Here is a 288,358-nt window from a genome sequence, read left to right as displayed (position 1 = left end):
AAATATGATTGCAGCTGCAAGAATGCTTGGAAGTTTCAAAATGACCCAATGTGCAAAATAGTATCCTCTGGCTACACAAACAAGTTGAGAAGACAGAAGAAAATAAGATGCATACCCAGTTTTGAATGGGAGAGTGCATCTGTGTTATACCAGTCACAGATCATACCCTTTCTGGTTCCAAGAACAGGCTGCATGATATCACATGTCTCCATGAAGCATCACCTCAAGCTTTCCAGCTATTTGCTCACTGCCTTTTAGGGCAAAGGTTGCTGTTTACAACTTACTACGATTACCCAGGATCTAGTACGAGAAGCTTACAAAACAAAAAGGGAAATTGAGTGAAGTTTTTTTAAATTGGAATCCAAGAAGAAAAATGATGACTATTCCACAGTGAATACCAGGAAGCAGACAAGAATCAAAGTAGACAAGAGTCAAAATGCCCCCCTGAGTATTTTAGAGTGAGGCCAATTAAATGTCGGCCTGGGGTACTGAGGCAGGCTGGGGATTTCCTTCTTTGGAGGCCTCTTAGCAATTAATATGTGAACATCTAACAAGATTTGTGTATGTGATTGTCCTCATAAAGGCCTAGAAATCGACTCCATTGAGTTCCCAATCTATGATTATGGAGAATTCATATTTTACTTTATTCCAAAAGGGAAACAGCAACGGGTGAACAACCCAATTCTCCCTGTCTATTCTCACTTCCAATGAGTGTGGCAGTTCTAAAATTTATCACCTGTATCTAAAGGTTATAGTTTTCAGAGCCCGAGTTTTCCATGGATCAGTGTTGGATCACTGAAAAGGAGCCCAGGGAGAGGGAGCAGGGAGACATGAGTCAGATTCCTTCCATTTTGGGGAACTGGATCTTCTTTGGAGAAAGATTACTTTCTGTAGACCTGTGCTGTCTGATATGGTAGCTACCAGCCATATGTGGCTATGTAAATTTCAGTTAATTAAATTAGGTATGGAAGTCTCCGGAGAATACGTGGACACAAACAGGGAGTCCTGAACACAGGACCATCTGCTACCTTTCATCTTTCTGAGATGTTCGAGAATGGGAACGGACGTATTAGTCACCTCAAGAACATGTGGCGGTGGATTTTCTTTTAAAATAGTTTGTTTTCTGTTCATGTGCACAGAAAGAAGTTCAGAAGGATACATACCAAATGAGTAACAGTGAGCCTAAGCCAGGGGTGGAGGGGACTATCCCTCTACCAGTGAGGCAGAAGGGCCACAGGCAGAAGGGGAAGGCAGAGGTGGGAAGGAAAGGCCAAGAGGCTTTCACTTGTTCCTTTATCCACTTCTGGGTTGTTGAGATTTTTTTCTTTGCTGAGGATGCTTTAATTTTTAATGTGAGAAAACTAATAAAGAGACTTAAAAATCAATAAGCAAGCAAAAAAACACATGGATCCAAAATTCTAGCCAATCTCATTTTTCTTCTCTAAGAACAAAGATTGTAAAGAATAATAAACAAATGTTTGGGAGGAAATGTTACCGCTTTCACCTGCCATATGTTTGGCCTGGTCCAGAGTGGCTGGCGTGGCACTGTTTACCCACAATGTTTGCGTGACTTTGGTTGGCTTATGTCCTGAGCTCTGCGATTCTAAAATTAGCACAGGGCTAACTGGGAACTTTCCCTTTCCTCATCCTCAAATGCTGGAGGGCAGAGATTTGAGTTCTTTGCTTTGTCTGGTGACCTTGCCTGAATTCAAAGACTAACTCTTGGTTTTATTTAGAAGTCACAATCACTGAAATGCTGATTTTTTTTTTTTTTTAATCACTATGGTCAATAGACATTGCAATGGTCTATCTTTTTTTTTATTTAAAGGAAATACGTGGTGTCATTAAGCTCAGAAAAAATGTTTTCTCAACTATGTATCGACTTCCATTTGCATTTAGCTTTGGATGAATTATAATGTTCCATACACATTAGCTGGGAAACTTAGATTTATTTATCAGTAAAAAGACTTTGATGGTAGAGAATAGATAGATAGGTAGATAGATAGATAGATAGATAGATAGAGAGTATGCCTATATTATATGTATAAAATATGCCATAGACATAAAGAGGGAAGAAAGGGGGAGGTTGCTGGGGAAGGTGGAAAAGCCTCAGATAGCAGGGTTATAGTGGAAAACCTGTGAAAGAAGAGAAGCAGAGAAGGAGGATTGGGTAGTAAGAGCTTTATCCTGCAGTGCAGCTTTGAGAACATCTCTGCCAGGTCAATGGGGAGTCTCTGCATGAAGACAACCCCTCAGAAGAGCCCACAATGGGCTGGAATAGCTCAGCTCTATTACCTCCCCCCTCCCCCTACCCGCTGCACTCAGTCATCAGGAGGGAGTAGCCCCAGGGAGCGTGGCCAAGGTCTGACTGCCTCAGTGTCTCTGATATGGCAGCAGGAGGCTGTCAGTCAGTGACACTCCCCATGGCAGCTTCTCTTGAGGGAGATCTGGGTGGTGCATTGTATTAGTCTGCTAGGGCCGCTGTAACAAATACCATAGCCTGGTTGGCTTACGCAAAAGAAATTTATTTCCTACTGGTTCTGGAGGCTAGAAGTTCAAGATCAAGGTGTCAGCAGGCTTGGTTTCTTCTGAGTCATGAGGGTAGGATCCATTGCAGGCCTTTTTCCTTGGTATAATGGCCTTCTTCTCCAATTTCTCACATCGTCTTTCTTCTGTGTGTGTCTGTGTCCACATTTCCCCTTTTAATAAGGACACTGGTCTTATTGGATTAGAGCCCATATTGGATAATGACCTCATTTTAACTTGGTTGCCTCTGTAAAGATCCTGTCTCCAAATATGCAGGTACTGAAGGTTAAGGCTTCAGCATGTGAATTTGGGGGAGGAAACACTGCAGTCAGTGACATGCCCTCTATGGCCACCACAGTCCATCCCTTATGCCACAGAGCTCGACTTTTCCATATTGGTTCAGGGAACAATTCTTCCATGGTTCTCATTGGCCTCTCTTCCTGAGGAGAAACTGAGAAGTGGGAAGTTAGCAGGACTAACTACAGCTCATTTGTCTGCAGTGAGTTTCAGGGCAGCCACAGGTACACCTCCTCTCCCCCCACCACCATCCTTTCCAAACTTCCCCCTCCCCCACTGCCAGCAGCGGTCCCCTCAGCAGGTGTTGGAGGCTTACCTGGCAGGGTGAAATTGGCCCCTACTCTTTTGCCCTCAGTGAGGTTACTGTGTAGGGCCGTATAATCTGGAGCAAAAACTTTTTTTGTTTCCCACCAGAACTGCTTTCAAAAAGATTTCATTTCCTTGAATTATATCCTTTCTTGGAACGTCAGAGAATGAGGATCCTGTTTTCCAGTGAAGACATGCAGAAGTCAGAGCCTTTTGAATTTTCCAACTTTCAAAGTAGAGAGATGACCATTTCTTGGTGAATGATTATATACATTTTTGAAAACTAGTCATGGTAAACGGGCAGGGCAGAATATAAGGTTTTGGGTCCACAGTGGGTCCAAGTGGGGAGCACTTCCAATTCATATTTCTAATTCTCCCTTATTTCAGCAATTGGTACTAGGCCTTCGCATAGCCAGTGAAGTTGGAGAGCACTTTTTAAAACCAGGGTTTCCATTACTTCAAAGATGAATTAGCTTTTGTATTTTTCTTTTAATATGAGTCATTTAAAAAGGATGAAACTTGTTATTAATAACCTTCTGAAAGGTTATTAAAAACTGGGTTTGCTAAAAGAGTAGAATCAAGCAGGAGCTTGATTATTATATATGGAACTAGTGCTCTGGATTCTTCTTTTTTTTTTTTTTTTAAGATTTTATTTATTTATTTGACAAAGAGAGACACAGTGAGAGAGGGATCACAAGCAGGAGGAGTGGGAGAGAGAGAAGCAGGCTTCCCGCTGAGCAGGGAGCCCGATGCGGGGCTCGATCCCAGGACCCTGGGATCATGACCTGAACCGAAGGCAGATGCCCAATGACTCAGCCACCCAGGTGCCCCTCTGGATTCTTCTTTTAGGATTTCTCAATCCTGTTTAAAATACAATTTCAACATACTCAGCTTACAATTAATTAAATTCTCTGAGAGGCGGTGTAACATAGTAATGTTTTAGTTGCATTGCTTTCAGCTACAAGTAACAGAATATTTCCATTAAAAGTGGTTTTAAGCAAAGAAGAATTTAGCAATCTCACAAAACGAGAATTTGAGAGTCAGGCAGACAAGGCCAGGGTTGGATCAACAGACCAACAGCATCATCAAGGATACAGGCTCTTTTCATCTCTCTACTTTGCCATCTTCAAGGGTGGCAGCTTCAGTACAAAAAGGCTGCTACATTTATACTGCACATTTAGGCAATACATTTATAGGAAACAGATTTACACCCCACAAAATCTGGGACAGAGGTGGTGGGGGGAGAGAGGTTACTTTCCATACATCTTCTTTTATTAGGGGGGAAATTCTTCCCCAGAAGTCTCCCAGCTGACTTTTCCTAAGGTCCCATTGGCCAATATTTGGTAATGTGTTCTAGCTGCAAGGGAAGCTGGGAAGGGAACACATCTCCAGCTTCTTCCAGGAAAGAGGAATGGTAGTAATAGGCAGTTAACAGGTCTACCATGCAGACGTTGACATATCAGAGTCTCTGGAATCAAACTGATTAGAATGCCATCTTCTCTACTTATTACTACCATAAACTTGAATAAGTTACTTACTCAGTGCCCTAGTTTCTTCCTCTTCTCCGTGAATTAAATGCAACAATATATGTAAATCCCTTTTAATAGTATCGGTCACATGCTGTATGTTAAGCATCATTAATTGTGCATCTAGAATCACAGAGAATCTCCTGGAACCTGGGTTTCATCCAAAAGCTATGTCTAAAAATTTGACTGACAAGTTGGATTTAAGTTGCGTGAATGTTAAACTTTTATAGGACTCTAATCACTATTGTTATCTTTAGTACTTAATAGATTTAATGCCCATTATTGTCATAATTTTTTTAAAAGCCTTTAGTTGGCAGCCTTCTGTATTTAATTTATTTCCAAAAAAGCTTTCAGAGATAGAAAAAGTATCTTTGGGCCCTGTGGGAGGAGCCAGCTGCTGCCAAGAGTCCATCTACTTCTCTCTAACATACCTTTGGAATTTTCACATTGTGTTCCTTGGTCTGTTCTCAGTACACCGTGAGAGAAAGTATGAGTTCCACATAGTCGTGTACCTTACCTCAGCTCTGTTTCCTAATCTCCTGGCTTTGAACTTAAGCAACTTTAGAAAGAGAGCATAAACTAGCTATCAGGACTTTCCTTTAAAATTTGATACACTGTTAGTGGGATGGAAATTGGCACAACCGTTCTGAAGTACAATGTGGCCCATCAAATATTTAAGCACATAATTCCCTTGACCCAGCAATTCCATTTCCATGAATGTAAGCAATAAATAAAGTTCATAAAGCATTGTAGGCATTTGCAAAAATGTTGTCAACAACCTGAATGTCCACTAATAGTATGTTAAATCATGATGGCATTTCTATACCATGCAATTTCCCTACTGGAACAGTTTTTAAAACATGAGGAAGGTCTGTACCTACTTAGATGAATGGATGTTTATAATATATTCTTGAGTTCACAAACAAGAAAACATAGACTTGTTTATCCTATTGTATCAGTTTCCTATTGCTGTGTAACAAACCATCCCAAAAGCTTTAGTGCCTTCAAATGACACTCATTTTTTTATTCATGATTAGGTTTGGCAATTTGGGCTGGGCTCTGCTGGGACAGCTTGCCTTGGTTATATGCCGTGTTGGCTGGGCTCATACATCTGAGACTGAAACAAGGGTGCCGGGGCCAGCTGGGTGCTGTCCCCTCATCCTCAAGGAGGGTTAGTGCAGGCTGTTCACACAGCAATGGCATTCCAAGAGGGTGACAGCCAAAAAGGCAAATTGTGCAGCTTTGGCTCAGGATCCCCACAAGCTCATTTCTCTCAATTTCCATTGGTCGAAACAAATTGTGATGCTAGATGAGAATCAAGGAGTGGGGGGATAGACTCCGCCTCTTAATGGGAGTTGCTGGCTCATAAACATCCTCCAAAATGCCCCCCCATCATGTTCACTTCCTGGGGTTCATGCCTGTGTGTAGTCCATTTTGAGTCTGGGCTGCACTCCAGTGTGTGGTGGTGTGTGACTTCGGAGGCTAGGTTGTAACCGGCATGACGTCTTCTTCCCTGTCTCCTGGACCGCTCCCTGTGGGGAAAGTGTGGTGCCATTCCCTGAGGAAATCCAAGCAGCCTGTGGCAAGGCCCTTATGAGGAGGGACCAAGGCCTCCTGCCAAGAGCTGGCATCAATATGTCACTGGAAGAGTGAGCGACCTTGAGAGCAGACCCTCCAGCCCCAGACAAATCTTCAAGTGACTGCAGCCCCAGCCAATCTCTGGCTGCAACTTCATGACAGCCCTCAAGCCCCCCAGAACCCAGAACCACTCAGTTAAGCTGTTCTCTCTTTCCTGATCCATAGAAACTGAGAGAGAAGAAATGATTCATGTTATTTTAAGCCACTAGGTTTCAGTGATTTGTTATGTAACATTAGATAATGAATAAGAGATGCAAATAATTTATGACCTGAATGTACACACACACACACACACACACACGGATCTATCTCTATGTCTATATATCATTTGATTATTCCTTGACACTGGGAATAAGGGTGTCGTGTGTGTGTGTGTGTGAGTGTGTGTGTGCATGCGCACTCTGTTGATGATGAGAGCCAAAGGGCAGGCGGACTTAGCACATTTTACTCGAGGCCCTGTTTTCTTTGTAGTTGTTTGAGTTTTTTCACACAGAATGTTGACTTCTGTAATTTTTTAATCAAAAAAGAATTTATCTTGGTATTTCAAAGCATTTTTATGTGCACATGTATAATGAGCAACTAGGGTGAAGAAGGAGGCACCAATCCATTTGAGAGCACTCAGAAGCCATCTGGCATGATTGCTCTGGACACTAAGGTCTGGTTGCTGCGCAGCATGACCCCAGACACGAGCACAGGCTTGGTGTACCGAGATGAATGCTCTCTGACAAAGCAGAGCATGGAGACTCCAGTAATAAAGCAACTACAATGAGATTTCAGCATCCGTGTTCCTTTTAAATGAGATTTTCCCAAAAAGACAACATCCAACCTAGTCGGTGGAATGCAATTAGAACGTACAGATGGATCTAGTTTAGAACACTGAGAATCTGTTTGAAAAAACAAACACAAAATGGGGTCCAGCTGTCTGAACCAGTTTAGAGAACGCCACATTTAAAAACAAATGCTCCTATAGGTTTTCCAATTGCTTTTTCATTTGCAGTGTGGTTTTAAAAATCAAACACCCCAATCAATTAGTCAGTGCACCCAACCGGGCCTTTTCAAAATATGGAATCTAAAGGCTTTTGTCCCCTGAAAATAGAGGTAAGTGTCACCAAATCCTGGGATTTTTCCCAAAGTCTGAGATAACTCCACAAATTTCTTCCTGGATTGTAAGAAATCGGAGTGCACCTCACGTTGTTATTTCCACTCATAATATTTATTATTGCTATTTTCATTTATTTATTAAGTGTTGACAGGATCCTCAGGGCTGGAAACAAAATCCTTGAGGAGACTGGAGTCTGTGACTAATCATGACAGTTTGGTTCTCTTCTTCCTGACGGTCCCAGATTGTATAATATTTAGTCTCATGGCATTTCAGAGCCCTGAAAGAGATAGCTTCACCTCAAAGGGAAATATCTCTAATTTCAAAAAAAGCATCACATGAAGAAATATATATGTAAAGATGACATCTTCCTAATCCCTGGGGATCATAAGCAGATTGCTCAGAATATTTGCAATATTCAAATATTTCTAATATTTGTGATTTAGGGGAAGAGTCTGAACTTATGTGTTTTCCCTACTCTGATTAAAAACTCAGAGACACTGCAAATGAAATTTTATTTTTCTTGATGTAACAACTCATTTTGTTTATCCTGACTGCTTTTAGTCCAACCTCTATCCGCAGGTCCCCTTCAAGACAGTAATCTTGGGGCACCTGGGTGGCTCAGTCATTAAGCGTCTGCCTTCGGCTCAGGTCATGATCCCAGGGTCCTGGGATCGAGCCCCGCATCAGGCTCCCTGCTCCGCGGGAAGCCTCCTTCTCCCTCTGCCACTCCCCCTGCTTGTGTTCCCTCTCTCGCTGTGTCTCTCTCTGTCAAATAAATAAATAAAATCTTTTTTTAAAAAAAAAGACAGTAATCTGGGGCACCTAATGTGTATAAATGTGAAAAGACAGCCTTTCCCAGAGATTGCAAACTGAGCTTTCGTGGGAAGCAGTTGAGAAGAACTAGAGCCATTGCCAAGTAATTTGGAATTTATAGTGTGCAGGTTTGGGAGCTGGACATGTGATCCATCTGCCCAGCTCCAACACTCACTGTGGTTTTGAGCAAGCCCTCTACATCCTTCAAGGCCTGTTCCCTTCCGTGATGTGATTGCTATTGGTGAGCAAAGCATTGCAAAACTATTCTATGGATGGCAAAAGTGTAGAAGAGAGATCCTAAATAGGGAGATAGGATGCATGGCTGTGCATTCAATTGGGTTGACTCAAGGGCAAAACCACTTAATGTAAAATTCCTCAGGGAGTTGGCCTAGGTTTTGTTGAAAATTCCAGGATGTAGAAAGACTGGTTTGGTAGACAAGGAGAATGCCTGATTTATACACTTTCTAATTCCAGTGTGAGGTTTATTTTCACATGCATTTTATGCCCAGGTATAGAAAAGTTGTTTATAAAAGGAACAGATTCAAACAAAACACAAATTGCTGATGCTGGGGGGGGGGGGGAATGGGTGTCCCCTTCTCATTGAGGACAGAAATAAAGAGATCTTAATATCATTATCTAGCTTCTGAGAAGCTAGACTGAGAACAGCGCAGAGTTTCATGCCACCTTCCCTGAACAATGACAGCCACAGCGGTCCCACTCCTCCAACCAGGGAGAGGGAAGAAAGTGGAAGGTGGAAAGCAGAGACCTGTGCCAGGTGGCCTGGCACCCCCATATGGCCTGCCTAAAACAGGGTAACTGGATGCTGCATGGGCAGCCCCTCTATTCATCCAGGTCTCACCATGCAAAACCCAAGAAAGGGAAAGAGGCCTTGCTTTCAATGCAGCAGCCCAACCCCCTTGAATAAGGGGGCCCAGGGAAGGACATGCTCTCCTGTCTCACCAATCAGGTTGGTCATTACTCCTCCTCTTGGGGAGGAAGACCTGAGCTGGGGAGGCACCTGGAGGTGTGGCTCCTGATTGCTCCTTTCTGGGGAATGAATGGGAAATTCCTTCTGAAATATGGACAGGAGCATAAATGTTTCCTGGCTCTACCTCAACACAAGTAAATACAACCCCCGGCTGAATAAACTATCTCATAGGCGTTCCCATTGTTGTCCAACGCATGCTCACCAGGACCTAAGATGAAAAGTCAGGGAAGGTGTGGCTGGTGATGAGTCACCATATATTTGAATTCACATGAAACACAAAACAGGCAACTTGCACTTAGAAAGTTTTTGTTCTGAGAGAGGTTTTTTGTTGTTTGTTTGGTATTTGGAACACATTCTTCCCCATAAACTGATGTTGTAAATCTTTTTTTAAAAAAGATTTTATTTATTTATTAGGGGGAGAGAGAGAGATTTGGGAGAGGGAACAGAAGCAGAGGCAGAGGGGGAGGGAGAAGCAGGCTTCCCGCTGAGCAGGGAGCCCGATGTGGGGCTTGATCCCAGGACCCTGAGATCATGACCTGAGCCGAAGGCAGACGCTTAACCCACTGAGCCACCCAGGCACCCCAAAATATGGGCATTTAAAAAAGAATCTCTACAGTACCGCTTCATCGAAAATAGAAGATAATTTGCGGCCAATTTCAGAAGCACTTTACCTCCAGGCGCCCCCTGATGTTCTAAATCGAAATGATATTTGGTTTTCCTAAGCTGGCCCCCAACCTTTCTGTAACAGAACAATCTCCACTCTGCCCTCTGTTTTCATGGGGAATGAATTACAAAATCTAACACAGGGAGCAAGGCACACATTAGTCCTAGGTCCACAGCAGCCTGCCGCCCCACGTCCCCTGCCTGCTTCCCTGGGCTGTGGAAAGCAGTCCCAGAAGCAATAGAAAGTGTTTCCACGGAAGGGAGGGCCTGGTTAGAGTCTCTAAAACCGCAGTTACTTGCTAGTTGTCTGTACACAGGGAAAATTGTATCTGCTTCCGAAAAGAACAAGCAAGGGTCCCTCTAGCTATTTAAGAAACTCTTCCTTAGGTGATCTGAATTGAGAACAAAAAAATTTTTTAATTATATTTTTATTAGGTTTTCAATCTTAATTCCAGTGTAGTTAACATACAGTATTATTATATTAGTTTCAGGTGTACTATATAGTGAAATTCTAGACATTGCTCCGTGCTCATCATGGTAAGTGTCCTCTTAATCCTCATCCCCTATTTCACCCATTCCTCCCCCCACCCCTTGGGGTGACCGTCTGTTTGTTCTCTAGAGTTAAGGGAGAGAATATTTTCTTTTTCAATTACTCATTCCTTCATTCAACTGGACATGTAGTTGCAAACAACTAGACACAGTTCCTGCTTTCATGGAAGGAACCGAGTTGTAGGTGGAAGGGTGGGTATAGGAGGGTAAATAATATACTACAAAGGAAATGGTGTGTGCGTTGGGGGGTGTCTCTAAGAAAGGACACTTGAGCTGAGACATGAAGGATGAGGAGGAGGCAAGAAGAGAGAGGGAGTTGGTGTGGATATTATTTTGGGGGACGGGGTGGCAGGGGAAGACTGTAGGTCAGTACTAGCCAGTCCAGAAACAGCAAAGCTGTGAGATGGAGAAAATCTTGGAATGTTCAAGAAACTGACAGTAAGCTAGTATGGCTGGAGTGTGCCGAAGAATGAGTGTTGCTGAGGTAACACTGGAGAGGTGAGCAGGGACCAAATGATGCCAAACCTAGCTGGCCGGGGTAAGGATTCTGTATTTGCCCCTCAGTGCTCTGAAAAGCCTTGAGGCCTGTAGGTAGGCTAATGGCATAATCTGAATTACATTTTTCAAAGTCTAGGCTGGTTGGAATGAGGAGTGTAGATTTGGTAGAGAAACTGGAGGGAGAAGGGAAACAGGGAGGCCGCCTAGGAGATTCCTGCAGTAATCCCGGGGAGAGCCCGTGGAGGGTCTGCAGTCGTGGTAGTGCGAACAGGAGGCCGCTGATAGAAGTTCTGGAAGGGGTGTTGACAGAACACACTCATGGATTGGATGTGAAGGGAGGACAGGCTGAGTAAGGGTGACTCCCAGGCTGGGGCGCTTGGGGGGAAGAAAGGGGCATTTGCTGAGATGGACGCAGGAGGAGGCACAAGAAGGGGTGAAGAGTTGGCTTTGGACGCGTGGATCTGAGGTGGCTGCACGCGGCACTGAGAAGCGGCGGGAAGCTCAGGAGAGAGGTTTGAGTCAGAGATAACAAACATGGAGGGGCATGTAAAGCCTCTGGGGAGCGGGGCTTTGGACTCCTCACTGCGTCCCCCACTTGTGGGGGGGCGGGGAGGATGTGCCGAGAGGAGGGAAAGGAAAGCAGCCAGTCGGTAGCGGTTCAGAGAAGCCGTTTTCTCCCTCCTGCTACAATAAATCCACGTTCAGTCTGACCGTCTTGCCAGAGCGAAGTAGGCCTGAGGGCAAGCTGGCTCAGGTTCTGACTTCTTCCTCACAGAATACTGAAAAAGTTCCCCTCCAATTTTGCGTTTCTCAGATGTCATATCCCTGCCTCCAAACGCACCAAAAATGAAGACATTTTGTCTGTGGATAACTGGACAGGTCACTTCCTGGGGACACTCTAAAAATGGGCCATTTTCCTCACACAGTGCAGTTATGTTTGCCTTCCGATGATGATCAGGATTTTAGCTGCATCTGGACATTTCTGCTGAGTTGGATCCTATCACTCAGCTGGAATGTCCCACACAAAATGGAAAGGACACTGAAGCCATGGGGTTTGAGCAGACCCAGGGCTCCACACTGGGAGCTACCAGTGAGTGAGTAATTCTGGCTTTGGAAAGGGCACATTTGTAAAGCTAAATTAATATGTCCTGTTTTTCATCCGTGACTTCTCTCCATTTCCAGTTTGAAACAGTGAGCTGCCTTGGTTACATGACTATGCAAAAAAATGTTTTGGAGGTATGTGTGTTTATTGTTAATCCCAGAATGGACTTAGTGATTGGAAGTCATTCAGTCAGCGCTGATCCAGATGCTCACAGAAGAGGAAGGTGAAATCAAATCCATCTACTTCACCTTTCAGAATGGAAAACCCCCAAGCTTCTGACAGTCCCCAAATCTGCTGTCTTTATTCCCTGGTGGGGAAAAGCTGGCAAACAGATGAGGAACATGAAAGCCTCTGTTACATCAGCTCCTTTCCAACAATTTGATTTTTTTTTTTGTTTCATATGATAAGGTTGAAAAGGCCCATTTGACTGTTATAAATTGCCTTTCCTCATCAAAGAACACCAAGATCAGAGTCTATAAACGTATCTGGACACGTGTTTAGTTGTAAACCCCTGGGAAAGACGAAGGAAATGATATCTAAAATGAAGGCCCAGCCCCTTTCCAATTTTCTTTATTGCCATAACACTAATAAATAAATCTTTAGTCTTTGCTGAGAACGAAAAGCTGACCAACCTCAAGTGTCAAAGCCTATGTGGCCCCAGAGCAAAACACCCCAAAGCTCCACCCAAACAAATCCAAGGGTAACAAGGGTGAGCAACTGCCCTAATGTCTCGACTCCTATATTTACAAGAACGGACAACTTGACCCCGCTGGGAGGCATCTCCTTTTCTCCTAATTAACGGTTTTACTTTCCTTTGACTGGTGGCCAGCTGCCCTGGGTAACCGCCATGGCACAGTGGAGCCAAATTGTAACAATTGGAAGTAAAGAGGAGGCCAATTAAACCAAAACATGTTGCAGTGTGACCTGAGGACTGGGAGCACATGTGCTGGTTTTTTTCTCACCAAGCAGAAGTTTCCAGGCTGTGAACTTCTTGTCATTCATCCCTTGGAGTATTGATTAAAAGAAGTTCGTAACTGTTCGGCTCCTCAAGTCACAAGGACAAGCTCGCAGTCAGACCATGATCAAAGCACACAGAGGGGCCAAGAGATTTGTAGGACACTTCCTTGTTGGTAAATCAGAATCCCAGTGAAGAGCCAAGTCTACATCAGCCAGCAGACCCACTGTGGATGAGAGAAGAGAGGGTGCCCAGCCTACATGTGTCCTACACACAAGTTATATAAAGATGGCGCCAAACTCACAGCCCCAGGGAGAGACCACTTAACTAACCGATGCTCCCTGGTTCTGTTTAGAATTCTATCCCTGGGGCTAAGGGTTTATTTAAGCAAGCTCATCAGAGATGTCGGTCCACAGAAGGGCTCAAGCAGATCGGTAGGAAAAGCGAGATCCAGAAAATCATGCTTCCAGAAAGGCAGTTTTTACATTTATAACTCTCTGGAGCGCTTTGCAGGAGCACTTTACTCTCTAATCCTCAGTTTCTTCATCTCTACAATGGGAATACTGTAGGATTATGTTGAGAATTAAATGAGATGATGCAGGTCAGGTCATTAGCACAGGACCCGGCTGACCGTAAGCACGCGATGGATGTTAGCAAAGATGCCGCTACTGATGCTGTTGACCGTGGCGTTGAAGAGTAGGTAGAAGAAATCTTTATTTGAACAATCGTCCTGTATCTTTAAAGGTTTGAACTAGTATCAGCCATAAACGTGCTCATTTTTTTCTTCTTTGTCTACAAACATTAGTCAGTGTTCAGTTATAAGAGACACTGCCTATGGAAAATCTTTGAAAGCTTTGGCAAGGCATTGGAACGTAAGTCGGGATTGCTTGATTTGTCTGATATCAGTTTCAGTGCATGTTCTCTGCATGATTAAAAATAAAAAGATGCCCAGGGTTCTGAGGCCTGTGCAGGCAGTAGCCCATTTAGGAACTGGTCCCAGCATGATGATGTCCCAGGCCTAGTGATGACCTGAAGGTGCAGTGACCCTGTGTTTACTTCCTTGTTGATTTCCCTTCCCTGGCTCCGAGCTCATTTTCCCATTGCCTGCAGGAAAACAACATCCAGGGGTGCGGTAGGACTGACTTGGCAGGCCTAAAGGTGAACAAAAGGATCCTGGCTTTTGGGAGAGCAGAAGGAAATTCAGGGGAGCCTCAGCCGCATCCAGACCAGCACAGATCTGCCACTGATGCTAATTAGAGTGTTGCTCCGCAGGGGACTGCTCTTTCTGGAAGCTCCCCAGAGGCTGCTCTCAGGTTTATGGATCAGCATGTTACAAAGCCTTGAAAAAGGGGCAGGAGGCGAGCTGAGTAACTCCAAGGCCGAATGGTTTTCATGCATGTCTGGAAGAGGAGACACAGGAAAGAGAGAGAAAATTTCCCTGGGCTACTACTGAGTCAGAAAAGCTCAGCTCCCAAATGGACTGTCCGCTGAGGCCTCGCACAACTGGGAACTGATTCACAATGCAGCAAAGGTAAGAGGCCTGGTTCCTCCACCAGGTAACATCTCATGCAATTTGAGAAACTTTGCTTCTGACTATCCCACTACTAGCCCTACCACCCACCCCACCCCAAGTGGTTGAAGAGAACTTAGAAGATAGAAGTGAAAAAGACACTCCAGAAAGACCCTCAGGATATTAACACTTTTAATGTCTGATTTCTTTTTTTTTTTTTTTTTTTTTTTTCACCAGTCTTCATGAGAAACTTCTTCCTTCACTTTCAAAAATAAAAACTGCTTTTTTATTTTATTTTTTACTGGCCAAACAGGACAGTAACAACAACCCCACTAATGGTGACTAGATTTATATAACATTATTCTTCATCAGTATTCAGAACACATTCACATATTTTGTTTCATTTCTATCATAGAAATAGGCATTGCCCCCATTGCAATTTTACTCACAAAGAGACTTAGGTCCAGAGAAATTTGACTTGCCTGGTAGCATGTGGGTAGGTAAGTAACAGAGAGCACATCTTGTCTCTATTCCTGCCTCTTTGCAGTAAAATGGTGACTCTACCTTTTTTTTAAAGATTGATTGATTGATTGATTGATTGATTGATTTAGAGAGCATGAGCAGAGGGCAGAGGGAGAGGGAGAGAGAATCCTCAAGCAGACTCCCTGCTGAGCACGGAGCCAGACTCAGGGTTCAATCCCAGGACCCCAAGATCACGACCCGAGCTGAAATCAAGAGTTAGACTCTCAACTGACTGAGCTACCCAGGTGCCCCAGTGACTCTACTTTTTAAACCAAATACCAGACAATATTCTCTGCCACATATTCTGACAAATGAGCTGATGAGAGGATAGGATTTTAGAAATTGGAACTCTCCTAGAAAATCCAGAGATAGATAGAGCATCCAGTGCTGTATGCCACCTTGTTATTTATCACTGTTTACATTCATCCCTGGGCATTGAATCCAATTCAGCAAATGTTGATAAACTACATCCTTGGTGCCCAGCACTGGGTCACATGTCAGGGCATGGTGCAAACTATGTGCCCAAGGAGTGCTGAAGGAGTACAGTGTCAGGGCTGAGGGCGGAGGTCGTATGTGAGAAGACTCTCCACAGGACGTGAGCTTCACACTTGAGCTTGGCATAAAGGGGGGACTTTGACTGAGGGAGAGCATTTCAGATTGGTACAACTCCTCATGGTAGGAATTTGCTCAGGGAACATTTACAGCAAGATGGCGGCAACAGAGCAGGGCATGAAGAGCACATTCTGGGAATTAGATTGAATCATGGTTTTACTATCTACTTGCTCTGTGCTCTGGGGTAATTCAGTTAACCCTTGTGACCTCAGTTTTCTGATATGTAAAATGGGAATAATGGAGTTGTGTTAAGGTTTAAATGAGATAATGCATGTAAAGCCTTTGCTGGTACATAAGAAGTGCTCAATAAATACTATTATAATTGCCCTGTGCTTGGTTCCATGGGAGATACTAGGAATGCAGATAAGAGGAGCTCTACTCTCAATTTAATCAAACATTGTAAATTAGTTGTGTGTAACCAACTATCCTCCGGTGTAGTAAGTGCTCTGGGACCATGGATGGAAGGATCTGTGAGGTTTTGGGTGGGTGTTCTACGCAGCCTGTTGGGGGAGGCGGGAAGAGGTTTCACAGTAGAGGCCTTGTGTGTAGGGAGGTAGCATAACAGTGCAAGGAGCTGCACAGATGTAATTTTGAATCCCAGCTTCATCCTCAACCACATACATAGCACAAGTGTTTCATGTGCTAGGGCTGCGGTAACAAAACACCGCAGCCTAGGTGTGGTTTACACAACAAATTTATTTTCTCACAGTTCTGGAGGCTGGAAGTCCAAGATCAAGGTGTTGGCTGGTTTGGTTCCTTTTAGACCACTCTCCTTGGCTTGCACTTGGCCATCTTCTTGCTGTGTCCTCATGTGGTCGTCCCTCTGTTGGCGTGCACCCCTGGTCTCTCTCTCTGTGTTCAAATGTCTTCTTATAAGGACACCTGTCGGATTGGATTAGGCCCCACCCTAACAGTCTTATTTTAACTTAATAACCTCTAAAGGTTCCATCTCCAAATGCAGTCATGGTCTGAGATACTGGCGATTAGGATTTCAACATGTGAATTTGGGAGGATACAATTCAGCCCACAACAATGATCAAGCTACTAAACCTCTCTGAATCTCTATTTCCTCATCTCTAAAATGGGGACAATACTTACCAAGGAGAACCATTGTGAAGATTATAAAAAGGACACATAAAAGGACACATATTCCAGTCTCGGGCCCATAGGAGGTGCCCAACAGGCTGTGGTTGTCATTATTAGCACTTTGGGCCAAACCTCAAGTGAGTGTGGAGTCCCTTGCCCAATCCACATTCCGGATAAACACTGAAGAACTGGCCTTTAGTTATCCCATGGACTTTCTAAGAGGACAGAGGAGCCCTCAGTGTTTCTACTTCTTGGTTCTGATAAGCCCATCATCAGATAAGTCAAATGGCCAGCATGATCAGCTCTACAGATGTCTCTAGTTATTCAGAAATCTCTGTTATTCTCTAAATGAGTGGAATGAGAATACTTCTCTTCTGTACCTCGTCAGAGAACCAACATGTACAGACAGACCCTGATCCTGCTTTTGGAGCAGCCACTCCAATCTCTGTCCACCCAAAGCAGCCGCTGGGTGCCTGTGATCTGGAAAGTCTGGAAAACATTGTAATTCCAACCTAACATGCTCATTACATGTAGATGTAGATACAGATATAGATGTAGAATAGAGGTATGTATGTATGTATCTGGAAAAACCTCAAACTTCTAGAGAAGTCAGATACAGTATAGTATGAAGAGTTTTGCACTGTATTTTCTCTGAATCCTTTGAGACTAAGCTGCCAGAACAAAGCTTCCTCTTCCCCATGAACTTTAGTGTGCGTTTTCTATACACAAGGACCTTCCCCACATAACCACAAAGTCAGGAAATCAATGTTGATACATTCCTATTATCTAATCCTCGGACCCCAGCAAGTTTTCATCAGTTGCCATTTTTGTTAATAATTTTTTAAAAAGATTATTTATTTGAGAGAGAGAGCGCGCGCGCACGCAAGCACGAGCGGGGAGAGGGGCAGAGGGAGAGGGAGAGAATCTCAAGCAGACTCCACGCTGAGCACAGAGCCTGAAGTAGGGCTCCATCCCACGACCCATGAGATCACAACCTGAGCCGAAACCAAGAGTCAGATGCCCAACCGAATGAGCCACCCAGGCACTCCCAGCAGTTGTCCCTCAGACCAACTCAAGTTTTCAGAATCAAGCGTTGTATTTAGCTGTCACCATCTTCTTTGTCTGCTCCAAGAGCAAATCTTCTTCAGGATTTCCTTCACTTTCATGATACTGACACTTTTTAAAAATCATGGAACACTACATCAAAAACTAATGATGTAATGTATGGTGATTAACATAACATAATAAAATAAAATTAAAAAAGAATAAAATCAGGCACAGTTAAAAAAAAAATACAGGCCAGTTATTCTGCAGACTGTTCCTCAATCTGGGTTTTGTGCTTTGATTCAAGTTTTACAACCTTGGCAAACAACATCACAGAAATGATGCTGTGTTCCTCTCATCGCATCCTATCGGGTGGCAGGTGATTTTAAACTTCACTGAGATTACGATAGTTGCATCTGCCAGGGCTCTCCACTGTAAAGTTAACTCTTCTTCCCTTTTTAGTGCGTAAGTGTTCTACAGAGTACTTGAAGTTAAATGTCTCGTTCTTAATCCAAATTTCAACGTGCCCTTCTGACATGTGCCCGTCATTCTTTGAGCACTTCCTGACTCCCTGGTATAATGAGATGTTACAGCCTTAAAATCAGCGATTGCTCCAAGAAGCTCTAGTTCCTTTTAGTAGAGATTTAGAATCCAAAGTCTGACTGCTAGATGTGTTTGTTGTGAATTGGAGTGTTGCTGTTCTCAGACTGTCTCAGTGGACAGAGCTAGGACCCCTGTGTGCGTTTCCATATTGGCCTATACGCACTGAAAATTGTAAATTCACACTGCCACTTCCAATTTGGATCTAACACCACTGGGTTTATTCCAGTTTTCTCCCTTTCACAATTTGTAAGTCTCTTCTCTAACACTAGTCTGAGCTGGCTCCCATCATCCCTAATACTTTTGATCAGTCCCCTGTTTGTGACCAACTGCTAACCACGACCCCTGCCCCCTCGCCATTCCCCTTCCCCATGCAGCTGCCCTCCTCATCTTGCTTGGATTCCAATGGTCTGTGCCAGGCTGTCCCCCACAGGGACACCTTCCTCTGCTCATCCAGACTCTGGCAGCTGTACGAGGCAGCCCTTCTACGTGGCTAACCTCCTCACCCCGTTTAGGCCCTGACACCCTGTCTGGGCCACCATATCTCCTCCACCCCCTGCACGGGTGACTACCTTACTTGGTCCCATAGCGTAGCTTGAAAGACTGAATTGTTTAGGAAGAGAAAGGAAGGGAAAGAAGACATTTATTCAATTTTGACATTTTTGAGAAACTCAGAAGTTGCTCTGTGACCCATAATGTGCATTTGAGCACATGTATTTGTTGTTACTCTTTGATTTGTGGGGAGCAGAGCAGCCTCCTCCACACAGATAGGACCCATGTCTCCAGTAGCAGGCCTAAGGGACTGAGGTTCACACCATTCATTCTATTCCATTCAGTATTGCTCTAATCTATGTGGATATGGCTGCTCACTGTCTGCTACGGTACTAACAACATTTCCAGGGTGAAAACTACTATTTGGGCAATCATTGCTCCTTTTCCTACTCTAAGTCCCAGTCTGGGCTCTTCTTCATTTATTTCCTCAAAACCAAATATTTAAGCACTTTCTAGGTCCCAGGTACTTGGCTAGGTGGGGACATAGAGCTTTGAACCTTGGTGTTCACCTTCAAGAAACTCCCAGTCCACTGTGGGAGGAAGACAAGAATCAGACAGTTACATTTCCATGGGACTAAGTGCAGTGTTAGCTGTCTCAACAGCCTGTCAGGGGAGGGGCAACCAACAGGGCAGCAGAGAGCAGATGCCCGAGGGGAATCCTGACTGGGCAGGGTCAGCAAGGTGAGGAGGGCTGGTGGGAGGCACGGAGAGCCCTGTGTAAAGGGCCAGAGGCGAGGGCGGGGCTGGAAATGCAGGTGCAGGCTGGTGGAGGGAGGCCACCCACAGCAAGACCAACATAGCTGGATTTTAGACTAGAGGACAAGAGGCTCTGGAGCCAGGTTTTCTGGGTTCACACCCTGGCTCTGCCACTTACTAGCTGTGTGATCTTAGGCAAGTTACTGCTCTGTGCTTTAGTTGCCTTGACTGTGAAACTGGAGATTATAATAGTACTTACCTCATGAGACCAGGGTAATTGTTAAATTAGTTCTTTTACATAGTACATAGAAGAATGCATAGTGTATATAAAGCGGATAACAAATATTAAAAGTTATTATTTTTCCCTATAGGTAGATCAAAAAGGGATTAAGGCACTGGCCAAGCAGAGGCACCAAAAAACATCGTTAATTAAAACAGATAAATTTAAAAGAATGGATTTGGGCATTTCAACAGAAACTCTGAAGTCATCATCTTGAGAAAAATCAGAACTTTGGTGCACTTCTGTAAGTTTATTTTATGGCTTACTGTTATTTTCTTTTGACATATTTTGGGGGATGGGGGTCCACTGGAATCTTTTCATTGTTTTGGCCTCTGAAGGTCCCAGCGTTACAAAAGAGACACGCTATGGAAACCTCTGTTCTATTGGTTTCCCAGTCACGGAGATCCATTAGGAATGGCCATTGTACACACTCATTGAGTCCCAGGACAATAGGATTGGTTATGATTGTTCTGACACCAGCACCAACCAAGGCTACCCCAAAATTGAAGAGAGGCCATCTTAAAATTCAATTATTGAAGAGAGGCCATCTTAAAATTCAATTATTGCTAAAGCACTTCTGCACCCTGACTGCTCCCCAGTCAGAGAGTGGGGGCGTTCTTGAAACTCATCCTAAAGTCTTTTTGAAACAGGAGTTGGCAGCCTTTCAGCAGTGGCCTTCTAGCCCCCTGCCACTGGAGCTGGGGGACAGTCCTCCTTTCCCACAGCCACATCCCCTGAGAGGCAGGGGAACCAGAAACAGAGGCTCAGAAGTGCCCACAGTGCATCAAAATAAAAAACTTCCATACATCAGACACAATCAGCACAGTGAAAGGCAACCTGTGGGATGGAAGAAAGTAGTTGCAACCATGTATCTGATAAGGGATTAATATCCAAAATATATAAAGAACTCCTACAACTCAACAATAAAAACCAAACAACTCAATTTAAAAAATGAGCAAAATAGACATTTCTCCAAGGAAGATATACAAATGGCAAATAAGCCCGTGAAAAGATGCTCAATGTCACTAATCATTAGGGAAATGCAAATCAAAACCACAATGAAATACTACCTCACACCCATTAGGGTGGTGCTATCAAAAAAAAAAAAAAAAAATTAAAGAAAAAAGCCAAACCCACAAAATAACAAGTGTTGGTAAGAACCCCTGTGCACCATTGGTGGAAAGGTAGAATAGTGCAGCTGCTATGGAAAACAGTATGGAGATTCCTCAAAAAATTAAAAATAGAACTACCCAAGATCCAGCGATTCCACTTCCGGGTACTTACCCAAAAGAATTGAAAGCAGGGACTCAAACAGATATTTGTACACCCCCATTCACAGCAGCTTTATTCACAATAGCTAAGGGATGGAAGAAACTCTAAAGTCCATGAACAGATGAACATAGGGGAAGGGAAGGAAAAAGAAAATAAGATAAAAACAGAGAGGGAGACAAACCATAAGAGACTCTTAACTGTAGGAAACAAACTGAGGGTTGCTGGAAGGGACGTGGGTGGAGGGATGGGGTAACTGGGTGATGGGCATTAAGGAGGACACTTGATGGAATGAGCACTGAGTATTCTATGCAACTGATGAATCATTAAACTCTACCCCTGAAACTAACAATACACTATATGTTAACTAAATTGAATTTTTAAAAAAAGTCCATGAACAGATGAATGAACGAACAAAATGTGGTATATGCATGAAATGGAATACTCCTCAGCCTTCAGAAGGAAGGAAATTCTGACCCGTGCTGCAGCATGGATGAGCCTTGAGGACATTTTGTTAAGTGAAATAAGCCAGTCACAATAGGATAACTACTATATAATCCCACTTATATGAGGAACCCAGAGTAGCCAGGCACTGGGAGGAGGGGGAGTGGGGAATTGTTATTTACTGGGCACAGAGTTTCAGGCTGGGGAGATGAAGAGAGTTCTGGACGTGGGTGGTGGTGATGGGTGTGATGCGCAGCAGTGTCAATGTGCTTTATGGCACTGAACTATACACTTTAAAGTGGTTAAAAATGGTAAATTTTCTGTTTTTGGTACTTACCACAGTGAAAAATAGTAATAATTAGGAAATGCCAATTAAGCTGGGCTTTTTTTCCTTAGCAAAGTGATTCTAGAAAAAAATGATTAGGAGAACCGTAGAAGGAAAATAATTCCATAATTTATAGAGAAATTATCCACATCTCAGAGTGTCCTGAGAAATGTCAGAGACCTAAACTTCAATACTCAAATTTTATTTTAAAGTACTTTTATGGGAAAAGAAGTGAGAAAATAAATCTTGGTCAGAACTTGGTCAAATTCAAAGACTTGGCGAGATATTCTCTTCCATATCACAACCTACCGGTCTTCCCGTGACATAAGGAGATCACCTCCTAAAACCAATAAGATCAGCATCATTTTGAAGATACAGACGTGAAAGAGACGCTATTCAATATGTTGATCGTTCCATTATGTGTGTGCTGCTACAACATTTAAAGCTTGCAGTTCTTGGCTGGTGGCAGATGAGCATAGGTGCTACGTGAGAGGGTTTTGAAAGACGTCTGCCTGGATGTGTCTTGTGCTGGTTCCTTTTGCACTGAAAGGTACAGAAACAGACCCAGCGTGGGGCTGAATCTGAATTTGAGGTCATAGCCTGTGTTGGGTGAAGCATCCGCCTAACCTCTGGTTCTGGGTCAGCAAGAAGAGAGGAAATAGAGCAAGCAAGGCTTTTCCTCCCTCTTTCCTGAATACCTGACCAGGAGGCCAGCTCTGCCTCCCAGGGCGGGTCCTGCCTTTTATTGCTTCCTCCCCTTCTAGTCTTGCAGGCTTGCTTTACCTCTGTGGGTCCTTAATTTACTCATACGTAAAATCGGAACAATAATGAGATATTAGCGGGCAACAGTGCTTTGTAAGCCATAAAATGGATGTGTGTTTTTATTTATTTGTATACTACTTCATTCTACAAAGAAACTATGCTGCCGATAAGCAGATAATAGGAAGTAGAACAGTATCACACACTAGCCTGTTTCCGGCCGACATGGTGTTTTTAGTTTTTCACATTAGCCACCAGCATCTAAAAATCAGATGATTTCATGTAAAAATCCAAATTTCTTTTTTTTTTTTTTTAAAGATTTTTATTTATTTATTTGAGAGAGAGAGAATGAGAGAGAGCGAGTACATGAGAGGGGGGAGGGTCAGAGGGAGAAGCAGACTCCCTGCCGAGCAGGGAGCCCGATGCGGGACTCGATCCAGGGACTCCAGGATCATGACCTGAGCCGAAGGCAGTCACTTAACCAACTGAGCCACCCAGGCGCCCAAAAATCCAAATTTCAAATTCTGTTAAAATATAGGAACATCTGGCTACACAGGTCCCATATTTATCTGCTAATTCACTCACTCAGCCAATGCAGACTGGGTGAGAATTCTGGGCTTCTGGGTGCTGGGACATAGAGGGGAGGCGGGCTGTAATTAAATAAAAAAGATAAATAATAACAGACAATGGTAAATGTTACCAATAAAACAGGGTCAGAGGATAGAGATTGAGAGTGGAGTAATGGGACAATGCTATTTTAGTAGAGTGACCAGGGGAGAACTTGTTCAGTTTGCTGCAGTCCACACCATGCCCTATAGCCTTACTCACTTCAGTCATTTACTGCTGTCTGCTTGGCAGCTGGAGGCATCCGAGGTTGTCAGCTCTGAAATAAAATGATGGAAAATATAATCAAGAATTTAAATTAAGAACAGGGGAAATATAAATAAGAATAGAATGACAGGAGCAGAAGAAATTGGCACCGAGGATGGATGCCACGAGAGCCTACATGAGTGGTACAGTTGAGCGTCAGATTTAACTCTGAGCTTCCTGGAACTCAGAGCTAAGGGAGATATGTCCAATGACAGCATTCTCAGTTTTGGAAAGACAGAAATAAAGCCATTCCTTTATGGGTATAGAACTTTTCATCACCTGAGCTTGGAGTAGAATTTGATCACATTAGGCTTTCTAAAGGGAACTCTGACTGATAAAATAATCAATAGTCTCACCAACACAGGCACAGAAGTATTTTCCACTGTTTCAGTCATTCATTCAAAACACCATGACTAAAACACTAACATAAGCACTAGAGATGCAAAAAGGCCTGTTGTTTTCTTTTCCTTTCCCCTCGTGTCCATAGATAACAGATGAGGACATACTGCATTTAAACTAAACTCAGTGAAGGTCAAGATAATGCCATGCAGACGCCTGGTTCCTGCTGATCTCAGTTCACAGAGTAGTCAGCAGAATGGACAGAATGCCTGTCACTCAAACTATCTTCCTTCCATAAATCTATCTTCTCTCAGTTGGTTATTAAAGAAAGAGTAGAATTAACTGCTCTTTGTGACATTGCTCCATGACAGCCATCCTTATTACTAAAAGGCAATTTCTGTGACCTTTTGATGTAAGTAGGTAAATCTCCTTCCCTTTTCTGGAATAGCCCAGTGGGGGAAAACATGGATGGTTATGCACACTGACTCCTTAATGTGGAAAACCGCCCACCTGAGGGAAGGAAATTCCTACATCCATTCACCCTCTGTACAAGAAGATTCCGCCACATTCCTGGGCTGGCGGGAGATCTAGCCCATCTTCTAGAATGTTTCTAGGGAGCTTTCTCATGGCTCCACTGTCCAGAGTGTCTTAAGAGTTCCCTTGCCAAAGGAGCCCAAAGGCTTCTTAATTTATGTTACCTCCACTGTGAATTCCCAAGTGCAGAGCGTGTCTATACTTTTAAATGTGTCTCCTGCCCCATGAGAAAACACACTGGCAAAAATGCAGTTGAGCCAAATTTTCTGTCCTTATATTTTTGGCCCAGATGCCGCCCCGCTGAGTCCTTATCACCTGGATTATCTCTTGGCTCACCGGCGATTTTGTGGGTTCACTCTCCTGCACTTGGTGAGAATCAAGGCGTTGTCTAAGGGCCAGAACCAAAACATTACTTCTCCCTCACTCTTTTTGAAAACTGAGAAGAGCATTTTGACTGCTAGTTGTAATCCTTACCCAGACTTCCTCCTCTCCATTACCACACCTCTCTGTTACTCTGACTAAATATCCCCTTTGAGCCAACCTCACAGAACTGGTTCTCTGGGTTTGCAACAATGACTTTCCAGAAACACCCCGAGTTCAGTCTGGCACGAACCTCGCAGTCTCTGCTTGGCCATCTGGCAATGCGGCCCTTCTGGTGCTGAAGTTACCGACCCTACCTGAGATGTTATCCAAGTCACTTGATATGGAGTCCTGCTCCGTCTGGGAATGGGACAGCCCTCAAGTTCCCCAGGACTTGCTATGAGAGTCCCAGCTAGTGCTGTGTTTTCTGACAAAGCGCATCGTGTACGTTTCCTTCCACGGGCTGTAAACAAATTTGTAGTAGGTATATATTTACACACATTCACAAATGCCTCAATATATAACACATTGGTTTTTTTTTTTTTAATTTTATTATGTTATGTTAATCACCATACATTACATCATTAGTTTTTGATGTAGTGTTCCATGATTCATTGTTTTCGTATAACACCCAGTGCTCCATTCAATACGTGCCCTCTTTAATACCCATCACCAGGCTATCCCATCCCCAAACCCCCTCCCCTCTAGAACCCTCAGTTTGTTTCTCAGAGTCCATAGTCTCTCATGTTTCATCTCCCCCTCCGATTTCCCCCCCTTCATTTTACCCTTCCTACTATCTTCTTATTTTTTTTAACACATAATGTATTATTTGTTTCAGAGGTACAGGTCTGTGATTCAACAGTCTTACACAATTCACAGCACTCACCATAGCACATACCCTCCCCAATGTCTATCACCCAGCCACCCTGTCCCTCCCATCCCCCACCACTCCAGCAACCCTGTTTGTTTCCTGAGATTAAGAATTCCTCGTATCAGTGAGATGATACGACTTTCTCTGATTGACTTGTTTCACTCAGCATGATACCCTCCAGTTCCAACCACATTGTTGCAAAAGGCAAGATTTCATTCCTTTTGATGGCTGCATAATATTCCATTGTATATATATACACCCCATCTTCTTTATCCATTCTTCTGTCAATGGACATCTTGGCTCTTTCCATAGTTTGGCTATTGCAGACATTGCTGCTATAAACATTGGGGTGCATGTACCCCTTCGAATCCCTACATTTGTATCTTTGGGGTAAATACCCAGTAGTGCAATTGCTAGGTTGTATGGTAGCTCTATTTTCAACTTTTTGAGGAACCTCCATACTGTTTTCCAGAGTGGCTGCACCAGCTTGCATTCCCACCAACAGTGTAAGAGGGTTCCCCTTTCTCCGCATCCCCACCAACATCTGTCGTTTCCTGACTTGTTAATTTTAGCCATTCTGACTGGTGTGAGGTGATATCTCATTGAGGTTTTGATTTGGATTTCCCTGATGCCGAGCGATCTTGAACACTTTTTCATGTGTCTGTTGGCCATTTGGATGTCTTCTTCGCAAAAATGTCTGTTCGTGTCTTCTGCCCATTTCTTGATTGGATCATTTGTTCTTTGGGTGTTGAGTTTGATAAGTTCTTTATAGGTTTTGGATACTAGCCCTTTATTTGATATGTCATTTGCAAATATCTTCTCCCATTCTGTAGGTTGTCTTTTGGTTTTGTTGACTGTTTCTTTTGCTGTGCAAAAGCTTTTTATCTTGATGAAGTCCCAATAGTTCATTTTTGCCCTTGCTTCCCTTGCCTTTGGCAATGTTTCTAGGAAGAAGTTGCTGCGGCTGAGGTCGAAGAGGTTGCTGCCTGTGTTCTCCTTCAGGATTTTGACGGACCCCTGTCTCACATTTAGGTCTTCCAACCATTTTGAGTCTATTTTTGTGTGTGGTGTAAGGAAATGGTCCAGTTTCATTCTTCTGCACGTGGCTGTCCAATATTCCCAACACCATTTGTTGAAGAGACTGTCTTTTTTCCATTGGACATTCTTTCCTGCTTTGTCGAAGATGAGTTGACTATAGAGTTGAGGGTCCATTTCTGGGCTCTCTATTCTGTTCCATTGATCTATATGTCTGTTTTTGTGCCAGTACCATACTGTCTTGATGATGACAGCTTTGTAATAGAGCTTGAAGTCCGGAATTGTGATGCCACCAGCTTTGCTTTTCTTTTTCAACATTCCTCTGGCTATTTGGGGTCTTTTCTGGTTCCATACAAATTTTAGGGTTATTTGTTCCATTTCTTTGAAAAAAGTTGATGGTATTTTGATAGGGATTGCATTAAATGTATAGATTGCTCTAGGTAGCATTGACATCTTCACAATATTTGTTCTTCCAATCCATGAGCATGGTACATTTTTCCATTTCTTTGTGTCTTCCTCAATTTCTTTCATGAGTGTTCTATAGTTTTCTGAGTACCAATCCTTTGCCTCTTTGGTTAGGTTTATTCCTAGGTATTTTATGGTTTTTGGTGCATTTGTAAATGCTATCGACTCCTTAATTTCTCTTTCTTCTGTCTTGTTGTTGGTGTATAGGAATGCCACTGATTTCTGTGCATTGATTTTATATCCTGTCACTTTACTGAATTCCTGTATGAGTTCTAGCAGTTTTGGGGTGGAATCTTTGGGGTTTTCCACATAAAGTATCATATCATCTGCAAAGAGTGAGAGTTTGACTTCTTCTTTGCCGATTTGGATGCCTTTTATTTCTTTTTGTTGTCTGATTGCTGTGGCTAGGACTTCTAGTTGTATGTTGAATAGCAGTGGTGATAGTGGACATCCCTGATGTGTTCCTGACCTTAGAAGGAAAGCTCTCAGTTTTTCCCCACTGAGAGTGATATTTGCTGTGGATTTTCATAGATGGTTTTTATGATATTGAGGTATGTACCCTCTATCCCTATACTCTGAAGAGTTTTGATCAAGAAAGTGTGCTGTACTTTGTCAAATGCTTTTCCTGCATCTATTGAGAGGATCATATGGTTCTCGTTCTTTCTTTTATTAATGTATTGTATCACATTGATTTGCAGATGTTGAACCAACCTTGCAGCCCAGGGATAAATCCCACTTGGTTGTGGTGAATAATCCTTTTAATGTACTGTTGGATCCTATTGGCTAGTATTTTGGTGAGAATTTTGGCATCCACGTTCATCAGGGATATTGGTCTGTAATTCTCCTTTTGGATGGGGTCTTTGGTTTTGGGATCAAGGTAATGGTGGCCTCATAAAACGAGTTTGGAAGTTTTCCTTCCATTTCTATTTTTTGGAACAGTTTCAGAAGAATAGGTATTAATTCTTCTTTAAATGTTTGGTAGAATTCCCCTGGGAAGCCATCTGGCCCTGGGCTCTTGTTTGTTGGGAGATTTTTGATGACTGCTTCAATTTCCTTAGTGGTTATAGGTCTGTTCAGGTTTTCTATTTCTTCCTGGTTCAGTTTTGGTAGTTGATACATCTCTAGGAATGCATCTATTTCTTCCAGATTATCTAATTTGCTGGCATATAGTTGCTCATAATATGTTCTTATAATTGTTTGTATTTCTTTGGTGTTGGTTGTGATCTCTCCTCTTTCATTCATGATTTTATTTATTTGGGTCATTTCTCTTTTCTTTTTGATAAGTCTGGCCAGGGTTTATCAATCTTATTAATTCTTTCAAAGAATCAGCTCCTAGTTTCGTTGATCTATTCTACTGTTCTTTTGGTTTCTATTTCATTGATTTCTGCTCTGATCTTTATTATTTCTCTTCTCCTGCAGGGTTTAGGCTTTATTTGCTGTTCTTTCTCCAGGTCCTTTAGGTGTAGGGTTAGGTCATGTATTTGAGACCTTTCTTGTTTCTTAAGAAAGGCTTTTATTGCTATATACTTTCCTCTTAGGACTGCCTTTGCTGCATCCCAAAGATTTTGAACAGTTGTGTTTTCATTTTCATTTGTTTCCATGAATTTTTTTAAATTCTTCTTTAATTTCCTGGTTGACCCATTCATTCTTTAGTAGGATGCTCTTTAGCCTACATGTGTTTGAGTTCTTTCTGACTTTCCTCTTGTGATTGAGTTCTAGTTTCAAAGCATTATAACACATTGTTTTAACTTAAATCCCTTTCGTTCATTTCTTTCATCACTAAAGCGAGTACAAAACACAGTGAGTTCAACATATCCATCAGGTTTTGTTTCTGAAGGGTGAGGTTTTTGTTCAGGCTTTTCGAGTAAATGTCTTTTTGTAGACTAACAAAACTTTGTCACCAACTGGCATTGAGTGGCCAGGAAACACACCTGGCAAGGGGCTTTGTGTTTAGCAGGGGCTCAATTCATGAAATAAAAATAATCACAGCCACCCACTGGGTTCTTGTCCTTCGCCAGCCCCCATCAAACCCTACATGGCTTGGCTTATCTTGTTTCATAATTCTAAAAAATACTAAGGTTATTCCATTTTTCAGAAGCTTAGAGAGATTAACTAACTTGCCCAGAATCACCGAGTGGCCGGACTGGGTTTGAAAGCACGTCTGTGATCCTCCAGAGCTCCTGGAGGAAGAAAGGATGGGGAGGAAGGCTGTGAGAGCAGGAGGGGCTTGGGTAGCCAGCTCTTCACATCCCCTCAAGCTTCTGGACCAAGGCTCTATGTCAGTACTGCAGTTCTCATCTGCTTAATGAACAAAGAACTGCTTTCCCAGAAGCCTGCGGCAGTCCTATCCCCTGTCCGTTCTGGTCAACACCCGGTTAAATCATCAAGCCCAGGGGTTCTCAGCCTTGCCAACACTGGCATTTGGGGCTGGATAATTCTTGGTTGTGGGGAGCTGTCTTGTGCATTGTAGGATATTTAGCAGCATCCCCGGCTTCAACCCACCGGATGCCAGTAATATCTCCCAAGTTTTGACAATCATATCTCTAGATGATGCCGATGTCCACTGGAGGGCAAAACTGCCTCATATGGAGAGCCACTGCACTAGATCCAACCAGAGATGAAAGGAGATTGAGGTCACACAGAAGTGATGGTGAACAAGCCCAGAGGTTGGGAGCTTCTGTGCGTATGTCTGGGGGGTCTCTGGGATCCTTCAAGTGAAGCAACCCCTCTCATAGTCACGGCACCATTAGGACTCAAACAAAGTGGAAAAGGCCAAGGTTCTAGCCACCCCAAAGGAAGCCTCAGGCCCTGCAGACTCTCAGGTGGGTGGAGCAAGGGGTCCCTCCAAAGGGCCCTAAAGGACCATGATTAGCCTGCCCTGTGCCACCACTGTGGCAAGAAATGTGTGTATATCTGGGAAATGGTCCTTCTTGTATAGCCATCTCTGTAACATTCATTTGACCCCACGCATAAATGGTTAGAGGAGCCAGGTCAGATGTGACTGCAAAGGTATACGGGGTATGTCACAAGTGCCCCAAGCTGGTGCTGGTCTCTTGTGGCCTATCACAAGATGGCCAGTGGCCAGGAGAGCCCTTTATCTCAGGCCCCACATTGGGCCTCAAATTTAAAATCTTGACATCTCCAATGTTGTATACATGTTGAATTTTTGCATTCGGTCAAAAGCACTAATGTGTTCAATATATACATTTAAAATATATCATACTTTTCGTATGTCTATTTTGGAATTTCTTTCATGTTTAACATCCCAAGAGCCTCTAAAAGTGGATGTGGCCTTGGCCTGTCTGGACTTCTGGCGAGGCCTGCTTTCATCATTATAATGGCACATATGGAGTGTTATCTCCAGAGTTATCTCCCTGGGCCCCCAAATTATTCCCCACATGCTCTGATTAGTGCTGAAAATTCTTTGGAACTTTTGTTTGCAGTGTCTTACATTCCAGAATAATTCTCGAAATAAAAAATATCCCTGGGAGAAATAGTATAATGACCTCTCCAAACTCAATCATGAGAAAATAGACAAGCCAATTTAAGAAAGGCTCAAAAGACTTGAACAGTCACTTAGCCAAAAGAAGACACACAGATAACAAGTAAACACATGGAAATGATGCTCAACATCATTAGTCATTAGGAAAAAGCAAATTAAAACCAGAATGAGATATCAGTACATATCTATTAGAATGGCTAAACTGAAAAAGACTAACTATACCAAATGTGGGTAAGGGTATATAGGAATTGGAACTGCTAATGGGAAAGGAAAATGGTACAACCACTTTGGAAAACACATGGCAGTTTCATAAAAAGTTAATTGTACATCTACCATGTGATCCAGCCATTGCACCCTTAAGTATTTACCCAAGAGACAAGAAAGCCTATATCCATACAAAGACTTGAGCACATATATTCCTAGTAGTTTTATTTATAATCATCCAGAACTAGAAACAACCCAAATGCCCATCAACCAGTGAATGAATAGTACAACCATACAGTGGAATACTATTCAGCAGTAAGAAGGAATGAACTGTTGATACACACAATATAAATGAATCTCAAAATTCTTTATGCTGAGTGGAAAAAGCTGGACAAAACAGAATACATCCTATCTGATTCCACTTATACAGAATTCTAGAAAATGCAAATAATTGATAGTTACAGAAAGCAGATCAAGGTTTGCCTGGGGGTGGTGGTGAAGGGGGAAGCAGGTGGGAGAGATTACTGAGGGGCATTAGGAACCCTCTGGGGGTGATGGACATGTTCATCATCTTAGTGGTGGTGACAATTGCGTGGCCACCTCCAGATGCCAAAGTCGATCAGATTGTCCACATTGAATATGTGCCTTAGGAAGGCGCTCTGGAGCTAGGGTGCTGTGAGGGGGACAGAGGCACAGTCCTTCGTGAGACCCACTGGGGTGATTTCTCCATTGCCCTCTCGTCAGGCTGAGCACAGAGGTTGTAGTCATTGCCTGGATAGTGTTACTGGAGTGAAGTGTGAGAAACTCATAAAAAATGTAGCAACTTATGGGTGGGGGAGAGCCCTGTGTCGGCACCCTTCAGACAACCTGAAGGCCCCCTTCATCTGGGTGAGGCCTCTCAGAGCCAGAAGAGATTAGGTCAAAACACACTGGATATATTTGCATGGCAAAACCCCTTCTTCTTAGAGAGGAGAAAAAAGAGAGTGCCTCCCCACCCAGAACAGAGAAGTGACAGAACAGCTTGGATCCCCTCCAGCGTAGTCAGGCCAAAAAACAGCAGTATCCCAGTGTTCGTTGAGAAAATCAAATGCACACACACACACACACACACACACACACACACACACACAGCAACAGCGGCAGCAGAGCGAGCTGCCTCTGAGGCTGGGGTCTGCAGGTGCAGGCTCCAATTAGAGCAGCCGGCCTTCCAATACCTTTTCATCCCGAACAACGGCCGGACCTCAGTCCCCGCCAGGGATTGAGGAAGGCCCCCGGAAGGACAGCCGACCAGACCCGGGAAAACAAAGACTGTCCGAATAAAGGCAGCTCCTGTGAGTCGAACCTGAAACCCTAGCTTCATTTTTAAAACCTCTTGTGAGAATTAGCCAATGCATAATTTTGTGGAAAATCAGCCACTGACCGTAAGGAAACAAACTGCCTTCCAAGACCCTCCACTCTACTTCCTCCTTAAGTGAACGTAAGGAGTTCTCTTTTGCAGCCCAGGGAGGCACAGTATTTCCATAATGCCACAGTCTTGTTGGTTGTTCAAACCCTTGACAGCAACACCCCCTAAACGGATAGATTTTTTAGGATTACGGATGCAGGGCGGTCCTTCTGTGATTGGTGGCTCTTTATCGTTTATATCACATCAAGGCATAAAACAAAAGACATGGAGCCTTATTTTTGGCAAAGAGGTGTGTGTTTGATGTGCTTGCCAGTGCTCTAGCCTCAGCAGAAAAACAGTAAGATCACAGACTCGTTTTCTCCATCCTTCTCCTCCTCTTCCTCTCCTTCCTCATGTTTTTTAACTGACTTCTTTAAGAGAAGGCTAGAAAGCTCGAGAAGCTTATACAGAGTTCCATGCTTCCTCTATAATCAAGTCTTCTTATTCCACAGCCAAGGAAGCATTCCAAAGGAGAAGGAACTCTCGACAGGCATCACCTCCCGGGTGCTCTTTCTAGGCTGCTTTGCCACCACCACCACCAGCCTCTGTTTGGGGCTGCTTCTTCCCCTTCTTGATAGTCTTTATTGTTTTTAATACAAATCTCCAAAGAAGTGCCAACAATTAGAAATGTTAACAACAGAATGTTTAAAAACCTATATTCCCACAATGTCATACTATTGTTCTGTGTTTCCCTCCAGATCTTGTCATTGGGCATACTTTTCTGTTTAGTTAATATGTGTGTGTGTATTTATATATATGCATGTATTGTGTGTGTATATATGTATATGTGTATACACACATACATGCATACATATAAAAAACTCCTGATTATTCCTGTAACTTGACTTCTCCACTGGATTTGCAGTCATGAGATATGAATGATTGGAAAGTTAGCAACAGAAGAAACAGTCCTTTGACACTTTAATACCCCAAACAGTCAATTCTCATTAGTGAATACTAAGTGCTCTTAGGGGAAATAGAGAGTCAGGTTCCTGTGAGCCTCTGGTTCCAACAGTTTCATCAATTGATCAATACACAACCTTGTTCTATGTGTGTTTCTGTATAAAGACACCTTATTTAATATATATTGTTTACTTATTAACATTGAGCTCATGGCCAGCAGCACAAAGAATATGGGCCTGAATGAAGCGTGTCTAATACAGCTGTGTTCTCTGTAAGACACGTCACAGCCTTCTTGTGTGTAGGAACACTGGACAGCACATCAGAAGTACATCTGGGGACCATTTTGAATACCAAATACCAACAAAAAGCACAAAAATACAAAAAATGTGACACTAAGTGGACCATGAAAAGGACACTTGTTTCAGTACGAGTACTGGAATAAGAAGGCATTTTGTTGGACCTCAGCTGGTCACTCATATTTTTCACTGTCCTCACATGACCGTGACAGTGCCATGAGTTTTGACCGGGGGCTCACAAATACATTTTAGTGAGTAGATGAATTTGCAAATATGGAACCCAAGAATAGTGAGATTGACTGTACCTCCATTTTATTAATGCCAGATACTGTGAAGACAGAAGGTAGTTGGCCATTCATCCTTCCCTTTTGAAACTAATTTGTCATTTCTTGTTAAAAATGCTACCATGATGGCTGCCAGCTATCATGACAGATCCTTTCCTTGTAAAGTGGCATGTTCAGGAATACCTGGTAGGAACCTTCTGTCTTGCTTCCAAGATCATCTTCAGAACCACAGGTGTGTTTGCATGGAGCCCATTCGGGTTGAAGGCAGGAGGTCTGAGTTTGAGTGGGGCTTCAGGCTTTTGTCTCCGTCAGCAGCCTGACCCTGAGCAAGGCCTGTGTTCCTTCGTCTGTAGAAGAGAAAGTCTGTAGTTGATCAGGTCTAAGACACTCATTCTTTCACATCTTAACATCTCTAAAACCGTCTCTTTGTTTTACTAATGATGGTGTGTTGTGGTTTAATTGGCAGCATTCTGTTTTCTTTCTGGGTGGTACATCGAATAAAGGTGCATATTCCCTCTTTGGTTGGCCTCTGAGAAATGATGAAATACAGCAATAACGACACGTACTTCCTGGTTTTACAGGGATTGGGCAATGCTGCAATGTCGCAGGCTGGTTGTGAAAAAGCGTGTGCGACAGGACATGTATGGTGCCACCACTTGCAAATTCAAGAATGATTATCGTGCCTTGCTCCTGAAATAAATCCATCTTCTTACTTTTGCAGTTCCTCAGGGAATTTCATAAAAGTTGTACCATCACTCCTATGACTCAGATTATATTTTTCGTGCAATGGTGGTACAAACATATTGGCTTAGGGGGTCATTAAATTTTTTTTGCCATTGGAAATAACTTCCAAAAAGAATTTGAGAACTGCTGTTTTGAGGAAAGCAAAATGCAAGTTTCATGGGGGCTAGAGCAGTCCTCGTTCCATATTTACGATATTGCAGCTGTGAGGGTGCATGGGATCCGATTATTGGGATTCGCTTATTTGCATCATGAGGCTCCTTGACAGTACGAGTTGGACTTCCTCTCACTTTAACTGCTTTTGCATATGTTCTGTCCTCCCAGTAATGAAAGTGAAAATATTGAGGCAATAATTCAGTCCTAAGTAATTAATATAACCCAAGCTTCTTCTGGGTCATCCACATTATCACCTCAAATGCTCTTTTTTTGAGGAGGGAGAGAGGTTACCTAGATTCTGTGTACAAGAGAAAGCTTATAATACCTTCACTTCAAACAGATGCTCTAAGTACAGATTTTGACCATGTTTCCTTGTATATGTTTGTTTGTTCCTTGATGCAAAGGGTCAATATGAATCCAAGAACTATCTCCGGAGTCTGAACATGGACATGTGATGGGAACAGCTAATTGGGCATATAGGGCCGAATGCCTGCCTCCCTGATAGCAAAATATGGAGGTTGCTTTACTTGCTATCCTCTTGCCAAATTACTAGCAAAGTAAGTGAGTGAATGGAAGAGGGGAGAAAACTGGGATTCATTAGGCTGCTTCTGTGTGCCATTTTGTTAGGTGCTTGTATCTAAGTGTTTCAACACACCCACCTACGGGCATTATCATTTCCATTTTACTGTTATCAACACCTGCCGCATGAGGTGCAATAATTCATTTAAGGCCCCAGGAGTAAGGAACAGAATCACCTTAGCACCCAAGTCCTGCCTCAAAGCCCTGCTCATTGTATTCTAAGGAGCAAGAGGGGCCAGTCAATGTCTCAGAGATGCTGTTACAATTGCTCTGCCATCCACTTTTCCTGCGATCTTTGAGAGGAATTTCAAACGGGGCTACTTTAGTCACACTGTTGTCTTCTTATCACAGTGACATGCATAAACAGGTGTTTGCTAATATTTTTTTTGAGACAGTGAGGTTTTGTTTTCCCCCAAGCCAGGCAAAGATACATCCCTTCTGCTCCACCATGGCTCCTCCCTTACAAAAATAAAAAGAGAGAAAGAGAAAAAGTAATAGATGTCCAGTCTCAGTGAGGTTCCTCTCCGATTTCTGTTCAGAATAGCAGGTCTTGTCCTCAGTAATTATTACTTTTGGAGTGCTGGCCGACACAGATTAACATCTCCTTTGCTTATATGTCACACTGGAACACAGAGATTTTAATTGACGTGCCCAAATTCACACAGGAATTAGCAATGGACCCAGAAGTGGGACCCAATACTCTGGTTCCCCTATCGGCCCACACTGCTGTCTTATGCACACTTAATAAATATTTACAGCTTTAAATATCTTCCCAGCCACAGTTAGGACAAGAAGTACATATACATGCACATGAAACAGATGTGAGGAACGTGAACTTGAATGAAATGGACTAAACACCCCTCATAGTTAAAGTGCTAGCCTAAAACCAGGAGACCCAAGATTTAAGACTTCTACTTTGTTTTTTCAATCTCTTGGTTGTTCTTTAATGTTCTTAAGAGCAATGTTAAAGAACAGAGAGTACAACCTGGACTAAAGGACCTAAGGTCTGTGGCCACTTAGAAGTGCACTGGTGAGAGAGAACGAGGACAACGTTCACCATGATGACCTTCCCAAGCTCGTGATGCTCTGAAACACCGTGTGGGAAACAGTAGGAAAAGCCTGTTACAAGAAGGCTTGTTTCTAATGCGTTGGATAGAATATTGGTCAAATCATGCCCTTACTTCTCAATAGACATGTTTTTATATTAAATCATATATAATGTCTGCCGAGATATTTCTTTTTCTCTTTATGATAATATTGTAATAATTGCAGTATTTGTACACTGAATGGACTCAGTCTATTCTAATCACATATATTCTTTACTATAAGATACTGAGGAAGGAAAACATCTAAATGGAAATTTATATTTCTTAATTAAATTCTCTTAAACACGGTAATGAGTTATGTAAAATAACCCCAATTCAAACTTACTAGAGAAAAAGAGGGATTTCGTTGGCTCACAAAACGGAGAAGTCCAGAGTGGGGATCCAGGTCAAACAACGTCAGCACCCTGTTTCTCTCCCGACAGCTGCCTCTGCACTTTCCAGCCTACATAGTGTATTGCCAGCATTCTATCCGCCCCCATCCCAAGTGACACGAAAGATGGATGGCAGGCTTCGAACTAACAGCTTCTTTTCAGAAAGGTGGAGGGTGCTACCTTTCTGCCCCACCTCAGATTTCAAAATGCTGGTGACAGATTCTGATTGACTTGATGAATCAGCCACCCTGTTGGACCAATCCCTGTGACCAAAGAAGAGTGGACTATGGCCAGCGAGGCTGGGTCACATGCCCACACTTCCTGCAGGGTGTAATAGTAGCGTATCGATTAGACAATGACAGGCTAAGACTGCAGCCCCACGAGGACCAGGGGGTGGAGAAGGGGCTCCCCAGAGGGAAGGATGTACCAATGCCAGAAGAAGGACAGAAAAATGAGCTGGGCAGACAAAAAAAGTATTAATTAGCTCAGCCTGTGCCACGAGGCTTATGATAATAATTATTATTATAAAAATCCAGTTGACCAGCTAATAGTGGGTGCTCAAGCCTAATATATGACTTTCAGATTTCCCTCCATCTTCAATGTAGAATGTTATCATGACACACGTGATTTACAATATACTCCATGCCCTACTCAGTTGATGTGCAATGGTTTCAGTGTTATTAACAAGAATATTAACAACAAAATACATTATTCTCAATCAGTTTCTGATAGGGTTCCAGTGTTTCCCACATAATATTTCATGAATTCTAGGAGGTCCCGTGTGAAGTAGCTGGCACATATTTTGCTGTATAACCTTTCTGGTGGAGAAACTGGGCCCTAAGGAGGTTATGCAATCTCCCCAAAGTCCCATGACCAGTTTGTGGCTGAGCCAGTAAACTCTTGTCTTATGTCCCAACTGCAGGGATCAGCTCCCTTCTGGTCCACCATTTGGCCCAGATGAGGAAGATTGATGGTGATGAGGGTTCTTATGTCAAGCACTAGTGTGATTGGTTTTTAATGGTCTTTATTTTCATCTTAGAAGGAAAATAACATATTCTTCTCTGGCTAAATACTATTTCAGGAAAAGCCACAAAGCAGCCCCCTGAGTCCTGTTTACAAAACTAAGCCCAACCTAACTCTGCTGAGCTGGCAAAAACTGATAACCTCACTTCAGCTTCCCTGGCCGTGGTCCACAGAACACGGATCTGTATTTCTGGATATTGCTGTGCATCTTTCTTCATTTATCGTGGCTGGGGGATGTGAAAAGCGCTGCAAAAAAAACAAGAGGTGGAGACCCTGGGAAAAGGAGATAGTAAAAGGAAGATATAAAAGGGGGGAAAGAGAAAGGAGAGACTAAGAAGACTGTAGGGCACAGGCAACCAAAGAGGACAGTGGAGAACCAAGTTTGGAGGAAGGTGGTGCCAGAGTTCCAGGAGGGAAGGGAAGCGGACATTACCAAACCCCTATTATGTGCCATGGACATTCACATCCACTCTCCTGTACTTAACGCATCATTGCAACATCCTTGCAAGCAATGTGTGGCCATCCCATGGTCTATAGAGAAGGAAACAGAGGATCATAGTGTCCAGGTAACTTGATGGATTCATGCAACGAAGAAGTGATGAAGTTGGGGCTGAACCCAGACATATCTGACCCCCAAGTTGAGAGTCTTTCCACCCCTTTCTCCCCATCATCCACGTACTATCTAATCACTACTTGTCTTAGGACAGGTTATCTAGAAGCAGAACCTGAGACAAGGCTTTTTTTTTTTTTTTTTAAGATTTTATTTATTTATTTGAGAGAGAGAATGAGAGAGAGAGAGCACATGAGAGGGGGGAGGGTCAGAGGGACAAGCAGACTCCCTGCTGAGCAGGGAGCCCGATGTGGGACTCGATCCTGGGACTCCAGGATCATGACCTGAGCCGAAGGCAGTCGCTTAACCAACTGAGCCACCCAGGCGCCCTGAGACAAGGATTCTTGTACAAATGATTTCCCGAGGAAGTGTTCTCAGAAAGAGGGGAGTGAGGGAAGAGGGAGAGGGCAGGGGAAAACTCTAAGCAAGGATATTATTCAATTACTCTAGCTTTAGCTGATCCAGCAGGGAACATGAATTGCCTTTCAGAATTCATCCCACCCTGAGGTGAAGGAGTGAGACTTTGGCACCCATGCCAATCAGTTATTATCTGTGGCCATCCCTTTTGGTGAGGAGGGATGTGAGAGGTGTAACATCCCAGGGGAGTAACTCTTTAGAAGAAGGCGGGTCTCTGGAGAAGGAGGTGGCTGTAAGTCGTTAGCAGCCATGCTCATAGCAGTTGGAGGATGGGTAGACCAGCACAGGAAAGGTAAGCTGCACCGGGCAACGGCATCTTCTCTGAACTCTGCTACCAGTCTTTGACTGTGCAAGGGAAGGGAGAAGGGGAGGCCAGAAAAGAAGTAGCCACTGCCCCCATGGTCACTGAAGAGCCCAGTCTGAGTGCCATGTCAGTCATGAAGGCCTGGCCACTGTGGTAGCCGATCTCTCCAATCTGTAGGCAGCAGACCTCACACGAGGGCAGTTTCTGTGATATGTGACCCCGTATCTGCCCCCAAACCATACTGCTCCCTTCAAGGTTCCCTTCTTCCCTGCCAGGCCAAAATTCAATGGTTTAGAAGAATCAGAGGACCCGGGATCTTTGACTTCACCTTCACCACATTCATATATTTATCACCAATTCTCTCTACACTTGCCTGTTTGCTCTTCTTTCTCCAACAGATTTTATTTTAAAATTTCAAACACATAACTGCAGAATCTCACTAAGCCAAGGATTCTCAAAAACTTTTAAATATATATATACCAGAGGCTCCCTCTGCCTCCATGGAGATTCTGAATCTATTAACCTGGGATTTCTTTTAAGTCCCTGGGTGATGCTAATTGCAGGATTGAGAATTACTATACCAGGCATTCCTCAGTCACTTTGGGCCTATATATTAGAATCACCTAGGGCGTTTAAAAAAAATACCCATGCTCAAATCCCATCCCCCAGAAATTCTGATTTGATGGGTCATAAGTGGGGGTCTGACACTGGGATTTTTAAAAGCTCCCCAGATGCTTTTCATGTGCAACCAGGAGGAAGGACACTGGCTTGGAGATTTTTTTAAAACTGATCTATGGGGACACATGTCAGGATAGGGAGATTTGGAACTGTGTTGGGATCAGAGTCCTAATAAGAGGACAAGGAGCCTCCATGGAGAGGAGCAGCAGAGGTGAAAGAAGAGATTCTTACTATTACTTTGACAATGAACAGCCAGTGTGATCTCATTTCCCATCAAATGTAAATGGAACTAGATTTTTTTCAGGAATGTTTTTGTTTCTTCAGGTATTCCTCCCCAAAACTGGTGGGTGGAAAGATTACTATACCTGAGATTAAACCCAGAATTAATCCACCCAGTTAAGACAGCTCAGGCATCATCCTATCCCACTCCTGATCCTTCCCCTCACCAGGTACATAGGTCCCAGGAACACCAGCCACTGAAATTAATTATTTCCCAGTAGTTGCACTCCTTGCATTCCTGGTCCTCTGCCTTTTTCCCTCCACACATCTCTCTCTCTCTCCCCCTCTCTCTCTCTCTCACACACACACACACACACACACACACACACACATACTTCTCTATGTTGAACTAACCCCTTGGGCTGCACCTCTAGCCCAGTGGACCTTATGGCAAAGTTCTCATAGTTCCCCTTGCTGGCTCACCTGGACTGGTTTGCCCAAACTCTGCAGCCAGGAGGGCCCTGACCCATCCTAGTGGTTGGTTCCCATACCCTATCCTGATGCCCCCTTCCAAGATCTAAAAGCTGATCCAGTTGATTCTTGGTATTACTGGCAATTATGTCCTATAAAGTCACTGCAAACACTAAATTAGTAAATACTGAACCATTGCTCCTAGGGGAAATATAGGGTTAGTTTCCTGCTAGCATCTGGTCACATTTTCAGCAAACAATCAATAAACAACCTTGTATCATGTTTAAGACACCTTATTTAATATATATTATTGATTCATTAACATGGGGCTCACAGCTAACACACTATAACTCATGTCAGAACAAAGCTTATCTAAGAAATCTATGTTCTTCGTAAGATACATGACAGCTTCCTTGTACTAAGGGATACTAGACAGCATTTCACGATACTTAGGGGCCATTTTAGACAACAAAATTACCAACAGAAAGCACAAAAACTGGGCGCCTGGGTGGCTCAGTTGGTTAAGCGACTGCCTTCGGCTCAGGTCATGATCCTGGAGTCCCTGGATCGAGTCCCGCATCGGGCTCCCTGCTCAGCAGGGAGTCTGCTTCTCCCTCTGACCCTCCCCCCTCTCATGTGCTCTCTCTCTCTCATTCTCTCTCTCTCAAATAAATAAATAAAATCTTTAAAAAAAAATAAAAAAAAAATAAATAAAAAAAAAGAAAAAAAAGAAAGCACAAAAACTGTGGCACTAAGTAGACTATGAAAAGTACACTTATTGAGCTGAAACAGGGAGGAAGACATAGCAGAGCATGTGCATGAAAGAGTGTGCAGGTACCACAAATACTGAGTTTGGGTTACAAGTAAATGTTAGCAGGTAGGGAAATTCACAGCTATGGAATCCACAAATAATGAGGATTGACCATATAAGCATCCAGTTCTGAGTGACAAGATGTTTTAATAGCTTGCTATTAATTCAAAAGCCTCTGTTTTAAGCTAGCTCTCCTGAAATACTATATAGCTGAAGTACAGTGTTGTTACCCCCCCTTTTTTAACCAAGTAACTATTTTCATGGGAAAATATTCATGTTTCCAAAGATAATTGAAGATTTTTTTGTTTGTTTTATTTTCTGGACCAATGGAACATAATAGGCAACATGAGACTAGGTGCACTGTGTAGATTCTGGCTTTTCAATAGAACAGTATTTTGGGGGAATGAGAAAAACAGACGTATTTGTGGTCTTTATTGTGGATACATAAAGAGGATTTTTTTTCCCTTTATTTCAAAAATGGCATCATCCATTTAAAAAATTAAGGTGTGCCTATAATGTAAAACAAAACAAAAAACTCTATCCAATTCGGGGGGGTGGCCTCAGGCTTGTCTAGCTGAGATCGCTGGCCAGAGGCACGGACTAAGTACTACCACTCGGATCACCCCACAGGCTGAGCAAATACGGAGAATGGGTGTGTTTTTTCTCAGCTCCCAGGTCTGAGCCTGTCTCTTACCTACTGTCTAGCTTTATTGTTATGTCCCTAGGGCAAACAACTTTGCTGCTGGTTCAGAGCAGCTGTGGGCAGGGCTGCAGCCTGGGTGCCGACAAACCATTCGGAAGGCAGGCTTTGTCTTTTACAACACACTTTCTTTCCAGGTCTTGGAGGGAAGCCATGCTTTGGCACTGCCTGAGACGTTTTTTTTTTTTTTGCCTGAGACATTTTTGAAAGGATGGGCCAAAGCAAGGGCAGAAGGAGCCAGAGTGAGCTCTCAGCACTGACACTCTCTTCCTCTGCTATAGTTGGTATGAATTTCATCTGTTTATTGGTGGGGAGGATCTAGTAGCCATTATTCTGGCTTCTGCTAGGGACAGCTTCCAGTCCTGTTTGTTTGTGGCTGTACCAAGGGAGGGTTAGAAGCAAGAAGGAGGGGACTTGGCCCACTCTCCCATTTCAAGTACCCCCCTAGTCAGCCCAAACAAACATTCTCTACCTGCATGCTCGCCATGTGGACACAGCTTTAAGAAAAGTCGTCCATTGTCCCATTCTTCCCACTACATGGCTGCCTTCAAGATTTGCCTAACAGAAATCCTGGAGATGATCCTGTTTCCAGTGAGTTTAATTTTCACTTGCACTTGAAAACTTGAAGAGGCGCTAAAGAATACCTTCAAGTTGGAGAGCTGTCAACTGATACCCATGATCTGTTTTCATTGCTTCCTAAATGCGGTTTTCCTCAGAGACTTGTGGAGTCAGGATGGTGTAAACCATAGGTCCATTGACTAGAGCTGAGTGCTCCCACTGAACACCCATCCTGGAATAATCAAGTGAAAGTGCAGGAAGAGGACTGGCTCATGAAGAGGGTGCAGGACTTCTCGATGAAGCACTTCCAGATCCTTGAGAGAAGCAGCAATGGCAGCAGAGACTTAACAAGTTCTGGTTCAGTTCAGAGCGTCAAATATGAACAGATTATGGCAGCCATCTTCAGAGATGAGTGAACTCAAGACTTACCTAACCATAAGCACATTTAAAGAAGAGAAATAAATTACTTCACTTCCATGCATTCATTCAACAATTATTTGGCTTTTTTATATTTGAATTTTATTTTCTTTGGCATGGGGGGAATTTAGTTTGGGATTATTTCATTCATTAGAGTCAAGGTGCCTCAATTCAAAGCAGGAAATCTTGTTTTGTTGATTTGTGATTGTTACTTTCAATATAAGCGTTCATGATTAGAAGGAATTGTCATGGAAATGCTAATGTGAGAGTCAATCTAAGTTATCTGGAAAGGAATTAAACATTTTTTTTCTGTACCATCAAGGACCACAGTAAGAGAGTCAAGAAGATGGAGAAGCTCCAAGGTAATCAAAAACTCCAAACCTGGTCTCTTTCACAGCATCCAGGGGATGCTTATTACACTAGCAAAATTTTCCTCCTCCCAGAAGATACCCCTGGCCTGAGACAAAGGCCGATGCAAAGCTTAAACTGTCCCATGCCAAAGCCCTCTTAAAACCCAGTGTGTGTATGTGGGGCAAATGTAGCTGATTTGAAGAACTGCTGGAGTTTGTGGTACTCCTACCCCCCACTCCTGTCCAACCAAACTGGCCTCGATAGATCCGTGGCCGATCTTTATATAGTATTTCTTTGTCAAAGACACCTGAGGAATGAAGGCTCAGTCTTCCAGACTACTTGCTGCCCTTCTAGCTTCACTTTCCATTTCAGACTCTTGGCAAAGATAGGTGTATGATGGTATGTTTTTCATTAGATTTCAAAAGTAGAATTAATACTCAAATCTTTGGCTTTTATGATTGTAAAGCTCTTTTCTGAGCCCTTAAGAAACCTCGGAGCTTTCTTTGGATCATAAATGAGCTGAAGAAGAAGAGCTTGTTTCCTTTCTTTGGTTTGCCTATTTATGGTGAAAAGAATGGAAAGAAAGGACTTTTAACTGAGAAGAGATATGATTCTCTCTATTGGCCAGCTCCCAATTCTGTCCAGATGGCTTCTGGTGCCCTTCCAATCTGGTCTCCACACTAAAGTTGGGTGATCTTTTCAAAATGTTGTTATGCCCAGCACCTAACACTGTCCTTGACCTGAAGCACCTTCCACAAAGATTTGGTGACTAAATGAATGAGGAAGTGAATTGTAGCTTTCAGGTAGCTAATTTCTACTTATTTTTTAAAAACTTTATTGAATTATAATTCACATGTCATAATATTCACTCTTCTAAGGTGTGTAATTCAGTGGGTTTTAGTTTATTTACAAGGTTGTGCAACCATCACCACCATCAAATTGCAGAACATCTTCCCCACCCCAAAATGAAACCCCAGAGCCAGTTGAAGTCCTTCTCTATTCCCCTCTCTGCTCGGCCCCTGAAAACTGCTAAGCTGTCTTCTATCTCTATGGATGTGCTTATTCTGGATATTTCTTTTAAATGAATCATACGATATGTGGCCTTTTGTGTCACATGTCTTTCACTTAGCATCATGTTTTCCAGATTTATCCGTTTGGTAGCACGGATCAGTACTTCATTCTTTTTTATCGGCAAATAATATTCCATTTTGTGGATATACATCACACTGTTCATCCATTCATCAGTTCATGGAAATTTGAGCTGTTTCCATTTTTTGGCTATGAATTAGAATGCTGCTGTGAACATCTGTTCAAAGTTTTATGTGGACATATATTTTCAATTCTCTTGGGGATATGTATACGTAGGAGTGGAATTGCTAAGTCATATGGTAACCCTATTTAACATTTGGAGAAACTGCCGAACTCAAACATGGCTGCACTATTTTACAAACTCAGTAATATATAAGGGTTCCAATTTCTCTGTATCCTCACCAACATTTTGTTTGTTAGTTTGCTTGGTTGGTTTTTTAAATTAATTTATTTGTTTGGTTGTTTATTTATTTATTTATTTGAAGTTTTCTTTCTTTTTTTTTTTTTTTAATTTTATTATGTTATGTTAGTCACCATACAACACATCATTGGTTTTTGATGTGGTGATCCACGATCCATTGTTTTCATATAACACCCAGTGCTCCATGCAGTACGTGCCCTCCTTAATACCCATCACCGGGCTAACCCATCCCCCATCCCCCCTCCCCTCTAAAACCCTGTTTGTTTCTCAGGTCCATAGTCTCTCATGGTTCATCTCTCCCTACAATTCCCCCCCCCCATTTTTCTCTTCCTTCTCCTAATGTCCTCCATGTTATTCCTTATGTTCCACAAATAAGTGAAACCATATGATAATTGACGTTCTCTGCTTGACTTATTTCACTTAGCATAATCTCCTCCAGTCCCATCCGTGTTGATGTAAAAGTTGGGTATGCATCTTTTCTGATGGCTGAGTAATATTCCATTGTATATATGGACCACATCTTCTTTATCCATTCATCTGTTGAAGGGCATCTTGGCTCTTTCCACAGTTTGGCTATTGCGGACATTGCTGCTATGAACATTGGAGTGCATATGGCCCTTCTTTTCACTACATCTGTGTCTTTGGGGTAATACCCAGTAGTGCAATTGCTGGGTCATAGGGTAACTCTATTTTTAAATTTTTGTGGCACCTCCACACTGTTTTCCAAAGTGGCTGTACCAACTTGCATTCCCACCAACAGTGTAAGAGGGTTCCCCTTTCTCCACAACCTCTCCAACATTTGTTGTTTCTTTCCCTGTCAATTTTTGCCATTCTAACTGGTATAAGGTGGTATCTCAGTGTGGTTTTGATTTGGATTTCCCTGATGGCTAATGATGATGAACATTTTTTCATGTGTCTGTTAGCCATTTGTATGTCTTCTTCAGAGAAGTGTCTTTTCATATCTTCTGCCCACTTTTTGACTTGATTATTTGTTTTTTGGGTGTTGAGTTTGAGAAGTTCTTTACAGATCTTGGATACCAGCCCTTTCTCTGTACTGTCCTTTGCAAATATCTTCTCCCATTCTGTGGGTTGCCTCTTTGTTTTGTTGACTGTTTCCTTTGCTGTGCAGAAGCTTTTTATCTTGATGAAGTCCCAAAGTTCATTTTTGCTTTTGTTTCACTAGCTTTTGGAGATGTATCTTGAAAGAAGTTGCTGTGGCCGATGTCAAAGAGGTTACTGCCTATGTTCTCCTCTAGGATTTTGATGGATTCCTGTCTCACATTGAAGTCTTTCATCCACTTTGAGTTTATCTTTGTGAATGGTGTTAGAGAATGGTCAAGTTTCATTCTTCTGCATGTGGCTGTCCAATTTTCCCAGCACCATTTATTGAAGAGACTGTCTTTTTTCCATTGCATGTTTTTTCCTGCTTTGTCAAAGATTATTTGACCATAGAGTTGAGGGTCCATATCTGGGTTCTCTGTTCTGTTCCATTGGTCTATATGTCTGTTTTTGTGCCAGTACCATGCTGTCTTGGTGATCACAGCTTTGTAGTATAGCTTGAAATCGGGCAACGTGATGCCCCCAGCTTTGTTTTTCTTTTTCAACATTTCCTTGGCAATTCAGGGTCTTTTCTGATTCCATACAAATTTTAGGATTGTTTGTTCCAGCACTTTGAAAAATGTCATTGGAATTTTGATTGGGATGGCATTGAAGGTATAGATTCCTCTGGGTAGCATAGACATTTTAACAATGTTTATTCTTCCGATCCATGAGCATGGAATATTTTTCCATCTTTTTGTGTCTTCTTCAATTTCTTTCATGAGTGTTTTGTAGTTCCTAGAGTATAGATCCTTTACCTCTTTGGTTAGGTTTATTCCGAGGTATCTTATGGTTTTTGGTGCTATTGTAAATGGAATCGTTTCTCTAATTTCTCTTTCTACAGTTGCGTTGTTAGTGTATAAGAAAGCAACTGATTTCTGTGCATTGATTTTGTATCCTGCCACATTACTGAATTGCTGGATGAGTTCTAGTAATTTGGGGGTGGAGTCTTTTGGGTTTTCCACATAAAGTATCATGTCGTCTGCGAAAAGAGAGAGTTTGATTTCTTCTTTGCCAATTTGAATACATTTTATTTCTTTTTGTTGTCTGATTGCTGTTGCTAGGACTTCTAGTACTATGTTGAACAACAGTTGTGAGAGTGGGCACCCTTGACGTGTTCCTGATCTTAAGGGAAAGGCTCTCAGCTTTTCCCCATTGAGGATGATATTCGCTGTGTGTTTTTCATAGATGGATTTTATGAGCTTGAGGAATGTTCCCTCTATCCCTATACTCTGGAGAGTTTTAATCAGGAAAGGATGCTGTATTTTGTCAAATGCTTTTTCTGCATCAATTGAGAGGACCATATGGTTCTTCTCCCTCCTCTTATTAATGTGTTCTATCACATTGATTGATTTGCGAATGTTGAACCACCCTTGCATCCCGGGGATAAATCCCACTTGGTCGTGGTGGATGATCCTTTTAATGTATTGTTGGATCCTATTAGCTAGGATTTTGTTGAGGATTTTGGAATCCATATTCATCAGGGATATCAGTCTGAAATTCTCCTTTTTGATGGGGTCTTTGCCTGGTTTGGGGATTAAGGTAATGCTGGCCTCATAGAATGAGTTTGGAAGTTTTCCTTCTGTTTCTATTTTTTGAAACAGCTTCAGTAGAATAGGTATTATTTCTTCTTTGAATGTTTGGTAGAATTCCCCAGGGAATCTATCAGGCCCTGGACTCTTGTTTTTTGGGAGGTTTTTGATCACTGCTTCAATCTCGTTACTGGTTATTGGCCTATTCAGGTTGTCAATTTCTTCCTGTTTCAGTCTTGGCAGCTTATAGGTTTCCAGGAAGGCCTCCATTTCATCCAGATTGCTCAGTTTATTGGCATATAGTTGTTGATAATAATTTCTAATAATTGTTTCTATTTCCTTGGTGTTAGTCGTGATCTCTCCCCTTTCATTCATAATTTTATTAATTTGGGTCCTTTCTCTTTTCTTTTGGATAAGTCTGGCCAGTGGTTTATCAATCTTATTAATTCTTTCAAAGAACCAACTTCTAGTTTCGTTGATCTGATCTACTGTGTTTCTGGTTTCTAATTCATTGGTTTCTGCTCTAATTTTAATTATTTCTCTTCTAATGCATGGCTTAGGCGTCGTTTGTTGCTTTTTCTCTAGTTCTTTAAGGTGTAGAGTTAGTTGGTGAATTCGGGATTTTTCTATTTTTTTGAGTGAGGCTTGGATGGCTATGTATTTCCCCCTTAGGACCGCCTTTGGAGTATCCCATAGGTTTTGGACCAATGTGTTTTCATTCTCATTGATTTCCATGAATTGTTTAAGTTCTTCTTTGATTTCTTGGGTGACCCAAACATTCTTGAGCAGAGTGGTCTTTAGCTTCCAAGTGTTTGAATTTCTGCCAAATTTTTTCTTGTGATTGAGTTCCAGTTTTAGAGCATTGTGGTCTGAGAATATGCAGGGAATAATCTCAATCTTTTGGTATCGGTTGAGACCTGATTTGTGACCCAGTATATGGTCTATTCTGGAGAAAGTTCCATGTGCACTCGAGAAGAATGAGTATTCTGTTGTTTTAGGGTGGAATGTTCTGTAAATATCTGAGGTCCATCTGGTCCAATGTATCATTCAAAGCTCTTGTTTCCTTGTTGATTTTCTGCTTAGATGATCTGTCCATTGCTGAGAGTGGAGTATTGAGGTCTCCTACAATTAACGTATTGTTATCAATATGACTATTTTGGTTAACAGTTGGCTTATATAGGTGGCTGCTCCCATGTTGGGGGCATAGATATTTACAATTGTTAGATCTTCTTGTTGGATAGACCCTTTAAGAATGATATAGTGTCCTTCTGTGTCTCTAATTACAGACTTTAGTTTAAAATCTAATTTGTCTGATATAAGAATTGCTACCCCAGCTTTCTTTTGAGGTCCGCTGGCATGGAAGATGGATCTCCATCCCTTCATTTTCAGTCTGGGTGTATCTTTAGGTTCAACATGAGTCTCTTGTAGACAGCATATGGATGGGTCCTGTCTTTTTATCCAATCTGCAACCCTGTGCCGTTTTATGGGAGCATTTAGGCCATTCACATTGAGAGTGATTATTGAAAGATATGAATTAATTGTCATCATGTTGCCTGTGAAGATGTTGTTTTTATAGATTGTGCCTGTAAATTTCTGTTGTATATCACTCTTGGGGTCTTTCTCCTTTTATAGAACCCCCCTTAATATTTCTTGCAGGGCCGGCTTAGTGGTCACATATTCTTTCAGCTTCTGCCAGTCGTGGAAGCTCTGCATCTCTCCATCCATTCTAAATGAAAGCCTTGCTGGATAAAGTATTCTTGGCTGCATGTTCTTCTCATTTAGTACCCTGAATATGTCTTGCCAGGCCTTTCTGGCTTGCCAGGTCTCTGTGGATAGGTCTGACATTATTCTGATGTTCCTCCCTCTGTACGTAAGGAATCTCTTCCCCCTAACTGCCCTTAAGATGGTTTCCTTGGTTCTAAGATTTGCAAGTTTTACTATTACATGCCGGGGTGTTGGCCTGTTTTCCTTTATCTTGGGAGGGGTCCTCTCTGCCTCTAGGACTCGAATGTTTGTTTCATTCCCCAGATTAGGGAAGTTCTCAGCTACAATTTGCTCAAATACATCTTCTAGTCCTCTCTCTCTCTCCACTCCCTCCAGGATTCCAATTATTCTGACATTGGAACGCTTCATGGTGTCACTTATTTCTCTGATCCTATTTTCATGGATTCTGAGTTGTTTTTCCCTGGCCTCCTCTTTTCCCTTTTTATCTATTATATTGTCTTCCAGGTCGCTTATTCTCTCTTCTGTCTCAGTTACCCTAGCTGTTAGATTATCTAGATTGGATTGGATCTCATTGATAGCATTTCTAAATTCTGCCAATTCACCTTTCATTTCTGCCCTTAGAGACTCTATGTTGCCATTAATTGATTTCTCCATTCTAGCCATTGTCTTCACAATTGCTAGCCTGAATTCCATCTCCGACATCTTGGTTATATCTGCATCCATTTGTAAATCTGCAGCATAAGTCATAATCTCTGAGTCTTTTCTGTTTTGGGGGCTCCTCCTCCTAGTCATTCTGTTGATGGGTGTTTGAGGGAATGTATAGAGTCCAAATTATTGACCAGAACCCAAGCAAGATGCCCCTGTTTTCTTGGGACCTTAGGGTTGCTGGCCTCTTGTTTTCCCAGCCTGTCTTCTGCGGGAGGGGCCTGCTTCGCTGTTACTCAGGCAACCCTGTTTGGGCGGAGTTGCCCTGCGCCCCTGTGGCGGAGGATGGGCTCAGCGGGAATCAGTGTTTGGGGCTTTTGTTCTCTGGCGCCTTTCCCTGGCGGCTTTCCACGTCTTTTCCGCGAGTCAGAGCAGAAGAGACCGTTTCCAACCCTCTGCCTCAGAGCAGAGAGACCGCAGTCTGTCCTTCAGTGAGCTCTCCAGGCCACACTGTCTCCATTTCTGTCCGTGCTGCTATAAACTGCAGCGCCCTGGGTTGTGCGCCCCTCCGCAGCGCCCCCAGTCCTGCCTCCAGGCCGGGCGGTCTCTGCCCTTTGTGCTTCTAAAACTGCCAGCCGCTCCCAGTTTGCGTGTGCCTGACTCCAGCGCTTCGGTTTCCGTCCAGGGGGCTGCAGTTCGCGTGCGTGCGACCCCGCTGCTCTGGGTTTCCACCCCAGGGGCTGCCCTAAAGTCCTTTCCCCGCCGCTACCGGTCTGCGAGTCTGCGCCCCGTCCGCAGCGCGGGAGGCTGTCACTCACCGGCGGTGTAGGATCCCCACGGCCAGGCACCCTCCCGCCGCCGTTTATCCTCCGATATCTGCCTGCAGAATCACGGCTCTCCGCTTCGTACCTCAAAACCAACTGCCTGCGATATTCTGTTTGTAGAGATCCAGATCTTCTTACATCTCAGGCTGGTTTCGTGGGTGCTCAGAGTGGTCTGGTAGATTTCCAGCTCAATTCCCTGTTTATTTATTTATTTTTAAGATTTTATTTATTTGAGAGAGAGAGAGCAAGTGAGTGCGTGTGCACACACGAGTTGGGGGAGGGGCAGAGAGAGAAGCAGACTCCCCACTGAGCAGGAAGGACAATGCAGGACTCAATCCCAGACCCTGAGATCATGACCTGAGCCATACAGGAACCCCTGTTTATTTTTAATACAATTTTTTTTTTTTTTTACCATTTTTAAGTGTACCGTTCAGTGGCATTAAGTACATCAACTAGTTGTGCAACCAAGACATCAACTAGTTGTGCAATCATCACCACTATCCCTGTCCGGAACATTTTTATGTCCTGAAACTGAAATTCTTTACTCATTAAACAATACCTTTCCATTCCTCCCTCCCTCATCCCCTGGAAAGCACTATTCTACATTCTACCTCTATGAATTTGACTACTCTAGAGACCTCACATAAGTGGAACCACACTTCCGCGGTTTGTTTTTTTATGACTGGCTTATTTCACTTAGCATAATGTCTTCAAGGTTTAGCCATGTTATAGTATGTGTCAGAATGTCCTTCCTTTTGAAGGGTGAATAATATTCTATTTCATGGCTATACAACATTTTGTTTATCCATTCATCCATTGATGGACACGTGGGTTGCTCCCACCTTTTGGTGATTGTGAATAATGCTGCTATGAACATGGGCGTACAAATAAGTGCTCGAGTCTCTGATTTCAATTCTTTTAAAAATATACCCAGAAGTGGGTTTCCAGGATCATATGGTAATTCGATGTTTAATTTTTTGGAGGAACTGCCATACTGTTTTCCACTGTAGCTGCACCATTTTATGTTCCCATCAGCAATGCGCAAGGGTTCTAATATTGCCACATCTTAGGCAGTATGAGTTATTTTTTGTTTTTGTTTTTTTTTTAATAATAACCATCTTGACTGATGTGAAGTGATATCTCATTGTGGAACAACATTTATATTGTCTTTTTAATTTTAGCTACCCTAGTGAGTGTGAAGTGGTTTATCATGGTTTTGATTTGAATTTCTCTAATAATAATGTTGAACATCTTTTCATGTGCTGTTGACCATTTATATATTTTCTTTAGAGAAATGTCTATTCAAATAATTTGCTCAGTTTTTAGTTGGCTTGCTTGTCTTTTTATTGTCAAGTTATAAGAATTCCTTATATATTCTGAATACAAGTCCCTTATCTAATATGAGATTTACCAACATTGTCTCACATGGGTGTCTTTTCATTTTCTTGATGGTGTCCTTTGAAGCACAAAAGTTTTTAATTTTGATGAAGACCAGTTTACTTTTTTCTTTTGTTGCTTTTACCTTTGGTGTCATTTCTAAGGAACTATTGCCTAATTCATGAAGATTGACTGTTATGTTTTCTTCTAAGAGTTCTATAGTTTTTGTTCCTGCATTTAAGCTAATGATTCTTTTTCTATTGAATTATAATTAATATATAACAGTATTTTAATTTTAGGTATATAACATAATGATTTGATGTATGTATATATTGCAAAATGATTACCAGGATAAGTTTCATTAACATTTATCACCACTCATAGTTACAACTTTTTTTCTTGTGATGAGTACTTTTAAGATCTACTCTTAGCAACTTTCAAGTATACAATACAGTATTGTTAGCTATAGTCAGGCCAATGATCCATTTTGAGTTAATTTTTATATATGGTATGCCTATAATTTAAAAAAAATATTAGCCTAAAAATATATCAGTATTTCTAAAAACAATTGAATATATTCATTACTCTGCAAAAGAAGGCTGTTGCTGCCATGTTGGGCAGCTTCCTTAACCAAAGTCATTTTCTTATAAGTTCTTTAAAAATTACAAGAATGTTTATATGTAAAAATGTTCTGGTCTTTAACCATATATACATTGTATTTAGAAATTCAGAAAATGTTTGAATATTTTATTTAACCAATCATTTAATAAATTTTTGTGTCTAATGTACACATGCAGCTCTCGAAGAAGTAGATGGTCTGCAGGGTCAAATGCTGCAGAAAGGTCAAGGTAAAGGACAACTAGGAAAGGCCTTTGGGCGTGGTGGTTGGTGATTTTAAGCTCTCTGGGCGGGACTCCAGCAGATTGGGAGGGTGGCAGTGAGGGCTTTGAAGTCACAGCTCAGAGGCTATTTGTTATGGAAAGGAGAGAAATAGGTTAATCATTAAAAGGTACCAAAGAGGGGCAAATTAGCCAATATAAGGGAAAGTGAACATGTGTGCACTGGGAAGAGATAATATAAGGAGAGCCTAAAGGAGGCCAAGAAAAAGAGGAACTGAACCCAGTTCTCAGAGGCGAGCAGAAAGGATGATGTTAAGAGCACAGGTTACACAAGGAATTGGAAATCAGAAAAACTTATATTCCTTTGAGGAATAACTACCTATATAGAGATCTTTCAATGCAAGATTGTAGTCAAAACTAAAAGAAGCTCAAAACCTAGAACTTGAGCTCCAGGTGCAGGTAGACCTGGATTCAAATTCTGGCCTTGCTTCTCAGGAGCTGTGCAACCTTGGGCAAGCTATTTAACTCACCTGTCCTTCGCTGTCCTCTCCTATAAAGTGGCAACAATAATAGACCCGCCTCATCAGGTTGTTTGAGTGAGGATTATATGAGAACTACGTATAAATCTCTTGGTGGTTATAAATTCTCAGCTCTAACAAAAATAAAACATATCCATAGTCCTGCAACTGAGAACTCAATTGGTTAAAATTATATTGTGTTCCATCATAACCCTCTTCCTACCACTTTGTCACAATGCTCTTGACAAATATCTGAGAAGTACATAGGGTTTGTATAAGAATTGTTTGTGACTCATCTTCCTCATGTTATGTGGAGTTGAATCTCTTTCCCCTCCTGTCCTCTGGCATAACTGAGGAGTTACCCTGCATTTTGGTCCAGCCATTCACACTGGCTGACTTGGATGTACTCCAGCCATATGAGGTACGCAGCTCCGTGTGCTCTGTCTAGGATGACGGATCCTGGGGGATGACATCAGCACACCATTCTGAAATCTCCAGTTCCGAGCTAGGATAAGTGATTAAAGACCCTGATGACTGAATATCTCCATACAATATTTTCCTAATCTCCAGGTAATAAAAATACAAGCTCTTGGGCAACTGAAATTACTCTGGGCAAAACTCATTGACGCTCGCCTCCCAAAGAATAATATTTTATGTCTAAGAGAGACAAAATTGTGAAAGAACATGCTACTGACTTTCAGTTCCAAGCCCTGTGACACAGTCAACAATGAGCGATCTTCCTGGCGACAGACGTGTCAGCCTCACTCCCTTACTGTAGTCTCTCCAGCAATGCTGGATTTTCCCCAGTAAATACAAGTAACTCTGACTATGGTATCTTGTTTGCCTCAGAATATTTTTCGTTTACACTTAAACCTTTTTCCTCTCATGAGCTTCCTTTTTTGTTTTCTTTACTGTATCCTGTTGTAATAAGAGGATTTTGTTTTTACTTCGATTTGGAAAACTTCCTTCCTGGCATTCAGATTCTCGCCTCAGATGTCAGACGGAGAGATAATGGTCCATTGCTGGCCCTGGGGTAGGGGATGATGGAGAAACAAGGAGAGCTGTAGTCTCCACAGGCCCGTCAGGTTGACATACTTCATGCGTGAGAGGGCCCAGTGTGCACCAACAGTGCTTTACTGTTCACTCTCACGACACCGGGGCATTAACATGCAAGGCTAGTGTTTTGAAAATTGTCAGTATTTTCTAATCGATGCACTCTTTGAAACGTCAGTGGGTTTTCTAAGGAACTTAACCACTCAGAACAAGGTTGGATTTATTGCAAATGCCAACTTTTGTGATCAAAATCCGCTCTTCCTGGCTTACGACATACCTACATCTTTCTGAAGCAGATTGCATTCAATAGCTGCCTTCTCGTGAAAAACTAAATACACAATAAATAACATTTTTAAAAATATCTAGGGAAAGAGGAGAAACATATAACTGAGCGGAACTTGCCTGTAAAAGAGATTTTGAAAACATTATTATCCTCCAGAGCCCTGTTTGACTAAAACCCTAATTTCCAAAACTTGCCTCCATACCCACAAATAGTAGAATTCTAGTGCTTAAAAAGATCTATGGTGGGGTTGGGGAGAGACCTATGGGATTGCTTTGTCCAACTCCCTCATTTATTAGTGAGGAGGCAGAGCCTGGGAAGGTGAAATGTGAGGCCCAAAGCAAGGTAGCAAGGAATGAATTTAACACCCAGCTCACAACCCAGTGCTCATCATTTCATTTCATGTCACTGCCTCTGTCTTCTGTGGTGGGATCTGGAAAATAAAAATATAATGAGAAATCATAATGTAAACTCTTTAAAAGTAGAAACTAGATTTTCTTTTTTTTTCTTTTTTTTAATTATGTTATGTTAATCACCATACATTACATCATTAATTTTTGATGTAGTGTTCCATGATTCATTGTTTGTGTATAACACCCAGTGCTCCATGCAGTACGTGCCTTCTTTATTTTTTTTTTTAAGATTTTTTTTTATTATTTATTTATTTGAGAGAGCGAGAATTAGAGAGAGAGAGAGAGTACACGAGAGGGGGTAGGGTTAGAGGGAGAAGCAGGCTCCTCGCTGAGCAGGGAGCCTGATGCGGGACTCGATCCAGGGACTCCAGGATCATGACCTGAGCCGAAGGCAGTCGCTTAACCAACTGAGCCACCCAGGCGCCCACATGCCTTCTTTAATACCCATCACCAGGCTAACCCATCCTCCCACCCCCCTCCCCTCTAGAACCCTCAGTTTGTTTCTCAGAGTCCATAGTCTCTCATGGTTCATCTCCCCTCCAATTTCTCCCCCTTCATTTTTCCCTTCCTACTATACTTCTTCTTTTTTTTTTTTTAACATATAATGTATTATTTGTTTCAGAGGTACAAGTCTGCGATTCAACAGTCTTACACAATTCACAGCACTCACCATAGCACATACCCTCCCCAATGTCTATCACCCAGCCACCCCATCCCTCCCACCCCCCACCATTCCAGAAACCCTCAGTTTGTTTCCTGAGATTGAGAATTCCTCATATCAGTGAGATCATATGATACTTGTCTTTCTGATTGACTTATTTCACTCAGCATAATACCCTCCAGTTCCATCCACATTGTTGCAAAAGGCAAGATTTCATTCCTTTTGATGGCTGCATAATATTCCATTGTATATCTATACCCCATCTTCTTTATCCATTCTTCTGTTGATGGACATCTTGGCTCTTTCCATAGTTTGGCTATTGTGGATGTTGCTGCTATAAACATTGGGGTGCACATACCCCTTTGGATCCCTACATTTGTATCTTTGGGGTAAATACCCAGTAGTGCAATTGCTAGGTCGTAGTGTAGCTCTATTTTCAATTTTTTGAGGAACCTCCATACTGTTTTCCAGAGTGGCTGCACCAGCTTGCATTCCCACCAACAGTGTAAGAGGGTTCCCCTTTCTCCGCATCCTCACCAACATCTGTCATTTCCTGACTTGTTAATTTTAGCCATTCTGACTGGTGTGAGGTGATATCTCATTGAGGTTTTGATTTGTATTTCCCTGATGCCGAGTGATCTTGAGCACTTTTTCATGTGTCTGTTGGCCATTTGGATGTCTTCTTTGGAAAAATGTCTGTTCATGTCTTCTGCCCATTTTTTGGTTGGATTATTTGTTCTTTGGGTGTTGAGTTTGGTAAGTTCTTTATAGATTTTGGATACTAGCCCTTTATCTGATATGTCATTTGCAAATATCTTCTCCCATTCTGTCGGTTGTCTTTGGTTTTGTTGACTGTTTCCTTTGCTGTGCAAAAGCTTTTTATCTTGATGAAGTCCCAATAGTTCATTTTTGCCCTTGCTTCCCTTGCCTTTGGCGATGTGTCTGGGAAGAAGTTGCTGCAGCTGAGGTTGAAGAGGTTGCTGCCTGTGTTCTGCTCTAGGATTTTGATGGATTCCTGTCTCACATTTAGGTCTAAGAAAACAGCTTCTTAACCAAGCTACAATGTGTTAATCTTTACAGGGAAATGTGGCAAATGTAAACTTAATCCCTAATCTTTTAAATCTGTAGGAATATCACAGCCCCTGTTGCATTTTTGTGACTACAGTTTTTATATTTTCTTTATCAGTAAAAACTTTAGCTGACTCCTGGGTTTGTTAAAAAGTTTTATACTTCACACCCCCTGGGATGGCTATAACAAAAAAGACAATGATAACAAATATTGGAGAAACTGGAACCTTCGTGTATTGCTGGTGGGAATGCAAAATGGTGGAACCACTTGAGAAAGCAGTTCAGGGGTTGCTTAAAAAAGTTAAACATGGAGTTACCATCTGACCTAGCAATCCCACTTCCAGGTGGGATCCCCAAGAGAATCGAAAACGTGTGTTCTTACAAAATCTTTTACATGAATATTCATAGCAGCCCCGCTCATAGTAGCCAAAATGTGGAAAGAACTCAAAGGCGCATCAGTCGGTGAATAGCTAAACCAAATGTGGTATATAGCCACACAATGGAATAGCATTCAACCTTAAGAAGGAAGAGAAGAAAGAAGAAACATGGCTGAAACTTGAAAACATTTTGCTAAGTGGAAGATGTCTGATACAAAGGCCACATATTGTATGACTCTGTTTATATGAAATGTCCAAAATAGGCAAATCCATAGGTGCAGAAAGCACGTTAGTAGTTGCCAGGTCTGGGGAAAGGAGAGAATTGACAGTGACTGATGGAGATATGGGATTTCTTTTGGGGAAGATGAAATGTTCAGGAATTAAATAGTAGTGACAGTTACACAGTCTTGTGAATACACTAAATATCACTGAACTGTACACTTTGAAAGGTGAATTTCATAGTATGTAAATTATATCTCAATGTTAAAAAAATTTTTTTAAGACCCTAGACTCCTACTTGGTGAGAATAACATTTTCATCTTAGAGTTGCACTGTCTAATGGTAGCCACTAACCACATCCACATGTGGCTCTTGAGCTCTTGAAATGCAATTAGTCCAAAGTGAGCTATGCTGTAGCTGAAAATACAGGCTGGAATTCAAAGACTTAGTTAAAAAAAAAAAAAAAAAGAACGTACATTACCTAAATGCATTTTTGATATTGAAGTGATACTATTTGGGATATATATAGTTAAATAAAATATAATGTTAAAGTGAACTTACCTATTTATTTTTACTTTTTAAAATGTGGCTACTAGAAAACTTAAAATTCTGTATGTGGCTCACATTATCTATCTCATGACCAGCTCTGCCTTCGAGGTCACCCACAGCAGGTTGGTGTCTTTGCAGAAGCCCATGTAAGTGTTTGCATCTGGATGTTAGTGAATCTGAGGCTGGTCCTTTTCCTTCACATAAAGGGCTTTGTACCCTGGGCTTGATTAGCTCTGTTCCATTAGCATGACTCAACACATGTAAACAGGGCAATTCAATGGATGCTTCCAGTTTTTGTTCTTTGAGTAGAAGGCCACCTGCAAAAACAGAGCCTTGTTATCTCAAAGAGCAAGGTTCTGGGTCATTATTATTTTAGAAAGTACTTTTTGTGTCTCTTGCTAATGAACTCCACAGCAAGTCATCTGAAAAAGGAATTTTTAAAAGATATCATTTCTTTCCTGCTCAGAGTGACTTTTTTCCAAGATGCAAGTTCTGTGTCAAAATATTCTTAGCCTTGACATGCATTTCTGGACTTAAGTGAAAACGGATCTTGGGATTCTCTTAGAAGGGAAATTGTTTTTAAATGCACTGAACACAAGGGTTTATTTGGTAGGTGTAGTAGTTAAGGGCAATTATGTAAATAGTGTAGGAATGTCCACCAGTGAGGAAGTTAAGTAGATTGATTGCTTTTTTAAAAAATCATAATATCTTTTTATTATGAAAACAGTGTATGTTATTTTGAGAAATTTCAAAAACACCAAAAACAGAAATAAATAACCAACACTCCTAATCTCAATGCTGGAGATAATCATTGTTAATATATAAATGTCTATCCTTCCATTGGAAAAAAAGGTCTTGATAAGTCAAAATTATTCTATATAGAGAAGAGTGGAGGAAATGCTGTTGTTGACTCTTGGATAACAAAATAGTAGAACATTTATTTTTGAACCAATTAAAAATAGTTCTACTGGCGCTCTAAATTTTCAGAAGAAAAATCCAGTCTGTATAGGTTTGGTTTACAACATCCCTGTGTTACTATTTAGTGTCTGGGCTGAATGTAATCCTTCAACCCTTACTTCAATAAAACAAGAAAGATATTTACATTACACACACAGAAGATGTGGGTGGGCATATCTCTATACATTTTTTTTTCTATTTGCAAACAAGGTTGTATAAAAATATTTACTGCTTTCCTATAGGTTCACGTGTGTGGTGTAGTGTCCACGTCATGAGGCAGAAGGATGGATTATTCACTGGAGTTTTTATGGACCCACATTCAAGTGTTTCCCCAGCTGTGTTTACAGCTTTGGGTTTCTAAGCCTCTTGAGAAGTAATCAGTTTTGATTATCTTAAATCCCAAAGTAAATTTTCTTTTTTGGAGATTATTCTAGTTGTTAGCACAGGTTAGTCTGGCCTATTAAGCCATCTTTTAGTGCTGTGACATCCAAAAAGAAAGCTGTGGTTTTGCTTCGAGGAGAGAGGACAATTTGAAATATGACTCAGATTCTTCCTTGTAAGAGGTGAGGTTTCAGAACTCCTTTGCTCTCTCTCTCCCTCTTTTTTTTTTTTTTTTTTTTTTTTGAAATCTTGTCCTACTCTTTGGTCATTTCATTGAATAAGTCTGGTCTCTTTAGTGTAAGTACCTTTAGAGCCAAGATTCTTATATGATGTTTTTTATTAGTTCATAGTTTTAAAACTTTCTGTGTACAAGCACAGACATACTATAATGCTCTCAGTAATACTTGTTTCTTGACTAATGAGAAGTACAAGTGGTATTTAAAAGCCTGGGAGATTATAACTCATAGGTGATTTCTTGTTAGGTAACTTTTATAAATGACTATGTTTAATAGTCCTTCGTTTAAACCTTAAATATTCCTTAGCTGTAACTATAAAATTAGCCACATTTAGAGCCAGAGTGTTTGCTAAGAGCTCAGGCTCTACCTTTTAACTGTTAGCTTGGGCAGATCAATGAATATATTTGTGCCTCAGTTTCCTTATGGAAGTGATGACTAATTGACTCAATTAGCTAATTCATGGGAAGTGAATGGCATAATGACTGGCATATTGATAAGGTGTCAGTAAACGTTAGCTGTTGCTCTGCACCCCCCCCCCCCACTGCCACTGTTATATCTACAACCACTACCCCCTTGACCAATGCACCCAGGCTTCCAGCCACTGGAGAGATACTCTCTACTTCCAGGCTGGGATCGTTGAGAACTATCTATTATTTGGAAAAGTGAGACAACAAGGGAACATCTGCAGAGCTGGCCAGGTCAGCCAAACCAGCCAGCCATTCGTTTTGTGACACATGCAAGGTCTAAGCAAATGAGATGAAAAGCAGCAACAGGTGTCCCATGAGATGCTTAATTTGGCCAACATATGCTGACCTCCCGCTGGCCATACAGTCCTCAAGAGGAGACATAAGACCCAGTTTCTGCCTTTGCAGTCTTGTCTCCTGCGAAATTTTTTAAGTGTGTGTGCTTAGGAATTACTTGTGTCCATATAGGCAATGTGTTTTCTTAGATCTCAAGGGGGACAAAAAAAAAAAAAAAAGAAGAAAGAAAAAGAGCCTCACTATACACAGAACACTAGAAAAGAGGATGGATAGATACTGAATTAAAATGTCCAAGCCTCTATATTCATCAACTATTGCTAGAGGATGAACCACTTCAAAACCCAGTGACTAAAACAACAATCCTTTATTATTTCTCATAATCCTCAGAGGTTGGCTGAGCTATTCCTCTGCAGCTTTTGTCTGGGATAGCCTCAATCATGTGTCTGGGAGTTGGTGCCGGCTATTGGCAAGAGCCTCTTCTTTTCCCAAGAACTCTCGTTCACCAGCAGGCTGGCCTGAGGTCCTTTGCCGCATGGTCATCTCAAGGTTCCAAGAGAGCAAGAGGGGAAACTGCAAAGCCTCTCCATGCCTAGGCTCTGGAACTCCCATAGAGTCCGGGGCCAGCCCAGACAGGTTCACAAGGGTGGAGAAGTGGTCCCTACTTCGTGTTGGGAGAAGCATATCACACGGCACAGCTTCAGTTAACTACCGCTGAATTTAAAAAAATATTAATAATAGCTTAAAACAATGATTTTTAAATTTCTCCATAATTCATTGGAGGCCATCATCATAGTAATCTTACCACAACCTATTTGTCACTCTTTAAATTGTGGCCTTTTCTCTATAGTGGCCTGTTGATCCCTCCTGTTTCTACAGTTAATCAATTTGAAATGTCATGACAAAACTAGGGTCGGTGATTTGAGGAAAAAGGAGAACTCCATTTCTGTCTCACTCTCAGAGTCCAAAACAGATGAATGAATTTAGGAATGGCTCCCAAAGTCAACTTGGGATAAGATGAAGAGAGTACAAGTTTTAGTAGAGAAAAGGAGCCAGATTCTGAGGCGGGGCCACACCCCTAGAGTCCTCCCTGCACCTGGAGCTTCCTTTGAAGTGAAGGAAATTGCTCCACCACAAGGAGGCTGAAGGAGGCAGACAGATGTGAGCGTGGAATGTAAAACTAGTAAACATTCTATAAACACAAGGAGACGAGGGACTCATTAGCAGTAAACAGTGTGAGCTGACTAAAGGTATCTCAAGTTAGTTCTTGGCTTCTTGTATCTTGCTTCATATTGGATCCTGAGGAAGTTCACAATTTAGACAAGTCTATAATTCTAAGATGTATGATCTAAAGAAGTCATTTTCCCAGGTACCCATGGTGGAACCTTTCACCTTCTGCCCAGAATCATGTGATCCACTTTACTTAGAAAGGTTAACCTGGCAGTCAAGAAGGGAAGTATGGACAAGAAGGAATAGAGTAGAAACACCAAAGGATATTCATTTCTAGAAGATTGTTGGAGACATTCTGAGATGAAATACCATGTGATAGTAGGGGAAGTCTTAGAATTAAATATGGGAATCCCAGAATCAGAAACTCTTGCCTGGAGAATGTGTTGGCACAGGAATACAAATGGAAGAGCAAAGTTTCCTGGATAGGAAGAAGTTAACAGTGAAGCAGAGTCCCTCAAACTGGCCAGGTGAGGTCTTTATGTCTGAACAGCACACATGCATACATTTTCACAAATGCATGTATGTGATTCAGTTCAAGTATAGGTACAAGTGTGGTCCTGTGTGGGTGGTCTTTCTGTTTTCTCCTTGTTGGCTTGACTCCTCCTTTTCTCTTCCACACATACTAATTCCCAACCCACCCACCTACCCAGATAACCCATATTAATAGTCTAATATTAATAGTCTAATATGTATCTTTCCTATTTTTACCAATGGCTGTATAATAATATACCCATGTACACACACACATACAAGTGCTTTCTCATCATTATTTTACAAAAATAGAACCATAGTACACATAGTACACATTTTTCCCCTGCATTGTGCTTTACTCCATCAACAACACCTTCTGAAGTTCTTCCTGTCACCAGCACAGCTCTGAATCATTCTTCTTAATGGCTACATGGTTCCATCATATGGATATTCTGTAGTTTATTCCCCTATTCCTAGAAACACATTGTAGCTTTTACAAATAATTTGCAAAAAAAAAAAAACTCACCCTCCAAAAAACATCTTTATATGAACCCTTTTGTTCTGGTGACTTCGTTTCTCCTTGAGAAGTTCTCAGGAAAAGGACGGCTGGCCTGAAGAGTATATGTATTTTAAATTTTAATACATATCACCATACTGCTTCCCCAAAGGCTATAACATTTTTTTAAGTACTTTTTTAAGAGGGGGTGGACAGAGGGGCAGAGGGAGAGGGAGAGAAAGAATCTCAAGCAGGCTCCATGCCCAGCGCAGAGCCCAACGGAGGGCTCAAAACCACAACCCCGAGATCATGACCTGAGCTGAAATCAAGAGTAGGATGCTTAACTGACTGAGCCACCCAGGCGTCCCAGCTATAACATTTCTCACTCTATTCACACTGCATGAAATACTCCCTTTCCTACAGCCCTGCCAGTGATACGTGTTACATATCTTTTAAACTTAAGACAATCTGACATCTCATTGTTAGTTTAGTTTGCAATCCCTTCCCTTGTGATGAATTAGAGAATATTTGCATGTTTTTCGGCATTTGGATTTGCTTTTCTGTGTATTACCCATTCATATTCTTTACCCATTTTCCTATTGGCTTGTTCTTGTTTCTCTTGTCAAATTATAATCTTTGTATATTATAAAAATTAAAAATATTATCTGCATTATATATATTTCTGCAAATCTGTCACAGTCAATGGTATTTTTATACTTTTGCCTTAAAAATTATAATTATTATAGTTAAATACATCTATTTTTTCTCTTGCAGCTTTTGACTTCTCAGTTTTTATCAGAAAAGTTTCCCTGCACAATATAGTATGTATGGTCTACTAGATTTTCTTGCAAGAGTTTTGCTTTATCTTTATATTTTCATTCATATTTTTGTACTATATCCTTGGGTGTGCCATAAAATTGGGATCCAATAAGTTTCTGGTTTGAATATAATGGCTTCATAGAGGGTTTGAATAATTGGTGAGGAAGTCCCCTGCCCCATCTCTATTTTTCCAAAATGACTTGTCTTGTCTTTGGTATTTATTTTTCTCTAGAAACTTTAGGATCACTTTACCCAATTACCAAAAACAAACACAAAAAATACCCACATTGTTGAAATTTGGGGGATTTTTTATGGCATTGAGTCTTCTCATCCAAGAATTTGGTACATCTTTCCATTCTTCATTTCTCCTTTTACATATTTTAGTATGACCTTGTTGTTTATTATTATTTTTTTGTTATATCTATTTCTAAATATTTCACAAGGGTTTCTTTTTCACTGTTTTAAATGGATTTCTTCCATTCCTATTCTTATTGCCAGAGTAAAGAAAAGCTACTGATGTTTTGTTTTGTTTTGTTTTGTTTTTTGTAGTTTTAGATCAATCTACTTTACCAAATTCTCTTCTTAATTCTGGGAGATTTTTACTAGATTCCTTTGGGTTTTCTAGGTTTACAATCATGTCATCTGCAAAAAAAAAAAAAAAAAAAAAATAGTTTTTCCTTTTCTTTTCCAGTGTTTTTTCCAGTTTTAAAATTTGTTGCCATAAAGTTTCATATTATATTCTCTTTTAATACTTTTAGTCATTTTAATCTGTTCTTTCTACTTCCTGAACTTTTATAATTTTGCTTTTTCTTCTTTTTAAAAATCAGCTTATTTAGTAAATGTATACATTTTTAATATAACAAGATTTTGAAATTATTTACATATTCTACTTTTTTCTTTCTACTTCATTAATTTAAGATTTTAACTTTATTAATCACTTTCATTTTTTTGATAATTTCTTAGAATGTGGTTTTAGTTTCTTTATTTCTCATCTTCATTCTTCCATAAGGACATTTGACTATAGAATTTTTGATATAATCTTCTAGAGCCTTAGAGTATATTATGAAGTTCCCCTTTTTGTAATTTCCAAGATTGTCAGTGATTTCCCTTTGATTTCTTCTTTGAGCCAAATGTCATCTAAGTATTTCTTAATTTCCAAGTAGTCAAGTTTTTGGTCATTTTTAAATATTTTCTTTCTTATTTAGTGAATTAGGATCAGACACATAACCTTTTTACTCTTTGAATTTGCTGAAGTTTTCTTTGTAGCAAGGTTTAAGTGTTTATAAATGTTTCACAGACATATGAAAATTTTCTGTATTAGGAATGTAAGGTTTTGCCCAATGATGGTGTTGGGAGGCAACATGGCATAGAGTTTGAAAGCAAAGACTTTAGAGAATATATGTCTACTTCCAAATTTTCAATTTACAATATGACTGTGAGCACATCTGAATGGTAATGGTGTCTACTTCATAGAGTTCTTATGAGGATTACATTATTTAATATTCATAAAGTATTTAGAATAGAAATTAGCACATAGCAAATGCTATATAACTTGTTGTTATATAAATAAAAATAATTAATCAATTCATCTATTTCCTTACTGCTTTCTTTCTGCAGAATTGTCCAATACAGTAAAAAGAGATATATCAAGTTAATATAAATTCTTTGGTGCTTTTGAGGATGGCTTGTGGGTTAAAACATTATTCTGGTGCTATTTTCTTTTTAATTAAATTTTAAATTATTAAAGTGATAAGTTTTAAAATACTTCCTTAGCTTTTTTAAATTGTATATATTCTTAAAAATTTTTTTTTTAATTTTTAAAGATTTTATTTATTTATTTATTTGAGAGGGAGCAAGCAAGGCGGGCTGGGGGGGCACGCGGGGATGGGCAGAGGGAAAGAGAATCTGAAGCAGACTCAGCACTGAGCCTGGAGCCCAACACAGGGCTCGATCCCAGGACTCTGAGATCATGACCTGAGCCAAAACCAATGGTTGGACACTTAACCAACTGAGCCACCCAGGTGCCCCTAACTGTATACTTTCAATGTTCATCTTACATTTTGGATTTTTCTTATTCTCACTACTTATTTTTTTTTATACTTGACCACATTTAAATAAAAAATTTTACCCTTTTATAAACTTGGTCCCAATCTCATTCTTCCTTAACTAAGTTGTCTTTTCCCCCAGATAACACAAAAATAACCATTCTTATTATACTTTAGAATGCTAAATTTTCTTCAGGGTAGTTTGGGCAAGATAAAATAACCTGTGAAATCAGATTGGATTAGAGGTGTGTGTGCTCCAAAAATTGTGTTAAGTGTACTGACTTCCACAGTCCATTTATTTTTGCCATATCCTGTGCCTTTCTTTTTTTTTTTTTTATGTGTATATCCAAGTTTCTGTCTCATATTCCTTCTGCCTAAAGAAATTCCTTTAAGAGTTCTTGTAGTTCCTGTCTGTTGGTAACGAATGCTTTCAATCTTTGATTATCTGAAAAAGTCTTAATTTCCTTCATTTGAAAGGCTTTTCACTGAGTATAAAAATTTGTGTTTACAGTATTTCCTTTTCAGTATTTGAAAAGTGTTCCTCCATACCCTTTGGCTTTCATAGTTTCTGTTGAGAAGTCTGCTGTCTTTCTCATCTTCCTTCCACAGATCTGAACCATTAGGAAGGCTTTCTCTCATCTTCTACCCTACCCCAATCTTTTTCATGAGCACCTGGTGTGGTCTGTGGAGAAGAGCCTGTGACTGAATGTGAATTCTCCTTTTATCTGCTGCTCCCAGGATTTCTATGCTTTCATGATAGCCCCAACTTGACTTTAGAAATCTTTACAAATTTTAGCAGGAGGTTTCTTACCTGCTTTTATGGAAAATCTGTCTTACTTTTATGCTCTGCTTCACATTAGCTAGTACTCATACTGTATTTCTCCTTGGAGATGCCTATTTTTCCTTAGATTTCAGGCTAGTTGGTTGCCCTACAACCTCAGCTCTTTAATGGACCCCAGAAAAGTTATAATTGTGTAGATTATTCAGCTTTTTCTTTTCCTTAGGGTGTGAGTGATGCTCTTTCCAGATTTTAACATGTTAAGAGAAATCCATTTACTGAAATTTTAAGTTTAATTGACAAATATTATTATTTAATCTATAAATCTAGCAAAAAAATGCAGTTCCTTTTTATGGCATTTTATAACTTGATTTATTAAATTTCCTTAAAATCTTTAACTGCACTGTAAGTTATATGATATAAAAATAATATATTAAATTTTCTTCTTAGTTATTCCAACTATCTGTTGAAGTGGATTGTATTTTCCAAAATGGCTACCATACCACAATTCCCATCCCATATGCTTTCAGTGTGAGCTGAAAATGCTATTTTCAGCTAAAATAGCTATGCTATTCTCCATAGAGAGTTAGAAACTATTTTTCCATCCCTTTAAATTTTGGGTGGGCCTCATGACTCCTTCTACCACTAGAATATGGGAGGAGTTATGCTAATCCAGTTCTGGGCATAGCCCTTAACTCTTTTCAGTTTCCACTTCACTAGGTTAATGGGGACTCCCAAGTCTTGCAGTGATTTTATAATCCAGGTTCCCTGGATTCTCCCTTAACACTCTGATGAGTAATGCAAACCAACCAGGGGTTGTGAGGAGGGAGAAGTTATTTTAGCATTTGTTTACAGTCAACTCACCTTTTTTGTTATTTGGTTCTATTCTCAACTATGTTAATATTCTTTCAACAACTCTTAATAGATCATTAATTTACCTCTCATTAATTTTGCATATCTCTTTTGGTCTGATTTTGTGGCCACAATTCCAAAGTCATTCTGGTGCCATCCTGAAGTTACCCAGCAGAATTGTATTCTTTTAAAAATCAAGTTGTTGTTCTATTTCTAATAGTGTTTGTTTTATATAGTTAGATGTCTGATATTTGATGCATACTTTGGTGTTTAATGCAAACTAGCCTAGGACTGTGATATCCTCTTAATAGAAAGTGTCTTTTATGATGATGGAATGTCTTTTTTTTTTTTTTTTTTTGCCTTGCTTAATGATTTTAAATTTCAATTCCTTTTTTGCTCATGTTAGTATCCTATTTCTGACCTTTTCATCTCTGCATTCACCTCTTCCTGCCCTTATTTCATCACATTAATAGCATTTAGTTGAATTTTGTGTTTGAAAGCCTTTGCTATTTACTTATTCAGCAAATATCTATTGAGCACCTTACTATGGCCTAGACTCTGTTCTAGACATTGGTGTAAAAAACAAAGGTCCCCACCCTCAAGAAAGTCTATGGGAGCAGACAGGCAATAAACAATATGCATAATAAATAAGCAATTAACAAAGCATTTTGGAAGTCCTAAATGCCATGGAATAAAATAAGAGAGCAGAGTATGTAGGATTGGGAGTGCAACAGGGAGGTTTGTAACTGTAAATAGAATGGTCAGGATAGGTCTTGTTGAGAAGGTAACATTTGAGTAAAAATTAAAGGAAGGAAGGAGCCGGCCATGTGGACATCTGGAGGAAGAGTATTCCAGGCAGAAAGAATAGCCATTATCAAGTTGTAAGACAGAGATATGCTTGGCATGTGCAAGGGAAAGCAAGGAAGCCAGTGTGGAGAGTAGGGTAAAAGGGGAAAGTAGTAGATTAAGACTGAGAATCATCATGGATCAGGCAATAAGGACATCACTGGTAACTTGGCTGAGTATGCAGTTTTGAAGAAATGGGAAGGAAATACCATGTTCTTCATTTTTCACAATGGTAGACATACTTCATTCTATTTCTTCTTTCTAATTTGCTTATTGTGGATTTGATTTTTTAAACTTTTTCTTTTTCCTAATTTTCAAAAGTTTGACCATTCTCGGATGCAGGATATCTCCAGTCTGAATTTCTTGTATTTTCTGGTCACTAGCCTAATCTCATTTCTGTCTTTGCTTGCCAGAAGAAGAGAGGGAATTTTGGCCATTCTTTGGGCCACTGTGGCAGTCTGGGCAGGAAACAAGTGTCATGGTCATATCAGGTCATCAAAAACAGCTTCCTAAAGGGGCTATTCCAAAGGTGAGCACAGGGATAGTGCAGTAGTCAGTGCTAGTAAGAGTGTGTGTTTTAGTGGGAGGGTGGAGCCATTACCACATAGGAGAATAGAAGCAATGACTAGAACCCTGAGAGAGAGTTTGTGCCCTATGTTGGAAAATTAGCCACTTCATTAATCTGGAAGGGGAGTTTATTTTTATTTTTATTTTAAATATTTATTTACTTATTTTTTAGAGAGAGAGAGTGGGGTGGGAGGGCCAGAGGGAGATGGAGAGAGAGAATCTCAAGCAGACACCCTGCTGAGCATGGAGCCTCACGTGGGGCTTGATCTCACAACCCCGAGATCATGACCTGAGCCAAAATCAAGGGTCAGATGCTTAACCAACTGAGCTACCCAGGTGCCCACTGGAAGAGAAGTTTAAATGAACACAAGATAACATGTCACTTCCCCTGGAATTCTATATATTCATAGTATCATCTTTTCCCATTTCCTGTCCTTGCATCACTCTTTTCTTGGAAGGGGTGACTACAACCTGCCATCCCCACCTAAGACGTTCAACCCCATCCCAGACATGAGCACAAATCCTTAGTCTAGGAGAATTCACTTTCTAGTTCATTATATGAAAGACAAGTTACTCTGTCTCAGACTTTGGACTGATATTCATAATTCACTTTTGGTTACAAAAAAACAAACAAATCCAGCTAGTGTAAGTGTATTCCAGATATCAGGTGTTCTTTGGAGATCTAGTTAAACTTGGTCTGAACCCCAATACTACTGCCCGTGAGAATTCAGTCCTTATGAATCTCTGTGAGTTCCTGGGTCACCTTCTCTTGCTTCTTCCTGCCTTCACACTCCCATATTGGCATTGGCTCTGCTAGTTCTGCCTCTTGTCTACCAGGCTTTTAAGTCTAGAAATTTCACCAGTTTTCCCTCATTAGTTCAGTATTTTGTGAGTGTAAAAACTTTGATGACCAGTTACTTTTCATGGTCTCAGTTCATTTTTTCTTCAAACATTTTCCTATTTAAGGAGGGGATACAGTGCTTATGATAAAAGAATAAATAAGGAGTGCACCAGCTTTAGTTGCAAGTATATTTTTAGTGGGGCAATGGGAAAAGAAAAATATACATTCTTTCCCAGGAAGAATAGAACAAAAACCAGCAGCTCATTGACAACTTTGAATGGACGTACCATCAGTTTGATAAACCGCCCTCCAACAAATTTACAGAACAACAAATGAATTTTGGCAGTTCCCTTTGTTTCTGCACCACCACCATCTATAAGAATTGTTAATACGTATGATAGCCCTATGTTGCAATGAGAAGGCCATCAGAAATAAATTTTCCATTTGTGAAACCATTGCCAAATACTCCAGGCAGTATGATAGCCCATGTAACTGGAGGTCATTTAAAAAATATTAAAAATCAGTACAGCACAGACATCAACCAATAATAGACCAGACCAGTCAGACAAGGTCTTAGGTGTAAATACCTGGTACAGCCGTATGGTGGACACCAGCTGAATATCTACCTTACCTATAACCCAATAGCAACTTTGCTAATTCACATCATTTTGTGCCCAAATATTTCTTTTCTCTTTCCCTTTCCAAACTGAACTTTGTTCATCATGCGTTCATTCAACAAAGATATTATTATACTTCTTTGGGTGCTCTCCCACTCTTTCTCCAGCTCCTGTCCCATTGTCGCCCACATAGGTATTATCCCTAATAAAGTCTTTGCATGTTTCATCATATCTTGGCATCTGTTTCTCCCAGGACCCAGAAAAATTCCCTAATGGCTGTATCAAGATCACAGACAGCAGAGCTCACTAGTTACATTTAGATTTATCCCTGGATCACTGCAGAGGTTAATTTCATTTCTATTACTTTTGGCATGTACATTAGCAGACCCTGGTTTTTATTTCTCATTCTGTCCCTCTTTCCATTGACCATCGACTTCCTGATGAGGATCCACTTTTGCTTTTCTATGAAATCTCATGTGATCATTTCCAGGGGAGGACAATGGTACTAATAGAAGTCAGCCATTTAAGCAAGGGTAAAGAGTGTAAGTGGTGTACAGATGCTATAGAATGGGGAGATTTCTGGGAGAGGGGATGAGGTAAAGGGAGAAATAATGGTAATCAGTTTAGAGAGTTTGGCTTTGAGATGACTGACATTTGGGACTGGCCTGTTGGCGACCCCTGGCATGTGGTTCCTGGTTCCTTAATCCTGGAAAGGATACCTTGCTACCTTGAAATGGGTTGAAGGTTGACCAGGAACATCACAGATCTTCTTCCAACTTCAAGTTCAAATGAGTTGGTGCATGCAGCAGGTTCTAGGGGCAGAGATGAGGAAGGGACATCCTAGCACCACTGCTGTCCCTCTGCCAAAACTTTACAGCTACATGACATTGAAGAATGAGCATCTCACAGTATACATGGCTTGCTGCCACACTCACACTCTAGTCACAGCTGCAAGTTTAGTGGGTGACAGAACATGAACAGTGTTGATCCAGGTGCAGCCAAATCATCTAGAAGGACTGGCCACCTTGGGGAGACACCTTAGTGAGAGTCACCTAACATGGGGGTGTGAGTGTGCCTATGGCAGGACATGTCAAAGCTGTACTTCCAGTCCACCTCCTGGGGCAATTCAGAGAAAGTGAGATTGGACTGGAAGGGTGGCCTCTCCTCTTGCCAAATGGACCGCACCACTTCAGGGGGACAACCTGAACCAGAAGAACCAGCCTGGCCACCCTGAGCTGATGGCTGGCACTGATATTGACAAAGCATCAAATTAAGACAGTACAAACAAGGAACTTGGAAATCTAGAGCCTCTATTACCCAGACCAGTTAATAACACTTCTCCTGGCTCTTAACTCTCCATAAATGCTGAACTGGGCTGAATGGATTTAAATGCAAAATGCAGACCTCTTCTCAGACATTTTTACATCCCAAGGGGAATGATTTCCTGCTCTCTTACCTTGCCCCTCAGCTGCAGTTGAAGTCAACATTTCCACCTCAGGATTAGTTGAGCTACTCAGTAATGGGGGACTCCATGAAGGGTCTATGATGATAACAACCCCACAGTCTCATAATTGGCAAAGGACAGTAGGCTAAAGTATTCATTACTCTGTGATTATCTGAACTTTGGACTGGAAGTACATCTTCCACGCTGACTTTGGGAGGAGATGGCTACTCCTGGGGCAGAGTTCCCAGAACTAGACATGGGGAAGCCCACCCTCCACATCATCCAAACCCAGGTCCACTGCTCCACTTCACTGTGGCTTCATGACCACCAAGAAGTCTACCCTTGTTTACTCCAGGCACCTTGTCATGGAGGAGTGACAGATAGCCATGGAATTCAGCTCTAAGAAAGGCCTGAAAAGATACCCACCCATGTTCATCATCCAAGTTGTAAAGGAGCATCTTCACCTCCTCATGATTCGAGAAAAGTCAAATGAACTTTCCCTTGCTGAGACTCTGTTAGTCAGAATCTGACCAAGACACTGTCTCCTCATTAATGGTGAGTGGTCTTCATGATATTCTCTTTCTTACATTCTTTGACTTAGGAGAACTAAAGGACAGGCTTCTTGACACTGATCCCCATTTTTGAGGACCTGTCCTTTCTTGGATGGAAGTGAAAGTTCATTAAAAAGAAAACACTTCCCCCACTGAGAAAGTTGGCTTCCTCTGTGCTTATCATACCTGAGGAGGCCAGCAACATGACTCCCCTCTTGATTTTGCCATTTCCACTCCATCCCACTGGGACATTTTGTGTGTATCTGTAAGTCACTTTATGTTATTAGTTATTATGAATTCTCAACTCCCTCAGGAAAAAGTTTGAAGAGGTCAGGCTCTTGGGCCTTGATTTTATAAGACAGCAGAAACGACAGCAAATATATTGGAGGGTTATGGTGAGGAAATGGTAATTTGTTCTCCACTGAGGACTGATGGCACAGAAAATGGAATTAAAAGGGAATTAAATTACACCAGAGGCTTAAAAACTTATGAGGTTTGAGGTAGGGATCTTTAAGAATGGTTTACTGAAGTAGACCAACTCCACCTTCAAGGAATTTCAATTCTACAGATGTAAATATCTACAGATGTTTCTGTCACCTGCAGAGAACGGGTCTTTTTTCAGATTCTTCCCAAGGTGCCAGCCCTTCTGACGGTGGTCATGAAACTCTGAGACCACATGCGAGAAGTAATTAGTCTTTCTACCCTCTCAGAGAACCCACCCCTACAATGTGAAGACTGTAAAGCTGTAAGAGGCCACAGATTCCCTGGGGTGACACACTTAGATTCTAGAAGCAGGTTAGGATCCCGGACCCCCTGTGTAGCAAAGGACCAGGATGAGGCTGTGTGGGCACCCAGGAAGATGAGGAGCCCTAAAATCAAGAGGAACTACCCTCCAATATTGGCTCTGCCATTTACTAGCTGGGCAAACTTGGGCAAGTACTTTTTAACAACTTGGAGCCTTTAAACAAGAAGAAACAAACCCATCCCCTCCTTCATGCAATTGCACCTGTGCCACTCCTCTATTATGGCAATTCCACCTTTGATTGTTTAATCATTGGTCTTAAACTCTACTTGTCCTTTGACTATGAGTTCCTGAAAATAGATTCTACTTATCCTTGACATGGACTTGCATATTAGTGGTGTTTAATAAATTTGTTGAATAAGCGAGTGAAAGACTGAATGAGTGAATAATGAATGTCTAGATTGTAGCATTACTGTAACACTTCAATGGGATAAAATCAGCTCCCTTCCCCAAGCCAACAGGCCTAGACTGCTGGGGGAAGGAAGGGGAACCTCGAGATTTAGCTTGATGTGAGTTTCTCCATCCCCTCCACCTCCCCTTGTCTTACACTCATCTTTAGTTCTTTTAACTAATATTAATCACAGGCATTGGGCTAAGTTCCTTCCTGGCACTTCATTCAGGCTGAGTCCTGAGGGTCTATGAAAAGCTGTGTTCCCTACCTGGCTGTCTAGGGAGGAGATGGTCTTTTAAAAGTGGCAATCCGTGAAATACTTGCTGAAGTAGAGTGTGTGGCAAGTACGAGGCAGGCAAACCTCGGGGAGGTCACAGAAGGTTCTGTGAAGGAGAGGACATTTGAGCTGAGCCCTACAGGTGGAGGAGGATTCTCCCAGGCTGAGGGAGGAGTCGTACCTGAGTCTCAGGTCTGCCTGTAATCAGCTGGGCATGTCAGACAAGTTACATCACCTCTCAGAGACTCAGTTTCTTCATCTGTTAAGTAGAGTTAGTTCCTGGGATGTTTGCCAGGATCCCATACGAGAACACAGATAAGGTGCATACCGTCAATCCGGGCAATGGTAAATGCACAATAAATGTTAGGGGGGAATCACATGGGTAAAAGCCCGGAAGAGAGAAAGGCTGATTACTATGGGAACCACAAACAGTCAGGTTTTGGGGGTATCTAAGGAGAACCGTGGTAGAGTGCCTCTTTCCCATCTGGGTTTGGGATAATTTGAGAAAAATTCAGAAGAGTAATTATGGAGGCAAAGATACCACCTTTTAAATGGTAATGGCTAAATTGAACACCACCACCTGGAAAAAGGGAAAACAGAGCTTGAAGACCCGGGACGGGGCAGACCTGGGAGTGGCAGTTTCTCAAATGGAAGAATGCCCAGAAAAGACTCGGAGCATGGCACAGCACAGGGAAAGTCTGGCTCACTCCCAAGACAGAAAAGGGAGGAGCAAAACCGAGCTTACCTGGTTGTTCTTTCCCATTTTTCCAGTCAGGGACTCCCAGAGGCGGACTGAGTAAAGTGTGGAGTTGGTCAGGGTTTGCTTTGGAAACCACTTTCCTGCGGAAATGGGGGTGTGAGGCAGTGCTCCTCTCTGACACAGGGTGACTCGGGCACCCCAGGTCTGGAAAGTGGATGGTGTTCTGTGGATGGGAAAGATAAGATGTTGACGAGTTTTGATAGGCAGGCAGGGGACAGATCATGAAAAGCCTAGAGGACCAGGCAAGGAGAATGAACTGAAGGTGGGGTGACCACCGAGAGGGAAGGAAGAGACACTAACCAGGAGTGCCGAGGAGAGTGACGAGTACTGCAGGTGCTGTAGGACATCCCTAAATAGTGGCACCAGTCTTCAGGCTTATGGGAAGAGAGAAGGCTAGCACAACGGTCCCCCCAGGTCACTAGGAAGTTGAAGATGCTGGCAAGGAAGTGGAATCTGGGCCAGATAAGCTGAAAGTGAAAACAGTATGGAACAGATATTCTCAGGCAGCCTCCAGGCACCAGAGATCACAGTCAATGCAGAGAAGAAGGCAAAGTTTGGGGAAGGGAGAGGAAAAACCTGAATGGTTGAGAATACAGCAGAGAATGGTGTTCTCAGATATTTTGAAATGGAAGATTTGATGGTGATAAGAAGATTCAAGGGGTAGCCCTAAGAACTGGCAGCTTAGGGGCACCTGGGTGGCTCAGATGGTTAAGCATCTGCCTTCGGTTCAGGTCATGATCTCCAGGTCCTGGGATCGAGCCCCACGTCAGGCTCCCTGCTCAGCAGGGAGCCTGCTTCTCCCTCTCCCTCTGCCCCTCCCCCTGCTCACTCTCTCTCTCTCTCTCTCTGTATCTCTCTGTCTCAAATAAATCAATAAAATCTTAAAAGAAAAAAAAAAAAGAACAAGCAGCTTAAGAGGAGCAGAGGTAAATGTCCTCATAGTTGAGGAGGTCGAGGATGCCAGAGGGGTCATCTACAAGGACATGGAAGCCCTTAGAATGAGGCCAAAGTTAACAAGGAAAAGAGATATTTTATATCTTTGATGTATGGCGTTGGGTCAATCATTATAGCTGTATATGAAGGAACCAATAAAGAAACAAAGACAGGACAACTTCCAAAATAGTGACAACCGTCACCAAAACATGCACTAACCCACCTGGTTTATGCAGGAGTGGAGTCATATAAACATAAAGATATTTATAGTCGTGGAATATAGGCCTTGTGATAATTATAGAGACCATGACAGTGAAGTCCTTCTGTGTATGCGTGCTAAAGCAGAGTGCGCTGGCCACAAATAAGTGCCAAGTTCACAAAATGGGTACCAAGTCCAATAACTGAAGTACTCCCTCTCCCCCCAAATAGCACACAAAGCAAAAAGTGTCTGCTCCTAAACTGTAGATCAATAGATTGTCCTAGAAGCTCATTTGCACACCAGGCAATATACAGGCTGTGAGTTTCTTGAGAGAACCAGAATCTCCTCCACATACACAGAACCAGACGGCATCTATCATAGCAGCTGATAGTTGTGATTATTACTATTATTTTCCATAAATTCCCTTGTGGGATCTGCTGATTTGCATCATGCTAAGCACTTGTAATTAGCCAATGAAAGATTTGGGACTAAGCTAGTTAAAAAAAAAAAGTATCTGAGGCCACGATGATGGAATGTATACAGCAATTCCATCTCATATGCTGAGTACTTTCAGCCAAAGTGGCTTTTTCTCGAGATGTGTTTATTAAAATCACATGGACTATGTTTTGTTGTGGCATTTAGTCATCTTAGACAACTCTACAAATATGCCATAAAAAAAAAAAAAAGGAAGCAAACAGGGGCAAAGTAATTCTGACGAATCACGAGGCACGCTCTTAGCAATAAGTTCGTTGCCAGGAGGAATCCTTGAGAATGCCAACCTTCATTGTGTTGATCTAGAAGGAAAGAACTTTGAAAACAGACCTCCCTTCCCCCCTTAGATTTCCCTGTCAAGATACATGAAAGAATTCAAACTAATCAAAAAGCCCAAGTGAGCTGGCTGGTTAACTAGGACAGGCCCAACCTTGAGTTCAGAGAGATTTCTAATGCGTTCCACCTGTCCCTGCAGACAACCATGTTTACGGGATGTGACAACTGCAAAGGAGGCGTGCCTCTAAAGAGAATGATGATCATAAGGTAGCCGAAATGGCATCTCCTGGAAATTTTGCTCCACACTGAAAACATGGTCCCTCTTTTTTTTTTTTTTTTAAAGATTTTATTTATTTGACAGAGAGAGACACAGCGAGAGAGGGAACACAAGCAGGGGGAGTGGGAGAGAGAGAAGCAGACTCCCCGCTGAGCAGGGAGCCTGATGCAGGGCTGGATCCCAGGACCCTGGGATCATAACCTGAGCCGAAGGCAGGTGCTTAACGACTAAGCCACCCAGGTGCCCCAACATGGTCACTCTTTATTTTTTCTAGAGAAGTGTACTCTTGATCCCCTTTATCTATTTCACCCCCTTCCTCTCCCCACCACACACACACCATCCCTCTGGCAACCACCAGTTTGTTCGCTGTATTTAAGAGTCTATTTCTTGGTTGGTCTCTTAAAACATTGTCACTCTTAATAAATCACTCCATGCTCAAAATGTTGAATTTCTTTCTTCCTTTTTTTCCCCCCAGTTAAAAAAGCTGTTTATTCATCATGAGAGTAGTAGCCAGCAACACCGTGAAGACCTGAAGCAGTCAGCCCTTGAAGGTCTTTATAATCTGGTCCCACCTTACCCATCCAAACTTAGCATGCCATGGATCCTCTTTGCCTGCCTCCCCCTGCTCCCCCACCACCCGTTCCTCCCTGACACACACAGGTTGCAATCATCCCTGCCTCCATCTACACTTCCACCCTGTCTGGAACTATGTGCCCTTCCCACCATCTTGCCAATCCATCAAGGTCCCACATATTCTCCATGAAGTCTTCCCTGATGGCACCAGCCAACATTGCTCTTTTCCTTTTCTGATTATCCCTCCACCTTCTGTGAAACAAGGCATAGAAATTACACTGTCTTTGGACTTCCATCTTGAATATTCTGAGGTTATCTCTCAGCTAAAGGGCGCCATGGCCCTTCAGCAAGGACTAGTGACTCCCCTGTCTGGTATGGGGGGGGGGGAAGAATGGAACAGTGTGCATTTAGCCAACCCAGTCTCAACCTTCCACCATGGCCATGGTTGGTACTGGAACTTAATTTTACATTGTCTCATATTATCCAACTGTAGGTAGTTCCATGTTCTTATGGCTGTCCCGATAAGATGTTCAGATTTTAAAGGGATACACTGTTGAAGTTATAGAGAGAAATAACAGCAAAAGATGTCACTGAAACTTATAACCAATCATTCTACAGGGGCCCCTCAAGTTGATCTTTCATTCCTGGCGTTGGTTTGACTTCCAAAAGATGATTTTAAGTGATACATTCAGGATGTGTTTTCTCATAACCATATGCATAAATAATACGCATCTGTGTATATGTTCTATACATATATAATCTATGTATAAACCAGATTAATAATTCATTTGCAACTGAAGACACTCTTTCCCAGAAACTATACCCCCAGGGCGACCTCCACAAGATACTTCCTTCTGAATAAAGGGTGGGTAAGAAGCTTCGTTAGTGTTCAAGAAGTTGCCTGGTGAGCATGAAATCAGAAACTCTCCTCCCCTTCTTTCCACTGGTTAAAACTGCTCTGGGCCTGTTGATTGCTGGCTGGGCTGCCCTTAAGTAAGTTCTCAGTCTTCCTATGCCTTGGTTTTCCCAGCTTTAAATGCAAATAGTACCTAACCTATAGGAGTGTTGTAAAAAGTGCTTAGAACAGTAAGTAGCACCCACTAAGCACTTATTCAATGTCAGCTTTTTATGTTTATTACTTCTACCTTTTCACCAGTACTTTAGAAATATCATTTCCTTAACAATGCAAGAGCCCTAATGGAATAATGAAGCCCATATTGATTTTTTTTAACCTTTAGAGATTATTCTAAATCTTGGAGTACCAAGATGCACTTAGGATCTTAGGATGTCTGATTGTGTAAAATATATCTACCTTTTTCTCTTTCTCTTCACTTATACAACCACACCAAGGAGTGAATTCCACTCCTGCTTCAACTCTTGTTCTTAATTTTTATTCATCAGGCCATATATATACAGAAGGCCAAGTGTATATGAATACAGCAAGTGAAGCCCCATAGCCTGGAGGCCTTTGGATAAAGCTTTATGCACCATCACTTCTTACAAATTCTCCCCCTCCCCACCCCGCCACACACACACACAACTCCCCCACCAAAAAGACAAAAAAACAAAAACAAAACAAAAAGAATCTGTCTGTGATTCCATTCTCCCGGGACAGACTTGGAGGCCCTAGAAGAAGGTGAGGCATGATTGACACACGGGAAAGGCAGGTGGCCTCAAGACTGCTGGAGGCTCGACCTTCTAGATGATTCATCAGGTTGGTGGCTCGCCCTGCCCTTCCTTCTTCAGGGCCCAGGGGGACACCCTGTCCAAGTGAAGGAGAAGCCTTTGTTTTGCTGATGTTTCTCATTTGAGAATAAGCTGGGGGACTGGTACTTTTCCCGTATGGCCCACATGGAAAACGGTTTGCCTCTTCCTTTTGTTGTTAACACTAAAGAAGAGGCCACACCAACCTTAGTTTCTATGGGATAAAAACGTGAATGGGGATTTCTTTTTTTTTTTAAGCTTTTCATTCTCTTCAAGGTGCACCCAGGTCCCAGGTGGGGAAGGGGGTGTAGAGCAGTCTGGGACAGCTGTGGGAGAGCAACCAGCTCTCCTCCTAGTGAAGTATCCAGAGCCCACCCTGCACCCCGTGCCCTTGACTAGAATTTCTCCTCCTCCCCTCCCTGGTCGTTTTACTGGCTGCGCCCAAAGTTGAGGCCAAGAGAACAGAATCAAGACCTCCTTCCTTCCCTCTTCTCGCCCTCCCCCTCTCATTAATGCCTCTTCCTCCACCCCTCCTCCAAGATGCCAGCCTATCACCCACAGACCGACCAAAACCCGCTAAAGCAGTGCAATGTTAGAACGCGTGGAACAGAAGGGTTTCCAGCCTCAGGAGAAGAGGGATACAGAATAGGGGGGGCGGGGGGGGTGGTGGGAATAGGAATTTCCACATTTTTTTTTTCTTCAAGGGAAAAAAAAAAATGTCTCTCTGGGCGAGCAACCATCTCCTGGGAGGGAAAACCCACAATTTCCCCAGGTAGCACATCCCAGAGAATGAAGGAATCGTCGGGAGATGCTGGATGGGGACCACAGAAATACACCGCGCTTAAATACAATGAAGGGAGTTGTTTACAATCGTCTGGAAGATGCCAAAGGGTTGAACAGTCAGTCATAAGCGCTCCCAGCTGGTTCTGTGGCGTTACTGTCTTTTCCTGCTGGAAGAGCTCAAGCAACACGGTGACTTGCCCAAGGTCACACAGCACGCTTGGGACAGAAACAATTCTGACTCCTTCTTCCTGGCTGTAACTCAGCAGACAAAGCCACCTTATTACTGCATGATCATTCAAATCTGAATCATTTAAATTGCTCCTAATTGCAGGCTTAGAGGGAACTGTCAAGTCCATGTGACTAACGACCGCGGTAGGAACGGCCAAAGTTTTCCAAACTCCTGAATATGGGATTAAAACACCGTCCTCCCCCTGGGGTGGGGGTAGGGGAAAAAGTGTTTGAAAGCTCGACCTTGAAACTGCCAACCAGTATCATATTTAGATTTTTTTTTTTTTTTAATGAATTTGAAGCGTCACCTCTGATTTTTAGTATCAGAACAGAGAAGCACTTGGGATTCAAAGGGATGCCATTCAGAACGGCATTCCAGGGGAACTCTCAAATATTTTCCAAGCAGTTGATCGATCTTCACACTCTTCTTTCTTACGCCCACCAAAACACTGTCTCAGCATTTAAATTTCCTTTTTGCCTCTTTTATAGGCAGCTATTTGGGAGGGGGTGGGTGGGAGGAGGGAGCCGCGGAAGCCACCGGGCTTGTAAGTTCAGATCTGTCCACGGGGCTGGACACGTGCTGTGCTCAGGAAAGAAAGTAAATTCCAATCTGCCAATTTGTCCGCACAGAGACGCCACCTACCTGCTCGCAGGTATTCAGGTAAATGACAGGTGGGCGGGACCTATACTGACTGTTTCAATAGCTAAGGTCCCAGCAATGTTTTATCTGTGAGGCTCCTGTGATGTCACACATTTCCTGCTCTCGACCAGCCAATGCCCTCCTCCTTCCTTAGGCACCTGTGCACCAGGGTTGAGCCTGGTCACTGCTCCGGCAGCCCCAGGAGCTGCTGGATTCACCCACAAGGCATGGGACCTGCGGGGCTGCCGCTGCCTTGAGAGCCCCGGACACACACTCGAAAAGGTGAGTTGAAACCCTCCATTTTTCTCTTCTGGCATTTGGACCCCTGGCCCCTGAGGGATCTGAGTGAGGAATTTGAACATAAAAATAAAAGCTGAATGGCTTAACCCGCGTGTTTGTCCCACAGGGAGAAGCCCTTTTGAGAGGGAAGAGCAGAGAGATGCCTTGACATTTTGGTTGCACAGGAAAATTCTCCCAGGCCAGATATTTAATCCTTTTTGTTTCTCTTAATCATTAAGTCAGCTGCTGCTTGTCTAGGAAGTTGATCTGATTTTTTTTTTTTAACCCTGGAGTGGAGTGCAGTGGAGACTTTTCTGAAACTGAACTCAAAGGTTCAGACCTGTTCAGCCCGCTTAATGGGGGTTGGGAGGCCAGCGCCGAATGAATTCAGAGTTGCCTTATTTTTGCCTCATTTGCCTTATTTGGCCTTACTTCTCTGCATTTGTCTCACCAGAGGCAATTTCCATCTGAACCTGTGAGACGACCTTACATTTTTTTCCCCCAGAAGTGCGGTCCTCAGACGGGTAACTTCTGCTGCCCTCCTCGGAAGCCCTGCACTCATTTTCCTCCCTCTTTCTTCTCTAAAAAAGTTTACTGTTTTCTTTGTTCTTTGTTGACTCTCTTAAAAACCACTTTGCAGTCCGGATTAGAACTGTTTACATCCAGACCTGAACTGGCTGCCTGCTGACCTTTGGTTAAAGGAAAGATTATTTCCTCCGTGCTTAACATTGGAGAATGAATGTAACTTCAGGTCTGATTTTTAATTTCTTTTTCCAATTCTTCCACTTTTTTTTTTTTTCTCTTTTAATAGCAAATATACCGAAGACATTGTTCTGCCAGGACCTGACATTTTTTTTTTTTTAAGTAATTTTACCTGTAGGATCCATTTTTGTTTTCTTAATCCTGATCCCGCAGCCTGTACTACTTCTGCTCTTGACAGCCCAAGAGCCACACTCCACGGCCAGCACTGTCCTTAGAGAAAGGAAAATAAACCCAGTCCCCTGCTGGGATGAGCTGGAAACTGTAGAGGGAGAAATGAACCAGCCAGGGGACATTTCATTCTGGATTCCTTCATCAGTTACTTTTCTGAGATCTCAGTTCACAAAGATCTTTGCAAAGGAATAGCCTGTTAGGAGTTACGCTCCTATTCATCCACCCTAAAATTCAAGGTGCGTGTCAACTCTCCAGAAGGAAAAATTGAAACAAGCTGAGAAAAGTTTTGTCTCAGACCTTTGCTTCTTACCACTAGAAATCTGCCCGGGGCCTTGTTGCCAATTTCTCTCTCCCTCCTTGGAGGCTTGTATTGTACTTTCCCTGACCTTTGTCTGTTCTTTTCCCCCAAATGGTGTGTTTGGTTGGTGGCTACGAGGTTGTCCCCTACTAGTCTTCTCACTTGATTCAGAGCTTTGTCAGTAGAAGAAACAAAAAGATCTCTTCGATCCTGAATCTTTCTGGAGAGAAATGTGTCTTTAAAGTCACAAACCTCTCCACAAGATGTATTCCCTCTGGGTTACCACGGTCTGTTAGCTCTTTGCACAGTAGTGAAGTTATGACTAAATACATCATTTCTCACTGTATGTCAGGGTCCTTGGCTACTAAAGGAACAAAGCTGGGCCTGCTATGCCCCCAGATAGAAGAAAGGAAAGAAATTACAGAGACTGGAATCCAGAGCCAGGTTATGTAGAATGTACTTGGTCTCTTGGATAATTTACACACAAGTATTGTCCAAAGGGGTGAAAGACCCACAGTGGTTCCCTGCCTGTACTTACGCCATCTCTCGGTTCAAGTGACAATAAATAGGGCCTGATTGGAAAACATACAATGTCTTCCATTTACATTCATGAGCAAGTTACTCAACTTCTCAGACCCTCAGTTTCTTTTTTTTTTTTTTAAAGAATTTATTTATTTGACAGAGACACAGCGAGAGAGGGAACACAAGCAGGGGGAGTGGGTGAGGGAGAAGCAGGCTTCCCGCAGAGCAAGGAGCCCGATGCGGGGCTCGATCCCAGGACCCCGGGATCATGACCTGAGCCGAAGGCAGACACTTAACGACTGAGCCACCCAGGCACCCCAGACCCTCAGTTTCTTCATCAGTAAACAGGAGGCAATCCCTATGATACGAAGTGACCATGAGATGTAAGTAAGGTAACATGCTGAGAGCGTCGGGCGACCAATGTCTGGCTTTACATGGGCGCCAAGTAAAGGTGCAGTCCGTTCTTAAAGGAATTTTCCTGGGTGCTTGGCAGAGATAGTCTGACCCTACGAAGATAAAAGATCTTCTGTGGTTGCAATCATTAGGAACCCTGATAGTTCTTGTTATGGTTATTAATTGTACATAATTAACTCCAACGTTAACAGTTCAGAGAAAGAAAACAAGCAGGAGGCAGGAGCTTAAACTGTGTCACACAAGCCAGGCAGACCGGTCTCTGCCAGCTCCCAGACATGCTTAGGAGTTGCTGGCCACTGCTGTTCCTCCTGCCTTTCCTGCCCCAAAGCCCTCATGCCACAGCAGGCCCACCGAATGTGGTCCTCCGCAGGCCTGCAGGGGGAATGTCCTGTTGTCATTTGCTGTAATCTGACTTGGCAGGCGGCCCTTTCTGCTTTCAACTGTGCTCTCTCTCCAGGGCAGACTGGGTGCCTGGTTTCCTCCAGTCTTGCAGATAAACACCCTTGGCCGCAGCCTGGTGAGCTGCTGTGCCAAGTCACCAGGACGAGGAGGAGGTGGCCAGTTGGGAGACTGCCCTGCGCTGGGGAAGGGGGCTTGTGGCTCCCTTGGAGGTGATTGCCTCACTCATGGAATATCCCATGCCGTTGGATGACCTTGAGGCATTGCATAAAAGCAGAAGTGTTCCCAGGCTCCTCTAAGTCTCACCGTACCCTGAAAAGCTAAGGCAAGTTTTCATCATTCACGAGCAGATTGAGGACAGAGGTTCACAACCTCAACCCTACTACTGGCGTGCTTAGAGGTTCCTGGGGAAGAACCTCAGCCTCCCTGCCCATCCGTTTCCTTGTTTATTTGCCTTTTCTTTAGAATAGCATCAGATTGCCTGGGTTCAAAAGCCAGCGCTCCCTTACACTAGCAGTGTGGCCTGTGGAGGTGATTTAACCCCCTTCACCTCAGCTGGAAAATAGGCTTATTATGAGGAAGAAATGAGTGAAATGTCTAACGTGCTTAGAACACTTCCTGGCACAATGCGAGCTCTTGTTAGTATTATTTTTTTAAAGGAAGGTAGAATCAGACAGATCTGGGTCCAAGACCCGGTTCCACCGTGTAATTAACATAAGTCCCTTAGTGCCTCTTTGTCACATGTGGCCTCATCTGGAAAGTGGAATACTTCCCAAACCCAGTGCTGCTGTAAGGAATAAACACGAAACGGTTTCATGTAAAGTGCCTGGTCTACGATACAGTAGGTGCTCAATAAATGGTAACCCTTGTTAGGTTAGTACGGGCATATGTCTGGTTACATGCGGGCATACTTGGCTTGATTGCATTCTGCAGATACTGCATTTTTTACAAATGGAAGAGTTGTGGCAAGCCTGCCTCCAGCACGTCTATCAGTGTTGTTTTCCCAACAACATTTGCTCCTTCGTGTCGCCATGTCACATTTTGGTAATTCTCACAGTATTTCAAAATTTTCATTACGGTTGTATGTGTTATGGTGACCTGTGCTCAGTGATTACGACTCACTGGAACCTCAGATGATGGTTAGCATTTTTTAGCAATAAAGGATTTTTTTTTAATTTAAATCTTTTTTTTTTTTTTTTTTTTAAAGATTTTATTTATTTGACAGAGAGAGACACAGTGAGAGAGGGAACACAGCAGGAGGAGAGGGAGAGGGAGAAGCAGGCTTCCTGCCGAGCAGGGAGCCTGATGTGAGGCTCGATCCCAGGACCCTGAGACCATGACCTGAGCTGAAGGCAGACACTTAACGACTGAGCCACCCAGGCGCCCCAGCAATAAAGGATTTTTAAATTAAGGTATATACATGGCTTTTTTAGACATAAGGCTATGGCACACGTAATAGACTATGGTAGCGTGTAAACTTTTATACGCACTGGGAAACCAAAAAATTCACTTGACTCGCTTTCTTATGATATCTGCTTTATTGTGATACTCGCTTTATTGCGGTGGTCTGGAACTGAACCTGAACTGTCTCCGAGGTGAGCCTGTAGAGGAAACAATTATTATATTGGTTAAAGTTTGACTTACCAGGTCATGCTACAGTTTGGACATAATAGTGTTGGAAACAGTAGTCAGTGGAGGGCCAAAGACTCTTTGAGAAAAACAGATTTCCCCAAAGACCCCCAAAGGTTTAGAAAGAAAACCTGTTAACAAAAATGATCTTGTTTATCTTGGAGCTCCATGGTAGGGTAGCTGCCCGTCGAAAGGCCTGGTCTTCTGCAGACCTGTGGCGGGAGGATTCTGTGATGTCAATAAACAGTGGGTTCTCCCAGAGCAGTGATGCCCAGCTTCCTGGCTTCCGGTGTCTCCCTTTTGGACGTGAATTCCTCAGTTGGAGTGGAGAAAATAGGGTCCGCTGCTGGGATTCTGACTACTTGAAAGGCCATTCTTGTAAGATGCTGCCAAGAGAGGACATATGAGAGAGGCTCTGAAATGTGTCCTCCTCATCACCTCAGTATTCATGGACCTCCTGGAGGTGACATAACTATTCCTGATATTTATGTGCTGGCATCACGTCGACTTGCTTTTCTGTGGGTGGCACATTTATGGTTCTGACAGTGCCTCCAATCTATCAAGGGCTTTTCAAAACTATTTGGAAGGAAGACTACATCTCTCTTTCTGGGTTAATGGGATTCAGCCATCTGTGATCCCCAAAGAATAAGGGTTAACATGAAAACCAGACAAGTTGTTAAGTATAAAAACAGCACTTAGCTGAAATCAGAAACCAAGAATGTCAGTTGCCTCCTGTAAACCCCTTACACTCACCATTTCCTCTTACCTCATTTTGTTCTAAGTGAACAAAGACACCGCAGTGACCTATTGCTTAGTTACATGGAGAGGCCTCACAGATCAATATAAGAAAGAACTTTCTAAGAATGAGAGCTGTCCAAAAACCCAGTAGCTTGCCTTTTGGGGTACTGACTTCCCTGTCACTGAAGGTGATTGTTTTTTGGTATATTTGTTTATTTGGTATATTTGTATGTGCCCGGTATGCATTGCTAAATGAATGAATGAAGGCCAAAGAGAATTTGTGTTTCTTTAGCGACACATATATTCATCTATAAAATGTAGGTTATATTGATCGCATAGCAGTATTATAATGATTAAACGAGAAAATAGGGGCGCCTGGGTGGCTCAGTTGGTTAAGCAACTGCCTTCGGCTCAGGTCATGATTCTGGAGTCCTGGGATCGAGTCCCACATCGGGCTCCCTGCTCAGCGGGGGGTCTGCTTCTCCCTCTGACCCTTCCCCTCTCATGCTCTCTGTCTCCCATTCTCTCTCTCAGATAAATAAATAAAATCTTTAAAAAAAAAAAAACAAAACAAGAAAATATACGTAAAGTACCCAGCACAGGATCTTACACCTAGTGAATTGTTCATTAAATAGTAATAATAATAATAATAGTAATTATTATTATTTTCTACTATATTCTAAAAAGAGGAGGAAGAAGAGATTCCTGCTTCAGGTAGGGAATAGAGAAGATGGCCTCCAAATTTGAGATTTACAGTTTTTACGAGAATCTCTTCATTTCTATTCTTTTCATCCCTGCCCTTCTTCCTCTGCCTTTCTGAAAGAACCTCTTCCCCTTGCTGTTGGGAACCATGCTCTTCGATGTGGTAGATTGACTTTACACAAGGACAACCATCAGAGTAGGTTCTGGCCCAATTCACCAGGGACACTGTTGTTGTTGTTGTTTTTTACATCACTCATTTGTGCCTTGGAATGTGTGGATTTAAATTCCACCATTATTTTCCAGTGACTCTTACTTGCTTCTTATGTTTGATGCATTTGTCATAGGCACACAGAAGACTTCACCAACAGCAGAGTGGAAACTCTCCAAGAATTTTCTTTAATAGCATCTTGGCACAGTGCATGGCAACAGCACATGCATGATGGCGAGGTGTAAATATGTCACTGCCATCTGGGAGATGATTTGCATGACTTGCCTATGACTGCCTTTGTCAGTCACGTGGCCTTCTTTGAATAGAACACTGCATGGTTAGGCTCCTGAGTACTCACATTAATACATGAGTCACCTAGTGTTTTCAAATTCCTCATTCAGTATCCTTGTTAGATGTGTATTATGTTCTCTACAACACACACACACTCAGCTAGTCTCTCTGTAGTCCTTTCCCCCCAGGGGCCCTAGCAAACTTGGCTCACCCGTCATCGCTGAAAACATCTGTATTCTAACTTAGTAATGGATTAAAAGAAAATGATTACATTTTTATACAAGGGCAGAACTGCCTCCTTAAGAATGGAGCAGTCTAAGTGGCGGCCATTCCCAACATATTTTCCATATCCCTAAGCCCTGGAGAGAAGCATTGGTGTGGATCATTGGGGATGTTTATCCCATTCCTGGGGGAATGCCCCTGGAAATACATAGCCTTCTGTGTTAGTTTCCTAAGGCTGCTGTAACAGATCGCCATAAACCTGGTGGCTTAAAACAACACAAGTTATTCTCTCACAGTTCTGGAGGCCAAAAGTTTGAAGTCAAGGTGTTAGCAGGACCTCGTCTCCTCAAAAGGTTCCAGGAGAGAATCCTTCTTTGCCTCTTCCAGCTTCTGGTGCCTCCAGACATTTCTAGGCCTGTGGCTACATCACTCCAACCTCTGCCTCTGTCTTCCTATCACCTTCTCTTATGTGTGTGTGTTCTCTTCTTCTGGGTCTAATGAAGACACTTGTCATAGGATTTAAGGTAAATTAGATAATCCAGGATGATCTCATCTCAAGATCCTTAACTCAATTCATCTTCAAAGACCTTTGTTCTAATAAGGTTCTAGGGATTAGGACAGGGCAAGATATTTTAGGGGGCCAACATTTACCTGCTACACACACACCCCAACTGATGCTCATACACACAGGTTCCTCTCACTACTCATAGAGCAATTCCTTGTCCACGTGGAGGCTGAAATATTGGTCAAAAGATAGGTAAAGAGAGTTATAATCAGCAGCCTTCACCACTACCATCATGTATTTCTATGTCCAAGGCAAAATAATAAGTGTTTTATGATCTAAAGACCTATTGAGTTTTTTCAGTCAATAGTGTGATGTATCTAACAAAAGCAAATCAGTAAAGGCCATCTTATGTTGCTTTAAAAGACAAGTAGTATCTTGGATAAGGAAGCAACAACTCCACTGAACCATCAAACCACAACTGGATAAGTGTCCACTTCTGGGTGCCATGTTTTCAAAGGGACCTTAACAAACTAGTGAGCATCCTGGGTAGACCGTTTACTACCACCTCGACTACCAAGGAAGACAACTGGAAGTACCAGAGACAAAAAGAAAAGACAAGAGAGAAACCATCAATTCCCTCTTTAATTTGGAGGGGGGGTTGCCATGTTTTGAGGGAATGAATGTGATCTACGTCACACTGAAAGGTCCAAGTAGCAAAAGGAAAGCATTCAGCTGTCAGAAAACTAATGAGCTTCCCATCATTGTAGCTGTTAAAGCAGAAGCTGATAGACCATCCTGTAAGGCTGTTGTAGAGGATTCCTACACTTGGGGAGAATCTAAGATTCTTACCCAACCTCAAATCCTGTGATTTCTTAATAAATCATTTTAAAATCTCAAATACAGGTCATCATGTGACCAAACACTAGTATGTATATTTCTCTTCCTTGACTGGGGGATTTGCTCAGGTTCTTCCCCTACCGTAATTTCTTCCCACTTGTCCAAATACCATTAATCTTTGATGATCTGCCCTGAGAGCCAACTATTCCATGAGCTGTCCTGACCATTCTGGGCCACATTATACTGTTCTCTTACCTCTTTTCCTCCAAAACTTGTCCCTGGCTCCTATTTTTGGGGGTGGGAGGTGGTGGTGGAGGGGGTAGGTGGATCATACTCCTTGCCATACTCATTGTGTATTTTTTTTGCAGTGCTTTAACATTTTTTTCTATATGTAAGTTCCATTCTTCTAATTAGACTTAAACTTACTGAAGATAAAATTGAATTCCCTGTGGGAGCTCCCACAGAATTTAAGACAAATGCCGGGCATGGCATAGGTGATCGGTGAACATATATAGAATTAAAACACAGCAGAAACAATGTTGAGAATTCAAATATCTTCCTTCACCTTGTCTTTCCCTCTATAAAATTTGGTTATCTGTTAAGAAAAAAAAAAAAAAAGCATTTCCCGAATCTGTTTTTTAGCCTTGGGTGGAAGAAGGTCAGCCTGCTTTTCCATGCTTCTCCTCTGACATTAGTGCTTCCCAAGATCCTATGGCGAGTATTTACATGAACAGAGCCCTCCTCGGTCAATGCAAAATACTCTGCCTTCAGTTTTGTTGTTGGCAAGGGGTCGGCTCCATTCCACCGTGTTGGTAGACCAGGAGATGGGAAGACATTTTTTTCTGGGACAGAGTTCTTACACACAAACCCAAGTAGGAAAGGGGTGCCATGATACCCAGGCGAAAGGCAGTGGTAAATCTTCAGGCAAGAGAGGGAAAGCTCCTCTCCAAGCAGCTTGTAAAAGATCTTCCCTGGGCTACTAAAACTTGTATCTGATCCGCTAGCCACTTGGGACTCTTCACTTGAGCACTTCCCTTGTTCTTCCCACTTTCTGTCTGTGTTCTTAGCTATTGACTCCAGACATTGTCTCCTTTTAGTTCAATTCTCCTTTAATTTCAACCTCTTTAAAGACCATTTAGATATATTTTTTCTGTCCTTTCTAGTGTTTGCAACACCATGCAGGCTAGTGTCATTCACAGATGCAATGAATGAATTGCTAGCTCCCTCTTGGAGATCATGGCTTTCGATATGAAGTAGGATCAGACCTAACCCTGACTATTGAAACAGTCCCTAAGCACCTGCCTTCTTTGTGTTCTCTCTCCTTTTCCTCTGCAAATGTATATAGCACCCCTGCCTCCTCAGCCTGCACTTCAAACCCTCTTGGTTAAAAGACAGTTTTTATCCCATGTGTGACAATTTTTATTCAGGTCACTAAAGCACTTAATTCCCCCCTATTATTGATGTGTCTATAAGCTCAGGAATAGCCCACAGAGCATTTGTCCACCCCCTTATGTCCCTTAGTTCACAGTTGGTATTTGTAAAATCTATCTATAATTTAAATGTAATTATACATTTATCTATAATTTAAAATGTAATTATAAATTTACTTTGTTTAGTAGAGAAAGATAGAGCTTGCCCTAACTTTGGCAATCACTCCCCGCCCCGCCCCGCCCCACCAATAATCTAATTTAGGAGTTCCAGCCAGGGCCAGGGCAGTGGTTAGACAAACATGCTGCTCATAATTAATTTGGAAAGAGAAATGAGGCCGCCAAGGTGAAGAATTTCCCAGCACTAGTCCATTCGATTCCTACAGGAGTGTGTTTCTGGGCTTCACGGTCCAGGATGGTGTTCCTGACTGACCGGGATCTCTGCACTGAGGTGTGGCCTCAATGACCAGTTTGAACCCAATTCTGCAACCCTTTGGCCCTGCGTAGCTTCATCCAAATTTCAAGGTATCGTCAATGACAAAAAACCTCAAGCTCAGTTTCTTGAAGCTTAAAGTTCCCTCAGAAATCCTCTAGCAGAGGGGTTCTTAGTCTTTATTGTGTTTCTGTAAAACATTGGGGTTGGAGGAAGATGGATTAGGAGATTTTGAACAACATTAAATAAGTCAGCAGAACTTCGGAAGCAGCCCAGCTATAGGAGGGCAGAGCCCCACACTGTTTACATGGTCATGGAGTCCCTGCTGGAGAGAACGCTTGTCACTTAACGGACACACTCTCAAAACAAAGCTCTTTCGGGATCCAATCATCTTGTGATCATCTTGGGGCCTGGCTTTAGATGACGCTTCTTTCCTCTCACGTGAAGCAAATTCTTCCTCCGGCTTATGAGCCCTTCGGTGAACTGCTCACCTAATGGGCCCAGGTGACAAGGGCACCTTCTCAGACACTTTCTTCTCCAGCACTCGTGCAGCTTTTTTCTTTGTCTTTTTTTCTTTTCTCTTCTTTTCTTTTTCTTTTTTTTTTTTGAGAAGCATCCAGAGCTGCGGGACTTTCAGCTCATCTCATTGGCCTTCCATCGGCTGCCCGTGGCCTCGCTTTTTTAACTTTCTCATTTATTAGGGATGTTGGTGAGTGTTAATCGATGTTTGTGCTCTGGACGAAAAAAAATGATCTCTGATTTGCCATGTGTTTAAATGGTTTCCATTTCTATTTTTTCCTGTTGTTCAGTTTGTCAGTACATTTTAGAACAGCAAGATTTACCAAAATATAGGAATGCTTACAGACAAATGGGAGAGTCCAGAGCCCCAAATACCACTCATTCTTGGGATCGGGTTATACACTGCAGATTCTAATACTCAACTGTTTAGCCACTAAGGAATTTCTGTTTAGATAAATCCACCTAATGCCACTAAATATTTTTGAATTTTCTAAACTGTGCTCCTAGCCACTACTTTTCTACTTTATTACCCTTGACTTTCTTCCCCCGTCTGTGCTCAGGAATTGCTAAGAGCTTTCCCCAGGCCTCAGGGCAGTGTCTGGCTCAGGGCAGGCCAGGACCGCAGTGATGGCAATGGCTTGAGAAAACAGACGCCATCCTAGGCTCTAGTCCATTTCACTCTGTCCTGGAGTTTTGGGGTTCATTCTACCCACACACTGTAGGAGGGACACCAAACAATCGGGGAGCTTGCAGAGGAGAGTGGTCAGCCTCACAGAGCATATGGAAGCTGGAAGGAATGCCAGATAGCCGAAGGCTGCTGGACCTGGAGGGGTAGGGGTGGGAAATGGGGTGTCTTCCAATAATTAAAGGACTTAAGGAATTTGACATATTCTTTTTTTTTTTTTTTTTTTTTACTATGACCTATTCTAAATAGCTCCTAGGAGAATACTGGCACCCATGGAGGGGGTAGGTGAGTTCTAGAGAAGCAAATTTTTGTTCTATCTAGAGACTGTTCTCCTAGTAGTTAGAGCTCTCCAATGCAGGATGATCTATTTTAGAAGGTAGTAAAGGGCTGTTTCATTTAGGGACCTTCCCTCAAGGTCCCTTTCAACACAAAGAGTCTATGGCTCAATGTTTCATCTTTGTCAAGGTCAGAGTCCCAATGCAGGACACACTGCCATTGACTATGAGGATCAATTCTTTTTAATAGTATGCCGTCCAATTACTGTCATTTTAAAACTGTGACTCATGCAGCCATTCAAGAGGAGCTGTGGAGTCAAGTCTTGTCCTTTCAGGAGGAGGAAAATGTGAAATTGTCAGTGCAGCCTGCCAAATGACATGTTTATCCATTGTCTTTCCAGCGCAGTATATGGTTTATCCTCAGGTAACCATTTTCTGCAAAACCAGTGTGCATTTAAAGGAGAATTAGCAGGACACGAGCACACCGGGGACCCCATTGTTCTGGTCGGTTATGTCATGCAGACATTTTCCCACTTCCAAACAGTTTGTATCCCAAAGGCTCTTCCTTTTTTTTTTTTTCTTTAAGATGTGAAAATATGTTTGTTCTTAAGACTTTTGGATTTTTAGTGCAGGTGACAGGATACATATGACCTCTAAGGACCTCGCAGACAGAGCTGACTCACGTTTGCTCTGGAATGTGGCTTTGTTGTCAGCCAGAGAAGCTTAGAATTTGAAAGTTAGGTAGAAGAACTTCTGTACAAATTCTGGGTGTGACCATAAACTGGCAGGAAAGGAAGCAGGGACTAAGGACCCAGATGGAGACTTCTATTTTTCCTGGCCCTTCTCACTGCTACATTGGTGGGCTGCACGTCCCTCTCAAAGTCACCTTGGGCTTCTGTTGCACCACGAATCACAGGAGAGACAGAAAAGATCATTCCTAAACCACAATAGGTTTCTATGAAGGAAGTGTACGATTTTCACCCCCGTGCCCCATACACACACCCAAGGAGAGAATCGACTTCCCTTCTCTTTCTCCAAACTGCAGGAAAGCCATATTGCAGCTCTGTCGCCTTACCTCAGCCAGGGCCAGGGGTGCTGAAGGCTGGCACACTGAGGGACGTGAATGGACTCAAAGCTGACGGGCCCTCTCACTTGCTTTTAGAAGAAAAAAGAGTTTACCTTTAAGCCATAATGATTTTAGATAATTTCTTATCAGTTCAGCAAGGCACGTACATGTCTTAAAAACATGATACATCATACATGTTTATGAGACGTAAACTGGAAATAAGAAACCTCAAATAATATTAATCATATTTTTTAAAGTCTACCTAGTTCTTTCTTTAGAGTCTAAACTGCTTTTTTTTGGGAAGGGGGCAATTCTCTCATAATCTGTGTCTATTCATTTAGGCTTTATTTAGTCTAAAGCAAAGTTGGAAAATATATACGGGAGTGTTTACATTAATATTATGTTAGGAATCTGGACTACTCACATGGACAAGGGCCAGGGAATTCAAATTTCTCTTAGAAAAACAAAAAAAAGGAAAGAAAAAAGAATTGGGGTTGGAGCTAGAACCCACCATTTTTGCTTGCCCATTCCCCATTCCATTCATTCGGTCTTGGGCATTCTAGCGGTCAGTAAAGGGAAAGAATATTTTTAAACAGAGCCCTGGAAAAGCCTATTAGCAATGGGCCTAAAGAGATTTTAAACCTAATTTCTTGGGGCTCTTATATTTGGCTGGTTCCATTCTGACTAGTCTTGATCAGGAAAGATGCCTGGACACAACATAGCGAAATGGTTAGGACCAGAACCCGGAGTCAGCACCACTTCATGGTTTGTTTCTTTTTTGGTGAAAACTGGCAAGTTATTTCCCTGTCACACTTTAGTTCTTCATCTGTTAAAAGAAAACAAACAAAACCCAACAACCCTGGGGATTTGCATGGATTAAATACATAGTCTATAGAAGGCCCCCGGGACAGTGCCGGGCACATGGTAAATGCTCAAAAATTGTTAGAAAGCAAAGAAAAAAAGATTTTCCCAGAAGCTGACCACCCAAAACGAAGCAAAATCCTCTGCTTTGTTAGCACGGAATCCTAGAACTCTGTTTCTGAAAGGGACTTTATAGTATCGGTCTGGTGGCTTGCTTTTTTTTTCTTTTCCTTTATTTTTTTAAAGCGAGGTTTCTTCCAACAGAATATTATAAGGAAACTGACGTGTCAGAAACACATCAAAATGGAGGTGGGACTGGGTAGGGTGGAGAAGTGGGCACAGCTCTACCAAACTGCCTTCCCATCTTCCCTCCCCTGGAAGACACTGAGGCGTCTGCCACTTTCCAGAACACAGTCTGAAAACCCAAACGTCTGGTTCAGCTCCACCATTTCACATTTCCAGGCAGGGCCCAGAGATGTGAAGTTGTTTTTTCGGTGGCACGACCAGAGCTACAACTGCATTCCTGTCACTTTCGAGTACAGCACAACGAGAAAGAATGGACAGGACCCAGACACGTGGGAGTGTTTGACCAAACTCTTGTCAAAGTTCAAAATATGTGCACTTTTTCCCCTGTAGTGGATGATCATCTTTTGGGTGGCCCATTTCCGTTTTCATGTTGATTTTTTGACTTTTTTTTTCATGCCACTTAAAGCATTTCCTGTGTGGTTCCAGTGCTTCTATCAGCCTTGAGGACACATAGCAGCTGTGTCTGTTTCCATGAAATTTGGCTAGAAACAACTTCACCCCCTTCTGCACTCTCTACCTTAGCCTTCTGTGGTCTCTTTTGATGCTAAATAAAATGTTATGATTTCTGAGTGTTTTCACATTCGGGGCATTTTACTTCAACCTCTTGACCAGAGTGTTCTTTCAGGCATATGAGCGCAGTCCGGAAATGTAAACATGAAGCTGACCCAGAGAGAGCTTGAAGTCAATGTATTTTCTTTTTGAGATAAGGCTATGCTCCTACAAACAACCTTGGACTTCATTTGGTAAAGAAAAAAGATGGAACGTGGTTTAGGAATGCCGTGCCATTTCCAAATGCAGCAGGGTTCCTGTTAGTTTCTCCGTGTGTCTTTATGTTCTTGTGGAATGCCTAAAGTCTTTTCATTTACTTTCCAAATTGAAGAAAGTCGAGGGGGCGGTGGGTGAGGGAGGGTGCAGGATTCTTAAGCGTGCACCTAGTGCACGCTTCTGTTTGCACTGGTCACGCGGGCTTGCCAGGTACCTGTGCTCGCGCCTGCCCCCCCTGGACTGGGGACTCCAGGAGAGCAAGGGCATGTCCTTGAGAGCTCTCCTGAAGGTCTCCTCCACACCCAGCTTACTACCCAGCTCAGAGCTGATACTCAAAACATATCTATTGAATGATTCCAAGACGCTTCCAGATATTAATCAGGAATGTTAAAACCTCCATTATTTGGACTCCTATAGTATTCCACTCGTTTGAAATATATATATAATTAAATAAAAGAGCACTATTAAAACAGCCAAAAGACCCCTTATAGGAACTATAGCTTTCAGTTTCTAGGTCGATTGAGTTAGACGGCAGACCAAATGAATTCGGTACAAACACATGTAAAGATAGTAGCTGATATTGACTGAGCACTTACTGTATTCCGGGTACAACTGTAAGAGCTTTACGTCTCATATATCATCTCATCCTCACAGCAGTCCTAGGAGGTAGGCTATTGTTATTCTCCTTTTACAGATATGGATTCAATCACTGGCCCACAGCGGCGGTGGGATTCGAACCCAGGGAGTGCAGCCCCAGAGCCCACGTGACCACTAAGTGACTGACTGAGTGGATGACGTGCATACGGACGAAAACGTTCTCTCACCACAGTAAAAATACAACAGACTCAGCAGCTCTCATTTCTTCTCAGATGGTTTAGTCGAAGGCTCTGATGTCCTACATTTTCTGAGTTTCAGAGAAAGCTGGGGAGAAAGATAAGAGAAAGCCATTAGAGGGTTAACTGTTTTTCTTCTTGTCCCGATCTGACAGAGCATTTTATTTTTTTTAAGATTTAGTTATTTATTTGACAGAATGAGAGAGGGAGAAAGAGATAGAGAGCACACGCTGGGGGAGCGGCAGGCAGAGGGAGAGGGAGGAGCAGACTCCCCACTGAGCAGAGAGCCCAATGTGGGGCTTGATCCCAGGACCCTGGGATCATGATGTGAGCTGAAGGCAGACGCTTAACCGACTGAGCCACCCAGGCACTCCCTGACAGAGCATTTTATAAATCACTGGTCTAATTGAATTTTATTAATTCATTTTATTAAATTAATACAATTTATGTTTCTTAGGGCATATTTCTTCTGAGTTCCTCTAGGCATTTCCCAGATAGTACCCAATGGTTTTTCCCACCCCAACGTGAGGATATTAAAGGTAAATATTATTGCCACTAGGATGGATGGTAAACCGAGGCATAAGGAGGCAAGGTCCTTTGCCCAAGGTCATGTCAGTCACCAGAGTGGGCAGCGAGCCCTGGCCTTCTGAATCACAGCTCGGTTCCCTGCCCGCTGGCGGCAGAGTCTCAAGTTCATTGAAAGTGGAGTCTTTAGGTGGCCGTGAAAACGAAGATGAGCTGTCTTATTCTCTTTCAGGTCTGTGGATGGCTCCTAGAAGATCTTGATTTACTCCTGAGGACATCCCGTTTTCCTGGGCCAATTTCCTGTCAGACCATCTCCCCCGTTGACCATGAGCCAGCCAGACCCCGCCTGTCACCCTGATCCCAGCCCTGCTCCCCCGTGTGTGGTATGTGGCCAAGCCCACTCTCCCGAGGAGAACCACTTCTACACCTACACCGAAGATGTGGACGATGACCTCATATGCCACATCTGCCTGCAAGCTTTGCTGGAGCCTCTGGACACTCCCTGTGGACATACGTATTGTACCCTGTGCCTCACCAACTTCCTGGTGGAGAAGGACTTCTGCCCTGTGGACCGCAAGCCGGTGATGCTGCAGCATTGCAAGAGGTCCAGCATCCTGGTCAATAAGCTCCTCGACAAGCTGCTGGTGACCTGCCCGTTCTCGGACTACTGCACCGAGGTCCTGCAGCGCTGTGATTTGGAGCAGCACTTTCAGACAAGGTAGCGCCTCCTTGTGGGCCAACCCCGCGCAGCCCTGTCCTCTCAAGGGCAGCTGGGCTCGCCTGCCTCCCAGGGGCAGTGCTGTCCTCGGGGGCTGGGTGCTCCACAACATGCCTTTCCTCTGCCTTCTTTGCAGCCGATGAAAGCAATCGCCCAAGGGAAACCTTTTAGGTGTTGATCGCTATGGTTCGGTGTGAGAACACAGGATGTCATAGAATTGCGGTGTGTAGGTGTGGGGGGTAAGGGGTTTATTTTATGGTGGTAATACTCACATAACATAAAATTTGCCACTTTAGCAATTTTTAAGAGTAGAGTTGAGCGGCATTAAGTACATTCACACTGTTGTGCAGCCGTCACCACCATCCTTTCTCTAGAACTTTCTTCATCTTCCAGAATTGAAAACCATACCTATTAAACCAAAACTCGCCATTCCCTCCTGTTTGGCCCCTGGTAACCACCATGCTACTTTCTGCCTCTATGAATTGCTCTAGGGACCTAATAGAAGAGGAATCATACCATATCTGTCATTTTGTGGCTGGCTTATTTCATATGTGTGCATTCTGAAATGTCAAAGATACTGGAAAGATCTGAGGAGCGTCTTTCTCTGGGGCTCATGGCCCCCAGAAGATTTCCTGGCAGGCATTGCTTATCTTTTCACATCAGAAAAAAAAATGTCTCCCAATTTGATCCATGATTATTAAAATGTTCTCTGTATGGGAATTGATGAAGCCCAACTCTTCTTTGAGGAGATGCGAGGTATGGCCAGCAAAGTTTTCAATGGAGAAATGTAGAAAACTGTTGTCTTCCAGTGATTTTTCTAAGTTTTTGGCCAAGGTACACACGGGTGGCAGAGTGATGGTGTCACCACCCCCGCTGGTGGTCAGCATCATCCACTCCACCTGTCTGCCTCTTAGGTTGTCCACTTACATTGTCATGTTCCTGGGCATTCCCCCGGTTGATGGCCTCAGGACAGCCCTGAATCTTGTTTCACATGAGGCACTCTCTTAGAACATTTAAGGTGCTTAAGAGAGGGTGAACAATAATACCACAATTATTCATAAGAGGAAATGTGGAAGCTAGTGTTTACTTTGGTTCCTGTCATGACAAGGGCAAGAGGTAGGTGCAGGTGTTTTTTCTAAAGGTCACATACCTTAGGTTGTGAATCTGAGTCTTTGTTTTTTAGGACAGGCAGATTCTCTGACATGGACATTTGCATCCAGGGCAGTGGCTGGGCCGTAATGCTTAGTGCTTGTTTTCCATGCTAATTATATCTGTGAACTTGCTTTTCGCCCCCAGGATGCTGAATGAAAGGCATCTAACCCAGCTTTGTGGGTTGCCTCTGACCCTCTGTTGTTGACATCTAAACTAGGGTACCCCTCTTCTCATTGCCCAGAAGGAGATGTGGCCAGAGGAGAAGGGGGTGAGGGAGGCTGTTCGTGACGTTTGTTGGAAGTTTGGCCCCGCGGGAGGAGAGACGCTGTCTGCAGGGAAGTAGGTCTGGGGCAGGTCAGAGAGCGGCAGATGCTGACAGTTGCTGGTGCAGAGCCAGGGCCAAGGCCAGGGCCGCACTGGCTAGGGGAGGCGAGGAGTGGTGGAGGACATAGGCCCTGGTAGAGCTCCCTCCACCCATCACATTCCCTGCTCCCAACATTTGCACCCTCTACCTTTGTTATTGGGGCTGTATGAGTTTCCTATTGCTGCTGTAGCAAATGATTGCTACTCAGGGGCTTCAAACCACACAAATGTGTTATCTTACAGTTCAGAGGGTTAGAAGTCCAACATGGGGTGCACTGGACTGACATCAAGGAGTTGGGAGGGCTGATTCCCTCTGGTTCTAGGAGAGAATCCCCTTCCTTGCCTTGCCTAGCTTCTGGAGGCCGCCTGCCTTCCCTGGCTTGTGGCCCCATTCCCCATCTCCAAAGCCAGCAGAGGACCATTTTCCAGTCTCTCTGCCTATCTATCTCTGTCTTTCTCTTTCTGTGTCTCTCTTTGTCTCTCTGTTTGTCAATCTCTTTGTCTCTCTCTGTCTCTCCCTCTCTCTCTTTTAAGATTTTATCCATTTTTATTATTTGAGAGGGAGCGCGAATGGGGTAAGAGGGAGAAATAGACTCCACACTGAGCAGAAAGCCTGATGTGCGGCTCGATCCCGAGACTCCGGGATCATGACCTGAGCTGAAGGCAGATGCCCAACTGACTGAGCCACCCAGGCACCCCTCTCTCTTTCTGTTTGTCTCCGTCTCTCTCTCACTCTCCCATTTCTACTTCCACCATCACATCTCTCTCTGTGGCTCTGGCCTTCCTGCCGCCCACTTGGTAATTACATTGGACCCAGCTGGGTAATCTACAATCATTTCCTCATCTGAAGATCCTTAACTTAGTCACATCTGCCAAGTCCCTTTTGCCCTGTAAGGTGACATATCCACAGGCTCTTGGGATTAGGAGGTGGCCGTCTGTGGGGGCAGGCGTTGTTCTGCCCACCACAGGAGCTCCGTAGAGGAGGGATAAGAGAGGGGAGAGCAAAGGAAAGAAATGGGAGTAGTCTCTGGAGACAACATGAACATAGCAGCTTCTCCTCACCTCCTCATTAAGAACTGATTGGGGCCAAGATTATCCTGAAAACTAGGCAGAAGATGGCATATGGATCGGAGGGTGAGTTCACAACAGAAGTGGGGCAGAAGGAGGGCCAGAAAGAAGCAGCTGGGTCTTCTGGGGTCTCCAGGGGAGAGAGGACACTGGCAGCCCTCCGCTGCCCAGAGTGGAAAGGTTATTCACCCACCCACACAGGCGTTGTGGCCCACACACCTCAAGGAAGCCCAGGGATGAATCCTCAGCCGATAATGATATGCACAATAGAAAAACAACAGTGAGGAAAGAACCCAAAACTAATTGAAATCAGCTCTTCACACGAGGCCTCAGAGTTTCTCACAAGCACCCAGCAGCAGCTCCCTGTGAGGGGAAAACTCCCACGTAAGGGAGGCGTAGGTCTCAACACCCGCTCTTGGTCTGCGCCACACATCAGCTTCCTAAGTAGGTCGAAACCAACATTTCCAAAAATATGTTGTATATATTAGTCATCAAATGCTTAATATACACTCCTTCCCCTCCCGCCCTGTGGGCCTTTGATTGGCAAGGATTCAAAACTTGGAGCGAATCCAGGACCTGACTCTGGAGCCCTTTAGGTGTCGGGCCAGCAACTGGGCCAGTGGACCGTCTCTTCCCCTACCCCTCAGAAGGGAGACGAAGATTAAGTTGTTACTACTCCGGAATCCCTTTAACTGGGAACCACCAAGAGGTGACCAGGAAGCAAGGGTTTTCCTTACGTCTCTGTAAGAGACCTCCAGGTTGGTGGCTGCAGGTACTGGAGCGTGGTCACACATTCGTACTAGAAGATAGCTTTCTTTGTAAATTTTGCATCTCAGTTTTGGTATTTAAAATGTAATGAGTTTTAAAAAATATTATTTGCCTTGTGGCATTGGAATGAATATAAACTAGGCAGGCTCAGGGTCTATCCAGTAAGGAGACTTAACTACAATTCTGGTTGAAGACCACCATCTGACCAATGTGGGTCCACACACTCCCTTCCAGTGGGTCCCAGTATCCGAACAGTCCCGGGCTTCATGGAGAACCACAGACTTAGCTTTCTCTACCTGTAGAATGGGAACTTATTTCATTTGGGCTCCTTGAATACAAAGCTCTTCAGAAATGAATCACATTTAGAATGTTGCCATTGTCCCTCTAGAAAAGAAGATGTGGTAGAGAAATATTTTTCCCCTCAGCTGAGGTCTCTGTTTATGACCTGTCCGTAGGCCCATGCTCATCCTAACTGTTGACTTGAGCCAGAGATGTGGGCAGCCTCGACTTTAAACAAACGCTGCCTGTTTTCTCCAGAACTCATGTCATTTGTAAACATTGTTGTAAACATTGTTATCTGGCCACTTGAGCCCCTGAGTTGAATGTAAATCCTTAAGTAAAACATTTAGGACTGATTGTGGTTGTGCATGACTGGCTGGACCAGCAGCTTCTTGGACAACTGTTCCTGACTTCAGACGAGAGGGTTCTTCCATGAGAGTAAGCCTGAGCATGTGAGCTAATGTTTGGAATCTTCTGGCTACTTCCATTGACTTCCGTCCTCTGAGATGCTTGTGGACTTCCATCGCATAGGTCTCCTGCAAAGAATTCCCACGAGGGTGGCAGGCTTGTTGAGTTGAGGGACAGAGAGCCTTCTTAACCAAAGGACATTGCCAGGAGACATGGCATAGTTGCTGTAGGGGCCAGTCCGATGCATCCCTCTTGACCCAGAGCAGTGAGAGGGTGTGTGGGAGGAAAGCCTTCACTTCCTTGATCCTCAATGGGAGTTGTCTGAGGCTCAAGACTACATCTTCCTTGTGTAATAGCATCATCCACATGTATAATATTTATCAAGGATCTGCAATAGGCCTGGCCCAGAATGAAAGAAAAATCTATACACACCATGATTTCTGCCCCTGAGAAAATGAGCTTTGAAGAGTGGAGAAGTTGAAATCACGTGCACATTGAATTGTTTCATAGGATAATTCCCTTTGCCCTTTAGTTTCTATCTTATGGAAGATAATAACTATGGGGGATAATAGAGCTGACCCTTAAGCTACTAGCAGGAATAAAGAGATCATTGTTCAGTGTTTTGAGAACAACCCTGAATGAAAATGTGTATAATTGGCCCAAGACACACCTGACTGGAGCCTCCCGGGGTTTTGTTTTGTTTTGTTTTAATTAATTTTGCACCCCAAGTCCCGGGAGTTTCTTCTCCAAAGACCTACCCTGGAACTTCTCTTGACCTTTACTTCTAGCAGGCGACCCCTTTCGTTAGTGTGTTCAGTACAACACAGACACAGTTACTATCTGTGGTGCAGGGAGGATTCTGCTGCTGGAGGAAAGGTCTAAGGGAGCATTGCTCTATGGAAAGACAGGTAGGTTACAAGTCTTGTTGGTCATGTCAGCCAGGCTCCACATTTTCCCTATAACTGTGTTTTGACATACATACTTCACGTGACATTCCAATCCTGAACCCAACTTTTTCCTGGTTCCTACCTGGCTGAGAGCTGCTCTTGACACTCTTCTGGGTACAGAAGAAATGAGGCAGTTGTCTTGCCTTGCCTTCTGGGAGAACCATTGAGTTTCTATCATGCTCCAAGCAATTTGCTAAAGAAACAACATTCTCCAGGGCACTCATGCCCTGAAATCTTCCTTATCTTTTTCCTTTCTTTCTGGACATTTGTTATCCATCTGTATGAATGCTTGACCCCTGCCATGGCTCTTGGCCCGTTGGAAGTCCTGAAGTCCTTTGGTTTTGTTTTGTTTTGCTAATTTGCTTCTGATCAAGAAAGATTGGTCCAAAAAGTTGACTCATGAACCGAGTTGAATTCTAGTTCCTTCAACAAATATTTATGAGCATCTACTGTGTTCTAGGCACTATGGTGAGGATACAGTGCAGAACAAGACCAGTAGAGCTCCTGCCTTCCAGGAGTTCCTTGTTTAGTGAAAAGAGGCAAGAAAACAGGAGGTAATGGGTGATATCTGAGATGACATTTAAGGTTAGATAGAACTTAGGCAAAGGGTACAAGGTTTAGGGTTAGGGCTATTTACTGGCAATGTCGCTAAATAATATGACCATTTGAAGGTGGGATTCTATCCCCAAGGGATTGTATTAGGATTATATCTGATGTCAGATATTAGAAAATTCAAATTGAATTGGTTTAACTTTGTAAAAGTTTCATATTTCTTATATAACAGAAAGTATAGGGGTAGGAAGTCCATGACTAGTATGATGTTATCATGATGCCATCAGGAATCCAAGCTCTTTCTGCTTTGCAGATACGCTTTCATCCTCAATTTTGTCACCTCTTGATCCCAAAATAGCTGCCCAAACTCCAGCATCACATCTAAGTTCCAGGCAGAAATAAGTTCCGGGCAGGAAGAACCAGCAGGAAAGGCAAATCGACAACCTGCAAACTGAGACTTTTGCTTTAAAAAACTTTCTGGGATGCCTTACCCACTAATTTCCGCTTATACCTCATTGGCCAGTATTGTGTTATATGGCCCCATCTGTGAGAGAGGCTAAAGTGCATTATTACCACCACGAACTAAACCTAGATTCTGTTAAAAGGCAGAAGAGAAGATCAGATCTTGGGTAGGCAACCAGCGGTTTTTGCAATAATGAGATAAGCAACAACAACAAAATTCCTTCATTTTTATATTGCATTCATATCTGTTAATGAATTTTATGCAAGGAGGTAAAAGGGCAAACATCCTTCTTTTGTCATTGAGACTTGGAGAAGCCCTCTGACATGTCAAAGATTATCAGAAATACAATCTAGCACACTATGAAACCCACAGCCTTTTTTTAGACACCATGCTCTTCCTGAGCCATGATCTATCCAGCAGATCCTGGACAGTCGAGAAGAGCATGTCCCAGGACTCCGTGAAACTCCATATTCAGGAAAAGGCTGTAACATTTCATGTCCCTAACAGTGCAGGAGGAAAGAAAAGAAGAGAATAACAAAGCCTCTTGGAGATAGGTGCTGGGCTGCCTGCTGGGCTCCTTCCCTGTTAGAGTGGTTATTATTCATTATTATTATTAATAATAACAATTTTTATAACGATAGCTAAAACTCATTGAGCCTTTTGCTCTTTATAGGCATCATCTCATTCCACCTTCCTAACAACGCTATGAGCAAGCACTGTTATTATTGTCTTTCTTTTACGGAGGAAGAGACAGCGGTTCAGAGAGGTTAAACAACACGCCCAGTGTCACACAGCTAGTATGCGGCAGAGTGAGGGTTCAAAGTCATCTGTTTGACTCCAGCAGCTAAATACCAAACCTAACTTCCTTTGTGCGGCTATTTCATTTTACTTCCTTTTCCCCAGCCCTGACTCACTCTTGAATACCAGCCTTACAGGAAATGGAATTCAAATGAGAGTCTCAACAAAACTATAAATGAATACATGTCCTGCTTTATCAAGATGGCTTATTTCTGCCCGAAACTGCGGCAGTTAAACCCGTACATTCCAAGGTTCTACTGTGCTTACACTCTTTCAGGCCTGCCTCAGGTAAATGCACTGCTCTGAGGCCAAATTCCTGTTGCTACAGCTCATTGCAATTGGTCTCAGCTCGCGGCCTTCTCCCGGGTCTGCGTCCTGGACGGTCTAGTTTGCTGGAATCGCTTGGGTGCCATTAGTGAACTATCCCTTTAAGCCATTTCTGTTAAGATTGAGGCCTCAAGCTGCAAAGACCCAAATGGATTCTAGCCCTCTTTTATTTTTTTTAAGATTTTATTTGTCAGAGAGAGAGTGCGCACAAGCAGAGCATAAGCAGGGGGAGCAGGACACAGAAGGAGAGGCAGGCTCCCCACTGAGCAGGGAGCCCGATGTGGGGCTCGATCCCAGGACCCTGGGATCATGACCTGAGCCAAAGGCAGATGCTTAAGATTGCTCAGATTCTAGTCCTCTTGAAGATGGGGTAGAAGAAGGGGAGCCCCGGGGGCTTCTGGGGGCATCACAGAGTTTAGGCATGCAAAGAAGTCCTAATGGGAAGGTAGAGAGCATGGGCTAGAGTCACTAATCTGAACGCTGCAAGTGCTGATGGGGCCCAGCCCCCCGCGGGACCCAGTGGGTCAGGCATGAAGAGAGCTCCGCTTCAGAGAGGAGGTGGCTGAGGCTCGGGGGATTACATGAAACGCCCAGCATCCCAGAGCTGGTGCCAGAGCTTAGTTTGGCCACTCAGGGGAGGAAGAGGAACAGAGAGACTTCCCTCCTTGCAGAACCAGAACCTGAACCTGGTTCGGACAGAACTCTAGGTCTATCAAGGCTCTCTGCTATTCTCAAGGAGAGCGACACAGCCTAATCTTACGAAGGGCCAGTTGTCCAGATGAGTAGAGAAGCTGTCACTTCTCTTACAGCCGCCAGTGTAGTGGGGACAGGGATAGGTAAAACATCCTAAAGGCATGTTCTAAATATACACTCAGGCGCAGAGCTGGTTCATGTTTAACCCTCCTCTGTCGCAATATCTGGAGACTCACTTCGAGCTCCGAGCTCCAGGCTGTGTTCCAAGGATGCTAATTTCTTACAGTGTCTTCCTCTAGCAAACTGGGGGACAGCTCTTGATGCTTTGCCTATCCGCACGGTGGGGTCTGAATGTGCCGTGCCCGTGCCCTCTCCCCACGCAGCTCAGCTTCTAGCCCATCTGCTCCCGGCCAGTGATGTCAATGTACCAGCTGCTTCCCAAGAACCAGTCGGCATCCTGCAGGAGGGGCAGGTCCCTCTCCCGGGCATCAGCCTGCTTGCTCTCAGCCCGAGCCCTCTTGCCAACCCTGGTGGGTCCCTCCGGTCTCATATCTCCCCATCTGAGAAGCGGAGGGCACGACCCTCTTCCAGGCCTGTGATTTATCAGCGTGGCTCCATCCCAGGGCTCCACATCAGATGCCTTCTCTCTGCTGATTGTGGGGACATGGCCAGGTTTGTTTCGGGGAACTGAGCCGGGCTGGGCCCCTGCGGCTGACAGAGCAAAGGTGGCCAGGAAGAAAGCAGCCTCCTGTCGGAAAATGAAGGCACTTCTGCTGCTGGTCCTGCCCTGGCTCAGCCCTGCCAACTACATTGACAATGTGGGCAACCTGCACTTCCTGTGCTCAGAACTGTGAGTCCCGCCATCGCGCTGCCTGCCTGTGTTTGTGTGTCGGGTGTGGCGGGGGTGGGACCGGAGTCCGTTCCCTGGCTGGTCTGTCTGTTTAGAGGAAGCAGTCCCTCCGAGCTAGATGCGCTCCACAAAGCACGCAGCCAGCCAGCAGTCTCGAGTGACATGCTTAGGTCTGTGACTTAACAAAAAAACACACACACCATCTTACGGATGCCCCGCTTTCCCAGCGAGGCATTTTCTTCCTGCTTCTGTGCCAACACTGCCTTTTTTTTTTTTTTTTTGTACTCTACTTTTTCTCAATAGATGTGTCTTCTCTTCCTTCCATAAATAGAACCGAAGAGCAATTAAGAACCGAGCTTGCAGACACAGATCTGCAGCCCCTGTCAGGCATTTCTAGTTCCCTTTATTGGGAACCCGGTCTGCGTACCTGAAAACACACACAGCCTCAGCACGGCAGAGAGGTCACCATCTGCGTAAAACGACAGGCATCCGCTGGAGCTTGGGGTTTGACCATTTTTAAACGTATGGGCGAGCAGAGCGAAGTGTGCAGGGAGCCCCCACATCCCATCACCTTGACTGCTTTGCCACATTTGCTTTGTGTATTTTATTCAGGTGGTTTGGAGTAAATTGCAGTCATGACCTTTCGCCCCTAAATACTTCACTAAATAAAATAAAGACGTTTTCCTACATGACCTATGTCCATTTTACAAAAGGAAATGACTCACACACCCAAACTCTACGGTGATGTTTTCCTGGCTCCTTTTGTTAGTAAGCTTGGAAAGAGTATTGCAGGTGAATGTGAACAGCTTCTGGCCAACAGAGGAAAAAGTGCTGAGGTCTGTGTGCCTCAGTGCTGGGAACACTGACAAAACAGTGTGTTCCTCCTCACTAACCTTTTGGATGGGGAAACCTCGCAAGGGCTAGCTTATGTGTAAATTCTAGTCGGTGGACAACTGAGAAGCATTCTAATTAGAATTCCTAGAGACCAGACTAGAAAAGCTCAGTGGGTCGTATAGAGATAGAGGTAACCCTCCTGAATGTGTGGTGATAATCAGGACCTCCTTTATAATCAGCCAGACTAGCCAGTGTGCATAGCACAGTAGATGCTCAATAAATTCTTGATAAATAGAGGCGAGAACAAGGGACCTAGGTCCTTGGGGGCAGACGATTCCTTTTGACGACCCTGCATTTCAGGATTAGCTGGTCCCATCTTTTTCAAATGTAACCCCCCAGTCCTCCTCAGATAAGAAGGTTCAAAGGGGAAATATCTGGCTTAAGCCTGAGTTGTGAGCATCTCTTGGGTAATAATGGCATATGGAAGCTTTTCTAGAAAAATATACAAGGACAGAGCTCCTTGGGATTGTGGCAAGTCTCCTTCTTCTCCCTTGATGGTGTCTCTGAAATCTGGTGCCAAAGCGCTCCTCCTCCGTACCCTCGCCCCCACCTGCTGTCCTTGTTGGGGGCCGTGCTCCTTTCCTAGGGCTGCTGCAGCAGTGACCGCATGCTTGGTAAGTTAAAGCAACAGAAATCTCTTCTCTCACAGTTCTGGAGGCCAGGGCCTTGAAATCAAGGTGTGGGCAGGGCCACACTCCCCAGGAAGGCTGTCAGGGAGAATCCTCCCTTGCCTCTTCCAGTTCCTGGCAGCTCCAGGCGTGTCTTGGCTCCTGGCCACCTCGCTCCAATCTCTGCTTTTGTCGCCATATGACCTCCCACTTGTGTCCTTTCCAATTCTCTGTCTTTTCCTCTTCTTATAAGGACACTTGGCATTGGGTTTAGGGCCTGCATCATTCAGGATGATCTCCTCTTGAGATATTTAGCTGAATTACATCTTTTTCTAAGTAAGGTCACATTCACAAGTTCCTGCTGCACATCTCTTGGGGGACCACCACTCAAGCCACTGCAGGTGCTCCTGAGGAGCCTCTCCACTAATTTACTTTCATTTTTACAGCCTAATTAAAGGAAGGCTCTTCACACTGGCTTCTCAGTTTTCTTTTCTACAAGTACGTGAATCAAGGCCACTTTTCTGTTGAGTAACTGGACACAAGCAGGCCATTCTTTCCAAAATGTGAAGGATATCCAAGAAGCCTAATGCCAGGAAATTGCCAGGACGGCATTCCCAGACTAATGTGCCAGAACTTTCTGGAAGCTTCCAGTCACTGGGCATGATTGATGAGAGAATTCTGTGTGGCTATCACCTGATGCTACTAGTGTGATAATGAACTAATCGGCAAATTAATGACACATTTCAGGTACTGTGGCAGTGCTTTGAGCAATATAGGCAGTAAAAAAATTGGCATGGTACCAACCCTCAAGGAGCTGACAATCCAATTGAGAAGATGAAATCTATACACCTCAGAAATATTAACAATGAGCCAAGGCATAAGGGGATATGTCTTTAAAAAGTAGGATAGGCAATAAGTTGAGAGGAGGTGGAGTTTGCCCATTTCCATGAAATTGGTCAGGTAACGCTTCTAGGGAAGGTGGCGGTTTGAGCTGGATCTTGAAGTCATTAGGAAAAGTTTAGGCAGAATCACGGATGGGAAGAGAAAGCACTTCAGGCAGGGCAAAGGGCACTACAAAGGTTGCAAGGTGGCTGTGGTTGTCACCAAAGCCTTGAAAAACGACAATGGAGAGCAGTAAATGGGACTGCTGGGTCCCTTCACCGTTCTTGGAAGCTAGGGCCATGGGATGGCAGCTGCATGTTCCTGAGACAAAGAGACCCTTCTCTCACTGCCGTAGGCCACTGGGATCTCGAAGGCAGGCAGAGCTGCGTGGACTCACTGGAAAGCGCTGGGAAGCCACACTTCCTCCCGCCCCCCCACCCCTCGTCCGAGCTTTGGCGCCTTGGCCTTGGGTGAGCTTGACCTGTGTCTGCCATGCTCCCAGCTGCAGAGACCCTCCTGGATTTTCCTTCCTCTCTAAGGCAAAGGCTCTCTCAGTCTGAGTCCTGTTCCCTCAGAGCCCAGCTAGGAAATTGGAACTAATCCTGTAAATAGCGTCAGTTACGGTGCGTGGCCCTGGGGGCCACAAACTCCAATGCCTACAGGAGCCGGGCAGGAGTTATTTCAGAATGTGAGTCATTCAGGTATAAGATAAAAGGAAGTGGTGAGGCCTCTGAACAACTGTAGTGTGTGTGTGTATGTGTGTGCATGTATGTAATTCAAATGTTTTTAGACATTACATATAATTTAATACATATTATTGTTTAAATATATATGATATGTATGATACATATTATATAAGATATGTATAATGTCTAAAAGCATCAATTTAAAACAAAACAACAACTCTCCAGCAGATCACTTCTGCCTGCCCAGTTTGGCCTTCAGACTCAACAGTTTATGACCCTGGGCAGCTCCATCTTTAAACATGTCCATGGTCACCTAGTGCCTTGACGCAGAGGGCAACGAATCTCACAGAAGCAGCCTAAAACCAGAACATTTGACATGGAATCCCAGTCCATAGGTTAGAGTCAGGGCATCTAGGATTGCTCTCAGGGCTGGCAAAGAGCACCCCATGACCATAAAGGGCCATGCTCTCTTTCCCCATGAGCCCTCACCCCCACCCTTCCACAAACTCTCTGAATTTCCTAGACCCCAAAGTGAATGTAGGAAACAGACTCTCAGTCTCATAGAATGAGCATGGATACGGCCTTCTCATCCTTCTGGGTCCATTTGCTGCCCTACACGTGAGAAGACATATAGGTGAAGTCTTGAGAGCAGCATGGGTTCTGAGGACCACTCAAGTGAGAACTGAGGGCTGGGTTTGTTTTTTTCAGTGCAGATATTTGGGCTCTAAAATCTGCTAAAACAAAAATATTTGGCAGGGGCATCTGTTTTCATTCTTAAGCTCCCCAGGTGATCCTTATGGGCCCACCATCTTCATTCTTAACAAGCTCCTTCAGTGATCCTTACGGCCCCTCCATGTTCATGCCTATGAAACTCCCCCGGTGATCCTTATGGGCACTGCAATAAGAGAACTCAGCTCCAGCTCGCATGTCAGCTCGCCCTGACTTCCCCTGCGGAGAACCAGCACTCCACCCTCCAGGTCTGCTCTGTATCGTCAGCCGCTTACCTGTCTGTCTCCTTGACCTGGTGAGTCCTGAGGGAGAGCTTGAGGGATGTTCATTTGTGCACACCCAGCTTCTACACCCTTCACGCTTCGATTAAACTGAGTGCTGTGAATTTGGCTCCTATCTTGGCCAATTGCTACATATATTGCGAGGTCTGATAAAGAAGACCCTGGTTTGGTTTCTGTGGAAGGGAGCGTTGATCCTGCTCATAATGATGTGAGCCAGCCTCATCTCTGGTGCTGCAGGAAGCAATGGTCTTGCTCTCCTGAGGCTTTGGTAATGTCTCTCTACGTACTTTGCTTAGCAAGAATGCCAGGGAAAAACCTTAGAGTCTGGTGGCTGGTGAGATGTGGTTTATGGTACACCGCCAACTCTCAAGAACCACTTACAGAAAACTGAAAAGTTCTGTCCCCTTTCCCCCACCTTTACCATTTCTAGCTCCTGTCCCGCTCCCAGTACTTCTCGCTTCCACGTCCTGCGCTGCTGGATGCTGCGTTCACACCCGTGGTGGAAGTCTGAGCGTGCCCCGCTTTGCAAAGTAGGAAGCTGCCCTTTGAGTTATAGCTGCAGGGAGCCGGAGGGCAGGGAGGCATGGGCACTGTGGGATGGCCAGTCCCCCAAGCCAGTGCTGCTCCCGTTGGCTGTGTGACTTCTTGGGAAGTCAGGACATGGGCTCTCGTTACAGTCTGTAGCCAGAGATTTTTGGTTCGTAAGTGGCAGATCCGTGGACAGTTGTTCGTGCCAGTATCTGGAGGGAGAAACTCCACTCCAACCCCTGTCGAGACAGCAGTTCCAAGCAGGGAAGGCTTATTCCCCCTGGAATTCTGTGCACGGAGAAATTAAGATGAGGAACTCCGATTTCGTAACTTGAACCATCGAGGGCTATGGGCAGATGAGGCCTCCTGGAGGAGTTGCCAAGAGTAGCAGGAGCTCTGTGGCAGCCTTGTGTGTGTCCTCCCTGGGAGGTGGTGTAGGGCCCAGGCTTCAGAAACGCAGAACACCCACCGAGTGTCTTAGGTCCAAGGACTCCAACCACCCACCACTTCCCTAGCAGAACTTTCTCCAACCAACCTGCAAAACACACTTTCTGACAGACTGCACCATCTTCCTGCAGCAAAAACACTCACTTTGCAGGCCAAAGAGCATCTTAAATCACACCTAGCTGGGCAGTCCGGGCACTCAAGTGAAGATTGTTTGCCTTAGTTTTATGTGGCACTCATTTGGCCCTGGTCCAGCTTCTCCGGTTCCCTTTCTCTAAGTCAAGGCTCTGCAGCAGCCCTGGCCTTAGTAACTTCTCTGCTCCTTGCTGACTTCAGCTACACATGGGCTGGGTGTTGGGCCCTGAGCCATAGCCTGGGAGAGCATCCTCTTCAAAAGCTTTGTGCCGCGTGGAGCTCTGCATGAGGCCGGTCTAGATGGATGCCGTTGGGCTCTTTCTGGCATGAGGGAGGAGAGGAGGGAGCACAGCGGGATTACCTCAGCCCCCATTTCCTCTGCACTTCACTGTGTTAACTACTCCCGACACTTTCCAAGTTTAAACCAACAGGGTGAGCTTTATGGATTTGCCAGTAAACACTTTCCAAGTTGGGTCTCCAAGAATTTGCTTCTTTCTCATCAAAACAGAAAAGGGGGAAAAAAAAAAGTTGCTGATCTCTGGATTTTTCTTGTTTTATGTTTTGAGAATCTGAAGTCAAGTTTGAATTAAACCCGGAAGGAAGGAGGTAGAGTTTACAGAGGAAATGGGGTGAGGTGGAGAAATCCTTTTCCAATGGAGAGGAACAGAGTCCAATCTGGGGGACCAGAGCCAGGGCCCATTCGGGTTCAGTGACTCTCTTAATGTCTTTCTAAGCATTGCCGTTTAGCACATGTTTAATAGAGCATTTTTCCTTAAATCTACAAACGTGTGTATTTGGAAGGAAATTGAAGCAGCATGTTCCTGGTTCATTTATACTTAACTCATCAAAATGTTGCTTCATAATCATTGTTTGATGTCCAAATTTCACAGGGATCCAACTTAACGGTCTTATTTATCTATTTATTTTCATTGAGAATCGGCAAGTTCTCTTTTGCGAACAGTAAAGCAACTCCAGTCCCAAACCATTCACTTTCTGATCTAAAATGCAAACTCTGGCAGTTTCAAGATCCCACCCAAATGCTTGACCAATTGTGTTTGCATTTCTTTGGGTTACATGACTCAGTCCGGTGCATGACCAACGAAGTGAGGATTTCTTTCATGGCAGGACTCCCTCACTGATTGTTTCATGTTTGGTTGACTTTATTTTCCTTTTAACTTCTTATAATGAAAATCTCAGTGCAAAAGTAGAGAGAAAAGTATAATAAATCTCCCATGTACCCTATCCCCCATCTTAAATAACAATTCATGGGTATCTTGTTTCATCTAGATCCTTGAACTGTTTTTGAAGCAAATCTCAAACACCATATTTGATTGGTAGACCTTTCAGTATTTATCTCTAAAGGGTAAAGATTCTTAACCATAACACTAATATCATATCAGAAACAATTAACTATAATTCCTTAACATCAAATATCCAGTCAGCTCAAATTTTTCCCATTTGTCTATCTTCTCTTACAGGTTGTTTGAATCATGAGCTAATAAGGTCTACACTCTGCAATTGGTTGCCATCTCTTAAATACCCCTCCCTTCCAACTCTATCAATGCAAAAAGGAGCTCTTGAGGTAAATTTTGAGGAATACAGCTTTGGCAAACTCCAAATACTAGCCTAGTAGCTGGAAAAGGAGAAAAAGAAATTATATTAATTTACTACCAAGTTGAGGGAAATGTAAAGGCAAGATCCAAAATAATCTTATGAATGTAACCAGAATGAATGGGGTTTTTTTGATCTTGTCATCCAGATCTTTGAGGGAACTTAAAGAGAATGGGAGTGTATCTTCTCCTGAGGGTGATAGTCTTCCAACTTTTTGGTCACAGACCTATATCAAGAAGGAAATTGGTCCATATGCCTATCCAATGTATAGCTATCTGCTTACACCTGTATTACTATATTCTACCCATTAGAAAACCTCGCACAAATACTGGTAAAGGATGAAGTCTACGTAAGGGTTCTGTTGCATCCTCCCCACATTCCTCATGGGTGTCTGCACTTCGGAGACCACCACAGAGTTACGGGCTCTCAGGACTCGTCTTGCATTAGAGCACCACCCCTTCAAAATAAACAGTAAATTTCCCACTGCCCGTCTGTGGGATTGGCCTTGGAAGGAATAGGGCAGGAAATGGCCCATTTTTGCAGGCCAACAAAAACTTGTGGGCCAAAGGACCAGACATCTTTTCTTAGTCATTTCCCCCTTTTCTTTTTTTTGGGGGGGGACCATCACTTCCTCGTGTGGCCCATGTGGACCCTACTCTCCCAGCTTCCTCCACTCTCAACCATACCTGTCTTCATAAACCTTCCTCACCTACCCTCCCCACCCCCCACCAAGAGTGGGGCTGGGGAGGGACCAGGGTTGTGAAACCTTGAGGATTTAGAGTTTGAGGAGTCCTCTTTTTAAGACCCAATCATGAATTCATACTTGCTAGGTCCTTAGACAGTCCTTGGAACACTCCTGCATGCCTTGAGGTGTAATCATCAGTCTTACGGTAACCCCCTCCTGTGTGAGCAATGTCCTACAGTGTATGTGTTCCCCCACTTTCTCCCCCCCGAACTTCTCTATTTCTGTATGGAGCCAGCTCTTGGAATTCTGGTGCCTACTTCTTTTGTGTTTAACTCTTGCATATCCAAAGCTAAGAAGAGTTTTCCCAATGCCCCATGGGCCAAGGAGGTACCTCTGGCCCCTTCTCCATCCTCTTCTTAATTAGCATTTCTACCTAGAGTAAGAGAAGGAGAAGCCAGGGCCCCAAGACAATGACTAAGTCCCTTTGTCATCCCGGGAACCATAATCAAATGGCCCACCACGGTGAAGGTTGGTGGTGAGAGAACTTGCTGACTAAAGACACGTGCTCTGGAGTCAGACTGACTCAGGTTTCTTTTTTTTTTTTTTTTTTTTTTTTTTTTTTTTTTTAAAGATTTTATTTATTTGAGAGCGAGAAGGAGAGAGAGAGAGAGAGCATGAGAGGGGGGAAGGCAGAGGGAGAAGCAGGCTCCCCACTGAACAAGGAGCCCGATGCGGGACTCGATCCCGGGACTCCAGGATCATGACCTGAGCCGAAGGCAGTCGCTTAACCAACTGAGCCACCCAGGCGCCCCTGACTCAGGTTTCTATTCGGTCTCTACCAGCTGGGCAACCTTGGGCAAGTTACTTAGCCTCTCTGAGCTTTTCTCCTTTTATAAATGCGGATAACAACCCCTACCTCACAGGCTGTGGTAAGTGCTGAATGAGATTATGTAAAGCACGTAATACAGTTCCTGGTACATGGCAAACCCTTTAAGTATAGATTTTAATAATAGCAGATACAAGAACATATTTCATCAATTCTAAAATACTTAATATCTCTGAGAGCAGGCTACATCTTATCAATGACACTGTCCAAAGATCATGGGCAGTATTTTTCTTTCTTGATAATCTGTAAAATAATGGCCCATCCTACAATAGAGGAGAGTCTTTGCTGTCATGAAATTTGACCATAAAGCTCCATCCACAATAAGCACAGATGGGCTGAAATCAAGAAACCATACAGTCCTTTATTTTTTCTTCCCTCCCTCACTGAAGAGGCAGGTAAGTGGCTGAGCTGAGAGAGGGTATCCAGTGTCTCATGGTGAAGTTGAGACAGGACAGAGCCATTTGTTGGTGGGCAAGGACCACTCCTCCCACGTGGCTCCACTCCCATGGGTAGGTCCTTTATCACACCCCCTTCTCTTCCCAGAGTCTCCCTTAGACACTTAGCTCTCTTCCTTGTTACCTTGACACTGAAGCTCCTACTTCCTTCCTCTTTCCTGTCTGTGACCCAGAACCATCCTTTTTTAGAGCCCAAGGAGGCCATGGAGATGATCTGGTCCAATCTTCCCATTTATATAGAAGAAACTGAGGCATAGTCATTTATCCAAATGACTCAGCCCTGTCAGCAACACGCTGTGACCTCAAACACCTCATGACACTTTTGGGGGGAAATAATGCATTCATTATTTTCATGTAGCCTCAGGAAACCATAAAGCTGGAGCTAGTTATTAAAATTTTAAACTGCTTCAGGCAAAGCAAGGCATAGATGTGCTAAATGATGCACCTGACCACACACATCACCTATTAGGAATTGAGTGCCCTCTGAGGGGATCTGACCAGATGGGCATGCTCAGAATGCTCTCTCAGGAATTCCTTGACCCGTTTGCAAACTGGGGGCCCTTTGACAGTAACAAGGCTTTATATTTGAACATGGCATTCCAAGGGTTTCATGTACAACGGATGGCAGCCAAGTGGCAGGGCTGAACCCAATCATGAAGCAGTTACAAGCTTCAGCTTGTAGTAATTAAAAACGTAGCCTCTGAAGCCACTCCAATCTGAGTTCAAATGCTGGTGCATCACTTACCAGCTATGTAACCTTAGATTAATTCACCTCAGCTGGGCCACAAGTTCTCCATCCTTCAATCAGAGCTCTTAATGGTAGCACCGACTTCATGGGGTAAGAATGAAATACTCGCATGAGGCACTTAGTGGACACCTGGAATATCATAAGTATGCTGTAAACAGCTGTGGTAATGGTAGACAAATGACCTCCCTTGAACTTCATGGCAAACGCAGTGAATCCCCATCCTCCTGATGAGCGAGCTAAGACTCCTTGAGGTTAGGGAAGCTCCTCTCAATGATCCAGCCAGCCTGGAATCCAGGCATCCTGATTCTAGGACCAGGGCTGCCCCTATCCCCTCACCCCCACTGCATCTCCCTTGTTGCTGTGAAGATGGTGTTACTGGGGGTGGGTGTCAAGTTGCTGCAGGTCTTTATAATTCACTAGGGCCGGATTTGGGGACCGTGATGGATTCCGAACCAGAAAAGCAAACTGCTTTATAGATGAAATTTTTCTGGGCAAAATATTTGTGTAGTTTCTCTGGCCAGTTAAAATTACGCTGAAGATGGAGCTTTCTAGCAGTTATAATTATTTTTTTTCCACTAAAATAGGCACAAGAGGGCTCAGCCAAAAAACCTCTTTGGCCTCCTGAGCTTCTTGATGAATGAAGAGACCATCAGAGGGATTCTGTTGTGAATGCATCTGCAATAGCCCTTTTCTCCAAAATGCTGCGTTGTTTTGTTTTGTTTTTTATAGAGTAACATCTGGGCAACTATCAGAAGCAGAAGCCCTTCTCCCATGAAACAAACTCTGTGAGGATCTGAGGGGTTATCAGGGAAGTGTGGGTCGTGTAGCATGGTGAGCGTGAGCGTGGACTCCAGAGCCAGCCAGACCCTGGCTCTGTCACTTACCAGATGCAAGTCTGCCTTAACCCCTCCGAGCTCAGCCTTTTGGTGCTGGTAGGGGCTACACGAACTCCTGCATATACATCCTCCGTACCATGCCTGCACATGAGCATTAGAGACCAGTGGTAGCTGTTTTTGCTTCCTCCTTTGCTACTCTACAAGCCAACTTCCTTTCTCTGTTCCCTGCATCCTTTTTCCTCTTCAGAAAAGAGCCCCGTGTGATACTAGACCGTGGTGGTGGTGGTGTCTGATTACTGGAGGCTCTTTCTGGAGGCATCCCCCCTTTTGGCCGCCTCTGGTTCTACTCAGGACGGCAGCCCAGCCTCATCGGAGAATTAGAATTCCTTTAACGTCACAAAAGAATGATTAAACACTTGAGAGATGCTGACTCTCCATAAAAAACCCCCAAAACACTTAGGACCTGCTTCAGAGAATTTAAAACTCCAAATGGTAGCTAGACAGGAATGGTGTCTAGGGCTCAAAAATAGAACCTGGGAGGGTCAGTGGCACTAAGAAAAGAGTGTTCTAACTTAGGCATTGTTTCTTCAATGACAAAATAACCAGACAGCTTAGGCTATTCTGTGAGAGATGTGGTCAATTTGATTTTTCTTTTAAATCCCTTATCAGTTGCTTAGTATCATTAAGAAAGCATCAGGGTGACAAGTTCTCAACTTTTCACCTGGTTTCTTTGTATGTATATCCATCTCCTGTTACTTTCTTGGTGTGGGGGGTGGGGTTGGATTGAGACACAAAGGAGTCCAGTGGCTTGGTTCTCCTTCAGATTCTTGGTCTACTATTTAACAAAGGCAGGGCGTTTCTATTCATAAAATCAGTACGTTCCAGAAACAGATTGCTTTGTTCAGTAGAAGTAAATCAATGTTCTGAAAAAAAAATCCAACAAGCTCTCTCCCACTTCTTAGAATTCTTTCCCTCTAAGTGCTTTGTTTTAGAAGTGCTTTTTCTTTTTTCTTTTTTTTTTTTTTTCCCCAAACTAAGCCTACCGGTAGATGAATTAGTAAAAACAAAGCACTCACTCCTGGGAAGCATATAATTTAATATCAGGTATTTATCAAGTACCTATGAAACATCAGGCATGTCTAAGGCTCTGAGAATCCTGCAGTAAACATATATTCCAACGAGAGAGAAGTAAACAAACATCTGGCATATCAGATGGCAGTAAGTGGTATGAAGTAAGACAGCATCTCCTGACCCCGGTTTATTTATATAAGAAGGCCTCTGAGAAAGTGGCATTTGTGCAGAAACCTGAAGGGAGGGGGGGAAGGTTTTGAGGGCTTCTGATATGGGAGAGCCTGACTTTGGAGTCGGGCTGACCTGTTTGCACGCCTAGATCTGACCCTGTCTTGCTCCGTGTCTCCTTATGCGGCCTTAACCTCTCTCCTCCATTCTCTCATCTGTAGAGTGTGAGTGAGGATTCCTACAGCCCAGGATTCCCAGCAGTAGTAAGACCCGTGGAAAAGGAGCTGGTGCCTGGGTAGGCCGGCGGAAGGGCAGCGCCTGCTACTTCCTCTTTAGCCTTGGCTGGATTATTTCTGAAGGAGGTTGGGGTAGAACTTTCACCTGGTTCAACATCACTCTGGGTCACATGCTCCCAATGTAGTTCTAAACGAGTCTCCCATACCAAAGGCCTCCCTCTCCACACAATGCCCACCCCCCCTTAACTTCAGTGTGAATTCATGTTTAATTTTCTCATCCCTAAATTGTGTTGCTTTCTATGTTTCTCCAGCCTGTTCAGATCTGTTTTTGGTGGATTCTGTTTGCAGGTGTGTCTGTCTGACCTAGTTTTCTTCCTTCCTCCTGTCTCAGGTCTTCTGTGGTGCTCCCCACCTGAGTGTCCTCCATAAATTTCATGACACCCTGTCCTGGGTCTTCCATGAGGGTAGTGAGTCAGGGTATTGATGTGTTGGCAGATTAAGATCCCCCCTCTGAAACACCTCTCCATCACTAGGCTTAATACCTCATTTTTGGGGGATTTCCATCCATTTTCAGCCTCCATTTTGAATCTTTGGACTGACAGAGAAAATCTTTCCCAAGACCCAGTGCACATTTGGCTCAATGCCCTCCTCCCTGTACCTTTACATTCTTAACTACCACAAGAGCAGTATTAAAGTCGTCAAGATAATCTCATAAACTTGTCTATGGTACTTTAAATGCAGATCATTTGGGTGCCTGGGTAGCTCAGTTGGTTAAGCGACTGCCTTCGGCTCTGGTCATGATCCCGGAGTCCCGGGATCAAGTCCCGCATCGGGCTCCCTGCTCAGCAGGGAGTCTGCTTCTCCCTCTCCCGCTCCCCCCTCTTGTGCTCTCTCTCTCTCTCTCAAATAAATAAATAAATAAAATCTTAAAAAAAAAAAAAATAAATGCAGATCATTCTTTGTTTATTCATCCCTGGTATTCTGACCCTTCTAAATTTTGCTCCCCTAATACTTATTCCACAAGCAACAATTGCATGTATCCTACGCTAATTTCTCTCTACCCTTTCTGATTTCTTTCTATATCACTATCACATGCTGTTGGTCTCTTTCCAATCTTTTGACATCCCCCTGTGTGCAAGGTAATTTTTCAGAAATAATTATTCATCTTTACTGCACATTGTTCAGTAAGCATGTTAGTCAAATTCTCTTATCCCCTGAGGACATGTGTCATCTGGAGCAGCTGATTTATGTATGTTTGTGTTTGCCAAATATTCCTATTCCTATCTTTTTTGTCCAAACTGATCCATGTGAGTTTATAACTCTCAATTTCACTTGTTTATGCTTACATTTTTAAAGGAGTTTAGCATTTCATGTCTTAACATTTTTTTTTTTTCCGGTGTTGGCCTCTTTTAAAAACCTAGTAGATCTGTGTTCTTCTAAGCTTCTTGGCCTGTTCTTTATGACGCAGGGTGAGCTTACAGATTCTAAAGCTATTGCTAAGTGCTAAATTCTTCTGTTTCCACTTGTATATTTTTTTCTCTGAGCTGAATTGATACAGTGCATTCTGGGCATCCTCTTCTTAGGTATTCAGAACTGTTTGGTGACCCTAAGTCTCTGACATGGCTGAAGAGGTGTCCACTTTTTCCATTTGATCTAGAGACTGGAATTAAAGAATTATGAACTATAAATTTCAGGGAATATTCATATTCGATGGAATATGCTGATCTGCTTTTTCGAAACCACCAAGTCGCTCAACTTCCCGAAGTGTAGAATTTTCCACTCCGCGAATAGTTTGGCCCTAATTATTCACTCTTTCTTCCCCCAGGGAAATAATTTTATTCAACCCAACCTATCTTTGTAAGATAACCTTGCCAAACCAACATGATTTTAGAGAGCTTTTTTCTGAATTTATTCAGTTGCTATCTGTATCCTGACTTGGGTTGATCACCGCACCCACCCACCCACTAGAGAATCCTGAAGTCACAGCACACATTCCTGCCGTTTATTTTTAGACTATAATCCAACGCCCTTACTTTACTAAAGACAAATGTTTGACCCCAATAAGCAAGGACATGTAAATCTGCAACCACTCTCTGCCCATGACTACTCCAACAGAAAGCTCTGTTTATAATGCAATAACCCTTACTCTTAACAAGCTTTACAAGCAATAAGTGTGCCACTTGACTTTGAAGTTGGTATTGAAGTACATTTGCGTGAAGCCCCATTGTCATTTGGAGCTGTTAGCAAGAAGGTGTAGTTGCTGAAACGATTTTATTTTATTCAAATGGCATTAGATTTGGTGTTGATTAGTAACCCGAGCAAAAATAACTGGAGCGTCTGAAAACTAAATTTCCAGTCTTAACCATGTGGCCAAGTGAAGCTTTGTCATGGATGCCCCATGCAAGGATGCAGAAATTCTATTTGCAGCCATTGCAAAGAGAGAACAGTTTACAAGATGTTGTTGCTGTTTTCTGAAAGCCTACTTTTTAACCTTAAAACCTGCAGTAAGCAGTGTTTTTGATAGCGTCCGTTTAGGTAACAGCAGTCTGGTATTTGGTGACTTATGTATACATTTACTCTAAAGAGCTCAGAGCAGAAGTTAAACCAGCTGGAAAGGAATCATTTTCTGCAAGTGAAAGAATGTTTGTGTGAATCCTGTACTATAAGAAGAGAAATTCCAAAGCTCTCAAATCTTAAGAGCCATTGGAAAAGGAGGGACTAGGAAACCTCCAAGGATTTTGTCAGCCCAGACTACTCAGTAGGTAAATACCTATATACTCTAGCACTGTCCCCAGAGGAGAAAATAACTTCCCTACTTGTTGAGATTCTGCAGGATTAGAGGACCAGAAGGGGAGGAAATATGGCTGGGGACCTTCTGGGAAGGGAATAAGGGGCGCTTCTCTAGTCCAGACTCTGGCCTCGGGCATCTAGCAGCTCCCCTTGGCGGAGGGCTCTTGTGGTCCTCTTAGTGCCGGAGGGAGCCCTTGGTTTCTGTAAAGCACCAAGAGCTCCTTTGATGGAGCAGGATGGTTAGGCGGCTGATCTGATGTTAGTCAGGAAATCTACCTTATTTAAAGTGTGGTTTAAAAAAAAAAAAACCTTCAAGACTGATTCAGTCCTTGGAACTGACCCCACTTCCAGTGGGACCGAGTTGATTTAGTCCCCTTCCTGGATCCCCTTCAACCACTCAGATGTCCCGGACTCGGACTTGGCCAGGTACAACTGTCTGCATGAATGTTAATGGGCTGTTTGGCTTTGCACTCTCTGATTACTTCCAGAAGTTGCAGAACATCTTGTCCCTGTTGAGGGTCTTCAGTTACCTTTTTCCCCTCTCCCTTCCTCCCTCTCTACCCCAAAAGGGCCCCTGTGTCCGTGTACTCATGTTCAGCCTCTCCTGGCCATGAAAGTAATGAGACTGGACCCTAATGGCTGCTGCATTTTAAATCTGTGTGTAGTGTCCCCAGTGAGCTGCGCACCTGCGAGTTTGAATCACAGCCTATGAATCCCAGATGCATCACGAAAGACGCGGGTGATGTGGGGGAGAGCTTTTAACCAAACACATGCCGGAATATGAGGCTTAAGCCATCTGGCAGAGAAGCAGATTGACGGACTTTTCTAAAAGGGAAGACTTACTCAGATCGATTGGACCGGAGTTGCAATTTAGTGGTTTTCCAGAGATGAATCCTAGTCTGTTCAGAAAAGAAGCCTAGGGGTTCTGATCTCTTACCCCCACTTCCAAGTATGTGTGTGCTTCCTTCCTGCCCTCCCCTGCCCCCAGAGCAGCAGAACTATAAGGAAAGGCTGTTCTAGGTAGCAGAAGACAGGGCTGGCAGAAGGGTCTCCCTGTCGCTGCTGATCTTGGTCCCTGAGGCTTAAGACGAGGTCCCACTCATCCCAGTGGTTTTGTGGGCAATCTAGTGGAAAGGGGTACAGATAAAACAGGCACAGTGGTGTCCCACCCAGGGACGATCCGGACACCCACCCTTCAGGCTTGTGTGTGAAGCATGTTCTCTTACTACGTGTTCTGAGTGTCAGGCTTGGAAGTGGGTTCTTGATGGGATTTTTGCGGTGGTGGAGGAGGCAGCCGTGGTGGTTTTCTTAGGGGACCTTTATATTTAGCCAATGGCTGATTGAAACCAATTGCTATGCAAATTTCTTTACATACTTTGCATCCCTAATATTTCACATTCCAAACGAGCATAATTAGAGAAGCAGTTACTAACAGTAGCCAAGCCCTACCCAGCCTTAGGATACTCTTGTCTCAGCGGGTCACCGACTTCCCCACACCATCATCCAGAAAGAAGGGACTAGATGGGCCAGATTGTACATTTAAAGAGGAAGAAAGAGTGATGCTCATTGAAAGCTTTCTCTCTCCCCACCCTACCCCCTTTTCTCAAAGACCTTTTCCTTAGCCTCATGAGAGGGTATGGTCCTAGACTCCTGTCGGATGGGGAGTACTGCAAAGGAAGACACCCAGGGCTGTCCACCGGTGGGGGGCTCAGGCAGTACTGAGAGGCTCCTGAGTCTGAGGGCAGAGCCAGTGTTTGGCACAAAGTGTTGAGTTAGAGTAAATAGAGGGAGAGGGTGGGAGAACACTAAAGGAACCTAAAAAGTGGCCACATCCCCATCTTTTGTAACTACTCACTGTGTGTGTGTGTGTGGGTGTGTGTGTGTGTGTGTGTGTGTGTGTGTACATGCGCCCCTCGGACAAAAGATTCAGTTGACTAAGAAATGGTGGACCTCAGGCTATTGTACACATAGCACTTCAAGGGCGGTGGGTACCATTTCAAAGCTTTTACAAGCAGACTCGTAATCCCTGCATCGTTTGCTGGGTATTAGACCCCACTAAAAAGCACCAGGTATTCATGCAAGTTGGCTGCCTTTAAAAAAAAAAAATTATACACCTTTTTCACCTATTTTAAGGCAAATCACCTTTGGCAGGAAAGTCTGTATACCTTCCCCACCACCATCTTAAAATGCAAAGAAAGTAAGCCTGGGGGTGAGTTTCTTCACCTAACGGCATGCCAGAATAATGACTGGCTTGGGCTATGAATAAAGCAAACAAAAAGGTAGAGTTTCCTAGGAAATTCTCACTGCTAAAACCATGTTAGAGATAGTTAGATTTTTCTACAACCAGTGAAAGGAACGATCCCTGGGTTGGAGCTAAAATTCTGTGTTGATGCTATTATTTATATCCTAGTGTAAAAAATGCAATATACCACACCTTTTGTGGTGGTGGTTTTTAACCAAGTCAAATGCATCATTAGGTGTAGAAGCAAGAAGAGGAAGAGAACCAGCTACTTATTGAAAAAAAAAAAAAAAAGGAAAAGGAAAGAAAAAACCTAAAGGAGTGATTTCTCATGAACACCTCGTGCTAAGTGTAATCAAAGGCTCTTGAGGGGCATTTAGAGCATTCATTCAAGGAAACGGTCACATCAGTGTCTGTGGAACTCTTCGTAAAGAAGTGATGCGGGAATAGAGGCACTAGACTGGGAATGGAGTGGCTCTGAGAACTAACTCAGAGTTTGTAGATCAGTACTGCTGAACAAGTTTTTATAAGGCGCATTTGTAGAATATGCTGTGTTCTTGGACAAAGGAGTAGGGAAACCTGAGGTCAGAAGCTGCTTGTGTGTGGCACCATTCCACTCAATAACATTTCTAGACACTTTCCTATGACCGTTTTTGGGCTTGTCTTCCACAGGAAGAGTTCCTCAGGGGACGCCTTTGGTGGCTGTGCCCCTTGTGTTAGGACAGTCTTCTAAAGGAGGCAACCTGACCGTCTCCTCCCCTGGGGGATGGATAGCTTCAGTTACCAGAGGAAATCCTATTAGGCATTTCCCATGAGCTTCCCGTGAGTGTTTGACTTGAACTTGAACCTAGGAAGTACATTCGCAGATGAAGGGCATTGCATTTATGTAGTTATCCCTAATCATTTCTTCATGGTTAAATAAGGAAAATCATGCTACTTATTATGTGGAATACCAAAGACGACAATGATAAGATGGTTCAGGGTGTTGTAAAAATGTGTTTATAAATAGGTGGAAAGACCTATAGGCCAGGCTCAAGTGATTAACCCACAAGGCTTACATTGTGGCGGTACCTCTCAGAAGTGGTGACCTTGATGAAGTCCAATATTTTGGTGTTTGAGCTTCCCTACCTGTAAAATGGGGGTGATGGTGCCTTTGTTAACAGTTATCAGATGCTATCCTGAATGTAGGAGATAAAATAGTCCCAGCCCCGTGTGCTCATGAACTAAGCCAATAGATGAAGGAGAAATAATGGAGGAAATGAAAGCAGGAGAGCGAGCATAAAGAGGGGATATTGACTAGGGAGTCCCTGGCATCCCCACGGCACCGGGTATGGGGAGCTGATTTGAGATCTAGGACTGATTATTGAGTCAACTCCTGCTTCCTTGGCTCCTGTCTTCTCACTCAGGAGTTTTTGGTGGGTTTTGTTTGTTATAACTGATGGTAACGTTTACCTCTGAGAGCATTAATATGGTGTTTTAAGGTATTTGTGAATAGAATAACAACACTAATCAAGGAAAGTTAATGTTCAGTCTCATTTACAATGCAATGAGCCAGTTTGTTTCATTGGATGGATTTCTCATCCAGTGCTGCAGGTAATCAGAATCAAAGTTTGCTGTTCTGGATGGACGTGGCGGGGAGGGGGGCGTGGGGAATTTTTCACTTGTGGCTACATCAGGATGCAGGGTTTATGTCTTGGAAATAGTATTTCAGGAGAAAGACAATGATTACTGCAGAATTTGCAAGAAGGACAAAAAGAATCCTGCCTTAACAAAACAACAAAGCCTGGTCTGCTGTTTACGGAGTCTAAATAACCTAGTGAAATGGGCTTATTTTGTAATGGAAACTGCAACATTGGTGGGTCTCCTATAACTTGAATTATATCCTTTGTGTTCCTTAAAGCCTAAACCTTTAAATTATGCAGAAAGAAAATTCTATTTCTCTTCTGATTCAGCCATAAAGATTCATAATTATTCCAAGATTGGCAAACACCTTTTCCATCAATTCCATGACTTAATAGAAAAACAGTCATTTACAACAGCTTAACGCTACTGATTTCTTACCTTCCACACTCAAGCATTGTCATTTTTTCCTACAGTAACTTTTTAAAAAGGCCATGGCTCAGTCATTCGCTTAGCAATCCCTCCAGCGTTGTAGCCATCATCCTGGACAAAGACACCGAGGCCCCCAGAGATAGCAGTCTGGCCGGAAGGCTATGGCTGCTGAATAGAGAGACAAAAAGAGCACATATAATTTGACTCTTGATACATTACTCTCTTGAGCTCGAGAAGACAGTTGAGCTGTTTTTCCTGAACATTTTCACATCTTTCCCTAAAGACAGGTTCTCTTCGCCTTCTGTTGCACACCAACTGACCAAAATCCAAGGCCTGTTCGCCCCTTTTACCAACTTCTGACAGTTAAGGTTGAAGATAGGACCTTACCCAGAAGCACAGTACACTCGGGAAAGGACTTGCAAACACTCTCGAAGAATCAACAAAGGCATGAAGGAAACCCTGGGGCAACTGGCGGGGAGGTTGATATTTCAGAGGCACAGCTGCTCCTCATACCCTTGCCTTCCTGCTCAGGGTCCCTGGACTTGGGGTCACTGGACTTAACGCTTACACCTGCGGTCCCATTATAAGTCTTATGGTGAAGGCTTCCATGGTGTGTCTTAGAATAAATTCGTACAGTAGGCTGGGATTGTCTTCAGTGCCACCGATGAGGGCATATTCCATGGATTCCCATGTCTACCTCCCCACCCTCACTGGCCTGGCAACCTGATGTCATCGGCTGGCTTCCCAGGCAGGGACAGGGTCTCAAACCTCTGTGCATTGGAATCACCTGGAGAGCTTGTTTAAAAACACAGGTACTTGGCATCCCCTAACCAATACAATGAGGGCTCTCAATCTCGGCACTAGTGGTATTTTGAATGAGATAATTCTTTGGTGTGGGGAGTTGGCCTGTGCATTGTAGGATGTTCAGTAGCATTCCTGGCTCCTACCTACGAGATGCCAGGAGCAACCTCCCCAGGTGTGCCAATCAAAAATGTCTTTAGATATTGCCAAATGCCTCTTGGGGCATAAAATGGCCCCTGGTTGAGAATTACTCTGAGGGACTCGAATTCCTAAGGGGAGAGTGGGGTCCAGGTTCTATCTTTAACAAGCTCCTCCAGCAAATCTATTTCCTCTGTGTGATCTATTGGGCCCTATCTTCCCTTTCAACACCCCATGCCCTTCAGCCCCTGCTTCCATAACCACCTAGAGGATGAAAAGGTAAAGCTCTGTTCTTCTTTTGCCAGGCCAACTGTGCTACCCAGAAGGCAATGTGCTAAATAAACAAAATCCTACTCTGTGCTTTTGAGTGGCCCTCTTTGAATCTAGGGAGCATATGTGCTTAATAACAGAGTCTTTGGGCAAGAATATCCCTGCTGTTCTTTTATAACCATGGAAAGCAATCAATGAACTCCCCTGATGGGACCTTTAGACCTGAAAGGGAGAGAACATCCATGTAGCAGGCTCCCAGAGGGGAAATCTTTGGAGCAGAGGATGCCTGGCAGCAACTTCCAGGGCAGCCTGGAGCAGGAAGGCTGGACCTAAACTTGCCTGTGGGGGAGGCGTCTTCAGTAGAGACCCCATCGGCCCGGCCCGCAGTCCGGCACAAGCTTGGGCACTCCCAAGGCTGACTCTGATGCCTTTGTTCCAGAATGAATGATGTGGGTGCCTTCAGGAATTCTGTTTGTTCTGTCCCCTGTGGTTGGAACTTCCTCCCCAAATGGTCTTATTGGGGATGTTATTCCCCAACTGGCATGAGGAGAATTTCCTATGGGGACTGTCAATTAGCCGCGCTCTGGAAGAGCGGGCCCTTCTGCGGGGATCTTTATGGGAAGCAAAGGTTTTGTTTAAAAAGAAGGCTGGTGCCGTCTGGCTACTCCAGGGCCTCTAGCCTGTGAGTTTCCTGGGGCTTTCAGCTATTGGAGCCGATGGCCTTGTGTCAGCAGATGCTTTCTTGAAGGGGACACTGAATGTGTTCGTGGGATTCGTATCCTTCATCCATCCCTTTTGCAAGCCATTCATTGCACAGTTATGTTTAGCAATAACCTTGCCTTTGTTTCTCACTGGCAGCCCTCCCTCGCTGGTGGTCCGCTCGTGGCTTCTTTCCTCGGACACAGCAGGGCTCTTTAACTCCTTTTCAGCAAAAACAACTGAGGCAGAAAGTGGTGCCCAGTCCCCAAAGAGGCTGCACTGTGTCCCCTAAACATTCCTGAAGAGTGAGAAATAAATACATCACCAGGATGTTGTTGGGATAGAACAAAGCAGTAACGCCCGTGTCTGGAAGGACTTGTCCTAAGATCTCTCTTAGAACTCCAAGCATTCATTATGGTCCAACATTAAGAAAAATGAAGTGCAGAAATTGTGGCTTACCAGCAGTTTGCTTCAGATGTATTACAAATGTGGGGCATTTCAGCCTCACGTTTAACCCTTGCTCACAGTTTACATGACAGTTAGGAGTTCATTCACCTCCCTTTACATTCTCCCCCGGCTTATGTGTTTACATGGCAGGGAAACATCAGAGCGGGCAAAACTAAACAACTGGCTTCGAGCTACAATAATTTATACTAACAAAAATTGAAAACTAAATATTATCCCAATCCCTGTCTGTTTCTGTGTGCCTCATCCAGGGAGCTGTGGGTGTAGAATGTGAGACGGAGCCCGTGTCTGAGCCAGCCCAGGCCACGGAATTTTAGGATGATTAGCGGCATTAAAGATTAGCCCGCTGAAGCCTTTCATTGCATCGATGAGAAGAAGCCCTGAGAAATTAAGTGGTTTGCTTAGGGGAACACAACGAGCTGGAGCAGAAGAAGGACAGGTGGCATATCTTAATTTCTGACCCAGTTTCTTGCAACCGACAGAATTCTGTCGCCCATAAAGTGTTCCCTACCTCATGTCCTCAGCACTTCCTTGCTGGACAGAGTAGAGAAATTCTTGACTTGCGCCAGTTGAGTTTAACTTACTGGAAGAAAGAGTAAGAAGGCTGAAAGCTCTGGGGGGAAGGGGTGGGTAGCGGGTCGGCCCTAACCTAGTACCACAGACTAGGGGGAGTAAATAACAGAAAGGTATTTCCTCACAGTTCTGGGGGCTAGAAGTCCGTGATCAAGGTGCAGCCAAGCTTGGCTTCTTCTGACGGTTATGAGGGAAGGATTTATTCAAGGTTTCTCTTGTTGACTTGTAGATGGCCATCTCCTTTCTGTGGCTTCACATGGTCTTCCCTCTGTCCCCTTCTGTGTCCTAAGTTTCCCTTCTTATAAGGACACCAGTCAAATTGGATTAGAGACACCTGACTGACCTCCTTTAACTTTATCTCTTTAAAGGCCCTTTCTCCACATAGAGTCATATTCTGAGGTACTGGGGGTTAAGACTTTCATATGAATTTTGGGGTGGGGGGACACAATTTAGTCCCCCATAGGGTGCGCAACTTAGTCCCCCATAGGGCGTATGTGCATGCACATTTTTGTGCAAAATAGAAAATGAGAACAACAGAAGGAAAGAGAGAAAATAGGAACGCGAACAAGAGTCCCTCGGAGGCCTGCTGAGGAGGCATAATCCTTTCATGTCAAGATCTTGGCAGGAGATTGGAGAAAGAGAAGACGGCATGAGAATGGAGGAGAAGCTGGAGCTTCTCGCTGGCCAGACCCCTGGACTCTCAGAACTTCCTGGCATCGTCTGACAGGGCCTGCTGACTTGAGCTTGGTGCTGTCAGTCTTCCGAGAGAGAGCAGGCTGGGGGTTAGGGTGTCTTTGTGTGAGCCAGTTTGTTTGGTTTGAAACTGGACTGCCCAGGAGTCCACTATGGAAGCAGAGACCCGGGTTGCAAAGGGCTAGCTCTGCACTGTCCGTCCATCATGGTAGCCACTAGCCTCGTGTGGCTGCCGAGCACTTGCAACGTGCCACTTCTAGGTTACTACGCTCTACAAACATTAAGACGCGCAGGAGATTTCAAGGACTTAGGATAAAAAAAGAGTTTATGCTTAGGTGTGGAAAGAGTAATGTTTTTATATACTGGGTTAAATAAAGCATATTAAAATATACCTGCTTTTAAAATTTTACTTTATATAATATGGTTACTAGAAAGCTGTACCTATGTGGCTCTTACTGAGTTTCTATTGGACAGCTGTATGCTCTAAACTATGCCCGGGAAAAACTGGGATGGAATTAGGCTTGCACTATTTCGAAAGGTTAGAAACTATATGAATATGTGTGTATATATAGGTACATATGCAGTTTTCTATCTTGCATTTATTATAACATAATCCTGTTTCTCTTTGTTCTTTACAAATATGATCTTCAACATACAGGGTAGCATTTTTTGAAATTTTCAAATTTTCTCTATCCTAGGTAATCTGTGATGAACAGTCTTTAACATAAATCTTTTAAGGCTGAATTCTTAGATTTGGAATTTCTTATTCAAAGTAGATTTCTTAAAAATATTGGACACATAAGCCAAATTGCTTCCTAAAACATGCACACCCCTGTCTTTTATCTCCATGTTTCACTGTAAACACATCTATCAGCACTGGATGTAATCCGTGCTACTTGCATACATCAAATACTGTCTCACTATGGTTTCTTTTTTCTTTTTTCTTTTTTTCAAAGATTTTATTTGACAGAGAGCACGTGCGAGCCCACAAGCAGGGGGAGGGGCAGAGGGAGAAGCAGTCTCCCCGCTGAGGAGGGAACCCGATGCGGGACTCGATCCCAGGACCCTGGGATCATGACCTGAGCCGAAAGCAGACGCCTAACGACTGACCCACCCAGGTGCCCCTCAGTGTTTCTTTAATTGGAACGTTTTACTTTTTTCATTACAGCTGAGGCTGAACAATTTTTTCTTATGTTTCATTTGCCATGTACATTTCAATATTCCTTAGCCATTTCTGGTGGAGTTTTCAGTGATTTTACTATACTTTCTATATATTAAAGATATCCTTTGATTATATATGTTGCAATTATTCTATTAGTCTTTGTATTTATCCTTTGGGTCCTGTTTACAAATACATAGAAAGACAATGGTAAAAAAAATTTGGAAAATAGAGAACACAAATATTATTTATAGCCTGGTCTAACGCAACCATTGTTACTGTTTTGCATGTGAAGACAGGCGTTTTGGCATGATTCTAATCAGCTTCGAATATTTGTTGACAGGAGTGTTTAATTTTTACTTGTTTGAACATATTCGTCTTTACCTCTTCCACTTCTTCGCGGTGGAAAAAGTTCTCCATATCGAGGTCTGAAAAGCATCTGCTTCGTCTTCTGGGCTTTGCGGCATTTCTCACAGCCCTGTGTTCACTTCTTTCCTTTTACCCAGCCTCAACTGAGGGCCTGGACAGCGTGTGTCCATTTCTCTTGGTTCTGGTCGCCGTGCACTTGGGAGCTAGGCCAATGTTCTCTGCGAGGCACAGATCCTGAGGAAGTTCGACCCAGGGCCAACCCCCCCCCCAGGTGGTAAGGTCTGTCAGCAAGGATGCTCTGCTGTGTTCTGGTGGGAGCTCGTGCAAACGCCCCCCCCCCCACCCCCCGTCCTCTCTCACCCTGGCAGCCCACGACAGACACGGGCCCGTCAAATGCCAGCTTGCTCTGTTCCCCAGGTCTGCCCTGCCACCCTCTGCCCAGAGCTTCGTACCTTACTGACTGGACTGTCCCTCCCAGGTTACAATGTGCCCGTCATCCCTTCTCCCTTGACCTTTGTTCTCTTGTTTCCTGGAAATCGCGGTCTCCACACGGATGTAGAAATACATGAATATGGTAACAGCAGCTTGTTTGCCTCAAAATTTAGCACCCACGGTACTCTACTTTCCACTTGGAATAACTTCCCTAGGTCTCCGTAGCAGAGTGCCGCACCCTTCCCTCCTCCAAGGGAGGTTGTGCAGGAAGACCCAGGCAGCTGGTCCATTTAGTCTGGGTTTGGTTTACATTGGCCAATTACCTCTTCCCATTGCTCACTGTGGAGGCTGTACTAGCTTTTTAAATGTTTGGGATAATCCTCCCTGGGTGAGTTCACATCACTGATCAATGGGCCCTGCCACTCTCAAAGGGAAAACGTGCTGAACAGCACAACGGGCTAGGCAACAACTTTTGTGTTCTAAGGAATTCTAGGAGACAGAATGGAAAGACAATTGAACGTGGGTATGAAGTTTAGATAAACTTAGAAAATGTAAGACTGTCTTCTCAGGACCTGGCACATAGTGGGCTCAAAATGAATATTTCTTGGGGAAATAAGTGAATGAAGGGAAAAGTAAATTATATTCGAGCACAAGCCTCACTTAATTACTGGTGGAATCTGGCTCATGTAATGGGATTAGAATCCCCCCACTTCGTCTCTTTATTATTGAGGAAGATACTCACTCTGGGAAGATACAGTGAGAGGGGGAGCTTTCACAAGGTTTCTGTCTTCAGAGTCCGGTAGCTGACAGCCCTGGGGTGCCTCCTTCCCCTGCTGGGGCTCCCCGTTGCACTGTATTCCCTCCCCTTTGGAACTGTGGGCATGGGCTGTACCACTGATCCAGGGAGGAATCAGAACTCAGGCTTACTGAGTGAAGGGAAAAATGCTGATGAGCAAAAAAACACAGGATACGTACAGAGGAGTCCAAGCACTTCCTATGCATAATGAAGTGGTGAAAGGGAGCATGCTTACAAGATGGAGCCAAGAAATGCTCTGGAGCTAAGAACCTTTATAATAATTGAGCCAGCACCGGACTTGTGGAAACTGATTCTGGGCGTGGGGAATTCATGTAGACCCACTCTCAAAAAGATTTTGAAGCCATCAGACAATGAGTACCACACCAAATTAGGAAAACACATTTAAGTGGATAAATTCCTAAAAAAGAAAGTTACAATGGATAATTAAATAAGCTATTTTTCTAAGTCAGATTATTTGTACCACGAACCTGGGAATTAGCTAGTGTATTGAATATACAGAATTAAAACTATATCCATACACCAAAATTTGACCTCAATTTATAAAGATGAAATGAAGTTGACCTTGGTGCTGAGAATATAGAACTGGACTTTTTAAATTCCCAATGATATATTTCAGTTGCAGCTAATGTCTTTAAACACAACCTTGGATTTTTGTGGGGGGAGGGGTAGAAAGAAGAGTCTGAAACCTCATTTGATCAGCATGTATTTGGCCTCTAATTCATTCATTCTCTACCCCTCCTTTAGCTTTCTTTCTTTTTCTTTTTTTTCTTTTTTTTTTTTTTCAGTTGACATACAATATTAGTTTCAGGTGTACAACAGAGTTTCAACATACATATACATTATGATCACCATGAAAAATTTAGCTTCTACCTGACACCATACAAAGGTGTTACAATATTAATTATATTCCCTATGCTGCACATTACATCTGCATGAATTATTTCATAATTGGAACTTTGTACCTTTTAATCCCCTTCCCCTATTTTGCCCATCCCCCCCACCCCCCTCCCCACTGGCAACCACCAGATTGTTCTCTGAATCTATAGATCTGTTTTTGTTTTGTTCATTTTTTATAAATAAAATCATAGGTTATTTGTCTTCTTTTCACTTGCTTCACTTAGCATAACATTCTCTAGGTCCATCCATGTTGCCACAATGGCAAGATTTCCCCATTTTTATGGCTGAGTAATATTTCTTTGTGTATATATACATATATATACCACATCTTCTTTATCCATTCATCTGTTGATGGACACTTAAGGTGCTTTCATATCTTGGCTGTTGTAAATAATGTTGCATGAACATAGGGCTGCATATATTTTTTTGAACTCGTGTTTTTGTTTTGTTCAGATAAATACCTAGAGATGGAATTGCTGGATCACATGGTAGTTCTAGTTATAATTTTTTGAGGAAGCTCCATACTGTTTCATAGTGGCTGCACCATTTTGCATTCCTACCAACTGTGCATGAGCGTTCCCTTTTCTCTGTATCCTAAGTAACACTTGTTTCTTGTGTTAATAGCCCTTGTGTTAATAATAGCCATTCTAACAGGTGTGAGGTGATATTTCATTGTAGTTTTGATTTGTATTTTCCTGATGATGAGTGAACTTGACCATCTTTTCATGTGTCAGTTGGCCATCTGTATGTCTTCTTTGGACAAATGTGTTTTCAGGTCCTCTGCCTTTTTTTTTTTTTTTTTTTTGGTTTTTTAAAGATTTTATTATTCATTTGAGGGGAAGAGCACATGCTAGAGCATGAGTCGAGGAGGGAGAAGCAGACTCCCCACTGAGCAGGGGGCCCAGCACAGGGCTCCATCCCAGGACCCTGGGATCATGACCTGAGCTGAAGGCAGACGTTTAACTGACTGAGCCATCCAGGTGCCCCCCATTTTTTTTAAATTGGATTTTTTTTATGTTAAATTGTTTGGTATTCTTTATATATTTTAGACATTAATCCCTTATCAGTTACATTATTAGCAAATATTTTCTCCCACTCAGTAGGTTGCCTTTATGTGTTGTTGACGGGTTCCTTTGCTATGCAAATTTTAGTCTGATGTAGTCTCACTTATTTTGCTTTTGTTGCCCTTGCCTGAGGAGACAGACCCCCAAAAATATGACATCAAAGACTAACATCAAACAGCTCACTGCCTATGTTTTCTTCTAAGAGTTTTATGGTTTACAGTTTTACATTTAAGTTAATTCATTTTGAGTGTATTTTTGTATATGGTGCAAGAAAGTGGTCCAGATGCATTCTTTTGCACATAGCTGTTTAGCTTTCCCAGCACCATTTATTGAAGAGACTGTCTTTTTCCCCATTGTACACTCTTGCCTCCTTTGTCAAAGATTAATTGAATATAATAGTTCAGGTTTATTTCTGGGCTATTTTGTTACATGGATCTACGTATCTATTTTTGTGCTAGTACTATACTGTTTTGATTACTATGGTTTGTAATATAGTTGGAAATCAGGGATCCTGAAACCTCCAGCTTTGTTCTTTCTCAAGATTGCTTTTGCAGTTTGAGCTCTCTTGTGGTTTTGTCTAAGTTTTAGGATTTGTTCTAGTTCTGTGAAAAATGCCATTGGTATTTCGAAGGGGATTGTATTGAATCCGTAGATTGCTTTGGGTAGTATGAACATTTCAATGATAATTCTTCCAATACATGAGCACAGACTGTCTTCCCATTTATTTGTGTTGTCTTCAATTTCTTTCATCAGTGTCCTATAGTTTTCAGAGTACAGGTCTTTCACCTCCTTGGTTAAATTTATTCCCAGGTATTTTATTCTTTTTAATGCAATTATAAAGGGATTGTTTCCTTAATTTATCTGGTAGTTCATTATTAGTGTATAAAAATGCAATAGATTTATGTATATCAATTTTGAATCCTGCAAATTTACTGAGTTTGTTGGTTCTAATAGTTTTGGGGTGGAGTTTTTGGGGTGTTTTATATATAGTATCATATCATCTGTACATAGTGACAGTTTTACTTTTCTGATTCAGATGCCTTTTGTTGTCTGATTGCTTTCGCAAGGATTTCCAATACTATGTTGAATAAAATGTGGTGAGAATAGGGATCCTGTCTTATTCCTGATCTTAGAGGAAAAACATTCAGCTTTTCACCATAGAGTATGATGTTAGCCATGGGTTGGTCCTTTATGGCCTTTATTATATTGAGGTATGTTATTCCTATATCCACCTTGTTGGGAGTTTTTATTATAAATGGATATTGAACTTTGTCAGATGCTTTTTCTATATCTACCAAGATTATATAATTTTTATCCTTTTTTGTTGTTTTTAATGTGTATCATATTGATTTTTTGGGGGGGGAGGAGGGATATTGAACTATTCTTGCATCCCTGGAATAAATCCCCCTTGATCATAATGTAAGATCCTTTTAATGGGTAGTTGAATTTGGTTTGCTAATATTTGTTGAGGATTTTTTCATCTCTGTTCATCAGGGATATTGACTTATAATTTTCTATTTTTGTCATGTCTTTGGTTTTGGTATCAGGGTAATGCTGCTTTGTAGAATGAGTTTGGAAGCATTTGTTCCTCTTCGATTTTTTTTTTTTTTTTTTTTTTGGAATAGTTTGAGAAGAATTAGGTACTAACTCTTCTTTAAATATTCGGTAAAACTCACCTGTGAAGCTCTATGGTCCTGGACTTTTGTTTGGGAGTTTGATTACTGATTTAATTTCATTAATTGTAATCAGTCTGTTCAGATTTTCTATTTCTTCCTGATTTACTCTTGGAAAATTGTAATTTCTTATGATCCTTTGCATGTCTGTGGTATCAATTGTAACTTCTTCCCTTTTATTTCTAATTTTACTTATTTGGGCCCTCTTTTTTTCCCCCTCAATGAGTCTGCCTAAAGATTTATCAAATTTATTTTTTCAAAGAACCAGCTTTTAGTTTTATTAATCTTTTCTGTCTTTTAGTCTCTATTTATTTCTGCTCTGATCTTTATCCTCTTCTAACTTTTGTCTTTGCTCTTTTACTAGTTCCTTTAGTTGTAAGATTATATTGTTTAAGATTTTTCTTTTTTCCTTTAGTAGGTGTGTCACTATAAACTTCTCTCTTAGACTGTTTTTGCTGTGTCCCATAGATTTTGGAACATTGTGTTTCTATTTTCACCTGTCTCCATTGTTTTTGTTTTTGTTTTTTTAATTTCTTCTTTGATTTCTTCAAAATGGTTGTTTAGTAGCATGTTTAGCCTCCATGTGTTTGGGGTTTTTTCCAGTTTTATACTTATAATTGATTTTTAGTTTTATACTCTTGGGTTGGGAAAAGATGCTTGATAGGATTCCAGTCTTCTTAAACTTATTGAGACTTGTTTTGTGGCCTAACAGTTGATCTATCCTGGATCTGCTCTAGGTATTTGTTTTTGGTTACCATAAGATCCATATATAATGTCCTATGTGTATAGCAGTTTATTTTAAGTTGATGGGTGTTTAGGTTCAAATGCATTCTATGACATGGATGGAATTAGAGGGTATTATGCTACGCGAAATAAGTCAGAAAGACAAGTATCATATGATCTCACTGATATGAGGAATTCTTAATCTCAGGAAACAAACTGAGGGTTGCTGGAGTGGTGGGAGGGATGGGGTGGCTGGGTGATGGACACTGGGGAGGGTATGTGCTATGGTGAGTGCTGTGAATTGTGTAAGACTGATGAATCACAGACCTGTACCTCTGAAACAAATAATACATTATATGCTAAAAAAAAAAAAAAAAAGTAGGAATGGAAAAATGAAGGGGGGCAGGAATCAGAGGGGGAATGAACCATGAGAGACTATGGACTCTGAGAAACAAACTGAGGGTTTTGGGTGGGGGGATGGGTTAGCCTGGTGATGGGTATTAAGGAGGGCACATATTGAATGGAGCACTGGGTGTTATACGCAAACAATGAATCATGGAACACTACATCAAAAACTAATGATGTAATGTATGGTGACTAACATAACATAATAAAATAAAATTAAAAAAAAAGTTCAAATGCATTCTAAAAGCACTAAATTTTTACTACACCCCTTACAATTTGCTTTTGGTGTCATATTTTACATCTTATTTTATGTATCCGTTGACTAATTATTGTAGGTCTAGACGATTTTACCACTTTTGTCTTTAAACTTCCTATTAGCTATGTAAATGGTTGATCTACTTTTACTATGTTTACCTTTACCAGTGATTTTTTTCCCCATAATTTTCTTATTTCTACTTATGGCCTATTTTCCATTTTTAGAACTCCCTTTAACATTTCTTAAGGCCAGTATAGTGATGAACTCCTTTATCTTTTACTTGTCTGGGTAACTCCCTGTCTCCTTCAGTTTTGAGTGATAAATCTGCTAGATAGAATATTCTGCATTGTAAGTTTTTTCCTTTTAGCACTTTAAATACATTGTACCACTCTCTTCTGGTCTGTAAAGTTTCTGCTAAAAGTCAGCTAACAGTCTTTTGGGGGTTCCCTTGTATATAACAGGTTTTTCTGTTGCTGCTTTCAAGATTCTCTTTATCTTTAACTGGTGACACTTTGATTATAATGTTCGGTGTGAGTTTTGGGTTTATCTTATTTGGTAGACTCTGTGCTTCCCAGACATGGATGTCTGTTTCTTTCACCAGGTTAGGGAAGTTTTCAACCATTGTTTCTTCAAATAGGCTTTTCTGCCCCTTTCTCTCACTCATCTGAGACCCAGTTATCTCAGAAATGTTAGTATGTTTGATGTTGTCCCGGAGGTCCTTTAGACTATTTTTTTTAATTTTTAATTTTTCTGTTTTGATTATGTGAAATATATTGATTACTACTGTCTTCCAGACCACCAATCCATTCTTCATCATCTAATCTGTTGATTCTCTCTAGTGTATTTTTCATTTCAGTGATTGCATTCTTCAGCTTTGATTGTTTTTTTTTTTTAATATTTTCTATCTTTCCGTTGAAGTCCTGACTGTATTCATCTACTACTCTCCTGAGTTCAGAAAGCATTTTTATGACCATTACTTTGAACTCTTTATCTAGTAGATTGCTTATCTCTGTTGTTTTGTTCTTTTCTGAGGTGTTGTCTTGTTCTTTCATTTGAAACATATGCTTCTGTCTCCTCACTTTACTGAGCTGTGTGTGTTTCCATGTATTAGGTAGATCAGTTACATCTCCCAGTCTTGAAGGAGGTGGCTTTCTGTAGAAAGTGTCCCATGGGGCCCAGTAGTGCAAACCCTCCTAGCCACCCAAGCCAGGGGCTCCCAGGGTATCCCCTGCGCAGGCTGCATGCTCTCTTCTCTTGTGGTCGGGCCACAACTGTTATGGGTGCATTAGTGAGCTGGGCTGGCCCCCAGCCCATCTGGCTGAGATGCCCAGCTGTGACTGCTGCAGACATGCTGGGGAGCAGGACAGCCCTCTAACATAGCTGGCTCTGAGGTCTGCCTGTGACTGTTGTAAGTGCTCTAGTGGGGGGGAGGCCTGTCCCCCCTGGAAAGGGCTGCTTGGAGGGGGTTCCAGTGATGACTGAGGCTACATGCCAGACATGGTGGGGTGCGGATCACTCAGGAGGGGCTCTGGCTAGGGCAGGTGGGTTGGGCAGGGCGAGTTCTCAGGAGAACACTGGGGTAGGGCAGGTGGTACCAACACAGTAGAGGGCATCAGAAATGGCCCTGCCAGTGCCAGGACAGCTAGGTAGAAGGAAAGTAAATTTAAAAAGTGGTGCCCAGCAGCACTTCACTCCCCAGAGAATGTTTCCAATATGCCCTAAAATTAATAGATTTCCTTCACATGTACCCCAGGTACTTTTCAGTCAGCTGCCTCTGTGCTGGGACTGGAGCAAGTGAGATTGTGCACGTGTCCTTTAAAACCACAGTCTCCTTTTCCTACTGCCTTCTGGCTCTCTCAGACCTAAGCGCCACTGGTTTCCAAAACCAGGCATTATGGGGGCTCATCTTCCCAGGGTAGGGAGCCCAACGTGTGGCCCAGACCCTTCATTCCTCAGGGAAAGCACCCCCCCCCACCCCATGTGTGGGTCACCAGGTCTGGGGTGTGGTCCTGACCAAACTGTATCTCTCCCCCTCCTACCAATCTCAGGATGGTGTTTTCTTTACATCCTTAGTTGTGTAAGATCTTTTCTGTTAGTCCTCAGGTCCTTCTCAGAGATAGTTGTTCTAAATGTAGTTGTAGTTCTGGTTTGTCTGTCAGAGGAGGTGAGCTCAGGATCTTCCTCCTCTGCCATCTGGATCCCGCCCCCAGCTAGGTTTCATTTTCTATTACTTTAGAATGATGAGTTTTACCTTACAAAAAGGAATTTGCTCTGGATTTTAATTTATTCTACAAATATTGTGAGACTTCTACGGAGCCAGCGGCTGGGGAGGTAAAGATTTTAAGCTGCACTCTCTGCCATTAGAATGTTCATGACTTAACCAGGGAGACTGAGGAATTTCCAACTGGAAAGTGCCAGGGGTTGCAAAGGCTCAAAAGAAAAGAATAATTTTATCCTGGGGCTTAAGAAAGCCTTTTAAGAAATGACCCTTAAGCTGGGTCATGAACTCGGAGTAGGGTTTTGTTGGGCAAAGAAAGAGGGGAAAGGGAATTTCAAGCAGACACTAGAGCAGACAGAAAGGCACTGGGATGGTTGTAATTCCTGTCCAGAGCAGGACAGTGTTTGGCGTGGCTGGAGGGAAGAGCCTCTCATCGGTGTGATTGTGAAAGCCTGGGGGGTCAGTTTGTACTGTATCTTTACCAGCCGCTTGGCCAGCAGTTTTCATTAAGCTTTAAATGTCATTCCAAAAGTAGTCCTTCTAGTATGAAGTTGCAGCTTTTGGCTTCCCCACTTAGTGCCAGGGTTTGGTGGGTTGATTGGTTGGTAGTTCAGCACAAGAGTTCAGGAAAATGGAAATCGTTCGCAAGTAGCTGTTGTGTGTTGTTTACATAGTAACCAGTACTCCTCATTTTATATCAACATTTATAAATTCCCCAAACTGAATTTCTGATGTAAACATGGGGATGAACACTTAAGAATGTGTCCAGTGATTAGGTTTTTTGTTTGTTCATATTACCATTGATTAGAAGAGGTTTCTTGTCCAACAGGACTTAAATTATCCTGGAATCTTTATTAAATTTTTTGTTTCCTATAAAGTCCCCAAACATAATGCTTTTCCTTGAGACAACTTCCAAACAAGTGGTCTGTATTTTTAAAAAAAATCAAATGTCAATGCCAAGCAATTATTTAGATTAAACAAATAATTAGATACTGGCAGTTTGCAATGTCCAATTTGCAAATTACCCCTTTACCCATTTATTAAATGACAGGGTCACGCTAACCCTGATTAGGTGGTATTTCCTAAAAATGTGACGAACTAACAAAGAACTTCATTATTTTAACCATCAGCCCAAATTCTCATTGTCTTCCCCAGGCACACCCCTTTCCTGGCATCCTGATTACTTTCCCTGAGAGGGGCAAGCTCTCAACCACAGGATGATAGCATTGCCTACCATGTTTTTTTTCAAGAACCTTCCTGATTCTGTCTACAATTAAGAAGTTTTGAACACTTGAGCTATCTCTATTTGCTAGCCTAACTGATCGTTTCTTCCCCATGGTGGTGATGGCCACTGAACTTTGATGGTCAGAAATATTTCTGTGATTTTTCTGAGGTCAGATTAGAGCTGAAACTGCAGGAAACCAACGTCTTTGTGGCTGGCTGGATAAGCTAGTTTGGGCTAAAAACATGGAATGGCAAAAACAGGAGATTCAAAAATTTGGTTTGTATCTTCTTGGTTTACCAGCTGTATGGTTTTGGGCAGGAGGCAGAGCTTTTAATTCGTTTTCTTAAATGTGTAACAAAAGGGACTGTAGCCCACATTGAGTGGCTTTGGGAGTTCTAAATGAGAGTGAAAGAAGAGGGCATGTGAGGCATGTGAAGGTCCTGTGGCTGCAAACAGCTATAAAATGTAGATTACTATTTGTGCAACAGATGAGTGCTTTCTGGAAGCTCCCAAATCCAGCACAAATTCCCACCTGTATATTCTGAGTGCCTCCTCATGAGACCTTCAGATCATGTGTAAATTAGAAGAAAGCACCCCCTTGGCAAGTGGACAGAGTTCTTTTTTTTTCTTCTTTTCTTTCTTTCTTCCCCGCCCTCCACCCCCAAGAAAGGGCCCCTTCCTATTGGTAGATGCATCCTCTGCTGGCACTTGGCTAGGACAGCAGAGAACTAGCTGAATGTCAGCCCCCTGAAGCCTTCAGCTGGCCCCCTTTGTGCAGGAGCCAAACTGTCCAACTATGTTTATTTCCCCTAAACCTTATAATCTCCTCAGAAATGCAATTAGCTTTCCAGGAATTGGACTGGTTCTAGAAGTAACATTTCCTGCTAGAAAGACCTGGGCTTGAAGTCAAACACATTTTTCATGTTTTGATCTGCCATTTACTAATTGTGATAGAATGAATGACTTCAAGGAAAAGCATCTTGGTGGTCTTGTTATGTGACCTTGGGTGAGTGACTTAGCATCTCTAGATCTGTTTCCTTATCTGTCCAATAGAGAACACCAACACATTCATCCCCAGAGTTGGTGGTATTAGATGTGGGAGAGACCATGTCTGGAAGGGTAGTACAGGACTCAATAAGTGTCCATTTCCTCGAGTGCCACTTCTTTTTTTTTTTTTTTTTAAAGATTTTATTTATTTATTTGACAGAGAGAGACACAACAAGAGAGGGAACACAAGCAGAGGGAGTGGGAGAGGGAGAAGCAGGCTTCCCGCCGAACAGGGAGCCCGATGTGGGACTCGATCCCAGGACTCTGGGACCATGACCTGAGCCAAAGGCATACGCTTAATGACGGAGCCACCCAGGCGCCCACCTCGAGTGCCACTTCTTCTGCCATCTCCAAACCTGGCTCTTTGGTTTTCCGTGGGATAGGAAACCTACTCTTCATAACTAGTTCTTCAAATCACAATTTCAACAAGATAATGACTTCAGTGCTAACAAGGTCCAAGAAAAGCGTTGTTGACTAGAACTTCAAAACGGGGGGGAAAAACACACTTTAGTTTAAACCATAAGACTGTTTCTTATCAAAGCATGTCTTCTCAAAACAAGTCAATACTATTAACATTAAGAGAGTAGACATCAGCCAAATCTTCTGATTTTCAGTGGAACAAAGACCCTTATCCAAAAACGTCCGTTTTATATAATCCAATTGATGGCCAATTTAAGAATAGGCTGGCCAGCCAAATTACAATTAAGTTAATAGAAAAAGTTGTCCTCTGAAAATCAGTTCTCAGTATCCTACTTTTCAAAATCCTCTACTATAATTAACCAAATCCTCTATCATTGACAGGCAAACGGGAGAATGGGGAAAACTGTGAATGGAGCCCTCATAGGGTATTTTGGGACAGTTGGCAGAGTAAAGAGAGCTACTAGTTGTTTCAAGAGTCTGAAGCTAATACCTGAATCCACAGTGATTTCTACAATGTATTTGAGTCTATCTTCACTTGAAGAGGCCAAAACCAAACTGCCAAGTTCACCTATAAAGCATAAAATTGATAGTCTCCTTCTAGTAGGCCACTGGCAGATTTTATGAGAGGTGTATATTTATATTTGAAAACTCACTGTACACAACTTGAGATAATTTTCAAAGTTCAAAATATAGTGGTCTTTCTCTGTAACAGTACTTTTTCTTTGCTAGGAACATAAACCCATGCCTGTGTGGGTATTTCCTCAGAAGCTTTCTAGAGGGTCCTGTTGTTCAATCTAGATGGAGGTCTACTTGATTATTTATCTGTATTTATATTATGATAAACTACTCATAAATGAAATTCTTAGCATCTTAATACAAATGTAAAATTCTAGAACAGTTCAGATCAAAAGGATGTTAGCCCCAAATTCCATCCTATAAAGATGTGGGTCCTTGCAGTTTGTGATAATACTCTGCAGCTTCACTTCCCAGTCTTTTGTTTCTATTTTTGGTAGGGTAAAAGCTTAATTTGAACAACTTGAAGTCCACATTGCTCTAATAAATCTGGAGACTGTGTTTATTCCCTCAGGAATAATTGGACAGATTAAAATGTTTGACCCTGGTGATTTCAGTGTGGTTCTCTGGTGATAGATTTTAGTCATGAACAGGTTGAGTGATAAATTGGATGGCTGGCAAGTGGCCAAAGTTTAAGTTTCACTTATTTTTTTTCTATTCCCTTTCCTTGCTTTCTCTTCCCTAGGGACTGTTGAATTTCTAGAGAAGTAAAATGAGTAAGAATCAAATGGGTTGAAACCCAAAAGGCAACCTTAGAGCCCACCAAGTGATAAAAAGTAGGAGGCAGGGCCAGATTCAGGATTCAGCCAGGGTAGTAGGAGTCAAAACTAAACACTGAAGTTTTGAAGGGTCAGTAGTAAAGACAGAGCTTTTAACATGTAGGCAAACCCTAAATTCAGTCGAAAATCATTAAGAGCACATGATGAGCAAGTAGTAACTTAAGACATTAACCTACCTCAAGGATCTTATAATTTTAGCATTCAGTTTGTATGTGTGAGTGTATGTGTGTGTGTGTGTGTGTGAGAGAGAGAGAGTGTGTGTGTGTGTGTGTGTGTGTGTTGGAGAAGCAGGTTTTATCATCCATTTTCACAAATGGATGATAAAGTAAGGGGGTATTAAAATTCTCTCAATTTTTATAAGTGTCAAGCCAAAATGCATCCATCCTGCTTTATTAAAGATACTTGTCATAAACAATCATGGTATTTCAGGCAGGACCTGGTCAGAGAAATCATTAACAGTATACAACTTTCAAACTTCGTTCTTCAATGAATCACCAAAATCAGAAAGACTGTAAAACCCAGGGAACAGGGTGACATTTTTACATAGGTAGTTGGAATTAAGAATTTAATTATTGAAATATTCCTGCATCATCATTCAAGTGTTCATTAAGAGCCTCCTAGATACCAAACACTCAGCATGGCTCCCAGTAGGGATTTATCATTTTAGGCATATAGTTAGAGCTAAAAGAGAATCCAATAGGTTCTATTTAAAGGTTTTAACCTCTTAAGGTAATAGGAAAAAAACCATTGATGTGGCTTATTGTTATCCATAGGAATCCATCACTGTGTTTATTGAGGTGGTATTTCAGCTTACCCCTTGAGCTATATATGAGTTTTGGGAATATTTTGTGATTGTCTTGGCTATCCTTTGATGGGTTGTTTGCCTGGTTATATCTTCATTATAGCATGCCAGTAAACAAAACTAAGAATTCAATTGCTAGCATTTTAGATGAAAAGGATTCGTGCAACACATTATAGCCTCCCACACACACTGTGGAAGATCAGGATAAGTGGATCCTGTCCAGTGGAGGAGATGGCAATGAGTTTTAATTTCTCCCCTTATCCAAGTCCAAATGATTTCAGCAGAGAAAGAAACCTTATTTTACCTATTTCCCTGGGGGATTGGCATAACTAGTTTCCACTACCCCCAGACTTTATCCCAGACCATTCTCTGCACAGCATTTAAGGAAGGATGGGGAAGATGACTCAGCTACCCTGGGAGCAAAGACACCTGGTCACCCAGACATCAACAATGAAATGATTTCAAGAATTCACATGGCAGTGATTGGTCAGTGGGCAGATTGTGCAAAGCAGATTGTGTAATTTGTCCAATTAAAATCTGTGAGATGGAAAGGATTAGGGTAGTTCTCACCCATGGCCACACTTTGGGATTGCCTTGGGGAGCTTTATGAAAACCCCAATGTTTAGTAGACCAACCCCAGAGATTCTGATTTAATTGGTCTGGAGTGGCTAATAGCCTGGATCTTAAAAATCTTCCCAGGTCATTCTATTCAACAAAGTTGAGAACCACTGGATAGTGTAACAAGCATGTTGATACACTGATAGCAGTGTTATTTAACAATATATCTCAAAAACCTTAAAAATATGTATTTACTTGGTCCAGTTATGGAAAAGCAATACAAAAACTGAATATATAGGTATCTACATGTCTCTGCATTGAAAAGTTGGAAGAATAAATAGATTTGCATGGCTTTTCTTTGGGGATAGAATTTTTATAGGTTATTTTCATTTTTCTGTGTTTTCAAAAATGTCTTCCCTGAACCTCTGTTACTTTTGAAATTTAAAAAGACCATTTATATTGGACTCTAATAAAACAAACATTTCATGAATACAGCATGTCCTCACCCTTATATGTAAGACATGGTCTCAGGGAGTTTTGATCTAGTCAAAGACACACACCAATGTCCATCAGCACTCCGTGTCCATATGTGGTAAACACCAAGGTCTTGGGGTAAAACAGGTGCAGCTCGTACTGTCCTTGTTTGTCTGCCTGTCTTTCTTCTGTGCTAGATTGCTAACTAAGAGGGAAGAGTCTTAAGAGCACCTAGCCTTGTGCCTTATATTTGGTGGACTTTAGCCATCACTCGAATATTTGTGGAATGAATGAATGAGAGTAGAGAGAGATTCCTCTGACACTTCAAAGGAGAAAATGGGATTAGGGGCAGGACTTGGGTGAATGAGTTGGATTTGTTTGGATGGTGGCCACTCCAGGTGAGAAGCCAGTTTGGACAAAAACCTGGGGTAAAGGCAGGTTTGACGTGAGGAGGGACAGTTTGTAGACCTGCTCAACTGCAGAGAGCCTTGTCTGGAGCAGCAGCTGTGCCAAACCAAAGGAATCGAGCAGAGCAATAGACAGAAGGTGGGCCTGGTGAGAGAGATGGAGAAAAAAGAGGCTTCCAGGGATCCAAGAAGTAAATAACAGGGTCCCTCACTTTTCCTGTGCATAGAAGCATCCCCTCCCTCCATTTGCATAACACAATTTGGGGGAAAGGAAATGGGATTCACAGAAGGGGAAAGATGGTTTCCTTTCAATATAGTGAAATTTTAGCAAATAGGCTGATAAAATAGGATTTTTGTTTGTTTCATGCAGAAATATTTGGCACAAAAGAGTCAAATATCTTTGCCTGGAACATTCTCAAACAGAGTGAGGAAGAACACACTTTCTCAACATCTGAGTGTCAAGTATTCTGTCAGGAGGGCTCCTGACACCCAGCTCAGAAAGAGCCCGGAGAAAGTGCAGTGTTTCATAGTTATCCTAAGAGCTGGAATGGAATGCGCTTTGAGGAATGAAGGAAATGCTTTAAAATGTCGTCTGGGAATGATTTCTGCTCAAATGCCTTCCCGCCGTCCTCCACCCCCACCCCCATGCCAAGGTGTCACCTCCAGACAGCCCTTGGGGTTGTGCGGGCACTCAAAAAAGACTCGTCCTGAGCGGATGGAGAGCTAGGTTGCTTTCAAAGCCAGTCAGAAAACCTCCCTGGGCAGTAGTCGGTATTTAAAAACCCTCACCACTATGAAATCCACCCTTTTCCAGTTCTCCTAAAAATCATTTCCTAGTCAATCCTGAAATAGAAAGTACGGTTGATCCATAGCCCGGTTTCCCGAAAATGAGAAGCTAAACGTTGGTTATTTCCAAGGGTTTTAAAGGTAAAGATGACAATTCTGAATGGAACCAAGAATTGCAGAGACCAAATGTTAACCAAAAACACCACCTCTTCCCCGCCACCCCCGCCACCAGCACCACACACACCCCAAATCCGTGGACAGTGGATGGAAAACTCAAATCATCTGTGGCATGAGAATTGTCTGCACTCCCTCCCCCAGAGTGTCCAGGAAAACAACTCCGTGATCCCGAAGATGTCGGAGCCTCAGAGAATGGATAAACTATTCTGACGTCTCCATGAAGAATGGACCTGGCATCTGGACCATGCCCGAGCCCTCCGCCATCCCTCATTAACCACTGTCAACTTCACATCTGGTTGCGGCTTTAGACTCCTGAGCTGTCACCCCAGGGAGCAGCACTGGTATTTATCAGGCACTCCTGCCTATCTTAGGCTTTTCCTAACTCAACAGTGGAGGGGATTCTTCTAGTTACTGGAAGCTCTGGAATTTCATGAGGTTTGGACCTGCAAGGTGCTGTGCCAAATTTGAAGGTGGCCCTCGGGACACCCTTCTAGGAGGGTGTGGTGTGAGCACATGCTGGGAGGCACCTGAAACCACCATAGCCCCACCCAGCTTGTTTCTGTTTCTATTACATCGTGGCAAAAATCTATGAAAAGGAAAAAGACTTTGTAGGAGTACCGTGGTGAAGGGCATATTATTTGGAGTCAGAACTCTGACTTTAAATTCTATCTCTGCTGCTTATGGGGTGACCAGCACATCCTGGTTTACGTGGGGCTGACCTGGTTTTTAAACTGGAAATCCCTCAGGGCACCTGGGTGGCTCAGTCGGTTAAGCGGCAGACTCTTGATTTCGGCTCAGGTCATGATCTCAGGGTCATGGGATTGAGCCCTGTGTTGGGCTCTGTATTCAGCAAGGAATCTGCTTGTCCCTCTCTCTCAGCTCCTCCCCTCACTCTCTTCCTCTCTCATTCTCTTGCTCTCAAATCTTTAAAAAACAAAACAAAACAAAACTGGAAATCCTTCATTCCAGGACCCCAGTCAGTCCTAGGCAAGCCAGGATGGTTGGTCCCCTTAGATGTTAACTGTGTAATCCTGAGCATGTGAACTTTTGTATTAGCTTTCCCCATCTGCACAACAGCGATAATATTATCTGCCTCATTATGTTGGTGGGAGGATTAAATGAAAGAGGGTGAAGTGCTTAGACCTGCCTGACCCATGTTAAGGACTACGTGTGTGCGTTTATTATAAGATAACTTGACAGTTACATGGTTTCAATTGACAACAAAATCCCAGACTGAGGAAGTATGTTTGACTCTCAGCTCCTTTGCTTACTGCTGTGTCATCTTGGATAAGTTACTTAACTTCTCTCAGCCTCGTTTGCCCCATTTGTAAAATGGGAATACTAGAACCTGCTGGGGCAGTAATTTGGTCCCATACACCACAAAACTGTGCCTGGTGGTAAAGACCAAGCACCGAACAAAGGACAGCTCAGGTGGTTATGGTTATGACTTGCTGTTAACAGGAGAGACCATGTATCCCTAGCCAGTGTGGGACCGGTGGGTCTGCCTCTTTTCTCCCTCTGATAGAGTAGAATCCCCTTATCCACAGGGGATACATCCCAAGACTCGGAGCAGATGCCTGAAACTGCTGACAGTACCAAGCCCTCTATGTACTATGTTCTCCTATACATACATGCCTATGATAAAGTTTGATTTATGAATTAGGCACAGTAAGCTATTAACTAATAATATGATAGAAAAATTATAATGATATACTATAGTTTATGTGAATGATCTCTCTCCAAATCTTACTGTATGGTACTCACCCTTGTTCTTGTGACAGAGACGATGAAACGCCATGTGACGAGTGGGGTGAGTGATGCAGGCATGGTGTAGCATGAGTCTACCACTGACCTTCTAACTATATGTCAGAAGGAGGATCATCCGCTTCCTACTGTCATTGCCAGCGAGTAACAAACCGTGGAAAGCGAGACAGATAAGGGGAGGATACTGTAAATTCTGTTTTCCACCCAAATGCTGTATATTTATGCTATATATTTGAATATGAATGCCTGGACTAAGGGGTGCCCTCTAGAAGAGGAACAAATCACCTAGAGATGCCCACACACCCTGAAAGGATCATTTTAAGCCTCTGCCTCTTAGGATGCTTGGGGTCACACCTATTCTTGGAGATAATTAGGGTTTTTTGGAAAGGAAGAATGGAAGGGAGACAGCAAGTCCAAGGGCATTTGGGGACCACTGTACCTGCCTCCCCCGCCCACTGACCCACTATACATGCTCTGCAGACACGGCCCTGTTGACGTGGCAGAAGAGAAGGCCTAGACAACACAGAGCTCACTGCTCGTGCCTATCAACTGCAAGCCTGGACATGCCAACGGGCCCCACTTGGTGGCTCCTGCTGTTGCATTCTTCATTGCACCACTCAGCTGACAGTGGACCATATCTGTAGGAGAGAATATAAGGTTATATGGGGTTCCTGTGGCTCAGTCGGTTAAGCATCCAGCTCTTGATTTCAGCTCAGGTCATGATCTCAGGGTCATAGGATCAAGCCCCGAGTTGGGCTCCATGCTCAGTGGGGAGTCTGCTTGAGATTCTCTCTCTCCCTCTGCCTCTGTCCTTCCCTTCCCCACCCCACTCTCTCCCTCTCCTCTCTTTCTAAAATAAATACATATTTTTTTAAAAAAAAAGAATATAAGGTTATAAATAACCTGTTTCTAAGGTTCTCTGCTTTTTCCCTGCCTCCTACGAAGCAGTCAGCTCCGAAGCCTCAGTGACCAGGGTGCATGGTATCTTATGGTCCTAAGGTGCATGCCTCAGTTAAAAGCCTTGGGTTCAAATCTCAGTGCCTCTACTTCTCAGCTGTGTGACCTTAGGAAAGTTACTTAATCTCTTTGGGCCTTAATTTCTCATTAGCAAATGGTGATAGGGATCTTTCTCATTGAGCGGATGTGAGGGCTTGAACGGGTTAATCTGTGTAAAGCATGTGCAATAGTACCCGGTCCATAGTAAGTCTACTGTCCGTGCTGGCTGTAATTATACATTATTAACTCATGAGTTGAGATTTGAAGGATGGAAAAGATGTAGCCACAGATTATCTTACAGACCTAACTCTATAAACAAATAGAAAAAAATAGAAAAGGAGAGCCATTCACATTAGGTTAAAGAATATCTACTTCTTCCCTGCCTCCCGCAAAATACACTCCGCAGAGACTGGCCAACTGTTTCTAATGTGTGCATGGCAGCGGGTGATCTGTCCCATAGATCACTGGAGGAACAGATCAGCATCTTGGGTAAACCGAGTCAAGAGTGCTTGCTTAGGTTGTCCATCAGACCTCTTTGTTTCCTGAGCCAATTCTACCTTAAGAGCACCCTGCCCCTCTCCCCACTTCACAGTGCCTGAGTCAAGAGGCTGGCGTTCTAGCTACCCAAAGCTTGGCCTGCATTCCCCCATTGCTTTCCTGTGTGTTTTTAATTTTCCCTTTCTGGTATTCATTAACAAGTGAGGCAGGGGTGGTTGGAATTGCTGGGGACATTTTCCCTAGTGGTCTGGAGGCAGAAGAAAGGGACTGATGAGAGGAAGGAGTATGTGGTCGGTGGTGATGTAAGAAGTCCATCGGCTCCCCAGGGGGAGAGCCTTTCAGGCTCAAGTTCATACTCCGGGTCTAAACGAATTCCCAGAGGGTGGGCTTGACCAACTGATGACCTCTCTTACTTATTAACTGATGTTTACTTCACTTGTGACTACACAAAAGTGCTAATGACTTTTTTCATGTATGGTTTCTAGTAGCTTCGTGAGTGGCCATGTAATTCGATCCCAGGGAACATGGGTTTTAACTTAGAGGAGGAGAAAAAGTAATCCAGACAAGGAGGAATGACTTTACCTAACATTCTTCAACCAAAGAGATTACTGAAGAAGCTGCAGGTATAGTGAATGAATTCTAGAAACTATCCAATCTGAACTCAGGAAGGTCCCTAAGGAGGCTGTGTGCTCGGGACCAGGCTGCCTGAGAACCAGAGGAAACCTTAATAGGAGTGGTGTTACTGTTACTTGAGTCTTATCCAAGTAACATGATCAGGATTAATTCACAAGGGTGGGTCCTGCTCGAGGGTGGGCTCAGGGAGCTCAAATGGGACTGTTTTGGAAGATGATGATTGATGCATTTATTTTTATCTTAAACACAAGAATTTCTAGTGCTGTGCATTAAAAGGATCATGAAATACTAGTCATCATGTATTTAAAATATATAGCCTGCCTTCTTTGAAAAAAAGAATCTAGGCAGCCTGCAACAAATAAAACACATCTGGGCCAGCACAATTAAAAGTATAAACAGCATCTAATAAAAGGAGCAAGGGAAAACATAGCACAGGGCATTATGTTAAGTGAAATAAGTCAAAGACAAATACCGTATGATCTCACTTAAATGTGGAGTATTAAAAAAAAAAAATGAGTTCCTATATAGAGAGAACAGATTGGTGGTGGACGGGGTGGGGGTGAGTGTGTGAAATGGGTGAAGGGTGTAAAAAGGTACAAATGTCCAGTTATAAAATAAGCCATGGAGGTTACAGCATGGTGACTATAGTTAATAATACTGTATTGTATATTTGAAAGTTGCTAAAAGTAGGTCTTAAAAGTTCTCATTACAAGGAAAATGTAACTGTGTAGGTGATGGATGTTAGGTAGACTTATTGTGATCATTTTGTAATATATACAAATATCAAGTCATGCTGTATACCTGAAACTAATAATGTCATAGGTCAACTATGCCTCAATAAAATCCATCAAAGGAAAAAAAGCTATCTGGGCCAGCACAATTAAAAGTATAAACAGCATCTGATAAAAGGAAGAAGAAAAAACAGCTGTTTCCCAAATCTCTCAGGCTGCTGACATACCCACATCCATGAGTGCTGTCAGCACAGTGTTGAGAATCTCATGGTGAGCAAGACAAGCTGGACTTTCAATCTCACAGAAGCTATGTTCTTTTTGGGGGAGACATGTATTTACAAGGGAAGCAAGTAGACATACAGAATAATTTCCAAAGATGTTAAGTGCCAGGAAGTAAAATCAGGTGCTGGTGAGAGAGGTGGTTCATTTTAGATGGACAGTCAATCTCTGAGGAGGTGACTTTGAGCCTCCTGCTGTCAACTTCATCCCTCCAGCTCCCTCTTACCCACTCAAATGTTGGCATCAGATTTCTCAAAGCCCAATTATCTCCTGCCCCCACGGGCATGGCTTAATCCTGCTGAACCTCAGAAGTGGATTAGGGACTGGTAGTTTGGTGTCTTGGGCTTTATCTCCTGCACACTCCCAGCATCTGTCCTCCTCTTTGGTCTCACTTTAGCTCTGTTTTCCCCCGCATCAATGTCACTTGGGACAAAGTCTGCACTGAGGCCAATAATGCTGGTACCTGCCATGTACTTTCATCCTTGGGGCCTTTGAAAGTAGCATTCATATCTAGACTGCCAGACCAACGTCCTCCATTTTTCTAGATTCAGCTCTAGTTTCACGTCCTCTGGGAAGCCTTCCCTGGCTACCTCCAAGCAGAGCGAGCGGCCCCTTCCTCTTGTCTTTCGACACTTGTTGTACCTCTATCTCCCTCAGATAATGGGGCCTGGTGATTTTTCTGTTTTCACGTCCGTCTCCTTGCGAGCATACACTGCGTAGAAGGTTTTGTTTTGTTTTGCATCCATATTGTCTATCATCATGCCTGATATGCAGTAACCATGCTAAGTACTGCTCATTGCCCCTACATTCCAGTACTGATGGGCACCTGTGTGAATCTTTAAATCTTACAGTAAACATTACTGTGCCCATTTTATATCTAGGAAATGAGACTCAGTGATTAAGGAATTTGTTCAAAGTCACAGAGCAGGAAGGTGGCAGACTTAGGATTCCCATCCAGATGTTTTAAACTCGAAAGCCTGTGCTGTTTCCACTTCACTTTCTCAGGAAGCACTCTGTAAGTGTATATTGAATGAAAAACAGTATTTTAAAATCACTTGCCCTGCACTACCAGCATAATCCATCAAAAGAAGATGTATGGTAACTGTTACTTGGTTCTATGTGTGTACTAGTTTTGGAACCCAGATCAAATAAAATCCTATTGGGTAACAAAGAAAAAAAAAAAAAAAAAAAAAAAAAGGTTACTAGGGAAGTATGTGAAAAGGGGAAGAGAAATAAAAAAAAATCTTCCCTCTTCCCTCCCATTTTTCTCCTCTAGAGTTGGAGTGAGGGAAATTAAAAGGAACATCCTGAGCTTGCTGAAAGGAAAAAAGGAGACTGGCTTCCTATCACAATCACGATAATTGTGTTGTCGGGACCATGGGGTTGAATCCATCCATCCCCCGTTTGATAATTTCACTAAAGTGAATGCCAAAAGGGTGACTGTTGCTTAGTTCAACTCCACAAATGTGGACTGAGTGCCTGCCCTAGCAAATGTACGTGCTATTCAGACCCTCTAAGATGCACCTGGGTAAGCAAGACTTTGTCCCTTTATAGACCCTGGAGCAAGACTTGCCCAGAGCTAACTGGTTGGCTGGGGCAGAGCTAATGTCACTCGAAGGTAGGCGGGGAGAGACGTGGGAATCTACAAGCGGACTCTTCCCCAGCACCAATATGAGTACCAATGAAGAAGTCCTCACTTTCCTAGAAGGATCAAGATTTCACAATTTGTTTCTATTGGCTAAAGTATGGAACCAGACTCTTCCCAACCTCCCTTTGGAGCTTGCGTTCTGTAGAGAAAAAACAAGTAGGAGGGAGGGAATGGGGATAGGTTGTGCCAGGAAAAAAAAAAAAGTTGCTTTAAGTAGGGTAGTCAAGGAAGGTGGATTTTAATCACAGACCTGAAGATAAGGGAACAGACCAGGTGGGAACCTGGAGAGACAGGGACAACAGCAGAATGCAAAGCCCCCCAAAGCAGGAATGTGCTGGGCCCCCCGTGAGAATCAGCAGGAGGTGAATGAGTGAGGGGTGGGGATGAAGGCAGAAGCAATGGGACAGAGAACACAGGACCTTGTGAGCCATTGTGAGTACCTTATGCTCTATGGAGAATAGATGGGGAAGGGAGACAAGTGTAGAAGCAGGGAAGCCTCTTAGGCTGTGGCAATCCAGGCATTGAGGATGGTCACTTGGACCAGGATGGTGGCAGTGGAAGTGATGAGAAGTAGTTGGATTCCGGATATATCTTCTTGGTTGTATTTGGAGTGCTGAGAGAAATAAAGGAATTGGGGATGACCTGAGGTTTTTGACCTGAACAACAGGAAGGATGTAAGGTGCTGTTCAATAAAGCCGGGAAGATGTGGGAAGAGCTGGTTTGGCAGGGAAGCTTAGAGTGTTTGGATAGGTTAAGTTCAAGGTGCCTATGAGATGTGGAAATGAAGACGTGAAGGAAGCAGGTTGATATATGAGCCTGGAGTGCAGGGAAAGTTCTGGGCTGGAGGCCAGGCCATGGGAGGGGAGAAAGCATGGAACCCCACAGCCTGGATTCCAATCCCAGCTCCGCTCTGTGAACCTAGACAAGGCTTTCCTCCCTGCTGGCTTCCGTATCCTCATCTGTAAAGTGGAGGTGGTGTCGTGACTATTACAGGACAGTCGCGAGGGGTAAAGAATACCACACATGTAGAGCATAACACAGTACATAGTAGATCAATAGGTAATAGCTGTCTTCTCCCCGCCCCCCTTCTGGCTTGCCAGACTCTGTAGGGAGCCCACGATCCTTACAAATCAGGCAAAGTCTAGAATGTCAGGATGAGGAATTGGGACTATCTGGTAAGCAGTGGGAAATATTTCTACAGGAAATTTTTTGAGTAAAATGGCGAAGTTAGGATAGATTGGATGGGGAGAAAGACCAGGGGCAGGGAGATGGGCTTGGTTGTGTTGTAAAGCAAGGGAGATACAGGGTCAGGAGGGCCAAGGTGCTGGCACGGGAAATGGAGCCCACTCTCAGTCTGCAGGGTCACCAGCACCTTGATAAAGCTTTCTCGGAGCTGGAGCACTATGGGTTCCCGAGAATCTCAATGGCCTATCCCCCTGCTGCCTCATCCAAGGACACAAACAAGAGCCTATTGCTATCTCATGGTGACCATGTCTCTTGCAGCAGTCCCCTGGCCTGGCCCCAAGGACCCTGAGCAAAGTTTGAGTCACTCTTCCTGTTCAGTGGAGCAGCTGAAGCCTAAGACCCAGCCATTGGCAGAGGAGCTTGCTTCCCTCCAGAGCCCCCTGATCTTGATTCTCTTTGCCTGAAAGAGCAAATACACCCATTAGGGTTGAATGGCTCCCTTTCTCATTATGTAATAGCTTAGGGCAAGTAATTAGCTCTCTTAGCAGTGAAAGACAGACAGTTGAGAATTTAGTCTCCTTCTCTGTCTTCTTTGATCAGAAATAGGGCTGGATAGAAAATCGCAAGTAAAATATTAAAATGCAAGTAGAACTGATAAGTACATTCAATAAAGTTGCAGGACACAAGGTTAACTTACAAAAATCAATTGCATGTCTAAAGTATGTCATGGACAGTCATGTCTTCTGTGAATAGAAGCAGTTTTATTTCTCCCTTTCCAATCAGTATGCTGTTTACTACTTTTTCTTGCCATATTGCACTGGTAAGAACCTCTAGTGCAATACTAAAAAGGAATAGTGAGGAAGGATATCTTTGTCTTGTTCCTGATTTCAGTGAAAAAGCATTCATCTTTCAACATTAAACATGATGTTAGCTGTGGATGTTTTATAGATATTCTCAAGTTGAAGAATTTCCTTTTTATTCCTACTTTGCTGAGAGGTATATGCATATCATGAATATTGAATTTTATTAAATTATTTTTGTACTTATAAAAAAAATAGGGCTGGGGCAAATCATGGAAGGAAAACCCCTTTTGGAGCCATCTTCCCTATGCATGCACACACACACCCTCACTCAAGTGGGGACAGAGGGAGATTGGGGAAAGAGTAAAAGGAGGGCAGCATGGCCTCAAAGAGGACTGAAAGGAGAGAAATGTGTCAGACCTACTCACATTGGCAGGGTTGGTTTGTTTGTTTGTTTTAATTCCCAGAGGTAGAAATTGTCATCCCTTGAGATAGATCTGGCCTACAGATCTGTTTTGTTTGACCCAAGCCATGGGCTTTAAAATGTTGAATTTGTTAACTTTTAAAAATCAAGAGACTGCACATTAGAAACTGGATTTCAGCTTATAAAGTTTTCATTCCAGCAACACTAGGCTGTTTTTTTTTTTTTCTTGAGGTATAACTGACATATATTAGTGATTAATTTCAGGTATACAGCATAATGATTTGATATTGTGAAATGATCACCACAGAAAGTCTAGTTAACATCAATTGCATCGTTACAAATTTTTATTTCAGGGAGGAATTTTAAGATTTACTCTTCTACCAACTTTGAACTATGCAATACAGTATTATTAACTATAGTCACCATGCTGTGCATTACATCCCTATGACTTCTTTATCTTATAACTGATGTTTGTAACTTTTTGATCCCCTTTGTCCATTTTACCTACCCCCACATTCCCTTTGGCAAACCCCAATGTGTTTCTATCACCCTGAGGGGTTTTTTTTGTTTGTTTTTGCTACTGTTATTTTAGATTCCACCTATAAGTGAGATCATACAATATTTGTCTTTCTCTGACTTACGGCACTTAGCATAATGGACCTCAAAGTCCACCCATGTTGTCACAAATGGCAAGATTTCCTTCTTTTTTATGTTCAATAATATTTTATTGTATATATACACCACATTTTCTTTATCCATTCCTTTATTGATGGACACTTACACTGTTTCCATTTCTTGGCTTTTGTGAATAATGCTGCAGTGAACACGGGGTGCGGATGTTTTTTTGAACTGGTGTTTTTGTTTTCGTCAAATAAATACCTAGAAGTGAACTGCTGGATCATAGGGTATTTCTATTTTTAGTTTTTTTTGAGGAAACTCCATACTGTTTTCCAGAGTGGCTGCATCAATTTACGTTCCCACGAGCAGCGCACAAGGGTTACCTTTTCTCCATATCCTCACCAATACTTCTTTCTTGGTCTTTAGTAATAGCCATTCTAACATGCGCTCTATCAATGATATCTCAGTGTGGTTTTCATTTGCATTTCCCTGACGATTAGTGATGTTGAGCGTATTTCCATGTGCCTGTTCGTCATCTGTATATGCCCATTTTTAATCTGATTGTTTTCTGCTATTGCATGAATTCTTTGTGTATTTTGGGTATTAACCCTTTATCATGATTTGCAAATATTTTCCTCCATTTTGTGGTTTGCCTTTTCATTTTGGTGATAGTTTTCCTGTGCTGTGCAGAAGCTTGTTAGTTTGATATAGTCCCGCTTGTTGATTTTTGCTTTTGTTGCCTTTGCTTTCGGTGTCAGGTCCAAAAAAGTCATCACCAGGACTGATGTCAAGGAGCTAACTCCTTATGTTTTCTTCTAGGAGTTGTATGGTTTCAGGTCTTACATTCAAGTCTTTAATCCATTTTGAGCTAATTTTTGCATGTGGTGTAAAACAGTGCTCCAGCTTCATTCTTTGGCATGTGACTGTCCAGTTTTCCCAGCACCATTTATTGAAGAGAGACTGTCCTTTTTTCATTGTATATTCTTGCCACTTTTGTCATAAATTAATTGGCCATATATGCATGGGTTTGTTTCTGGACTCTATTCTATCCCTAGATCCATATATCTGTTTTTATGCCAAGCCTATAATGTTTTGATTGCTATGGCTTTGTAAAATAGTTTGAAATCAGGCAATGCCTACAGCTTTGTTCTTTCTCAAGATTACTTTGGCTATTGGAAGTCTTTTGTGGTTCCATACAAATTTTAGATTATTCTATTTTTGTGAAAACTGGCATTGAAAGTTTGATAGGGACTGCACTGAATCTAGATTCCTGTAGGTGGTGTGGACACTTTAACAATATTAATTCTTCTAAGCCAAGAGCATAGAATATCTTTCCATTTATTTGTATCATCTCCAATTTCTTTCATCAATGTCTTACAGTTTTCAGTGTACAGATCTTTCACCTCTTTGGCCAAATTTATTCCAAGGTATTTTATTTCTTTTGATGCTGTTATAAGTGGAATTGTTTTCTTAATGAATTATCAGAAATTGTTAGTATATAGAAACACAACAGATTTTTGTATATTGATTTTATATCCTGCAACTTTTCCAAATTCATTGATTAGTTCTAATAGTCTTTTGGTGGAGTCTTTAGGGTTTTCTATAATATCACGTCATCTGCAAATAGTGACAGTATATATCTTCCTGTCCTGTTTGGATGCATTTTATTTCTTTTTCTTACTAATTGCTCTTAGGTTGGTCTTCCAGAGACAAGGACCAGCAAAGGCCTGTAACAGCTGCTGGACCCTTGAAATGGAGCAGCATACCTCACCATGGTCACCTGGCCTCACCATCCTTGTTTCCTCACTTCACTAGCATATGAGTTTATAAGACTTGGCTTAGGGGCGCCTGGGTGGCTCAGTCGTTAAGCGTCTGCCTTCGGATCAGGTCATGATCCCAGGGTCCTGGGATCGAGCCCCACATCGGGCTCCCTGCTCAGCGGGAAGCCTGCTTCTCCCTCTCCCACTCCCCCTGCTTGTGTTCCCTCTCTCGCTGTGCCTCTCTCTGTCAAATAAATAAATAAAATCTTTAAAAAAAAAAAAGACTTGGCTTAAAGTAGGATCAGACTGGGCAATTAATGAACTCAATATGAAGAACAGACTTGACGTTTACCTAGTTCAGAAGTGAACAGAGAGAAAGAATGTGAGGGAAGTTAGATCAAAGGGAGGTTGCGTAGTTAGCCAGACTATTATGATGAGGTATTGAGGCTCTTACTTACAGGCAATGTATATTCTTCTATCCTAAGTGGTTAAGTTCACTGTCAGAAGGGAACCGTCCACTGCAAAGCAGCTCGTGCTTCCTGGTTGGCTGAATTCTGCAGGACACCCCATCAGAGCCTCTGTGAATTATGTTAGGGTCTATCCAGCTTCAGGTCAACTCCTGTCAGTAGCAAACTCATGGACTCAGGAATTTTTGCAAGAAAGGAGTTCATTTTCTCTTCTTTCTCCCCATCCCCTTGCAGAAAAAAAAAAGGCAAAAATTCCATGGCACATCCATTGTCCACTTCTTATATTAAGACTGATTTGCCTCTGCTAACTTTGATATAGGAGCTCAGGATCCCAGCACTTTATTACCAAAAATAATAATAATAATAATTGATTTTCAGAGTTGCTTTGTTGAACAGATGGCATATCCAAAGTGCATAGTTTGGTTGAAAAATGGGTTTTTTATGTTCCTTGTGTTCATCCTTCAAGTTCATGGCCATCACCCATCACCACCTGAGAGTACTTAGTGCTCGGGATAACTAAAAGGGAGAATAAATCCTGCTTCCTTTGAACACAACCCAGGGTTCACTGTATGTTCTTGTACCGGCCAATGCTAATCAGCTCTTCCTTACTCCTCCCCTCTTTTGTGCTTATAAATCAAGAGGCCTCAGTATTAATCACCACAAAAGAGATAATTAGTAAGTACAAGCTGCTACCTTCATAGATCATTCTGTGCCTTGGATTCAAGCTAAGCCAAGAAACTGGAGGAAGCAACATCACACAGTTATGGGTTGCTTTAGCAGAACATTTTTTATACAAGGCATATGAGTCTGAAACTTTAATTCTAGATTCTGTACCCCCCCCACCCCCACACACACAAACTGTTGTAAGGATAGCTATGATTTGAGGCCACTGGGAAGATTACTTACCCATTTTATAAGGTTTTCCTTTCCTAGACTAAAAAACGTGACTCTGGAACCCCAAGGACTTGGAACAGCAATTGTTTCTTAATGGTATAGTCTTCAGATTCAGATATTTTAAATACCTTAATCCTCCACAGGGTCATGGCAGCAAAATAAGATGTCCCTTTGTTCCACTGGGATATGCTATGTCCTCCCAGGAAGCCATGACTTACCAGCCATTTGTCCAACTGGGAAATTCATTTCCTGTTCTGGCAGGGCACATGGTCAAGGGCAATGCTGCCCCAAGAAAAGAAAGACTGTTTCCAGTCCAACTAAATGGTCTAGGAACTTCCTTCCCATGCATTGCTAACCAAATATTGCTGGCTTGGGTAGAAGTGTTCCACTCATGTATTTATGACTTTGGAACTGTTCAAATGCATGCTGGCTTTTATTTTTTCCATCACACAGTTCTTCCAATTTTTCAGTTTCCCATATCAACCAGTTTGCTATTTTTAAGCAGGACAATTTCAAGCCAAAGTAGCTAATCAGAACAATAAAACCTTACCAATTCAAGCAAGGAGCTTGAACTTTTTCGGTGAGAAAAAGACTAGCATTAAAAACTGGAGGCCTGTTTCATCTTCTATAAGATAAGGGTATGGGATTGTATAATCAAAGTCCGTTTCTACTAATATTAAAACCACATTTCATCAGATCTAAGATGCCATTGATCATACGAAACATATTTTACGTACCAACAGTTTTAAATATTGTCACTGGTTACATTATTCCAAAACACCTTTAAAGATTTGCATGCAGTGTGTGGATTGGTCACATTGGACTCCTAGGACTTTGAAATCCATTCAGACAAATTTGGTGACCTCTCCTGCCCTCTAGTTGTATTATTTGGCATGAAATAGTCCAATCCTATTGAATGGTCTCAGTAACGAAATATAACCCCACTTTTTATCTCCTTGGGGACATCTTTCTTTCTAAGCAAATAAAGCATTTGCTTGTCTCTTTGCAAGAAAATATGGAATTGCTGTTCTCTTAACAGTGAATATTTGCTTCATCAACATCAAACTTAGGCGCCACTACTCTGTTTTTGAGACTTTTTGTATATGCAGTAACTTTTCATTTCAGTGCTGAATCATAATGTAATCTTTTCTAAGACATTGAATGCCAATTCAGTTCAATGGCATAGTGCCAAGAATGGACGCAACTCAATGGAAGTTAGAAGATGCCCCCCACCCCGTGACTGTGTCTGCCCTGTTCAGATAATCGTATCCGCATCATGACTGCAGTTTGGCACAGTAGAAGCTGCATGACTCCATCACCCATGCATTCTAATCTCAGAGATGTTAGAGTATGAACAAACAAGCATCCCAGAATGGATTGATTACGGAAGTAGCTACAATCTCCTGATAACTTACTATATCTCTGGCAGGGTACTAAAATATCGACGCGACCTCACAGCAGCCCCAAATGTATGTGTAGATTAGGAAGTTTAACCAGGTTAACAAAATTGCCCCAGACTACACAGGTAAATTTCAGAGCAAGGATTCAGAACCAGACAGTAAGCCATTCTATCCACTAGCTCTGTTTCTACAGGCTATGAAATTGTGTGCATATCAACTGTAGACTGCTGTTGGATTCCTTTTACTTTCAAGAATGTGAAGCATCACTCCAAATAGGCTCTCAGAGGGTAAATTAAAATAGCTCAACCACATAACATTTTCTATAATGAATTGATAAAAATAATTAGCACATCTATTATAAGCAAATGGCCATTTCTTAAAGGGGCTCACCCTCATGATTTCTGCCTTCACAACAACTGTGGGAGCTGGTGTGGCCATCTGCAGCTACTTGCTCACCACAGTACAATGAGATCGTCAACTCATCCCCATCTTCTGACCAAAACCCTAAGAGCTGAAATGACCTTCTCAGTGACACATGGATGTACATTCACAGCAAAATATGGACCTAGATCTGCTTATACCTTGGCCTCCTGGCCCTTGGGCCTGCTCCTCAACATGGGGAGTGAATGGTTATAGACAATTATGGTTTTCTTTTTAGAGACCATGAATGTAGTTTTACTTTCCCAATGTTAGAAGACATGACAATGAATGGGACTTTGGTGCTCAGGAGCCCCTGGCCCCTGGTTCTGGCCAGTAGCCCAGAGGTAGAGCATGGAAGCCAGCAAGCTTGCCTCTAGAGAATACCAATGCTAAGTAAACCCCTGTGGCTTTGTGGTGATGGCGATTCTGTTTCCACGGACAGTTAAATATGGAATCTGGGAGGAGCTTTGTATTTATGTTCAGTGCTTTGGGAACCAAACCTAAAAGAAAGGACTGAGTGTGACTAAGGGCTTTTGTGGTCAAAATAAACACCAACAAGAGAGAATTACTAAGTCCAAACAGTTGAAGAGTGCCCGCCTCAAGCTCTAGTCTTGTAGACACCATGACAACTATATACATTTGCATGCCAGAGGCCAGTGTACTGAGAGCGCTTTAAGAGAATGCAAAAACATCTTTTAAAAATTGTTTTCTCAAGTCATTAAATCATCTAGTTGGTGAGTGTATATTGAGTACCTACATGTGATAAGGTGGGGGGTGGGACATAGGAGTGAACAACTCCCGTTCCAAGTGCAGCAAGCATGTGTACGTGAAGAAGCCGGGTTGAACAATGAGCAAAGCCAAAGCCTTTTCTGACCTCCTATTGGTTTCGTTACAGCTGTAAAGGTGCTTCCCACTATGGCCTCACCAAAGACAAGAAGAGGCGCTCTCAAGATGGCTGCCCAGACGGCTGCGTGAGCCTCACAGCAACAGCACTCTCCCCAGAGGTCTCTGCAGCTGCCACTGTCTCCTTGGTGACAAATGAGCCTGGCCTAGACAACCCTGCCTACGTGTCCACAGCGGAGGATGGTCAGCCAGCAGACAGCCCTTTGGACTCTGGCCGGAGCAACCGAACTAGGGGTGAGTCAAATGGGTGGTTGTCTGGGAATGGGCTCCTTGCCTTGAGATTGCCCTCTGTGGAATATTTACTGTAGAAAGTTCTAGACTTTTTTTTTTTAAGGGGAAATCATTCTGGCAGTTTCAGCAGCAATCCAATGTCTAATTCTCCAAAGTGAAATGAAACCATAAGTACCTCAGATCATTAAAAATGTGTAATCGAACTTAGTGGAAGGGGTAGAGTTGGGCCTGATGATTCACCACCCCATAGTGTCGGCACCTTCCCATCTATGCTGCTCAAGGAAAGTGCTGCTACCTTCAGTCCAGCCCAGCAAAAAAGAAACGCAGGTTTTTAAACCTTACATATTTCACTGTAGAAAACGGAGACAGAACAGAGAAGCAAATCGCATCATTCTACCACCTAGAAGTAATCACTCTTCTTGTGTTATTGTATATATCCGATCAGACATGCACATAAAAGAGGATTTCTGTGACTGTATAGCTACTGTTTCTTCCTTCTCTCTTGTCCTCAGCACGGCCCTTTGAGCGATCCACTATCAGAAGCAGATCTTTTAAAAAAATAAACCGAGCTTTGAGTGTTCTTCGAAGGACAAAGAGTGGGAGTACAGTTGCCAACCAAGCTGACCAGGGCAGAGAAAATTCTGAAGACACCACTGCCCCTGAAGGTAAGTGACCTCCCTGTGAGTCTGGACGGACATGGGCTGGGCTTCCAGAATGACATCAGGGGTGATGAGAACCGGACCACCACCCACTTTCTAGGACACCTCTCTTCACAAGGGCATAAAATATTTTTTACCTTGATCAGCCTACTTCTTACATAAGTAACTAAAGGCAGAAATGATTGTTCTCTTTTCACAGAGGGTGAGCAAATAGGTTTTGGAGCCCTTACCTTCAGGTGCTAGCTTAACACATATAAGAAATAATAATAATTAAGTGAAAAGCATTTAGAACATGGCTGGCATGCAGTAAATGCTATGTAAGTACTTTTTTCTTCTTATGACTAGGTATAATGTGTGGTTCTGAGTGTGTTTTTCATGCATTAACTTATTTAATGCTCACAACAAACCTATGAAATGGCTACTATTATTATCCCTCTTTTACAGATAAGAAAATCGAGGCACAGGGAGATTACTTAGCTTGCCCCAAATTACCTTGCTTAACTTTGAATTCAGGTAATGTGGCTCTAGAATCCAGGCTCTGTTGGATCTTAGATCCTATGTGTTTATAAATGCAGCTGAGGAAATACTTTCTTTTTATCTTATGTTAGACCTTCAGAGCAGTAACGATAGCTCTTTAAAAAAAAGTGGAGCTTTCTTGTGTTCCAGGTAGTGTTTGTCCTAAGTCATTTAGATGTCACAATTCTAAGGGACAGGGATGATGATGATTCTCATTTTATAGATGAAGAAACGGACACCCAGAGAGTAAATCACCCAAAGTCACCCAGCTAGAAAATGACAGACCTAGGACCTTAGCTCAGGTTCTCTGGCTCCAGAGCCCACTCTGGTAACCACTGGGTTAAGGGCCCTCCCCTCCTAGGGGTTGAGAGGTAGATCCCAAACCACTGTCTTTATCACACCTTCAGAGAATCCATGAGCAGTGCTAGAAAATCTCTCTTGCTTACTTGTCACCTCTCCCCTCTGTGCACGCACACACACATGCACACTCCGTGCTCTCACTACTCTGAGCTCATTGCAGTCCTGTGAATACTGTGTCTCTCTCTCTCCCTTCCAGGCTGTTGTTCAGCTTTCACTCCCACACCCCTTCAGCTGCCATTCTCATTCCTCCTTCCAGGCTCCGCATAGGCTTGGCCTCCTCCTAGAAGCCCTCCCCGACTCCCTCAGTCGCCTTTCCTTTGTGTTCTCGATGCATCTGCATCTTTATTATAACAGTGTCCCTTTCACTGTCACTGCCTCTGTAAGAGCAGGAGTTCTTTTGTTAGTGTGCGTGTCCTCAAGGTGAAGCACCGTACCTGGCAACACAGTGGTGTTCGCTGAGTGTGCCGTGAATATGGGATTACAACTCCCTGCTGCCAGTCCTCCTCTTATGAAAGGGTCCTGAATTCGCCTCCACGTGAAGTTTTCTTCTGCCTGCATAAGATTTATTTGCCTGTTTATTGCAGAAACCTTTTTAATAAGAGATTACTGTGTGAAAGGTACTAGCCTAGGCTCTATAACTTTATATAAAGATTATCAAATCCAGTTCCTGGCTTCAAGAGCCTCCTTCATGACTAAAAGAAAGAAAATACCATGAAGAGTGAGCTATAAATAAATGGCAGCGGCAGCCCAAGAGAAAGAAGCATCACTTGCAAGCAGGCTGTGTAACCTGTGTCTACGGGGTGGTTTATGAGCCGGATGGGCATTGGGATCTTGACTGTGCGTTAGAAAGTAGTGGGAGAAGAGATGGGTCCTGGAGGGCATTTGGGAGTCTTGATTTGGGGCAGTGAACACACCGGAAAGCTTTTGCAGAGTGTTATTGCAGGAACCGCACTATGTTCCGGGAAGATGGCCGCCGCGTGAGGTGTGCAGGGGGCTTAGAGTGGGAGAGAATGGATTTCTTGAGATACCCCAGGAAGCTATGACTCCAGAATGGGGTGAGGTGTTAAGACTTGGCAAGGCTGGTATGATGGTCTTTTCAGGATTTGTGAGGCAACCAAGTTTTCAAAAATGGCCTTCGAGTTGCATTGTTTCAGCAACCTGTGGTTGGCCCCATGAACTCCCGTGGCATAGTTTATCCATCCTTTTTACAGGGGCAAAGAGTCTCCACGGCTTATTGGCTGTGTGACCCTGGCCAGGTTACTTAACTTCTCTGAGCTCCAGCATTCTGTCCTCTAAGAAGCTGGGATAATAATAATCTACTTCATAGGGTTGTTGTAAGTACTAAATCCAAAAAGCATGCATGCAACTGGCTAGCTCAATGCTTGGCACATAACACTCAGTAAATAACATCAAATCCCTAGTCCTTCGGTGAGGACACAATATTGAACAATTTTATTTCATTCCAGACCAGCACAAGTTTGGCAGTTGAAAATTTTTTTTTGGATTTATTTATTTGAGATTGTGTGTGTGTTTGCTGGGGTGAAAGGGAGAGGACAAGAGAGAATCCCAAGCAGACTCCCTGGTGAGCACAGAGCCCAACGTGGGGCTCCATCCCACATCGCTGAGATCACAACCTCAGCCAAAATCAAGAGTGGGATGCTCAACTGGTAGAGCCACCGAAGCACCCCAAAAAATTATTTTAACTCTTCAATGTCACTAGAGTCTCACTGGCGTGGTTCTAATTAATATTATGTACAAGTGCAACTGGGTGTGTCCTTTCAGACTCTCAAATGGCCTGAGTAGTTTCAGTTTGGGAGGAGGGTTTTTGTAAATCTATTGGAGGGGGGAGGGGGGTCGACAGGGGGAGGGGAACAAAAACCAGCAGTTTGATGATTATTTCTAAATCTTTCTTTGTTCAAAGTGTTTGTTTTTTTTTAAATCACCATTCCCTGTCACCAGACCTGTTTCAACAAACGCTTATGGTAACGCCTACTTAATGTAATCAAAGTAGTTTAAACATTAATTGAACTCAATCACCCAAGCACTGCTAGCCCCGGGAACTGACACATTAAGGCTGCTATCCACAGCCAAACAGCCAAGCCAATCGCTTACGTTCAGTTACATCCCGGTGGAGGTGAAGGACCCACATTTGCAACGTCTCAGGCTTCCTCTGGCTGCTAAATTGCTTTGTTTATCGTGTTCTGCAATACTTGGAAGTAATTTTAATTCTTTCTGTATTGTTCCTGGAGAGTTGAGCACTTCTTAATGAACTCATAGTTCATTAGGGAAAATGGACTAAGGTCAAGGGTTTTGAAAACAGAGTGCATATTAGGCAGAGCCAGACCTGCAGTTTTCCTCTTCCCAAATGAATTAATGAAGAGAGAATCTTAGGGCAAAGGCAGCTGTCAGCAGCTACAGGAGGCGAAAGCATCTCCGCCCTCCACATCCACACTCAAGCGGCGGGGGGAGGAGCTGCGGCCGCCCCAAACTAGGTGTAGCTTGCCTGGCATGTCATGGCATCCCTTTGGCATGTTTCTACTCAGACTGAGGCAGAGGACGGCTCCAGTCGGCCGTGCTGGCTTATAGGTCTATAGGGCAAGTCCCCTGTGGGACTGCTGTGGATCCCTGGTTCCACGGAAACCTGAGGGAGGTGACAGGATGGCAGGTCCCCTGGAGCCCCAGGCGGTGACTGGCCCTGAGGGCCACCTTCCTTTGCAACCTCCAGCCAGTCCTGTCACTTCCCCACTCTAAGCTCAAACGTCCTCACGTTGTAAAATAAAGCCATTCAACTGTCTGTCGCTATCAAACCGGACTACTAAGGAAGCTCTTCTGTGTGTGGGCACAGGGGTGGGGTACAGGCTGGTGGGGAAGGGACCCGTGGAAGATTTCATGTGGAAAGAAGAGTCTTCAGTTAAAAGATAAAGTTGGAGGCACCCACCTAGGTCTCCGGATCTCCTGTGAGCTCTGAATTGAGCAATGCAGCCAGATCAGGGATGAGCCTCTGGACACCACCAGCTCTCCTTGGTCACGAATCAGGCTGTGTGACTTCCCTTTATTGACACCAGTGTCTGGGAGAGAGGCCTGGGAATTCCCTAAGCCTGAAAAAGCAGGGACTTCCAGGGAGAAAGCTTCAAAATGGCCTGAGAAGGCAGAAGAGCAGGTTTGTTCTGTTTTGTGGCTCGATAAGTAGGTGCTGAAACTAAAGTCTATTCCATAATGATCCTACGTTCTCCTTCACTCCTTCACCCCAGGAGGCTTTGGCTGACACTTGTGATCTGTGCACACAGCCACAGAACAGCAAGAAATGGTGTCCTCAAAGATCTTAGAGTCCAGGAGAGGATGTAAGAAATGAGCGTGGATGATAATGGAAGGCTCAGTGCCGGGAGCAATAGAAGCTTTGGGGGGAATTGGGATGTTTAGACAGAGCAGGGAAACAGCGGGATCAGGGTAGAGTTTAATTGAAAGGGATCATTTCATGCAAGTCTTGAAGGAAAAATTGGGTCTAGGCCTAAAATGAAAAACATTCCAGGCAGAGAAACTGATGCTGGCGCAGAGGCAGGAAAATGGAAAACATGTACGAGGAACGATGAATAGTTTAGTTTGGCTGAAACCAAAGTTTGGCAAGAAGAAGAGTGGTTGGAAATGTCCGTTGGGTGGGTATCTTAAATAAATACTGTCTGTCCATTTTAGTCTTTCCAAGGTTGTATCACCTGATTCCAGATGGTGAAATTACAAGCGTCAAGATCAATCGAGTGGATCCCAACGAAAGCCTCTCCATTAGGCTTGTGGGAGGCAGCGAAACCCCGCTGGTCCATATCATTATCCAGCACATTTACCGGGACGGGGTGATTGCCAGGGATGGCCGGCTCCTGCCAGGAGACATCATCCTGAAGGTAGACGCGGTCGCTGTGGGGCCATGAAAAGGGGCTTAATAAAAACCCCTTCAGAGCAAGTCAATGGATGGATGGAGGAAATGCTAAATAAATGTGAAGCAGTCTCTTTCCGTAGTTATCACGTTGAGAGGACTCTTCATCTGAGACCTGTAATATAATTGAGATAGGTCTTTGTCCCCTTCTGTCTTGTTCTTCTACTCTCTCCTTCTTTCTGTAAAAGAGTAGTTCTGTCTCTGTATCATTTTGTCTGTCCTTCTCGTCTTTCTCATCTCCCCCATCTCCCCTCCAGCTTCTGTCCCCGCTTCCCGCTTCCCTCTCTCCACCTCCTTCTCCTCTTCGTTTCTCCTTCCGTCTACCTCCTCCTATTACTTTAACGATAACATAAAATAAAACTGGAGCGTAGATCTTATGTTGTTTTTAGAGCAGATTAATGGAACATTCTGTATTTTATCTCGTCACTCCCATTCACACACCCCTTCATGGTAAATGTCTGGGGGCTTAATGGCCCTCCATGAGAAAAACCAAGAGGTAATCCTAAGCTATTCCCACCAAGCCACAGACATTGCGGGGCAGGCATGTTGGTGGAACAGCGCCCCGTGGGCATTTCTGTCCTCTGAGGCTTGAGTGTCAGGAAGGAGGTCAGGAAGAATTCTGACAAGAAGAGAAAGAATGAAGGGAGCATTGTTGATCAGACAGAAGTCAGACAGGTGGCAAGTGTGACAAGAAATCCCTCCCTGGTCCTATATTCCCTGTCCGATACCCAGAGGAGGGTTTCATCCCACTCATTCTAGGTGGTTGACAGGCCGGTTCCTGACACATCATGTGCTATTTCTCTGGCAAAGAAATTCTTCTTTTTTTGGAATAAGAGGAGAAAGAATTTAAAGCAGTTGTCATAACAATCCTGAAACTCCCACTGGCCTCTGAGGTGGAGGACAAGGCAGGGCCTGTCGAGCTCCGGAGCGTGTCCACAGTGCAGTCGGGTGACACTCTGCATGGCTTCCCTGCAAAGGGAAGGAGCTGTCCTGCCCGGGAGGGTTGCATAATAAGACATCTTGATTCTTAGGACCTTCAAGTGGCCCTGGCAGGCAAAGGGCTGCCAAGACCGTCTAGCAGAATCCCCTGGCCACCTCCTGGCCTGGGTGCGATGGGGGAAAGCAGATGCAGGATCAGTGACCGAGCAGAGCAAGAGTTGTGAGCTCCCCTGGGTGTGGACAAAGGTGGTGAGCTGCTCTGTGCACGAGAGCCTCCATCCATCCCTGAAGGGGCAGCGAAAAACCGGGATGGTGGGCTGCAGGAAGACCTCTTAAAATTTCACTCTGAGCCTCCTCTAACCAAGAAATCCTACCCAACCATAGAAATTCAAGAAGGTTGTCTCTCTTCTGTGGGGCCCCTGTCCTTAAGACCCTCCGCAGAGTACGGTGCTATCGTAAAATGGTTTTCTCGCAAAGCAGTGACTACCACTAGGGGCTGTAGCCTTCTGGCTGGGCCCGCTTAGTCAGAGTAATGAAAACCAGAAAGCCCCATGCAGCATCAGCCCCGCAGATAATGAGTGAGGCACAGATGAGAGGGCTGAGCTTGAGGACGTTGAAGTAGAATAAAGGGATGCAGCCTTTCAGTAAGAGAGCCTAGAAACTCATTCACATCAGTTTGTTTGAAACTATACAGAGATTTTCTTTTTCCTTTTGTTGAGAACATGGGCAAAAGACCTCATAGGCAGCAACCACCTTAAGACCACACACACACATACACACATACACACACACACACACACGTACGCACACATACATGCAATGGCAGGCCACAGAAGTTCCAGGATGGATGACCCAGGGAGAAGTCACCTGGAGATCACTGGAAAGAAAGTGTCAGCTCAGTTTAATCTCAACAGCAGTTTAGTGTAATCATTTGAACCTAAGTGGGAAATTTTCTTGTTTTGCTTTTTCCTACTTTTTCTTCCTTTTTTCTCCCCCCTGCTCCCACCCACCCCTTCAGCTGAACACTGAGTTTGGCAAGCAACAGGAATGAGGGCTGGGACTGTGAATAAATCTAGGGGCCTGTGCAGGGACAGGTTGAAGAGAGTTAGCATCCACCGGGAGAGCTGAACGGGCGGTGCGGTAACACAGAAGGAAAGCGGGGCTAGAAGTAATGTTGGAAGATGGGGGTGTCTGGAGATTTGGACAGAAGAGAAGGTGACAAACCAGGGCAGTCTTTAAGGAAGGGTCCTGCTGATGATGTGGGCCTGGGGCTTCTAGGAAGGACTGTGGCAGGTGGAGCTGGCTGATCTGCTCTAGCTTCCGGTCCCCTCCCTGCCCCCCCCCCCCCCCCCCGCCAGGTCAACGGGATGGATATCAGCAACGTGCCTCACAACTATGCCCTGCGCCTCCTGCGGCAGCCATGCCAGGTGCTGCGGCTCACTGTGCTGCGTGAGCAGAAGTTCCAAAGCAGGAACAGCGGACAGGCGCCCGACGCCTATGGGCCCCGAGATGATCATTTTCATGTGATTCTCAACAAAAGCAGCCCTGAGGAGCAGCTTGGAATAAAACTGGTGCGCAGGGTGGATGAGCCTGGGGTATTCATCTTCAATGTGTTGAATGGTGGTGTGGCAGACCGACATGGTCAGCTGGAGGAGAACGATCGTGTGTTAGCCATCAATGGGCACGACCTTCGGTATGGCAGCCCAGAAAGCGCAGCTCATCTGATTCAGGTGAGTCACGGGTCATTGCCAAGATCCTGGCTAGAAACTGCTGGCGTGAGTGGGATGCTCATTACCCTGACCCACCTGCCCTGTTAGTACCATGTGTGACATGTGGTGCCCCCTTTTCTGGGAGTCAAGATTGAAGGGCTAGGTAAGAACATTACTCAAGCAAATGATGTGTGTCAGGCTCATGGACATTCCCTAAATGTTGCCAGCCATCCAATCTGACTGCCCATAGACACTCAGGGTTACATGCTGCAACCTGACCAGGTTAAGATCACTTAAGGTCAGCAGGGTTGTGTCATCCTTGTACCCAGTGTGTTATTTGCAGACCAGGGGTCATTCAGATATATTCTGGACATATCCAAGACATCTAGAGGTACTAACTCCCATAAGAAACTGTGCCATCTACCCTCCAGGAATCGTGTGGACAGGGACCACTATGGGATTGGCTAAGGCTAAGCCCCGTCTCCATGGCTGAATCCAACCTCCTTGGAAAGCCCATGGGAACTCAAGTATGAATCTAGAAGAATCTAAAAAGAGAGGCATACAAATTATGTTCCCAATAGCCTGACATTGGTTCAAATTAATTCACTTTCCTGACTGGCATAGCATCATCAATCCCTAGCATGTATCTTGTTGCCTTTGGCTGGGTCACCATGCTTTTCTACTGTTTAATGAGCTGCCATCTTTATTCTTAGAAGGACAGGCTTTCTGGGCTCTTGTACTCTAACCCATTTATTCACTTCATTTAGCCAAGGTGTATTAACTTTCTGCTCACCTAGGCATGTGTCAGGTACAGAGAACACAGAGATGATGGCCTCTTGGGCTGTTCTCTCAAAGGAACCCTCAATCTAGTACAGGGGATGGACTTTCTGCAAATAATTGTCATATGGTGTGTTAGTAATATAATGGAGAAATTAAGTACAGTGCTGTTTCAGATGTAGAGATTTTTGCTTGCATGGGCCTAGGAATTCTTTATAGAGAAGATCTTGAACTGGAGCTTTGAGGAATCAGAAGTTCTCTAGGTAGACAAGGCAGGGAGGGCCATTTTAAGGGGATACAACACAAAAGAACATTTCCCTGAAAGCTGGTTAGGAAAAGCATTCATACCTGGAGCATGGTGTATATTAAAAAAGCAGTCATAGACAAGGCAGGATTGGGAGGCAAGGACCAGATCCATGCTAAGAAGTTCAGACTTTATCCTCAAGGCCATTGGGTGTCATTGGAAGGTTTTAAAAAGGAAGTGACATGATTTTCTAGATCTCTCTTAAGGTAGTAGAGAACTGATAGGAGAGGGGCCAGATTTGAGGCCTTATCTTATGAAGCATTTGCAATTACCTGGCACACTGCATCAGCTTGCACTTAGTGACTAAATTATTAATACTTCAAGAGGAGACAGCGAGTCAGCAGCGGTAGTTAAATGAACCTTGTACCAAGTTCTGCTGAGGATGATCATCAGAAGACAGAGCCTGCTTTCTAGAACTTGGTCACCTAAGCACACACAAGTCTCCCAACTCTGGGTTCCAGCCATGGAATTCTTCCAGGTGTTGACAACTCTTCACTGTCATGTGTGTGGTATCTTCTCCCTCTTCCTCAAGGGGAACCAAGTAGTGTCTGATACTGTCCTTGTAGGTGTGGACAGCCTGAGGCAAAGAGTACAAGGGGACTTACCCTACTTCCTCTCTACCCCAGGATAGGAAGCACATGTGGTATGTGGCTCTTGGTGGTGTCCCACTTTCAGGGTGATTCTCAATGTGATGGATGTTCATCTGCTTAACGGGCCCTGAGGCCATAGTCTGTGGAGCAGGTGGAGAAGAAGATCAGAGTTACAGGAGGCATTTCCCCTCTGGACTTTATGCCAGCTATTCCCAAGTCCTTATGCCCAGCTTCAACTTCTTTGAACACCACACCTACATAACCAACTGCCTACTTGGTATCTCCATGTGAATATGTAAAAGGCATCTCAAACTTAATGTCTAAAACCAAATCCTTGACTTCTCCTTCCTCTACTCCTTGTCAAACCTATTCTTTCCTCAGCCTTTTCCAGTCTCTAGAAATGGCACCATTTGCCCAGTTATTTGGGCCAAAAGAATCTCTTACTCTCTTCAGTATGCTCTCTCTCTAATCCATTTCTCACCACCTCCACGGCTTCCCTCAGGCATGCTACCATTGGCACTGGGTCTCTGTGAGAGACCTCCCACCTGGTCTTTTGGACTCCACACCTGATTCTCTACCTCTCCTCTCTACACGGCAGTTAGATGGCCAATCGACAGTCAGTCCCATTGTGTCACTCCTGTGCTCAGCTCTCTGATGCTTCCCAAGACACTCAGAGTAAAATTTCCAAATCTTAACAATAGCCTTCAGAGCCATATGTAATTTGGCCTTTAGTTACCTTTCTAGCTTCATTTCTTAAGCAAAGTAAGAGGGTTTCTAGTATTCTCACCCTTGCCTTACCATGCTCAGTCACATTGCCTTCTTGCTACTACTCCTCAAAAGCTGCAAGACCTTTTTCACATCAAGGCTGATGTTCTTGCTATCCCTCTGACTGGAAGAATCTTCCAAATGTCTAACTGCCATGCTTCATTCAGGTCTCCTTAAATGTCACCTTCACTGACCATCTCATTTAAAATAGCTTCTCCCACCCCCAGCTCTATATCCTTTATTTAATCTGCTTTATTTTTTCCTACCAACTAATTACTTTATCACCTGTTGGCCTAGTATAGAATAATACAGTATTGTGTGTCAAGCACTTACAGAAATACCTGGCAAGAATAGACACTCGATAAATATTTGCTGAATGAATAAATTGAGTCAAGTTATAAAAATGTAAATATACAGAAGATTAGAATTTATGCATTAATTCCATCTCTTAGGGATTTTTCATCAAACCATTTACCAAAGAACAAACACCAAATCAACTTTTACATGCTGTTTGTCTCCAAGATGGAATTTCTACATCTTTTCCTCTTGAATTTCTTCAGTTGTTACTGGTTGAGCACCCTTTAGGTGCCGACAAGTGTGTGGATACAGTGGTAAACAAGACTGACACAGTTCCTGGCCTTGTAGAGCTTGGGACATATTCTTGTCCCAGATCTCAAATACAGTCGAGTCAGAATTTAGCAGGTGGTTCTAGCCTGTATGTGTCGATGGGTGAGAACAGAAAATAGATGTTTATGAAAACATTAACCCATGGAAAAGGAAGAATAATTTTTCTCGTCATGAACAAACTGCACTCTAAGCATGATTTTTCCCCCACTTTAAAAGTAAGCTTTTAAGGTGATCATCAATTTTTTTTTCGTGTCATATTTGTCAACTCCCTCTGCAGGTCAGTCTGGGCTCACATTCTAGAGCTAATCTGCCAACGACACTCCGCAACAGGCAAAAGAAAAACTCCCTTACTCATGCCATTTGGAAAAATTTTGATTACATGTGGCATTCTACTTTGGTAGATTAATAACAGAAGAGGGAAAATTTTTTCCCTGAGAAAGTAAATTTATGAAGTAAAATCTTGCCTAACAGTGGGACTTCCTAAAAGAGTCTTCTGCTTACTAAACAAAGCCAACATGCTTTATAAGCAGGGGGAAAGGAAAAAAAAAATTCTTTTAAAGACTTGGGCAAAGCTAGTTGGAAAGAAATGGAAAAAGTAGAGTGCTGGGAAAATCCAGTTAAGCAATCTCAAGAGTGGATTTTATTTATGTGATACTTGTAACACACACCAGGCTGGGGGAATTAAGCTTAATACCCTTCAAAGGTGGAGACTCAAGTTACCAACCAATCCTTGGCTGCCTGGCCTTCGTGTATCTCCTCCATGAATCATACTTGCCTTAGAAAGAAATTCCCAGACAACATGTCCTTTTGGTCATGTTTTCTCCCACAGTACCACACTTGACTTTTTCTCCATTATTTCAGGGAAAAGTTATTACAGAGAAGCCACAACTATTTTAAATCTGACCAACTTACATATGTAGAGTCCTAACCCCCACTTACTCAGCAGCCCCAGGTGTCATAGCCCAGGAGTGAGACGGACTCCTCTAGGAGGAGGAGCCCTAAGGAGACAGAAGCTTCAAATATGGAGCATTTGACTCCAATATTTGGAGTAGTTGACTCCAATAAACTTAGGACAACTTTATTTTTCTCCATTATCAATTTCTTAATTTTTTGAGCACCATGTCTAGAATCATTGTAGGTGGGACGCCTGGGTGGCTCAGTGGTTAAGCATCTGCCTCCGGCTCAGGTCATGATCCAAGGGTCCTGGGATCGAGTCCCACATCATGCTCCCTGCTCAGCTAGGATCCTGCTTCTCCCTCTGCCTGCAGCTCCCCGTGCTTGTGTGTGCGTGCTCTCTCTCTAACAAATAGATAAATAAAATCTTTAAAAAAAAAAAAAAGATTGCATCTCTCTCTACTAATCAGTATGCAAATGATTTACGCTGACAATACTATGCCTATTCTGAGATGCTCTCATCTATCTGCAATTCTGGAGCAGTGAGCTCAAATATATACAGTTAAGAAATGAAGGAAGTAATTTTGGATTTCAAATTTGAGTCTCCTTCCTGTGTGTTTTTTTTCCTAGGCAACTCCCAGACTTGAGGCAGAAGCTGAAAAAAAAATTCAAAGCCATTTGTAGAGGGGATGATAACCTCTAGGTTTTCATTAATACTTACAGATGTGTGAATTTTTGTTCCCTTTGCATGAATTAATATTTAAATTAGAAGTTATTTTATCAAAAAACAACTGGCAACCAGGCTCTTCAGACTTTTCAAAAGAATGTGAGCAGCCTCTAGTCAGAGCCAGAAAGTAAATAATGAACTACTCGTATTACCTACATTTGTTCTGAATATGTGATTCCAGCTCATGAGTTTTGCACAACCGGAAAAAAGACAGAACTTTTGTCCCCTGGAGCCAGTAAGAACTGCCAGTGAAATAAGACCTGATAGATCAATGTGCTTTTTACAGATCAGCACAGCTAATACAGAGTCAAATCCCCATTTAAACCAATTTTCTTAACATGGCATTGTAATAAATTTAATACAAAGGCTAAAGAATACATAAATGTAAAAACTGTCTTCTTGAGCTGAATTCTTAAAGTCCAGATGATTTTTATACAGGGCTCTAAATTTCATGCATTCATGATAAAGCATGACTTGGTAAACTGTACAGCTTTTCAGCTTAGAATTTTGTCAGTGAATCTCATGCACAGCTCCACACTACAAATATTAGGGAATCTATTTTTATTTAATATTAGGGAATCTTGAGGCTACACTGCCCTTCCTCCAACTCAAAATATCCCATGTGCATTTTTTTTTAACGCCACAGAACAGAATCAACCACGAGAATAACTTCTAGATACCATAAAAGAAATGATGTTTGAGGCAAAGGACCTGGGTCATTCTGCTGACTCGGCAATCAGCCACGAGAACTCAAGAACTAAATTCTTATTTTGACCTTGTCATTGACCTCTGTATGACCCTGTGTACATCACTAATGTCATCATTAACATCTTAGCCCTTAAAGATGTGCTTCTGGGAGCAGAAGGATGAATATGGACCTACAGTCAAGAGGGAAAGTAGACCAGATTTCTGTCTCAAATCTTTTTCTACCCTGGTCAAATCCTAAGGTCCAATTCACCACTTTTCCTCAAAGCCTCCTTAATTTCCTTTTTCCTTGGCCAGACTCTGGTTGCTCTTTGCTCACTAAAGTAGCTGCTGCCTCTCCAGCAGAAGATATTCTTGAATTCTTTTAAAAATGTGCCAGGAGCTATGCTAGGAGCTAATGTTTCAACGATGGACAAATCTGCGCACCCCAGGTTTGCTTGCGCCAAGCTTGTTTTCTAGAAACTCTCCGCTGACAGTGCACCGTGTTAGCTTGTTCAGGAATTCTATTTCTGGAACCCCAACTTTTTGCTCAGTGAGAGGTATTTTTCTCAGAATTTCTCTTGTTCACTGGAAGAGAGGCGTAGGGCAAGGACTTTGTTTCTGCATCTCATTGTGTGGTATGTTGCCAGATCAACAAATGACTGGTGACTTTGGTATTTTTCTGGCCTACCAACTGGTGATGGTTCTGATGCCTCCTGTGGTCTGTATTGCCATGTAGGATCTATGTGCCTTATGTGATCTCAAAGCTAGGCTGTACTGATGTAAGATGTCCCTTAGTGAGGCCCTGGGAACCTGCTTGTCATCTTCTAATTAATCACTAATAATGAAGACTGACATCTATGGAGCTCTCGGCTTCACAGAGCTAATCCCCTACGGATGTATGACGTGGCAAAACAGGAACCCCATCACTGAGGTCCTGGGTACAGCTGGTCCACCAGCGAAGAAACTACTCTATATTGGTTCTTCCAGGTCTGATTCTATATACACACACCCCGCTCAAATTTATTAGAGGGAGTCTAGAGTTCGTCAAGCTTTTGAGATGATTTGAAAACATATGAAATATTAAAGTAGAAATATTTGACCTGGAAAGGAGAAGAGCTAAGAGAGAAGAGTGAGCCTTATCTTCAAGTAAGATTGTCCCGCAGAAATTGATTTGGAGCTATCTGAGAGGGTATGACTGGAGCCAATGGGCAAGCAAGAAAATGGCACATTTAGCTCAGCCCAAGGACAAATTTTCTAATTAGCGCTATCTAAGAACGGCCCACACTGCCCTGGGACACAGTGAGTTCACGGTCATTGGAGGCACTGAAGCATGAGCTGGGTGACAACATGGCAAGGATTTTGTGGGGGAACTGAAGCCTGAGTTACAGAGAGAATGTTGGCTTAGCTATCTGACATCTCTTCCATATATGTGGCTATTTAATGATATGGAACCAGTGCCCCACAATTTCCCAGGGCATTGTGAGCACAAGACTGATGAACTGACAAGGATCCTTGAGTAATTGGTGGAAGGGAAGCTAAGATGGGGCAACCCCAGAGAGTATAGGAAAAAAACAAAAACCATCCCTACTACCATACATTGAAAATCAAAGCTAGACTGTCTCCCTCTGGGATCCTGGGAAAAGAAATGAGTAGGGAATGCAGATGCAGGATGAATTATTTTTTAAGAAATGCTCATTAAAACCTTTGTTGGTGGAACACTAAGGAAAGGCAAGCTTATGTTATTATAAATGCAACTGTAGCTTTCACTTGTCTCTGTAACAAGAGTTCCCCAGTCAAGCATGGGTCGCCTGTGGACACATACTGGTGTTATAAGGGTTGTGTGTTTATGGTCTCCCTGCTCCCAGCAATAGTCTGGATGCCTAACAGCTTGGAATTTCCCTGTTTCAGGTCTTTAGAATGTTAAAAACTGTTTTATTTAAGCATATATATTTTTTAAAGCAGCAAATGGTGTAATGCATGTGATTTGAGTCAATCCTCCTTCACAGTGAATAGGTGAAGCCCTGGGCTAGGTGAGGAGGTCACACCTTGAAGTGCAGGTGCACTATCAAGTCTCGGTCTGCCCTAGTTCTCACTGGCTGCCTTCGCCATTGTGTGGCCCCGAGCAGTGCAGAACAGTAGAAAGACACCCTCTGCTCAGATGTACAGCTCTGCAAAATGCCTCTCCTGCTTTGCATGGTGGCGTCTTTGATTTTCCATTTCTCTTCTCTGTGAAGTTTCTGATCTGTGTGGTATCCTGACACGATGAACACTTCTTATCGGCCACAGTGGCTTCTGTAGGGAAAAGAGCCATTTCCTGGGCTGAACATGACCGCACAGGATGCTTGCCTTGCAAGACGTCAGCATAGAGCTTTCAGACTCCTCCTTCCAGTTACAAGAGGTGGGATTTTATTATTTTTAAATGGGCTACACCTAAATGAGGCTGCCAGACTATGATTCCCTTCTGTGGCCTCTGCTTAGTCCCGTCATATAAATATTATTGGCAGTCTTGAGTCAAATCTCAAAAGAGCAGAGAAAAATAATCCTTAAACCATCACCCAAAAAGACAAGCCTTATCATGATAAATGCTACTCAGTTTTAACCCTTTGGTTTTCTCTGAATATTAGATTTTTCCTATTTCCTTGGCTAGAAGTAATGGGTTCCAGCCTAGAGAGTCTCACGCGTGTAGCCCATATCTCTTTCACGGCAGCTGTTCCTGCCTGTCCCTGAAGTAGGACAATCGGAGGACAGGAGCCATTTCCCCAAGGCTCTTAGTGAAGTGACTGGCTCAGAGCAGGCACATGTCAGCCGTGGAGACAGAACAGCTACCAACAAGCTGAGGTCCCCAGGCGAGAACACGAAGGCCATCAGAAGTGCTTCTCTTTAACCTATAGAAAGGAGAGAGGGGGTTTAACGCTTGGGCTCTTGGAAGAAGAAGGAGAAATAGGTACAGCAGTCGGCCTATGCGGCTTGTAACCACCGTGTCCAGAGTTTGCCTCGAAAACTGAGGCTGTTTAAAGAAGAAAGAAGAGAGGAAACTTCACCCGAAAAGGATTGTCCTCTAGCCTTGTCTGCTACTCAAGATAGCCACAATTGTGGCTTCCAAGAGATGCTATCCTACCCCTGTCTTGTAGCATGCTCTTCCTCTGAGCGTGCTATTGAAGCCAACGGATCTGCTGCACCCATCTTTCTGGCACATGCGATGTGGCTAAGCAATAAAAAAGTTTCTGTCTCCCCTCACCCCCCTTCTCACACTTCACCTTCACACCCACAGAAAGAAAGACTTGCTGGTTCTAAGGGCTGTTTCTCGACGCTGGATCCGGCTGCTCCTAAGGGCTAGAGCCAGTACAAACACATTAGCCTATTTTCCACCTGACAGCTTCAAACACCAGGAAAGAAAGTGAATCCGATGGAGTCTCCCTGAGAGCAGTTTGTAAGGTGGCTGGTTAAGAGCCACAGACCCAGCCTTGTGGAGAATTTATTTCCAAGTAAATTGATACCAGGGTTATTTATTGGAGCGTTGTTCCTGCCAACAGCTTACTACCAAAGTCAGCATTTGAAAATCCGGTGAGAAATTTGTGTTTGAAAATATGAATTAAACGGCTCTCCCAGGCTGCTCCCTGGCATTTTGAATTTTACCTGGCAAGTTGATTTGATATAAGTCTCAGATTTTCCTCAATTCTTATGAGGTGCCTAGGTCACGTGATTGCTCCTGGGCCAAGTGAACGTGATACAATATGCAGGCCAAAGACAAACCCACTGCTGAGATCCTTTAAAACATTGGAGTTTCCCTGAAGATAAGGAGCAAATTTGGGCTCAGCAGTTGGAGTTTTGACTGGAGTATTTTCCACTTATCTCTTAGTCATTTTTGCTTCAGAAAGTTCCTAACGATAACCTCATTAGGATAAGTGAGGCTTACAGTATAAAGAAAGAAACATTATTACAAAATACTCTAAGAATTGAGTTTAGCTGGCTCATATTGTAGTTCTTCATGTCTGCTTGCTTCATTATTGTTTCCTGAGCTTGTTATTTTTGTTCTGATGCAAGCTCTAAAGGTGATAAGAAACACCAAGGAATTCAAGATAGGCAAAGAACCAAGGGAAGGTATGTAAGTGAGCATTGAGTAGACCAGCAAAAGGGATGACTGGGCTTTATGTGAAGGAACATGAGTGAACAACTTGAACTTGCTTTTCGGGCCCTGTTCAGTAGGATTTTTTTAATTACAGAATTACACAGATGAATCCACTCAACTGGCCCACCATCCACCAATACATTCTTAATGCACTTCAGAGGTTGTTTTTAAAATTTCCTCTGATTTACAGCTACCCAGTTGATGATCCCTAAGTTTCAAGAGAGCTCTGAGAAGAAATGTTTATTAACGTAAGGATGCAAAACCATGAAGGTTTGGGCTGGTTGGACAACCGTGGAGATCTGAATTCATCGATGGGGCTCTGATTGATTAAGGTTTTAAAAACAAGGTCGTCCTTCATGACCTGATTTTTCCATGGTCTGATAGCCATACCTCTAAAGGAAGAAAGGCAGGTGGGCCAATGTCCATCTCTGCTGTTGTGGTGAGCGGTCAGGGGGGTGGGGTGAAGAGGAGAACCCCAGAAACTTACTCCTCTCTTTTCCACCTTGTCTCCAAATCTAGTCTTTCTTGGGGACCTTTCTAATCAACTCTGGGCCATCAGGGAGCTTTATTAATGTACAATCCACAGGGCTAAGGTCTCCTCTGTCTGCCTTGTGGATCTGGAGCCTCGGTAGTTAGCAGTTGTGGAAAAATGAGTAATGCTCTCAAACAGAAATGAAATTCATCTGTGGCGGAAAGCCAATTTGTAAATTTATGGTGTGGAGTGGACCTCCCCAGTAAGAAATGTATTTGTTTGGAATGTTCTGTGCAAGCATCAGTGTATATAGCAGAGAGGAAGAGGAGTCAGAATTAGTCATAGTCACATAAAAAATAAAGGATCAAGGCAAAGGCCTTTAATCAGGCTGTCTTGGAACCTATTAAGTCATCTCTCTATTGCTAAAGTGTTCGTCCTTTCCCATGCCTACATGTCTAGCACTGTAGATGCAGGATTTCTCTTCCTGTGGTAGTAGAGTTGCTGTCACCAACTCTGTTCCTTTTTCTGTACTCTTTACCTTCGGTCCGGGTTTTAGACTTTACACTGTGTACTCTGTTCTCTCTGAGAAGTCCTTCAGACGTGGCTTGTGTGCAATGGAGCTGTCCCTTAAAAATAACAATGTTTGATGATGTCTTTGCAAAAAACTGTTGCATAAGTCAAAACTTCCCTAGTTTTTCCCTTGAAGCAGGTTGCATTCCCTGATTTAAAGATAAATGAAATAATTCTCATGTTCTTGCCAAATTACAAAATGGGCACTGCCATGAGAAATACTAGACACCATTTGTTTCCATTAGAGTAGAATAAAACTCGCATGTTGGTAAGCCCCTGGTGCCGGCCACGTTGGATGGAAGCTCTGAGAGTGGCTAATGTCTGTGTCTTCTCCCCCAGGCCAGTGAAAGGCGTGTTCACCTCGTCGTGTCCCGCCAGGTTCGGCTGCAGAGTCCTGACATCTTTCAGGACGCTGGCTGGAATAACAACAGCAGCCGGTCCCCGGGGCCAGGGGACAGGAGCAGCACTCCCAAGGTGAGCCCCAGCCTGAGTATGTCCACTCCTCCTGCAGGAAGCTATTTCTTGCGAAGGCTGCACACTTTAACCTTTCTAAGTGTAACCTCTGGACTTCATCACCTGAACACTGTTTGACTTGGCTTGTAAAACAAAAAGCCTGAAGTCCCATCCTCAGGACCTGGTGAGATAACAGGTGTCTCCCATCCAAGCAAGAGGGAAGAAGGTGCAGGAGAGTTTTGAAACTTGATCTTACAGACTTCACATGGGGACATAATTTCAAGTAAAAGCCAAATATATGTCATGTTTTTCCAACAGTCATTTTGCTTAAGGACCGTTTTCATTCATTTTGAAATGAAATGGGATTTGCTTGGTTTTTGACTTTCGAAGTTCCCAATCTGCCTGAAAATTATTTTATGAAAAATTAAATTATTATAATTATATATTATATTTAATTATAATTATAATTAATTATTTTAATTATTTAATTAATTAAATATTAATTAAAAATAATTAATTATAATTAAAATAATTCCTCTGTTAATTTTAGTGTGTTTGTTTTTGCAGAAGAACCCAGGAAGATAATATAAACACTTGAAGTTCATGTAACATTAGGAGTAATGGTGGGCAATGGGGCAAATCAGAAAGCAGATGCCCTGTTACAGCATTTAAATTCGGAAATAATGTAAAGTAATGTGGATTACGCAGAATGCATCTATAGGCTGAATGTATCCTTCAGGCCAGCAATTTGAGCCTCTCTTTCAATGAGGTGACTTAGCCCAATTTGTACTTGTAACTAAAGATAAAAAAAAAAAATCTATAGGTAGTCCATTCATCTTGCAAGAGAGATTAAGGAATGCCTATCATAGCAATCAGAACATATCAGGCTGTGTTTCAGTTTGGAATTACTCACAAGTTTGGGTTTTTGAGTAATGGATGCAGAAACAAGACTCAAAATTTTGATTTTGCAACATGTCATTAATGATACAGCCTACGAGGCCACACCCCCGCCTCTTTCTGCAGCCAGCTAGCCAGCCGTGTCCCATAAATCCGTAAATTCCAGGCTTATTTACAGTAAGCAATCTAGACAGACCAGGCAACTCCTGCTAAAACATTTTGTGGATAAGGACTCCCTGGTGTCCTTCGCTAGTAAATACCATTAGTGTGTTTAAATTAAACTAATGGTATTTATTAATGGAAAACTAGTTTATTAGCTTAATCTAATTAATCTAATTAACTAATTGTAGCTGGATTAACTAGACCATATTGTATTTTAGCTCATTAAACCACTAAGCATGAGGCTTCCACCAGCACTGTGGGTCTATAATCCCTTCCACCTAACCACCATGAATCATGGAAACAGCTGTTCAAATTTTTGCTGCAATCTATGTCATGTATCTAACTCCTGGAAAACATACAGAACAAACTGGCCTAGTGGGAAATTGTAATATTTTCCATTTTAACTTATAGTTCTGTCTGCCTTCTGAGATGCCCTCAAACACACACACACACACACACACACACACACACACACACACGCATGTGGCCTATTTAAAATAAAACTAAGACATATATGGCTCTTTGATGATTTAGGTTTTTATGATCCTACTAAGCTTTGTTTTATCTAGGAAACAAGATGGCTTTTTGAAAGTAGGAGCTCAAATGAGTCAGAAAAATACCAAAGAAGGCAAACCAAGACTTGTGAGACAGAAAAGTTTGTAGCCAACTGAAAAGTTAAAGACAAATAGGTGTCAAATGTAGGCGTGTGGCTACCTCTGTGGGAGAGGAAAGGGAAAGTGACCAGAGAGAAATCACAGAGAGACTTCAACTGTAGTGGCACTCGTATTTCTGACATTGGGTTGTAAGTTACATGGCTAGGTCATTATGTTCATCTTTATATATTTTTTTATAAATCTAAAATGTTTTATTTTAAAAATCCCAATATTTTATGAAGTATGTATTTTTATAGCTAAGTGATAAGTAGACTGGTGCTCATGATGTTTTCGAATCAGCTTGCATTAGTTCATACTAAATTGTGTTTTTGAACATTAGGGAACATCCTGAGATCTCTGAAGTAGAGAAGGGGGGTTGGGAGAAAACCCAGATGGAAAAGAAGATCTCTGTCATATTTAACTCTCTTTCTCCCCAACCAGAGTCCAGCCACTCTGCGCGGGAAAGGTTCATGGTGGTACCTGGGTTTTCCATTGCTAACATGGGTGTCTCTCTCTGGTGGGGAAGGCAGATGGCTGTCAGAAACACAGGACAAAGGACACATTTCCCATTTGTGGTAGCCCAGTCATTTGTGTGGAGCCCATAAATGCTTGAAACCTCCCCTTATTCAGCACAGCAAGGCTGTTGGGTAAGCACTGAATAAGTGTGGAAGAAGACTCCGCTCTCCAGGAACTCGTATCTACAAGTAGAAATAGCCCATCTCTGCAGCCAGGAGCACATAGGTTTTGGCGTCCGAATCTTATTTGTCATATATTTTATTTGGCAGAATTGGGTTTGAGTTGAGTTCTCTAGTCAATGAGATAAACTGTTCCTGGAAAAATTGAGTAACTGATTCTTTCATGTGTTTTTCTGACAGTTATCTGAAAATTGATAGGTTACTTTTTATCACCTGTTGAGACATGGCCTCTGAAAGCAGAGTAGTGTGGTGGGGAGAGCACGGATTTAGTCAGATATCTGGGGTTTCAGTTGCCAATCCCACCTCCCACCCCCACCCCCCTGGCCAGCTGTGCTTCATTGATCAGATTCGTTTTAATGTTGATTCTCAGTTTTTCTGCCTGGACACATTTAAGTAAATAACAAATATTTCTTTCCCCTTCCTCAAAGATACCTGGCCAATTTGTACATTATTCAAGGAATATTTATTCACAACCAAATAATTAGGGCCTCATTTATTTCTATTAACTGGTGTGGCTGGTAAGAAGCCATTTCTGGAATATTTCATAAGATATGTAATTTTACCACTTTCAAATGAATTTAGTGACACTTTTTTTTTAATGAAGTATTCTCAGATCAAAGGCGTTTCTTCAGTCACAGGTGTGCCCTACATGGGCATTCTACCCCACTTCATAAATGAGGTCAGGAGAGCTTTGAGTGATGATGGTATTACAAGATCTCCAAAGATATTACTGTGAGAAATCCAAATAACAATGAAATGTATTTAAACTTACTACCTAGAAAGGCAATTAAATTATTGGAATCTTCTTTTCCTCTGGGCAAATCTTGTAAATATTGATAAAACCCAGTATTGGCAGAATTGTGGGAAATCGGCATGTTCACAATGTATTGGTGAGATTATAGGTGATCGAACTATTTCCTATGTATCAAAATGTAAAATGCCCAGTCTTTTTGATTCAGCAGTTGTACTTTTAGGACATTAGCCCAAGGAAATATTTACACAAGTGCACAAGATACGTGTCTAAGGATGTTCACAGTGACACTGTTTAATTTTGCAAGAAGCTTATAAACAACCAAAATGGTCCTCAGTGGGGGGATAGGACATATCCACATGATGAAGTACTAGGCGGCTGTTCAAGAATGCAATAGAGCGTGCGTGTGTGTGTGTGTGTGTGTGTGTGTACACATACATTTTTTAATGTGAGAAGATGTCCTTGTTTTCCAGAGCATGCCATACTGTGTTTTTAGACATCACCTTGGGAGACTGATCCCCTACCCCTACAATATTCCTGGCTTCCGTGTGGAGATAATGGAGGAAAACCCTTCTTTGTGAGGATCAGGAGTACATGCTTTATGAATATCCGGAGGAATGAGCTGAAACAACAGAGCAGCCAGGAAGAGTCTCTAGGTTTAGAACTTTGCCCTGAGTTGTGGGCATTTCAGAACTGCCTGCATTTCCAAGCAGGGCTTTTCTGAGAGATGTCTGTGATTAAGGCAGAGACATGCTACATCTAACTGCTTTGTAGGAGAGAAGGGTCATGAACTGAGAATGGATCTGTAGAGTACCTCCAGAACTCCTCTGGAGTGCTAGGACCACTGCGTTCATATTGTTACTTATTTGTCTTATGTTGAATCTTTGCCCTGAAGAAGTTCCCATTTCAGTTTTATAACTCACTTCTGATAACCAGTCTCTTCAAGGTTCTGGGGTTTATAGAGACACACAACCCAGAACTTCCAAGTACTAATTGTAACATATACCTGGCCATAGTAGTTTGCAATTCCTGATTTAGTATTCTGTTACTACCAAAAACAATTTGTGGCAACTTGTAATTTAACCATCCATTTATTTGACAAACATAGTTACCATCTTTAATGTGCTAAATGCTATATTCAGTGCTAGGGATATAGTAACAGGCTACTACTGGATACAATAAGGCCATTAAAACAGGCATGGGTAATTTTATACCATAGAAAATCATGAGATATAAATGCACAAAAAGCCTAGGCTTATTTTCATAATGAAGTGTTAAAAATGGACTCTTGTGCATGCAGGTAATAGTTCTATATGATGTTAACCATCAACTTTACAGAAATTTAATTATCATTCACTTGATTTGTTGAATAGATAATACATTCACAGGGTTCAAAAAATGGAAAGTATGCATGAAGGAGCCTCCCACCCATGCCTGATCTGTCCGGTTCCCACCTTCACACCCATAAAGCCACTTTCTTGTTTCCAGAGTGTCTTCATGAAATGCAAATATGAATACAATTTCTCCTCCCTCTTTTTAAACAGAAGGAATATACTTACACTTTCTTTTGTACCCTGATTTTTTTTTACCAGATACATTTTTTAATTTTCTTTCTTTAGATACAACTGTAAGCTGTGTTTTGAGCTATAGACTTCTCTGAGGTCTGATCGAGTATTATAAATATTTATTTGCAGTGCACATTCCCATTTATACCCCTAGGTCATTGCACAAGCAGGGAGGAGAACACATTTTCAGAAAAATTGTGTGTTGATATGTATTCATTGATAAATATGCCCTTGACTGACTTATTCCTCCAAGATAACACTGCATGTAGCTTTCAATGTTTTTAGTCTAGAGTTGCTGAACCAAAATCACAGTTCTCTTAATTTGCTTTTTGAAAGTCGGTCCTCAGTGTATGCTATACAATGTGTACACTATATTTTTATGTAATTAAAGGGTAGAACGGCATATTATTTAGAAATGCTGAAGTAAGAGTGAAGATGCTAATTGGAGAGAACCCAGTCAGTAGGGAGTTTTTAGAGTGGAATATCTATGAAATCCATTATTTTTCCTTAAGGAGTTCTATAATTGAGTCCCTCCTTAAAATAAACTGAGACTATTTAATTAAAATACTATTACTTTTTTTTTAACTTGAAAAAAAATTCCTGCTACTCATGAATGACAAGCTTTTTATGAGATACTACTATCAGGAATAAATGAGTCACTTGAAAAATTTTGGGTGCAGTTCACTTTGCGTGCTTACTATTTCTCCAGTGGCCTCCAACCTGTTCCTCTTCCATTTCTTCCATTCCCATTCGAAATGCAAACTTTCTCTGAATCAGCCTATAGAATTTGGGATCATACAACTCTGCTGAGGATGGCGGACAAAGCCAGGGTTCTCTCTGCACATGTCTTTCTCTGTGAGACCAAAGACTACCGTCATAGATTTATCCAACTTGGGTAGTTTTTGTATGTAGGAAATGCAAACCTTCTTGTGAGCAGATGTGCTATGTTTGTTTTTCTGTCTGTGCCTTTAGCCCCTCCATCCTGTGGTCACTTGCTATGAGAAGGTGGTAAGTGTCCGAAAAGACCCCAGCGAATCTCTCGGCATGACCGTTGCAGGCGGAGCGTCACATAGGGAATGGGATTTGCCTATCTACGTCATCAGTGTTGAGCCCGGAGGAGTCATAAGCAGAGATGGAAGAATAAAAACAGGTAAAAAGACACTTACGGTACTGGGGCAGTGGGGTGTTAAAATGAGTTAGCAGCTTGCTGGGTCAGGTCACTGCTTCCAGAAATAATGAGAGGATGAGACGCTGAGCTGCCCAGGAACCTCTATTACCCATTGACCATGATTGGTTTGAGTATAGCTGCTGGACTGGGTTTCACCCCTCTTTGTGTGGGTTGATGTGGGCCACTTGGCTTGCTAATAAAGTGAGTACCTGCAAAATATGCCAAGAAGTAATGGGGAACTTCTACAGTTATGAGCAAGTGGCCTCAACTGAATAGCATAATTTGGTTCCATTCTTTCTAAGTGATTCTTTGCTGGATTGATCCTGTGATGAACCTATTCATGAATTGTTCCATTTTATGGGTTGGATGGGAGAAATACTTTCATAGATTTTGAGTCAATGAATATTAAGTGAAAGTACCATGCTAGGTTCTTACCCACTGTTAAAAAAAAAAAAAAAAAGTTTCATTATTTTAATCTTATGTGTCCTGGGCTACTTTGAATGAAGGAAAGGGATGTCACATATGTATCCTTAATAATATTGTCAATTCCCATGAGTGGGTAGCTCAGATGGTTGAGCAACTATGTCATTTAAGGGCTTAGATTCAAGAGTTCAATGTGAAGTTTCTGAAGTACAGTTGCTTGGCCTGAGGAGCCACAGGGGGGTAGCATGGTAAGGGATTCCTTTGGCCAACCTAACAGTGCATCTTTTGGGGTTAGGCAAGACTCCAAGCCTTTCCCATGTCTCTTCCTATCTTTTTACTCTCGCTATGGCTATTCTGTGTGAAAAAGATGATATTCAATGGAGGCAGAAGATCAGGAGAGAGATAAAAGACTAGAAATTGGAGGTAGGAGAGGTATGTGTTTTGGTTTGTCTTGCTCTTCCTTTTCACCCAAGCACCTGGGTGGAGAATGATGAGGTTCACCAAGAAGTGACTTGTTAGCAAGAGAACGTGAGTAGAGGACTGTGTAGTATGGTGTGGGGAAATGGCCTTGCACATAGTAGGTGCTTACCCAAGAGTAGTAGTATTACCTTTGCAGTGAACCACAATGTTAACTCCTTTTTCCCTCTTCAAGAGCGTAGTTCCAGTTCATTTTTCTTAACTGCTATAGACTCCTCTGCCAGACCCTTTCAGGGGTAGTCTCTTACTCACTCATGCAGTCCATATTTACTGGGTGCCTACCACATGCCAGGCTCTCTGCAGGCACTCGGAGCTTTTGCCAAATGCTCTCCCTTCGTGCTAAAAACAAGAAACAAGACGTGAAGAAGTAGGTTTTCTTGGATTAAATAGTAAACAAGGCTAATTTATCTTCCTTCTTTCCTTTTTTAATTTTTTTTATTTTTTTAAAAGATTTTATTTATTTATTTGACAGAGAGAGAGACAGCAAGAGAGGGAACACAAGCAGGGGGATTGGGAGAGGGAGAAGCAGGCTCCCGGCTGAGCAGGGAGCCCGATGTGGGGCTCGATCCCAGGACCCTGGGATCATGACCTGAGCCAGAGGCAGACGCTTAACGACTGAGCCACCCAGGCAGCCCTCTTTCCTTTCCTTTTTTTTTTTTTTTTTAAAGGCAAGAGCCAAACACTAATGGGTATGCTTTAGAAACCTCCAAACATAACTTACCAATGCCTTGAAACATGCACACGCGAACCATTTGCTATCTGAGAACTCAGCCTTATGCCAATGCAGGAGGCTAATGACAAGCCCCCTCACCTTACTCACTTCCCCGCATCCCGCTCAGTGCTTTCTCCTTGGCACTTTTACAGAAGTTCCTGTTTGCACTCTTACTAAGGATGGCTTCTGCTTCTCTGGCCATTAGGTGACATTTTGTTAAATGTGAATGGGATTGAACTAACAGAAGTCAGCCGGAGCGAGGCAGTTGCATTATTGAAAAGTACATCCTCCTTGGTGGTTCTTAAAGCTTTGGAAGTCAAAGAACGTGAGCCCCAGGAAGCTCCAGGCAGCCCAGCAGCCCTGGACTCCAACCACAACATGGCCCCAGCCGGAGACTGGTCCCCCTCCTGGATCATGTGGCTGGAATTACCACGGTGAGTCTCAACATGACCTGCTTGGAGAGGTGTGGGAGGAAACAATTACATTTCTTAGAGCACTCTTTTACTCTCTTGGGCTGATTGATGGCACTAGCATCTTCATGAGTCCCAGGTTTGATTGTAAGACTATTTGAAATAATTCTGTCTTCTCTTCTGTTACTGAAACTGCATGCAGAAAGCCCAGGGCAGGATAAAAGGCTGGACATGGAAACATTGCTATCCACTCATGTTGAGGACCTTGGAGCTCGCCTCTGTGGTTGTGTCAGTTGCTCGTGCAGCAGAGAGCTCAGCTGACAGGGAGAGAAGGCTAAAATCCAGCCTTCTGCAACCCACCGTGGAGCCAGGGGAAGGATTACCTTTCCCTAATTTGCTAGTGGTAATCCTCAGAACTTGCATGGAGGTAAAACCCTTTGTTGGTTTTACCTCCTTAGCATTGGTGGGGCCCTGGCTGAACATAATGCAGAAGAACATTTTGCCTGTACCCAGATGTTTGAGCACGTGCTGATTGAGGGTATGTCTTAGTCTCTCTCTCCCTAGTTCCTACTCTTGTAAAGTTCTTGTATAAAACTTCAGGAAGCAGCTGGGTTGTCATTTTAGTGAGATGTAACTAGAGCTTTACAGGGAAGCCATTAAATTGTCTCAGACACTCCAGGAAAATTTTTAAGGGAAGCTTTACTAAATGACTAAATGCAGAAATTAAATATTTAAAGGACAGATAAATTGGGGTTTGCGCACCTGCATCAGAGCATAAATCCTTGGCCTTCAAAGGATTGCCGTACAAATTCCAAATGCATGATTTAAATGTTAAGTATTAGAGTCACGGAAGATGAAGTGCCATGGGGTTAAATGAATGAAAGTAGGATGTTTGGTTTTAGTGCATTTTTCTTGAGGGTGGAGATAGGATGGTCTCTCTGTTTTTCTTTTCTTTTCCAAATTTTAAATGAGGTTTTAAAAAACATCCCTGTCTCAAATACACTGACCTAGATTCCTTTTTGAGCCTTTCTTAGTTGATAAATTATTTTTAAAATAAGTATATTTTTAAACAGTTGAAAATTGAGCACTGAGGCTGTTTGAAAACCTTCAAGCATTTTAGAACTGAGTCTGAGTGGAAGAAGAGAGTGTTTTTTAAAAAATTTTTTTTTAAAAATCTTTCTGAAACCGGAATCTATGAAAGTAGGTCATTTTTTTTTTTTTTTTTTGGTGCTTGAAAGTTATTCATCATGTATTCAGAGTTCCTCACTGTGCATTCATGTAAGACAGGACAAAATATGAGATGCTTTTTACTCCAAATACAGCCACGTGGATGCCTTCCTCTCCCTCCACTTTTTGTCACTTGGCCTGGGGCAGCAATTCCCTGCTCTTGCCAGAAGGGTCGTCTGGATGGGGTTCATTTCCTTTGAAAGGACTGGACAGGCAGTGTGAAATGACGCCAACACAGACAACACTGGTGTGCAGTCACCACAGTGGGCCCCCCATCGCCTCGCAGTGATAGGATCACAGTAGGATCCCAAGGCACCAAAGGGGAGAGGGTGCCCTCAGATCCATCCTCCCAGACCCACTCAGCAGAGGTAGTCACTGTTACCAATTCCTTGTGCGTGTTTGCAGGGAAAGTCTATGTCAGGGGTTGGCAGACTTCTGCAAAGGGCCGGAGGTGAGGCTTTGAGGGTCACACCCTGTGTTGCGGATACTCAGCGTTGCTGTAGCGTGGAAGTAGCCACAGACAGTATGCACATGAATAGGCGTGGCTGTCGGGTCACAAAGAGGCGGTGGACTGGGCCGTGGTTTGCTGGCCCCTGGTCTGGGCGTCTGTGTACACAAGCACACACAGTGGTAGCACACACGCTATTGTGCACCATGATTTTTTTTTTTTTTTTAAATCTTAAGAATATCCGTGGGTGTCATTTCACGTGAGTACATATCCAGCTGTGTTGTTCTCGTCTATGGCTGATAGCATTCTGTTGTACAGATGAGCCATAATTATTGAACGAGTTCCTATGAGCAGCGAGCACTTGGGTTGTTTTCCACCCCTGCTTTCACAAACGATGCTGCAGTAAGAACTCGTGAGGGACGTACAGGGTAGCCCCTGTCCTAGCGTGGTGTCCACTCGCCACAGAGCTGGTTACAGAAACCACAGAGCGTCTGCCCAGCCATGGGACGGGCTGCCTGGACAGAAAAGTATTGGATCACTCTTGGGACTAGGCTTCGCATCACTGTTAGCGAGCAGTGAGTGGCGGTGTGGACAAGCGGGAGGCCCTTCTCATCTCTTCCTCTGTATGCGTGGCTTGTCCTTTTCACCTGGTTTTCAAAATCACAGATGTTTTGGGTTCTTCTAGGGAGTCCAGATATGTATATATCTTTTATGTTTCACGTCTTGTGTTTTCTGTTGAATCATTCTTTGCTTATTGTGGTCTGCCCTTCATATTACTTACTGTAGCTTATCCTTTCCAGCTTCTACTTTCATTTTGGTGGTGGTTTTATTCTTCCCTTCCATGTCTTTCCTCTGTCAGCTCATTTCTTTTCTCGTCTCACGTCTTCCTGGAAATCTTACGTCTCCATGTGGATCTCTTGTTTATAGAGGAATTGTTTCAGGAGTATTTTAAATTCAGAGTGATGTGGTTGGTTATACATTTCATTTTCTATGGTAGCGTTTCATTTCTGTGGCGGCATTTTTCTGGTGAGTGGTTTTTGTGTTACTGTTTTTACTGTTACTTTCCCTCTTTTCTGTTGTCTTATGTGTCTGCCTGCTAGGTCTTTTTTAATCTTTGAGTTAGGTCAATTTTTCCTGGAGCAGCTATTGGCTGGAAGGTCATCAGGGGAAGGAACCGGGGCCACCTTCCAAGTGGTAGAAGCGTAACTTTATGACATGGGGTTGTGTTGCTTCACTTCTCTCAAACCAAGATCAGCAGTCCGCATCTCTCCCATCCACCCAGACTACTCCCTGGACGTACATTCGGGTTATGTTTGTTTTCTCGTGGCCTCACACGTGCCCTTCTTCTCTGTCAGATTGGGCCCAGGGAAGCTCTGCCAAAGGCCAGCCTGCCTGTTTCTGGGGTTCCGCTGTGGAGTGGGTGTTTTGCCCGTCGGAGTGGGCCGCTCCCTGCAGACCCCAGCTGTGGGCATCCTCGCTTCCGTCTTCCCCCTTTCACTGCCTTCGGCAGTTAGTTCTCCCTCTTCTGTAGCGACCCAGTTTTGTCTCAGCTGGAGTTTGCATTTCTGTTTCCAAGTCTCCTAGTTGCCCTTATTGTAATGTTTAAAAGCAGAAGGGGAAACATAATCTTCACTCTGACATTTTGAAACTAGAAGTCTGTCCATCCTGGCATTTTTCAGACGTCCTTAACACTGTTACGTTCCTTTATCAGGCTCTCAGCTAGTTTCAGGATGCGAGCCCCCAGTCATTACACCGCTACAATTTTTATGGATGGGTATATCTCCTCACATCTCTACTCTTGAATGCAGAGAGCTTCAAAGACCCATTTCTCCCCGATTGATGCAATACCATTGGCTTAAATGTCTCATTTGGCATGACTGATGTCCTAAGAATTTCAGGCCATTTGTCATACCTCAGCAAGTTATTTGTTTGAACTGCTATAGACTGAGGCTGAAAATAGATATATATATTTTTTTAATTCACAAGGGCATTTCCCTCCAAGTCATACATTTACTCAAAAACATTTTCCCCTTAATATAACAGATTTTTGAGGAAACCTATTTGCCCTAAAGTATGATCCAGTCAGTTACCTAAGATTCTCTACCAATGAAGAAAAGTGATGTGTCAGCAGGTCTAGAAACAGGAAATCCTTTTCTAGGATGTTGTAACCATGCCCTCAGGTACAGTCCAACACACAGAGTGAATAATCACGAAGAAGATAATGTTCGTACACTGAGCGAGCCCTGGCCTGTTCTGAACCAGTGGGTGTCAGGTAGAAGCAGTAGCAGACAGAGTAAAAGTGGTTTATACAGGACAGTGCAAACATACCTCACCCTTCTCAGTGGTTCCTCGTGTGCCAGGAGTGACCCCTGGGCAGCAGCTCCCGATGTGGTCTCTAAGCTAGCCCAATGAGCGGACGCCATTCAGCTGAGGGGGGATGCAGAAATCACTGAAGACCTTCTGCTTTATTTTCTGTTGGCTTTCAGGCCCAAATTCCACATCTGGAAGTCTTTCAAAACATGCTCTCGTCTGGACTAGTACGACAGAGGAGGACTGAGTTAATATGTATTACTATTATGCAGGCAGAGGGTGCTTTGGGAACCCAGAAAAGATTTTGGAGTGAATTGGTGAGAAGAGCGGCAACATTTTTTTACAAACCTCTTTGGCTTGAACAAAAGATAACTGGACTCTCATATCTACTTCTGCATTCGGTCTGTTGCCAGATCACCTGTCATGTGTCTTCTGAGCTTAAATGCTTATTAGAAAATGATTTTTTTTTTTTAAAGGCAAATAATATCTCACTATTCTGATAAAAGTATTTTTTTTACCTCTAGACGCCCTGAAAGGCACATAGTTTGAGAACCACACTTTGGTAGTATAGAGGCTCAGTGAAATTTTGAGGTCCTCTGAGAAAAGGGGAAACTTAAAGGAGGCTGAGAAGGAACAGCCAGTGAAACAGAAAAATATACAGCTTCTTGAGCAACCCAGGACTTCACTGTAGTCCCTAACGTGGAGTTGATTTTTGAAGTAACCATAATTTTCTCATTGGGAGAAAATTACTAAACTCCTTGCTATTCTTTAAACTATGCCAACTCTTCTTCAATGAGGCCTAAATTTAGAGAATGAGTTCAGAATAGGAAAAAAGCTCACATTTAGAATTTAAAGTCACTTAATATTTCAATGGTAAATCCTGAACATCATTGATCAAAGCCAGGTTCCACATTTCCCAATGGGGAGTGAAGTAATTCAACGTGAGAAACAAATGCCCAGTACTCATCCGTTCCAACTAACCAAGGCCTGACTTTGAAAGGGTTTAACATACTGCATTCTTGTTGCTGCAATGAAGTTGAAATAGTCCACACAAAGGAAGGAAAGTACTGAGTGAAAAAAAATACTAGTAACACTGCCAGCCACTTGAATGCATGGCACGGAGGGTAGGATTTTTGTCTGTTCTGAGTAGGGTGCACTCAATAAATGTCTGCTGAAAGATGATCCAAGCAGACAGATACTTTCTCTCCAATATCAAAACAAGAGTCGAGGAAAATAGACACAATTCGTGACTTAATGTTAGGTTGAAAATTTTATACTAGAACATAAATTTTAGATACTGAGATTTATAGCTTGTCCACATGAAATAAAATACTAAGAATCAATATAAGGTCCAAGGTGATACTTAATGAAAAAAACCCAGTGGTCAAAGGAGTAAGAAGTACTTGTTTCAAGTATTGTTCTATGTACCCGTTTATATGTTTTAAGGAATCATGGCTGGGAAGTGTTAAGGTAGCTATTTGCTCATGACCTTGGGTAAGAATCACCCAATTCTTCAAGTATTGGGCACAGGAAGGAATGTAATGCTCTGGTATTTGGAGAACTGCCAATTACCTGCTTTGTATACGAGCAGTGGGTGAGCCATTATGTAAATGTGCTGACATACCACAGCTCCTACAGGAGGAACTTACTATTGACATCAAGTCTGTGAAATACAGCTGATGAATATTTTACAATCAAAGTAGTTGTTTTATTTAATGAAAATCATTCTTCAGCTATCAGTGAAATTGATAATTGTAAATTATGTGTGACAACAGATATAAAACAAAGTTGAACTGAATTTTACCCCTACACTCTAACATTATCCCCCAAACAAAGCCAAAGCTTATTTCAAGTTGGAATCAGCAACACTATGAAACATTACACTGATTAGCAAGTTTGGTAACAAATGTTAATGACCAACTTCATCACTTAACAAAACCTTTCACAAGAGACATTTTATTGGCTTTTCAAAAAGCAGTTAGTATTTTAAGGTACAGCTCATAAACAAAACAATCATATTTTGATTTTTACCAATATGAAAATGCTAATTTTCTTTCAAACCAGTTCCTCAACTGGGGGATTTTAGTCAAATCCAGTTCCTGACACTACGTGTCACAACTCTAACACAGTTTACACTTGGCCTGCACCTATGTTAACTGATCCAGGTGCCACTGAATATTAAGAGTTTCTTCCATCTAATCTATTTTAGGTGAGGATTCTACTCACAGAAGACCTGTGGCCTCTCATTCTCCCATTCTGTAACTTCCTATTCAGTTTACTGTTTTTTTTCGATTATCAATCATTCTTAAACCTTTAAATGTACCTCAATTTCCATTCACTTTATGCCTGCATGCTTCTCTATAACCTACCAAACATGTAGAACTACATTTAAAACGGTATTTTTCAAAAGTCAAAACTTCCGCAACTGCATTCATTATTAGGGTTAGGTTTAAGTTTTTTTCACGGAGAATCATTTAAAGGATTTTTGCCTTCGTTAAAATTATATTCACAACTAAATAAAAATGATATTGCTTGAATTTGGTTCATCAGTAAGGATTTAGGCCTATCCAATTTGTTTAATATAAACACAACATAATAGTATTTTTTAAAGGGTGTATATAGCAATGGAAAACAATTCAACTAGAAAAAGCCCACTAACAGCATGAATGTCACTGGGCTTTGACAATTCTGAGTGAAACCCATCCAATGCTATTTAGCCTGAAAAAAATGTCAATAAAGGGAATGGGAGATGAATCATAGTAATTATTCACTAAGAGTTCAACCTAACTGTGCAGGTATACTGCTTACACATTCTATTTCAGGTACCTGTATAACTGTAAAGATGTTATATTACGAAGAAACACAGCTGGAAGTCTGGGCTTCTGCATCGTAGGAGGTTACGAAGAATATAATGGGAACAAACCTTTTTTTATTAAGTCCATTGTTGAAGGAACACCAGCGTATAATGATGGAAGAATTAGGTAATAACGACTAATTACCAATATTTTGTTTTATATATGCAAAAGCTTGGCCCCATTAGAAATAACGCATGTACTATATACCTTGTTTTATTGGTAAGAAAAACATCTACACAGCATTCAATTTCTAAGAATTCCTTGGTCCCTTACAGCAACTTCCTATGCTTTTAGCTAAGTCCCTTCTAACAGAAGCTGAAGAGTTTGCAGGATTTAAATGAGGGAGGGGGCTTTTTTAGCCTTAATTAGGTATTCTTAATTAGAATTTTATGTAATTAAAATTGACAGATGGAGCAAAAACTAGGACCACCAAATACACTTGCATTGACTCCAGCTCTGGATCAAAATGCTAATCATGTGTTTTATGTTTTTTAGATGTGGTGATATTCTTCTGGCTGTCAATGGTAGAAGTACATCAGGAATGATACATGCTTGCTTGGCAAAGATGCTGAAAGAACTTAAAGGAAAGATTACTCTTACTATTGTTTCTTGGCCTGGCACTTTTTTATAGAATCAATGATGGGTCATAGGAAAACAGAAAACTACAGATAAGCTATGTTGAAACAATGTATTTATCTTGTCAATTTTTTTTATTTAAAGGATACACTGTAAAAATGTAAACTGTCAGGAAAAGTATGATCTAATGAAAGCCAGTTACACCTCAGAAAATGTAATTCTCGAAACATAAATCCTATTAATAGTTCTTATTCAGGGCGGAGGATTTCTCATTACTCCACAACTTTAAGTTTATATTTTTCTATTCACTAAAAAGCTCTTAAACGGCTGAGATCATTTGTATGCCCCCACTGACTTCAAATCCTACAATTAAAAATTTGGTATATGCTGAGGTCTGTAAAGGGTATATTATGGGCATTTAAAAAAACAATTTACAGCCAGAGAAAGTGCACTGCTGAAAAATGTTCATCAAATGAGAAATATTTTTCAAATTATAGTTGTCTTTTAGTATGTGATATTAAATTCATTTCTATTATCACTATTTAAAGGATCCTAGTAATTCTTTCAAAACCATGTTGTTACCATCACCGACAAATACATCCTAAGGCTTGTCCCTAAAAATGCTCACAGAATTATAAACTTGTATTCATAGATTTAATAGGAAACGACTAATCTAAAGCTCTTGTCTTTTCGGTCACAAGTAGCTAGTAACTGTATGAAAACACATGCTGCTCAACCAATGAGCTGTGGAAAAAGCCTCAAGAAAGGCCAAACCAGCTTGACCCCGGCTCATAGAAAGCCATGAGGCAATTCAAATCTGTCACAGTGACGAGGGTTTGTCCGTGTGCCTGCCATAGAAACTACCCTCAGGGCAAGTTATTTCACAGACTCCAGCCAAATGCCTTTACTAATTTTTAGGATACAAAAGTTGCCTATTTAGTTAACCCAAATTGAGAATGCTGAAAACCTATCAAAAAGTTGTGGTATCAAAACTGTATACGAGTTCTTCAATATGATAAGCAAGAGTGCCACAGCAGTACTGACAAAAGACTACTTTTAATGTCAAGACTCACAGATGCCTTTTGCAGTGCAACCTCTTGAGAGTGGTATTATTTGATTAACTCAAGAAAACTATGGCCAAGCTGGAACCTTGACCTTTATGAGACACTGTGTATGTACATAGCTCTTTAAAATTCCCTGCTGAGTGACTCATTCAGATTACTTTCTTGGATATAAAGTCATTGCTGTCTTTATTTTTTTAAATATTACAAGACAAAGATTTTTAACTTAACATGAAAAATTCACTCTTTTATTTTGAGAAAAAAGTTAACTTTTCATACTAACAGAACAAGATTAAAGGTAAATTTCTTAAACATTATCCAGAAAAATAACAAGATTTATGGTACACTTCTGGCCCTAATATACACCAAAGGCCATAGCCATGCCTATTCCGCAGGTGCAGCTTCGGTGCTCTCCTGTTCAGGGGCAGGCTCACTGCCAGCTTCTTTTCCTTCTTTGCTTCTCTTAGATTTTTTGTGCTTGTGTCTCCTGTGACTGTCTCCTTCTTCACTTTCATGGCGACGTCTACTATTACTGAAGAAAAAAAAGGTTTGTTCTTAATGTTTAAGTATACACATAGTGACAAAAATCAACCCACTGTGTCTGTCAATATAACACTGGGTTTGAAGTAACCCATTCTTTTTCTCAAACACACTTTGAGGAGTAACCAGTTTTTTATGTGACTTTCATAAGGAGGTGGTATTTATATTACAGGCTCACCTTCACTGATATTATCCTAGCTTCTCAGAGCCCATAGACTTTATTCTGAAAAACTACTATAAATTAGAAACTAAAGCACTAAATCAGAACAGAAAGTACTTTCTAGGGTTGATTTTAGGCAAACAATAGGCATACAATTTATTTGACTTTGCGGTCCTGAATTTTCTTTGATTAAATATTACTGGTTCATATGCTAAATAAACCCCTCTCCCAACAAGATAATGTAGTAAGTCTGAGTACTAAATGCAGTCTTGTTAGATTTAAAAAAATCTTTGTTGAGCCTATAAGGAACGAACTGTTTCAACACATTATTCTTAATCTTCCAATTAGGAACACATATGCTATGCTATTTATTTGGAAATGTTTTTACTTTCTGAGGTCAAAGCAGTTTCTCTCTGCTTCAAAGGGATTCACTATAAAAGCACAAACCTTCGAGATGACTTGTGTCTGGTTTCCTCTTTCTCTCTGTGCCGTCTTTCTCTGTGTCGTTCTTCTTTCTCTCGACTTGCTCTGTGGCGCTCATAGCCTCTTTCTGCATACTCCCTGTATCTGTATCGTTCTTCGTCACTGAAATTGGAATAAAACCTTCTCATGACAACTGGACTGTTAATTCTAATGACTTCAAACCACAAGAGATGTGATCTGAGTCCAAACCAGAAGCCTCCATTTGTTAGCATCTTAAACAGAATAGGTGCAACATAATTTTGTTGAATTGAGAGGAAAACAATGGCATTCCCAAATTAGTACTGCATCTAATATAAAACAACGACTACACGTTAAAGGTCCAATTTTGTTTTGTGCTTTCACAGTTGTTACTGAGCAGAAATTTTATATAACAATTTTTCCTTCAAGAATTGGGAGCTGTAACAGATTTAAATTTTAACTAGCTTCATTTCCTTTTGTTCCTTTTAAAATTAAAAGCATGTTTGTATATCTTAGCTTTCCAACCAAAATTCTTTTAGAATCTTTGTGTGCCCAAGATTTTATAAATAAAAATATTTAGTTCACAATGGCTATATAGTGGAAAGTAGATGAAGGTGCTTAAGTTTTTCAATCACATAAAGAGTACACTGCACATTCAAGGAAGAGGTATAAACATGAACAGAGGGACATCAAAGCAACTTCTACAATATCCACACAAAACGCAGGCTGAACACTACCTGTGGACATACGTACAGTCTGACATCCCAATTAATATTATGGGGGGGGGTGGTGTGTGTGCGTGTGTGTGTGTGTGTGGCTGGGGGTGGCAGCATTCACATGGCTGATAGCAGCAAGCGCGCACACCTGGGGTACACCTCTGTTTCCTGATTGTGGATAGAATGAACTGGTGAAACTGGGACTGAGGACTAGAGTTAGTAGTTTTTTTTTTTTTTAAAGATTTTATTTATTTATTTGAGAGAGAGAATGAGAGAGCGAGAGAGAGCACATGAGAGGGGGGAGGGTCAGAGGGAGAAGCAGACTCCCTGCTGAGCAGGGAGCCCGATGCGGGACTCGATCCGGAGACTCCAGGATCATGACCTGAGCCGAAGGCAGTCGCTTAACCAACTGAGCCACCCAGGCGCCCAGTAGTTTGTTTTTTTAACCTCCCTAGACTTATCCTCATTTTGTGCCTCTTCACTTATATTCTTCTCTCCATCATTCTCTCAATCCTTCAAGTTTTCTTTTTTTTTGGTTCAGCACAGAAGTCAACACTGTCTGCAATCTATTATCAGTAACTCCCTTAGAATAAAAATATCTTTTAGAGCACTATGTACTAAAGAGCTTTGGTTTCTAGAAATGTCTAATACAAATTAAGTCAGTAATGTGCATGACGCATCAAGCTGTTAAGGCATATGAGTAAAAGTAACAGGACACAGAACCAGGTGAAAGTATAAGCCATATAAAAGAAAAAGCTTAATTATGGTCTCCTACCAAAAGTAATGATTCAGTAGTGCTACACCTAACAACTCCTATTTGCGGACCAAGTTCTTATTGCCTAAAATACTTATACATTCTACAAATTTTACTTGAAGTATACCTATGTGTATATATACATATGTGTGTATGTATACTTGTGTGTATACACATTTTTCTAACCATAAATATGTACTTTTGCATTTGGACATTGGAAGCATGTCACCTGAAATGCAATGTGTTAGGACAGGCAGTGCAGAGTAGACCAGGTATCACATCCTGATTCTGCTAGTGACTAAATGTGTGACCTGGGGTAAATTATTTAACCTTTCTGAACCTCAGCTTTCTCATCTGTAAAACTGGCAACAATCATTTTCAAGATTGTAGGAGAACTGGCAGTAACATTTATAAGGTGCTTAGCACAGTAGTAGGCCCTCAGTAAGTGGCAGCTAGCTAACACGCACCCATCTTCAGTCAACTGAATGCTAAATTTTTTTTAGAAGCAGAACCTTTTTGTAAAGGTGACTGACTCTGTAATAACGTTTCTGAAGTAGAATTACCATGACAAATGAGTATTACCGTGAATAGTATCCTTTTAAAAAAAAACAAAAAATGAGGCCCTCTTTGTAATGGATTTACATAAAAATAACTAAGGTTATTTTATTATCTCAATTTGTCATTTGTAAACCTCTTTTCCCTCTCACCCTAACACCAATTCTGTTAGCTGTGAGGCCTTTAAGATTCTGAAGACAGCCATATGATGATAACCATACTAGAGAGGTGATAAAAGATTCGGCCTGATACACAGAACGTATGAAGACCCGTCCTTCCATCGCCTTCTCTGATAGCAGCTGCAGCACAAAGGTTTCTCTGGGCCTGGAAATCATTATAGCTCATTTCAAACACCCTACAATGACCAGCCTTCTTTCTGGCCCACACTTAAGCAGCCTAAAAACCAGATGTTGAAAGAGGTCTATGATTTTCAAAACAATGACCCTGTAATTTGTAACACAGCACATACTATATGCCATACTGCAAAATGTCAGTCTTTAGAAATGGCCCTTACTTATAGCTCACTGGGATTTCCCAGAGAACACTATTCCCGGGATAATTCAGAACAACACAAAATTCCTCTACCTTGTGCCTCCTGGGCCTTGAACTTTTAGTCAGATTTATGTAAACATTGATTCCTGATGCCCTACAGCAATCAAATATGGTTTAATCATTAACACTTGTAGTTTCCATAAAAATTGAGTAGCACTTATGTGTATGTTTGAAGCTGAAGAATCAGAATTTAGCCTGAAGTATTCTGTAAATGTTGTATTATTTATGCAAAGAAAATTTATGAACACGAGCAAAGCAATTCATTTTAGTCTTCTTTCCTATCACATTTACATTCAGCACCTTAACTTGTGAACATATACATTCTAGAAATAGCAGTGCTATCTCATGTATTTCCATTTGAACTACAATTAGAAACAATTCAACTTTCTGAAAGTAATGCTCCTGAATTTAACAGAATCATGCACTATGTGGCTAAAGTTAACAGCATACATCCCACCACACAAACACAAAATTATACACATACACACACGCTTATGTATGTATCAGATCTTTACTAATTTATAGTCAATAAAATTTTATCAGGTGCTTACAATGTGTAAGTCATTATTAGCAGCTATAGGAAGGAAAAACATTAATAAATCCTATTGTTTCTTATGGCACAATTTTTTTTTTTTTTTGAGAGAGGAGACTTTTTTTATTTGAGAGAGAGAGAGAGAGAAACAGCATGAGAGGGGAGAGGGTCAGAGGGAGAAGCAGGCTCCCCGCTGAGCCGGGAGCTCGATGTGGGACTCGATCCCAGGACTCCGGGACCATGACCTGAGCCGAAGGCAGTTGCTTAACCAACTGAGCCACCCAGGCGCCCGGCACAATTTTTTTTTAGGTAAAGTTTCAAACTACTAACCAGTCCTAGTCACCTTGATAATAATATATGCTTAAATAGGTAATAATAGTGTATGAATATTTCTGGATTCCTCAGCACACAGCTCTGTACCTGGTACATAAGAGGGACCAGAAAATGTCAGTTACATGAATGAATGAATTGCCTCCCCCCACCCGTAAGAAATAAACTGCATAGAGTAATAAAGAAAATGAAAAGTAACAATTTTTAAACTACCTAATTTCAAGACTAGAAAGAAAAGATTTTAAGTAATATCTCAACCGTATGTTCAGTTGACAGAATGGCTCTCTACCACTGATTCATTTCTCTATGCGTCCATTTCCTCATCTGCCAAGTCAAAATTTAGATAATCCCTAAGGACTTCTTTGGATTAAGAAGTCTATAATTGCATGATCATATCTAACAAAACAAATGCTGCCTGAATCAAGTATACGCTCACATCCTGAATGGATATATTATTCATCTCATCTAGCAAAATCAAAAAACTGTCTATGTACATTTATCTCATCCATTAAAATAGCTGGTATAAAAAATGTTCTGACTCATTTCATTCTATATTGTGATGGTACCAAGTCTGATATGTTTAATGAGATGCCAAAATTACTTTTATAGTCATAAAGGTTGATTTTTATTAATTTCAAAAGCTGCCTAGCTAACAGTTTTATTCAACAACTTTCAAAACTGTTTCTTCTCTACTATATTCATCTTCCTCCCCTGCAATATGTAAGTCATTTTATTCATTGTGTGCCAGGCATTACTGTACAAAGTGCTAAGAATACAGAATGGGAGATGGTGGTCAATGCCTGTGCACAGGTTTGCTAAGAAACACATGCTTTAAAGAAGATACATTAAGTACCTAGGGAGCATGTGAAGGAAATAATTCAACTTTCTTTTGGGTTCAGAAGAGTTCACAGAAGACAGACATGAGCTGGACACTGAAGAATGAAGTTTGTGAAGCAGAGAGGAGAGGAACAACATGAACAAGGAAGTATGAAACGATAAGGAATTTTCAAAAGAGCAACCAGCTGAGCACAGCTAAAACATGGGGTTTATTGGCTCGAGAGAGAACTGGGGTTAACATGCAGGAAGGTGTAGGTTGGCGTGGAGTCCGCTTGGGAATCCCTCTCCCTCTGCCCCTCCCACTCATGATCTCTCGCTCTAAAATAAATAAATAAATCTTTAAAAAAAATGTAGGAGGGTGTGGTGACCTGGGCCTTGCGGATCATAGAAGAATTCTGGATCATTCTCTGGTTCAGCAGTATGCGCCAATACCACAGCAGTGTACGAACTCTTTCCAGTGGCACAAAAAGTTTTAGGGAATTAACTTCCAGATCCACAACTTCCGTATTTATTCTTTCTTAAATCTAAACTGCTTAATGATACAGCAGCAGGTAAAACATCATGCCACTTCTCTAGCCAACCTCTTCTCTCATCATCAACTTCCTAGCCCTTTACAAAAGGCATTCCTTCACCAATTTTACTATGACACACTGACTCAGGGTGCGAAAACCATCATTGCATTAAAAATACCTAATTTAAAATATTAATGTCAGATCTATTTTATTCAAGTAACAATAAAGCTTCTATAAGGCTTTAGGTCTTCCTATCTTACACATTTTTCTGTCAAGGATAAACTATGGAGTAAGAAAGGGGAGTATTCTGTATTCTGGGATGTTCTAGCTTCAGATATATTGTTGAGTAGTGTAGCGGAAGTCGTAACAATTTTCCTTGATCTAGTTAAAACAAACGAAACAAAAAACAAAAAACCCACACAAGTCCCTTTGAAGGAAAGCAAATCAAAGTGCTGGGGGCAGCACCTTATATTCATTTAAGTGAACAGAAAAATAAAGTCAGACTTCTCTGATAAAAATGGAGTGTGATTTGGCTGTTAGGCTTGAGGAGAGCTGTCTTTTACCAACTAAGTTACATGGTAGCTATTTTCCATAAATGGAATGGGGAAAAATTGCAACTCATGACAATAAATATTTAACACATATAAAGATGTTTCATTTTTTAAGGACTTTTTGCAAAGATGTATTAAAATTAACAATCCTTTCTGAGCATATTCAGTTAAATAAGATGCATCTAAAAGAAACAATAACAAGGTAGAAGTCTTTTGATAAGTCTTGGTGAAGTCCTTCTGGTGTTCTTCCATGAAACTGAGAAAACTAGATTTTAATTCCTGAATGTACTGGGTTGAATTGTATCCCCCAACAAAAGATATGTTCAAGTCCTAACCCCCATACCTGTGAATGTAACTTTATTTTGGACACAGGGTCTTTGCAGCTGTAATTAAGAGGAGGCCATAATGGATTTGCATGCACTCTAATCTAATGACTGATATCATTAGATATAACAGAGGGAAATTTGGACACAGACAAAGAAGGGAAGATGCAATATGAAGACAAACATAGATGGGGGTGATGCATCTATGAACCAAGAAACACCAAGGATTGCTAACAACCATGAGAAGCAACAAGAAAGGCATGGAATAGATTATCCATCAGAGCCTATGAAAATGAACTAACTCTGCTGACACCTTGACATCAGACTTCTAGCCTACAGAACTGCAGAGAGTAAATACCTGTTGTTCCAGGCTGCCAGTTTGTGGTACTTTGTTATGGCAGCCCTAGGAAACAGTTACACTGAGTAACAAATACTTCTGCAAATCAGGAGATTTCCAATTCTGCTTTTAAGAAAGTTGAGTCATGGCTGATAGGGCTGAACAGATCCTTAAAAATAATTTTGATGGTAGGCTAACTATGTAATTTTGGCATATCACCGAAGCTAAAGGTGCTCAAATAATTAAATGACAGAGCCACAACAAAATTCCATCAATCCTCATTTAAGTATTTTATGTGAACAAGGTTTCTCACTGTTTACATTGCTATATATTTTTTTTAGAAGAAATGTAATTAATGGCAAAGTCTGTTTTTTCCTAACAATGGTAATATTCACTCATGGATACATATATTAACTGGGGATAGGTGGAAGGTCCTTCATAACATTAAGGGATGTAGTTCCACTAAATTATTTTCAGAAGTTGCATTATCTTCATATATAAAAATAAGTAATAATTAAAATCAGGGAAAAAAATTTTAAAAATACTTAATCTTACATTCATCAATTTTTTTTAGACATTTAAACTTACCACAGGTATGCTGCAGGAAAGATGGATAGAATGATCAACTAAAAAAAACTTATTTAAGAACAAAAATATTTTACAGTAGAAAAAAATTCTTTGGGGGAAATGGCTCAGAAATAAGAATTCAAGCATAGAGAAACGTAAAATTTCTGTTAAAGAGAACCTGTTATACGCATTTTAAAAAAATGGATGATGTTCTTAACCCATTGGATATGTTTAAAAGAGTGATGATTTTACTTTACAATTGTAATGTTTACAATACACTGGAAATTATATCTCTATCGCCAACTATTTAAACTTAAGGTGAAAAATTTTAGATGGAAAGATAAAAATATTTTCAAATTCTTTTACGGAAGAAGTAAACCAACTGAAGACTGTTGCTTTACATAATGGAAAGCCTCTATGAATTAAATAAGCCTTGACACTTTTAAAATGGTTATCTCCTGAGATTTAGGATGGCATTATCTCAGTACAATTTTTAAAAAAATAAAAAATAAAATAAAATAAAATGGTTATCTCCTAACTACTCCCAAAGCAACCCTTTCCCAGCTGAATTGGATTTTCCATCTGTGCACCAAATATAAACTCTGTGCACATGAAACACGTGTACAAATTCCCGCACACTCAACAAACCTGTTAAAAACACTTGGTGTAGGACTGTGATCACGCTCCCGCTCTCTCTCTCTGGTGCGTTCTCTTTCTCTGTCCCGATCACGGTCTCGTTCCCGGTCTCTGTCTCTGTCTCTATCTCGATCTTTCTCTCTTCTTGAATAATAGTCCCATTGCTTGCTGGTATCCACAAGACTAGGCCACGAAGGAGCAGAACCAGGAAGGTGGGGAAAGGCAACTAAAGAAAACAAAAACAACAATTAAAAACAAAAGTCACAGCACTTTAAAAAAAGAAAGACAAAAAAAACAAAAAAAACAAAAAAAAAAAACCAAACCCAAACCTACTGAAAAGGACAAAACTCCCACCAAAAATGCTTCATCAGATTATAACAGAAACCTATTTTATAAATAGAAAAGAGATGTAACATATGGTGAATACCCACAGTTTGGGGTAATATCCAGAAGCAAACCTTAAAGACCTAATATATAAAGACTCTTCATTTGTCAATGAACAGGAACCAGAATTAGATATAACACAAACTTTCCAACCAAAAATGTAAACCAGACATCTTCAAAGATGAGAGAAAGTAATGGCCAACCTAGAAATGTGTACTCAACAAAATTAAATCTCAAGAATAAAACAAAGACATTCATAGATTAAAAAAGAAGCAAAAGTTTTAATAGACCTGACCAAAAGAACTTCTATGAGATATACATAATACATTCCAAGAGTAACCACTAAAATAATAGAAACAAAATGTATCATTTCAAAACAATATAAGGAAAATTAGAATTTAAAAAATCATCTGAAAAACTCAGTTCAAAAAGACTTGGAAAAGATAGGAGTTAGAGGAGAAAAGTTTGATTAGTTCAGTAACAATAATTCAAGAGACTCAATTCATCAGTTAAATGATAGAGTTTGTTGATTTGTACTTTTAAAAACTATGAACAACAAAAAAACCCCTCTATATTCTGAATATGAGACATATAAACACACAAAATGGCTGACAGTAAAAGGAAGGCAGGAACAGGAAAACACCAATCCCCCCATCTCTGTAGGAGCAGCTTGATTAATGACAAAGAAGACTCACACAAAAGGTTACCTGGGACAGAAGGGATGAGGACAGGGAATGGAAGATGCAACTCACCAAGTAGACAGAACAAACTAAACTTCCAGGTGGCTAGCAACACAAGCTTTAATTTTTAGAGAGTAAAAACTAACATGAATATAGGTAGAAATAGAAAAATCCACCATGATCACGAAAGATTAACATACTCTCAATTATTGCCACTTGAAGCAGACAAAAAAAATCACTACAGATATAGAAGATCCGAGCAAAACACTTTTAACAGGATTCATTTAATGGACATAACACAGAATACTGCCCGTAACAGTTAAATAATAATCATTCTTCTCAAACACATATGAAACACTTACAAAAATATATTACATACTTTTATACGATAATAGACACCATAAGCTCCACACATTTCAAATTAAAGACACATTTCTGAAAACTCAGGGGTCAAAAAAATAATAAATTTTAAATCATTTAGGAATAAACATAAAAATATAACATATCAAAAGTGTAGGGATGCAAACTGTTCTGGAGAGAAATCTAATCTTAAAAAACACTACATTGGAAAAGATGGAAAATTAATGAGCTAAAGCTTCCAAAACTTAAGAACTTAAATACAAACAGAATAATCCAACAGAAAGGAGATAATGAATATACAAGTAGAAGTCAAGTAAATAGAAAAGAATCATACAGTAAGAAAAAGTTGAAAGGTAGTTTTTGAAGATTAGACAAATAAAGCTTAACAATATTCTGACAAGAAAAGAGGCCACATAAACAATTAGAACCAAAAAGAAACTGTAACTACAGATGTTGCAGAGATGAAAGAATAGAGAAAATATACTTTATACCAATGTATTTAAAAACTTGGCTAAAATGGACTAATTCCAAATAATAACTTACCAAGAAGTGACTCAAGAATGAAAAGAAATCTTTACTCCCCTAACTATGAAAGACACTCATCAGTAATTTAAAAACCTTCCCAAGAGACTAGATGGTTTTTACAGGTGAGTTTTACTTATAAGGTACAGACCATTCTAATATTATATAAACTTCAAAGAATAGAAAGAAAAAAGATTATTCCCTAACTTATCCCATGTGGCTTATGTAACGTTAATACCAAAACCAGTTAGTTAAAGAGAGTATAAATAAAGAAAAAGCATAACCTAATCTTACATATGAACGTAGATGTCAAAATCCTAAATAAATCAGTGTTTTGTTTTGTTTTTTTTAAAGATAACGAATCATAACCACGCTAGGTTTATCTCAGCAAATAAACAGTGGCTTAATGTTAGAAAAATTTAGAAATTTGCCACATTCACAGATTAGAGAAGAAAAACAATATGATTATCTCAGAAAGCATTTGATAAAACTCAGTATCCATTCACAGTTAAAAGCTCTTTGAAACTTCCCTTGATCTATATAGGACTCCATCAAAAACCAAACAATAAAAGCCTAGAGTAAAATGTAAAAGCATTTTCTTTAAAAAGAAGTTTTTTGATTAGCGTATATATTTTATGTATAAATAAAACACAAACCAATATTTCTAAATACAAGTAAATACAAACAGAACAGGAAGTTCAAATGAATATATCACTTAAAACAGCAACAAAAACATTAGGTACCAATGACTAAATCTAACCAAAGATATGCAAGAAGTGCTTGGAGATAATTATAGCACTTAATTGAAATATATTAAGGAACATCTCCATAACTGAAGAGAGTCCCTGTTCATAGATGGGCTCAGTGCCGTAAGATATGATTTCCACACAAACTGATCTAAGCATCAACGCAATTCCAATATGATTTAGTTAGAGCAAGTACTCTGGAGCCAGGCTGCATGGTTTCAACTCCTCACTCTGCCACTTACTGTGTGATATTGGGAAGACCACTGAATTTGGCTGTTCTTCAATTACCTCGTCCATAAATTGGGAATAGTAACAGTATGCCTACTTTATAAGGCTGTCAGGACTACATGAGTTAACAGTGTTTTGTCTAAACTAAGCAGAATATAAATGTTATTATTAATCAAAATCTCAATACAGTTTTTCATGGAACTTCCAAAGCTGACTTTAGAACGGATATGTAAGAGCAACGGCCCAAGAATACTTCTGAAGCCGACTACGTAGATAGATTTTTCTGAACCAGATACCAGATTTACTATAAAATTCATAATTAAAATCGTGTGGATTAGCACAGGGAAAGTTCAACAAATGAATAGTCTAGGAAGCCAAGAGTCAGATACAGGCATACTCGGAAACCTGTTCATGAATGGATAGGACGCTGTAGATCCCTCAGAAAGGATTTACTATTCAACAGATGACACTGCAACAACTATATCTTTACTTTATAACACAGGCAAAAATGAATTCCAGATGGCTTAACACATGAAAAACAAAATTTGAAAACATTTTTTGGGGAAAAAACTTGAGATGGATAAAATCATAGTCCAAATATGAACCCAATTAAAATGTAGTATGACTTTACATGGCTGATGAAGTACAAGAAAAAAATGGTATTTTCAATTTATTTGCCATAGGAACCTTCTCCTTTCCACGGCTTGAGTATTAGAATTATCTCTACAGTATATAATATTTACATAGTCACAATAATGTAAACATGGTTTATTGTTTAGCTTTCAGAATAAAAAAGTTATCAGGGCACAGATAGTTCTGGTTATAAGACAGAATATAAATGTCTCTCTTTTCTTTAGAGATTTTATTTATTTATGAGAGGGAGAGGGAGGGAGCGGGGTGGGGGGGAGGGGAGGAGCAGAGGGAGAGGCACAAGCAGACTCAGTGTTGAGTGAAGAGCCTGACATGGGGATTGACCTCAGGACCCTGAGATCATGACCCGAGCAGAAACCAAGAGTCAGATGCTTAACCAAATGAGCCACCCAGGTGCCCCAAATATAAATGTTTCTAAGCAGAAGTATGGTTGACCAAAGCTGGGAGGCAGAGGGGTAAGAAGAGGTGAAAGCTCAGAAATTTGCACAGTAATAGATATTGATAGTACATGAAACCAAGGGCATGTATATATATAAAAAAAGAACAAAAACAGTGATATACTTTCACTGGTGGGGAAAAGAGAGGGGTAGTGATGGTAAGTGAACAAAATACACATCTATCAGAGGAGGAGGAGAACATGGTATCCATAGTTATATAAATCAAGAAATAGGGTGATAAGCTTATGTATAAATGCCATGCAGACCATCAGAAGAACTAAAAACCATCAAAAATGCTTCTCTGCAGTTGATATTTCTACAAAGATTACTTTTTAACTAGGCCTTACTTTATAAGCACAATCTTAATATGCACATCAAGAAAAATCAGTATTTCGGGGCGCCTGGGTGGCTCAGTCATTTAGCGTCTGCCTTCGGCTGAGGTCATGGTCCCAGGGTCCTGGGATCAAGCCCCACGTCAGGCTCCCTGCTCAGCGGGAAGCCTGCTTTTCCCTCTCCCACTCCCCCTGTTTGTGTTCCCTCTCTCGCTGTCTCTCTCTCTGTCAAAAAATAAATAAGAATCTTTAAAAAATAAAAAAAATTTAAAAAAATCAGTATTTCCATCTACAATTACTTCACAGTGTTTTGAGGATAAATTACAAAATTCTAAAATAAACTAGCAAAGGTAAAACAATTACCAACAAAGAGGAAGATGTATCTATAATCTTTTCTTTAAAAAAAATTTAAGATTTTATTTATTTGACAGAGAGAGGAAGTGCGCGAGCTCATGTGCACACAAGCAGGGGGAATGGGAGAGGGAGAAGCAGGCTCCCGGCTGAGCAGGGAGCCTGATGCGGAAACTCGATCCCAGAACCCTGGGATCATGAGCTGAGCTGAAGGCAGATGCTTAACCAACTGAGCCACTCAGGCACCCCCCAAATTTTTAAAAATTGAATTCAATTTTTTTAATTAAAATATATTTGACACATAATATTGTGGAAATTCAAGGTGTGCAACCTGTTTATTCATTTGTAAATTATAATAATAATTATTATTATAATACAATTGCGAATGTAGTGATAGCACCTCTATCAAGTCACATAATTATTACTTCTTTTTTGTGGTGGGAATAATTAATTAACTTCATTATTCAGGATATGTTAAAAAAAATCCCTATATAAGCAGATGTCATGGTACTTAAATATTCCTTTTATATGGTAGAAATTGTGTTGACGTAATTTTTTTCAGCATAAAACAATTATTTTTTATTTAAATTCAATTAATTAACATATAATGTATTATTAGTTTCAGAGGAAGAGGTCAGTGATTCATTAGTCTTATACAGTAGGCAGTGATCATTATATCACATGCCCTCCTTAATGTCCATCACCTTCGTTCCAAGGTTTTGTTTGATTAGGATGAAGAAAATTCCCAACTTTCTTCTCATTAATTCTTGCAATATGCTTTATAATTGTTATTACTAAAGAATTTCTTCATTTAAAAAAATGCTTCTCTCTGAGAGAGTTGGGGTTGGTAAAGAGTGAGCAGAAAACTCTTGCTTATTGATTAAAAATTTGCATATATTACTTTGAGAAAAAACTAAATGCTTAATCAATATTAAAAAAAAATGAAATCTTCCACAAGGAAACTGTGTAGGTAATCTCAAGAATGAAGTCTTACTTTCTGATATGGGCTGTTTGTTCATGTATATTCAAACAAATACACAAGGACTCTCATGACAAAGCAGAAAATAACAAGTGCCATAAAAAAGGTAAAAATAAAATTTTAAATAATTTAACGATGCTTACTTACATATTATAGGCACTTACATATTACATTTCACTGTGCTGAGCATTTTAGGTTCAAACTTTATTTTACAGAGAGGGAAAATGATTTAGGTTAACTTATCCCAAGGTACTAGGATAATACAGACCCAGGACCTACCCCCAGGCTAACGGTAGGGCCTATGCTGTAACAATCATGCTACACTGCTTCAGAGTGCAGAAAAGGGAGAGAACTTGGAGTTTGTTGGAGATGGTGGGGATAATCATAAAAATAACAGTTAATATTTGAGTGTTTATTAAATGGCAGGACTAAGGTGTTTTAATGTAGTCTCACTGAACCTCAACCTTATGAGGAAGAATTATGCTATTTAATAGCTGAAGACCTATGAAAGTCACATAAATAATGAGAGGTAAAAGCAAGATTCCAACCCAAGAAGCAGGACTTCCTGGAAGCTCAGGATTAATGAATAAATGAACAAACAACCAAACAATAAAAGGTTGTATAATCACTGAAATAAGTCAACAGATCACCTTCTGATGTGAATGAATGGTATACATGTAGTTGGAACAAGGTGGGTCTGAAGGACAGCACCACACCGAGATAGATGCCTAGAAGGGAAATGGAAGTGTACGACTGGTACTCGAGCAACCACCAAGATTTAAACTTCTGGGGTGTAGGGGCACCTGGGTGGCTCAGTCATTAAGCGTCTGCCTTTGGCTCGAGTCACGGTCCCAGGATCTTGGGATCGAGCCCCGCATCAGGCTCCCTGCTCAGCGGGAAGCCTGCTTCTCTCTCTCCCACTCCCCCAGCTTGTGTTCTCTCTCTCGCTGTCTCTCTCTCTGTCAAATAAATAAATAAATAAATAAAACTTCTGGGGTGTAAACTCCTTTGGAGTCTTCAGTGTCCTCCATCCCCAGTGGTACTATTTGAATACAAGACACCATTGTTTCTCCCCCTGGATTATTCCAACAGCTTCTTGTTCCCCAATCAAGCATTTCTACCAGTCCTATCTTTCTACCCACCCTACAAACCCACAATTTCCTCACAGTAAGTAGCCAGAATGGACCTTTTTCAAATATAAGTCTAGCAATTTTACAGCTCAGCATAGAACTAAATGGCTCCTCACAGCGCTCTGAATAAGGTTGAAAATCTAAACAGCATGGCTACAATACCCTGGATAATCTCCTGTCTCATCTTGAAACATTCATCATGCAAACTCTACACTCCAATCACACCACATTTCTTTCACTTCATAAAGCCTACCAGGTCCTCTCTCACCCTCATGTCTCTGGACATGATTTGAACCTCAAATCACATCACCTACCTCTTTACCCCTTCTGGAAGGGGAGACCCCTCCACTATGCTCCCATGACACCTTCTTCTATCACCTGGCTATTCCTCACTGGTCTATAAATTTGGTAAGGGCAAACTTACGTTTAGTTTACTGTATCCTTAAAACCTAGTACAATGCACAGCATTTTTAAAAAGAATGAATGATCAAGAGATCAAAGCAGAAAGTGGTATCAGAAGCCCTTAGAATGGATTATGTTGTCAAGAGTGAACAGGAAAGAGGACCTAGCCAAATGATCTACAACAAAAAACAGCAAGGGTAAAAGAGGAGAACGTTAGCTTGATGCCATGAGTCAAGCAACAAAAATATTATGAACGAAGACTGAGACAATTTGCTGACAAATCTTAAATCCTTTTAAGAAAAGTCAAGGTGAAAATATCCCTGCTGTACCACCATTTAACTTTTAAAAGTACAGTTGATAAAAAATGAAAATTATTTTGTTAAGTAACCTGGAATGTAAGACCTAGTTATTCCGTTAGTTAATATTTTTAATTGCTCTGTAAGATAGTACTTTAAACCATGAAAGTATGCTTTCATAATATTTAAGTACTGGTTCAAATTGAATCTGGGCAACCAAAAATAATACTTACCATTGCCATATGGAAAAGCACGTGCAGAACGACTATCATAACCAGAGGAATGTCCACTGTTGAAGAAAAATGTATTCTTATGTGTTGCAAATAAGTTCTAAATTTTAATCGTTTGGTACAAATGCAAAACATCAAGGCAGAATTATGGCTTTCATTTAACCATCATATAATGATAAAACTTAATTCTATAATTTTATTTTTTAATACAAAAAACAGGCTTTTAATCTCAAAACATATTAAACCTAATACCCACCTGTAAAGAAAAACATAGCTTGCTAGTACTATTTAATGTGAATAATCCAATCAATTCAGCCTGACTCCCAAGATAACAGAAACTTTTGAGGCTAACAGAGTACTTGAGATTTCACTAAAATTTAGTCTTAAAAAAATAGATTTTAATGATTCAGAAATTCAGCCCCACTGACAGGATAAACAAATAATACTTTTTAACATTCTGATTGAGAAAAATACATATTTAACAAAGACTTAATAAAATTAAATCCTTATATTCTCACAATTAAGACTGTTCTGGAGCTTTATCATTTCCTTTTTGAAAATTTTGCATGGTTTAATCCTATTGAAGTAATGTTTTCACAATTTTCCTATTAATATAATTTGGATCACTTTCCCAGAAATACATTTTCATAGAGTTTACTTGCTACTTAAGAGGAAATAGTATTGGCTACCATTTTTTAGTGATTTCTATCTGCCAAGAATTGTGCTGATGTGTTATATTCACTAGCTGTTTTAGGTTTTAATCTTCACAACTCTTACCAACCCCATTTGGTAAAAGGAAACTGAGTCTCAAAAAGTAGTTATGAAAACTTGCCTAGCAACACAAAGCTAGGGAATTCTGAAGCCAAATTTGAGCCAGATTTCTGGGATTTCCAAAGCCCTATGTTGTTAAACACTGTACTGCCATCTATGAGGTAAATACTCTTTAGTACAGCATTCCAACTAACATAAACCAGAAATGCAGGGTATAAAACAGAAGGCTATTGACATATAGAATGGATCCAAGCTTCCTTTGTGGAAGTTAAGTAACATACAGCAGGGCCATAAGGAGTAAGGCAGCTTTTCTTTACTATGGTTCCTGATAATAACTGTCCTTACTTAATCCTAAAACAGACATGTTATTATTCATGATTACCAGTCATCGGTTTGGATATCCCACAAAAATTACTAGAGCCAAGTTTTTACCAACCTAGAAGTTTCTTTAATCAGTGTGTTATAAATCAAACCAAGATATTTCAAAATTCATTTGGTTTTCTCTGTCCTGTTTTGTTACCGAACTATAGGTCTAATATCTTATATAAAGTAACTAGCATAGATCTAGACTCATGGATTAAAAGGCAGGTACTACTTAATGTTTACAAAATTAAATCTTTGAAAATATTACCAAGCTATGTATATGACTTTTCTGTCAAAAGTTTACCAATGATAAAAAGTTTTACCCTAACCATACTGATTTACCTTTCTATTGTTGGTATAAGAGATGGAGGTGGAGCGCCTGGTGGAGGAGGAAAACCTGAAACATTCAATCATAAGATAAAAAAAAGTTAATAGAATGTATTTTTAATGTGAAGTGTGAAACAAAGTTGCTGCGTATCACTAAATTTCTTTGGGGACATAACGTGCTTCTCTATGTTATAATGGACAGAAAAAAAATGGAGCTTAAACTTTTAAATAGGTTTTTTGAGCAATAAAACTTTAAATGAACAGTCTGGTCTAATACACAGAGCACAAACTGGGAGTCAGGACACCCGGTCTTATTTTCAGCACCACACACAGCCCATTTTGTGAGTATGAGAAAGTTAATCTCAATGCCTTACCTTATCCATATATAAAACGGTAGTAGTATTGCCACCAGATATGTAATACTTGAAATACTTTTGAAGAAAAGCAAATAAAATAACATTTACCTCTTTCAAAAAATATTTTGTTTTAGATGTATAGAAATTTCCTTAAAATATATAATTATAAATAAAATCTTACCAGTAAATACATAAATGCTTAAGGCTATTATCCATCATAAAATATGTTTTAAATAGCACAACCCTAAAGAACTATTTTACAAAGAAGGGCATATAATATAGTTTTTGGATTAGTTTGGAGAGAAAATAATTTGCACCTTTATATCATGAGGTCTGTATTCTCAGTAATTCGGACAATACCTAAATGAAATACCACAGAATATGGCTAAAAGGGACCTTAACAGTTTATCTACTCTGCACTTTCAAATTCAGGTAGGCAATAAAGCATCCCAAAAAAAGACTTTTAAGATTCAACTTAAATAACTTATGATACTAATTCCTTATGATACCAATTCCTTCCCCAAGTTTTAACAACCCTCACTATTAGGAAATGAATTAAATTCTATAATTTAAATCTCTTACACTACAATTCATATGCTGTCCTGAATGAGAACAAGAAGCAATCCATTATCATATTCTCTATCAACCTCTGCATATTTGAAAACACTTCCACTAGCCTCCTTCTTTAGTATTCTATCCCAGTTCTCTTAACCGTTCTCAAAGTCCATTTAAATCAATTTTTGGCCCTGCTACCAGTTGTTTCAAATTCACCATGCTTATCTTCACTATACCCAATTTCAAGACCTGTAACTCCTTTATTAAACATTTCAGAACTGTGAAGTTTAGCAATGACCACAATCCTATCTTATACAGCTTTTCAACCACATTTCCTTTTAAACTAGACACACCAATGATTCCTTTATGACTTGTCCTGATAGGCCTTTTTCAGCCACATTGATAAACAATCAGCAACTCACTATTCCACAACTAAATATGTATACTATCCTATGCTACCTAAACTCCACTGTTTCTCTTTATCAAGGTCATTTTGAATTCAGACCACCCTTCCAAGCATGGTCACCTCTCCTTCTCTTTATATTCCTTGGCTCTGAATACTGAACTCAGTAACAAACACACTTGCTATCATATTTGCATCACAATCTAAAAACATTTTATAAACACTGAAAAAGTGTAAAAAACAACCCTTGGTCACATATAAACTACTGATCACACCATTACAACAATCAACAATTTAACCACCACTCTAAGAACAACCATCTGACCAATTGTCAGTCTATCTAATTGTATGGTTCAGAATATATTTTGTCACAATACTGAGTTTTTTTTACAGGATTTAAAAAAAAAAATCAGAAACCATGATAAAGTCAAGATAAATGATCTTTCTCTTCTTCTGCAGTTGCTTTATCATATAAAAAATTCACTGGTCTGAAAAAACATTTTTTCATAAAAATTTTATTTTATATTCCATACTGTTTTCTTCAACAAATTGATACGGTGAGAATTTTCTCAGAATCTCTATTTCTACAAAAATGGGTAAGACAGGTATAAGAAAACTAAGTATCTTAATCAAAACTGGAATGAAGCAAAGGCAGAGCTGAAAATAGGACCTTGAAATCCCAAAAGCTTATTCCATTGTCTAACCACATCGACACTGTCCCTCCTGTAACTATAAGCTTGAAATTTCATGTTTATTAACAATGATGGAGAAAACATGAAAAAAGTTTTACCTGGAGGTGGTACAGTTATTGGAATACCTAAAAAACAAGTGATGAAATTTAATATAGTAATTGGATTTTATAACCTGTTATGTATTTATGCCATCACCAAAAAAAAAAAACAAAAAACCTTTGAAATAAAACCCCTCGCCTCATTTTCCTGGCTTATTCACTCAAAAGAAGCATTCTGTTTTCTTGCAGAGGACCAACAATTCCAGTATAACGTCCGACTTCCTGATGAAAACCCAGTCTAACAACTTGGTAACAAGATTTCCCCTACTAGGTGTAATCACAAACAAAGTTAGACATCAGTTAAAAAAGCACACTTGTGCATTTTTAGTGCACAAATATCAAACTCCATGAAATTAACACTAAGTTTGATAATCAACATCTGATCTTGTTATTTAATATTTTAATAGGGAAATTATCAATGGTCTTTAATACTGCAGGTAATACAAGGTAACTCTGAAGATGATGACTTTTCACTTTAGTAAAGCTTTGTGGGATGTTCGAATGTTGATTTGGATCGTTTTACTATTGTCCACAGGATTGGGGAAAATATTATTTCCTCTGATTTGTGGGAGTAGAAAAGGGAGGTAGAGCCAATTCATATATATACACCCCCAGGGCACATTAAGATAAATGTGGACAATTTATTTCTATAGGAGTCAGTAAATACTAATTTGAGTGACTCTCATTCATTTGCACACACTATAAACTTTAAGAAAGAAACTATGTTTAAATAAACATTCTCAATTTACATTGGTCAAATGTGCCCTTAAATCCTAATGTAAAAGTTATGTGACATACAAATTCTACTTTTTGTCTGAAGAAAAATGACATTTCTAGGTAGGAAAATAGAAAAAAATTTTTCATGAAAAATTTTATACCATAACTTCAACTCAGAATGGTTTACTAAATCCTATCTCAAAAACTGCATCAAAATTAGTCCAAAAGAGGGGGGGAAAAGTCGAAATCATTAATTAAATGCATGGCGAAAAAATAATGAAAACAATTACTTTCAAATATTTTGTCAATGGAAACATCTGCTAATAATTTGGAATTGTTCTGTGCATGTTTTACCAGAATAAGAGGTTTATATAAAAAAATCTTAAGGCAGCCAGTGGCTTTAAAACGGAGAATGAAACACCTGATTTAACCACCCATACAATAAAAGGATATGCTAAACTTACAAAACCAAGAAGACTGAAAAAGATATGTAAAAGACATGTAAAGCCATTATTTTTCAAAAATCATTAGACCTCCAAATGTCTACTAACTCAGTCTATACTTAGTGGCAATTCTCATCCATCCTGAAGTTACCTTGCTGCTTCCTAAATTACTAAACTAAAAGAATCCAGCAAACAATATAAGCTAGCAGAGTCCCAGACACCATACTAAATGGGAAAAGTAAGAAAGGCAGAACATATTAAACATTCTTAATATCTAATATTACCTAATTTTCTTTAGAACAGTATAAAGTCTTTTAGAACACTGTTTAACTTAACTTCACTATGTGACCTAGTTTTTACATTTAAATACATGATTTTTTTTTTTTTTTAGGTGTATAGTAGTCCCTTCTTAGCCATGCTTTCCAGTTTCAGTTATCTGCAGTCAACCACATTCTGGAGGCAGGTGATCCTCCTTCTGATGTATTGTCAGAAGGTCAACAGTAGCCCAATGCTATTTATGTCACAGGGCCTGTGCCATTCACCTCACTTCATCTCAGGACAGGCATTTTATCAACTCACGTTGTCACAAGAAAGGTGAGCACAGTACAACTGAAATATTTTCAGAGAGAGAGGGAGAGATCACATTCAAATAACTTTTATTACAGTATACTGTTATAATTGTTCTATTTTATTATTGTTGTTAATCCCTTACTGTGTTGAATTTATAAATTAAGCTTTATCATAGGTTATGTATGAATGGGAAAAAAAACATAGCATATATAAGGTTCAATGCTATCTACCATTTCAGGTACTCACTGGGGGTCCTGGCACATATCCCTTGCAGATAAAGGCGGGGGGTGGGGTGGGGGGAACCTACTGTATAAGATAAAGAACTGTATGAAATTCAGCAAAACACTCTGTAATCCTAATAAACTACCCTTAAATGAACACATGAGCAACACGCATCACTCTTAAGTTCACTACAGCTTACTAAAATGTGAATTTACACAAAATAAGAAATTACTAGTCAGCCCTCTCAAAATTTAGCCTTTAAAAACATCTAAGTTGACAAATTTTCAGAAAACATAAAAAGACTTGTAACCAAATTATTAAATATGCTATGAAGGTCGTTAAAATTACAGTCTTTTAATTTTAATTCTCACTACAGTAGTATCATAGGACAGGTTTTTTTAAAAATCAACTGGAAAGAATTAAGAACAAAAAGAAAACTCATGCTATATGTAAAGATGTCTTTCCAGTCATCATCTACTCATCACAAAGTTAACATGAGAACTAAAAAAGGCCCTTTTTGTGAGGCCTCTATTTCATCTAAGATATTTCAATGTAATTCTTTATTGGTAAATGTTCACCCAAAGAGAACCACAAAGTCGATGAAACACAATACAAATCAATTCTTTAGTATTATCAGATGTATCTTCAAAATGCAACTACGAAAGTTTAGTATGTGATATAACGTTGGTTCAATGTAATTCTCATACAAAAATCACGACTTAGTATTTGACTTTTGTTAACAAAAGAGAAACAGCATAAGGAAAGAGAACAATTCCTATCTTCACCCTCAACACTCCCACCTTCCTGACCAACACACACTTCCTAACCAACTGACTGGAATTACACAAGGGAAGTACTGTGTTTTACTGTTTCCTTTATCTGTAAAATGAGTAGGACAAAAATGTTTATTTCCCTGGAAAGCTTTGCATAACAGTAGTAAGAGTAAGATTTCTAATAGTATAGGCCAAAGCTTTTGGAAAAGTAATATTCAAGTTCTAATAGGACTGGATAGATTAGTGGTTTTGAAACTTTAGTGACCACCAGAATCACCTGGATAGTTGGTTAAAACACAGATTGCTGGGTCCCTCCCCTAGAATTTCTGATTCAGTAGGTCTGGAGTGGGGCCAGAGAATGTGCATTCCTAACAAGGAGAGGATAATGTTGCTGAGCAGAGACCATACTTTGAGAATCAATAAATCAGATCCTAAACTTCTCTACAGATTGCAGTGCTTAACACCACAATATTCAATACACATAAAATAAATCCCATTTCAAATTTTTATGAAACTAACAAAACATGTGACACCTTAAAGTAAAACAATAGAGCTATATGATAACTACCTGGCATCCTCAAAAGAAAGAGAATCAGATTTACTTTTTCCTGTAATGCACACTCTTCAGTAGAAAGCATGAAGGTGGGGGGGACCTGAAATCCTATTTGGAAACTGAAGGAATTGAAGTAAAAAAATAGAAAGGCATCAGCCCTGTGATACTTTTCGAAAGGTATTTAACTATATTTTTTAAATTTGCACAAAATTAATAGAGGCTCTGCAGTCAACAAAAAAACAATAAAAATTGTGTATGAACTCATTCTCAATGCAGCCCATCACTGTTTTCCTGAGGCAGAAAAGAGTTTATATATGCTAGGTAGCCTCTGACACGGCCTCTAATGATCCCTGATTGCAGATATTTATGCCTTTTTATACCTTTGGTATTTATACACTCCCCCTGAGTATGGGCTGGATATAATGACTTACTTCTAACAAACAAAATCCAGCAAAATGATGGGATGTCACTTCTGTGACTAGATTACAAAAGACAGTGACTTCTATTTTGCTGGTATCCTCTACAGTATTCTTGGCATGCATGCTTTCCTGAAGCAAGCTGCCATGTAGGAGAGGAAGTGAATCTTGATTTCAACAAAGAGGCGAGTAATCTTGAAAAAAGAGTACTTTCTCAGTCAAGCCTTTGAGATGTCCATCCCAAAGTCTGTGGCAGACTGAAGCAGAGGACCCAGCTAAGCCGTCCCCACTAGACCCCCACTAGTCCCCATTCCTAACCCACTAGAATTGTTCAATAATAAATGTATGTTGTTCTAAATCCCTATGTTCTGGAGTGATTTGTTACTCAGCAACAGCTAACAAATACGTTTAATAACTACCTATCATTTCTCTATTAAGGTCAAGTGAAATAAAAAGGCATGGCAGAATTATGCAAATTATGCTTCCAAGTTCTCACTAGTAACTTCTAAATTCATCAGTACCATTATGTTACAAATGGATAAGCTTGATCACTTTCTCACTGATTTCTACTTCTAAGTCATCAAGCTTGTAAATAAATTCTGCACAAAGAAATTGAGTACATAAAGTCAAGGTTTATAAAAATCTTTAAATACTACCTTCCACTACATGCTTTTCTGTGCGTCAATATTTCTAAAATTATACACACACACACATATTACCTAACATCTACCCTTTAAAAATAACATCTTATTTTGAGTTTACGGAAAATACTGATACAGAAAAACAAAAAAGAAAATGAGTACAGTTCTCAAAAACTTCAAGGAATTCTTTTTTAAAGGTACTTCTGGAAAATAATATTTTTGGCAAAAAGCTTCAGTTAATAAGCAGATTTGCTGAATAAGACCAAAAATCTTACAGAACTATAAAAATTAGCTTAATAAATATTATATTAATAAAATAGCTTCTCAAAATTGTACTTGAGAAAGGGTGCGGATAATATTCACCTAGAATAGGCCAAGCTTTTGCCAAAGTAGCAGTGCTTAAAGTGTTATCTGCAGATTCCAGGGGGTCTCTAAGACCCCTTTAAGGAATCTGCAAGGTTAAAATTAGCTTCATAAAAATACTAAGATGTTATTTGCCACTTCCATGCTCATTATAAGTGTCCCAATAAATTTTTCTAGAGGCTACATGACGTGAAATCACAAAAGATTTAATGCAGGAACAAACAGGAGAATCCAGTTTTTTTCTATTAAGCCACATAGTAAAAAAAAAAAAAAAAAATTGCAAAAGTGTAAAACAAGACCACTCTATACACTAAATGTTTTTTGTTGTTTTGGAAAAAATTATTTTTCAAATATCTTAATGCTAATATGTAACGGGTTTATTATGAGTATTTTCTACATAACAGTTTAACTTCTCAGTTTTCATTTCTAATACAAAAAATAGATATACCATGCATAAATAAAAGCTCTTTGGGAGATTGTAGTAATTTTTTTTTAGTGTATAAAGTGGTCTCTGACCAAGAAGTTTAAGAGCCACTGGGCTAGAACCAGACTGCTAACAGAAAACTTAATACACAGACAATGTAGGCCTTACAGAAAATGCAGAAAGACTCCAGATATGAGCTGCCTTTCTCCCTAGAACCCCATGTTCTGAGACCCCATGTTGGGTCACTGCTATAACCCAAAACCATCAAGATATTTAAGGAATGAACATGAATTTTTAAGTGCATATATAAGTACTACATGACTAGTGAGACACTAATGTACTTGATGATGATAGTCTTTAGGAATGAACTTAGGAATTCCTTCTAAAATGCAGAATCCTACACATTTTAAAATCTAGATAAACAGCTAAACCCTATATTCAACTTTAAAAGCAGGGATCATTGTTCTCTGTGGTCTGCACTAATTGGACTATAGTATTTAAGTAAAGCAAAGAGCCTTCCTCAACTTAATGGAATCCTGAACTAGATTTTAATTGTTCTGAAGACTTACAGAACCATAGTCACATGAGCTTTAATTCTGATTAACGTAACAAGAAAGGAGCTAAAATAAATCTGGCCTTCCTCTCTTTCAATAAAATCTATTATAAAAAATGAAGATAAAATAGGATGACACTAAAATTAACATTTAAAAATCTAAATTAAAAGTCTATAATATTTAGTTTGAACATAGTTTAAAAAAATAGTTTACAAACATTAAATTGTTTAAAAAACAAGATAAGCCAGACACAGGACAAATACTGTAATGATTTCACTTACATGAAGTACCTACAATAGGCAAATTCACAGAGAAAGAAAGAATAGAGGCTACAGGAGCTGGGGGATAGGGTAAGGATTACTGTTTAATAAGTACAGTTTCATTATGGATAAGGAAGAAGTTTTAGGTATACATCATAGTGATGGTTATACAACTTTGTCAATGTATTTAATGCCAGTGAACTGTAGTCTTACAGATAGTTAGAATAATAAATATTATGTACATTTTACCACAATAAAAAAGTACCAAAAAATCAACTGCACTATAACATGAATCTTTCCAATTTTACAATTCTTCTTCCAATAAACAAGTATATCACAACTGGTTTATTCAGTAAACAGACTTAACACAAATCAGGCAAACAGCAAAATCTCAGCTAACTGGATGTTTAAAAAAAAAAAAAAATCTGGTTCCTGCTCTTGACAAGCTCCATAACTTCTCTACCCAGAAATACATATGCATGCACTTCAACATGAGAGAAATAGTTAAAAAAAAACAAACAACTTTTTAAAAGACACGTTATTGGGGTGAATATACACATAATGACATGATTCGATTCAACATAGTTAACAAAACAGGCTTTTGGACAAAACCGCCTGCTGGTTCTGCTATTTTCTAGCTATTGTTTAAACTCTTTTTAAGTCCCAGTTTCTCTTCTGTAAAATTAAGAGTAATACCTATTTCAGTTGTTGTCAAGGATCATATTGAGTTAATATACGAAATGTGCTCAGAATAGTGCCTCCAACAATAAGCATTCGATATATATTAGCTACTATTAGCTATTACAAGTGACCCTTGAACAACAGGGCTTTGACCTGCACAGGTCCACTTAAATGTGGATTTTTTTTTATAGTGCAGACCTATAAATGCATTTTCTCTTCTTTATGATATTAACATTTTTTTCCTCTAGCTTACTTTATTACAAGAATACAGTATATAATCCATATAACATAAAAAATATGTATTGATTGACTATTTATGTTATTAGTAAGGCTTCCAGTCAACAATGGGCTATCAGTAGAGGTTTCTGGAAGGTCCAGTCATATGTGGATTTTTGACTGCTTGGGGGGTTGGTGCCCCTAGCCCTGGTGTTTTTCAAGGGTCAATTGAATTTCTACTATTACTCACTGAAAGCATGAAGCTGCACTAATGTATTTCTGAAAAATTTAACACAACAGAAACTATTGGGTGGTTCACTAGGCGATGAAAATAACCAATTTTCTGAAAATTAACAAAGATGTTGAATAATCCGTGTTTTCAAGCTACTGTTAGTATGGTAACAAAAAACCACATTAAATACTTTTTCATTTAAAAAAGCTACTCCAAATGTCACATCAATTTAGGACCAGAGGTCCTTTACATGTTTGCTGTACTGTCCAACACAAAACCTTCTCCACTCTTGATACAAATCAATTGTGGCAAATATTTTGTTCTGTTACTAACAAGGTTTCATGTACTTTTGTAGATGTGTGTTTGAGGGGGGTGGTAGGAGGCATTACACCTCTCCTTGTCTGCTATTTGACAGTAAAAGTCCCTTGAATGCATGCAATCTCTATCACCTCATCATTGTTAAGGAGGTTAAGTAGTAACTATCTACTTATGCAATGAGTCATGCCTGGAAACCTCTAAGAGTTGACCATAAATTTTTTTTCTCCAAATCAAGGCATTTCTGAGAGTGAATAATAAGAGTTATGCTGGGATAAAGGTATAAAGTAGGTTCCACGCAAATCTGGATATATGGTTCTATCTGTGAAAAAAATCCTATTTATGAAAAAATTAACACCCCCAAACATGGGTGTAATAGATCATTACTATATTTGTCTCGGCATATACAGGCCTATAGACTTGAAAGCATATGCATTTGAAATCAAATGTTAACAAAGACAACATTAAAATATGTTTAAATTCTCAAAGGATTTTTTTCCTTTTTCCTTTTAGTATTTCTCAAGGAAGCAAAAAGAAAACCCAAGGTTTCTCTAAGAAAAATGGAGTACTTTTTTTTTTTTTTTTTTGAAAAATGGAGTACTTTTTAAGGCAAACTTATAAAAAGACTCCTGAACCACAGCTTTCTTTCATTAGCTGCTTATGATTCTTAAGGTGATCTAAATTACAGTGAACTCTAAGGACATACTGTAATCATGTGGTTCTGTGGTAAACGGTAACTGAAAATGTGGCTTTAATCAAGGCCTGTATTCAGCTGGTAAGCATCTATGCAGCCATACTGTTATGGAAAAGCTAGTAACCACTTTGATTGCTAAGTGTCTGTGTGACTGTACAATCTGAAAATCTCTCTGGTGTTATGGATACAGAAACATGTTAACTCAATCAGCTATCTTATTTCGGGAATGTCAAGTATACAAAAGATCTTTGTGATTAGCATTGTTGGGAAACATTGATGGAAATACAGACTACCTTCTCTCCCAACAGCTCAAAATCTAGTAAAAGTAAGGAGTAATTCAGATAGTCTCAATTTACAAATATCTGATTTTAGTATGAACTGGTATCTCCCTGCCACCAGCAAATATACCACAGTTAGATATTGCTTTTAAACCGGCATCAGAATTCATCTGAATCAGTATCCTTAAATGCTGACAAGACAGCATGGAAATTCTAAGAATAAGCAAAGGAAATCTGGATAGGTATTTAAAATATGGAAAGCATGTAGCTGAAAATTAACATTACAGACATACCTCATTTTATTGCAGCCACCGTACTGCTCTCCATAGTTACTGTGTTTTTAACAAATTGAAGGTTTGTGGCAACACTACACTTCAGCAAGTCCACTGGAGTCATTTCCCAAAAGTGTTTGTAATTTCATGTCTTTGTGTCACATTTAAGGTAACTGTCACAGTATTTCAAACTTTTCACTATTTTATTTGTTACGGTGATTTGTGATCAGTGATCTTTTGATGGTACTGTTGTAACTGTTTTGGACGCCACAAACTGTAATCATATATAAGATGGCAAACTTAAACGATATATGTTGTTTGTGTTCTGATTGCTTGACTAACCGACGACCATTGGCCTCTCTCCTTCTCCTGAGACACAATAACGAAATTAGGCCAATTAATAACCCTACACTGGCCTCTAAGTGTTCAAGTGAAAGGAAGAGTCACACATCCCTCACTTTAAATGAAAAGCTAGAAATGATTAAATTTAGTAAGAAAGGCATGCCAGAAGCTGACTGGCTGAAAGCTAGGCCTCTTGCGACATACAGTCAAATTGTGACTGCAAAGGAAAAGTTCTTGAAGGAAATTAGAAGTGCTACTCAGTGAACACACAACTGTTAAGAAAGCAAAACAGCCTTACTACAAATACAGAGAAAGTCTGAGTGGTCTGGAGAGAAGATCACACCCGCCACAATATTCCCTTAAGCCAAAGGCTAATTCAGAGCAAGGCCCTTAATACCCTCTTCAATTCTATGAAGGCTGAGAGAGGTGAGGTAGCTATACAAGAAAAGCCTGAAGTTATCAGAGGTTGGTTCATGAGGCTGAAGGAAAGAAGCCGTCTCCGTAACATAAAGTGCAAGGCGAAGAAGCAAGTGCTGATGCAGGAGCTGCAACAAGTTACCCAGAAGATCCAGCTAAGATCATTCATAAAGGTGGCCACACTAAACAAAAGATTTTCATGTAGACAAAAACAGCCTTCTGTTGGAAGAAGATGCCATCGGGGACTTTCACAGCTGAAAAGAAATCAAGGCCTGGCTTCAAAGTTTCAAAGGACAGGCACACACTCTTGTGAGGGGCTAATTGAAGCTAATGTTGAAGCTAATGCTCATCATTCTGAAAGTCCTAGGGCCCTTAAGAATTATGCTAAATCCACTCTGCCTGTGCTCTATAAATGGAACAACAAAGCCTGGATGACAGCACATCTGTTTACAACATGGTTTACTGAATATTTTAAGCCCACTGTTGAGACTACTGCTCAGAAAAAAGGATTCCTTTCAAAATATCACTGCCCATCGACAATGCACCTGGTCACCTAAGAGCTCTCTCTCTGTTGGAGACATACAATGACATTAATGTTTTCATGCCTCGTAACAAAATATCCATTCTGCAGCCCATGGATCAAGGAGACATTTTGACTTTCAAGTCTTATTGAAGAAATACATTTCATAAGACTATAGCTGCCATAGATAGTGATTCCTCTGACGCATCTGGGCAAAGTAAATTGAAAACCTTCTGGAAAAGATTCATCATTCGAGATGCCATTAAGAACATTCATGATTCATGGAGAAAGATCCAAATATCAACATAAACAGGAGTTTGGAAGAAGTGGATTCTGACCCTCATGGAGGACTTTGAGGGGTTCCAGACTTCAGTGGTGGAGGTAAGTACAGGTGTGGTGGAAATAACAAGAGAACTAGAATGAGAAGTGGAGCCTGAAGATGTGACTGAATTGCTGCAAGCTCATGACAAAACATAACAGATGAGGGGCTGCTTCTCATGGATGAGCAAAAGAAAGTGGTTTCTTGATGTGGAACCTACTCCTGGTGAAGATGCTGGGAAGACTGTTGAAATGGCAAAAAAAGGATTTAGAATATTACCTAAACTTAGTTGATAAAGCAGCAGCAGAGTTTCATAGGACTGACTTCAATTTGGAAGGAAGTTCTACTGTAGATAAGATGCTATCAAATAGCATCACTGCTACAGAGAAATCAATTGTTCATGAAAGGAAGATTCAATGGATGTGGCAAATTTCACTGTTGTCTTATTAAAAGAAATTGCCATAGCCACTCCAACCTTCAGCAACCACCATCCTGATCAGGCAGCAGTCACCAACATCAAGGCAAGACCCCAAGGTCAACAAAAGATTATGACTCACTTAAAGCTCAGATGGTGGTAAGCATTTTTTAGCAACAAGGTATTTTTTAATTAATGTATTAAGGTATTTTTAGACATAATGCTACTGCACACTCAACAGACTGCAGGAGAGTATAAACATAACTTTTATATGCACCGAGAAACCAAAATTTCATTTGATTCTTTTTATTGAGGTGGTCTAAAACTGTAGTATCTCCGAGGTAAGCCTGTAAATAAATAACCTAAACAACAAAAAAAATAAGGAGTGTGATTCTACAGTATAATGCCATAGATAATCTGATTAAAAGATATTATTATCCTTATAAACAGAAGTTACATGGCAAAGAAATGGAGTAGTCTTGTCATTTTGGAAAAAAGCGTGCTTCCAGATAATGCCAGTGCCTATAATCAATATCCTATAGAGCTTCTAAATATTCTTATACCAAAAAGGTATTTATTTCTTCACCATTTTTCATACCCTCTCTCTCACACCACTTACTCTCTCACAACAGCTAGTGCTGACTATATAAACTGTTAGCAATCTGGGGATATACTATGTTAGCTAGTAATAAAAAAAAATTCTTTTAAATCACCTTTAATACCTAGTAAAGTTAAAGTAAGATTACCAAGCAATCTGGCATAACACTATTATCATACATTGATTATCTTTTAGTGTCATCAAATCAAGTATGTTCAGAATTAACTATTTCTACATTTTATCATGTTCAGTAGACAAAGGACTCATCTATGAATCACTAAGTCTTCATTCCATTCCCTTTTCCTTTGGTTAATTCTCACCATATGGAAGACCCAAGAGTCATGGGTCCAATTACAACTTCGGAAATGGTTTATGCTCCAGAACAAGAAATTCGTTGAATTTTAGAAATAATGTTGTGTGGAATAAGCACCTCCAACCTATCCAGTCTTCTCTTTCCTCTGTTTTTGAGACAACACAGTCTCTAAAACCAGTCGTTTTTCATAATAATTCTCATCCTTTTTGAAGATAAAAGTGACAATGGAAGGGAATCAAAGGTGCTGTGGCTGTAGGTCCAATGCAACAGTTGACATTTAGAGACCAAGGATGAATACTAGAGGGAAGGACTACTCAGACCCTTTATTTGCCTAGGTACTCTGATCACAACTGGCGCCTTAGAACAAGCATGGCTCTCTCGAAATGACTGAGTGGACATGGCTCTTTAGTATGAACGATTTTATTACAAGAAAGCAAATTTTAGCATATCTCACATGTGTAGTTATAATTAGGACCAGGAGCTAGTTTTTATCATTTACTATTGGCATTCTCTGTAGGAAGAAAGTTAATTATTATCTCAATCAGTCTTGTTAGTTTCATTAAAAACTGATTAAGGGGAATAAATATTGGAAGCTTACTGGGAACAAAGTAACAAAGGCCACTGGATGTAAGTTGAAAATATAAAATTTAGGGATTACTTGTGAATTTTTTCTATTGCCACCGATAAAATAATCAAAAGTGGCTCAAAATACGATAGAAATTTAATTTTCTGTCTTGTTTAAAAGAAGTAAGTACCAGGTACCTGGCACCCAGAAGCAGTCTCCTAAAAGGAAATCAGTATACAAAGATGACCAGACTGAGATTTTCACTTCACAGGATATATTTTTTTAAACCTATTCCAATTCTAAAGTATCTCCAAAACTTTTTTCAAAACAAGTTAACATGGTTTACAATTCAATATGGATTTATCCATAAATAAGTAGCAACTTTAGTGATCACAATCATACTTTTAGATCACAATTTTAGCATCTGTCCATTCTTCTCTATTTTAGCATGTTCTCTTTGCTATGCTGAAATAGCACATATAGATCTGTTTCACTGTGAATCTATTGAAGATTTAACACAATAAGTTTCCTATCTATTATAATTTTAATGCAGTATAATCAATGAAGATTTTATTTTCAAATATATATTTTAACTGTTAGAATTAAAAATAAAAGAAACACTCATGATTACTTTTTTTTTTTTTCCAAAATCAAATGTCTTATTTACTATTTACCTGGTGGTGGAATCAGAGGTGGAGCAGTGCTGACAGTTGGAGGAGGTGGAAGAAATGGAGGAGGTGGAAGGTGGGTGGGAGGAGCTCCTGGGGGGAAAAATGGAGGTGGTTTGCTAAAATTGTTGTCTACTTCAGTAGCAGATCTTTCAGAAAGGACCTAAAATTAAAGCATAGTTAATTTAAAAAATGAGTAAATGTTCTTATCTAAGATTAAAAACTCAGTAAATTCATTTCATTTAATTTAAGAAATGAAGTAAAAAGTTTTATTCACATACACATACTTTGGGGAGGTAGAAGTAATTTTTTCCATGTGTGTGATATGTGTGTATATATATAGATGTGAGTACATACTCACACACACTTTTTAAGATGTCCATATATAAAGCCTAGAAAAAATGACTGAATCATTACCCCAAAAAAGAATTAATAAAAACATTCTAAACAAGTATACTTCTAAATTAAGTACTTTATAAATATAATGAGTATTATCTTTGCTACCCAACCAACCTATAGTACTCAAATTAAGGCAATGTAATCATTAGTCACAAATACCAGCATCAGGAAATTAACATGGCAGCAGAAACAGCTATCCATTGTACTAGGGCTTGTCATTGTCAGGCTGCATGCATTAACAGGGTGCAAGTAAACAGGCAGCCAGATACATAAATAACTTTTTCATGTGAGTCTTGTACCTTTAAAAAACGAGAGTTTATACTTGAAAAGTAAATGTATTTACAAAATACTGATCTGTGTAAAGAGGTAAGGGACGGGCAGCAAACCTACAGAAGTGACACATAGAAATCTGGATTTTTGTTAAGGCTCCCTGGGGGATTCTGATATGCAAACACATTTGGGAAACAGCAGAAACAGGCAACATAATGTTGTGCATTTAATTTATACTTCTAAAATCTTTGCTGGCTAAAGGGTATCATTTAAACATATAATCCCTCTTTTCATTAACTTTCCCTACATTTAAGTACAGTAATTTTTGTAATGCTTATGCTGATAAGCTATTTTTAAAGTAGGGAACAGAATGATTTTAAAAAATCATGGCATTTTAATGGTGGGGGAAAGAAGAGAGGGCTATCTTCCAGTTTAGAAATGATTTACCCTTAAACATTAAAGAAAAGCAGATTAATTTACTAAAAGTAATGAGAATCAAAACACTTTGACATTTTTTTTTAAGGTACTCAGGAAAAGGTAGTAATAAAAAACAGTAATGATCAAGATAATAGCTGAAAGTCTCAGTTAATAAAATTCTAACTTGAATCCAAGTTACTAATATCTCCTTCATTCTTCCACTTGAAAACAAAGGAAATCTACTTCCTCCAAAAATGACACATTAAATTATAGTATATCCATATAATGAAACTATCATGAAGGAATTTTAAATATTTTTAAGAATATGGAAAATGAAAATGATAATTAAAAAAAAAAGATACACAAAAAATAATCACAAAGTATCTCCTAATCTTGTTTGGTGACAAGCAAGAGATGTACCAGAGTGTGAAGAGTGGTTACCTTTAGATGCTAGAATTATTGGTGGTTTAATTTTCTTCTTTACACTTTTCCCAAATTTTCCCTTTTTTGGTCCAATTAACCTACATATTATGTTTACAGCAAAGGAAAAGAAATCTTACTAAAAAAGATCCAAAGATAATAAATTCTAATTGGAATAGCTTTTATAATAAAAGGGTGATTAATTCCATATTTTAAATCTCTTGGTAGCATCTAAAATACCAAACATATAGCATAGTACTATAAATGTGTATTGAATAAATTAAATTAGAATATGGATATAATCCTTCAGTTTAAAAATTAGTAATTTTTAAAATACGAAACCTGTATGTTGCTGTTTTCATTTGCCCGTCGCCTTCCTTCCACTCGGCTAATTGTTATAGTCTGACCAATTACATCAATTGCCCCAGGTAATCTCCTGTAACATAGAAATTGAATCAATTCAGTTTCACCTAATTAGATGTTTGAAAAATAACACAAATATTAGGTGAGAAATGAAATCTAAGACCTTTTGCTATGTACTTTAAAATAAAACCAGATCACAACACACATTAAAAAAAAAAAACTTCACTAAGTTAGATCTCACTACTTTGTACTGGCATAAAAACTAAGCTTTAATAGTAAGCTGGAACCAATGTACCCAATGACGTCATGTTAAATTTAAGTATTTTTATAGGTTTTCTTTTAAATTTACTATTTTTTAATAGTCTCCAACTAAATTTATCTTTGTGGAATTGAATCAGGTAGCAAATGCTAAGCAAATGGAAATAAAATTTTTTGGCTGCTATAATTATAAAACGTAATAGTTCTATTACAGAAACTTAAAAAATTCCCCCAAGAGACTTGAAAAGAAATAATGCTCATTTTGATACACTGTATTTTTCTTAGTGATTTATTCCAAGCATTAGAAAGCATAAAATGGGATCCAGTTTTCCATTTCTGATAACTTGCCTTTAAATAGAAAATTTTAAATATTTAAATGCCTGCCCCACTCCAATTGTATTTATAATCCATTAAAGTATATGAATAGATGGAAAAATAGTCTACCACAAAATAATGCTGCAAATTTAATTAGGAGAAGCTAGTAAGTTAAATTTTAAAAAATAATGTTAAAAGCCAGTTAGTAGTTAAGGATTTTATTAAAGTATATATGCTTAATAAGATTACAGAAGTCACCTGAAGGAAAAGGCAATGAAAAATGGATGTAAATTCGATGAATTTCTCTTCATCTCTATTTCAGTTCTGAACAATTCTGCCTTTAAAAACTTTAGAGAAGTAAAACCATCAAAGTACCATGGATCCTTCCACAGTCACCACAGTTAGGTTCCTGAAACAACTAATAACAGCTACTATTTGTTGAATGTCTACACATTATACCCAAACCTCACAATAAGCCTTCACTTAACAAATTACTGTACACTTGTTAGAGATGTTAAAGCTAGGGCTCATAGTGATGTAAATGGTAAAACTAACTTTCAAATCTGAGTCTTTCAGATTCCAAAGCGTACAGACCCCTTCCCTTGAGCTAGGCTGCCTCCTAGCAAGATAACTCATTTCTGAGACATTTAAGACTTCTGAAAATCAAGAACTGGTCTAAGTTTGCCTCAAGTGAACCTTGAGAAGCCCCATAAATAATTTTATGCTCACAAAAACAAAATAAAGACAACCCTATAAAAGTACATAATAGCATTTGAAATGTCTTCAACTACATAGTCCATTCCTACTTATCATCTTTCCCACTTTAGACTTCTGTTCTATATAATTCTAATAGAACTTTTTTTTTTTTTTTAAAGTTCACGCTTTTCTGATTTTATGCCCAGGTCATTGACTTCCCAGATTTCCTCATGATCTCAAAGAGAAAAAGTGATTTTTAACTTAACTCATACCCTTCAATATAGCTGGGAACTATCCTAATATTCACACATGAGAAAAATCCAAATACCTCAGACATAAAACAAATATTGCTCCAATTTTTCCCCTAAAACTTAAAACAATTACAAAACTATAACTACTGTAACTTCATTATCAAAGCAGATGCCATGATCCCTCGGATATCTACACACATCTCAGATTCCAACATCCTGACAGATAAAGGTACGTATCCTGAGGCCACAATTTCCCTCACCTTTTATTGCTACCTAGACTTCATTGTAAAAATCTTTACCTCTACTATTTCCTTTTCCACTCTTTTCTATTCCTGACTGCAGCATTCTCCCCTCTCCATCTTTTAAAATTTATTCCCCTCAAGAACAAATTCTCACAAATATATCTGGATTTGCAATGTCTCCAAATTGTTAAAGTAGCAAAACTTAAATCTAGATCTAACAGTCTAATGTCTGTTCCCAAATGAAAGACCTCTATATACCATGGATTTCTAAAGACTTCTGCTTTCAAAAATTCTGGGACAAGATAATGTTGGCAGGGATGCGGAGAAAGGGGAACCCTCCTACACTGTTGGTGGGAATGCAAGCTGGTGCAGCCACCTGGAAAACAGTACGGAGGTTCCTCACAAAGTTGAAAATAGAGCTACCATACGATCCAGCAATTGCACTACTGGGTATTTACCCCAAAGATACAAATGTAGGGATCCGAAGGGGTACGTGCACCCCGATGTTTATAGCAGCAATGTCCACAATAGCCAAACTATGGAAAGAGCCAAGATGTCCATCGACAGATGAATGGATAAAGAAGATGTGGTATATAGATACAATGGAATATTATGCAGCCATCAAAAGGAATGAGATCTTGCCATTTGCAACGACGTGGATGGAACTGGAGGGTCTTATGCTGAGCGAAATAAGTCAATCAGAGAAAGACATGTATCATATGACCTCACTGATATGAGGAATTCTTAATCTCAGGAAACAAACTGAGGGTTGCTGGAGTGGTGGGGGATGGGAGGGATGGGATGGCTGGGTGACAGACATTGGGGAGGGTATGTGCTATGGTGAGTGCTATGAATTGTGCAAGACTGTTGAATCACAGATCTGTACCTCTGAAACAAATAATACAATATATGTTAAAAAAAAAAAAAAAGATAGCAGGAGGGGAAGAATAAAGGGGGGGAAATTGGAGGGGGAAACGAACCATGAGAGACGATGGACTCTGAAAAACAAACTGAGGGTTCTAGAGGGGAGGGGGTGGGAGGATGGGTTAGCCTGGTGATGGGTATTAAAGAGGGCACGTTCTGCATGGAGCACTGGGTGTTATATGCAAACAATGAATCATGGAACACTACATCAAAAACTAATGATGTAATGTATGATGATTAACGTAACAATAAAAAATTAAAAAAAAATTCTGGGACACATGAGAGTACTCATTTCTTAAAGTTTATCTTAAATATGGTCAGAGAAGTCTAATTTTTCAACTTTAAATGGATTAATCACTGAAGATTCAAAGTGGCAAATACTAAGTTTCAAAAAATATACACATGGAAAATCAGCCTTAACAAATGTGCATCAGTAGAGGGAATCCAGAAGACTGCAATTTCTTACATTTCCACAATAATAACACCTATTTGTCCAGGGATTTTTACCACACAAACCGATTTACCTTAAATTAATCAGAAATGTGAAGTTTACCATTTTGTTCAGAAATTCTTATGACAAGATACATAAGCATATACCAAAGTAACAAAAAGTACATAATATTTAACGGAGATGAGTAACAAGCGATGTTATTTTGATGCCACATTATGAAAAATGATGTTGAACCGTATTATTCTGAAAAATTTTAATGAACCACTTTTTATTTCAATGCATAAAAAGATTTAGTAGAGCTTCACTATGAGTAGCTACTGTACCTTGAGTTTCCACATAGCACAAGTTTACCTGGGCTTACTTACACATTTGTTCAATAAGGCAGATAGCTAATGTAGCTATCAAGATTCTCTTCTCTATATTGGACAGTAAAAAGCTGAAGAGAGACAGAAACTAACCACAATGGATAGCTGAAGTCTCATTAATCTACAACATTAATACAGGCAGTGGATGTTCACAAGAGTCTCTACCTTTCATGAATATGAAAATATCTCTGAAATTATAATGGAATTAAATTGACATATTTTGGTGATTCTGATGTAAGCTGCTTACAAAGATACAACAAAAACTTTAAAAGTGACAAAATTAGGGCCAAGGGAAGACAGAGAATTAGTTATTAATCTTTTGTCAAAAATCTATCTCTGAGCTTCTCATTTTTTAACAGCCAAAATAAAGGACACCATTAATAACAAAAGTCTTTTGATGTATGTAAGATAAAAACAAAGCATTAGCTCTAAAGATGGCACTTCCTGATAATAACAGCTAGTGTTTACTAAGCACCTATTATGTGCTAGGAAAGCACTGTTCTTAGCACTTTATATGCATTTACTCTTCATAATAACCCTATGATGTAGTAACTATTATTCCCATTCTACAGATGAAAATAAAGAAAAAAATTTCTCCTCTGAGTCCATGTTAAGAGAAAGTATGATAGAGTACCGTAGTTTTCAAACATTTCTGACCCCAAAATATAGTTATTTAAGAAACACATTTTGCACAGCAATCCAGTACCCACATATAAAAAACTGAGTTTCATGAAACAATACTTACTTACACTTATTATAAAGGAAAGAGTAACATTAAAATCAAACATGATTTATTAGTATTAAATATCACACACAAAAAAGCAAAATAAACAATACAAAACCATGAAATATTTGGTGGTTGACACCATGAAATTGCTTTCACACCCGTCACTAATGGACTGCAATCTCATGCTGTTAAAAACACTGAAATAGGGACAAAGTCTCCAATATTACTACAATGAAAACATAAGTGAATTTCACAAAGCCGTTTCTCAAAATGTTCCTCAATACCGGCTGAAGTGTAACAATGCAGAGTTCAATAAAAGCAATTCAATTAGGTGGAGCCAAACAGTGTTGTCTGAGTACATGTGCTCTTGACGAAGGCTTGATCTAAGGATTTAACCGTACTTTTTTTTAAAAAAGATTTATTTTTGAGAGACAGAGAGAGAGAGCATGAGTGGGGGAAGAGGCAGAGGGAGAAGCAGACTCCCTAATGAGCAGGGAGCCCAATGAAGGCCTCAATCCCAGGACCCTGAGATCATGACCTGAGCTGAAGGGAGACGCTTAACCGACTGAGCCATCCAAGCTCCCGGATTTAACTGTACTTTTGAGCAAGAATCCTTAACTAGCATACATGGGATACTGAGGGATCAGGAGGTTCCTCAACTTAAATATATGCATGTGTATAAATGTATTTTTCAGGCAGAAGAGTCCACAGTTTGCAGCAAATTTTCAAAGGAGTTACTGCTTCAAAGTTCAGAACCACTACTGTAAAACAATAAATGAATCAAATATCCTTGAAGTAATCTATGAATGTTTTTTCTTCTCACAACAGAGCTCCTAATAAGAACTGTGCAGCAAGAGCAATAGTTCAAGGATTCATTTTCCAGGAAAAAACCTAGACGTGACTATTAAATATTCCCAAGTTAAGACAGATGCACCAGTATCATTGTCTAACTCAGGACATACAGCTAAATAGATGCCTGTAACAATTCTGCATGGAAATTGGTGTAACATCTTTTAAGCTACTTCAGGAAAGAAATAAGCCTTGAAAGACATGTAGAATGGATTTAGCCATACAGGATGGGGAGGGAGTACATTAATTTTAAATGAAGGGAAGAACATGAGCAGAGAAAGTATGTAAGGAAAATAACATGTGGAGGAATTCCAATTTCCAGTTTGGCAGATACACTATCTACCAATCTGTCTGCAACAGAAACAGCATGATACACCTTTGATACTGGCTACCAACAAAAAGACTTTCAAAGAAGCAGAAAATATAAATTAAATGAGACTCACACAAAAGAAAGAGCTCTACAAGGCATAAAATGCTATGCAAACATCAGTTCCACCCTATTAATCTATCATTTTTACCTCCTATTCCAAGGTGGTCACTAAATATTTGATTAATAATCAATTAATAATCTTTATGCCAAACCAGAATCCCATTTCTCAATCAGTGGTTCTCAATGCTTCCTACACATCAGAAACATCTGGGAGCTTTTAAGAATCCCAATGCCCAGAGTGCACACCAGACCATTTAATTCGGTCTCTAGGGCCTAAGCATCCATAATGTTTTGAAGCTCCCCAGGTAATTCCAATACACAGCCAAAGTTGAGGACTACAACTAAAGGCATGCTCAAGGAAGACACATACATTGTATTTTCTTCTAGAAAGAATTTAAAGTAGTTGATAAAAATTAATACTTAACTCCTTATTACTCAATAAATATAAAGTCATACATACCAAGGCCTGATATTTAAGGTAAAGCTGTCATCCACTGCATATATATTTTTATACTGATATTTTGAGTTTTGTGGAGTCACACAGTACTGCCTCTATAGTTTTTCTTTTACCTTCACAAGCACAAGAATAATTTTGTCTACAACGTATACAGTTTATAAAGAAAACTTAATGTATTCTATTTTTCAGTGAAGATTAATCAAAAATGCTGTCTTGAAAAATAATATATGTCCAAAATAAAAATCACAGAATTTAAAACTGTTTTCAGAGCATGTATTGTCTATCAGTACTACCATTAAAGAAACTACGGTGGGAGCAGAGATCCAAAGGGAACTAACATTTACCGGGTGCCCTGCAATAGGTGCTTTTGCAGCCACAGAAACCATTTAATCCGCAAGTACTCGGTGTAAGTCCAATTAGTTTCACTTTCACAGATATGGAAAAGGCTCTTTTGTGAAGTAAAGTGCCAGTACCAAGAGTCATGTTAGTTATGACTACTTCTACAGTTAGTTAAGTCTACTTCTACAAAAGTGTTTGCTAATTTTGGGGGGCCTAAATTTTTAAAATGTTGTTACTTTTTTAAACTATCTTAAAAACAAAAAACCTTAAAGGCTTAAAGGTGAACTATGCTAAAATTTGATTCACTAGAGGACATGAATGTGTTCATTAGGGAAGACAAATTTACTCACTTTTGTGCAGAGCTTGAAATAAAGGTTTACCTGCCATATTTACGTTTAATTTCATTTTTTAAATATAGGAAAAGATACCATTCTACAGGGAATCTTTTAAAATAAAGGCCTTCATATGTCCAATCATATAAAATCTTACAAGGTACATAATACAGCAACACACATTCAGAGTGCCCAGTCAAATGCCATGAAGGTACAGGTACAGGTTTTCAGTATATTATTTCATCAAGACATAAGAAGTAGTGCAAGAACAAATGAAGAGGTCAATCTTAGACTGAATGTCCATTTAACATCCAGTTTTATTGTAGTTTTATGTTTGTCTGTTGTAAGAAATGCAAGCAGGTTTAAATATTTTAGTGATTCTACATTAAGCAATTTTTACTATTCCTCTTTCAAGAGTCTAAATCTAAGTTAAAAAGCATTAATATTAAAAAACAAGCTTAATAAGACAACCTAGAATTTGAAACTAATTACCCGACAAAATTTGATATTATAAAATGGAAACAAAACACACAAATAAACTGGACATTAGGATAAGATTACAGCAATCATCCATATTGCCAATTTCAATTTTCTGTGTTCATTAAAACTGCTTTATTCTTCTAATTGGCTTAGTGTCACAAATCTGAATTTATAAAACAAACTCATACCAATAAAATGTCCTTGTTACATAGATATAGTTAGCCTGAAGAGTACTATTAACCAAGGTTGGAAGAACACTATGTTATATAAATTAATAGGACACACATGAGATAAGAAGTCTGAGTCTCCAAATAACTTTTAAAAAAGGATTGCAACCACTGTTTAATTGCTCTTTACAAAGAGATTTAAGCCATGTTTCAAAAAACCCCTACATTTCTCAGTTATGTTAACTCCAAGAGCTAGCATCTCATTTTTTATAAGCGTGTATATGTACGTGTCCATATATATACATGCACACGTACAACCAGAGAACAGCTTTTATCTAGAGTTTTCTTCTTTTGAATTTTCAAAAGCACAAAATACACATTGAAAATAGTGTCAAATTTCCTACTACCTACATTCCCTGAGACTAATCACAAAGTCAGAATTGGAGCTTTCTGTGTTTCCAAAGCACCTTTTTTGGGGGGTGGGGGAGTAATAGTATCAACACTGAGATGTATCATTTTCAGTTATGAGAACTAATATTTTCTCTATAAACTAATTATCTTACGTCAAGAAATAAACCATTATATCAAAAGCACAATTATTTTAAAAAGTTCTGTCAAATAACTGATATAAAAAGGAATTTCAGATACTGAAATAGTAGCAAAAGAAACATATATAAAGTTTTAAGTTGCATTAAAAATAAGTGATTTAAGTATTTCTATGCTTTTGCTTATGAAAATCAACCTGCCTTAACTGCAGGTACTAAAAGGCAGAAAACCAGGAATTCTAGCCCTGACTTTAATTAGCCATAAATTTGGGCAAATTTCTTACTTCTCAGATCTCCTTTTCCATGTAAACCAGGGACTAGCCAGAAAATAAAGAATTTCATGATTAAAAGTGCCTTCCTGATAACACAGTCCAGCCTGTCATGTTAAAAATGTAGAAACAGAGGCCTAGAGATTTTTAGGGAACTATCCTAAATTCACAAAGACAAAACCAAACCTAATGTCCAAATCCAGTACTTATGCCATGAAACTGCTGTAAGTTTAAGAAGTAGTTATTCTTTATCTACAAAGATGACTACTGATTCAACAATAGAACAATGAAAATGAAAGCTCTTATCGCCTGGCCCTTTTGGGATCAATAAACAGGCTGTCCAGATTACTGGCCAGGTTAAATATAAATCTAAGAGTTTCTCTATGTACTGCATGCTATAATGACCAATTATTATACAGAAATTATATTATTAGCACTCCTGTTAAACTTTGAATTTTCATAGAAATATTAAAAGTGAAAAGATTCATAGACTCCACTCCACACTTATCAGATCTAACTTTATTTAAAATAACTCTTGAAATTTCTACTGCTGCTTCAAGAATTCTAATTTTAAAAACTAAGATCAATATCCTATAATACTATGGAAAATGTCAATGAGTACACTTTAAAATATAAGATACGCAAATTTTCATTTTATACCATTAAAGCAACACATGGAACTGAGACTATTCTAAGAATATAGATAATATATTTCTATCTGCATCAATTATGTATTTGAGATGAATAGCCACTTTTGAGAATGACTAACCTTATTCTCTCCTAACAAGAGATCCTATCAAAACCAAGCAGATTAGAAATTCTTACTATTCATGAAGAATATATAATAAAGACCCCAAAGGAAATCTAAGAAAATAAAATATTGATATGTTTCCTCCCTTTGCTTTTCTTTTAGTTATTATGATCAAAGATATCTGATCATAACTTATATATCTGAATGAAAATATTTAAAAGCACATTAATATAGCATCAACCTGCCTAGGAAGAAAGCTTGAAATGCTGTAATGAACACAAACAAAAAATCACCCCCATACCATCACTGTTTAAAACTTTAAATGGCAAATTAGGGAAGTACCTAAGTCTACATTTCCAAGTCAAGCAAACTGTTAATTGCTCAGACTGATTACTATTTGCAATGCACTGTCATATCTAACATATCTGCTTCTCACTACATCTCTTGGGGTAGAAATTATTATTCCCATGTTACAGGCTCAGAGAGTATACAGTACCCATCCAAGGCTGCACGCTTTGTAACTCTAAGATTCAGAACACAAACCAGAATTCTGCAGAGGGGAACCAGGAGTAAAAGCATAGGAACAACAAAGGAGATGGTACTTCCTAAGACACCTGCTAGACTCAGTGAAATGGCTGCTTTACGCACCGTAGTTGAGATAAAACATTTGGAAAGATTCAGTGCAGTTCAATTTTAGAGGTTCTAAATACTAGCTCAGAAGGCTAAATTTTATTCAGTAAATAATGAGAAACACCCAGGGATTTAATAAGGTGTGATATGAGAAAGAATTAAACCTGCAGCAGTAGGGAGAAAAAAACATTTATTGAGGTCCCATTAGCATGGTTCCATGCAATTTATAATGTATTATAAAAAGCCAGAGAGACGATAGGCAAGGTGTGAGGTGACAGGGCCTGACATATGATTTTTAAAACCCTCAATTTCTCTAAAGAAAAAGCTAATTGAGGGGGAAAAAATATGGTACAATCTAATCAAAGTTTATTAACTTATTACTAGACAAAACAACACTGATGATCTAAACATCAGGGAGTAGCCAATGTTTAAAAACAGCCTTACCTTAGGTCAGGTGATTCGGCCCTCCCATACCGGTCCTGCCACTTCCCAACGCTGGAATTGGCTTTTCTGGAGGCAGTACTTGTCTGAGACTGAGAAGAGGTGCTGTTTCTGGTGAGATAAATTTTCTATGTTTTTTCTTACATATTGTTGTCTCTGACCCCCCTTGTTCTGACTTTTTTTTCTTTTCTTTGACATGCTTTGTCTAAAGTCCTTTAGCATGTTCCTGTTGTATCATTCTCTCCAAGGCTCTGTGGTACTAAAACTGCTAATAGGTACTTAAATATAAATGTGCTATCAACATTTTATTAACTCTAGAATATTTTTAGAAATCTTTTTCAAAATAATATGATGTCAAAATGCAAAATAAGAACCAAGGGCTTATCAGGTTATACTATATTTATCAAGAAATAACTTCCCGTGCTTTTATGAATAACATTAACTTCTATGGTTTCACAAAACCTTATTCAAAACTTTGGTATTTCTTTCCCTATATTCTTTCAATAACAGGTACAAATAGTGTACCAGCTAACAGTAACTCTCTGATGTGTTTTATAAAAACCTACATTTTTTATATTTCATAAAAATTCCATTTCAAAATAACTCTTCCAAAATAAAATTCAAAAGAAAGTTCATTTTATCCATAGTGACCTACTCCATAAAAAGTTCAGCTGTTTACACTCTTGCTAGTCCTTTAAAGTACTAATAAGACACTCTTTCAATAGGAAAATTTTTCTATAGGAAAAATAGATATGTTTATGTATCCGCTTATTTATGTAAAAGGAAACACAGGAAGAATAAACCAGAAACTAGATAAAATGAAGTTAATTATTAACAGGAGTGAAAGAAATTGGGGAAAGAGTGATAAATCTGAGTATACTTGGAACTCTGTTAAATGTTTTATATATGCAAAAAATAAATCAATAAACATGGAGAAAAAAATACAAACAGAAACAATAGATCAAATTATATGATTAATATAACCACTCTGAAGGAAACTTCTGAATATTTTGACTATATACCCTCAGCCTGGAGAAAAAAAAAAAGAAAAAGAAAAAAAGAATTCCAAAGAAATCTTGAATTCTACTTAATAGGTTTGGTTTCTGTAATGGCAGGTGAAGTCCTAATCTATTCTGTGTGTATTTTAGGATTAAACAAGTAAGTACATACACTAAAGTTGTTGGGAACTAGGTTCTCAATGCGGTAAAAATGGTAAAAGATGCAAGATGGAAAAAGGAAAGGGAAGTAGAAACCTGTGGTGTCAAAATGTGAAATAAAAGAAACATGATGACTGCATGACTAAAATTATACATAAAGCAATTTAATACTGAAATTGCTTGTTTTCTCCCAGCTGAAACAGCCTAGAAACTGTGACACTCCAACAGCAATGAGCGAACTGGTGCCAAGATCTTGGTTTGTACTCATCATTTCCCACTAAAAGGCATCAAGGTGCTTTCAAGAAATGGTTGCTTTCAGGGAGGGGCAAAGAAAGCACAAGATAAGCCTGGAACATCTGATAAAGCTAGAAAGTAAAAAAATCCTCAAAAAAAAAATGCTGGGGAAAAATGAAAAGGTCACAGGAGCCACTCTGAAGAGGCTGCCACAGAACAAGTCTGGAACAATCTGAGCATCAATATGAATTACAGTATATATAAGTCGTATATATAGTTTATATACTACATATACAAATAAACCATATTTATAAACCACAAACACTCTCTCACACCTAAAATAAAAACCAATGAGTCTAATTGATAATAAATAAGAGGAGGAGGTGGGAAAGCTCATTTTTAAAGGAGAATGCCAACTAATTAATGTAAGAAAAATAACAGAGTTAGATAATCACTATTTTACAGCCATTATAGTAGTAATGGGAGAATGCAAAAATCATCAATGGATACTAAAATTCTTGGGAAGTTTAAAAAGAAATAGGATAGATACAGTCTCCTCACAGATTATTTATTAAATACAAAGAGTAAAAATAGTAACTTTGCAGTGCAGAAACCCAATGAACACCATCACAACTAAATGATTAAAGCTATCATCACTAACAATGGGGCAAAATGACATCATGTACCTCTAGGCTGATGCACGGAGAACACAACATCACTTAGGTAGTTTCCTGCCTAAAAAGCAAAACCTGAATCCAATAAAAAGGAAACATAAGGCAAACTCAGACTGAGGGATGATTTACAAAACAACTGGACTGTACTCATCAAAATCCAGAGTCAACAAATACAAAGGATGTCTGAGAAACTGTCTCAGATTAAAGAATAAAGAGATAAAAGAGTTAATTATAATGGATGATCCTGGACTGAGTCCTAAATCAAGAAAAGAACTTCCATGAAAGACATTATTGAAATAATTAGCGAAATTTATGGTTTGTGTATTAACGTACTGGCTCATTATTAGATTTTCTCACTTTGATAACTGTGTCCTATGATTATATAACAGAATGTCCTTGTTCTTACATGCCGAAGAATTTAGAGTTTGAAGGGGCATGATGTTCATAATTAATAAATGGTTCAAAAAGGAAAGTATTTTGGGGAAATTATAAAGCAAGTATGGCCAAATGTTAACAACTGGAGAATCTGGATGAAAAATACATGAGTGTTCAGCTTGTGAAAATTTATCAAGCTGTACATTCTTGACATAATATGAAAACTTTAAAAGATTAACTAAAACATTCTGATATATTAAATATTAACATTTTACTTAAGTATGCCAATTTGCTGGGCAATAGAGAAAGTTAGAAACCAAGCATTTCTACCGATAAAGTACAAAGAACCAATAAAAAAAGTTCTGTGCAAACATACCAACACTCATCTACACATTAATAAGGCAATCTAAGATTTTTAACAAAGGAAATACAGTAGTAAGGTCAGCAGTACAGCTCATTACTATTTGTTGTGTAGTCTCTATTATGCCTTAAGTGACATTCCTGTCTTCTCCCTAAAGTCAAAAAATTTTACTTTCTAACATGTCTAATTTCCATAAATACAAAGACTAAAACAGAAAAAACACAAATATTTAGGGAAATACTTCACAATGAACAAAAGTATACTTTCGATCAAGATGAACCCAGAAAACAAACTTTCCTAATGAGCAATGGGTATTGTTCTTTATATCAAAAAGTGACAATATTGACATGTTGGGTATGTTTCTATAGGTTGTGGTGGCAATTAATCTACTTTTTTGGTATTAGTGATAGATCTGTTAACATTTCTATCATTTCTTTACTTCCTTTTTACCGTCCCAGTAAATACTAGCTAGTAAATACTAGCTGCCAGTATTCTCCATCTCTCCTTCAATCCATGGTCATCCATCATTATAATCACTTCAAGGACCCTCTCACCTTCCTTGCCCCTGTCGTATTTGCCTGGTATAACTGCAATCCCTGTTAAATCCAGCTCTACCTAATCTTCACGAACATACAAACACCTGACAAGGGCAAGAGAAACACACCCAAGCAAGCTGACTGGTCTCATTTTAAACCCATAGCCATTAACCTCCAGAGAAGTTGGAAATGTACCATCTCTCTCCGTCAATTTTTCCCTCTACTAATTCATTCTCATCAACATATAAAAATGTTGTAATTTCTCCCATTTTGAAAAAAAAAGCCTTCTCTTGAAGGCACGTTTCCCTCCAGGTGGTGCCTAGCAATCCTACTCCTTTCCCCTAGTTCATTCACACACCTCTAAATGACTATTTCAGAATTTCTCTTCTCTTCTCAAACATTCAACACCCACTTCCACACATCCTCACGTTCACCAGTAAGTCTGCATCCTGTGTGCTGGGAAAAACTGAAGCCATCAGAAGAGAGCTTTCAGTTGCTCCCATCAATATTATGTTACCCACCACCCTTCACCATGTCCTGTCTTCAATCCTGTTACTATGAGTGAACTTGTCCATCTCCTTTTTAAGGCTAACCCCGCCCCCCTTGCATATTACATCCTGTCCCTCTGACTTTCTTAAGGACATTGTTCTCACAACTGTCCTTTCTTGCTTCTTGCAGCATCAACAGCCCCTCTAGTAACTCACTCTAAGTCTGTAAACATGCTCTAATTTCTATCATTTTAGAAAAAACATTCCCCTGACCCCACATTTCCCTTCAGATACTATTTCTTTGCCCCCTCAAAAGAAAAAAATCCTCAAAAAAGTTGTCCATATTTTCTCATTCTAATTCCTTTCCTTCCATTCTTTCTTGAATTCATTCTAAAAAGTCTTTTTTTCAAACTTCACCTTATACCACTAAAAATGATCCTAGTCAGGACCACCAGCACTCTTTATGTTTTAAAATCCAAAAGTCGGGGGGCACCTGGCTGGCTCAGTCAGTGGAGCATATGACTACTGATCTTGGGGTTATGAGTTCAAGCCCCATGCTGGGTGTAGAAATTACTTAAATAAAATCTAAAAGTCATTCTCAGTCGTCTTCTTCTTGGCCAATCAGTATTATTTGGTAGTTAATTGTTCCTCTACTTTGAGGAAAACACATCTTTTTCAAGACATACACTGGGTGTTCTTCCTATGTCAGTAGTCATTCTTCTCTATGGATCTCCTCCTCCTCCTTCATCCTTATTTTTCTGACCTGGAAGGAAGCACCCGAAGGCTCTGTCCCTCTTACCACTTCTCTATCAATAGAAAAGTGGTAAGAGGGACAACCTAATTCACTTTCGCTACTTCTTTAAATACTACTTAAACACTTACCAGTCCCAAATTTCTATCCCCAGCCATACCCTTCCCCTCAACTCCAGATCCATATATCCCCTTCCTATTTTCCACTTATAGGTCTAATAGACATCTCAATTTTATTATGTCCTGAACTCAGCTCTTGGTCTTCTCCCCTCAAAAAGCACTCCTCCTATAGTCTCTTCCATCTCAGATGTAAAAAGATCCTCACCATCTGCACCACAACCACTCTGGTTCAAGTGATCTCTTGCCTAGATAACTGTTACAACCTCCTAACTGGCCTCCCAGTTTCTGCCCCTAATCTCTCTGTAGTCTGATCTTAATAAAGCACTTAAGACTTAAAAAACCTACAATAGATTATTTCATTACTCTGCACAAACTCTGATAGTGACACCCCTTTTATTTCACTTATGGGAAAAGCCAAATTCCTTATAGTGGTACAATGCCCTACATAATCTGGCTGAAGGCTGTTTTGTTTTAAAAAAAAAAAAAAAAAAAGGAGGGGGCAGGCAAAATAACAGAAAACCTGCTACTGATTTTTAAATAGTTTAATTAGCAAACATCTATAGAGTATTACCTATGTATGTACTACTGTTCTAAAACATTTCACATAAAATTATATCATTTAATATACATAACTACCCTGTGAGGGATGGATTATTATTACTACATTTTACAGATCAGGAAATGAAAGAATAAGATTAGGGAATATGCTCAAGGACACACAGCTAGTAAGTAATATAGCCAGAATTTGAACCCCAGAAGTCTAGCTCCAGAGTCAAAGCTCTTCACATAATTCTATGCTGCGGAACACAATAAACTCAATGAATGAAAGTGACCTCTTTTAAAATAGGAAAAGAACAAAAGAAGACTACATATTAAAAGGATCGGTATTCCTCTGCTATCCTAACTTCTTAGCCAAACGTCTGATGAGGTTTCATTTAGTTTAAATAATATCTGGACATGACCATGACTAGTAATTGTTAGGATGAGGAGGCAGTCAAAATCCAAGATGGCTTTGTGACATTTAATTTTGGCTGAAAGTTTCAAGAATATTTACCTTAGGGCTAAACCACATGTTCCCATACCATCTCTTCCTGCATTTGTATATTATGAAATATTATCTCTTATAGCTATTCAAAATTGCAGAAAAACAAAACCAGAAAAATGTGTAAAATAAACTTAATCAAGTACCACAAAAGGTAAATGATCTGGCTGAGAACTAGTAACAGTTGGGTTACTGACTTGTTTCAGGCCCAGAGAAATAAATGATAAGTCATCTTTATCTAACTCAAAATTAAACTGCTAACATCCAACTTCCCTCATTTTAGATTACCCTTTACCATTTTCCTAGTAACAGGCTAACCATTTGCCAGCACATCTGCCTCTTGCAATTGGTACCTTGTGGAACTCAAAGTTAGGTATTATCAAAACCAACCAAAGAAAGAAAAGAAAATGGTTTTAATGTGAAAGATTGCCCAGGCTGAAATCTCTACAATCTTTTACTAAAATCAGTAAAACACATTTAGGTCAACAGATCTAGACTTAGAAAGTCCAATAGTTCTTTATGTAAGAATAATAATAAGCACAGAAAACAGCAAGATTGTTGTTATCACCATCTCTTCTAAATGTAAGATTGTCTTTTTTATATACATGTAACTATATACCATGCTTCATTTATTGCTTACCTAGATTTTTTTTTAAATGGGAAAGCACCCAGAAGACTTTTTCACGGAGAATTCATTTTGTACTAAAACAACATGGAATGTTCCAGTTTTTTTGGCAGAACATTCAGCGCTTTTATACTTTATATCACTAATACAAGATGAAGATACCAATGCCTTCAATAAATGGAGTTACAATTGTCTAACTAACCTGCTTGGTGGGAGTCCAGTCTTGAACAAAGAAGGAGGAGAAGTAAACTCAGCTTTAGTAGATGGAAGAGCTGCTTCCTTCTCTGAATTTCCAGTTCTTCCCTGCTGTACCTTAAAAAAAAGGGTTATTAGCTTATTTAATAGAACACTCAAACATAATACACTAAACGTGTTAAAATAAATTTGTAACATCTGATTTGAATTTAAACATGAAGAATGTTTTGCCGCTGAATATTTAATAAAATTACCCTATTTTAGAACAGCATTAGGTGAAAGGCACCAAAGATGGATTAGGGGATCAAAATGTTCCCAACTATTAAAAAAAGTTCACACTAATGTCACTTAAAAACTCCAATAAGCTGTAACTCTTTCATAAATTCCCTTAAATAGCCACAAGTAAGTACAAGATACTTGGTTATGACTCCATGTTTCAAAGTTCAAAGACCTTGAAGAATTTTCTCCTTCTATGTTTACTACAATACAGAAAAACCCACCAGTGGCCATTTTAGCCATTCTGACCATTTTCTATTCAGACTGTGATTTGCTCCAACATGAGTATTAATAACCTATTCCTGCACTTCCATACCATTTGTTTCCCCCTCTTCATCAACAGTACCACCATCCTGCCAGTTCAGTACACCTAGAAGTTTGAAGGTAGTCATCGGTCTCCTTAATAACCTCTTTTCCCTCTTTATATTCACTTTCAAACCAGTATCTACTTACTCCATAATTTCTCCCAGATTTAGCCATCTTTTCTGCTCCTAGCAGAGCTTTTCAGTATGGTCCAGTCATACTCCTTTACACTGGTGAAATTCTTCTTTGTGCTCTTTCGCTTTTATACTCACCTTCCTAATTTTAAATCATCATTAATTTATTAAATTTAAATTAAGTTGCCCTACACTTGAATAACATCACACCATATTTTAGGTCCTACTTAAATTCTACTGTTCAGTCTAAATTCAGGATCATTCTCTTTCCCCATGAGGCAAAGGCCAAGAAAATCTCAGACACCTTGACTCTGATACATTCAAATCACTGATTCAATTCCAGAAACCATCTACCTCTCACATAATCATTGTGTGAGAAAAAGAATATATTTGAGCCATTAAAGTCAGATCTATTAATATTGCTGAACCCAATCCCTAATGGGTGTCTTCACATAATTAGGGCTTAACATTGACATTTTAGAGTCCCACTCCTTAAAAAAATCCATTTAAAAGGCCCAGATCCTAGTGAGAGATAACAGAGGATCAGCACTAAGAAAATGAGGATAGAAAGTAAGAAATGAATTTGATAGATACTTGAAAGGTAAACTGACAGAATGTGATGAAAGGGGAAATAAACATGGCTCACTCATCAAACATTAAATATCTATCATCTAAAAAACTATTACCAGAGGCTGAGACTAGAGAGAGAAATACAACAAAATCTTAGACAATGGGACAAGACACACGAACAATCAGAGCAATACAATAAATGCTATGAAAAAAAGTAACTGTGGGATAAAAGATGCTATGAGAACACAGAAAAAGAAATGCAATATTCTTCCTGCAAATGTCTGGAATACTGAGAGTTGACAGTACGGTCTCAACTGTTCCCCTGAGTTTCAGTAATTTATATCCATTGTCTTACATATCTAATAAGCAACTCAAACTTACCATGGCCAAAACAAAGCTACTCATTTTCCAGATGATCCCCCAATCTGATCCTATCCAAGTCTTCCCCATAAGTAAATAGCACCATCATCTATTGAGTTGCTTAAGGAAAAAAAAGAAATCCTAACAATTATCCATAGATATGACCATCTCATGTGAACTTTACCTTTATGATACATAGCAAATTCAACCACTGATTATGTCCACCCCTAAAACCCAGGTTAAACCTACTACCACTTCTCAACTGTTCTGCTAAATTTTCTGCTTTAGTCCTACCTCTGGAAAATCCATCCTCTGTATATAGCCAAGCAATCTTATTAAAAGTGTAAATCAACTCATGTCTCTCCCCTGCTCAAAATTCTCCAATAGCTTCCCAATGCAAACAGAATAAAACCTAAATTTATCACGGCCTACAAGGATTTACACTGCATTTAGGTTTTATTCAAATCTGTATCCCAAGTACCTAAAAACAGTGCCTGGCATGCAATAAGTGCTCAGTATATATTTTTTATTTGATTGACTTTGGGACTCAGCTTAAATGTCACATCAAAGTCTTTCATAGGACTTGGAGTTTATAACTATAATTTTTGGCCCAGTTATCTAATTAATGACTACTTTTCCCAATAACTCTAAGGAAAACTCTAAGATTACAAAGTTGAGGTCTATAATGCTCACCTCTTCTCCCTACTCAAGGATGTTGAAGCATCCTGAGATGCTTCCTGGCATAGTCAACACTCAATTAAAAACTGGGAAGGGGAAAGAGAGAAGAGTTGAAGAAGAGAAGCAGAGGAAGGGGTAAAGAGAGAGAAGAGAACACAAATGAAAAATTATTTTTAATAGGGAGAAAAGCAAGAAAAGGTATCAAGAAGACACAGTACATTTTTAAACATGTAAAAATTGCTTCTGTTTCCTCAGTTTTCTTCTCTTTTATTTCTTTGTAAAATACTCTAATTCTGAAAATCTTCGCCATTTTAGCAACTCTGCTAATCAACTTGCATCCACTTGTCTTTAGATGTTGCACTCAGAATTACACAGACTCAAAACTTGTTAACCAGAATGAGACTATCTTTTTAAGCAGAATCTAATATTTTGAGAAATGACTATAAGATACCATGACAGATTTTTTCTTTTGTTTTTTTTTTTTTTAAGATTTTACTTATTTATTTGTCAGAGAGAGAGAGCACAAGCAGGGGGAGCGGCAGGCAGAGGGAGAGGGAGAAGCAGGCTCTCTGCTGAACAGGGAGCCTGAGGTGGGGCTCGATCCTAGGACCCCGGGATCACGACCTGAGCTGAAGACAAACGCTTAACCGACTGAGCCTCCCAGGCGCCCCACCATGACAAATTTTCTAAAAACAAAATCACATCAGGTCTTACACATCCAAGCAAAAGTTGAATGAAGTCTGTAACCTTGCGAAGCTAAATATTTACCCAAATTATGCTATAAGTGTACCAAAACTTAGTTTGTGAAATTTCCTTCAGCTGCCCTTCATAGCATTATTTATAAAAGGTTAACCTTACAAACAAAATAATACCTAAAAAGAAATTTGTTAAGTGTGGTACACCCAAATAATGCATTATGCAACTATTTAAAATGTCATTTATCAAAAAACTTTAATAAACTAGGAAAACACTTGCCACATAATGTTAAGGTAAGAAAAGGAAAAGTAGCAAACCACATAAATTATAATTTTGTTTCAACCCACAAAAACAAAAAGACTGACAAAGCAGTAAAATTTGGGACTCTGAAAGCATATTAAAAAATAGTAACTGACTGAGCAGACTAAAGAAACCTGAATCGTAAGTCAGCAACAAGAAAACAAAGATACTATGATTTTCATGGCAGGACCCCAAAAGGTTCAGGAATTGACAACTCTAGTTCCCAGAACATTTGAATCAGCCAAGTATAAATCCTCTAGGCAGGCCACTGGAATCTAGTCCCTGAAAAATCAAATTGCCACAAAAAGAAAAAAACAAAATTACCCAATGATACTGACACGTGGGACTGTTAAAAAAAAAAAACAAAAAACTTAGCTTATGGTAAAGAACATAGCAAATCTTATTTATATTCAGAGTTTCCAATCACCTTTTTAGAGGCCCATTTCCTTATGAGTGAATGGCCAAAGATCAACAAACATTCGAGGAGTCAGTCAGAAGCCAAAAGCAAAAAACACACTATGCAGGAAAATAAAACCTAAATGAAACAAACAACCTATCATTAATATAAATATCTTCTGAGAGACAGATGAGGAAAAAAAAATACTGCAATACTGCATGCATGAACAACAGGATGCTACCGTTAAATACTGAAGAAAAATCGTCTTGGATATTAACAATATAACCACAGAAATGAAAAAATGAATAAAAGACTTATAAGGCTGAAGAAATCTCCCAGATACCAGAAGACAAAGAGGTACAAAATATGAGAGTAAAGAAAATTAAAGGACTAGCATAAGAGGTCCAATATCTGAACAGGAGGTCCAGAAGACATCAGAAAGCTAAGAAAAAGTAAAAACATAATAGAAGAAAATATCCCAGAAATGAAGGATATGTGCTTCCAGATTAAGAGGGTACAAATGAATGCTTGGTACAATAGATGATAATAGACACACAGTTATGAAATTTCAAAACATAGTGACAAAGCTTATACTCATCCATGGAGGAAAACAAAATCATCTATGCACGTGTGTGCACATACAGACATAAAAATAGTTTCAGAGAAGGTTGTGGGTCAATTTTTTCTTACAGTCACTAGTCACTCTTTCTGTGCCCCTCACTCCAAATTATAGAATTACACAATTGTTTTTGCACCCAAGTGATTTTATTTTTATACCTATTAAACTTCATCTCATTTCACTAAAAACAAAAACCAAAATAATAAAACAAAAACCTTACTTATATTGAAGTATATAAAAAATTATAAGAATGTCAAAATGTTGACAATCACTGAGACATTACAGTAAACACATAGGGGTTCATTTGTACTATTTTATCTACTGGTTAGTATGTTTGAAAATTTATCTAACAGAAAGTAAAAAAAAGTTATTTTAAAGAGGCTGGTAGGTGGCTTGTCTCTCAGTTGATGAAGGAGTTAAAAAAGTATCTTTGCAGTAGACATGAAAAGAACTTAAATTACGATTCTTAAATCTGCTCCTTTTTCCATTCACTAGTTTAAGATGGGTTCCTCATTCATTTCATCCCTACAGTACTGCAACAGCTCCTTATCTGGTCTCTCTTACTTCCTTTTCTCTTCCTTATATTCTAAAGCCTACCTTTCTAAAGAACACTTGTCAGTTTTCTAAAAACCAAATTTGCTCATGCTATTCTCCTACTCAAGAACTTTCAAATGGCTTCCTATGGCCTACACAAATGTCTACAGGCAGTTTAAGATTAAGGTCTTTCCCATTATGGACCCATGTCTACCATTTCCAGGCTTCTCTCCTATAATATCTCCACCCCAACTCTCCTTTCATGCTATCTGGTTTTGCTCATATTGTTCTCTCTGCCTACAATGTTCTACACTCCCCTCTTTTCCACTAATGAAAACTCACTCGTCTTTCAGTTATCATGTTTGATTCCTTCCAGACTCTGCACCTTAGGATAACCCACTCTACCCTCTGAACTCCCTACTGCACTTTGATAACAGCACTAACATAACAGTTCTCAAAATATACCATGCTTAGTTCATATATATATGTCACTCAGATCATGAGCTCCTTGAACACAGAGACCCCGTCTCACTACAGGATCTAGTATAGTGCTGTGCACGTTAGAGGTACCCAGACATAACAGGAAAATTGGGAAAGTCCTTTTCCTTCTATCTGTCTCACCAATCCTAGTAATTGTAACTCAAAACAGTGGATTAGCAGATAAGAGCTTAGACTTTCTTTTTCCAACCACACCTTACAAGGCTACCAGAATTACATTACTTATAAGCCGCTTCCAGAATTATGTTACTTATTGAGCACTTTCTTGCTCACAAACAGGCAATAACTCCTCCAACTTGTCCTTGTTTCTAAGGCTTTCTAGTGTTGAACCCTACAAAGCCACCTCTCTTCTACTCCTTTCCAAAAGAACTCCTCCAATAAGGCTAATTTCCATTTTTTTAAAACTCGTGGAGATAATTTAAAGATTTATTTATTTATGAGTGTGCGCACATGCGTGCAAGCACAAGCAAGGGGAGCAGGGGGAGCGGCAGGCAGAAGGAGAAGCAGACTCCCTGCTGCACAAGGAGCCCTATGTAGAACTCGATTCCAGGACGCTGGGATAATGACCTGAGCCGAAGGCAGATGCTTAACCTACTGAGCCACCCAGGCATCCAGATAAGGCTAATTTCTTAAATAATACTTTCATTCACTATCTACTCAATTAAGCTGAGTTTCTTTGCCAAAGCCACTTCCTAATCTACAATACTTTTTCTTGTGTTCTCCACACTCAAGGTTCTGATTAAAATGGCATATGCTTCTCTAATACTGTATCTTTAGACTTTAAAAAAAATACAGAAATAGAAAGAACTATATATAATGCTCAAAGTTATTTCTAATCCCAGAGTAATTTTTTTTGCTTTTAAAATTTATTTTTTAAATTTAAACTCAATTAATTAACATATAATGTATTAGTTTCAGAGATAGAGATCAGTTATTCATCAGTCTTATATAATACCCACTGCTCATTACATCACATGCCGTCCTTAATGCCAGTCACCCATTACCCCATCCGCCCACCCTCTCCCCTCCAGCAACCCTGTTTGTTTCCTATAATTAAGTCTCTTATGGTTTGTCTCCCTCTGACTTTGCCTTGTTTTATTTTTCTCTCCCTTCCCCTATGATCCATTTTGTTTCTTAAATTCCATGAGTTAAATCACGGTAACTGTCTTTCTCTGATTGACTTATTTCTCTTAGCATAATACCCTCTAGTTCCATCCACGTTGTTGCAAATGGCAAGATTTCATTGTTTTTGATGGCTGAGTAATATTCCATTGTATATATATATACCACCTCTTCTTTATCCATTCATCATGTTGTTGGACATCTGGGCTCTTTCCATAGTTTGGCTATTGTGGGCATTGCTATTATAAACACTGGGGTGCAGGTGCCCTTTCAGATCACTACATTTGTATCTTTGGGGTAAATACTAGTATTGCAATTGGTGGGTCATAGGGTAGCTCTATTTTCAACTTCTTGGGGAACCTCCATATCGTTTCTCAGAGTGGCTACACCAGCTTGCATTCCCACCAACAGTGTAGGAGGGTTCCTCTTTCTCTGCATCCCCGCCAACATCTGTCGTTTCCTGACTTGTTAATTTTAGCCATTCTGACTGGTGTGAGGCGATATCTCACTGTGATTTTGATTTGTATTTCTCCCAGGGTAATTTCTCATCAACTCATTTCTCCAAATTCTATAGCATTTTGTCTAAAATAAACATTTTGGTATCTAATACTACCTAAGAAATTTACCTCTGCATATTTGGGATACCCATTACATTCTTAAAATATTTTTTGTATTCTTCAGGTTGCCGGATAGTAAAAGACAACTCAGACGTTTTCAAAGAACAATAGTCCTAGAGAAATTTGAACAAGGATTTTTTTTTAAGGTGACAGAAACTTGCCTGAAATTTAAGGTCAAACTGCAACCTGAAAATGCCAAACACTCCCATACAACCAGTAGTTGCAGATTTTGAGCAACATCAATAAAACATATCCCAAAGACCACAATATACATTAAAAAGTTTGAGCCACACACATCATTAAAATACACACCCCAGGGACACCTGGGTGGCTCAGTCGGTTAAGCGTCCAATTCATGATTCTGGTTCAGCTCATGATCTCATCGGTCAAGAGGTTGAGCACCCCCACCCAGTTGGGTTCCCAGCTCAGCAGATAATCTGCTTGAGATTCTCTCCCTCTACCCCTCCCCCCGACTCGCATATACTCTCTCAATATTAAAATAATAATAAAAAAATAAAATACACACACTGTTTCCAAATCAGTATTTGTAACAGATGAGTAATATTTAATATGCATTATCAAGGCAAGAAAAACCATTAGACTACACTCATTAAATTCAAATCCTTATTCATTCAGAACTAAATAAATCAGAATGGAACAATAACCTCCTCTCATATAACCAAAAGAAACTTCAAAATAATTTTGATACACAGTATGCATATAAAAAACTCATTCACGGTGACCACTTTCAGTAAGAGACCAGCCCCTAGGAGTTTCTTTCTATTCTTTAGTTTCAGAGGTCTATTGCAAAAAGACAAAACACATAGAACCTGGCAGTTTACAAAAGCACCTTGTTTTCATTTGTTAGAAGAAATAAGAAGGACCACTGCAAACGAACTATTTCATCATCAAGACAACTTTTCTACCTATTCATTGTAATCAAGTGTAACAATATATTCACTCCGTAAATGAGAAGATAGCACCAAAAAGCACCTGATGACCATTTAAATGAGAACAGACATCATTACACACTTTCAAAAGATTGACAGCAGAACAAGAACCAAATACTTACCCAAAGTAGGATGTAAATTAAAATTAAATTCTCTACCCAGAACCGTGTCCAGCAGAGCGGCTACATCTGCGGCTATAGCACACGTATTGCATAAGACAGTATTGCGGTGGACAGGGCTGCAGTCCCAAAAGGGTCACAGGGAAGTGCCTGCCTGCAGAAGTTCCCTGAGTATATAACCCAATCTAAAAGCCACTCCCAGTCTTCATTCCAGGGTCGTTCAATACAAGAATTAAGAACTAAGAAGTAATAAGGTAAAGGAAAAAGAGTACACAATCAGGTTTCGAGAAAAGTTTGTAGGTTGCTGTGTATTGCAGAAGTATGAAAATATGACATTATTCTTTGGATTGGGTCTGTGATCATATGGAATGGAGAAGCCAGAAGTCAGACTTGATTTCCAAGTGGGAATATCAACCTGCAAGTCCCTACCTAAGCCTAATCCTTTTAAGTTATGAATTTTAAAAATCAACAGCTTTATCCTATTCTGTTGAGTCTTTCTTAGAGACTCCTAAAAATGCGTAAGCTTGAGACATCTTAGACTATAAGACACATTACACCAATAATTTTAGTGTCATACAGATAATAAGCAGTATGCCATCTTCCTTACCATTTTTGTTAAAGAAAATTGAGAAAAATAAGTCTCCAATTCTGATAAAGATTATAGCATGATCTAAAGTGAGAGCTTAGTCTATTGGTGTGAACTTTTATGTCCTACAAACAAATATACACTACAATTCAAAATAAAATCACGACATATAGCAAGAATAGTTTTACTTGGCATTTGTTAGTATAATAGGCTATAAATTCACATGCTTGCAAAAGTGGAGATAAAACAACAATCAGCAAATTTGTAAGTCACCAGGAAGCCGAAGGTTTGGAAAAAAGGTAGCTATTTCCACTTTAATCTCATCCCTTGAGTAGTGGTATGGGAGCAGACTCAAGAACAAAAAATGAGAGCAACCAAGGATAATTTACTAAAATTCACCTTAAAAAGATTGAATCTGCCATCTTGGATCTCTGCACCTGGTGTAACTTCCATAGTACAGTCTTCGGCCTAAGTTAAATAACACATTCCCCATTAAGATACCACATAATTTTTAATTGATAGGCCATATAAAGACAAACTAGCTGTGGCTAGTCTGTGACTTGAAACTAAGAACATCAGATAATCATTAATATGAAACTGAAAGGGAAGGAAGGGAAAAAAACAAACATGGTAAAGAGAATGAAAATTTTAAACTATCTTATAGCATTTAATCACCTTAATGGGGAAAAAGTGATTTATCTGGGGAGTAAAATTTGGGACTGTAGAAAAGCCTGGGGTATTCTGGAATATTTACTAATTACCGTAATTTTATTTGTAGTAGAGGTAACTGGTATAACTTCAAGTCCCATTCGTATCCTCTTTTGTTTTTCACAGTAAGCTTTCCAGGTATCTTCATTAAACCCATAATTAAAATAATCAGAAAGATCAGCACCTAAAGATAAAGCACAGTGTTAGTGTATAAATATTTCAATCCTATTTTTATGCAGTACATAAACTATAAAAATATAAATTTAGTATTCTATCAGTTTTATCACCCCTTCTAATTTTCCCAATTCTCCCAATTACTACCATAAAGCAACAGTACTATAAAAATTTTTGATCAAAAGTATTTCCTTTAAGCCAGAGTATTATGCTAAGCAAAATAAGTCAGTCAGAGAAAGACAAACACCATATGATTTCACTCATGTGTAATTTAAGAAACAAAACAAACGAACACAGGGGGTAAAAAAGTATTTCCTTTAGAAATGGCATTATAATAAAACAATATGCAAGTCTACTTTGGTATAATGCAGTAAGATTTAATAATACACGTCATTCCTACTCCTCATCTACTTAACGCAAGAAAAATTACATTAAAAAATAATATTCTAAATGGTTGCTAAAAAAACAAAAACTTTTCTAATGACTGTTTGTACTAAAAATCTTTTGAAACAGATACAATCCACAATAATCTTACCAGGTTTACGCCATGGTTTATCTTCAAAAGAATCCAAATCTACCTCCAAGAGTGGAACTCCATTAATGCTTCCAGGTGCATCAAGGTCCACCCCTTTGACTTTTGTTCCTATTTTATAAAATTACAAAATGGTGAAGGAGCTGTTATTAGCAAAAAGCTGAGAGATACCACAGCTAAACAGAAACCATTAACACCTTTTTACTACCGATAGCACTAAATACAGCAAAGGTTCCAAACAAAGCATTAGAGTTATATTTACCATAAATAAAAGGTGAGATCAAGCTTTATGAAGTAGCTGTAAAATAAACTGGACTGAGAGTTTAGGGACTTGTTACTTATAAGGAATTCCTGTACCAACAGGAAGTTGCTAACTTCCGTGTTTTAAATCACTTTTTTGTACAGCTTGTGAGCTAAGTCTTTACCTTTTTAAAGGGTTGTAAAACAAACAAGAAAACCAAGCATGTGACAGGAACCCTGTGACCCACACAGCCTAAAATATTTATTATGTAGCCCTTTACAGAAAATTTGTCCAAGGGCACCTGGATGGCTCAGTCAGTTAACCATCTGTCCTCAGCTCAGGTCAAGATCCCAGGATCCTGGGATCGAGCCTCACATCAGGCCCCCTGCTCAAGCGGGCGTCTGCTTCTCCCTCTCCCTCTATGCACTCACACACACTCGCTCTCTCTCTCAATAAATAAAATCTTTAAAAAAAAATTGTCTGTCTCTGTCATGTATGGTCAAAACCACTCTTTTGAACTGAGCTGTAATAGTTCAACCTATTTATGACCTATTCATATATACGCCTTATTTTCCTATTTATACAGCCACAAATAGAAGTTTTACCTGTAGTTCCATAAACTCTTCCCCCTGTTTTGATGTTAAGATTTACAGGTGCTGTACCATAACTCCTAAAACCAAAATAAAAATTATACTGAGAAACTTAAAACAGCAATATATTCAACATGTACAAATAAATTATATACCCACAGTAACTACATAGACTAACAATGACTTACACATTTTAGAAAACATTCTAATTTTAAAAGAAAAAACAAGTATTTTTTAAAAGCCTAACTTGTTTTCCATCTGAAAAAACCTACCTGCTACTAAGTCAGTATCTCGTGTAACAAACTTCTTAAGAAATTTGGCTAAGAGGAAATAAGTCTATACATCTTGTCCTCATTTTCTCACCTCCTAGTTATTCAACATGCAGCAATCCTGCAAGAAAGAAATTTCTCCACCTTGTTTCCAAGTCCAGTGACCTCCCCGTAGTCCTTCCTGCATTGGTTACTGTTGATAAATCCTCTTTCAAATACCCATGGGGTACTTTTATCCATAAAATAAATTCATTTATATTAAATTTAAAAATAAATCTAGGGTGAAAGCAGAAGAGTGTTTGGTGGTAGTCCGTGGTTAATGACTGAGGAAATAAGAGGGAAATTTCTAGAATGCTAGTAATGTCCCATATCATGATCTGGATGGTGGATACATATGAATGTATACATATGAAACAATTATTGAGCTGTACTTTTTTAATGTAATATAATATACACATGACAGAGGAAAAAAAATACAAAATCTGGAGTCAGACCCAGGTTCAAATACAAGTTTTGTCAATTACTAGTTGTATAACCCTGGCTAAGTCACTTATGACCTCATGGAATTTGTATAAATTTTCTGTAATATGGGTTTACATATTAAACGTAGACAGTTTACATATTAAAAGTAGACAGTTCTCTACTTTTCCATATAATGCATTCTCGTATATGAAGAGGAAAATCAAATATACTAACCAAAATAAGGTATAGTAAGACCTCAATGTTTTCAATGATATATTTCTCATTATATTCATGTCATTTAATTTGCTTCTTTACTCTCACAAGTTCAGGTAACTGGACTTGCAAAGATTCACTGTTTCTGATCTGCCTAATAATTTCCATTTTTTATCTACAATGTATTAAAATTATGAGACTTAGTTTATTTACATTAGCACTATCATTTTTCGGTTTTCTGCTTAAAAAAATAATATATAAAAAGTGATAAGTATTATTAAATATTCAAATAATTGTATAAAACTCCACTGCTATAAATGCAGAAACTATGAAATAGCCCAAATTAAACTGTTACTGTCAGGTAGTACTATCATACAAACTTGAAGTGTTTAAGTCATCTCCATGACATTAACTCATTAGTAAATGCTTAAACACCAACAGTGCATCAGGTAGAGTTCTCAGCTAAGGAACGAGAATGAGGTACTGAACAAATATGGCTCCTGCCCCATGGTGCTTACATTTCAACAATCTAGATCCAGCACAGCAAAAGCACTTTTGGGTTATCTATATCCGATGTACAAAAGTTCTAACTGTTTAAAAGTCAAATGTACAGGGGCACCTGGGTGGCTTAGTCGGTTAAGTGTCTGCCTTCCGCTCAGGTCATGATCTCAGGGTCCTGGGATTGAGAGCCAGGTCCGGCTCCCTGTTCAGAGGGGAGTCTCCTCTCCCTCTTCCTCTCCTCCTCCCCCTGCTCGCTCTCTCTCAAATATTTTATTATTAATAAATTTAAAAAAATAAAAAAGCCAAATGTACAAAAATCAAGTCGTCTCTAAATGGTCCTCTTACAGAATTGCTAAAGGATAAAACAATATAGAATTCATAAGAGGTTAGCCATAAGTTCAATAAATCAACTTCTTTGCTCCCACCCAGCTGCTTTCCCTTCCATGTTTTGCCTTTAAAACACCACTTTTCAGGGTACCTGCGTGGTTCAGTCAGCTAAGTGTCTGACTCTTGATTTCAGCTCAGGTCATGATCTCAGGATCATGAGATCAAGCTCCATGTTCGGATCCATACTCAGCGCAGTCTGCTTAGGATATTCATTCTCTCTCTCTCCCCACCGCCAATGCCTGCCCCTACCCCAGCTCACTCGTTCTGTCTCTAATAAATTAAAATCTAAAAAAAAATAAAATAAAAAACACTATCACTTTTCTTTTTTAAACTACTAAGGCTTTGTATTCATTGTGTGTAGAGAAGCTTAGCTATTTGGAAAATTGCACTTAAGCTAATCTGATACCTTCCATTAGACCCCCATGAGGTCTCAGGATTCTCTAGGTGCCAGATCTTACATACTTGGGTATTTAAGGAACTTCAAAATAAATGCATCAAAAAAATGTATTTTAACCCACTCCTTCTACATTAACCATACATGCTAATATACTTTTAGGTACTCAATTAACTGCCCTAGAAAGCTCTAAGTCATTGAGTCCTTTATCTCACTCTGCATCCACAACCAGTTACCCATGTTATTTCTATTTATTATGCACTCAAATGCATCTTTTCCATCCATCCCTATACTGCTGCCACTGGCTTAGTCTGGATTATCATCTCATGTGGACAATTCAAATATATTAACTAATTTCTATTTAGTCCACCTCAACTACTGCTATCTTTTATCTTTTCAAATAAACTAACCTGCTTAAAAACCTTTAAAGGTACTAACTCCCTCAAGTGGTTTCAACAACCTTTTTCCCATCTACCGTATTCTCCAGCCATGTAGTTCCTCTAAGCCATGCTTCTACTACATCTCAGTAGTGTCCTGTGCTAAATCATCAATCCTCTTCCTTCCGAGTCAAGAATTATCCAAACAAGTTCATATATTACTTCCCCTAGGACCTTTTCTTCATGTGTAGGCTTTTAGCAACTCTCCTCTCAAAGTTTTCAATTCAGTTTGTACATTTCTATTCTAGCACTTAAACCACACTGAAAGTATTTGCTAACATGTCTGTCTTCCTCACTACTTCTAGTAAGTAAGGACTTTATTATTTTCATAGTCTCATCATCAATTAATGTAGTGCCAACAAACATTTTTAAGTGTTTATGAACGGATAAATCTCAAAGGTAAGAAACCACTTCTCTGTACAAGCTAAATTATTCCCTACTCTAAAATTTGCTTTTCATTACCTTATAGATAAAATGAACTACTTTGTAACAAAAGTATGTTGCCTAAAAAAATGCTACTTTGTACTTTCTAACAGCTTACAATAAACCCATTTAGTATTGTTCCTTGAATACAATTTGCTCTTTAAATTTGCTTCTGAAAATTCTGTGCACTAAGTTAAGTATTCATCAAATGTTATTTTCTCATAGGCTCTTTCAGTTTTCAAGAGATGTATCTTGAAATATCAAGGTTAAATAAGTTCTATACCCTTCAGAAAGATCTATAAATGTTACTTTGAAATGCAAAAAAAAACCCCAAAAAACCATAAAAAGTAGATCTATTGAAGGGTAGAAGCATGGACAGAGATACATACATTTACACATGTGTATGGTAAAGCAAACCTAGCAAAATGTACACTGTATAATCTAAATGATGGGTAAGTAGGTGTTCACACAATTCTTTCAACTTTCTTGGATAATTTGAAATTTTTCATATTGAAATGTTGAGGAAAAACACTGAAAGACAAATGAGTTCTTAATGTTCAGTCTGATAGTTAATACAAATTTACTGAATAGTTACTGTATGTAAAGCAACGTGAGGAATAGGGGAATTCATGAACTATGGTTTCTACTCAAGGAATTTAGAGTCTAAAGGTGATAAACATGAACCAATATAACTACATTTCATGAAACTGGAAATTGCTGTAAGAAATAAAGTTCAGGGCTGTGGTGGTTGCAGGGCTGACGAGAAACTACTGAAGTTCCTGTGGAAGTAAAGTACAATTTCCTAAGAACATAATGGATGGAGAAGAGAAAACCTATGGTGGCTGTGAAGGCCCTGACGCCATGTATGTCAAATTGATATCTTCGGATGGTCATGAATTTATTGTAAAAAGAGAACATGCACTAAAATCCGGAACAATAGAAGCCATGTTGAGTGGCCCAGGTCAGTTTGCTGAGAATGAAACTAATTAAGTCAATTTTAGAGAGATCCCTTCACATGTGCTGTCAAACGTATGCATGTATTTTATCTACAAGGTTCGCTACACCAACCGCTCCAGAGAGGTTCCTGAATTCCCAATTGCACCTGAAATTGCTCTGGAAATGCTGATGGTTGCGAACTTCCTAGATCATTAGATAAAATAAATTATAATAAACTGTTAACTTTTTCCAGTAAAAAAAAAAAAAAAAGAAAGTTCAGGAAAAGTACTATGGGCGTCTATGTACATTTAATATTTGAATGCAATTTCTACCAAAAATTTGATTGTTTTAATAAAAAAAAAACCCACCATTAGCTTAAATTGTTATATAAAATTATTTGTATTTGCAACTATAGAAGAGTATTTACTACATATACAATGATTATAATGTTCCTTTTGCATAATGCAGATGGCAAAGTCCTATTAGCATAAAGGTACTAGCATTTCATGTAAGCCCAACACTAATTTTTTAAGTGGAGATGAGAACACCAAGAGTTACCTATCCCTAACATGACTGTCTCTTCTCAACCCTGATTCTTAGAGTTTTAAAATTATACAGGCAGTCCTTATTATAATGCGAAATGGACCATGACAATAACTGAGTTACCTTTAAGCTCCTAAAATAACTTTTGAAAACAAATGGCTCTAGTACAGAAATATTCAAAAATATTTATGTATATATTGCTTCATTCCGGATAAGGCTGCATAATGAATTATAGTGCAATTGATGAAAAGTTTATGTTCCCAATGCACAAGTACCACATTATACATCTAATCTGATAAAACAGAAAAAATACTGACTTTTATTCTGCCACCATAACAAAATCACATTCTGCACTTTAATATATTCCCTTCTAGCCTTTCTGTAAGATTCTTTATGTGCTCAATGAGCTAATGACAGTCGATTTACTCAATTCAGTTTTACAGACTATAAAATTTTAGACAACATACTGTCTTAAAAAGCCAACAGGATAATTAACAACTTCAAAAATAGGCTATTAAGAGCAAAAAGAAATACTTTTGATACTGTTTTTATTGGACAAAAAATTAAAAACCTAAACTCAGTTTTGGTTAATATAAGGGAAGAACGTAGATGAAATCTGTAATTTAAGGTTTTCTAACTCTAATTAAAGAATTTGTAGTATTCAATTTATAAAAACAGCTTAATTTCAGAAATCAAAAACAGTTGCTTCCATGTCACCTTATCTAATTAACTTTATCTTTAAGAAATTATTTTCATGGTAAAATTCCTTTTTATAATGAGATAGAATTGACACAACACTATTAATTTTAGGTGTACAATATAATGATTTAATATATGTATAAATTGAAAGATGATTACAGTTAGTTATCATCCATCACCATACAGTTCTGTATCTTTTCTTGTGATGAGAACTTTTAAGATCTACTCTTCCAGAAACTCACGGTGAAATTTTAAGAAGTGTTCTTTCATATCATGTAAGATGGAAAAATGTAAAAGCAATGGAATCAACACCAATGGTTTGATATAAGCATGCTACCTTTGACTTAGGCATACAATCATTAGTTAAAAATAACTTACCACCCGGGTGGCTCAGTCAGTTGAGTATCCAACTCTTGGTTTCTGCTCAGGTCATGATCTCAGGGTCATGAGATCAAGCCCCAGGTAGGGCTCCACACTCAGTGGGGAGTCTGCTTGAGACTGTCTCCCTCTCTCTGCCCCTCCCGCCTGTGTGCGCATGCTCTCTCTCCAATACACAAATCTTTAAAAAAAAAAAAAACAAAAACTTACCCGTACTGTGGTGCTCCCGTTTTAATGTCTCCTATAGTGACATGAACATCATCCTCATCGTCATCACTGTCACTATCACTATCATCTTCAGTCTCGGTCACTTTCTATACCAATATAAACAATTATAAAATACATTCAATAATTCATCCTAACATCTAATATCAATAATTGAGAAAGTAATCATTTTGTGTTTTTTGAAGTATAGTTTTAGAGAAAAAAAATCACAATTTCATAGCACTGTTACCTCATTTATAACTAATGTTATACATGATAAAAAGGGATAAGAATGTAAAATAAAATCTTCTCAGCATTATCTTTTTGTAAATAACACCTCATGTATTTTTTCCTACGATTTATAACTGCTTCTCTGCAAAAAGAATCTAAGACTTTGTACTAAGATATCTAGAACATAAATTACAAAAAATAAGTATTTGAGGAATTTTTGTCAAGAATATGAAAAGGAAAACAATTAACTGTAAGAGTCATGGTTAAACAGCACCAGAGAGTTAAGGAGCAGTTCACTTATTCTTGTCATTCATTTACAGTTAGAAGCGTCCCTGGATGCAAATAATTGAGGGAATACTTTGTTTCTATGAGTATAAAGTGGGACCATTTACAAAGGTTTTATTTTGGCTCTCAAAGGCAATTTTGTGGCTAGTCACACACTAGTAAACAAAAAAGTAGATCACCTAGGCAAAGTATTTTTTTGTATACAAGTTCAAGCCTGTAGAATAAGGATTTCCTTCTTTTCACAGGGTCAGAATGTTAAAATATTCATAAAATTATGTTCACCCCCCAAAATACATGTTCACCCCCCAAAACAACACTTTCAACAGGCATGAATGAGGTTAGACAATATCACGTATTTATATAAAAACAAATTTTCCCAAAAGTTAGGACAATCAAACTTGGGCTGTGGGACTTAATGTTTTCCTTGAAAACGAGGTTCACTGTGATCTCTTTAGTTGAGCTACATTCAGTTCCTTGAAAGCAGTCAACTTCAAGACTTTGCACATGTTCCATTTCATGGAAAGTCTCTTCCCACTATTGCTTCTCATCACTGTGCTTTTGATGGCACCAGATGAGGTGGGATATTAGAGCAGACCAGATCATGTCGGACACTGAAGTCATGTTAAATTTTTGGCTTTCTTCCTAAGTGAATGGGAAACTACTGATAAAGACTTTAATCAGAGAAGTAACTAAATTTCAAAGCCTTATGTTACCGGTTTAGGTACGCCGTTTTCAGCAGTTTCATCTTCAATTCCAGATGGAGGATTAGCACTACAAACAACAGAAATAAGTGCACAAGTCTGGTATTACTTTTCAGAAGTACAGACAGCGTATACTAGTATCTTTAAGCTATATCTGATAGTTTCCTAAAATTACTGTCTCCACTGGAAAAGAAAAAGGATGGCAAAAACGGTCTGTGTTATTCTGTTATTCCTACTGCCTCGCATAATACCCGTACTCAACATTCACAGAATAGAACTGCCTCCACAATTTATTAATGAATTTGACAATGGGATAAAATTCAAGTTTTTTATTACTTTAAAAATATGCATCACACTTAATTTTACTTAGCCTAACTCTTTATTGAACATCCACTATGTGCCAGGTACTACTGTAATTGCCAAAGGCTATGTAACACAGTTTTCGCTTTTCCTGATGCCCAAGAACTCAAGATTTGTCATATAATCACATTAACTCCTTTAGTCTTCAGTTAACATACATGGTTCTTCCCGGTTTTCTGTTTCACCTACCTAAATGGATATACATTCTTTATTTCATAAAAGATACATTTTAAGATTTAAAAAAAGTTTATCTTCATGTAAGACTGCCTTCCCATTTGATGCCAGTAAGTAGCTCCAGACCTAATTTTGATGCATTAAAAAACAAATTACTTTTTGAAGGCCAATTAATACCTGAATTTGCCCTATTAAAGCAAAACTGATATAAAATAAACCTCTCTTTTCTCAGGAGACTCAAGCATATGGTCATTAATCACCAAATAAAACTAGTACGGTAGTGTAACTGGCTCCTTTTATTTTAGTAATTATGATTTCTATAGTGGGAACTAACCATTAACCTCACTTTATAAGTAAAGGAACCAAGTACAAAGCAATAACTCACATTTAGTAGGATTTCTAAGAAAAACATCCAGATCTTGATATAGATCAAACTTTTCATTAGGTTTCTGCTTATCTCTTCTATTATACTTTACTTTCTGTCAAGCAGTGTTATACTTTGCCAAGCAGTTTTTATATATGTTGATTTAATCTCTACAGTGGTATTTTACAATACAATCCTCATATAAAGCAAAATGAAGGATAAAAACTAAAAATTTAAGTGTTAAGTTTTCCTTGTGTTACTGCTTGACCCAAGAAAACAAATATACAACTATAATTCTTTAGTCCATTTAGCTCCTGCTTAATTAAGTTTCTACAGGTAGCCAGAAACAAGTTCCGTTTGCCACAAAACAGTATATTTAGCCAAAACTTGAACAAATAAAACATGACAAAATTGGAGACAGCATAATGCAATGGTTTAGAAGTTTTAACAATGAACCAGTCACAAAGAAGCTGGGGAGAACTCTAATAGCAAGGACTCCGCTCAGTTACGACAATGTGATTATGTACCAAGCTGAATACTAGAACACAGGTTTGGTGAACATGCCTTCCCCAATACTTTAAAAGTTTTCATTCCCGGGGCGCCTGGGTGGCTCAGTTGGTTAAGCGACTGCCTTCGGCTCAGGTCATGATCCTGGAGTCCCGGGATCGAGTCCCACATCGGGCTCCCTGCTCGACAGGGAGTCTGCTTCTCCCTCTGACCCTCCCCCCTCTCATGTGCTCTCTCTCTCTCATTCTCTCTCTCAAATAAATAAATAAAATCTTAAAAAAAAAAAAAAATAAATAAAATAAAAAAATAAAAGTTTTCATTCCCTATCACCATTAAAATGCTAGAAACATAAAATTATAAGCTTTCTCTAGAAAAATTAAGCTTTAGGAGTAGAAATTTTCCATAGGATGAAATAAACTTAATAGCCCTCCAAATAAAATTTTAGTAAAGAATATAAAGACATTTTGACAGTAATGCTCAGGAAAGGTAGAAGACTTCCCTCCAATACATTTAATCAAGCTAAGTATAGAAAAATTAAACAACGTTCAATCAGAAAAATAATCTTTAAGAATTATAACCAAGAACTTATACCAACAAAATTAATGGAATAGATTAAAAAAATTGTATTTAACTGTGAATCTGTAACATTACCCATTGATTCTTGACCAATTAAAAAACAGTATGAAAAAACTGTAATTACTTTTATAACTATAAGCTACACAAATCATAACTTTTGTGAGTAACTGAGATTAGGGTTAGGAACTGGGTTGGATACATGAATTTAAACAATAAAATTTCACAATATAGCAGTGAGTGAAAAAAAAAATCTTCCAATTTAGGGGATGTCTTTAAGTGAGGAAGAATAATTTCAGCATCCCTTAAGTTCTAGTTCCATGTCTCACTTCTTCCCTCCATTCACTTTTTTATTTTTATTTTTTTATTTTTTTATTTTTTTTTTTTTAAAGATTTTATTTATTTGACAGAGAGAGAGAGAGAGCACAAATAGGCAGAGCGGCAGGCAGAGGGAGAGGGAGAAGCAGGCTCTCCGCTGAGCAGGGAGCCCGATGTGGGACTCGATCCCAGGACCCCAGGATCATGACCTGAGCCGAAAGCAGCCGCTTAACCGACTGAGCCACCCAGGCGCCCCCATTCACTTTTTTAAAAATGCAGACATACCTCATGTTGTCATGCTTTGCTTTATTATACTTCCCAGCTAAGTTTTTTTACAAATTGAAGGTTTGTGGTGACAGTGTATCCACCTACCAGTGCCATTTTTCCAAGAGCGTTTGCTCACTTTGTGTCTCTGTCACATTTTGGTAATTCTTGCAGTTTTCATACTTTTTCATTATTGTATTTGTTACGGTGATCTCCTTGATGTTACTATGGTAATTGTTCTGGGTAGCTATGCATCGCAACCATTCAAGATGGTGAACTTAATCACTAAATATTGTGTGTGTTATGACTGCTCCACTGACCAACCATCACCTGTCTCTCTCCCTCTCCTCAGGCTCCCTATTCCCTGAAACACAACAATATTGAAATTAGGTCAATTTATAACCATCTAATGGGTCTGAGTGTTCAAGTGACAGAGCCCACACATCTCTCACTGTATTCAGAAGCTAGAACTGATTAAGTTTTGTAAGGAAGGTGTGTGGAAGGCCAGAAGCCAGGCCTTTGTCACCAGCTGGCAAAGGTGTAAATGCACAAGAAAAGTTCTTGAAGATTAAAAGTGCTACACTTTAGTGAACACGTGAATGGCAAGAAAGTAAAAACACCTTACTGCCGATATGGAGAAAGTCTGAGTGGTCTGGAGAGAAGATCAAACCAGCCACAATATTCCCTTAAGTCAAAGGCTAATTCAGAGCAAGGCCCTTAATACCCTCTTCAATTCTATGAAGGCTAACAGAGGTGAGGAAGCTATACAAGAAAAGCCTGAAGTTATCAGAGGTTGGTTCATGAGGCTGAAGGAAAGAAGCCGTCTCCGTAACATAAAGTGCAAGGTGAAGCAGCAAGTGCTGATGGAGAAGCTGCAGCAAGTTCCCCCAGAAGATCCAGCTAAGATCATTCATAAAGGTGGCCACACTAAACAACAGATCTTCATGTAGACAAAAACAGCCTTCTGTTGGAAGAAGATGCCATCAGGGACTTTCACAGCTGAAAAGAAGTCAAGGCCTGGCTTCAAACTTTCAAAGGACAGGCTGACTCTCCTGTGAGGGGCTAATTGAAGCTAATGTTAAAGCTAATGCTCATCATTCTGAAAGTCCTAGGGCCCTTAAGAATTATGTTAAATCCACTCTGCCTGTGCTCTGTAAGTGGAACAACAAAGCCTGGATGACAGCACATCTGTTTACAACATGGTTTACTGAATATTTTAAGCCCACTGTTGAGACTACTGCTCAGAAAAAAGGATTCCTTTCAAAATATTACTGCCCATCGACAATGCACTGGTCACCTAAGAGCTCTGTCTCTGTTGGGAGACATACAATGATCATGATTAATGTTTTCATGCCTCATAAAATATCTATTCTGCAGCCCATGGATCAAGGAGTCACTTTGACTTTCAATTCTTATTATTGAAGAAATAAATTTTTTTTAAAGATTTTATTTATTTATTTGACAGAGAGACAGCAAGAAAGGGAACACAAGCAGGGGAAGTGGGACAGGGAGAAGCAGGCTTCCTGCCGAGCAGAGAGCCTGATGTGGGGCTCGATCCCAGGACCCTGGGATCATGACCTGAGCCGAAGGCAGACGCCCAGTGACTGAGCCACCCAGGCGCCCCTGAAGAAAATACATTTCATAAGACTATAGCTGCCATAGATAGTGATTCCTCTGATGCATCTGGGCAAAGTAAATTGAAAACCTTCTGGATAGGATTCATCATTCGAGATGCCATTAAGAACATTCATGATTCATGGAGAAAGGTCCAAATATCAACATAAACAGGAGTTTGGAAGAAGTGGATTCTGACCCTCATGGAGGACTTTGAGGGGTTCCAGACTTCAGTGGAGGAAGTAAGTGCGGGTGTGGTGGAAATAACAAGAGAACTAGAATGAGAAGTGGAGCCTGAAGATGTGACTGAATTGCTGCAAGCTCATGACAAAACATGAACAGATGAGGGCTTGCTTCTTGTGGATGAGCAAAAAAAGTGATTTCTTGACATGGAACCTACTCCTGGTAAAGATGCTGTAAAGACTGTTGAAATAGCAAAAAAAAAAAAGGATTTAGAATATTACCTAAACTTAGTTGATAAAGCAAAAGCAGGGTTTAAGAGGACTGACTTCAATTTGAAAGGAAGTTCTACTGTGGATAAAATGCTATCAAACAGCAACACTGCTACAGAGAAATCGTTTGTGAAAGGAAGAGTCAATTCAATGTGGCAAGCTTCATGGTTGTCTTATTTTAAAAAACTGCCACAGCCACCCCAACCTTCAGCAACCACCACTCTGATCATCAACAGCATTCAATTTCGAAGCAAGACCCTGCAACCAGCAAAAACATTATGACTTGCTAAAAGCTCAGGTGGTGGTTAGGATTTTTTTTAGTATAAAAGTATTTTTTAATTAAGGTATGTACATTGGTTTTTAGACATAATACTATCGCACTTAAGAGACTACAGTATAAACAAAACTTTTATATGCACCAGGAAACCAAAAATTCATTTGACTCACTTTATTGGTGTGGAACTGAACCCACAGTATCTCTAAAGTATACCCCTGCCAGCTTTGAAATAGATTTCATATACCACACAAACCATCCATTTGAAGCGTTCAACTGAATGGTTTTTCACGTTTACAGTATAGCGCAACCATTGCAACTGCTAATTTCAGGACATTTTCATCACCCCAAAAGGAAGCCTTGTATATATTAGTAATCACTCCCCAGTTTTGCCTGACCTCAGTCATGGCAACCACTGTTTCTATAGATTTGCCTATTCTGTACATTTATTTTAGTTGAATCATACAATACGTAGTTCCTTGGGACTGGCTTCTTTAGCTTAGCATAATGTTTTCAAGGTTCATCCATGTTCTAACAGATATCAATACTTCATTTCTTTTTACTGCCACACAGTATTCCACCATATGGATATACCATATTTTATCTATCCATTCATCATTTGATGGACTTTTATTTCCATTTTTTGGCTATTATAAACAATGCTGCTCTGAACATTCATGTACAAGTTTTTGTGTGGATATGTATCATTTCTCTAAAGCATATATGTAGAAGTGGAATTCCTGGATCATACAGTAACTATGTTTAACCTTTTGAGGAACTGCCTGTTTTCTAAAATAGCTGCACCTTTGGGGCGCCTGGGTGGCTCAGTCATTAAGCGTCTGCCTTCAGCTCAGGTCATGATCCCAGGGTGCTGGGATCGAGCCCCACATCGGGCTCCATGCTCCGCAGGAAGCCTGCTTCTCCCTCTCTCACTCCCACTGCTTGTGTTCCCTCTCTCACTGTGTCTGTCTGTCAAATAAATAAATAAAATCTTTAAAAAAATAAATAAAATAAAATAGCTGCACCTTTTTACAATCCCATCATCAGTGTATGAGAGTTCCAATTTCTGCATATCTTCACCAACACCTGTTACTTTTTTTTGATGGTGGCCATCCTATCCTAATGGGTGCAAAGTGGTACTTCCTCCACTTTCTAAACCCAAATATTCTTTAAAAGATCTTTTTTTAACCACCCCTTCCCCATTAGCGGACATTAAGGCATTGATACTAGATTTGATGAGTAATGTCAGCATATCCATATACTTGTCTATGTGAGTTCTGAAATCGAGAAGTTTCAAGCTCCCTTTACATGTTCTGTAAATGATACTCAAATCTTTCTAGCAGTCTAACAAAGGGAATCAATCTTATAACATCCATTAGTTCCGCTTTGAATTTAAATAGAAAACATTAAAATTATAACCAAAGTGCACTATACCATCAAAGGTATTAATAAATTGCAAAAACAGTAAAGGAGTCTTTTTTAATAAAAAAAAAAAAATGTTAACTTCTTCCTTATTAGTCTAATGGTTATATTATATACTCCACTACTAAGCTCACTTAAGAGTACAAAGTTACTTAAGAGTGAAGAATATTCAAACCCTTATTTCAAAAACTTTGTCCCCTAAGCTACTACCAAATAAACAGAACTGATTAGGTCCTGACATAGAAATAAACTCTACAGTATTCAATGTCTTTGAACTTTCAGTCAATATGCTGTATTCAAGCCAATGATATTTACAATGAAATAATTTTGACAATTTGTTTACAGAACCACTGTATCATACAATCTGTTTAAGTATCAACAACAAATTCCACTAACCTGGCATTTTCTTCTTCTGGCCTTTCAACTTCATTTTCATCTACCAAAAAAAATACATAAATAAATAAATAAAATTAACAAACAAACCACTCTTAAAGAAACCAGTATTATGAAAATCTGAAGTGATCATCACAAGCACTAACCTAGGTCCTTTGCCAAATCACTGTGCACATGCACGTCCCATGGGCCTATAAGCACATCCAAAGTTAGATCACCTTATAATGACTTAACAAGATATGTCTTTTATGAAAAAAAATCAGACTTTATTTCTATTAAAATAAGCTTAATTTAAGAGGCATTAAAGATTTCTAGATCTTTGTTAAGGAAACCCTTCACATTTACATTTCAAAGAATATTACTAATGCTCAATCTTGCCACCAAAATAATGAATTTTACAAGTTTGTCAAAATCAAAGTTTGTTAAAGTCACAGCAACAAGGAGCTGCATGGTGCCCAAACGTGCACTTTTACTACACTAAAGAATATACATTTTAGGCAAGGAACAAATATTAACTTTCAAATCTAGTTATCATTAACAGACAAGAGACTGACTTAATGAAAAGTTAAAAACCAGATGTCAAGTCCCTTTCATGAGGTAAGTATAAAGTGCACTGAACTTATTTGGGGAAAAAGATACAGACGAAATAACTGAAAACTGTAAGCCTAAGGGACATGAGATACTTCTAATGATGTGGGTTAAAGAGCACTCTCTTAAAAATGAAAAACTTCACCTTAATACAGGAGACATTCGGGGTTTTCTTTATGGGCCATAATGTATTCCATCTCTTTCTCTCTCTTAATTAATTATTTTTAAAGCACGACTTTCAGACAAGGAGGTACCCTTGCAGGTGCATTCCATACAAACTGACCATCAAGAAACAAGACGTTAGTTTTACAGCATCAACTTTATTTAGCTATTATTACAGAAAGACTGTTTCTGAAAGAAAGGGACAGGGAGGGCATCCTATAGCCAAGGGGCAAGAAGAGACACACCAACAGAGCTCAGAATGGAGATAAAACAGTAGGGGAGAGAGCGTGGAGACGAGGCGGCCTGGAAGCCCCCGCGGGGAGGAGGGTGAGGCTGGGGGTCCGGACCCGCGCCCAGCCCCCGGCCCAGCCCGACCTCCGCGGGGTGGCTGCGTGGTGGGGGCGTGGGCTGCGCGGGGGGGGGGGGGGGGGGGGGGCGGTGAAGGCCAAAGAACGCGCACGCCTCGCTGGGCCTAACTCAGGCCGGAGGACACTCCGTACCAGAGGCCCCAGCGGCGGCGTGAGGGGCCCGGGACGCCGGCCGTTTGCGGGCCGGGAGGGGAGGCCTGAGGGAACCCGGGAGTGAGAGAAGGGACAGGAAGTTCCGTACCGCCATAGAGCCACTCTTCCTCCTCATCCCCTCCGGTCCCGCCGCTCAGCTCCGACACTAGGCGCTCGACCTCGCCGGCCGACATGGCCGCCCCGAGCACAAGTTAAAGGCGGCGATCAACAGCCCCCTCCAACCCCTTCCCAGCCTCGCTGCCCGGGGGCGCGAGAGGGGCGCGAACCCGCCGGCGAGGGAACGAAGAAAGCGCGAGACTCAAATCCCAGAGAGGCGGCCGCGGCGTTGGAAGCTGCAAACGAGACGACTCCGGCGGCGGTCCGCCTGCGCACGCGCAGCAGCAGCCCAGCGGCGCGGCGTCTTTAGGTTGCTTCGCTTCCGCGGCGCAGGCCACCTGGGCCTGGTTGCGCATGCGCGCCGTCGTTGGCTCCGCCCCTGTGGAATCCCGCTTGGCCTTTTTAGCGTGGCTTTCTCCCGTGGCGGCGTCCTGCGTCAGCAAAGGTTCCCCTCCCCCAACCTTTCCTCTAGTAACCCATATTGCCTTTGCCGGCCAGTGCATCATTGTTCCCTTATCTCCTTGATGCTTTCTTTCTCTTCTCAACTATTTTTCTGTTTTTTAATCTTATGAAAGGTCTTGTTTCGTTCTTCATGTGTTTTATCAGCCTTGAAACAGAATTGTTACCTTATCACTCCCGTTTCTCATTAAAGAAAACATAATTCATGCCTACTTTATTGAAAATTCAATTTTAACGGCAAAGGAAAGCCAAGCTAATAAATGAAAAATGCATTCTCTTTGTTAAAAATAAAACATTATAGTCAAGGTCGAAGACCCCCTCATCCACTACCCTCCTTCGCAGAAGTATCCCTTGTTTGCTGTTTGGTGTGAATCCTCAAATATTCTATACATTTACTTCACATGTATTGTTTTGGTGGAAGAACCTGAGGTTAACGAGTCTTAAAGGGTACAATACTGTATATATCATTCTAAGGATTGCTTTTTTTTTTTTTAATAACTGTTTTGGAGAGCCTTTCCATTTTAGTATACTTAAACTATACCCATTTTTAAGTGCTTCCCAATATTCCATAGCATGGCTATCACAAAATGAATATGGTTATTTCCCTAGTGATGTACATTTAGATTGCTTTCAACTTTTCACTTTAACCAAAAAAACAAAACACTACAATGAAGAGCCTTGTAAATGACTTCTTGCAGATCTGTACAAGTTTTTCTCCAAGATCATAAAGTATGCACAGTTTTTATTTTAGTAGATAATGCCACATTTTCAGGCTACTTTTGAACACATCTTTCAGGGAGAAGATGATAGATAGGTCAAAATTGGTGTTCTAGTTCTTAACTGTAACTACCTAGTTGCATGACCTCAGGTAACTAACCTCTCTTTGCTTCAGTTTTCTCATCCTTAAAATGGGAAAGCTGAATTTGATGATCTCTAAAGCTTCTTTTGGTCCAAAAGTTTTCAAATAGGACTCTCGCTTTTCTACAGAGAGAAATTCATTCTAGTTTACAAATCAATCAGTGGGTTTACTTGCTGTCGGTTCACTAAATATTGTTCTTCATTTAACAATTATTGAATACCTGCTGTTTAAGAACTTGGAAAACAAAGATATGAGTAAAGCCTAGTCTTTGCCCTTAAAGAGCTCTCAACTTATTGAGAAAGTCAGAAGGGTCTTAATTAACTCTCCTACAAGAGTAAAAGGTAGATATGCTTTAATAGAAACCCAAAGGAAGTGTTTACATCCCAACAGTGCCACACCATCTCCCATTATTTAAACAAATCCTGTGGTTTTAATCCTACCCTTACCTTTGAAGACTCAATTGCTGTTCCCAGTCTCACTTACCTCTTTAGGATAATCCCATGTGTAGTTTTAAACTCTGTTAAGGTATAGCCAACATTGTAAAATCTTTTCCTGAATTCCACTTTATCTCTTTCCATTTCTTTGTTCTATAAATATTTATGAAGAGTCTACCATGTGCCAGGGTCTCTTCTAGCCTATGTAGATTCAGCAGCAAGTAAATCAAAGTCCTTCCTTTTATGAAGCTTTCATCCTAACGAAGGAAGGCAGACAATAAACATATAAATGTACAGCATGCCAAGCTGTGATAAGGATTATAAATAAGAGTAAGCAGGATAGGGGGACCTAGAACAGAGTGATAAATAGGGATTAGGTGCAATTTTATATCAAGAGGTCAGGGAAAACTATTCTAATAAGGTGACATAAGAGTAGAGAGCTGAATGGAGAAAAGAAGTAAGCCATTGTGAATTTCTGGGTGAAGCCCTATCAGACAGAAAGAATAGGAAGTGCAAAGGCCCTAAGGCAGAAACATACTTGGTGCATTCAAGGAACCCAAAATGAGCTGGAGTGGAGGGAGTGAGAAAGTGGACATAGAAGATCAGTTATTGGAGGGTGGGTAGGGCAGAGCTAATCACACCCCTTTAGACTCTGCTGCTTCTATGGCCTGTGTCTATCACATCCTATAGTAATTATTTGACTACATATCTGTTTTCCTAGGACTCTTCGCTAGATGAAGTCCTCCCTCAAACAGGGCATCTTCTTACATGTCACTTATTCATGATATGGTGCCTAACACTCAGTAGATCTTGGCCTGTACTGACAGTAATGTCGTGAAGATTTTACATTCTGCTAAGGAGTATCATAAAGCAATTACTCATAGTCCTGTCTACTTGTTATTCCATGAGTCTATAATGAACTCTGGTTTCATGGAAGAACCAGCTGCCTTCTGCTGAGGATCATCTTTCTCCTTTCAGCTACCTAAAATAAGCTTGTCTTTCAAGACTCTACTCGGGGCACCTGGGTGGCTCAGTCAGCTAAGTGTCTGCCTCCAGCTCAGGTCATGATCCCAGGGTCCTGGGATCAAGTCCCGCATCGGGCTCCCCACTCCGCGGGAAGCCTGCTTCTCCCTCTCCCACTCCCCCTGCTTGTGTTCCCTCTCTCGCTGTGTCTCTCTCTGTCAAATAAATAATTTTTTTTTTTAAAGGACTCTATTTAAACCAAGAGTTGATGAATATTTACTGAGGCATCAGAATCACCTTTATGGTGGAGGTAGCATTGCAGCTAAGCTTTGAAAATAAAAATTTTCACAAGCAGAGAAGCCCATAAATCACTAATAACCACTCTGAAAAGGCCTCTTCCTTCCTTGCTTTTAAACTGAGTTCCTTGCCTGGATAAGCTTCCTTAGTTCAAGATGTCTTTATCTCCCTACTCACCAGGGAAGAGTTTAAAGATGGATAGTTTGAAGGTATTCTATAAACTTATGAACATATCACACTACAATGTTCCATATATTGATTATATTTATTTGTTTTCCATTTTATCATTTTGTGTGTGGGGGGTGTATGTGTATGTGCGTAGTTTGTTGGTTCTTGGCAAAAAAAAAAGCAAAAACAAAAACAAAAACAACAACAAAGCATTAGTTTTAACGTATCTATTCCTGGGAAGTACTGAAAGGGGTTGCTTAATAGATGATGATTAAAATGATGACAAGAGGTAAAGATCAAATAAAAGTGCCTTGCTCAGTATCTAGTAGATAGTACTTATAAATGTGTTTTTCATGAATGTGGCATTTAGGCCCAACTGTGTTATTTACTTCCAACTTTAGTTATGCCACTTAAATCTCAATGTTCTTCAGTTTCTTCATCAGTAAATTGATATATTAAAATAACATATTACACCTGCTTCCTGGAAGGATAACAAAGTTAAATGAGATTTCAAATGTCAAAGCATTTTACAAGTTAGAGGCAAAATGGTGGTATGCTTTGGTTTAGGACTTTCATCCTTTGAACGACCTGAATAACTGCACATATGTAGAGTTTTCCTTCCTTTCCAGATACTTCAATGGGGAATTAAGCCCCAATTATCCATCTTCCTCTGCATTCTGACATATTTTAATACAAAATTTTATATTGCTAGTTCTTTCTGGAAAATTGTGTCATCTATTCACATCTATACTATTACATAAACTGCACACCCTTTAAGGGTGAGAACAAGTTTATTTCTGTATTCACCAGATAAGTGCTTAGTAAATCCTTAAGCTAAATATTGATCATGCACATGAAGGACTTAGAAATTAGGCAAAGGGAGATATGCTTGATTTTATGAGGAATAGGAAATAACTGGTATTTATTTTGAGCAAAGAAGTACAATCACATTGAAATAAGGTAAATCTGATTATCTTAAGTATGCAATTTCAGCAGGACTTGACTCCACCATAATATCGGAGGGCAAGAAATGGGTTTTTCCTGGATTCTCTTCTCTTTTCTCTCTACCCTTGCTCCCAGGGTCATTTCATCCAGTCCCATGACTTTTTTTTTTTTTTAAGATATACTTATTTATTTAAGAGAGAGAGAGAAGGAGCACGTGAGCAGGGGGAGGGGCCAGGAGAGAGCGAGAGAATCTCAGGCAGCCTCCCCACTGAGCATGGAGCCTGACACAGGCTCCTCATGTGGCTTGATCTTAAGACCCTGAGATCACAACCTGAGCTGAAATCAAGAGCCAGGTGCTTAAGAGACTGTGCCACCCAGGCACCCCTATCCCATGACTTTTGATACTATCTATGTGATATGTGTCACTGACAGACAATGACTCCCAGCTTTCCACCTGCAGTCTCAACTTTTCCTTGAGCTCACTTCGATGCTTCACTGATGCCTCCCTTGGATATCTAATAGGCATATGAAATTTATGCCCCAAACAGAACTTGTGAATTGCCTTCCTAAACCTGTTCTATCCCACTCCCATACTCCTTCTTAGTATCAATAACCATTATCCAACATTGTTCCAGCCCAAACCCAAATGACCCTTGATTCCTCTCTTTCCGTTATGAGTCCTTTTCACACCTAAGAAAGCCCATTAGCAAGACTCATTAGTTCTTCCTGTAAAATATATCCCAAATCTAATTCCCTCCATCTCTACTGCCACACTGCATTTCAAGTAACACAAACCTTTCAGTGGTTTCCTGTTACACATAAAGTAAAATCCAAACTTCTACCACGTGACCTACAAGTCCCTTCATGATCTGGTAGCCCTGGGGTTGCATGTGGCCATATAGGTCATGCAATACACAACCTTCTAGGGTCCTCCACATCCCCTCATTCTTAGTCACTCTTTGTCAACCCTTTTAGTGTCATTCCCTCACATTCTCTGTGCTTATCCCTCCCCCCCATTTCTTTAGGCCTGAATCCCAACTCTTCATTTACCTCTTGGTCCCTACCTTTGTTCCATTATATATACATGTCCAGTATTCTCAATATTTTAGCAGAAGAATGTCTTTACGCGTTCACTGAAACTGAAATCTAACTTCCCTCAAGGACAGCACTTCTCCTACTCTTTCTATACCAGATGCTCACCATTTCCCTTCACCCTCTTGTACTGTAGAACTGGGAGGTAGCATTGCCATTTCCCTGGCTATTGTAGGCCACCACTGGACCATTATGGTTCCACTTTCCTGTGAAAATTCTCCTTGCCTGTACTTGGCACCCTCATTTACTACCTCTACTTTTCTCTCTTCATGTCCCCTCATTCACTGATATAATGTTGGAGTCTGACCCACAATCTTCCTTTTCTCTACCACTTGGCATCATGAGTGACTTGCACATCCTGCTTGTCTCATATTTTTTGATCTAGAATCTAATTATTCAGCAACCTCCATTTACTCCACTTTATCAGTCCACATTCAAAGCCATGCTCTGGGTCCTATTATATCACAAAACTGTTCCTTCCTTGAATTTTAGGGGCCAAGCTATTTTCTTTGACCCCAATTTCATATTCTCCACCCCCTTTTAGATTCCATCTCATTTTTCACTTTTCAATTACTCTGTCCTCTTTGAAACTTGTTTCCTCCGTAAGTCTACTCACTGGTTTCACTTCTTCAGCAGACCTGGAACTGTTGCTCAGAGATCTGTCCATCACTCTCATTGTCTTTCTTTTTTGTGCTCTCTTTAAGCAATCTCAAGCACACCTGTTTGCCGATGATTCCCAAATTATCAGACTTCTCTTCTGCAATCCACAATCATATATCCAACTGCTTACTATATGTTTCCACCAGGATGTCCCACAGTACCTTCAAAACAATGAATCCCCACACCAAATAGGATGGCTAATATCAAAACAACAAAAGAAAATAACAAATGTTGGTGAGAATGTAGAGAAATTAGAACCCTTATGTCCTGTTGGTGGGAATCTAAAATGGTACAGCAGCTATGGAAAACAGAGGGCCCTGAAAAAAATTAAAAATAGAATTACTATATGATCTAGCAATTCTGCTTCTGGGTACATATCTAACAGAACTGAAAGCAGGGTCTCAAAGCGTTATTTGTATACCCATGTAACTAGCAGCACTATTCACAATAGTCAAAATGTGAAAGCAATACAAATGTCTATTGACAGATGAATGGATAAAGAAAATGTAGTATACACAATGATATATACAATGGAATATAATTCAGCCTTAGAAAGGAAGAAAATTCTGACATATGTTAGATGAACCTTGATGATATTATGCTAAGAGAAAAAACCAGCCATTGGGAAGAGGAAATGGGTAGTTGTTGTTTAATGGATATAAAGTTTCAGTTTCGCAAGATGAAAATTCTGGACATTGGTTGTATGATATTGTGCAAATACTTAACTTTACTGAACTGTGCACTTAAAAATGGTTAAGATGGTAAATTTTATATATTTTGCCACAATTAAAAACAAAACAAAAAACCGTGTCCTAACTGAACTTAATACATTTATTCCTCAACCTGCTTCTCTTCTGGTTTTCCAAATCTAAGGGACAGCCACTTACCAGTCATTCAGGCAGAAAACTGGGTATGAACCTGAAATTCTCCCTCTGCCTCATCCTTTTTGTCAATCCAGTCACCAGGCTTTTTGGCTCCATTTTCTTAACATCTCTTTATATACCCCATGCTGTCTAGCCCCTCTGTGGGTACCCTTATCTGTTCTCACCCAGAGTTGTTGCTGTGACTGCTTTCTAAATACTCTCCCTGTCCTAAATCTTGCTCATTTAAGCTATTTTCCATTTAGAATACTTCCCCCCCAAAAACTCCAGATGTGAACAAATTATATTCACTCCTAACAATACTTTAACTGTACTCCATAGGCTGCTACTACTTAGAATAAAAAATAAGACTCACTCTGATCTAGTCCCTTTTTACTAGTTCAGAGCTCCTGTTTCAGTTTGGGCCTCTCTTCATACAATATATTCCAGCTATACTAAACTGTTTGTAGTTCCAGAGAACGTGTTGTGTGCCTCTATACCTTTGTCCATGCTGCACTCTGTGTTTGAGCTGTGAGGAATGCTCCTCCCCATCCTGTCCACCTGGTGAACACCTGGTTTTCTTGGAAGACAAGTCAAAACTCATGTCTTACATGAAACTTCTGACCACTTCCCTTTTTCCTTCACTCAATTGGAATTTATTTTTCCTCCTTTGTAACTCTTATTCATTAAACAAATTATTGCTTCTGTAACATTATATTGCATTTGCTTTCTTTACATGTGTGGGTCTTTTATTTCAGATCCTTTTGATGGCAAGACTGTGCCTTATTTCTATTTATATTCTCAATGCCAAACACAGTGTCTGCAATATTGTACATGTATATTAAAAGTTGGTTGAATATATCACTTATTATATGGATATAAACTGAAGATTTATTGATCATTTAGTCAACAAATATTCATTGAAAACTTGCATATTTTCTAGTGTTGGAGAAACGAGGCCTCTAGTGCACAATTTTGTAGGAAAACAGGTATGCTAAAACTTACCTCATGATATGGCAAGTACTCAGCTGAGGTGAAAATTCTTCATGGATCAGGGAATTTATTAACCATTGTGCCTTTGGAGCCTACATCAGTGACTATACTTAGTGTTCAATAAATAGTGGTTGAATTGAACTAAACCTGTGAAACATTCTGTGCTCAATCTGTTGACTTAATTGTGCAGGTATATAATGTTCCAGGCAGGGATTAGGTGGAGAGAAATTGAGAAATCATGAGGGATTTTGGTGCCATTATAAGAAGTCAGGCTGTAGCCTGCAAGCAACTGGGCCAGGAGAGGCTTTTAAGCTGGAAAATGGTAGGTCCAGCTCAGTTCATTAGGAAGAAAAACTAAATTGGTGGGAGAAGAGATTAAGACTGGGAAATGATAGGGGATCATTGCTATTGCCCAGTTGAGTGATGATGTTGGATTAAGCCAGTGATGGCAAGGATGGAAGGGCCGAAGGGGCTGGATTCTAGGATTTTTGAAGTAGACGAAGATTTAGTGCCAATGAGATGAGGGAAGATGGAGAAAGTGAAAACGAGACCAGTAGGTTTTTCATGAGGCTTGAGCGCTATAACGTATGACACAGCCATTTATAAACTACAAAACATTACATATCACTTGGTTGTTTTTATCTTCTCTGGCGTTTCTTAGTTTAGATGGGCAGAACGACTTTTAGAGATGTGTTCAGACCCAAAGAAAATAATAAATTTCGGAATAGCTTTCACTATTCCCGAGATTTCTGAAGATGCAGGGAAAGGTAATCCGAGCACAGTGAAGGAGAGGAAAAGAAAACAGTTGAGCTCTTCACAGAACTTTCCACTCAGCCGGGAGCGACGGAGCCCTGCCCACTTCTTCCCAGCCCCACCGTCCTTCCCCGCGTTCTCCTCGCTAGCCAATCACGCTCCGTCTACGTCATCAATGTGCGCCGACACTGGACAAGTCGGAGGCAGCACCACGTGTACTGTGTTGACTGTCAAAGCGTCAAGGAGCCCAATTCCCGGAAGCTGTGAGTTCTAAAAGAAGTTCCTGTACTCTAGTGTCCCGACTCTGCGAACCCCAATCATGAGCGCCCCGGGAGTGCTCTCCTTTACCCAGCAAGGTTGGGAGCAGGTGCTGGCCAAAGTGAAATGGGCTCTGGTCTATCTGGACGCCGCCTGCGCGGAGAGCTTGCACTGGGGCTGCGGATCCACGCGACTCCTGGAGGCGGTGGGAGATCCTGCGTGTCACCTGCGGGAGTTCGAGCCCGCAGCTGTCGGTGGTGGAGCCGAGCAGCCTAAGGCGGTGTTTGTGCTGAGCTGCCTGCTGAAAGGCCGGACCGTGGAGACCCTGCGGGATATCATCTGCCGCAGTCACTTCCAGTATTGTGTGGTGGTCACAGCCGTGAACCACGCTGTCCACCTCACCGCTAATCACGTGCCGGCGGCTGCAGCGGCGGAGCTGGAAGGGCAGCCGGTGTTCGAGCAACTGGAGGAGAAACTGTGTGAGTGGATGGGCAATATGAACTACACGGCCGAGGTGCTGCACGTCCCGTTTTTGCTCGCACCTGTTGCTCCCCACCTTGCCTTGACTCCAGCCTTTGCTTCCCTTTTTCCACTGCTACCCCAGGATGTGCATCTCCTTAACAGTGCCCGACCAGACAAGAGGAGGCTAGGAAGCCTGAGTGAGGTGGATGCCACCGCCCTGCCCCCTGAGCTGCTTCTGCAGATCAGGTGCCTGGTGTCAGGCCTCAGTTCTCTGTGTGAGCATTTAGGGGTGCGGGAGGAGTGTTTTGCTGTAGGTTCCCTCAGTCGGATCATCGCTGCAGATCTGGCTAATTATGGCCCTGCCAAGAACAGGAGGAAGACTGCCACAGGCAGGGCATCAGTGGTCTTTGTAGACAGAACTTTGGATCTCACGGGTAAGTGGAATTGCTATGGGTCTTCCTAACCTAACCTCCAAGGTTCTGGGACTTTCACTGATTCAGCATATATTTTATTGACTCTTACTGTATGTCAAGTTGAGGATACAAAGATGAGCTAGATGGACACAGTCCCTGATCTCATAGAGTTTGTCATCTAGAGTGGAATACAGTCAAGCAAATTACCCATTACAATTCGTTAATTCGTTAGATGCTGTAATGGGTAAATACATCTTTAACACGCACTGTTTTGTTGAACAACTACATCTAGCCAAAGATATTGGAGAAATTATGCTGACATTGAGAACTGTACACCTGGGTACTTTTTAGAAATGTGCAGATGTCAGTATTTACAATAATCCTGCATAAGAGGGCTCTAATTTGTTGGAGAGGTGTTGACAGATGAACCAGTGGAAGGAAAACTGTACAACAATACATGAAATTATCATAGACAGTTTAGTTTTAGGTTTCTTTAAATGAGTGTTAATAAACTTGAAGTATCACCAGAAATTGAGATTAAATACAATTGTAGAAAATACTTTCAAATGTTCATTGATTTACTCTTAGCTGTCATTCTACTGAAGATTGGGTAGATCATCTCAAATTTTAATAATGTATCAATTATTTATATGCATAGAGAACAAACATAATCCTTAAAATAGATGAAGAAAAAACACTTTCTGATAGTGACATGTGCATATTGTCAAAGGTCACCTTTATTGTTCTCTAATTAGGTAGATATAGCGCTGCTAGTAGTATAGTCTGACCACACCCAAATTCAGGGAGAATGATCAGGAAGCTGACATAGGTAAACATTCTCCTTAGTAGGTTGGAAAAAAAGTAGAATGAAGTTATAAAAAAACCCACAATAGCTGTATTTGAGTTTTTGACCTTATAAGATTAATTTTCAGATCATAAAGTAGTAAGCTAAGTGGTAATACTGAGATGTAAGCTTAATCATGTGACTGGAAAAACAGGTGTCTAGTCTGTCATTGTGATTTAAGTATAAGTAAAAATTGTAACATCCCAGAACTAGAGAATTAAAATCACCTGAGGAGTTTATGCTTGCTGAATTTTTGAGTGTGTGGTATATACTGTTTATACTTCTACTTTCTTATGCCCCAAATATGACATTGTTTAATAATTAATCAGAGTCACATAGTGTTGTTCCCCCCCTCCCCCCAATGACTTCAGTTAGGCAGACTTTAATGTCCTGGCCCTCCAGCATCATGGTAACAGCTCTTTTAAGTCTTGACATGCCTTCCTTGTATATGATTCTTGAAAATAAAAGCCATCAGAAAACTTTCATATCTTCCCATCACCAAATTACCAGCCTTTGTACATTTGTACAACATTTTTTCTTCCCTTCCTTTGTATTTTTTTTTTTTAAGATTTTATTTATTTGACAGAGAGAGAGAGATAGCGAGAGCAGGAACACAAGCAGGGGGAGCGGGAGAGGGAGAAGCATGCCTCCTGCCGAGCAGGGAGCCCGATGTGGGACTCGATCCCAGGACCCCGGGATCATGACCCGAGTCGAAGGCAGACGCTTAACGACTGAGCCACCCAGGTGCCCCCCTTCCTTTGTATTAAAAAGAGATGTACTGTCCCTGCTACTATCTAATGCCAACTTCTTCACCTTTGCAGACTAGGTCCTCTCCCTTTTCACTTCCCTCATAGACTGACCTCTGTCACATACCCTACCCTGTTCCTAGATCATCATTTCAGAAAATCTTTTTTACTGGATTTTCCTGGTCAACATACAAATGGAATGTAACATCTCCTTCCTTAACACCTCATGCTCCTCCAACTTGTTTTATTTTTTGCTCCATTTTACAGCAAACTTGAAAGAGTTGTCCATACTTGCTATCTCTGCAATCATCTGCTCCAATTTTCCCTCAATTCCACTTCAGTTACGATTTCCCCTCCGCAGTACTTCCCAGCAATTTCCTCTGTCAAGATCACGCGTGGCCGCCATATTGCCAAATCCAGTGTTCAGTTATCAGGATTCATTTTACTCAGTCTCAAAGCAGCATCTGACACAGCGGAGTAGAGGATTCAGAGTTAAAAATAATAAGAAGAAAATAAAAGATGCACAAAAGATATACAGATACATAGTTTCTTGTGTAACTCCATCAGAATGTAAATCTGACATGTCATTTGTTTGCTCACAGCCCGCTCACAGCCCTCCCACAGCCTTCTATCACACCTACTGTCAAATCCAGATTCCTTACCATTGTTTTCAAGGCCATACGTGACCTGCCTGCGTGTAGCTTTCCTACCTCGTCTCCCACTGATCTCCCCTCACACATTACTTTCCCACCACACTGCCCACCTGGCCATCCCTTAACATGCCAAGTATGTTGCAGCCTCAGGGCCTTTGGAGTTCTTCTGCAGCTCAGCTTGGAATGTTCTTCCTTCAGGTATCTACATGGCTTTCTTGTTCACTTCCTTTGAATCTCTGCTCAGATTTCTGCTTCTCAAACAAGCCTTCCCTGACCACTTTCTTTAGCTACTCTGTTCCCCTAATTGGCATTAGTTTGTTCCTATGGTCCTAGTAACTTATAAATTAAAGTTCTTTTTAATGGATACCTTTTGAATAACCACTCAAACTATCTTCCAGATGAACAGATTAATGATTCATTTGTGTCAAAGATGTTTCAACATAGTGTTATCATCCCATGTTGGTAATATTCAGGGCTGATTTTCAGTTGGTACATGGCTGTGGTGTAAAAATTTTTAAACATTAAAATTCTTCTGTATTATTGAGTAAAGAGAAATCCTCTACTTATTGGGACTACAAGTCACCCAATGCTGTTGCCTGGTGGAGAAGAGCAATAGGGCCTAGGAGAGTGCTGGTGTGGACACAGCTGGTCCTCCAGAGCTGCTGAGGGTACCGAGGCAGCAAGGGTGGTTGTGATGGTTGTGGAGATGCAGCACTCCACAAGTGCTCCAAGGTGGCCCCGAACTGAATGGGGTGGTATAGGTGGTTTGGTGGCCTTACAGTCGTCATGGGTGCTCTCTGTCCTTGGTCCAGACTCTGATGTCCAGGAACATACCTGATCACCATGCTCAAATTTTTTTCTGATCTGTCTTGAATGTAACAAGCATGAGGAGCTGGGGAGTCATAACAATGAATTTAATAGAGAAGCTGTTACAAGAGTTTGGTGTGGATCTTACATCAAACTGTGACTTAGATTAGTGCATTGTTTAGCCAGTGATAGTTGCAGCAAACCAAAGATTACACCAACAATTTCTAAAAATTAAAAGCTGATTTGGGAATTATTGGAATGACTTGAATGGTCTGAATTTCAATTTAAATTACTTGACAGCAGTTTTAATATAGAGATCAAAAAGAAATATATTTTTAGGTTTTGATTTAGGTGTGAATATCCATAAACACATGTTAACTTTTTATTATTAGTTGTTAAATATTTTGGCTAACATCCTTGATAATTTACCATTAAAAGATTTATATGCTTATATATCTTCTTAGATGTAAAATTAGCACTATCAAGAATAACCTCCAACAATTCATAAATATCCAACATTCTTAACATCCTCCTTACAGTACAGACAAGTTTCTTTCTCATCTTCTTGTCATCATCTTTGCTGAAAGTAATATTAATTTGTCTAATATTTGATTTATTTTTTTCAGCAAACATTTATTGAAGGCCTACTGTGTGCCAGGATTGTTCCAGGTCTAGGGAAACAGTGATGAACAAGATAGACAATTTCCTTGCTCTCCTGAAGCAGTTGATAAGCTCTCAGCACTTAAAAACATAGAAAGTTTGTTGTAATTATTTGAGAAGTAAATGGTCGCTGATGTCTGTTTGCTATGATCTGGCTTACTTTTACCCTGTGTAGACCACCCAGAAGCTTGTGTCTGGGCAGACAGAGTACGTCAGGCATGTTTGCATAGGGGATATTCTATGGACTGTTCTGGCTTCTGATTTGTTTCAGGGGAATTAAATTAAATTAAATTAGGTAGATGTGATTTATGAATCTCTAAAAGATTTGAGTCTGGTTTCCTTTCCATTCTTTTTTGGCTCTTAGGATTGACTAGAGTGCTTCAAGTCCAAAATAAAAAGATAGGAGGTGGCAGTAACCCTGGGAATTAAATTTCTTCTCCTGGTTCAATTCTTCTGAATTTTAGTTTCATGTAAACTTTTAAGTTAAATCAATTCAATTAAAGATTAACTGCCAATACAAAGGGTGGCTCCTATTCCTGGGATTATGATACCGTGATGCATTTATATTTGCTTTAAGGTGTGTATATTATTTGTTAAAGTATTGAAATTTGAGACTATTAATAGTTAACATTTGAGAACATATTACCTTTCTCAGCACTCTATGTATCTAAGCTCTTTTAATTTTCACAATAGTTTTTTGAGGTATTATAATTATCCCCATTTTACAGATGAGGAAGCAGAGAAATTGAGGAGTTAAGTAGCTTGCCCAAGATCACGCAGCTAGTAAGTGGCAGTCAGGATTTGAACCTTGGCAGTTTACTCCAGAGCTTATGCTCATAATCCGTTTTATATATGTTACTACAGAGAAAAGTTTGAGAAGCCTTGTCCTAAATAGTACAGATTCTGCTGCTAGGGTGTCCAGAAGCTAGCAGCTTCGGAGACTAAACACAGTTGTTGGGCCCTGGTGCTGCCGTAGTGTTCAGAAAAGTGACTTTTTCTTCCCCAAATCTGATTTTCCACAAAATACAAAATAATCAAGCAATATCTTCATTTTAGAGTTCAGTGGATACTATTTAAAATAAACATAAGTGTGAGACATGATTTAGAAGCCCTTTAAGGCTCTGATTAGATGGCTGGTGTTAGATCCAGGCCTGTATAATAATTTCAAGTCCTGGCTTAGTAACTTAGTTGTTGTTTGATCTTCATTGAACCTTTTGAGGGTTTTCTTATTTGTGAACAGGGTAAAATAGTGACCTTAAAGTGCTGTTGGAAGGATATGAAATCATTCATTCATTCATTCAATGTATAACTAATATAGTGGGTAAGATTAAAAAGTGATAGGGTTTCCATTTTAGATAGCATAGTTTGGGAAGGCCTTTCTGTGGATGTGACATCTGAGCAGAGATGGAAAGAAGAGAGGAAGCAGGCCATATAGCTGTCTTGGTGTAGAACATAAAGACCCAGCAGCAGGTGCAAAGGATCTGAGGTGGGAATATGTTTGACATGTTTGAGGAGCAGTAGGAGGCCAGCGTGGGTCCCTTCAGCTTGCCCCAGGAGGAGATGAAGTTGGAGAGATAGGCAGAGGCAGTGCACTGTAGGGCAAAGTAAGGACTTACGTAAAAGCCAAAGTATGATAGGAAACTTGGGGAGTTTTGAACTGTGATGTGACATGATCAGACTTATGTTATACGGGATCATACATGGAAGGAGTGAGGGGATTGAGGTCGATCCTCAATGTATGGTAGCTGCTACTACTATCTAGGTTGTGTAATAAGCATGAGTGATTAGTTATGGTAGGCTTAGCTCTGCCTCTTTCTAGTCATAATTCGTTGGGCAAGTGCCTACCTTGAAGGTATCCGTTT

The 288,358-nt window shown here is 40.6% G+C and overlaps 3 protein-coding genes and 1 pseudogene across 20 annotated transcripts in view; 3 read left to right on the top strand and 1 right to left on the bottom strand.

The window, feature by feature from the left end:
• The first annotated feature begins 104,717 nt into the window (after positions 1-104,717).
• Positions 104,718-195,269, top strand: LNX1 (ligand of numb-protein X 1). Of its 2 annotated transcripts, none has more exons than XM_032400359.1 (10): positions 104,718-105,251; positions 160,528-160,769; positions 161,279-161,431; positions 166,022-166,194; positions 168,524-168,895; positions 179,756-179,890; positions 185,565-185,742; positions 187,578-187,806; positions 194,590-194,748; positions 195,118-195,269. In XM_032400359.1, the coding sequence occupies exons 1-10, from the start codon at positions 105,160-105,162 to the stop codon at positions 195,251-195,253; spliced, it is 1,869 nt and encodes a 622-aa protein (XP_032256250.1). In that variant the 5' UTR covers positions 104,718-105,159; the 3' UTR covers positions 195,254-195,269. The 2 variants fall into 2 exon arrangements, with proteins under 2 accessions (XP_032256250.1, XP_032256249.1); XM_032400358.1 differs by having other exon boundaries at positions 104,719-105,251; positions 165,992-166,194.
• A 1,071-nt stretch (positions 195,270-196,340) lies between these two features.
• On the bottom strand, positions 196,341-273,504 carry FIP1L1 (factor interacting with PAPOLA and CPSF1). 17 transcript variants are annotated; one of them, XM_032400360.1, is made up of 19 exons: positions 273,163-273,504; positions 271,950-271,994; positions 271,807-271,846; positions 265,101-265,158; positions 263,878-263,981; positions 258,041-258,105; positions 257,198-257,305; positions 256,542-256,672; positions 256,180-256,248; positions 247,029-247,138; positions 240,468-240,575; positions 230,525-230,618; positions 228,683-228,839; positions 215,896-215,922; positions 213,807-213,861; positions 212,334-212,389; positions 204,615-204,828; positions 197,407-197,544; positions 196,341-196,791 (listed from the first exon to the last, which is right to left on the bottom strand). In XM_032400360.1, the coding sequence occupies exons 1-19, from the start codon at positions 273,245-273,247 to the stop codon at positions 196,644-196,646; spliced, it is 1,812 nt and encodes a 603-aa protein (XP_032256251.1). In that variant the 5' UTR covers positions 273,248-273,504; the 3' UTR covers positions 196,341-196,643. The 17 variants fall into 17 exon arrangements, with proteins under 17 accessions (XP_032256251.1, XP_032256252.1, XP_032256258.1 ...); XM_032400361.1 differs by lacking the exon at positions 215,896-215,922; XM_032400367.1 differs by lacking the exon at positions 240,468-240,575.
• Positions 260,125-262,327, top strand: LOC116629979 (annotated as a pseudogene).
• Positions 273,505-281,842: 8,338 nt separating the features above from the next.
• The window catches only part of SCFD2 (sec1 family domain containing 2), a 430,884-nt gene continuing 424,368 nt past the window's right edge, over positions 281,843-288,358 (top strand). Inside the window, exon 1 of the mRNA XM_032400353.1 lies at positions 281,843-282,807. Coding sequence (XP_032256244.1) covers positions 281,973-282,807 — 835 coding nt within the window. The 5' untranslated portion in view covers positions 281,843-281,972. The remainder of the gene's footprint in view (positions 282,808-288,358) is intronic.

Source organism: Phoca vitulina, unplaced genomic scaffold (genome assembly GCF_004348235.1).
Source record: "Phoca vitulina isolate PV1807 unplaced genomic scaffold, GSC_HSeal_1.0 scaffold3, whole genome shotgun sequence".
Taxonomy (NCBI): Eukaryota; Metazoa; Chordata; class Mammalia; order Carnivora; family Phocidae; genus Phoca; species Phoca vitulina.
This window is presented reverse-complemented; position numbering and strand designations above follow the sequence as displayed.

Coding starts and splice junctions, on each gene's coding strand:
- LNX1 (XM_032400358.1), top strand. CDS start 105,160: ATGAAGGCACTTCTGCTGCTGGTCCTGCCCTGGCTCAGCCCTGCCAAC. Junction 161,432..165,991: donor AGACACCACTGCCCCTGAAG/GTAAGTGACCTC, acceptor TGTCCATTTTAG/TCTTTCCAAGGTTGTATCAC. Junction 179,891..185,564: donor ACAGGAGCAGCACTCCCAAG/GTGAGCCCCAGC, acceptor CTGTGCCTTTAG/CCCCTCCATCCTGTGGTCAC.
- FIP1L1 (XM_032400360.1), bottom strand. CDS start 273,247: ATGTCGGCCGGCGAGGTCGAGCGCCTAGTGTCGGAGCTGAGCGGCGGG. Junction 257,306..258,040: donor AAGAGTTTATGGAACTACAG/GTAAAACTTCTA, acceptor TTTATAAAATAG/GAACAAAAGTCAAAGGGGTG. Junction 212,390..213,806: donor CTTATACCAACAATAGAAAG/GTAAATCAGTAT, acceptor TTTCTTCAACAG/TGGACATTCCTCTGGTTATG.